The sequence below is a fragment of the Epinephelus fuscoguttatus genome, linkage group LG6 (genome assembly GCF_011397635.1).
Source record: "Epinephelus fuscoguttatus linkage group LG6, E.fuscoguttatus.final_Chr_v1".
Lineage (NCBI taxonomy): Eukaryota > Metazoa > Chordata > Actinopteri > Perciformes > Serranidae > Epinephelus > Epinephelus fuscoguttatus.
The window spans coordinates 6,501,552-6,745,344 of NC_064757.1; the positions used below are offsets into that span (position 1 = coordinate 6,501,552).

Consider the following 243,793-nt stretch of genomic DNA (forward strand, 5'->3'; position numbering starts at 1 on the left):
TATATATATATATATATATATATATATAGGTCTGAAAAGCGTGTTTTAAAACAAAACAAAACAAAACAAAACAAAAAAATGACACCATTTATCATAGCCAGAAACTATAAAAACATAAATTATTGTTGGATTTAAAAATTTCTGACAATCCTTGGACACATCATCTTTGACAAATGCTTCAGTCAGATAAAAAACAAATCTGAGCTTAAAATAGTGATATTTCATCTAAATCACTTTAAAGTACTTCTCATTTAAAATTTGGCCTAAAATAAAGCATTTGTACAAACTAACCAGCATGCAAGGCAAGAGTGAAAAGCTGAGCCTTTTTTTTAACTCCAGGAGTTCATCCTCAACATTTAACTTTTATCTGTCAAACATCAAAGAGGGAGTTTTAAAAATCTAATAACTAATTTATGGTGGAGGGAGGGTCATTTTCCACCACTCACTCAGGGAGGCCCAAGGAAAAATATTTGTAGCTCAGGGGAAGGTAAAAAAAAAAAAAAAAAAGATTGAATTAAAAAATAAGAACTAGAGAACAGTTCCTGGAAACATAAAAGTAGCAGAAGCGTTTTATTTTGACAAAATGTAAGACATGTACATCATTAACTTGGTACCGAAAAGGTACATATTGGTGCATAAAATGACCATAATGCCACCATAATGCAGGACATTAGGTGTATGATGCTCAAAACTCTTGCAGAGGATCCCCAAGCCCCAATGTGTACACCTAATGGTGGAAATTAAAACCTTTATCCTTGGAGTACCTGCTACACCCACAGATATTACCATTTCAGATACCTCTGTATTAAACAGAATGGTTTACAAATTTGTATAGTGATTTCAGTCAACCCTGCTGTGACCTTTCACCTGTATTTCCACGTGTGTGTTCATCAGTGCTATATGTTCACCTCAGAGGGCCCAGAAACTCAACCCCTCATGTTACATCTCATGTATGCTTACAGGTGGAGAGAAAAAGGACACCTGTCCTCCACTTACCGTCAAACAGCTGCTGTTGCTGCAAAGCTACTCAACTCTGATATAACACCTACAGCCGCCTTTACTGCTGTCAGGTCCATCCTAACAATATCCAATACAGTGCTTCTCAGCTCTTAAAGCGAGACCCAGGTATTACCATTCTAAAAAACAGAAATACATTTTTAAAAAGTCTCATGTTTGGCCTTTCCACTGGTGTTTTTGTGATCCATGGCGGCATGCAAAAGCAAAGCACTTACCTTAAATCCTATATTCACTTTCAAAAGTGTTATTGTAAGTGAAGAACTATTATACTATACCTCTGCACTGCGGTGTAAACATAATTTCTGTGAACCCTGCAATTGGCCGCCCTTTGCCACAGTGACCCTACAATTAAGGCTTACTGTGATGTAGGATATATCATTTGGCTGAAGCAAATCAATTATCATCAGCAGGGTCAGCACTGGTTTGGTAATCTATTCTCTCAGAGAAGAGCTGCTGTTTCTTCTGGGAACTCAGTCAAGCTTTAGTGTAAAAGGGTTTTCCAACATTAAGTTGAAATGAGCCCCTTGTCCACTGCCTGTTACTTACAGGCTAAAATGCTTGCACTGTATATTTTTTATGAAGTCATGTTAAAGACTGCAATTTCTGCCACTTTGCAAATGAGTAATATAAGAACAATAACAATAGAAGGACCCACACATGCTGTACTTTACTTTTACCTACAGATTTGTCAGTTTTGATTTTAGTTGCAGTGCCACTCTCTTCTTTGAGATATGAACAAATATTTGTCAGTTCACTTTAGTTTTTTATTCTCAGAAAGAAGTCTTCAGTCTTCCTCTTCTCAGTGAAGGGTCACATCAGCTCTGTGTGGGAAATTAGAGACAGGTAGATCTAGAGTGTGGATCACACAAGGAACTTTTATTATTCATGAAAAAATAAATGTGATATTTTCCTCTCTGTATGTTACTAAAATAAGAGGCCTGAGCTATAAGCAGAGGGACTCCATTTGAACCTTTTCTGTTCATTTTTCATGTATAATTTATGTATTTAACTAAGGAGTGTTATCTCTTGTGAACTGTATACATTTCTACTTAACAATAAAACAAAATTGAATGAATGTTAAGTTATCTCAAATAAGTTTATTTTTTGAATGTTTTTTCTGTGAGTTTCATCAATGATGATTGCTGTTCTGTTTATTGCAAAATTACTTTTAAAGAGGAGAAGAAACTGCTTAACTCAAAAGACTCATCTGTGAGTTTGCCATGTTAGTTTTCAGTACACAGCACTGAAAAATACTGAAGAACAATGTGCTACTGGAATTTGAGCTTCATGTAGAGAAACTGTAAAAAATAAACTTTTTGTTTTGATTTTAAAAAGTAAGTGTCCAGACTGCCTAAAAAAATAAGCTGACTGAATTTGAAAAGACAGTTTGAATCATTACGAAACTACCCCCAACTTATCTTCTCAAGTTCAGTCAACCTAGAATTTAGGACTGCTAACTTAGCTTTTTTAAGCTAAAACAAATAGTTTCTCTTTACAGCGTAGTTAAGTGACAGTTGTACAGCCATATGTTGTCCAGTTTAGGTCCTGGGACACCAGAGAGGGGTTTGGTGCTGGTGGGGAGTCAGGGGTTCCAAAAAGTCTCAGACTGACACTGTCACAGAGGTCATGGAGCTTTATCTAAATTCAGCACTGTCAGTCTCATCAGTTTAGAGAAAGTTTATACTGTAACAAACTGAGTAGTGCAGTGGTGCAACCAGAAATTTTTCATATAGGGGTGGTCAGATGGGGCCACTGAAAATCTTGGGCTGGCTATTTGAAACTATGTCAATATGGAGGCTAAAGGAATCACACTGATATATTTTGGTCTCTTATTTTACAGTTAATGTTTCTAATGATCTGTTGTGCATGAAACTGGTACAGCTAACAACACACAATCCACAACAATCCTGTTTTAATGTGTCATGTGTCTGTATATACATGTTAGGTGATTCATTGGTCTTTACATGGGCCGGCTGTCCTTTTCTTTAAGAAGACAAATATGCAGCTTTACTCTGAAGAATGCTGATTGTAAAAAAACAAAAAAAAACATTTACAGGGAACAAACCTTAAGTTTAGAGGAGACTCGTGGGTACCCAATGACCCTATTTTCACCAGTATTTTGAGGTGAGAGTTCATGGGAATCATTTGAAAATAGCTATGCCTGTTTTTCCCTCATCAAAATTTAGTCTAACTTTGGAGTGTTATTCAGCCTCCTTCCAGACAAGCTATGCTAACATTGCTGATACTAGTGGACGTCTTGGGTTGTTTAGTTTCACAAGATACCACTATCTTCAGCTTACGTAAAAGTGCCACAGCCTCTTGGACACAGCAATGTCGGCCTCCAGCTATTTTCACCAGAGGGGCCAACAATTTTTTTAGGGTGACCGTTGGCTCCGCCACTGGAGTAGTGATTGATTGATTTTATGACTGGAGCTTTAAAATGATTATTTGCTTTCACAGATCAAAAAGAATCCATTTAAGAGGACCCTCCTCCATACTGGAGTGCCACAGAGCAGTCTGAGTGTCAGCCTGAATAAGGTGCTGCATGTTTACAGTGCCAAGTGGCAGCATTTCAAACTGCACATCACTCGAGACGGCTTGACGGCCTCACAGCAGTCTAGGGATTATCCAGTTTGCTAGCTAAGGTTAGGATTAACATTTATCTAATCAGTTTGTTGTCAGTATACATGCTGAAAGGAGATCATATACAGTGATGTTATGATTTGTTTTAAGTTTGAGTACATCATCAAAGCTCTGAAGAACAAAAATGGTAAGGTGGAGCAGTAAGACTGTTTCTGATCTGCTGATGAGGAAGAAATATTTTTTTCTAATGATCAGTTCCTGTATTAATGTATTGTGAAATCAGGGTGTCTGCAGGTTCTTAGAAGGGCTTAAAATGTCTTGATATCAATTTCATAAATATCAAACCTTAAAAGTGATTAGACTTAAATTTGACTTTGTGAGGTTTTAATTGCCACATACAATTTGCATAATTTAATTTATCCTTCTTTTAATTTCTTTTACTGAAAATTCTTCTGCGTGAATGTCCACATTTCTGATTTCTGAAATCCTACCAGACCTACCACCAAACCCAGGCATAAATATAGAGAGTGCAGGGAGTGCGGTTTCACTGGGGCCCATGAGGTAGGGGCCCCGTAGAGAGAGACGGCCCGCCAGTAATGTGTTGGGTGATTGAGTGCCACCTTGAAAGTATGCCTGTGTTCAAACAAGAACTCTCATTAAATTAAAAACAGTGCCATTTGCTATATATGTCCTTGAAAAAGACAAACCCATCTCTGTCATGTTTATTTTTTTATTTTTTTGTAAAACAGTCAGTAGCATCTAAAACAAAAGTATGTGCTAGTTTTATAACTATAAATCAACTATTAAAATTGTTAAATTAACATAATAATTTCTTATTTTCTTTGGTATTTTTTGTTATATACAGATATGCCATGATGATAGGTGGGTAATATGCATGTTGATGTTATCCAATGTCAAGTCTCTGATCACATGACAAGACGATGTGCACGATAGGGTGCACTAGGGCATGTCATAATAGCGTGCATTGGGGCCTGTCATAACCATCTTACACCACTGACCAAACACTCTTTTTACAGAATAAAATAGCATATACATGTTGGCAAAATGCCTAACCTTTATCCTTTTCTACCTACCTGCAATGCCTAAATTTAAAAAAAGATAATTTGTCTAAAAGTTAGTCTTATATCTGGTAGGTATATAAAAACAAGTTTAAATGTCTGATACACACCCTAAACACAACAACATAACACAACATGAATCGCCAGGTATGCCCAATAAGAGACGATCCCACTCTTTTTTCCTTAAAATGGCTCTTGAGTCTTTTCTTTACTCTCTAACACATGATACAGTAACTACCTCTACATAAATGATCATTAGTTGGTTTGATGTCTTAAAGCTGATCTATTTCTATAGAGAGTCTTTGAACCTTAAAGTGTCTGGCATTGCTGGGGTGGAAAGTGGTGGAGTGGTGCTACCTAGTGGAGGTTCAGTAGACCTCACCAGAGCAGCTAAAGTCTCTGACAGTATCAATACTACATTTCTGCAGTAAATGGGGCTGCACTGTCAGGACTGCAGTTTCAGCACCACAGTTCTAGGACCCTAGTTTTTCACCAAAGCGCCACCTAACAAACTGGATAACCACGAAAGTGCAAACAAGACAATGTTCCATCCGAATACTCTGTTATCGTTTTTAAGTTTTTTTCCTTTTTCATTATTTGCAATTATAAAGGTTTATTCTACCCAAATACCACTTTCTACCAATTACTTATGGTTTTAAAGACTTACTCCATCAAATTCTACTTTGCCTTGCAATTCAACTTGGTTGCTAAGACTTGCAGTTTGTTTAATTAGCAGAATTAGCTAAGTATACTCAGGAAAAATAAAAACTGCATGTACAGTCTAGACCTCCATGTGAAAAGTGCCCTGAGAGACTAACAGAGACTTCTGTTATGATTTGGTGTGATATAGATAAAACTGTCTCGACTAGATCTCAACCAGATATTTTTAAAGATTAGAAAGAGATAAGACACAGGGATGACTCTGGGGGCTGATTCAAGATATATGTATTTACACAGACACACTTTATACAATATAAAATAGGCAAACACACAAACTGTTGTAGGAGGCCAGCTTTGTCCCTGACTGATGGACACGTGTGCTGTGCTCCTGTGCACCAGTGTGGAGACAGCGTAACTAGTCAAATGAAACATTTTGAGATCATTTCACAGACAATTAGGCCTAAGCCTACTAGTAGACTACTGGACCAAAAGACAGTCACAATTACACCTTAAAGAAAGACTAGGACGATACGAAACGTCCTCTTTCAACGAATATCCTTGCAATTCACTGTCAATATGGGGTTAATGGTGGATGCAACCACCTGTATAATCTGTACAGATAGTGAAATTAACACAATAGGCCTACAGGCTAAATAAGGTAGTCTTGCCCAAAAATCCATGCCGCATCCATGTATCTAAACAAACAGGCTAGCAGCAAACTATCAGGAGCTTATCATACTTAGCAAACGTTACATAAACTTCTCAAATACTTTGGCAAGCCAACATTAACTTTCCGGTCCAGTTCAAGACAACGGACTTGTTTATTAATATTAAACAAATAAAACTTGACTCACTTTCAGTACTCACACTTGTTTGTTATCTGGAGTCTGAAATCTCGAAATGTGCTCCTTGGAAGTCCAAACGGGTCCTAGAACTGCAGCCTCCTGTGCAGCAGCCACCTGAGTCAACAGCACAGACTGAGACACTGCCTGCCACATGTCACACACACACACACACACACACACACACACACACACACACACACACACACACACACACACACACAGACCTGAGAGTGAGACCCATAATGAAGGTTTTTTTGTGCAATTAGAACTCTTTGCTTTTCCTGTTTTCCTCTCATACACTTTATCACAGTATTGTTTAGAGCAAATGCTGTTGTATTAACTCTGTGTCTAGGGCGTCATTTACACTGGGGACATTGAGACACGTCCCCACCACTTTTTGAAACAGACGATTTTATCCGCATTACTTTTTAAAAGCATCATTTGTTTCTTCTTTTGTGTCATATTGTGTCCATGCACAGCTGCTATAGTGTATAATTTAATGTGTTGTGACCTCCCTCACATTAAACCCTGTTTTATATGAACCTGATCGCTGAAACAAATCACGCCTCCTTGCATCCATTTAAACACACATTATAAGAAGGTTGTGTTGACAAAATAAATTTTCCCCTACGTTGTAGTGATGATACCTTTTCCTGTGGTCTGGTTGGTGAACAGCATCCATCATGCATTTACTACCCAAGACAATAGAAAAAAACCCATAACCATTCAATCCAACACATGGCTTTGAGTGAATGGATTTATTGGGGTTAGGGAGAACGGAGGAGGCAGACAAGGAAGAGAAAAAGCTGAGCAGATATGAAGGTCAATAATGATCAGTGATATTGACCAGCTACTTGGAAATGGAAACATAAAGACACTGGGCTGCTAGATAGAATGGAGGCAGAGGAGGCAAGTGCATCCTGACTAATGGCTTTGTCTCATTTTGTGGTGTAAATCAGCTCAACACACAGTGTGTTGTAAACACAAGCTTATAATACAACAACATAGATAATAAATAAAGACATACTTGCTTTTCTTTCTGGTTGTATATCATACATAGATGAAATAATAATAATAATGATTATAATAATAATAATAATTATATATATATATATATATATATATATTCAGTTTAATCCCTTAACAATTAGACCTCTTTACTCCGTTACAAAAAATCCTCCGCACCACCCTCTGGGTACATCTCATTGGCTGCTGTTGACAAGGCACGAAAATAATGACAATTACTGAGCAGTGCTGTGCACATACATTTTGCAGGGTAGGTGCTCAAGTAGACAAAAGGGCATCCCTTCCACAACTTGCATCTCTCTCTGTCTCTGTCTCTGTCTCTTTCTCTCTCTCTCTCTCTCTCTCTCTTTCTGTCTCATTGTGTCATACGGTTTACTGTTAATTTATTATGTTGATCTGTTCTGTACGACATCTATTGCACGTCTGTCCGTCCCTCCTCAGTTGCTCTTCCTGAGGTTTCTACCGTTTTTTTTCCCCGTTAAAGTCATTGTCATTTTCGTTTAAATTAATTACAGTATCAGAGATGCATTGTGGGAAATGTTATTTAAGGTTGATTTTTGGTTTAAAAAGACATGTGGAAATAGGAAAATAGAAAATTCACCATCTGTCTGCTCGCACTGGGCAGTTGGTGAAAATGAATCTGGCCGAGAGTTGGAGGGAGACGGTGAGGTTTTACACAGGACTATCTTACTTGTTGTTACTGTAATGGTGGGTTACTGCCCTAATTAGACAGGCTGTATCAAGATGTTTTGATAATGGTTTGATTTCACAACAGTGACAAATAATGCTGAGACTTAGGACGAACACTATTGTTACCAGGCTGTCCATGACGGCAGATTAGGAAGGTATGATGCTGCTCTAAAGGGTGCTTGATTTGCAAGCGGCTGCCTCGAGGAAGTTTGAAGAGGAAGGGACAGGGGCTCGACTCAAACGCAGTTGTCAGGCATACAGCACACTTTTAACTAAGAATTGATGCCATGGACCAAATTTAAAAACTGAAATAAAAAACTATTAAAAGAAATTGAAAAAACATGTCCTGTAAAAAGGGCACTTATTTAGACAGAGGGCAAAAGGACAGGCGCTTGAACACCACTGAGGGTCTGTGTGTGCACATGCCTGATACTGAGAAAAGGGAAGAAAAGTCAAAACAAAGAAAGAAAGATAAAAAGAAATCTCTTCAAGAGTTGTTGGGAAGAGTTTTAAAATGATCAAAGTATTGGATTATAACTGAACTGAAAGCTTTGGCAGATCTGCTGACTCCTCCTTAATTATAATAGCCTTTAATCTGTTCAGCAGTTGTTCATCTACTTTAACTCCAAAGACTGCTGTTTAACTTTTGGACCTTAGCTTTGGCCCACAAGTTTGAACAGCAACTGAAAGCTGTTTGCTAATAAATACTGTATACTGTATAGAGGAAAGGGCAAGTCAAAGATGTGTAGGCCAGTCTGCTGGAGGACCATGATACCTATCAGGTTTTGTCTCTGGAGCCTTTCCCAGCTGACATTGGGTAAGAGGTGGGGTCACCAGACTATCACGGGGCTGACACATAGACACCTACATTCACACCTACAGTCACTTTAGAGTCACCAATTAACCTTCATGTCTTTGGACTGTGGGAGGAAGCTGGAGTACCCGGAGAAAAAAACCACGCTGACATGGAGAGAACATGCAAACCCCGCACAGAAGGGCTTACCCACCTCAGTTTTGACAAAAAAAAAAAAAAAAGAACACATGCAACAAAAAAGATGACATCTCTGTTTCTGCTGCTTCCATTGTGATCCCTTTTTTAACTGTCCATCATGAGTCCGACAGCATCACAGTGCATTGCTAAATCTGTGGAGTACTGAACCGGTAGAGTGAGAGGGAAAGGGGTGTGATCTAGCAGCAACGCAGTCACCAAATTCGGTTGCTGCAGGATCAAAATAAATATTGTTTAAGAAATGTTTGAATTGTATGTTTCTGCAAACCTCAGATACATTGCATTTGTATGTTATTATGTAGCTGATACACTGAAACCTTGTGTTTCAACAACGCTGTGGTCTACATATGGTCAGGTTTAGGCACACAAAACACTTGGTTATGGTTAGGAAAGGATCATGTTTTTACTTAAAACCTGTTAAGCCTGAAAGTCTCCCAAATGGGGGACTTTGAGAGCGACTTTGCAAACGCAGTGTGAAACAATGCACTAATCACGAAGAATATAGTGATGTTGCACATCAAATTAAACAGCAGAACCTGGGCTACAAGGCAGTAAAAATAAATAAACAACAACAAATCCAACTCCATACAGCACCGATATCCCGACCCACTCGGTATATTTCGGGCTCTAACTCGACCACACGTTATCAAAACACACACCGTTCTCAAATGAAAGTAGAGACTACGCTGTTTCCACACATATGTGACAAAGCACTCTACACCAAAGCATCAGATAGCTAGAGGCCAAAGAACAACAACAACAGAAATCTTTTCACCAAAATATATTTGTAATATCTCTCTTACCTTTGTTGTTTTTGCCGTGAAAAGCTCATTCTGCCGTTAAATCATGCTTCATGATGTTGTCTGTCATTCAAATTCTTCTTCTTCTTCTTCTTCTTTTCAATGGCAAATTGCACCCGTGCAGGGCATTATCGCCACCAACTGTTCTTATTTATATTATTTTATATCCTTGTTATCAGATCTAGTTTGTAGGAATTTGAAGACGTGTCTTAGAACCAGCTTTCCAGAGTTACTTGCAAAAATAGTTTTTATTTCCATGTGTTTAATTCCTTCTCGCTCCAGTCCATTCCTTAATAACTGTCTCTCATTAGCGTATTTTGGACAATGAAGAATAACATGATCCACAGTCTTCATTTGATTGCATACATCACATGATCTACTTTGATGTATCCCAATGAGATGTAATGATGAATTTAATCTTGTGTGGCCCAGTCTTATCCTACTAATCAAGCCTTCTTCCGTCCTACTTCTCCCCAGTGACTTTCCCTCTCCTACTAGTTGCTCAATCTGATACAGATGTCTTCCTTTATTGTCTTTGTCCCATAATTTCTGCCACTGTATCTTAATTTTGTTCCATATGGCTGCTTTAGCTTCCGCCTTACTTACTGGTATTGTTAGTTCTACTTGATTTAAGTCCATTTTTTGCAAGTTGATCAACTATCTCATTTCCTTGAACTCCTGTGTGAGCTGGCACCCATACAAACTGTACATCAATTCCTATCTTAATAACTCTATACAAAGATATTAAGATTTCAAATAGCATACCCTGTCTGCATCTTGAGGAAAAGTTCTTTAGACTTGCCAGAGCTGCACTTGAATCTGAACATATCAGAATTCTCATAGGTTTTATTTCTTCAATCCACTGTATAGCAAGCAAAATTGCAGTCATTTCCATTGTATATACTGATAGATGGTCAGTAGTTCTCTTGGCCACTTTTACTTTCAACTCTGGGACATAAATTGCACAGCTTGTTTTTCCATTCTCTGGGTTTTTAGACACATCAGTAAATATATGTACATAATGCCCATATCTTTCATAGAGTACAGTGTTCACATAAGCATGCATACTGAATGCCTTTTCCTTTGAGTTCACTTGCCTCAGTATAGAAAGATCTACTATTGATCTCCCAACACTCATTCAGTACTCTCTTTGTCGGATGCAGATCCTTCATACTCTTTAAATTTGCCCAGTAATTGGCCATTAATTGTTTCCTTCTTAGTTGAAGAGGCATCTCTCCACCTTCTAACTGAAGTGCTGACAAAGGTGTTGATTTGACTGCCCCACAACATAACCGCAACACTTGAGCTTGAATTCTATCCAACCTTTTAAGGGTTGTATAAGCAGCTCATCCAAAAACAATGCAGCCATAATCCAAAACTGATCTTTAATGCAATATAAATATTTTTCATTGCAAGTCTATCAGCTCCCCATACAGTGCCCACTAAGCATCTCATGACATTCAGTACGTTCTTGCATTTCTCCTCTGTTTTATCAATATGATTTTTCCATATAAGTGACACATCAAACCATACTCCCAAAAACTTGAAAGCTTTCACTTTCTCTAACTTTTGATTATACAGTTTTAGGCAAATGCAATCACTGATCTTATCTGTAAAAAAGTTTAAAACCCCATGTAAAAGCCCAGTTTTCAACTTCACTAATAGCTTCTTGTATTTTCCTTACAGTGTGTTCCATGTTCCTTCCTTTTTTCCAAATTGCCCCATCATCTGCAAAAAGTGACCTTCCAATATCTGGACTAACTTGCTTGTATACATCATTTATCATAACTGAAAATAATAAAGGACTAATTACACTGCCTTGAGGGGTTCCATTTTCTACTGGATATTTCTCTGAAAGTGAATTCCCAACTCAGACCTGAATAGATCTGCCAAATAAGAAGTCCTTTACCCAATTATAAACTTTACCACCAATGCCCATATTATCTAGCTTTATTAAAAGACCTTCCTTCCACATCCTATTATATGCTTTCTCTACATCAAAGAAAACAGCTACCATACACCCTTTATTTGCTTGAGCTTTCCTGATATCAGATTCCAGGCATACTAAGGGGTCTAATGTACTGCGCCCTCTTCTGAACCCACTCTGGCATGATGAGAATAAGTCATTTTTTTCTATATAATATGCTAATCTTTCTGTTATCATTCTTTCCATGGTCTTGCATATATGTGATGTTAGGGCTATAGGCCTATAACTTTCTGGACTGATGGGATCTTTCACAGGTTTACTGATGGGAACAATGACAGATTCTTTCCACTCTGTTGGAAGCTTGCCTTCCTCCCATACCTTATTATAAAGCTCTAGCACTTTTACTAGCACAAAATCACTTAATTCAGTTAACACTGAATAACACACACTATCTTTCCCAGGAGTTGTCTTTTTACATTTAGTAAAGCTCTTTTCAACTCATGAGTAGAAAACGGTATATCTTAAGTGCTCTGGAACAACTTTCTTTCCTCATAAACATTGGGATGCCTATCTAATGTTTACTGCCTTCTGGTCTTGCCTTCTTCTGATAAATTATCTGAGCTGTGGACATTGGCCCAATTCCAATCCGATCCCTTACAGACTCACTGACTTAGAGGCACGTTCATGTTAAGTGCATGAGTGTGTGAGGGCTTTCCCACTGTCAAATCTTCAAGTCAGTGAGTCAGTGAGTCAGTGAGTGAGTCCTTTATGCCCCCTTACCGTAGGTCAGCATCGATGCGGACTTACGGTAAGGAAATTACCCACAGTTCATAGCGTTGTGACGTCAAATACAGGGGTTGCCCTCGGAACATCGGAAGTGTTATAAAAAAAACCCGAAAACACGGTCGGCAGATATGCAAACGGTAACGTTATGGAAGGAGAGCGAAAAAACAGATCGATAAACAATGAAACATTACATTAACAAGGATTTAAGATGGTACATAAACACACATGAAGTCAGAGGAATACCAGTGGTTATATTCCACACACAAAGAATATATATCTATATATCTATATATATATATATAGATCGAAATATATATATATAGATAGATAGATAGATAGATAGATAGATAGATAGATATTCTTTGTGTGTGGAATATATGCTGACAATAACCGATAAATGATCACACCCAGACCCGCCAATGTTAACAACATTTTGTAGAGAGGGGGTAAGTGCTGTCCCATTCCTATTTGTAGCATCCGGAGCCCTTTCAGACTCTCACACTCAATCACTTACAGCTGATGTCAGTTAAGTCAGTGAGGGTTCAGGGCTTGAGTCTTTAGGGGCCGGATTGGAATTGGGCCTTTGACAAAATTCCTGGCTCCGTCATTCAAATGAATCCGGGCGGAAAACTTGACGGGTGGAGGTTCCAGGGAAGCATAACAATGACCACTGACAGCAGCCGACATCTCCCCACAACGCGTTCTGCTGACTCTGATTGGCTTACAGTGCTGTCAATCTCGTTTTGGGTATAGCGTCATTCTGTTCTATATAGGTATAGCATCATTCTATTAGCTCTAACGAATCAAACGAGGTGTCAATCGCTCAAATCGGCAGAGATACGGGCCTCTAAAACTCAGAATAGAAAATCAGTTTCAAATGTAGTAGGTGTGTATTGGTCAGTTTGGAGTTGGAAATATAGGGAAAAAATGAAACGGACATCTTTGGGGATTTACAGAAACAAAAAATGAAAGATATGGGATTGCACATGACAAAAATCGTATGCAAACATGGTGCAATTTTGAAGAGCTCGCCTGAATTTTTTGTACTAAGACCTCTCTAATATTGTTCAGAATCAGCCTTTGCAGAGTTAATGTTCACATATTGTACTATGATGTGATAGAGGTTTAGAGCTGCAGCTGCATCATTCCAAAGGGATACTCATCCTGAAAATGCATTTACTCTTCACATATAACACATATACTGATATTTACACATCTTAACAACTCTCACAGATGTTCCTTTTATCATGACACCAAAAGTATGCAAATAGACCTTGTGGTTGCAGAGATATAGTCATTTCATTATGGGTATGCAATTTTCGAGCAGAGGCCTATAAAATAGGCTTAGCTTTGAAAAGGTTAAAATACCTGGTGTGGGGGAAATGTACAATGCCAACATTTTCTTCGGGTGACTGGACTACTTGCATGCATTTTGGGAAAATCAGGATTATGGGACTGAGCAATGTGATGAACCTGAACATATCGGAATAGAATTTCATGGGGCAGATTACATTCTGATAATCACAGTTTTCAAATATAGTGTCAAATGGATGATGCCTGATTTTCACCAAAGAAACAATGCAGAATCCAATCAAGCATATATGGTTTATAATAGTCTGTTATGACACAGACTGCACATAAAATATAGTCCATATTGTGTTGGGTATTCTATTGCTTTTAGATTATCAGTAGATTTCAGACGGCTTGTTGCTCAGCTGAACCCACTTCCTCCTCATCCTCGCTTCCATGTTTCTAATCTCTCCATGAAGTTGGGAGCTATCTGTGATTTGAGGAGTGACAGCTCTTGAGACCAGTTCTCAGTGAGTTCCAGATGAAGGGTTATTGAGCGACCCCTGTGCACCTTGAGCCATGGAGAGCTTGACCCCTCCATCCTGTCAATGATTAACCTCAGGGGATTGTTGACCAAATCGCCGTGTGCAATCAATCGTTTCACAACCGTCACATACTGACCACTTCCACTAATGATGACTAGCTAATTAGTTGCTTCCCACTGCAAGGGCATCAGTCCCTCAATAATTTATTTAGCTTTTTTTATTCTGAGAGGTATAATGTCTGTGTCCTGTGGTTCGTGTCGACCTGTCACCCTGCTATTGTTCCTGCTCCTCTCTTTCTCTAACAGGACAGATGAATTCAATCTGAGTTCATCCAAGATTTACAACTTCAGATAAATGCTTACAGTAAGTGCTTAGTCCCGTTACATAAATAATAATTTACCTGCTAATTTCACGCTCCACGCCTTCACTTGAACACAACCTACACTGACACACACAAACACAATATTTTCCCACTCTCACAAGACTCCAGTTACAAAATAAGTTAGTCAAGCTGAGTTTCCTTAACAAAACAGAATCATATCTACCAGTACTAAACACTGAAATTCCCTAAATTCTCTTAAACCCTGGTCGGTGACGGTCCTGAGTCTATTTATTCACATGGGAAAAGTGAACGTATGTACAGATTATGACCAATTCTCTCAACTCAGTCACTGAGGTAAGTACTGGACCCATTTTTCACAAGCCCTGACCCTTCTAAACATACTGACACTAAAATAGCATTTTTCAGACTGAAAAATCAGAAGGAAGAAATTTACTTTGATAGAGACATGTCTCTCTTTTAGCAACACATTCTCACAAGATCTCGCAACAACTGATGTTGTCTCTTACTTGACTGATATCAGACATCAAGCTAACAAAAAAAAACGAGCAGCAAAATAAAGACCAAACATTAAATTGGTACTGTATCTTGTGTTGTATTGTATCCTCCTGGTGGATCTTGGAGTGAAGCTTCCACTATCTTTGTTGCTCTTTGTGCAACCAGGGCCCTATTTCAGAATGCAGGATTAGTGAAAACTCTGAGTATGTTGAGCCTGAGATGAGGGAAACTCTGACTTTCCTGTTTCACAGAGCCAGTTCAGCCTAATCCCGAGTCAATTACTATGGCAACATACTCTGTGAAGCAAACCAGCTGGCTAGCAGGTTTGCTTCATCTAAGCCTGAGGCTGCTCGTCTGCTGAGGGTGTAGCAGGAAGGAGGAACATGGCATGTCCTTTTGTGAATAAAGTCGTGGACGCTGAGGCACAGTTGATTCAGAGGCTGTTGTGCAAGGAGATGGTGATTAGACCCTGTTTGGATGTCTTATCGTTCCCAGGGGAGTGTCTATATGAAAGAATGAATTTTAAATGACTCTCTTCTTTTCTTCTGTACTCTTCCCATGCCCTCTGTGTTCCAGTTAAAGAGAAGCTGACAGCAGATCCAGACAGTGAGATCGCCACAACAAGCCTTCGAGTCTCACTCATGTGCCCGGTAAATGAAGCATCTGTGTAGAATGTTTATGTGATGACAGTAGCTTTAATATTATTCTGACAGCATAAATTATAGCTGTAGGGAAATGTGAAAAGAATTGCAGCTCTGTTTGTGTTGTGCACAGATCAGATCAGGCTGTAAGTATGCATTACTGTCTGCCACAGTTCATTCCTTGAAATACCACCGGGGGTCACCAAAGTCTGAAAAATTCAAATCCATTACACACCTTCACATTTTATTTAAAAGGCACTAAAACTGGAGACTGCTGTCAATTATTTTGCCCAAAATGACTAACTGGGCTCTCAGACCAGAATTTGTGTTTAACTTTTATTGGCAGATATACATAATTATTATATTTATGTAAATGTAGCTATGGGGCAGCACGGTGGTGTGGTGGTTAGCACTCTCGCCTCACTGCAGGAGGGTTGCTGGCTCGATCCTGGGTGCGGGAGCCCTTCTGTGTGGAGTTTGCATGTTCTCCCCGTGTCAGCGTGGGTTCTCTCCGGGCACTCCGGCTTCCTCCCACAGTCCAAAGACATGCAGATTGGGGACTAGGTTAATTGATAACTCTAAATTGTCCATAGGTGTGAATGTGAGCGTGAATGGTTGTTTGTCTCTATGTGTCAGCCCTGCAATAGTCTGGCGACCTGTCCAGGGTGTACCCTGCCTCTCGCCCAATGTCAGCTGGGATAGGCTCCAGCCCCCCCGCGACCCCCAAGAGGATGAAGCGGTTAGAAGATGAATGGATGAATGAATGAATGAATGAATGAAATGTAGCTATAACAATGTTTACTACATTATATCTTTTGCATATAGTGAGAACAAGTGATCAACAGTGTGCAGGATTTTTTAAGTGACACCAACAATAGAAAGTAGCTGACAGTATGCCACTCTCACTCTAGTGGCATGTGTCAGTTCTGAGTGAAATGTCACTGTAGGTTCTCAGTACAAGTAAATGCACTGCCAACTGGCATCATATCCTTATCACGCTGCAAGTCAAATATATACAGCAATATAACAACAAAAAAACTGACAATAGGCTACTTTAAATAGATATTCACTTTTTCTTAGATATTTAGATTCCGAGAGTCCCATCTGCTAAATATAGCTGGACAGACCAGACTCTTGACGGTGAAATATGGAATACTATATTTACTCTTCCTTACAAATACGTGCTGCCCAACATGCATTCTTCCTCAACTATGTTGATGTGATTGAAGCTTGAAGAAAACACAAGATTTTCTTTAAAATGAGAGTTTTCAGAGATGCCACATACATGATGCTGAATTTGGGGGAAATAAGGTGATGCACACGTACAATATTTCCATTCAGGTGATACTGCAGCCATAAAAACTGTAAAAAAAAAAAAAAAAAAGGTAAAACGCTGAAAGATAAATGCTTATTGACCTCTCAATGTTTTGAGCTAAGGTTATGTGAAACCAGCAAAAACATGTTATCCATTAAATTGTGCATATCTGAGGTTTTGCATAGGCCAGAAATTAAAGTTAATTAAGGAAGTTTTCAGCAAGGAAATTTTAGCTGAAGTTGCAGTGATGCTAATAAATGCTATATTCCTCCCAACAGAAATCTCAAATAAAACACTGAAACATGATTGCTTTTGCATTTTAAGATAATGGCGCAGACATCCATATGTAAACCAATGGTCCTACAAGTGATGGCAAGGAAAATGTTGGAGAGGACTAATTGAAGAGGTGGAGCATCCTGTTAGAGGTCTCGTCACCTATCAGACTTTAGCCATCTTAATATATGAGCAAGGCTTTGTTCTTTTCTGTCACACAGAAACAAGCAGATACCCCAACAGTCACACATGAGCTACATTTGAAATGTGTATTTTGTTACATCATCATTTTCAGTTATAACTGAATGCATAAAATATCTAAAATAATACTACTAATAATAAAAATGCTACTACTAATAATAATGACTACCTCATTAATACTGCTGGTGCACTTGATGCTGTAGGCAGAGATACAGCATGTTGGTGGTGTTTGACTGCCCTCTAGTGGCTCTGAGTGTTCTTCAACCTACAGAGTTTCAGGGTCATGATGCATTGAGAAAGAAACCATTAGTGAATATTATGTCTTATGTTGAGATAGATACATTGCTGTTTTGTTTATGTTGCCTTTTTCTTTATATAGTGTATATATCCTGCAAGTACCCTACAGACCTGATAAAAAAGAGACAGGAATAGAAAATCACAGAAAATAAAATGCCTCAAAACGAGATCTTGTCTGACTGCAGTAAAAACGTAATTATGTATTCCAGTATAGTGTGGTCCATTAAATGGATTTCATCCAAATAAAGCACACACAAGAAAAACATGAAGTGGTTTGAAGACAAATTTATAAAAACTGATAGTCACCAGTTCTAGCAGTCAAAGTTCAGGGTTAAATTAATACATTGAATGTACATTATTTGTGGGACACCATATTGTGTTGCAGCCTTTTTTTTCTCTCTCTTTTTTTTGATAATTTGTCAAAAATGTCATTAAAAATATCCACACTAACATGGTCAAGGAGATAACCATAAACTCATGCACTATAGTGTCTGGAGCTGACAGAATGGTGAGTAAACAAGAAACCATGAGTGTACAGGTCAGCATGGAAGCTAACAGGAAATAGTCTGGTTCCAGACCTCTGACTCACTGCCCACCTCCCCTCATTCAGTCTGGTTAACAGAAGGATCAAGGTACAAGAGCAGCTCCGCAGTGGTGTACAGAGGAACATGTATATCCACAGCAGAACACTCAGAAGTCTGCAGAGATCTGTAGCATGTATGGCTGAAAAGTCTGCAGGAACTCTATGATGCTAATGAGTCAGCATGGATCAAACCTCTAGGGAAGGTTTCCAGCACCTCACTGAATCCATGCCTTCAAAAAGATACTGATGTACACATGAAACAGGATTTACCTTTAAAAAAAAGTGTCAGATATCTGTAAGCACCTAGATTGTGACTTCAGACTGAAGCTGGATTCAAATCCATTGTCACAGTGGAGCTAATATTTAACAATACTGTATGAAATCCAATGAAAAAAATTACCTGCACAACTTTGTTTATATTCTGAGATGAGATATGAGAAATATTAGCACAGTTGCATGGTACTGACTTTTAGACTTTACACTTGTCCACAGCAAAGCAGCTAAGTGTTCCTAACAGAAGATTTCTGGACATTTCCATCTCTTGAATCTCAATCCATTTGTAAATTCAAAAATCTGACACTATAAACAAATATATACAGAACAGAGTGAACAAACAAACAAACAATAGTGCAACAGTGGAAGCCCAAATAAAAGGAGTATTGCTTAATCCTGATGTTTTGGTGGTGTTGTTATTTGGATGTGTGCTTTGTTTCCACATGGCAGCAGTCAAGGCCCAGTGCCATGCACCAACATGTTCTTCTCTTCCATACAGTCTTAAAGCCCAATAAGGCTTTTTTGAAAAACCCTTTGGACTCTTTTGATCAGAGGATTCTTATAGACTAAAGGAATATGACCAACTTACAGGGTAATCTAGGAATAGACACATAAATTAAGGTAGCCAACAACTTGCTTGTATACAACTGAAGAACTTCTATAAAAATGAACTGCTTGGCAAACAGACCAGGCCTCTAATTGAGACAGGTGTTATTTGTCAAAATGTGTTATTTGTAAAAACGTGTAAATTGTGAAAGGGACTGGATGTTTAATTGGGACTAGGCTTTTAATCAAAGTTTTATGGTATGATATTCTTTCTCTGTAACCTAGAGTGCTCTTGGAATAAGTCCTAAAACTCAGAAATGAATAAACATTTTAGCACTCCCACTTCCCTCATCTGGAAGTCGATGTGTTTTTTTTTTTGTTGTTGTTGTTGAATGAGTTGGATTTGGTTTGATGCCTGAAATAAGGTTTAACACAAGCTTAAGAGATTTTCACATATTGTTCTACGAGATAAAACACATCAGTAAATACTCCACTTGTGAATTATGAAGCTTTTGTGTCCTAAAAAAGGCGATTGCTAAGAAGAGGCTATTTGAGACTATAGAACATCAGTGGCTTCACAGCCTCGTTGTTGCAGCGGCATTAAAGTCATGCGACCATAGTTCATTTATAGCTGAATGTTGGCTTTGTACTTTTGGAGATGGCATTTAGGCTTCAGAATCACAAATGAGGTGTTTATTTTATCTAGGAATAGACACATAAATTAAGGTAGCCAACAACTTGCTTGTATACAACTGAAGAACTTCTACAAAAATGAACTGCTTGGCAAACAGACCAGGCCTCTAATTGAGACAGGTGTTATTTGTCAAAATGTGTTATTTGTAAAAACGTGTAAATTGTGAAAGGGACTGGATGTTTAATTGGGACTAGGCTTTTAATCAAAGTTTTATGGTATGATATTCTTTCTCTGTAACCTAGAGTGCTCTTGGAATAAGTCCTTTTGTGTCCTAAAAAAGGCGATTGCTAAGAAGAGGCTATTTGAGACTATAGAACATCAGTGGCTTCACAGCCTCGTTGTTGCAGCGGCATTAAAGTCATGCGACCATAGTTCATTTATAGCCGAATGTTGGCTTTGTACTTTTGGAGATGGCATTTAGGCTTCAGAATCACAAATGAGGTGTTTATTTGTGAGGATTATCTTGCTGAACCAGAAATGTAAGTATCATAAACTTCTGTTTGCCACTCTTTTTTTGTGATAATTTAGTAAGTCACCACAATTAAAGGACCAAAGGAAATTATGTTTCAGGTTTGGCTTTAGAGCGAGCTTCTAGCTCATTAGTTTCAACTGAAAGCAACTGGGCAAACACTCAGTTATGTGTTGGTTATCTCTATCGAGCTCTGAGTGAAAATGGCAGAGCAGTTGTGCTTTGTAACTTAAATAGCTATTGACTTCTAGCATTACTGACAAATATCTGTATGGCTTTTTGTGCATAACACTGGATTGTAGTGTCATGAGAACAAGGTGGGACTATTGTGAGGTGTAATTGGATAATGTTGTCACAAGGAGGAATCACAACCACTCCCCAGTGTGTAACCCAATTCCATGATCTTGAACTGTGGTCAGAGAAACACTGAATAATAGCACAAACATCAGAATGACTGGACTAGTACATGAAGAGAGTCAGCAGTATGTGTGGTGGAGGTCATGGCTGCAACATAAGCATTACTCTATAACTCTGTAAATTGTCTTGGTGCATTGTTCACATTCACACTTCTGAAAACCACCCAGCCCATCTCTGAAAAACTACCAAACATTTATACTGACAGACGTCCTGCCAGTCTCAGTTCTCAATCTCATTGAAATACTCTGAGAAGCCTGAGTATGGAGTGATGTCACCAGGATCTGAAAGAGAGGACAAGACAGATATTAGAGCTCCACCCATTAAACAATGCATAGAGTATTGATTTACCTCTGTTACACAGCTGTTTACAGAGTGAAACAGGACTGAGTATTAAACTGACCTTCACACGGTCCCCTTTTAAAATGGATGTCATCAATAGCAATATCACTTCGTAGTGATGGGCCTCGGATGGCTTCAAAAATAATCTGCAGAAAACACAAACTATGTGAAAATATGAAACTGAGCCACAAAACAGAGTGCAGGATAAATTAACTTTGACTTAAGTTTTCTATTTTTGCAAACAAATCTAAAAGGCTCCTTAACAACTGAATATATTAAATATTACATTTCACTCTACATGAGAATCTGTGAATCTGTGTTTTGTGGTGAGATTGTTTTGTAAACTACTTTTTCTCAGATCAAGTGAACTTTCCATTCCAGTGTATTTTGGCAATTTTATGTCATATTTTTCTGAGTCACTTCCTGACAATGTTGACTAGCCACACTGTTTGTAAAATACCTTTCTGACTAATAAATAAATGTTGTGCTCAGACTTAAAAGAAAGAAGGTTGTTGCTAAAACAGGAAGAAAATGTATGATTATAGTAGAAGCTGCAGGTCATACATCATCATCTAAGCTTGTGCAGGTGCACTGTGCCTCTGAGCAGCAAACTGATAAACATCGTTGTGAGCTAGCTTGTCAACTTATCTTGTATTTTGGCTACACTGAAGACATATTTAATGCAGACTGTTCATAGAGTGGATATGCTGCAAAATGCATTAATGCAGTGCAAAAACAGTGTGCACAAGATGATTAGCTTTCTTTTGGGGGGGGGGGGGGGTATTTATTATTATTATTATTATTATTATTATTATTATTATTATTATTGCACCCAGCATAGCATTCTGAAACTTCAATGTTTTCACTGACTTTGTATAATATGGGTAAGCTAACATCTACAGACTACAGGAAGCTATGTACTGTAGAGGATAAAATTACTGAGCAAAACCCTGCTGGTACTGGCAATACACATGCTGATAGGGTGATCAAGACCCCAAAGTGAAAGCCCTGTTTGATACAAAGCAACTGATAAAGAGCATATCTAAGTTACTTATTAAAGAAAATACAGATTTAAAATTAGGGTATTTTGGCTGAGCAACTTTATTTGGAACAAAGGAAAGCCTAGGCTTAAAATGCCAATATTGCAGCTTCCTTGTTGAAAAGGAGGCTTAGATGTTGCCAACATCAAACTGCATCAGTTGGCATTTCAACTGAGATTTATAGCAGAATGGGTTAAGGAAGATCCAACTTCTGATTGGTTAGACCTTGAATCGTCACAGATCTGTGGCTACTTGTTGGACCTCTTGCATGTAAGACTTTGAGATTGGCTAGGAGTTTATGTAACAGGAGCCCCATAATTTCCAATACCTTGAAGGCATGGTTTCTTACATGAAAGCTTGAGGGGAGGTCAAACTTAACCCCCCCTATTGATTAGAATCCAAGGTAACCCAGATTTTTACCAGGCATGATCGACATTGGCTATAGCACTTGGACATCCCAGGGAAAAAAGAACGTGTGATTTATTTTAGGGAGCATGCTTGTTTTCATTTGAACAAATACAAATAAAATATAATCTCCCCTGATGCCACTTTTTAACATACATTCAAATTTTGTGACCAGAGAAACCACATTTCATATGTCATAATATCACAAACAGAGCAGTTACTGCTCATGCAAATGCACAATCATGGTCTGTGGGACCTCATGCTGTATGCACAAATACCCATGGTCTTCGGGACCGCTCGCTGTATGCTCATACGTAGTCCACGGGATCCCTCAACACTTGTTTTTTGTTGGTCATGCGACCATTAATTTCTGTTTGTCATGCCGACTTAATTTCTTTTTGGTTGTTGGACCTTATTTAACTTTCACCATTTCATTTAAGTTGGTCTTATGACCTTAGTTTCTGTTCGGTCTTTGACCTTCTATTTCAGTTAGTCTTCACTGACCTTTATTTTGTTCTACACATGGTCTTTAGGACTCCAGGCTGTGCACCCAAGGTCTTCGGGACCTCATGCTCATACAGGGCATTTTCTGTTCAGTCATCAGACCATAATTTCTATTTGTCAATGCTGACTTTAATTTCTGTTTGGTTGCCGCACTTTATTTTACTTTCATCATTGTATCTAAGTTGGTCTTATGACCTTAATTTCTGTTTGGTCTTATGGCCTTTTATTTATGTTTGGTCCTTGTTGACCTTTTATTATATTCTACATATAAGCCCAGGCCACCAGGACCTTGCACCAGTCACAGTATTTTCTGTTTGGACATCAGAACCTTAATTTCTTTTGCTGTCATGCTAAAAATTGCTGACATGGTCTTTAGGATCCCAGGCTGTGCACCCAAGGTCTTCGGGACCTCATTCTCACATGCTGCATTCTCTGTTCAGTTGTCGGACCATAATTTCTGTTCATCAATGCTGACTTTAATTTCTGTTTGGTTGCCGCACCTTATTTTAATTTCAGCATTTTATCTAAGTTGGTCTTATGACCTTAATTTTTGTTTGGTCTTATGACTTTTTATTTCAGTTGGTCTTCATTGACCTTTTATTATGTTCAACATATAGACACCCCATGTCACCAGGACCTCGCACCAGTCACGGTATTATCTGTTTGGTCATCAAACCCTTAATTTCCGTTGTTGTCATGCTGAAAATTGCTGACTTAAATTTGTGTTTGGTCGCCAGACCTTAATGTTTGTTTGTTTTTTACATTTTATTTAAATTGGTCTTCTGACCTTAATTTCTGTTTGGTCTTATGACCTTTTATTTCAGTTGGTCCTCATTGACCTTTTATTATGTACAGTATATAGACACCCACAGTCTGCAGAACTATGCACTTGCCTATTCGACTATTGATTCATCACCCTCCTTAAATCATCCATCCAACCATCTCTCTAAGACTTTTCACATTTTTATTCATATGTTTACATTAATAAATATTCTTTTACCATAAAAACAAGTCTCTCTGGATTTAAATAAAATGAACCTCCAAATTTCACCTCTGTGTCTAAAATGTAAACTCTCAGTAGGAATTTACACACATTGTATCTGGATCTGCCCTAAAATCCAAGCATACTGGGTAGACATTCTGCAGGATATGAAAAAAAAAATCCTGGTGTTGCTTTGTGTATGAATCCTGTCTCTTTACTCCTAGGTAGCCCATGTCAAGATGCTATTGTTGGTACTTGTTCTAACAAATTGTACAATATTCTTGCAAATGCTGCGAGGAAGAATAACTTTTTGTCATGGATAAGTGAAAAACTTTCTTCTAAGGCAAACATGCACAAGATAATCCCGGAGTGTTATCCTCTCAAATACCTGACCTGTTTGCTTTACTCCACAAAGGGGTGATTCATAAAAATATGGACTCCATACCTCAGTTTCTCAAACTATACTGTGGTTTCAACACTTGCATACATTTGCTGCACCTATGGATTTAACTGTTGTCCAGCTGACGACCTTGCAGCTGACCCAGAAGGCACTGGAGGAGGTGCGGCAGGCAAAAAGCCTAGCAGGTACAACATCACCTGTATTCCTAATTGACAATTCTGGGGAACCAGTGACGGCTGTGAAAGAGTAGTTGGTGGCCAGGAAAGACTGGAGGACATCCGGGAAAGACCGGTGGACGGCAGGAAAGACTGCACCAGGAGTGGACAGTTAGTCACCCTACCCACTAAGAGAAGACAGCCCGTTCCGTTAGAGAACGGAACGAATAAGGTTAACAAGAAATCCCTTCAGATGTGTACCTTTTATGGGTGGCAGAAGGTGATGACGCCCAGGGGCCTTCACATCTATCAGGGGAGGATGAAATGTGGAAGGTTGACCAACCAGTGCACCTGCACTGCTTCGGCAGGTCAGACGAGTGGGACCAAAAGCCCGGTAGCGAACCACAGAGCAGCAGGACCCAATAGTGCTGGAAGATCAACAGCAGAGCACTCAACCCTGCAGACAGATGCTGTACCCCAGGGCGACGTCATAACTAGCCCTCCAGCAGAGGTGCAACTGGCACGCCAGAACAAAACGCTTGAGAGGCATAGCAAGATCAGATGGCCCAGGTCAAAAGACCAAGAGGAGTGACAGAGACTAGACGAACACCTGAGGGGAGTACTAGAGCACCCCTTGCGAGGGAACTTAAGCGGCAGGCTGAGCATGATGGGCAACATCATCTACGAAGAGTGCAAGGAAGGGTTCGGGGATATGACACCTCGAGAAGCCAGGGCACCAAGACAGAAGGGACGCAGGGAGAGGTACATCGATGAGCTCATATGCGATAGACGCCAGCTGTGCAAGAGGTGGACGAAAGCGGCCCCAGAGGAAAAAGCTGGTCTGAAAGTGCTGTGGACCAAGCTTAAACAAACGCTCGCTAGTCTTCGCAGAGTGGACCGGCTCAGAAGGAGGAGGCGGAAGAAGGAAAAGGAGAGAAGAGACTTCTTCAAGGACCTATTCAAGCATGCCCACCAGTTGCTTGATGAGAAACGAAGTGGAACGCTGGAAATCTCCAAGGAAGATCTGGAGCAGTACATCAAGGGTCAATACTCAGACACAGCCTGAGAGGTACCGTTAGGCTTGCCAGGGTATATACCATGGCCAGCACCACCAGATGTCCCTTTCGACACCTCCCCTCCTCTCTTGCACCGAGCATGCAACCATGGTCTGGGAACAGATAAAGTGCGCCAAGAGAGGAAAAAGCAATCTGCATGAGGTGTGACTTGACCTTGCAAATGCCTATGGCTCTGTGCCTCACAAGCTGATTGAGTTTGTCCTGGAGTTCTTCTATGTTCCGTCCAGCATCTCTGACATCATTGCAAGCTACTTCAGCAAGTTCCACATGTGTTTCTCCACCAAAGGCTTCCTGACGGGATGGCAACAACTGGAAGTTGGCATCGCAATGGGCTGCTCCATCTCTCCAGTTCTGTTTGTCACCGCTTTTGAAGTCATCCTCATTGCAGCCAGGCAGGTGGCGAGAGGACTGAAGCTACCATCTGGAGAACGACTCCCTGCGCTGAGAAGCTATATGGATGACGTAACCATCATCCTGCAGACAGCCCCTTGCACGTCAAGACTTCTGAAGTGCCTTGATGAGTTGACAGCATGGGCAAGGCTAAAGATCAAGCCCTCAAAGTCTCGTAGTATGTCTCTCTGGAAGGGAGTGACAAACGACAGCGTGGTGTTTGTCGCAGCAGGCGAGGAAATCCCACGGCTTGCAGAAAAACCAATCCAGAGCCTTGGGACGGAGTACACAGCGGAACTCTCAGACAGACAAATGGTGAGAGCGGCACAGAAGCAGCTAGTGGAGGGGTTGGCAAAGACTGATAGCAGCCAACTGCCAGGGAAGTTCAAAGTGTGGTGCTATCAGTTCACGCTATTCCATCGGAAGCTGTGGCCACTTAAAGTGTGCAAAATCCCTTCTTCAGCAGCCAGCAGGATGGACAGCATTGCCAACAGCTTTTTAAGAAAATGGCTGGGACTCCCTCGCTGCTTCTCAGAAGTTGGCCTCTTTGGTAACAATGCGCTGCAACTCCCACTGATTTCCCTTAGCCTTGGCTACAGGCAGGAGAAAACAGGCCTAGTGCTAGAGCTGAGGGAGTCAAGGGATCAGCTGGTAAGAAGAGCGGGGGCTGAGGTACGCACAGGACGCAGTTGGAGGGCAGAAGCAGAGGTAGATAGGAAGGGCATAAGTGCATTTACGCCCTTTTGGCACTGAGAAATGCATTATGGGCAAAGTCTGAAGACAGCACATAAGTCAAAATGGCTGATAGTAAATATAAGACTAGAAATGGCTGCAACAGAAAAGTGGTGTTTAACACTGAAGAGGTATTGTCACAGTTATTTCAAACACCAGAAATAAGTGATTAAGGTAAGTTTTAACTCCACATTGTTTCAGTAAAGTTATCCTTTAGCCTGCAGGAGAGATGTGTCCAATTCAAGTATGAACTTTCTAGTGATGAATTCCGCATTCTTGAAGTTGGGACGCAGGAGACGAGAGGTTCCCATGCAATTTGACCTAAAAAGTTGAACAAATCTCGACCAGGGATCAGTGCACTAAAAAAAAAGACTTGGCCACACTCTGCACAAATGGCAGTATCCCCTGCTCCTATCTGGACTTTTACCAGTCTTTGAAGGTTTCTGAATCAAAGTGAGATGTAATGTATAGTAGCAATTAAACAACTAGTAATGTAGATTACATTCAGTTTTTAATATTTTGTTCATTTTGTTCACATGATTAGTTTAGTCAGTGTCATTAATTCATGAATACTGTTGCACATACTCCAAATACTTGAAAACATATTAATTCCTACTGTTGTCTAGTCTACTGATAGTATGGAATCAGATTTTAACAATAATTTCAATGAATTTAAATGATCATTTAAATGAAATGTTTAATAATTAAATGAATTCTTAAATTATCATCGATGTTCATTGTACTGTATCATTGTAATTGCTTTCTGTCTATTCTGTCGATGGCATAACTACTCAAAAATAAATAGTACTGAGATAAATTATCTAATATAAATATGTTTTAATGACCTTTATTGTGTAAAAATGACTGTTGTTGTTCTTTTAAAAGCACATTCATATTCTTTTCTGCTCATGAAATTATCAGATACCCCCATATGTTATATCCAAATGAACTGAAAACCTTGGTGCCAAAAAGGCGTATGTGAATATTTTTGAAATTTAGAAATGTAGAAAAAATATTTTTTTGACTAAAAGATAAATTATTATTCATTAAGTATTGTGTCATCCATCTGTGTCAATAAATGTGCTTTAAATAGGTGAATTCAGTACAGAAAGTAAGAGCAAACAATGGTCATTTTTTGTTTTGGCTCTCCTGTAAAGTTGGTGAAATGTCACTTATGCCCTCAGCCCTCGAAATATACTTGAAAAAATAGGATATTTCATTAACTTATTGTTGGTGTTACGGGAACTAGCAAACAAACTAGTTTCCCATATCAACTGTCAGTTAGTCCTTAGGCTAAATGACCATTCAGAAGTAAGTGAATTGCAGCTAACACTAAGCTAAAACACAGCACATCAAGTGACACTCTTGGCACACACCGGACACAACACTGCAGCTCGTAAACAGACGACCATGCAAAGTTATTACTACTTTTACTGGAAAATCTGTGCCTCCTCCATCCGTCCATAAACTTAAAATGTGTGGACAACCACTAATAAAACTTGATTTCTCACCTGAAGAGTTGATTTCCAGAGCTACAACTCAACAGGCAATTTTTTTTAGCCACTGTCTTTATAAGGACGGGATTGTCGGTAGTTTAGCGCAAGATATTTCTTAATCTCCACCGGGAGTCTCTCCTCTTCTAGTCTTTGTTACACACAAGACACAGCAACTAAGTTCTCTTTATACATCCATGGTAAGGAGATGAGTTGAGCTGCCACGGGAGCAGAGAAAAAAGAGCTGCTACAGGAGCTGGTGTGTCCAAGCAGAGAGTGAGTGGGGGGAAAATGCATTTAACTCTGGGGGTTGAGAGGCTGGAAAAAGGACAGTGGCATGAAGGGGTGCCAAATTCTTGGTTCTCAGTGTGGGGTTGTGCTTTGAAAATAATAGGGGCGTATTTTTTTGATGCATGCTATTTGGCTTTTAGATTCATATTTATTAATATTTCATTCAAAAGAAGGAAGTGGAGAAAAACCTTCACCTCATAACCTATGTCAGAATGAATGCTATCGCTATCCATGCTAATACATGTGTTATTGCTTTGACACATGCTAGAATTGCAATTTGGCTGCCAAGGTAATGATTACATCCATCTACTAACCACACCCCCATCATCTGTTTGAGAAAGAATGCTAACTGAAAAACAGAAAGTAACACTGGCTGAAGTGGGGCTATAAAGTGTGGTAAGAATGCTTTCTTAACTGGCAGTTATTTTGTTTATTATTTAGTGCGAAACATTTAACAGAGGTCCAGTGTGAGGACAGAGAACCTAGTGTGTCTAACAAAATACAGATTCATATATCAATACAGAGGTCAATTTGACAACAAATCCTGATATTGCCTGAAGTTTTCAAGGAAGGCTTGTGTCTGTTAGGTATTTATGAATGTTTTTTCACTACCTTTATGTAATCTACATAGCGATGTACCTGGTGTCGGACATCACAATGGTAGTCCACCATAGCCCTCATCCAGCTGACGCTCTGCTCACCGCGGCGTCTCCACAGCAGTGTGTCCCTCTCTCTGCTGCTGTGGCGCAGAAGCACGCTCAGTATGCCGGTGCCAGATCCGTACATGTGATAGTAGAAGATTAAACACTGAGGGGACGAGGAGCCCCGCAGATCAGAGGTCAGCAGTCGAGCTTTGTGACCCGGACGCATGAGCGATGCCTCGATGTACATGAAGTAACCTGGAGAAGGCACATGAATAACACACTGAACAGTATGGGACTTTATTGATCTCAGTGGAGAGTTTTTGTTGTTGCAGCTGTAAAAATACAACACACAAAGAGGAATGGAATGCCGTGTCATTAAGAACAAAGTGCATATTAACAGCCAACTACTAAAATATTTAGACATCCTAAGCAGAATTAAATGAATAAGTGATTGTAAGTCTGAATTCCTGAGGTAAAATCTTGAACAGTTGGATCACACACGGGCTTTCATACATCCATCATGTGGGGGTATGACCTCTGAATGAATGAATAAAGCAGTGAATGAGGAAATGACTCACCCACCCCAGTAGTGTGGTCTCCTCTGGGTCCTGTATAGGAGGTGGGGGTGTGTCCCCGGACTCGCAGCCAGTCGGCTTTGTCTCCTTTCTTATCCTGGAAGTAGCCACAGACTCCATCTTCAAAATTACACTGGCCTGGGAGGGAGCCTGTGGAGCAAACACACACAGTCAGTGTATCAGGTGAGCAAGGACACTCGATGCTAAATTTTCTAAGAAAATCTAGCATGTGCTGCAGTTTTAATGAAAGCTTGAAGTTGGGAATTGTTGAGACAAACAGCTCAGTCAGTCACAGTCAGAGCTCAGCACCTCTGTTGGCCAATTAACTGAGGGCAAACTCTGCAAAGCTTCACCAAATAAATGTCACCGTAAGTTTAATCAGGAAGACTTTATACTTCTACTGCTTTTAAATCTGTTCTCGTGTCAACTGTCATTTTAGGCAGAATAATCGCATCCTCCTCCACCCCATTCACCTCCAGTCACCTTATCAGAGGCAAGGACAAGCTCATCAAAAGTCCACTCCTCCTTACGTCCAGATCTTCAGCTCCCTCTTCATCTCATCACCGCCATTACCACCACCAGCATCTAGACTCCATAGGTGGGTTCCCTAATCTACTATGTCTTCAAGACCTCTCTGAATGTATGACATCATGATGGGGTCCAATGACACATTCCACATACTTAGGTGCACATGTAAATGAATAGTCTTTTCTCTCAGAACAGGTCTCTCCTAATTGAATTATTTGTGCAATCCTCCATTAAATGTTAATAAATGTTAATATCTCTGGTCATCACATAGGACACAACTTTATTGGAGACCCTGCATATCCATTACAGCCTCGGCTGATAAAGCCTTCTTTCTGATTCAGGCAGGCCGACCCTGAGGCAACAGAGGTACAATGCCAGATTAAGCGGTGTGAGGAGGTGTGTAGACAACCTTCAAGTGACTGAACGGTTAATGGAGGTGTCTTCTAAAGAGAATGACAATTGGACCTTACAAAGAGGATGTATCATTTTACATTGAGTTATCATGGTGATTTTCCCTCCTTTGAATATCTCTGCACTGCTGGTAACAGTTTTTAGACCTCCAGGGTCACTGAACTTCACCAAGGACCCAACACAATCAAGAACACATGATGAATTGCAACTAAATTGTTCCACATATATTTAGTGGTGTCTATAATGTGAATTGGATATATAATGTTAATCTGCAATTCTCTGTAGTGGTCTGAGTAATATTTGTTGATGAAGTAGCATACCACTTGTAATGCAGTAGAGGTATGGTATAACCAAGTCTTTAACCTTGGTATGTCAGGACTATCTGGGTCCCATTCAGACTTCTCGTGTTTGAAGTGTTTTTGTAAACCTTTCTCATCTTTCTGTTATTCCTCTGCCCTCTCCTCTCTTGTACACATTTCCTCTCCTTGCCTCCTCTCTTTTTTCTCTTCATCTGGCTCTCCCTGAGGTCTCCTGTCCTCTTTCATCCCCATGTTCAATCCATGACCCCTCTCTGTCTATGAAAGTAAACAAATACTTAAAGGCTCTCTAAGTCTTCCTAAGCTTGAAAATAGAGATGGGATTTATGGCTCTTTGAGGGGAGCCGGATCTTGGTGAGCCGTTCCTTTCAAAGAGCCGTTCAAAAAACTGGCTCATTTGACTGATTTTTATATTTATTAAGTTTTAAGAAGCCAGCCTGGTGGTAACTCATTTTATCTTGGAAATAATCACTAGGAGGTATGATGGGGTGAGATTTGGAACAAAATAATACAAAATTAGATATCCCACCAATATCTGAGTTTGAATTATTCTGAAATATTGATTATAACCTCATTTGACATGTGTGGACTAGATTTTAAAGTCTGATCTGGATTCATTGTAAATATTCCACAAGGTTGCGCCATATCACTCTGCTTTGACAGTGACATCACTATTTTGGATTTACCCTTTATACAAATTGTTTGTATGTGTGTAAAGCTACCATGACTTGTTATTCATGCAACACCGTGACCATAACACTTACAAATAAACATTAAAAAACAAAGCAGGCTACAATGAATTTTGCTCAGGGGAGGAGCAAAGGAGGAGCACACAGTGATATTTAAAAAAAAAAAAAAAAAAAAAGAACGGTTCCCAGCTGCGACTCGGTTCCCATTGTTCATGTTAACGAGCTGTTCAATAGAATTGGTTCGTTCGTGAACGAAGTTTTTGTCACATACAGCAAACATCTCCTCGCGATCCGCTAGCTACATGTCCTCTGAATATGCTGTGAAAAAGTCCGGTCTCTGTAGGCAGCCCAGGCTCCACAAATGGCAAACAAAAACACTTCACTTCTGTTTATGTTCAACAATGTTATCAAACACAACGGATTTACCTCGCCTTTTAGCCTCATTGTAGCCTGTAGCTCTAACTGCCTCTCTGGGCACCACGTTCAAGTGTGCACGCTTGCACGAGACCGTGAGACATGGGCACCGCGTTCATGTGTGTGTGCTTGCTTTCGCTGGTCTTGTGCTGGCTGGTTGGTGCAGCCTGGACCAAAATGTTTTTGATGCCATTTGCGGAGCCTGGGCTGCCTACAGAGACTGGACTTTTCCACAGCATATTCAGAGGACATGGGCGGCACGGTGGTGTGGTGGTTAGCACTCTCGCCTCACAGCAAGAGGGTTGCCGGTTCGATCCCGGGCGTGGGAGCCCTTCTGTGCGGAGTTTGCATGTTCTCCCCGTGTCAGCGTGGGTTCTCTCCGGGCACTCCGGCTTCCTCCCACAGTCCAAAGACATGCAGATTTGGGGACTAGGTTAATTGGAGACTCTAAATTGTCCGTAGGTGTGAATGTGAGCGTGAATGGTTGTTTGTCTCTATGTGTCAGCCCTGCGATAGTCTGGCGACCTGTCCAGGGTGTACCCTGCCTCTCGCCCGATGTAGCTGGGATAGGCTCCAGCCCCCCCGCGACCCTCAAGAGGATGAAGCGGTTAGAAGATGAATGAATGAATATTCAGAGGACATGTAGCTAGCAGATCGTAAGGAGATGTTTGCTGTATGAGAGAAGACTTAGGAAGACTTAGAGAGCCTTTAATATATATATATATATATACATATATATATATATATATATTGCACTTGCTCCTAGAAGGTTCTACAGCACAATAACAGTACTTGCATTTGAATGGCACAAATCTAAGCGAGTCTTAAAGGTCCAGTGTGTAAGATTTAGGGGGATTAGTGGTGTCTAGCATTGAGGATTGCAGGTTGAAACCAGCTAAAACTTTTCCTGGTTAGAATTCCTTCAATGTTCACTGTTCAGGAGGTTTTTACCAAGAGCTGAATTATCCACAGAGGTCACTTTCTCTCCAAAACAAATGCACCATGTGATTACAACCAGTAAAAACACCAGTAAAGCAGTATCACTTTAAAAATCTGTTCTCAGGGCGCCCAGTAGCTCAGTGGTTAAAGCAGGTCTCCCACGTGCAAAGGCAATGTCCTTGTTGCAGCAGCTGCAGCAGATGCAAGCTCGATTCCAGCCTGTGGCCCCTTGTTGCATGTCATGATACTATATTCCATTACTGTCAATATATCCCCCTAAATCCTACACACTGGACCTGTAAAAAGGATGGCATCCCAAAGAGTCACAAAGCTCTTTGGCACAACCCATACTACTGCCAGTGTTAGTCAGTGGAGATTCCGTGGCTGAATATTTAATTTTATGCATTTGGCAATGGGTGTGGAGTGTCCATATATTTCTGGCCATATAATCATTTTTTTTTTAAAGATTTTCATGAAATCAAACCTGTTTTTGATACATTTATGGTAGACTTTTTTTCAGCAATTGTCATTCAGTGTATTTGCATTCAGTAATTTTCTCTTTATAAAGTAGATTTTATTGTTACTGGATTTTAATTGCCATAAAAAATACACAAGGTATTGACAGGGAGCAATGCAGCATGTACAGTAATCCACTATTACTGTTTGTAATGTGATTGATTACAGCCTCACTGTTTACTGTTCCCTCTCCTTCAGACATATCACAGGTGTATTCAGTTACTGCTAATGCTAACACAACACGTCCTACTGCTGCTGCTTGACATTAAAAGACTCAGTTGACTACAGGAACATCATGAGCAAGAACTAATAGTCTCATTGGCTCCACCTCATGAAGAGAACTGGCAGCTCTGACAATAGAGTGTCTTGTTTTGTGCTGACCTGTTCTAAGACAAGAATATAACGTTTCTCTCTCCTGTTGAACATGAAGAAGAGTTGTCAGTGTATGTCTTAGTGTGTCTTTTACCTGCTGTCATTTGACAGTCTCCAAGACTTACAGTGATGTCATCGATGGCTACCAGGCCACACTCCCAGAAGTTCTTACATATGCTGACAAACACTACCTGGGAAACAGAGAAAAAAACTCAACACTGCCATTCAACAATTAATCTGGTTATCATTCACATCCACCTATCCATCCATCCATTCATCTATCCATCCCTCTGTCCATCTGTCTGTTCGTCCATCCACCCATCAGCTTGTCTTTCTATTCAGTCACTCAAAAGCATCATTCTCCACATACATCATCATCTAATGCTTGATACCTTGGACAGCATAGGCTTCATGTAGGTGATCTCCACCTCAGTCCATACAGCCCTGGAGGTGTCAGTCAGGCTCCACACCTTCTCTTGAGCCACATTGTTTTCGTCATAAATGTAAATAACCAGAGCATTGTCCACTTTCCTAAATCCATGAAGCAGGTAGTAGAACCTCAGACAGTATTTGTGGTTCCCTGGTAAAAAGGGACCATGAAGGCGACCCATGTAGCCGGGCTTTGAAGTAAAACGAGTGTTTGCCAGGAGGAAGCAGCCTAAGAAAAAGTACACATAGAACATTATTAAGAACAAGAGTGGTAACGTTAGTTCAACTACTGTACACTGTGTTTAACTACAATGGTACAAGGTGCAATGTAAAATACCCTGTCCATCATGAGGTAGTCACTGAAGAAACAGAACAGATGGTGTTGTCTTGGTGAAGAGATGCAAGGAACAGATAAACTAGAAGTGGAACAATTTTAACCAAATTATTGAGGCGGCCGTTGCTCAAGAGGTAAAGCAATCATCTACCAATCGGAAGTTTGGTGGTTTGATCCCTGGCCCTTGCAGTCTACATGTTGAAGTATCTTTGGGCAAGATGCTGAACCCCAAATTGCTTCTGATGATGTGCAATCGGACTGTAAGTGTGTGTAGATGTTTATCAGATGAGCAAGTGTCGCCCAGGACCCCAGGAACAGTGCCGAGCTTTGAGGCCAATCTGAGACAGTGGCCGAACTGTTAACTTCATCACGTGATGCCCCTGTGTCCTAAAAGACTTTTTCACATAGACTTACATTTTTTTGCACAAAAATGACTTGTTTGACTATTGGGATTTGATCCATTCAGTCTGATAAAAAAAACTGGAAGTTAGCTGCTCAGTGGGCAAAAGTCTCTGGTGCGCCAGCTCTAGACTTATTCTAAATGTTGATAGGCTAATTTAGACTTAATACGCACTGTTACCATAAGGCTCAAATAGGTTTTGCAGCTCCAGGCAGATTTTTTTATTATAATTATTTTTGGTCAAAAATTGCTCTTTTGCTAGTTAAGATTGCAGACCCCTGCTCTCGATCATGACAAGACTAATTGTTCCTGTACAGACAAGCACAGAGAGCATTCATCATCATATACAGGGAGGCGCTGCAGTCTGTGCTGCAGTGTTACTCACCCGCTCCTGTGGTATGGTCTCCTATTCTGTAGGCATTAGGCTTGACTGAAACTCTGCTCCACACCTTACTCTCTATTCTCTCCTGATAGTACAGACACAGTCCATCTTCAAAGTCACAGTTGGCTATAGAGGGGTCAAAGGTCGGCTCTGCAACACAAAACACAGTGAGTTACATCACGGCTGGATTTTAAAAAAATGTTGCAATTAAATAATTTGTGACTAGTGACCGTTTGTAGTGTGAGGGACACTCACTCCCACTGCTCCTCAGTCCTAACAACCACCCTCAAAACAAATGTTCTCATTAATAACATGATTATAATAAAACATTGTATCTATTTTATTTGTTTTATTTTACTTCACATTATTATTTTTATCCTATTTTTCTGGGACACACACAGTATGCATATAAAATTGCCATTGCCATACATGGCCTTTTATCCAATGCTATGTATTACTGCATGTAGAGCTACTGCTAATTTTCATTTTTTTGGTGATTAAACTTTTCATACTCAGACCATTTACATTTGCCATCATCCATAATTCCTCCATGAAAATATGTTGTTTTTTCCCTGCAGTCTCTCTCTGCTGTTGCAGGTCAGCTGTTGACAGTTCTGAAGCGTTTTCTGTCACAGGTGTAATGTCTTTCAGCTCAGCTGTCTGTTCCACTAGCAGAGACTGACCTCTGGTGGCCTGTGCTGTGCACTACATAAAATACATCCTCACTGCATCCTCTCTGTATGAGTTGAATAGAAAGAGGGGTTTCTGTATTTTTGATGGTATTGAAAACCATACCATCAGGATTTTTAAATACCCTGGTAACGTGCAATACCGAAATACCACCAAATTGTATTAAAATTGAATAGGCCACTGGAGGGAGGACAGAGACCAGAAAAATAAATGGCAGCAGAGACAGGGCAGAGCTTATGCTGCTATTACTTTCTGTAACTTCTTTAATAAAAAAGTTTCAGAATCTATTTCACTGCTCAGTGGATGGTGGTATTGAGTAGGTACCAGTAGGCTTTAAGAGCTTATTGATTATGGAGAACAGGGATTTGCAGTGGGATGCAAAAATTTGGGCACCTAAGTTTGGGTAAGTAAAAGATGACCTGATTTCCAAAAGGCATGAAGTTAAAGATGAAACATTTCTTCAATATTTTAAGCAAGATTACTTTTTCTATTTTTAATCTTTTACAGTTTCAAAATAACAAATAAGGAAAAGGGCCTGAAACAAAAGTTTGGGCACCCTGCATAGTACTTAGTAGCACCCCCTTTGGTAAGTATCACAGCTTCTTAACACTTTTTGTAACCAGTCAAGGGCCTTTCAATTCTTGTTTGGGGGATTTTCACCAATTCTTCCTACAAAAGGCTCCTAGTTCTGTGAGATTCTTGGACCGTCTTGCATGCACTGCTCTTTTGAGGTCTATCCACAGATTTCTAATGATGTTTAGGTTGGGGGACTGTGAGGGCCATGGCAAAACCTTCAGCTTGCGCCTCTTGAGGCAGTCCATTGTGGATTTTTGAGGTGTGTTTAGGATCTTTGTCCTGTTACAGAAGCCATCCTCTCACCTTTTTTTACAGATGGTGTGATGTTTGCTTCAAGAATTTGCTGGAATTAAATTGAATATATTCTTCTTCTACCTGTAAAATGTCCCCTGTGCCACTGGTTGCAACACAAGCCCAAAGCATGATCAATCCACCCCAATGTTTAACAGTTGGACAGATGTTCCTTTCCTGAAATTCTACACCCTTTTTTCTCCAAACATACCTTTGCTCAGTTCACAGGACTTGTTTCTAAAAAGCATCAGGCTTTATCGGAAGTCCCTTTGCGAACTTCTGACACTGAATTTTGTGATGAGTATGCAGGAAAGGTTTTCTTCTGATGACTTTTCCATGGTCATATTTATACATGTGTCACTGCACAGTAGAACAGTGCACCACGACCCCACAGTCTGCTTAATCTTTTTGCAGGCCTTTTTCAGTCAAACAGGGGTTTTGATTTGCCTTTCTAGCAATCCTATGAGCAGCTCTCTCGGAAAGTTTCCATGGTCTTCCAGACCTGAACTTGACCTCCACAGCTACTGTTAACTGCCATTTCTTAATTATATTACCAAATGAGCAGCTACCAAACAGCTACCTCAAAACACTTTCTTCTTATAGCCTTCTCCTGCTTTGTTGGCAGCTGTTTAGAGGAGCCCATGGCTGCATTGTTGGGACAAGGTTTCAGGAGTCAGAGAGTGTTTCTCAAAGTCAAGGAAGCATCCTTAAATGGCTGAATTTCAAGGATGCAACATCATCAAATCCTGCCTAAAAACTGTTCCAATGTCAAGGATCCTTCAAATTCTACATAGGACAGAGTCCTTCATTTGGAGAATTATAAACAGATGACCTATGGACCATCATTCAAGAATATATAAATAAGAGACATTTTGTATAAGAGTGTTTTAGCTCTTCTTATTTCATTCTTTATTTTGCTTATATTATTTATTTATTTATCTTTTGACCCGCTGCAGGGAAAACCTAGTACATATGTTTTCTGAACATGCCCATGTTTCCGGCTGTGCATCATTTAATTTTGATAACATTTTGAGCATTTAGAGATAATTAGATGCACCCCTAGCCATTCTCTAAAACCTCTGATTGTATTGTTCTTGTTCTGTTTTTTTATTGTATTGTCTGTTTTTGTTTTTGTTGTCTAGTATTGTCTTTGTCTAGCATTGTCTTTGTTTGGTATTGTCATTGTCTTGTATTGTGAATAAAATTTAAAAATAAATAAATAAATAATGCATGTGTGTATCTTCAGCAGGTATAAAGTATCCACGATTTGCTGGAAGTGAAGGCAGGGCCTCTTCAGTGAAACCTACACCAGCAGCGCTCAGCAGGATTTAGATTAATATGTCATTTATTTGGATTAATATCCACAGTAGTTTTTAATCATACAAGCATAAAGAATACTGACAGAAACCTCACAATTTACACTTATCAGTGTGTCCACTGCAAAATAATGAGATTCTTTAAAAATACTGTGATTAAGATAAAACACAAAAGTTCTTAAATTAATAATTTACAGGAGTGATAGGGCGTGAAATGCCACAAAAGTTTCATTTGACTACCTGTTTGTTTGTTTTTTTAAGTATAATCCAGAGAAACATTGTCCATAAAAGTCACATGACTATGGAAATACTGCTTTTATTTGTTCAAATTGTACAACAACATTAGAGAGTGCCAAAATTATCACCTGTGTGTCATTATCCCTCAGTCTGCTGAGGGTTAATGACACACACCTGGGGACACTCACTAGCCTGTTCCAATAGGCTCGTTTGAGATGAACTGCGCCTCACCTGTAATAGACGAGAGCAGGCAGCAGCAGGAGGTGGTGACAAAAAGCTGCTGTCAGGTCGGACAGTTTCCAGCAGCCTTCAACCTCTATTTTACATGAATTCTGATGTCAATCAGCATCATATTAGTTTGCTGCTGCAGAGCAGACCTGCCCCCTCAACTACAGGGGCTAAATAAATTTTGTCTGACTATAAGGTTCATATTTTATACAAGACAACAGCTTTCATTACAGATCAGTCAGATACAGTCAGGGCTTCACATCTGGACAAATGTTATTTTAAGAATCCTCACATCTCACTGACCACAAGTCTCTGTGTTGCTAAACAATAATTAAAACAGTCCAATGTTAATATACAGTAGACTCTGTGTAGTTTATGATTAATGTATTTCGTCTCTGACCAATTAACTTCACCATCAGTCACATAACATGTTTTCTGTTCACAGAATAAACCTTCAAATCAGGCAAATAAAATTGAAATATCTGAAATTCAGCAAAATTTAAAAGTTTATCTAAAACTTCATCTTGTTGAGTCGACATCTAAACCAATCAGCTGTTAGATCAGGTGAGACCCAGGCGGTGCAGGCGATGGAGAGCAACTGCAGCGCCTGGCTCTAAAAACTGCTTCCTTGGAAGGACTCATCCTACCAAGAAAGGATCCTTGACTTTGAGAAACACAGTGTTTATAAAGCTTGGAAATCTGAATCACCTGGCATCTCCTAACGATGACTGTGAACAAGCCAGAGCCATAACAAGCTAGTGATGGTCTGAGACCCTGGTAAAAGTTGTCTGAGAGCTCAAATGTCTTGGGGTGCCCACAGTTTTGCATGGTGCTCCTTTTCCTTTTTTCTCTCTAAAATTGTACATAACAAAAACAGTACATTAATCTTGCTTAAAAAATTGAAAAGCATGTCTCATCTTTAACTTCATGCCTTTTGGAGATCAGTTCATCTTTTACTTAATTAACTAGTCACAGTAAAAGAAATTTTGACCAGGGGTGCCCAAACTTTTGCATGCCACTGTATTAGACAGAATATAGAATGCCTAGGATCAGTCAATGCCAGAGCAAATTTTAAAATGACTCCTCCCAATTAATTAATATTTGCTCACATGCTCCAGTAGAGTTCAGTTTCACAAGTACATTTAAAAGACTCATCTAAAATGAGCTCATTACAGTTTTTCTCTATAATGTCTGTGCGAATTGAATCCTGCAGTCTGCATGGTAATGTGACAACATTCATAATTGAGCCTTGTTGGAAGTATTAGAGAAATGACACAGGTCTGACCTCCACAGAAAAGTGACTATGGGGCTTATTCAAACAAAGCTGTGGCAACTTTGATGCACAGTTACCATCACAGTATGACACATGGATGTTGACACATTGCTTTTACATTTGCAAGAATCATTTATCTTCCCAAGAGCTGTTGGTTATCAGTAGTATACTACTAATGCACATGAAGGTGCAATTAACACTGCAGCCTCTAGTGGCCACAAGTGAGACTTCAGACTTTGAGTCAGCATGTTTAACAGCCAGCCAAACAGAACCTGGACTGAGGTCTGTGACTGTAGTCTGTCTTTGCTCCCCTAAAGTCTAGATGTCACCTCTCACCTGTGTCAATGTGGCAGAACTCAGGAGAAAAGGAGATGTCATCTATGGCCACATATCCTCCTCTAGCACTGTTAAAAGCCACCTCAAACACCACCTGGTAACAGACATAAACAGCAAGCATTAACAGATGGGTAATTAGGAATGTATGAGTTAGACCCATTAATCCTGAGAACATACTCTGTATTTGTCGAAGACATGTTATGAAAGTATGACATATAGCCTACTGATAGATAAGACAGCTGTAGACAGTGACATCAGTGTAGGGTAAATTGAAGAACATGGGTTAGTCAGCGGAGTGCTGCTTGATGGAAAAGCTCTGTACAACTCTTGGCTCGATCAGACAGAGGAACTGACCCAGTTAGTAATGTTACGCAAGCTTCTTTCCACAGCGACAGCAGCAGGCTGTGGGAGGTGTTCTGGCTCAAAGACAAGGAGAGGAAACCGTGGAGTCATAGAGAAGAATACTCATTTGAAAGTGCAGTGGAAAGTCACAGATGTGAGTGTGTCTGTCCAAAACTGCACACAACACAACAATGAGAGAGAGGAGAAGCAGATTTTCTTTCCTCTCATAATATTTGGAAAAATATGTTCTTTCTGCAGCGTAGGATGAAAAAGAAATGAAATGACGGGAAACAAGAGGCTCACAGCAATATGACTGTCTGAAAAACACACTGGACTAATAACACAGAAACATTTGAATTCCATTCATCATTACAAAGAAAATGATTTTGCAGCAACTGTGTCCCAAAAACCAACTAAGCAGAAACACAAAGCTGACAAAGCTGATTCAATCACCGTTAAACAGTTTAAAGCAGCTGAAATGTGAGGGGATACAACTCATTATCATAGTATCCCTTTTTAATACCAACTTTGCAATTTGACAAGTGTAAATGTGCAAATCCTCTTTTAAAGTCTCTTACATTCCAAACATTGATTTCTCAGCTAAAATGAAAACTTCTGTCATCTGCAACTTTTGTCAGCTGTACTTAATGTTAGTTCTGGGGTGTCCTGGTGGCCTCAGTGTTGAAGCTCTAACCATAAACCACAACATCCTCGGTTTGCATCCAGTTGAGAACTTTTGGTGCATGTCATCTCGCTACTATCAAATGAAGACAAAAAAGGAATCCTAATAAACAACAAATAAATGAATACATTATCTGTAACCACTTATCCTGTTTGTTATGATGGGGGGGCTGGAGCCTATCCCAGCTGACATTGAGCGAGAGGCATGGTACAACCTGGACAGATCCCATGACTATTACAGGGCTGTCACACAGAGACAACTACGGACAATTTAGAGTCACCAATTAACCTGCATGTCTTTGGACTGTGGGAGGAAGCTGGAGCACCTGGAGAAAAGCCACACTGACATGGGGAGAACATGCAAACTCTAGAGAAGGGCCCAAGCTAGCTGGCTGGTTCGAATCTGGAGCCCTCTTGCTGTGAGATGACAGTGTTAACCGCTGCACCACAAGCCACCCAAAAGTAAATAAATAAACATACTCCTTGCAGCTGTTTAGCTGTTTGTGCTGTTAATGATCTGCCAAAGATGGTTTCATCAAGGAAAAACCGTCACTATGTATCATTTCTGTGTTTGAAAATAACAGTAAAGTTTCTTTCTACTTTCTTCAGACAATGCATCCCCAGAGCCAGTCTTGGATCAACACGCCTGGGACCCCGCCCCTGCCTGCCACCTGGCACAAAATGCACCGCACCCTGAATCCTGTCCCTGCAGGTGATGGGCCCACAGGGTGGCAGCTCCATGTTACTTGTTAAGGCTGCTGAAAAGCAGTTTACCATGAGTAAGGACAATAAGAAAAATATGCTACAGTTAAAATGCTCAAAATTTAGGACAATTGCACTCTACTGATCATTCTCATTTCATCTTCCCCGTATTTGTTCAATCTTTCAGATCATGAATTAGCTTGAAAATGTCTGAATACCGCCATCTACAGTCATTATGCGACATTTAGCCTTAGAGAGCAATGCCATTGTTACAGAGTCAAAGTTATGTTTTATGCGGCAACAAGCGCATAATACTTGGGACTCCAAGGCAGCCATAATAAAAAACAGCCTACTATCAGTATCAGACAGTAAATTAAATATGCGCTAGGCTGAATAACTTTCGGGGCACAGAAATGAGAGAGATTAAATATCAAAATTTAAAAAGAGGGATCCAGACGGCTTTTTAAATGTTCTATTTCTGACCTGCGCACTAAATTAAATATTTGCAAAAGAAGTATAAATTTTCTGTTCAAATTTATTGTTGGACATTGAAAAACAAATAATGAAATCACAAATCGTTTTTCCATTTTATTGTTTTTTTAGTTCTTAATTGAAATTCAAATGAACGAATGGTACACGGAGCGTATTTGATCACCCTGACCTAGGTTCAGTTCCAAGAATGATAATTTGAAATGTGCTGCCTGACCAAATTATTTGAACATCACATGATTATTACAGAATTTGCAGTTTTGGGTCTGTCTGAGGATTTTGTGTAGGAGGGTCGGGTGGGGTTGTGGAACTAATTGGTCATGGCGGGGTGAGCAATGTATTGCTCGCTGCAGTTGCAGTTCGGGAGGGGGTCTTGAAAATTAGATCCATGCAGGACTCTGAGTGGAGGCAGCATTTACTGTACTAAATGTATAGTGGCATACCACAAAAGGAACTAAAGAAGATGATACTTTGAGGCAAAAGAGGCAGACAAAAAGTGGACTGATAAAATGCAGGTTTGAGGTAAGCAACAAGACATTGTATTACTCAGACAGCACTAGCATAACAATATTATTGGCAGCATGTAGCGTGTTGTGTTGAAACACATTATTTCAGAGTTTGTCCGCCAGGGTGAGAAAAAAAGTTGGTAGAACTTGGCTAGCATCCAACTTCCGTATCACTAGCTGTTGTCCCGAGGTCTCTGTCTAACACACACACACTCTTCCATTCTTTCTCTCTCACTCCCCAAAGTCTGACTGAGGAGTCGCCCTTGAAATCAGAGGTTTTCATAGTCTGATACTGTGTGTTTCTCTGTTGGTGTAAGTCAATCATGACTTTGAGAACAGATACAATTTCTGACGCAAAAAGCAGAGAGCAGGGGCGTCGGTGACTTGGATAGAGCAGGCGCCCCATGTACAAAGGCTCAGTCCCTGCCGCAGCAGCCACAGGCTCTCAGCCCTTTGCTGCGTGTCATCTACCCTCTCTCTTCCCCTATTCACACCATACTATCCTATCCATTAAAGGCAAAAATGCCAAAAATAAATCTTACAAAAAAAAAAAAAAAAAAAAAGCAGAGAGCTGTACATAAAAGCTGCTACTGCTGCTGATCTAACTGTTGATGAATGGGATAAACTACCATAACTAACCCATAGTTTTTAGAACCTGCATGCTCTTGTCCTTTTCACCTCATGGGGCATTTTTGTCTCCCTTTTTGTCACCCTTTGCGCCCCTCTCCTCTGTGGCAGCCCACTGGGTTCAATGTGCAAATTCATGTTACACATTAACATGCATTAAAGCACACCAAGCTTCAATACCATTGGCTGGTATTACAGGGGTCAAGCCCTTTGGCCCTTTCTGCTGCACCTGCATGTACATCTGCATCTACACTGTGCTGTGCAGTACCAGGGAGAAGAGAATCATTACTGCTGCTGCCTACAGATAAACTCCTCCACAGTCAAAAAACAAACACAGACAGGCTGTGGCCATTTAAATGGAGGTGGCTGAGGGTCAGGACAAAGATATCTGCTGATGACTGTAAAACAGTCCAAATCTGGGCAGCAGAGGCTGAGATATCCTGACTTTTACTCACTAATCCTTATGGGTCAAGCTCCAACAACACTGGATTCTACATTTCCCATGGTGGAAGTTGATGGCATCTTATGTGAAATCCTTCCTCCTCGCCCACATCTGCAAGCTTATAAATTTGTGTCTGAGCCCAAGCTGAGATCACCCTGATGATATTATCAGGGTTATTTTTAGATTTGACAAAACTCCTCCAGAGCCACAGAAGTCATTTTACTGTGCATATGTTGATTAGACCATTGTTGCTCAAAGTGCAGCCCATGGGCCTTTGGTAGCCCTCAGAAACACTTTGTTTGGCCTCTGAACATGACATGAAAATCCTGCATTATATAGACCTTTCACAGCAGACATCTTGACTTGTAAAAGGTCTAAAGGTTCAAAGTCTGTGAATATAAATTACTTAAAGGGTTTCCCACACATTCATTTATTTGTGGCACCCTGCCACAATTAAAACATCTGCTGCCATGTTTTGATTTTCTATTTTTGGAAGTGGACCATTCATTAGGTGTGCTGGAATATTTGCATATATACTGTTTGGTTATTCATTGCTCCGCACTCACAGAACGTAGAGCGTAGAGTGTACTCTGGGCACTGAGGGAACAGCAGAAAGTCAGACGCAGTGAAAATGAAACTTAAAGGGGAACTAACATTTTTTTTCAATCTGGGCCCTATTTTCTGATCTACTTTTGTCTAAATGAGTGATAGGATGTACAATATGTGACATTTCTCCAGTACGAAGCTCGGGCTGCAGGCAGGTCAGCCCGAGCTTCGCTGAGCTGAGCGTGCGCTATATTAAATAATCAAAATATGTCCACTAAAAGTGCATTTTTTTCACACAGATAGGCTCGGATTGTTAGCATAATTATCCGACAACATAACAGAAAGGAGAAATGAATGTTTGTCTTTACCTTTAGCTGGATTCGGACATTTTTGTTGTGGCAAGTCAAAACACATCCTCTGTCTGCTCCCTCTCTCTCCTCGTCCCTCTTCAATGAGCTCTGCGTCTGTGTACGTCCGTGTACTCCGTGTTCAAATAAATACGGGCGGTCATCAAATTCAAATGGCTCATCCAGATCCAGTTGGTCAAAATCGGGTAAAAATTTAGCCATGACTACTCCAAACAGTCGCATTTGTAAGCTCGCTCCAGCGGTAACTTCCTGCAACAGCTCAAGTCTCGCGAGACCAACTGCCGTAAAACACCATAGACTGTATAGTAAAACACCAAAGAAGAAGAAGAAGAATCTCACGATACGTGAGATTTCAGAGCCAGACTTTCACTCTCTGAGTGAGTGTTTTGACTTGCCACAACAAACATGTCCGAATTTTTACCTGATTTTGACCAACTGGATCTGGATGAGCCATTTGAATTTGATGACATATTTATTTGAACACGGAGTACACGGATGTACACGGATGTACACGGACGCAGAACTCATTGAAATTGAAGAGTGAACGAGGAGAGAGAGGGAGCAGTATTACTTCGGTAGCACATATACTAAAATTGCAACAGGCAGAGGAACATGTCCGCATCAAGCTGAAGGTAAAAAAAGATGTTCATTTCTCCTTTCCGTTATGTTGTCGGATAATTATACTAACAATCCGAGCCTATCTGTGTGAAAAAAATGCACTTTTAGTGGACGTATTTTGACGTTGTTTGTCCCAGTGCCCTATTATTTAATATAGCACATGCTCACGGGCTGCAGGCAGGTCAGCCCGAGCTTCATACTGGAGAAATGTCAAATACTGAACACCCTATCACTCATTTAGACAAAAGTAGATCGGAAAACAGGGCCCAGGTTGAAAAAAAACGTTAGTTCCCCTTTAACACTTCATTGCAATGGGTCTAAAAGTTTGCTTTCACTCACAAACAGCTGATCTACTCGGCTCTGACCAGATCAACTGATCAATTATCCACCCCGCGACCCAAGACTCTACAAATTACTGCTGAAGAAAAAAAAGAGGCAAGTTCTAGCTGTGCTGCATGCCCAGACCCGCAAAAATCTCAAAATGGAAAGTTTGTGCAAGACAAAGGTGTAACAAAATGTTCTTACATTAAAACAAACTGATGAAAGAGACGTTTTGATTTAAACGTGGTACAGACTTTTAGTTGTTTTTGTTGGTGGGAGTAATGTAAGTATTTGTGTGCATGTATGAGAGTGTGTTGTCTGAGTGTGTGATATATTTAAATATGAATGACTGTAACTAGAGGAATGGGCAAGTATGTGCAAAGAAAAGGATGAGGATAAATAAATAAATGACACTCATAATAATGTTGATAAGTAAGTTTAATAACGACAAAAATGAATAAATAAACACTGAGAAGGAAAAAAAATCAGTAAGAAGTTGATTAATATTAAGGGAATCAGTGTAGCCTTGGAAGGAGGTGGTTGGGGAAGGCTAATGGCTAATCGATTAAATCATCATATGAAGCTAAACCACTCGCTGCAACTGTGCATACTGAAGTACTGACCTCAAGGGGGTGTGGGGCCTTGATGTCAACGCTGACTGCAGTCCAACCAGCAGTAGTGTACACCTCCGGCCTCCAGATCTCCTCATAGTGTCCCAGCTGGTCTCTGGTGAAAACTGTAAAGATGTTTCCCCTCTCCTGGTCTCTGTGGTAGTAGAAGGACAGGCAGCCAGCAATAGACACTGTGGTTAGGGGCGAGGTCAGCTTGGCTACTTCCTGGAAGTGCTTGGCGTACACAGAGTCCACATACATGTAGTGACCTGGAGCAGTGGAACATATAAATGAGCAGAAGGCACACAGTTATAGTCACATTTATAGGATATGTGAGGTTTGATAAGTCATGGACTGTTAAGATTGCTCATGTATAGTGGTTCATACATGCCTCCATCAGTGTTTGGACATTGACAGATTTTCTTTACAGATTGCAATGAGTATTGACTGTGTTGTTGTTTTTAAGCATATAAGCAGAGATGAATAACTACAACATCCAAACCTGCAGGTCTTCATTCTTACTTAACAATACAGCAGTTCATTTTACTGGCCAGCACACCTTCCTGATTACAGATTCTGCCTCCAAGACCATCAATCTATGTAAACTGACTGTCAAACTGCACAGCCTTTATATGCAGCTAGATCCTGGGTGGTGTTACCTGTTAGAGCAGGAACTGTTAGGAGTAGGAATATTTTGTTTGTTTCACATAGATTGCTTCATGATAATGAATTTGAATGGATTTGGCCTGGTTCCAGTTTAAGGTTATTTAAATGCAGCATGCAGTGCTTTACAGAGGAATAAAGGTAAAAAAATAAGCATGAAAAGAAAATGAGACATCTTCCAGAGAATTCTTCAGTGTTAACACAAGCCAAATATTACAAAAAACTGTAGACAATTCCAGAACCACAACAATGATGCAGTGCTGGAGGCTGTGGATAACCTAAGCTAAGACATTGGGTCTTATGCAAGAATATCTTTGTTCTTTTATTACCAGCTGTGACAACGTCATGACTGCTGGTATTGATTTCACCTTGTGAGTGTGTGTGTGCGTCATCATGGCCAAATGTGGTCCAGTCAACACCAACTGTAGTAGGAACTACCGCAGAAGTGGTTTTGAGTATTTTGCCAGGTATGTCTGTGTTTATCTGTGAAAAGATGTTTGTCAATGCGATTACTTCGCAGCCGTCAAAGCTACAGTCACAAAGCTTTACAGCTGTGAAACTGAGATCAAAATAAAAGCAGAGTTTGAAGATAGGTGTGGTCCAAGCATGGGGCTGGAAGTAGGGGGGTAAGAAGTAGGGAAGGGGCCACCCAACTTGAGGCTTCTGGCTTACATTTGCTTCAAGTATAAGTGATCACTGTATCATGGCTGGACTGATCCCATCACAAGATGGTCTCTGGATGTTTACACTAGACCCACCATTTCATTAACTACCACCACACCACCGGTCTCCAGTCTGAAACATCTCTGCTAAACCTGTTGAATGACTGTTGAAGAGTGCCACATTCTCATGTTCTTGAGATGTGATCATTAACACATCTGATGAACCCAAATTGCTACGCTGCCTGTCCTGCTCCATTTGTTTCCATAGTTTCATTCACAACTAGAAAATTGCACTCAGAAGAGTGCAGATCTCTCCTGGAGCTGATGGTGACCACTGTAGACAATAAAGTGGAGTAGGAATGAGTCCTGAATCCCCAGAAATGAGTTAGCAATTTAGCACTCCCAGTTTCCTTGTCTCAAAGCCAATAGATTTGCCTGAAATAATTTCATGTTTTGTTCTGCGATATACATTCGTCAGTAAATACCCTACTTGTAAATCTTGAAGCCTTTAGGTGTCTTAAAAAAAGGCAGTTGCTAACAAGTGGCTAAATGGGACTACAGAGCATCATGAAGGCAAAGACAGCTTTGCAGCATTGCTGTGGTGGCGACGTTGGAGTCATTGGACTGTGGTGTAGTTTGTTTGTAGCCTAATGTTAGCTTTATTACTTCATTTAAGCTTAAATTATCATTCGTCCATCGTTCATGTATAAAGATTATCTTGCTGAACAACATGTGTAAGTATCATAAACATATTTTATTTAATCCAAAATCCAGTGGAAAGCCGGGCTTTTTCTTATCTCATATCGTGTCTAGCTTAAAGTATATTATAACATATCGGGTATGGAATTTCTCTGCAGATGCTTGGGTTCAAAGTACGACCAAACTTTTTGGTTGTCAGTTTTTGAGCCTAAATGTGGCCTGAACAGACAGTAAGGCTTCTTGTTTTTTCTGATTCCTATCTGAAATGTCTTTTGCTCTGTGCTTTTGCAACGTGATTTGGTTAAGGACCTGAGGCCTCTACTGGCCTATTAAGAGGAGTGAGGGGTCAGCAGACAAAGATGATAAAAAACAGTCAATAAAACAGTTTTTTTTTAACAGTTGTGTATCACGTTGATAATTCAGTCATAAATGTGCACACAAAATATTAGGTTATATGGTCCAGTAGTAGTGGAGATTAGCTCCAGGCAGACAGATACACACTTACACACACACAACTAAATGCATGATCCCCACCAGGAGACAAAAATGTTACGAAAGAGTGAAAACAAAGAACTTCAAAGTGTGAGGCTTTCAGTCTTGCTGCCAGCAGACAGAAACAGGACCTATTTAACAGTGCAACTAATAATATTTGTATGTGACAGAAACAAGGAAGGGATATTTGACATGAAGTTGAAAGTCCATGCAGACTTCATAGTTGTGGAGATGGACAACTTTTTGTTTTGTTTTGTTTTGTTTTGTTTAATAATGGAGGATGTTCACACGGACAGTGATCTGTAAAAATTCCACTCATCTACTTTGTGATAGCTTGGAACTGTCACATGATTTGTTCTTATCTTATAATAAAAATGTAAAAAATTCAGGGGAATCTCCTCTGGCTCTCTCAGACATCAAGCCACAGTGGTGTACTGTTATGCTGCAGCCACAGGCCTAAAAATATGATGTCAAAATTGCTCCCACGTTTGCTCCCATCCTAAGCAAAATGAACAGTGTGTCTGCAGCAGTCAGACCTCAGGACTGTCCTGCACACTGCACAATAATAACCAGTTGGATGCTGCAGACGTAAACAGCTAACCACATTGGTGACAAAAGGAAGCTGTATATTTAGCCAAATTTTGGCAAAAGTATGTGTTTGAAGAGTTCGAAACATACTGATCATAGAAACAGACAGAGGAGGATGGAATGGGGTGCAGTAATGCACTGAAAAGACATTTTGATGACTGTTGATTTTTCTGCAATAAAACTGGGCTGCTGTTGAAATGCAGGTTAGTTATGTAATGTTACTATATATATAGAATGTGTATAACTGAATGTGTATGTAACTCAGTGTCAATCAAGAATTTAATTGTTTTTTGAATGTCTTTTAAAAACAGAAAAATAAACTTGCTTTTGACTGTGGACAACAACCAAGTCTTTGACTAACAGATCCAACTGTTAAAATGAGCTGCTGGTGCAATAAACATGCACATGCGCAGCTGTGAATGTATGTATGTAGTCTGTGTGTGTGTGTGTGTGTGTGTGTGCGCGCATATATCTCATATATATACCTCTCTGGTTACTGTTGGTGTGGTTAGACTCTCTTGCCACACTCCCCCCAACGTACCAGTTGACATTTGGGTTCCAGCTGTTACTATAGCCACACAGGTGGTGCTCCTCAAAATTACACTCTGGTAACAGGAACAGCAAATACAACCATTATTCCTTACTCAGCCTCACATATTGTGTATGAATAAATACAGTTTAATAACAGATGACACATGAAGGATGAAACTTGTCTCTTGACATAAGACACTGACCTATACAGTAGCCAGGAACAATGTGGATTTCAAAGATGGCCACGCTGTTCCCAGAGCCACGCTCAGGTCGACCCTCCAGCAACACCTGTGGAGCAAAACAGAGACTTAATGACAAACTGGGATGGATTCATGGATCATGTCACACCAATGTTGCTTCACATCATGTGGCTTTTATATCATAAGATTTGATCTACATCACGTTAGGAATGGGAATCTCTTGACACCTCACATTCAATTTGATTCTGAGTCAGAGGGCTACAATACAATTAAAAAAAAGATTACGGTTACTGATATTTACCCTGATTTAGTGTGAAAGCCTTTACTGTGTCTTGCTGTCTTTTATGGTTGTACATCTTCTCTCCTCTCTGTGTTTCTCTGAGGGTGGGGCTTTGCCTATTCACACACGCACATTTTTGCATCGAGACATAATCTTTTCTGAGAGAATTGCGTTGCATCTAACTATGTCTTCACTTCATTTTATCCTATTACATCTGTGTGAAATTTTGTCATAACTAGCATATGAACTTTTGAGCTATGACCAAAAACATGTTTTGTGAGGTCACGATGACCTTTGACCCTTGACCAACAAGTTCTGACCAGTTCATTCATTAGTCAAAGAAGACATTTGTGCCAAATTTGAATAAATTCTCTCATGGCTTTTCTGAGATATCATATTCACAAGAATAAAATGGATGCAAGCTCACAGTGACCTCGACCTTTGACCACCGGATTATATTCACTTCATCCTTTAGTCCGTTTAGACATTTGTGCAAAATTTGAAAAAATTCCCTGCTTGAAGGTGTTCTTGAGACAGTGCGTTCACAAGAATGGGACCAACGGACAGACAATCCGAAAATGTAATGCCTCTGCCATGTCTGTTGCAGGTGCAGAGGCATAAAGAGGCAAACATTCTTTTAGAATTGAAATAAACAGGGACCTTGTTTAACAACAGCAAAACTATATCAAAACATCGCAGTATAATCCACGTCTCATTTATCCAGATTATGCTTGTACTTCCCAAACACATGCATTTTCACAAAAACATTACAATTTAAAGGGGAACTACACCCATTTTGAAAATTTGTTTGTGTCATTTATTCGGTCTAAGACAGTCCAAAAATATGAGTAAAAATGAACAACTCTTTTCTGACGCCAAAAACGCTAAAATTCAAATCTGTGATGTCATAGGGTGTAAAGTCTGTTTGTCAGTACAAACAGTATTATGCATAGCCAAGAAATGTGTGTAAAGTCTGAACAAGTGAAGCTCAAGCGCACCCATGTGTTCAGGTAACAACAGGGCATGTTATTCGTAGGTGGAAGTTAGACTGGATAAACTTGGATTATACTGCATGAGCTGTGTGAGAGTTCGTAAACTGATATTTCTGTATAGATTTGCTGTTATTAAACGTGGTCCTCTATGACTTTAATTCACAAAGAATGTTCACCTTTTTTGGATTCTCCCTTCACCGTGAAGGCATGTGAGGAAAAACACATTTTCTTTGTGGTGAGTACATAATTTGTGTTCTATTAAGTTCAGTACTTTTGTAAATGTAGTTAGTCACATTCCACATTACCTCTCTGTCAGATTTAACACATCGGGTCATATATTGGAGGTGGACTGATGAACCTACAAATTGTAAATGAGTTCATATCAGCCCACAAACCCTTCCAGTCAGTGCTTCAGAGCACATTTGCCAATAATGCAGTACTAATCCTCAAGCTATAAACACTGCTCTGCATCCGTACTTCAGTGATTTAAGATAACAGTCCTCCTTTAAATGTTTGCCATTACTTTAAGTACCAACATGTAGCTCTGTTTCCCCTCATAACTCAGCATGGTATGTGGAACAACCTCTCAGTCTCCATTACAGAGCTTCAACCTACCATGTTGTATCATTTAGTCTTCTTCAGGTTCTGTACATTCACTTTAAGATGTTCTCTCTAAGGAGGACTGCATGGAGGAGGCTAATGCTCTGGTTGACAATAAGGAAGCTGCTGTGGGAGGCTTAGATGACATCATTGCCTCTTTTAGAGAACTTGTGGGCCTTTGGCCTCAAACTCACTCTGTATTTAAGGAGGGTCAGCTTTCTTTAAATTTAGAATAGCAAGCAAAATCTTATTTATAACGTGTCATTTTAAAAGAACACAATCAGCTTTACAGGACAGCACAGAGCATTAAATACATATACACCACACCCTGTACATACAGGCATACATGAACAAACAATTAAAAATATTAAATTACAAACATTAACACCATGATAACACTGCTAAACAAAGCGGGAGGGGATATTTACTCTAGTCTGTTTCTGAATGATTTATAGTCCATTAAAATAAAAGTAGCTTCACTAACTGTTCATTTAACCTCTGAAACAGTCAGACAGCCTCTCCCAAATTATCCACAGGCCACTTACAGGAAGCCAGTGTGTTTTATTAATAGGTCCACTTCTTCTCATTCCCTTACCCTCAGCCCTTGGAATTACTTAACAGCATACGTGGCACAGAGGCCACTTGGAGAGCAGAGGGAAAGTGGGTAGGGGTGGAGCTGAGGATGAAATGGAACGCACCTGCCCTTATGCACAAAGTATCATTTATCAACTGCCAGCTGTGGGCTGTGTACTATACTGCTTTTTACAAATCATCAGCAAAACCTGCAGACTTATTTCAACGAGGTGAACGTGTCCTCTGCAGACACAATGCATTGGCAGCCACTTGGTGATTAACTGCATCAGAATCTAATGTAGACATTTCTGTTTGTGATCATATTGCTATGGGTTTAAGATATCTTGCATAAAAGCAGTTTTTCCATGCATTGACAGATAATGTTGGGAATAAAGAAATCACACATGCTTAACAGGACTACAATCTAAGTAAATGTTAACTGCAGTTAGTTATATGACATTTTTCAGTAAAATATAAAGCTATCAATGAGATTTTCTTAAAGGTATACTCTGCAGGATTGTCGGCCACTGTTTGTCGATTATTGGTCATGCTGACCTTGACCTTTGACCACCAAAATCCAATCAGTGCATTGTTAAGTCCAGGTGAACATTTGTGCCAAGGAATTCCCTCACAGTGTTCTTGAGATATTGTGTTCACAAGAATGAGATGAGTGCAAGGTCACAGTGACCTTGACCTTTGACCCTTGACCACCAAAATCTAATCAGCTCACCCTCGAATCCAAGTGAATGTTTGTGCCAAATTTGAAGAAATTCCCTCCCAGCGATCTTGAGATCAGAAGATGTTCACAAGAATGAGACAGACAAGGTCACAGTAACCTTGACCTTTGACCTACGACCATCAAAAACTAGTCAGTTCATCATTGGGTCAAAGAGGACATTTGTGACTAATTTAAAGAAATTCCCTCATATCTCAATATCTTGAGACATGTTCACAAGGATACCCAATACGTGGGTATAGATGGACAGTCAGACTGAAAACACAATGCCTCCAGCCATGGCTATTACTAGCATGGAGACATAAAAAGTTGAAAAAAACTGAAAAACATGTCAAAAGAATATGTTAAAAAATATGCTATAGCATGCTCCAGAAAAGGAATATAAGACTTAATATTGTTAGACTGAAACGTTGCACAATTAAAATTACTGGGAGCTTTTAATTCAGTGTACAGACCTCTTGTCTGGTTCTTGCCTTGTCTGAATGTGTGCCCTCCACCCCAGGGAAACAACAACAACACAGTCATGAAGTTGTTCTTTGTATTTACCACGGCACAACTGATCTTTGAATGGATGTGATGAATTGATAAAAAAGCAGGCATGAAAAAGTGGAGACTGAAAACCCCACAACAACTACATCCCAAGTAGCAACCATGTGTGTGAGGGTCATTCATTTCACAGGAGATCACTGTGGGAATGAAGCTGTACTGTAAGTTAAAACAGCCTGGGTATTTTAGGACCAATCACAGACATTCAGTACTGCAGACTCCACCAAGGGAGTTCCTGGGCCATCAGAAAGCACTACTGAATTAAGACCCAGGTTCCTGTGGTCACACACAGGTCAAGTTTTTGAGTTATTAGAAAAGTTCCTCCTGTGGAAACAGATTATTAACTAATCAGGATTATTAAACTGGCTGCAGTTACCCAGTCGTAGTAATTTGACAGCCACGCATTTATGAGACCTATAAATACTGACTACTGATACTAATACTGATATTGACTCTGTACCACTTTCCAAGGCCTTCAGCAAGAAAAACTACATCTGATGTTCAGAACTGAGCAAACTTCAGCCTAACAGGGATTGCCATGGTTATGGTCTTTTCAATCAATCTTACCTGGTAGGGGATCGTGGTGTTGGGTAGGTCCACACTAGCAATGAGCCAGCTGTCAGAGGCTTTGTTGGCATTCCAGAGGCGGTAGTCAAAGTTATCACCATCAGGTCTGAGGTGGAGCTGCAGGGAACTCCGTCCAGTGATCTGGTACACAAGCCTCACACAGCTCCATTCCTGCTGGTCCAGAACTGGACTGATGAGAACCGCCTGCTCCTGGTCTCGTAAAGAGGCTGAGTCCACTGTTATCAAATGCCCTACGACAACAGCATGAAGACATGTCACATTCATGTGCAGAATACTATACATTAGAGATGTGCATAGGTTAGGATCTCTGTATTACTTGCAGGCCTTATTATGAACTGTAGAGAGACATTGATGTATTTTTTGAAGCAAATTAGTAACGACTGACACCAGGAAAATAGTTTCCATCTTCTCTTCATGTCACTGCTCAGAGTCTTTTAACAATTCAGCCAGGTCTGAGAGAGCACAGAGGCAATTTAGTAGATATAAACAGTGTTTATGGAGAACTGTTTTAAGTGCCATCAGTTCTAAATCTGGGCAGGGAGGGGGGCAGGGGGATCTACAGTTCTATCTGTGATCCCTTATTTGGTCAAATGAAGTTCATCGGGAATCTTACTAGCAGGAGAAGTCTTAGAACAGTGATTTGCTCTAACAGCGGAGGAGCAGACAGGACAGGGCAGACCGTCCCACATGTGCACATGTAGACAGAGAAGACGGTGTAAGGCTGCAAGATCTTAAAGAGACATGCAACTGACTTTGCATGTCGCAGTCAATTTACTGCAAATCACACATGCTTTATATAAAGATAACCATTCTACAAACTATGCAGCCATGCTTAAAAATTGTGTAGCCTTTGAAAGTAGCATGAGTTATGTAATCTATCACGGAAATCATAATAATAATTTTGTTCATATAGCACTTTTTAAAACATACAGTTACAAAATGTTTCACATTTAGATAAGATCCACACATAAAAGTTCAAGTACACGTATATTCACACATACACACATATACATATACATGTGGACAATATTTACACAAGCATTACATGACCAAAATTCGCAGAACTAATTGCATACAGAGATAATTTATAAAAAAGGCCAGTCTATAGAGATGAGTTTTCATGTGCAGCTTAAAGCAAAACACAGGTTCAGCACTTCTGATGATATGGAGAAGGCTGTTCCAGAGTTTGGGAGCAACATGTGCAAAGGCATGCTCACCTCTGGATTTAAAACAGGAACAGGGAACATTCAGGAGGCCTTAATCAGATGATCTAATAGCCGATCGGTGGAACAGGGGTTCAACATCTCGGTTACATATGCAGGGGCCAGGCCTGCAAGGCCTTGTAAGTAATTAGTACAATTTTTAAATCAATTCTATGTCTAACTGGAAGCCAACGAAGGGAGGCAAGAATTGGGGTGGTGTGGGACCGACAACTAGTTTTTGTTATCAACCTTGCTGTTGTATTATGTACCATCTGAAGTCAAGCAACAGAGGAGGACTGCATAATACCAGTTAAGAGGGAGTTGCAATAGTAAGAAGTTTTTTGATGATAGCACTGGTTTGATTTTTGCAGTATTTCTCAACTGGAAAAAAACACGACTGAATGAGTTAAGTAATATGAGATTTGAAGTTCAAACGTTGGTCAAACAGGATACCAAGAGTTGTAGAGACGGTCTTAGTTTTGCTAACGAGGGGCCTAAAAAAACTGACTGACCTCCTTAGGGTGTCGAGGTTATTGAGATTATTAGGTTTAATTGAAAGTACAGCTGTGTGTTGTCACCATAACACTGGTAAGCAATACCACTACAGGGGTTAAGCAGATTGCTCAGAGGCAGCATACCGTAAAACTTCAATTAAGAGCCCGGTCTATTATTTGCTTAAATCACTGAACTCAACAGGCTTTTATTTGGGACAGGCATCAATATGGGACAGGCCTTTAATTCCTTTCACACAAAACCTTTGCTCAGCAAAGATTGGGAAATACAATCAAATTGCTTATCTAAACCAGTATGAATATTACTTGTTTAATAGGCTTTGAATAATACATTAATTATGAAACATTCATTTGATCTAGCTCCAACAGACAGCGCATCAGAGAGAGTTACGATTAGGGCACCAGGCATACCGACACAACACCACTTTATCCTATTAAAACAATACTCACAACTTGGATTCATTTTTATGAATTTTTATGATTCTTTTGATCGGTGCACCCTTACAGACTAAAGGAATATAAATGGACACATAATTTGAGGTAGCCAACAACCCAGTTTTATACACCTGAAGGACTTCTATTAAAAAATAAACTACTTTGCAACCAGACCAGGCATCTCATTTATTTTTCAAAATGTGTAGCTGCATTTTGAAGGAACTGTAGTGCTGGCCAAAGTACTTTTTCTGTTAACATAATGAGATGTTGCTAATTAACATATCTGACAAGTTGCAAAAGTGTTGATATAGTATGGGTCAGTAAAATGTTAACTGATGACATATTTTTTTTTACATATGGTTTTTTTTTTCTGCCAACATATCAGTCTTGCATCATAATATCTGCTTGTAGAGACTACTGCCTTATTTCACTTTTTTATGGTTATATTTAGACACACAGCACTTTGTTAAGGTAAGGGAAAGACTGTGCTCTGGTTTAATATCGAAATGTCTGCAGACAAAGTGCTCGTTGCCTAATCCTAACCACAGACAGGAGTCAGGATGAAGCACTTTTTTCACTCAAAAAAATGTTAACAGTGAACATATTCCAGGCAGACATAATAATTTTTCAGCATGTAATTGGTTTGTCAGTGTAATTGGAGGGGGGGGGGGGGGGATGTAGTACTATATGAATGCAATATCTAGGAGACAGGGCTGGAAACCAAGAGCTGTCTGGAACATTTGCTTCTAAACGTCAGAGTGCATTTGGAAATTTTTAGAAAAAATATAAACTCTTTATGATTTATAGTTAAACACCTAAAACTTTCAGTCTTAACAAATCTCAGAAAACATTATGTAGGTCAGTCCCTCAGTACTTTCTGTCTTCCTGTCTGTGGCTCTCAGCTCTAAACTCATTTGGTCCTACTGAAAATGTAAATCTTTAAAAACACCTCACAAATATATAGTTTCATTTTAAAAAAGGATCAGTAATTTCCTAAAACAGCTGGTCACAGTAGTTTTTATCAAATCAAACAAGAGGAAATAGTGCATTTGTTGGGAACTGTTTTTAGTGCTGGACTAATCCACATTTGGTGCACTAGTGAGTATTTGGTGCAGCAGGACAGTATACGTGATACTGAGTCAAATTAAACTATAGTGTGTGTGTGTTCATGATAATGACAGAACACGTCACCCAGTGCAACAGTGTGTCTCACTGATGTGTTTTTCACAAGAACGGAGCTCTTTGACGCAGAGGAAGAAGATATATCCGGCTGTAGATAAACACACAATACTTGAAATTCAGAGTATAACCACATGTAACCTTAAAGTGATGTCAATATAATTATTTTGCAAGTGCATTTGTTGCTTATGACAAAGTGAAGGTTGGTCACAGATCTAGGCATTTTAGGGAACAGGGGGATATTTCTCTGCTAGCATCACCATATTTCAGCAAATAAGGTCAAGCTATTTCAGTGGATAACAATATCCTTCTTTAATATGTTAATATAATTAATATTCTACACGCATTATATGGGGCATTCTACCGAATGTGTGCAAAGTTGGGCTGGAAATATTTTGAAATTCTGTATGTTTTTTTTCTCCCTATATATATTGTACCGTATGTAAAGGTCACATATCTAGTAAAATGACTGTAAATTTTTATATTGTATTTTCAGACTGTTTTGGAATGTTTTTCCTCTCCCAAAATTTGTCACTACCAAAACATATAGTATTATATTATACAAAAAAATATATATCAACCTGTTAGGCTTGTTCCTTCCCTTGTCTAAAGATTTAAATTTTTACAAATTTTGACTGAAGGTTTTCACAATCAAATCTATAAAAAATAATATTTTAACAAATTTCAAAGTTCAAATTATAGAATTCTTCAAAATCTAAATGCAATCTTTCTTTGTAAAATGCATTACGCTGATCAGATTGATTTCAGAGTTAATAATTGATGAAACAGAACATAAATGTAACCGATTAGTACCATAATACTTTAGTTGATAACTCAAGATACTTTACTTTTTACAAAACACCCAGTGTTTCAGTAGTGACTGTCCTGTTTTTCAGTAGTGACCATTATACTGTTTTTAATGTTGCATCATATTTCCTCAAATGTATGCCTTATGGTGGGAATTACAAATTCAAAGACAAATGTTTTATGGTCAATAAAACAATTTATTTTTTGAGAGGGCAGAGCAGAGTAGAGTAGAGTAGAGCGGAGCAGAATAGAGCAGAGCATTGAAGAGTATAGTGGAGCAGAGTATAGTAGAATAGAGCAGAATAGAGTAGAGCAGAGTAGAGCAAAGTAGAGCAGAATAGAGTAGAGCAGAGTAGAGCAAAGTAGAGCAGAATAGAGTAGAGCAGAGTAGAGCAAAGTAGAGCAGAATAGAGTAGAGCAGAGAAGAGTAGAGTAGAACGGAGTAGAGCAGAATATAGTAGAGTAGATCAAAGTAGAGCAGAGTAGAACAGAGCAGAGCAGAATAGAGAAGAGTAGAGAGTAGAGCAGAGTAGGGTAGAGAAGAATAGATTATAGAGTAGACCAGAGTAGAGTAGAGTAGAGCAGATTATAGAATAGAGCAGAGTATAGTAGAGCAGAGCAAAGCAGAGCAGAATAGAATAGAGTAGACCAAAAATTAATCCTACAATACATCTAAATCTTTCAACTTCTGTTTAAACTTAATCACAAAGATGTTTCAAATTACACTTTTGAAAAAAAATATGAAAAATGCTTTAAGTGTTATTTACATGAATTTAATTTTAGAGGTCAGGGTTAGGGACAGCTACTTCCCAACAGAAAGCACCCTATAAATGGTGATTGTGTATATATTTAGCTTATCACTTTTTCATTTAATGTCCTGGGTTTAAATAGGTCATAACATAATCTTTGTAAATATCTATGTCTGAATAATCTTATTTTTTTTTTTTTTTTTTGTTAAGGGACAGCACTTTGCACACAGTCGGTAGAATGCCCCATATACAAGATGAGGACCAGTGCAATCTCTGGTGATTCAGAGATATCCACAGCACATCCACAGCACACCTGTGGTATTTTCACTTTTGGTGAAGGCACATAGCCTGGGAACCACACCAATCTGTCAGCTCATGTTTTATTTGCTCTAGCAAAGAGTCTGAAATGCGCTCAGATGGATTTTGAGCCAACATGGCCTGCTTCAGGCCAATCACAACTACTCATCTGACATGGGGCGGGTTTCAAATGATGACTGACAACCAAAGACTAGATAAAATAATGGATGTAGCTACCGAGACGTCACCCATTGGTTGGGGACTCCTATTTTAAAGCTGGGAGTCCAGCATTTTGGCCATCACCACCTTGGTTTTTTGGAGCCAGACGTGACCATATTTGGACGAGAGGCTGGTGCTGCGAAGGAGTGAAGGGTGGTCCGACTGAGAAGCCGAGGACTCTACTGGCAAACAGCCTGTCACTCAGAGTAACCATGCCCTTAATTATGTATAACTTTGAACCTTAATAAAATATAAACAGGTGAGTTATAAAAATGTTCAACCCCTGTTCAGTTGTCATGAATGTGCATTTTAACATGGGGTCTATGGGGTTCGACTTGCTCTTAGAGCCAGCCTCAAGTGGCCATTAGAGGCACTGCCATTTTTTGTCACTTCCGCACTGGCTACATTTTTCAGCCCTGGAGGTTACAGCTTGCTGACAACTTGCAGAGCCTTTGTGCTTTACACAAAATATGGGATGATGTCTTTTTTGGCTCACACAACTTGTACTGGGGACACTATGGCAAGTATAAACCTAGCTTAGCAAAGAGGAGTGCCACTGGGGGATATTTTAAAACAACTAAGATGTGGAACTTCTTCGTTGAACATCTGTTGTCAAGTTCTGAGAGCAGAAACAGCAACACTCATTTAATGACACATTGATTGATCATTTAAAGTTATCCATTGCTTAGCACTACATCATGTCTTTCATTGCTCTGATTGATTATAGGTCTATCCAGTTTTGTCCGGAGGCATTTTAATTTTTCAGTCTGCTAGATACATCAGATGTCAGATGAACATACTGAAAACTTTATCTTATTAGATAAAACAATTGTTGACAACGTTTTCCTTTGGCAACATTATTTGCAATTGAAAACAAGTAGTAAATCACAATATTTTTTTATTGCAATACTTAACATATTGAAACACATTTTAAATCGCAATAATATTGTATCATGACTAAAATATTGTAATTATATCGTAGAGTGGAGCCTCTGGTGATTTTTACCCCTAGTACTTGTGAATTGTGGATTTTTGAGGCCAACACCAACGTTGATATTATCAGTAATGACATATTGTGTGATTAGTGTTGTAAGTAAATCAGAAATCTCAGGGTCGACGACGTGTAGAAACTGCCTGTTTGAGCAAAAGTTTCAGATATATGGGAGAAGGGTTTATATTAATGAACACTATATTATTCAGTGTCTCTGCCCAGTATACACCACAGTCAGCTGATATGTACACAGACACTAATAGGGCCTATAACTGTTATAAACAGATAATAGCAGCAATATCAACCCCTCAGGCTGCACTGCTAACTGGGCATTGTGTACTACAGTTCCAGCGTCAGTATCATTCACTGCATGAACACAATGTGGCTCTTTGTTCTTGCAAATGAAACTTTGGTTCAGTTGTGACTGGGAGGAGAATAAACGGATCCTGCAAACATCAGATGAGGATTAGGAGGAGGAGGAGGAGAGGAGAGGAGAGGAGTCAGGAGCTGGCCAGCAGACGCTCTTAACAGTCCAGAGAGAGAGAGATGAGGGGTATTTTTGCTAGTGGTCTGTGGGGCAGCAGTGAGGTCCTAACAGTTCTCCACCTTGCTCTATCCATCCCTGTCTTCATTGTTTATCATGTTCCTGCACAGCCTGAAGTCTGTCTCTGATGTCTCTGTTTAGTGAATATAATCACCTAGGATATCCATCCTGGTTCTAACCACAAACTCTGCCCTGGGTTCTTTTTTCGGTGCAGCCTCCTCAGCGTGAGCCCACATTGCCATGGCAACCAAACAGAAAACAGCACCATGGTCCCGTCTTGTCTTTTATGAGCCTATTTATTGCCACAGCGGGTGTAGTCCATCCGAATATCCAAGGCCGGGCCAGTGGTTGGAGCTCATTCCATCTCAGCCTGGTTAGTGGTTTAGTACACACCACACTGGATCTCTGCTGAAGCTTCTGTGTGGGGCAGAGCTCACAGGGACTGTGCAGCTTACTAGCGAGAACACACTGCAAGCTAAAGGCTTGGCTGGAAGAGATATGGCTCACACAATTTACAGTACTGCCACTTATCTTAACAGTGGGAACATAAACTGTGCTGACAGATTATCATAAACAGAGGGAGCTGCTTTGGGACACTCTGCGGCTTGACACACACAATGAAGCAGCCGGTGGAAAACAAGACAAAAGAGGGAGTTGATCGGAATGTCTGGCTTGGCATGGGGAATGTGGTGACACACTTTTATAATGTGGGAGATGAAAATGCAGCACATCTCACACTGTAAAATTACATAATTGTATTTAATTGACTCATCTTTTACTATTACCTCAGTGTAATTACACATGAGGTTTCAAGTCAGGCCAACTTTAACTGCCTCATTATCACAATTCAGAACTCATAAAGAAGACTTAATTTCTCTAATTCGAGAAAATGATAAAATGATTACAACAAACTATTAAGTCCACCACCTCATGGTTGTATGCCTCCAGGTCATTCAAGTTGCAGTTACAGTTTACATCCGTGTCTGTCCGGACTCATATAAAGTCATGACAGCTGACAATGTTTCAAATATGGACGTTGCTGCAAAGAAGTTACAAATACTAAAACACGGGATGCTTCACACACGTCTTCCCCCTGGCAGCACAAAAGATCTGTACAATCAGCATAGTTTCAAGTTGGACACCCAAGATTAGTGTCACCAATTCACAGTCTGATCAAATGTCTCCCCTTCTGTCTCCCCCTGCTATTTTAATGTTTGCACTGTTTGCTCTGTTTCTTATTGTTGTTTTCTGCATCTGTTCTATTTTTATTATTGATGTTGTTTTAACTCTGTATCCACCTATGTGCAGCACTTTGGTCGACTGCCGTCGTTTTAAATGTGCTCTAGAAAAAAATCCTGACTTGACTTGACTGACTTCTGTTCCTGAGTTATGGCTTTGAATAAAGGCTAGAAAATATGATGTCACAGTGAAGCTGACCTTTGACCTGTTGGATATAAAATATCATCACTTCAACATTTTCCTATCCAATTAAACATTTGTGTGGAATTTTGTCATAATTACCATATGAAATGTCTGGATTATGGCCAAAAACATGTTTTGCCAGGTCACAGTGACCTTTGACATTTGTCCAACAAATTCTAATCAGTGCCTCGCTGAATCCAGGTGGATGTTTGTTTTAAAATTGAAGAAATTCCCTCAAGGTGTTCTTGAGATATCATGTTTACTAAAATGAGATGCATACAAGGTCACAGTGACCTTTGACCACCAAAATCTATGCAGTTTATTGTAGAGGAAGAGGAAGATGGAAGCAGCAACAGTAGGCAGGCCAGAGCAGTTTAAATGGGGTGCCCTGAATGAGATTTGCCAACTGGTTGCATAGAAAGGAATCATGATCTATCAGCTAACTCCCTTCCATCAATCAGCTGATCCATCAGTTGACTGGGCTGCTTGAGATCAGCTGATTTAGCTGGGATGTGAGCTGAGCTTGAAATAGTGTCCTGCCTAAACTAAGATTTGGATCTTGCAGTAAAGCATGTCTGCTTTGTAAGTTTGGTGAGTTGTTGTAAAGATTTACAACAAATAAAAAATCTTGTGAACGCACCTTGGAAAAGCCTAGACTCCCTCTAGCGGGACTCTTATGAGCGATGTTGATCATTTTTCTGACAGCCAGTTGGAGTTGATTTGCCACATCTTTTTACCCCAGCGACAGCATGCGCCAATGACACTGACTTCACCAAATTTACCTTTTTTTTTCACTTAGCAGGAGCGTCTTTGATATAGTTGCAATAATGTTATACTAGAGCCACAAACAGCCAGTTAATCATCTGGGGTTTTAATGGGTCCAGTGAGTTCCTCCATAGCTCAAGTACAGTCAGACTTCACCTCTGGGGCTTTGATTATCAAATGATTTTTGTCTTATTTATCACTTTAAGTTGAATCACATGGTTGACATACATCTGTTACTGTTTCTGTGGCGTTTTCCTTTGCAGAGAATTGGCCACTTTAACAACAGTGCTCACCTCCCACGTGTCAACATTCCATCAAAACAAGTTCCCCCACGACACTATTTTGCAAGAGCACCATCACTGCATCCTGGGGACAGTGCTGCCCAAGATGATTCTGATTTATTTAAAGAAATAAAAGTAAGCATTTTTCCCATAGAGCAGGATCATAATGTGTGTTTCCAGACCTTTGTTTAGCGCTGACACAGCTGTGTTCAAAATGTATCCAAACATGTATGTGTAAGTAAGTGTATGTATGCTGTATGTGTAACAGCCTACAGACTCACTTCTCACCCAGCACCAAATTCCCAAATTTTCCTTTCATAAATTTGCACTCCGTCTCCAGTTTCACTGTGCCTATCCAGTTTTTAACTATTTGGATCACATCACTTTAGTGTCCTAACCCAAAAACCCAAAAGTAGGGCAGAGCCCACCTGATTCCAGCCTGGCAGCTGTGCCTGTGCACACAGCTACCCTGTAATATTTTGGTTTGGAATTCCAGTGTGTTTGACCCATTTAAAGAGTCTTGGTGCCACCACACTGCAACTTACTGGAGTCTTACTGATGGATACACTTGCAGTACTAAACATAACTGCACTGCTATTAATTATGAGGTTTTAAATGCATCCATTTGCAAAAAAACTTAAAGCTGGTATTCACTATAATGTAAGTAAGTGTTAAATAAGACAAATAAAGACTGCTCATCAATATAGGTCTGATAAAACAATAAAAAAGCACTACTACTATAATGACTAACATTGTAAACGCATCCATTTTCACAGCACGGACGGATGGTAAATGGACCTACACTTGTATAATGCCCTTCTAGTCATTTGACCACTTAAAGCACATTCACCCAGTCACACACACACATTCACACACAGGCGGCTGAGACTGCCATACAAGGTGCCACCTGCTACTCAGTGGGTTTTTTTAAGTTCCAGCCATCAGGAGCAATTTGGGGTTCAGTATCTTGCTCTTTATACTTCGGCCTGCAGACACAAGGAGCCGGGGATTGAACTGCTAAAAAAATCAATACTAGGCATCTGTGTATTGATACAATATTGCCATGCAAAAATATTGTGATACTATGCCGTATTGATTTTTTCCCCAGGTGAGAGCAGCAGAGTGGTGAGGACAGTACTCTGTTGTTACTGATGAATTAGGCTAATGCTGTGGAAAATAGCCATTATCGCCAAGTGAAGACAGAAGGTAAACATGGAGAAGCTGAGGTAAATAAAGGCCCTGTCCACACCTTAAGGTTCACAGTAATTGTTTTGTATCATAAATTAAGAGCTGCTTTTAAGGACATAAAACACACACACACACACACACACACACACACACACACACACACACACATCCAATGACATTATGAGTGTGGTGCCCACACAACTACAGCCACTTTCTCTTTCAAATGAACTCAAAAAGGTTGGAATAAACATCCAGTGACAGTTTACATTTCCGTGATATTATTACACATTAGGCACTGCTAAAATGCAAGTCTGACAAACATATGTCTCATTGCTCATATGCACAATACTGTAATAGTAAGAAACACATTTCACTAAGAACGCTTGACTGTAAAAATAAGCAGCAAAAGTGACATAACAGGTTGGAAGGCACACAGTGAGACAGCAGAGAAACTCAGCTGTCTGGTTAGAGGTTGTGGTCAACGTCCTTCTCTGGTCCAGCCTTTGCAAGATTAGTAGTTATATCATCATTTGTAATTAGTGGTTTTACAGATGTCTTTTTTAAAGGTGAGGAACAGCCAGGCACAAATGTCAGACACTTTGAACAAAAATCTGTGCCTGTCAGTGGCAAAAACAAGCACTTTTAGTCGACAAACACTGATGATGCACATTGTCTGTAAGGATAATATTGCAGCCTGTTTGTCTTTCTCTGTAAATACTGGACAATTTGTATGTAAATGCAACTGACAGTAGTCATGCTGCAGGGCATCTAACCCACAGAACACACCCAACATGTCATGCAGACAGAGGAAGTAGTAAAGGTACAGAAGCCCAGGGGTGCTGATGAGGGAATGAATGTGTTAAAACTTAGGCTTTCCTGGAGCACAAGGTCCTGAATTGGTCCTTGGATTCGATTCGATTAGATTAGATTCGATTCGATTTGACTCGGGATATGTCAATTCTAATATCAATTTTTGCTAGAATGTGAAAGACAGTCTCAGAGAGCTGATAGTGTAAATGTGTACAATTCATTATTAAAAGAATAAAACTTTATAAATAATCTTAAAACTAAATGTTGTTTCTAGGGCAGCAACAGTGATGTTAAAACAGCAAAGTCAAAATATAAACTCAATATCTTACCAGAAACAAATCTAAAATGTCAATAAATTAAATCCTATTCTTGACATCACAATACTGAGTGAAGTTTATGAAGAATGAAGAGCACAGACATGTCAGCATCCATCTTCCTGTCCTCTCTGCTGCTGAGGAGATTATTGTTACTAAGTTTCAAGATACGCAAGATTCAGCTTGATAGTAACAATTTGCTAGACACTGGAAAGCACTCTGTGCTTGTTTTTAACATGATGTTATCAGCGGTGGATGAGAGACTGTGAACGGAGCAGACTGAAATATCATCAGCTCCAGTTATTTCCACTTCTCTGTCTTCACCGCGGCATCTCTCTGTGTTTGTGTGTTTGTGTGTCTGTTTGTGCATAAAAGTGGCGCAGCAGCTCCAACGTGCAGACAGCAGGAGGAGAGGCTGCTGCAGCATGATAATAAATTACACCAAAACATAAAAACAGTAAGCTAACAGTTACAGATAAGTGAGTGAGTGAGTGAGTAGTTTCTCAAGACAATGGTCGTTAATAATAATAATAATAATAATAATTCAGCCCATTTACTACTGGCAAGATGAACGGGATTAAAGCTTCACACCTAATATCCAAGATCGATCCAAGATGATCTTTAATATACCCTTTTTCCATCCGTGGGAAAAAGCGTATATTAAAAGATCGATCTTAAATTTTAGGTATCGATATCGGGTCATTCAAATGAAGATCGATTTGAATCAGATGAATTGATTATTTTAAGCCAGCCCTACTCCTGATGACTTTTTTTCTGTCCTTATACTGGGTCCCAAACAGGCTTATATATAGTGAAACATTTTGACTTCCGTCAAATTTAACCAAAGTCAAATTTCACTGCACTGACAAAACAATAAGGCTCAGATATCTATTGTAAAATACAAAGAAATCACTCCAGATGGAATTTACATTACAAGAGAACCAGTCCATTCACAGCAAAACAGGAGGTCATCGTGGCTGTAATTATGTCTGCGGAGGGGGTGAAAAATGAACAATATGCATACTGGGGACATGATTAAAATCCCTGACCAGTGCAGCTAACGTTCACAACACTTTCCCCAAGTCCAGTCCCATCACAGGTGTGATCTGGGAACTTGAAACCTCCAGTGCAAGCACAGTACAGTATATTGTATACTGTATACTACAGTGTACTTTACACCCTGTACACATTTCAGTAACACAGAATACACCTTGTGTCCCGTAGGTAAACTTTTCAAAATCAAACATATTTGTATACTTAAACATTCTGGAGTTTTCACTGAGGGACGGGGAGAGGATGTGGTTTTGAGAATTTTAACGAGGTAATTGAACTTTTTAGTGGAAAAAACTATATCACGTCTGGAGGGCATCTTTAAGGCCTCTCTCACTTGGCATAAATACATCTCCCAGCCACCATGTGACACCGTTATGCAACACAAGTTTAATGACACTGCATCTGTAGTGAGCAATGACAGAACATGGGGGGTTGCAAAAGATGAAAATGAGGAACAGAGCTGGTGTCACCCAACAGAACTAAGCTTTTACTACAAAAGAGTCCAGTGGGAGACATGACGTGATGGCACTGTGTCTACAGACAGGAAATCCTCAAAGAGCTGTTTTATGAAGGGAAAACCCTGGTCATGTTTTATAACCCATCTCAGTGAGTCTTAACTGACTCAAAACCACACACACACACACACACACACACACACACACAGAGCACCTCTCTAGCCTCAAAACTAAATGACTCTCTCTTTTAATTAAAACCAACTGATGGCTCGGGGTGCTAAGTTACTCAGCGGCTGCGACTCTCAATAACTGTCCAAGGCACAGAGCTCACACTCCTGCAGCAGTAGTCTCCAAATGGTGATGAATGAAATGATGTCAACTACATGTTTATTTGCACATTATGCATGCGTGAAGACATATTCTACTGCCAGGTGTGAACAGACAGACATAGAGCTGTCAACTTGTGGTCGGCTCAACCAAAGACGCATTTGAATACCAGGTGTAAACATTCTTTCAAATAATGTTTAGAGAATAAAAATAATCTAAGAGAAGATAAACACAAAATGTTCTTTATCTTTATCCTAATCTCTGCTTTTTTATGTCATGTACTGCATAGTTTTGCCTCTTTAAAGGTACCATGCAGAGTCTTAGACCACTAGCAGTGCAACAGAGTCGGGATGTATGATATTGGATTTTTTGCCGATATCCAATATGCCAATATGTAACAACTTATTTGGCTGATTACTGATATCAATATCAATACATCCACTTTTTTTCCCCACCTAATATTAGTGATCATTAAGTCTCTTCTGCAGTGGAATTAACATCAAATTATGCATGCCTACTCTTATCGTGATGGCCCACCAGCAGATGGAGACATGAAATGCTTTTCAATGTTGTGCAAAATAAGAAAAATCATGTTGGCCTATTTTGATAGTTCATTTTAAAGCCAATATCGGATGATACTGATGACGTGCCAATATTATCGTGCATCCCTACTTTAGAGCAATATTCCACAGTTTCCTATCATGTGTCAGGTTTTTAGACTGTATAAAGTCCTCTGGTCAGTCTATTAAATACCTGCAGCCATCATGCAGCCAAAGGTAAATGTGTTTTTGTTGCATTTATCACCGTATTTGCGAACGGCTCCAACAGAGTGGGGATCTTTTTGATATTTTAATCTTCCAACGTGGTCCTAGAATCTTACTGCAAGTAGTCTCCTGTGTTTTGTAGACACTTGTGAGCTGTTTCAAAGAGATTTTCTACATTGCGATCATTTGGAATATAGCCCACATGTTTAATCTCAGCAAATCTCACAAAGTTGGTCCTGTCAGCAGGTTTCTACAGTGAGCTCTAAGTTTATGCATCATGAAAGCTGCCAGACAATTGCATTTCTCATTACAGTAAAGACATTATTGCACATGTGTCCATGTCCTGATATGACTTGTTGAATGCAACATTTTTAATTAACCAAAAAAGGACTAAACCTAATCCACTGCAAAACAAGTATATGTTCAAGAAAGTTACAAGCAAAACACATTCTTAAAGTGTAGCCAACTAACTTGAAGCTCCTGAAATATAAAGTCAACACCATCTGCCCTTAAAAGTGGCTCTGTATATAAATATGTGGATTGATTTATTATTATTATTATTATTCATTTATTAATTTTATTTTTGCCTTTTTCCTCCCAAACAACAGAACAAAGAATTTCATTGCCAATGTCTGTGTCACAGGATTTGTTATGCATATGACATATGACATGACATAAAATATGACATGAAAGAACCTTCTTAAACTTTAAGCTTTGAGGCTTGAGCCAAAATCTGCAAATTACCATAAAAAAATAAAGAGCAGAGAGCGCCCTTACAGTCAGTTATGGCCCTGACGTGGGGTCACAGGTTGATACACATGAGAAAAGATCATTAAAATGTCTTTTACCGAGGTTTGAGGTGACTCTTTTTCCACCTCATGTTAATTTAACTGCCTATCAACATTAATAAAAACATTTAAAAGTTATAATTCGGTGTACATTATTGTATGTGGTTCAGAGCAGCTCTACCTGGTCTCGCAGTGGCCACTGTCTAACTAGCCAAATCTTTTAATGTTGTGGTAATTTAGCCTGTGAATAGCTGCAGACAGGGCTCGATTGTCTATATGTGGCATTGGTTGAGTGCCAAGGGGGCACCAAATGATGACCAAAGACAACGACTAGAAATTTAACATATTTGTCATATTCTATGTATATTATATGCCGGGAATGATGCAAATAAGTAAGGCAAAAATAAGGCAATAGTCTGGGACCTCTGGGACAAAATTTGCATATACCATATTCTCTTATTGTTTGTTATTTATTTTTATTGTTTGTTAGCTAGGTTGTGTATTAATGTTGATTTATCAGCACTTCTCTTAGCTCATGTTCTTATTAATGATAAATACAATGGATATTAAAGATAATAATTATAATGCCCGGGGAAGATTGCCTAGGGCACTGAATGTGATAGATCTGGCACTGTGAGCTATATATAAATCATAAAATATCATAAAATTCATTGATATTACCATTCAATATCCTCTGAAAGGTCAATTAACAACAGCATGGTTTCTGTTTCATAATCAAAGAATACAATAATTAATCAGAGCACTCACATAAGAACGTAGCACTTGCAGAGCATAAATATTTATGAAGAGGGTCTGTCAAAATCAGCAGAGGGATGCAAAACAGCTGTTTATGGTGTTCAGTTCTTTCTCTCTCTCTCTCTCTCTCTCTCTCTCTCTCTCTCTAAATAGCTACATAAGGCTTTCACAGAAGGGGTAAAAAAAAACAAAAAAAAAACATACAACCACCCCTTGTGGCGACGGGCATTTTACTATACCTAGATTGATTTTATGTGGCACATAAATGACTGAGTGAGTGATTGAGTGATTGATTGATTCATTGATTCATTGATTCATTGATATTTCAGCTGTATAGATTTATGTAACTTTGTTTTACCTGTAAAGTGGGAGCAGGGGGGCACTCAGAGTGTGGTGACCCTAGGGCACCACATTGTGTTAACCTGGGCCTACATTATTACACAATATATGTCACCCGGTTGTGTACCAGAGTCATTCAAGGACCATACACGTCCACATAGGTGGATTTCATCATGTTTGTTTCCATTTATATTTATGTAGTATGAGTGACAGTGAAGTATTCATTTGTGTCAATAAGCAGAGTTGATGATAACACTGTACCTTCTTCATTCATGCTCCAGCTGCCGTACTCTGGGTCTGATATGTAGCCGCAGGTGCCCAGCTCAAAGTTGCAGGAGCCGGGCAGCAGTAGCTGCTGTGCCCGGAGCAATCCGCACAACAGCAGCACTGAGAGAGGAGAGAAGACAAGCATCCATGCCGCTGAGTTTAACTGTGCTTTCAAACACGTTTGTTAGACTTCTGAGGAACCAAATAGAGCTAACAAGACTCAAGTCAGAAGAATTCCGGTGCAACTTTCTGCATTTCCCCCCTGATAAGTTGGATTTACCGTGGAGAGTGAGGCAGACGCTGCTCATCTTATCCGCGGTGAGTTTGGGAGCTCCCTCTGTAGTTTATCGAAAGTATCCCGTTAAATTCCCCCAAAGACCTACAGCGCCAACTGCTCGTCGAAACGTTCACGGGTTGTCTTTCACATGTTGTAACAGTGTCAGCAGGAGAGAGTGTTTATCCGACTGGATGAATGGATGTGCTGGGGGCGGGGAAGCAGAAGCAGCAGTCCAGGTCGCGGTGCCTCTCCGCCTCCCTCTGCTGCTGTGCTCGGGCACACTGATGAGCCAGGGCCGGACACACACGCCCCAGGGCCTTTGTGCAGTTCCCCCTCAATCACCACTTGGTAGGGCTTAAATCAGAGTCATGAAAGTCTTACCAAGGTTTGTGTAAATCTGCATTTCGAACAAGACAGCTTTATTTGTTTGTCGGGATTCTTAATGACACTCACTCTATTGCATGTTACAGTAAACGAGCCTATATGGTGGGCTGTGTTTACAGAAAGCACAAGTGACCTGTGGTCAAATAAAAGTTAATATGAATTTGAGCTTCTAACATTATATTAAATTCCAAAGTATTTTATTGGGACTTATCCTTTCTACACCTGTAAACCAGCATGGGGAAGTTTGATAAGATAATATAAAACCTTTCTTTATTTTCTTTATATCGCTGTGCCTTGGTTGCAGTAGGCTCCAAGGTAGGAAGCATTGTGTACAACACATATGATGCCAAAATCAGGTGGACAGTATAGATCATAGGTGGGACCAAGTCATTGCTCTGCAAATCACAATTGCCCTCAAGTCCCAAGTCCTAAACATTAAGTTTGGAGTCCTATACAGGACATAGTACACTCTTCACCATATTTAATACCATTATAACAACGGAGTAATAATATATTTAATACACAAAAATCATGAATGCTTTTAAAAGTGTGTACTTGTTTTTTAAGACAAGGAAGTGGTTGCGTTTAGATAGGCCTACTGCAATTAATTTTTTGTTCACCACCATGTAGTTTTTGTACGCGAATGACATCATCTTTGGTATCTTTCTTTTTTCCAGCTGGCGCTCAGGAACATAACGTTAGTTTTTAATGGTTCTCTCTAGCAACTTGACTGGATACCGTTGGTTGGCTTCACATTTCAAGGAAAATATGTGTGGGGGGGGGGTCCAAACGAACGATTTTCAAAAGTCGGGGGGACACGTCCCCTCCAGAGTAATGGTTGCGAGCAACTGAAATAAGTTCCTCCGGAGTAGAGCCGCTGCTCCTTCACGCCAGAAGGGGTCAGTTGAGGTGGTTCGGGCATGCTGTTAGAGGTATCCCAGGGAAGTCCAACTGGTAAGAGGCTCAGGGACAGAACACGAGGGATTACATATCTCATCTGGCCTGGAAACACCTTGGGATCCCTTAGGAGGAGTTGGAAGGCATTGCTAGGGAGAGGGATGTCCAGGGTGCTTTGCTTAGCCTGCTGCCCCTGCGACCTTGCCCTGGATAAGCGGATAAAAAAATGGATGGATGGATTCCATTTACTTGATTCTTTTTTTGAAAGAATTATAGTTATATATATACTATTCTACTCTATGTATAAGATTATAGAGACAATATTTTTCCCCTTAAAAATGTAAATGTTATTATGGTAAAGTTTACATCAACAAATATATCTCTCAAAAAAAAACCAAAAAAAAAAACCTTTTGGTTCTGGTGAGCTGTTGTTTTGCACATTTTGTTTTTATGCACAAGATAATGTGCACAAATAAAGCTCTATATGTCTTGGTAGGAGTTTGGTTAATGGTGTGTATTTAGAACACTGAGGAATGATCATATTAACATTCATAACTGTAAACAGGTCAGACAGTCAGGCAGAGGAACAAAGCAGGTCGGCCAGTGTTTAGATCTTTTCAGACTTTCTAAATGGGTTCCTTTGTATATCCTGTCAGATCGTTTGTTAATGCAGCAGCTGACAGGAAGCAAATAGGGACCAAGGGACCAAGCTGTTGTCCTAGCAACAGAATAGCAGTTAAAAGACCTATACAGTACATAGGGTGCTCCCCCACCCTCACCCCAAAATGCTTCAACAGGGAAATAATAAAAGGAAACTTTAGAAGGAGCAACTGAGCAGGGATCCCTCTCCCAGGGCAGAAAGATGTGCAAAATGATGTGTATTCAATAACAACATAAGAGCATAATAAAATTACAGTATAATAAGTGACAAAAATGATACATAGTAAACATATGGAAAACTGGCGAGAATGTCAAGCAGCTTGCAGGTGTTGCCTAACAGCTGAAGCCTGAGCCACACCACCTCCTCACCATGGAACCAGGAAAGAGGACAGACTATAGAAACAGACTAGAAGCAAAACTGAAGCACATCATTCACACAGACAGGAGAATGACACAAACACAGAGATGGAGAGAAGAGGGAAGAGGAGAAGCTGAAACTTCTGGAGGACATGTGGAAAGAGGCACCAACAGCCAGGTGGGGGGAGAGATCCCAGAAGACAGACATCTAGAGAGGCACACAGCTATGCTCGAGGGTCACAAAGAGCAGTGGGTTATTTAGCTGCAGTGGCTCTCATAAAGGTAATATTTTTCTCTTAAGCAGGGCAAACTACTAGGCAAGCCAGACAGTTTACAAAGGAATAAGCAATAAATTGAAAGTTAAGGCAAAAAGATGGGTTTTGAGCTGAACAGATGAGGAGACAGGTGGGCAAGCTCGTGTGAGGGGAGGGATGTGATTGCAGGGTAGATTGGAGCAGCAGGATCTGAAATAGAAATTAGAAAGTCTGAGGGTATCTGATGTATAGGTCAAGAATAATGCTTAAAGGAAAAATGGAAATGGCTGAAAAGAAGGATGGAGAGGCAAAATGAGCAGGGACATTGTGGCACATAGTGCTATAGTGCTAAATACAAAAAGAAAAGTTCACAATAACATCACAACCAGCAATACTACAGAACACTGGCAGTCTTGAAGCCTTATGCTGATAAATCGGGATGAACTGTGTTTATGTGCATCCATGATCCACTACATCCCTGCATATTCCTCTATTTCCTGTTTTGAAATGAGAGTGATTTTTCCAGGGGATGAAACATCTAATGTGAAATATATGTGAGCCCTGCAGGATCTACCCAGAGTTCCCAAGTCAGCAGTTGCCCACTGTGGAAACATATTACACATCTGGACATGGTTATATTCAAAAACATCACATCCCAATACATAATACTACAAGGCTGATTCTGCTTACTGAGCAAGATATGTGTTTTTTCCCCCGCAATATGACATATGATATAATGATATAACAAAGAAACTGAAAAGATGTAGATTTAATCTCAGTCAGCACTGCTTCTAAAACATTTCAACTCCAAACATGCAGACATGGAGTGAATTCATGTGTAACAGTAGAGATTCCTGTGGTCACAAACCTCAGAGTCTTAAAGGATTAGACCAGCAACTGTGTATGTTGTTCTCATATGGAAAATTGCATAGCCTTCTTATAACTTTAAGAGCTACATTATTTAGGTTTCCAACAGAGTGTAGGGAATGTGATGAGTTAAACAGGAGTAAGATCTGTGTGATGTTGAGGCGCAATAAGCTGCAATGCAATAAAAAACAGGTACTTTGGCTGTCTTCCATGTCGTCATTTCAGTGGCACATATCAGCTTAATGAGGTTATTATAGGCTACATGTAGTCTACAAGATTATGGAGGCTACTGACTGTGTTTCAAAAAGTCAACAACAAATTAAGAGTGTGAAACATTAAATTGTTGAACTTGAAATGTAGGCCTGTCTGAATCTTATACATGGCTGCTTAGCAGTCTGAATCTTTTAATAGATTTAACAATCACACAGTGACTTCACATTGTGTTTTTTTCAGTCTCTCTTGTTTTTGTCTAGTTTTTGTTCATTTGTAACAAGGTCAGAAGTATAAACGATACTGTCCCATCTGCCCTCGGGTAACTGTCCTAGGGAGAGCGGATACAATTTGAACTCCCGTGCTAGATACTAACAAAAATTCAGGCAGCTAACACTAGCATCATCTAATGCACCAGAATATCCGTTTTCCAACAATATGTATTTTGTATGTGGCGTAACTAAAAATAGTATGGTGGAGAAACAAAATGACAAAAGAGTCGAAAATTTACTTACACACTAGGGATTTCAAAACTGTGAATAAAGTGTAAGGAATAGTCTGAAGGTCTATTCTGAGGTTGACAGGAGGGTGTGGCTGAGTATGAGCATGGTAAATGACACAGGCATAGTTACTTTCTAATTTCCTGAAAAGATACTGTCTCAACTGTCCCCCTGTCCCTGCTGACCCCACTCTCCCTGAATGATGCAGACATTAATAAGTGGCTTCACCATTACAGCAGCAAAAATGTCGGAGTATGTCTTTTATAGAAGGCAATATGAGGAGCAGGTTGTCTGACTTTTTTATGTAGCAGGCTTCCTCACACTATCTACTGTACCTACCACCTGTGATATTTCAGTGTCTGTATCTATCCCAGTTCAAGTTAAAATGGATGAAATTTTGCATAGCGCCTTTCACAATAGCATGCACTGGGGCCCATCATAACTACCTTACATAACTGAGTGTCCTGCTTTCTACAAACAGTGTTATGGTTACTCTGTCCACAGTGTCAACATTTTAACTGGAACTACTTCATACTGAAGAAATAGGCCCCATGACATCCTGAGCCTGAGGAGCCTGAGATCTGAGATTTCCCTTGCCAGCGACTGCTTCTCTGTAACTGTTGTGCATATGAATAAATAAAAACAGTGATTCCTGACCTATTTTGCCTCGTGATCCTTTATGACAAATCAGGGCCAACTTATAATCAGAAGTTACATATTTTTTATGTTATATGTGCTCTCAAATGATTTCTACCATCTCAGTTTGCTTTTCTGTTTTATAGGTCTGTAGAGGTAAAGCTATCCCTTATTTCACTTGTTCTTACTGTGTATTTGTTGTTGTAAGTGCAATACATATTTTCTTCTCATCTTCTCAACATATATGTACATTTATGAGTGCAAAGGGGAATATATATATATATATATATATATATATATATATATATTCAAAATAGCCACCCTTTGCTCTGATTACTGCTTTGCACACTCTTGGCATTCTCTCCATGAGCTTCAAGAGGTAGTCACCTGAAATGGTTTTCACTTCACAGGTGTGCCTTATCAGGGTTAATGAGTGGAATTTCTTGCTTTATCAATGGGGTTGGGACCATCAGTTGTGTTGTGCAGAAGTCAGGTTAATACACAGCCGACAGCCCTATTGGACAACTGTTAAAATTCATTAAAATTCATATTAAATTCATATTAAAATTCATATATATATAAACAAGAAGAAAACAAAAGGGATACATTATAGATCAGTGATAGGTTTTTCTGTTTGAAATAGTCTATAACATGTTGCCATATTAAATAGAGCATATTCACCTTTCTTTTCAATTTAGATATCTTTAGCAAAGTTAAGTTCCAACAGTGTCACAAAGTATATCATATCAAAGCATGGTTATTTGACAGCTCTATCATAACTGCTTTCACTTGAAATACTGCCAGAACTGAGTCTGGTTTGAGTTTCTCCTGTAAAACCTCAGACAGAGTTTGGAATACCTGAGCAGTTCCAAAACAGATGCACCTGTCCACATCGATCACAGGATGGATTTACTGAAGGAAACATCTTGGAAAGTCTCAGTTTTGGTGAGAACAGTCCGTGTAATATTTTGAACTGCAACAATCCATGTCTGGTTCACACAGAAGAAGAATGACATGTTCTTGGGTCTTTCTCCTCCAATCTTCTGTGATTTCCACTTCCAGATCCTCCTGTCAGGTCTCTCTCAGATGGCCCAATGTGGCTGTACAGTCTATTTGTACCAGTTGCTTATGAATTTTATATACAGCTCCTTTAGTTAAAGGGTTGGACAAAAACAATGTATCTATTGTGGAACCAGGTAGCTCGTTGGGAAAGGAAGGAAATGTTCCTTTAACATAACTCTGAACTTGCACTATCTATCTGAAAAAATGTTCTTTATAGTTGACTGAATGTGGAAAAGATCTTGTCACTATGAAAGTTTCATAGGCTATAGAATGTATAGAGATACCACTTTTTTTCTTCTGCCCTATTTTTTTTTTTTTAATTCATTCAGTTTCCGTAGACACTTATCCTGTGGTGGGTCGTGGGGGGCTGGAGGGAGGCGCAGTACACCCTGGACAGGTCGCCAGACTATCACAGGACTGACACATGGAGACAGACAGCCATTCACACCTATGGACAATTTAGAGTCACCAATTAACCAAGACGTCTTTGGACTGTGGTAGGAAGCTGGAAAACCCCAACAAAACCTATGCTGACATGGGAAGGGCATGCAAACTCTGCACAGAAGGGTATCCCCGCCCTAGGTTTGAACTAGGAACCCTCTTGCCTTGAGCTGACCATGCTAACCACTGTGCCACCTTCTTTTGTTTATTATTTTGTGAATCACTGCCCTATGTATTATCCGGTCTGTAAATTATTTGTGGAGAAACAAGAGGACACTGTTTCAGGAAAGACATGTTGCAACTGATTTTATTAAATCCCTTCTCAACACTGAAAACCACAAACTAAATTCCATTGTACTGGGGTGGAAGCAGTAATCTCTCAGATACATATCCAAAACTTGAAAAAATAAAATCAAAACTATCTTCATGACTAGATACCACCAAAGGGAAGTGAGAGTATATGTATTTTTGTAACAGTATCATTTAAACTAGCATTAATATTACAGCCATGTAGTTAAATGCTGAAGCATGTTTCCTGGGAGGTTAACTGGCAAGGCCTAACCCCTCCTGGCCAGCAGCTGTCCCCAATCAGTAATCAGTCTGCAGAGTTTGGAGAATCCTTTTTAAGGAGCTCTCAGATGACACAGAAGCATAGCAGTGAACCTACTGTTGGCAAAATGGCTGGACTTTGTGGGCTGTCTTTGAGGTAAGTTTAAATATTATGTTTCTGCTTCTGTGTTTGCGTTGTCCTCTTTCAGGTGGCTGATCTGAGCATTGATTGCATTTGCAGGGTGTCTTGGATTTCATGCTTGCTGATCAGTAGTATATCTTGTCTCCCTGCACCAAAAGGTAATGTTAACACTCCAAAGAATGAACAGTTTAAATGTCAGATGGGTAACTTAAGCCTGAATTGACACCAGTTCCATGTTTCCAGGTTATGGCTCAAACAATCCCGGTCCTGCTCCTGGGGTCTTCATGGGCTGGCGGCCATCTTCTGGCTCTAGCTACCCAAATGTAGACGGTAGTGGCTCTACCTCTAGGATAAAGCTGGGCTCTGTGGGTGGGGGTGATGGAATGGATAGTAGCTTCTCTGCCCCCCAGGCTACAGGTTCTTTTAGCAGTGGGTATGCGTCCAGTGTTGGTTCTGGGTATGACAACAGTGGATATAATAATGTGGGTGTAGGCTCGGTAGGTGGACTCTATTACCCCAGCTCAGGTTCCACAGATGGTGAAGGTGATGTGGAGGACAGCCCTGAGCCTGTCCTCAGTGACGTGTCAGACCTGGAGCCAGTCTACTCATTCAGATCCCGCTCAAGCTACCAGCATGGAAGAGCCGCATTCTCCCAAACCCGCTACACTCCTGGAGATATCCTGTTCCCACCTCTACCAGCTGTCCAGAACAGCCCTCAACAACCCGTCAAAGCTTCAAACAAAGGCAAAGGCAGCCACTGAGCATCGTGAAAGGTAATACAATTTGGACACACTGCTAGAGACTCTATTTGACTTGAGCCAATTTTGATCTTTCTGCTTCATTCTTTTTCAGATCTCACATCTCCAGTGGCCTGACTTGATGCATCTTGAAGGAAAAATAAAATTCATACTTATCTGATTTTTCAGCTTGGTCTGTCATGTTACCATGAGGTTGAACCTTGTACTTTGGATTAAATGGCTAATAGTCCAGGAGAGTCCACTTCATTTGCATTAAGCTTTCAGGATAGGCTTTGGAGTTTGTCTCTAATGAAATGCATCTGGTAACCACATGTACATAAATCAATTCTCACTTGGTGTAATCACTTCTCCTGTTCATACTATCAACTAAAATGTGAATTTCTATTGCAAGTGGTGGGACACAATGGCACCGCATCCTCCATTCCAAAGTAAATTTGACTTCAAATGAGGCTTAAGCAGTTAAAGGTTGCCATCAGTGTGACTTCCCCTGTCTTACCATCCCTTCACTGCAGCTTGGAACAATAAACTGCACAATTATGCATGAAAATCACCCTTTGGCAATACATGACCTGCTTAATTGTGTACTAGTTATAACTTGGATGGGTAGATCCTGAGGGTAAAAAAAAAAAATCCCCTTTGCACTGGATCCTGTATGTTTAACTAATATGCAAATGCATGTTCAAACTCAATACTGACTGATGTGCTTTGTGTTCACACAAGGAAATGCAATGTACTGTGTCAGCACAATGTTGACTGGGAATGTATTTGTGCCAAAATATTCAAACTTGCAATATCTACTCGTGAATACAGCATGATTAACTGTGCTTATGTGCTGGCACTGGCAGTACTTGGTCAAGGAAAGATCCTGGTCTAGTTTAACCTGTTCAAATCAGTATTCTTTGGAGTCAACTTTAACCCGAGGCTGTCTTAGCTGTATAAAACTTAAAAAATCAACATTTTATACACATTTAGCTTGTTTTGGCTGAGGTCACTACCACCTGCCAGGACACGTATAATTTAAACACTATTGGAGGGGTAAACACATGCTTGTAATCTGTATCTTTTGGTGCATTGTGGTCTTGTAACTGTTTTCTCTACATTGAAAATGACCTCCAAGCAAAGGTTTTCTGACATACCTGTTTGACAATGAAAATTAGTCTGAGAATGCTGAGGACCCTGAGGCACCCTCCTGATGAGAATGAGACCCTTATACCTCCTGTTGTGTCTCAACCACCAGTTGACAGATTACTTTCCTCTCCCCACTTGAAGGCAGGGGAGACTTAGTGCTGCTAATTTGATCAAAAGGGTTCTGCGTCTCACCAGGTATGTTGTCAGCATGTCCAAGACATAAAATCAGCCTTTGAGCCTTTGATAAAACCATTAACCAAAAAATATGTTTGAGATGACAAACCTGGAGTGGAGGAGCATGTACGGGAACCGAGACTTGGATGTGGCCCACTCGCAAGCTTACATTAGGTTCTTCATTTTGATAAGAGTGTCCAAGTCAAGGCAAGGCAACAGCAAGCTTTTGGAGTGTTGACACTGGAAGGACAGCTTTTTTCCAGCCAATGTGTGTCTGGACACATTCCGAGTTTTCTCTCATATCATACACATAGACTGCAAATATAATGGATATATCTACTGGGATGTCACACATTGGTTTGTGGACTGCAGTGTTGAAGCCTCAGGTTTGACATGTCGGCCGTCGCCATTTGATTTTTTGGAGCCAGAAGTGATATTGAGTGAGGGGTCATTCTGTCTGAGAAGCTGAGGACACTATCTGCACACAGCCTGTAACACAAAGCAGCATTGTACTTAATTATGCATAACTTTAAGCCTTAATAAATTTGTAAGCAGGTGAGCTGTATAAAAATACACCCTCCTGTACAGTTGTTACAAATGTTGAAATAAGCTATAGAGACCAAAAGCTTTTGATACCAGGCTGTAAGCATGTTTATTTCTGCTGTAAAGCTGGACACTTTAACATGGGGGTCTGTGGGGATTGACTGGCTCCTGGGGCCAGCCTCAAGTGGCCGTTCAAAGAACTGCTGCTTTTGGCACTCCAGCATTGGCTTCATTTTTTAGCCATGGAGATTGCCAGTTGGTCATACACCTTGTGACAAATATGCAGCAAGACAGGACGTATAGGACAAGTGGGTCCTGCAATAACCCCATCTTTACAATGCAGGACCCAACATGACTTTGGATAAATGTGCGGCTGAATTTCATCGACGCTGTCTTTCAGACAATATGTACCAAGCAAACCAGACAAATCTGGTATCAGAATTAACACAGCATGTGATGCACAGTCCAGCTATGCTTGTAATATACAAGTGTACACTGGGAGCCCCCCTGGGGAACACTTGAAGAGAATCAGGGCATGAGGATGGTACAAGACATGGCCTAAGGACATTTTTTCACATTGTACACACTGGGTGAGGAACTGCTGAAACTGAGGCTTATCATGTTGGAAAGAGTATGAAAAACTAAGCCTGATCTTCCGCATGAACCCATTACAACAGCAAAAAAGATCTTTCTTTCCAATTTTAGGTTAATCAGTTATTTTATGGTGATTTGCATATTTTTTCATAGTCATGTAATAGGTTTACTACATGTATAAGGAGGGCTGGGATGTGTGTGTGTGTGTGTGTGTGTGTGTGTGTGTGTGTGGGTGGGTGGGGGGGTATCTAAAGGGTTATTTAGGTCTTCAAAAAAGAGACATCAAGAACTTGATACATTATGTTAATTAATCATTTTACTTGCAATCATTTTATGGATAAAACAACATATTTGAACATTTTTTCATCTGGTGTCAGTGTTACAGCATTGAGACAGCCCTTCTTAAAGTCATGACTTACCTCTTAATGAATGCTAATGTATGCCTGTGCTCAGTTCTTGTGCTGCTGGACTTAAGTGTGGCCTTTGACCAAACTGATATTGGCATTCTTTTAGATAGACTGAGAGGCCGTTTACACGTGGCCAGCTATTTTCATAAACGGACATTTCACCGTCTCCGTTTTCAAGAAGATCTTCATTTACACTTACCCGTGTATATATACACAACAGCATGCCAAACCTGTAGGTGGCAGTGTAATGAGAAGCTCAAGCCTTCCATGTATCCATTGTTACCATAGCAACATAGGACGCAGTTTTGACACAGGCGCAAGTTCCGGCCCATACTTTGACGTGGGCTGCCTATAACTCCGTTTATCTCCGTTTATCTCAGTTTACATGCAAACACGCAACCGGAGTTTTCCAAAATCTCCACTCTGGCCGGAGTTTTTAGAAAGACTCGTTTTCAGAGGAGAAATCTCCGTTTGCGTGTAAACGAAGGGCACAAACGAAGGAAGATGTCTCCATTTATCAAAATCACCGTGTACATGTAAACAGCCTCTGAGGCACTGTGTGGACATATCTGGTACTGCCCTAAACTGGTTCACTTCTTACTTGTCAAACAGGAAGTTTTGTGTCTCTGCAGGAAGTTTTGTGTCTCTGTTAACAACATCATGTCATCTATTTCCCATTTCAAGTACAGTGTGCCTCAAGAGTCAATCCTTAGTCCAATTTTGTTCTCATTATAGCCTACATGCTTCCCTTAGGTGATGTCATCCGTCCACATGATGTTTCTTTCCGCTGTTATGCAGATGACACTCAGCTGAACCTCCCTGTTAAACCAACTGACCTCAGCATGCTGAGTTCTCTACAGGACGTCTATATGATATATAAAAAATGGATGTTGTTAAATTTTCTTCAGCTCAATTCTGATAAAACAGAGATCCTTGTAATTGGGTCACAGCATATCACAAAACAAATACTGCCATCTACTGGTTACCTATCACAACACACAAAGCCTATTGCAAGAAATCTTGGTGTCATGTCCAGTAGTACTTTATGTTCTGAACAGCTTGTTCAATCATGTTTTTATCTCCTCAGAAATATTGCTCAAATATGATCTGTTTTAACTTGCTAAGCCTGCTGTCACTGTTGATTGGCAGGGGAGAATGGGTGGAAGGCTCAAGGATACAAAACAATAGAGGGGCAATTTAGAGTTTCCAGTTTAGCTGATCTGTTAGAGTGTGGGTGAAAACAGAGGCACTCATAGAAAACCCCACAGTAAACAAACCTATATAACCTTTTCATTTTTCTGCTGTTGGCTTTGGCTCAGTGGCACCCCGAAGAAGGGCCAGTGTGAGCCATGGCCACCCTCATACAATTTTTGGCTCCCTCTTGGAGGCTTACATTACCGTCTTCAAGAGGCTGTTGTATGCTAAGGCATAGGCTAAATAACGCACCAAAGTTAAATTTTAAATTTTGTCCAGGGAACAACTGGCATGGCCATTTTCAAAAGGGTCCCTTGAACTCTTACCTCACGATATCTAAATGAAAATAGGTTCTGTGGGTACCCACAAGTCTCCCCTAAACTTGAGACGGCTTGATCCATGTATATATTTTATTTCCTTGAAATTAATGTACTCCTTCATATTTGGCTGTATATTTGTCTTTTTAAGGAAAAGGACAACCAGCCTAATTGAAGAACAGTGAATCACCTAACATGTATACACATTAAAACAGTACTGTTGAAATGAAATGTTAACTGTACATGTATTGGGCTATGCACATCTGATAATTAGTAATGTTAACTGAAAAAAAGAAGTTATATCAGTATGAGTTTCTTAACTCTCACATTGACATAGTTTTCAGTTAGCCTATACACATCAATAGCATGATCAAATTCCTGAAGTTCAGTTATGGCTTTTGGTTTTGGTTTGCCACCCCAAGATTTTCAGTGGTCCTATCTGGCCACCCTATTTAAAAAAATCTAGGGGCACCACTGCTTTGGCTGAAAGAGAGGTCTACAAGTCTGAGTTGGAAGCCTGTTCTTTTGCACCACCTCTGCAGCTGAGCTGAGCTGTGTTGTACTGACCTGCACTGTTTGGTAGCTTCTCCACACTGCACTGGTCTTAATGCCTGTTTATGTTATATTTAGCTAAAAGACAGCTATGTCCTAACACAGATTACAGACAGGCAGTTCTATTTGCAGCTTATGTGCCTTGTTAAAATTTTGTGTCTTTTATATAGTTCTGTTTGAACATTTAAACTGCTTTTTGCACATCTGGTCGGGTGCTAAACTACATTTTGTTGTCTCAGTACTTTTACTCTTTATTGTGCAGTGACAATAAAGTTGCATCTTATCTAATCTTACACCCCCCTCTTCTGGCAGGTTTTTTGTGTGCTTATACATGTTTTACTAGTTAAATGGGAACACAGACAAAGGGCAGACAAATTAATGTCAACATGTCATGCCACTTAACAGAAATTGGAGCACTCACAATTACAGATACTGCTACAAAAATGGGTAACATTATACTGAGTGCTAGTGAGCTCTGTTTCTCAGCTCTTAAAATTATATGTGACCATTAGGATAAAGGCAGCAATGTCAGAGAGATATTTCAAAACCTGGAAAAATAAAACCAAAACTATCTCCATAGGTGGACACCACCAAAGGGAAATGACTTTTAAAAAAAAATGGGATTAATATTACAGCCATGTAGTTAAATGCTGAAGCATGTTTCCTGGGAGGTTAATTGGCAAGGCCTAACCCCTCCTGGCCAGCAGCTGTCCCCAATCAGTAATCAGTCTGCAGAGTTTGGAGAATCCTTTTTAAGGAGCTCTCAGATGACACAGAAGCATAGCAGTGAACCTACTGTTGGCAAAATGGCTGGACTTTGTGGGCTGTCTTTGAGGTAAGTTATCAAATATTATGTTTCTGCTTCTGTGTTTGTGTTGTCCTCTTTCAGGTGGCTGATCTGAGCATTGATTGCATTTGCAGGGTGTCTTGGATTTCATGCCTGCTGATCAGTAGTATATCTTGTCTCCCTGCACCAAAAGGTAATGTTAACACTCCAAAGAATGAACAGTTTAATAAATATCAGATGGGTAACTTAAGCCTGAATTGACACCAGTTCCGTATTTCCAGGTTATGGCTCAAACAATCCCGGTCCTGCTCCTGGGGTCTTCATGGGCTGGCGGCCATCTTCTGGCTCTAGCTACCCAAATGTAGACGGTAGTGGCTCTACCTCTAGGATAAAGCTGGGCTCCGTGGGTGGGGGTGATGGAATGGATAGTAGCTTCTCTGCCCCCCAGGCTACAGGTTCTTTTAGCAGTGGGTATGCGTCCAGTGTTGGTTCTGGGTATGACAACAGTGGATATAATAATGTGGGTGTAGGCTCGGTAGGTGGACTCTATTACCCCAGCTCAGGTTCCACAGATGGTGAAGGTGATGTGGAGGACAGCCCTGAGCCTGTCCTCAGTGACGTGTCAGACCTGGAGCCAGTCTACTCATTCAGATCCCGCTCAAGCTACCAGCATGGAAGAGCCGCATTCTCCCAAACCCGCTACACTCCTGGAGATATCCTGTTCCCACCTCTACCAGCTGTCCAGAACAGCCCTCAACAACCCGTCAAAGCTTCAAACAAAGGCAAAGGCAGCCACTGAGCATCGTGAAAGGTAATACAATTTGGACACACTGCTAGAGACTCTATTTGACTTGAGCCGGTTTTGATCTTTCTGCTTCATTCTTTTTCAGATGTGGCCTGACTTGATGCATCTTGAAAAATAAACAAACTTCAATTTCAGCTTGGTCTCTCTCCATGTTACTATGAGGTTGAAATTTGCCAGGCCTTACACTTTCTATAGGTCAGTGTTTATTTCTGTAAATTAAGTTTTTAGATTGTGACTTAGATAACTCTCTTAAAAAATTAGACTGAGCACAAGCTATTTACAGAGCTTCAGTCTCTGCTGAAAGGCCTGCTTCCAGCATTACAAAAGGTGCATTCAAAACTAAACAAACAATGGGAAAGTGTCAGTGGGGAAACCCAATTTGTCAAAGAATCTTCCAGTAATTTGTTTAAATGTAAATGCTGGAGGATGGAAAATCCAACTCCCTCTGCAACATTCACAGGAAGTCTGCTTAAAATGTGGTTCCTGCAGTTAGTGCATTCACTAGTTGGGTCAATCCAATTCTGTGTGAATCTCGAGCAGGGCCTATATTTGCAAAGCTTCCTTGTTAGAATTTCATTACTAGAAGCTCTTTGAACAAGTCAGACTTGTGAGGTTTCTTAGAATTTCCCCTTAAATTAGTCTTCCCACACATCTGATCAGAGCATCTTGGACAAAGGTTAGAGAAATATTCCTCACTCACTTACAGTGAGTAAATGAGATGCTACAAATTAGATGGTACAGAAATAAGGTCTTTCATTAGGGATAAGCACATTTCCCACCTAATGCTAAAACACCAGAAATAAAATGATCACAACACTAAAAATATGTGGAAACTTGGAAAAATGCAACAATGCACCAGCGACGACCTTGTTCTGTATTAACCTTCATCAGGAGGGATCACAATGACAAAATGGTCTTCCTTTAATGGTCTCATGGTGATGCAGTTCATTTTATTTCCACTGGGTGTCTACACCGTGCAGGCTCACAAAAGGGTGTGTCTGTGACAACCAATCGCATCTGTTAAAAGATGGGATCATACCACAGCACCTCACTAAGATGAAAGTTTCTGTCCCTTCCTTGATCAGTAGTTCTGAGAACTTTCCTAAATTGCTTTTAAGCTAGGACTTGTTACGCAAAGCTTTTAGGCTAAGTTAGGAGCTCTGAGTATATTCTGAATGTTTGTGAATACAGCCCCAAGTCCAGACCATACTCTCTTGTTTACTACTTTCAGCTTTGTTGCCCTCATTTTTAGCTGGATGTCTGTTCTATATATGTACACTGAAAACTATGCAAAATATGATATGCATACATTGAAACAGTCTTTGCTTGGTGTAATCATTACTTCTGTTTGCCTACTGACCATTTAAAATGTGCTTTTTCATTGTAAGCAGTGGGGAACAATAGCAGCACACTTTCTGTGCAAAACACACTCCAGTTCTGTCACCTTAAAGACTTATATTAAACAACTCAGTCCCTTGATACTCGAAACAACTGGTGAAGGCAATTTACAAGTAACATTAGGTGAGTGTTAATTTAGCTCTGGGGAAGATGGCATTTCATTTACACAAAGGATTTGGTTAAGGTTAGAATGATTGTGGTCATGGTTAAATGAACTATTTTGTTGAGGGTGTGCAAGGTACTGTGTATCAGTGTCACACAACTACTAGAAATCCTGGTTAGTTAAAAGGACGATATCCAATGGTGACTTTCAGCTTTTTTTAAAAAAAAAAATGCTGTTTGGTTGAAAAAAATCCAAGAATAGGTGGTTGGAAGTTAAATCCATAGTATTAAAAATCAAAGTCCCTTCAGCTTTATTACTATGCAGTCACTTTGGTGTAGTTTGCCGCAATGTCGGACGATGAGGTGATGCGGGCACTGTGTCGGACCATTGTGGTGAAGAGGGAGCTGAGCAGGATGGCAAAGCTTTGGACTTACCAGTCCCTCTATGTCCCGACCCTCACCTATGGTCATGAGCTTTGGGGAGTGATCAAAAGAATGAGACTGCAGATACAAGGTGCCAAAAGGAGTTTCCTCCAGCGGTGGTTGGGCTCAGCCTTAGAGATAGGGGGAGACATCGGGACAGACATCAGGAGCTGGGAGTAGAGCCACTGCTCCTTCGCAACTTAAGGGGTCAATTGAGGTGGTTCGAGCTCTGATCAGGATGCCCCCTGGGGGCCTCCCATCAGAAGTATTCTGTGCATGTCCCACTGGTAGGAGGCCCTGGGGTAGACCCAGGACATGCTGCAGGGATAACATATCTCATCTGGCTTGAGAACGTCTTGGGGTCCCCCAGGAGGAACTGGAAAGTGATGCTTTGGCCTGCTGCCCCTGCGACCCGGCTCCGAATAAGTGGATGAGTGGATGATAATGGATGGATGGATTCCATTTAATTGACTCTTTCTTTGAAAGAACTATAGTTATACTATTCTACTATAAGATTATAAAGACAATATTTTTCCTTTACAAACGTAAATGTAATTATGTTATGTTATATTATATTATATTATATTATATTGACAAAATGAATCAAGTTAAGTCACCTCAAGTCATTGTAGGGTCATTTTCAGTGAACTATATGAAAACGAATTGCTGCTTAAATGGTAGATGACACATTTAAAAATACTCATACTTAAAAAAAAACAGCCAGTATTAATGTCAAAGTATTTAGAATTTGTACTAAATTGGCAGCATGTCTGTGATGAAACCATTTAACATGACTCAGTGGTATCTATTTGTCAGCTTTGTTTGTAGATTTGTAAATATGCACGATTATAGCCAGTGGCTAATTTCCATCTTTAGTCCCTGGGGGCAGGTTGATGTTAAGATAATAAAAGTACAGTAGTCAGACAGATAAACAATAAGCATAAAACCGTGTACTCTTGACAGAACCAGAATTTGGGGAGCCATAAAGTGCTTGAGTGCTAAATTGTTTAGGTGCCAAAGTGCTTGAGTGCTAAAATGCTAGGTGCTGTAGTATCAAAACCTGCGGGTGTTACTGCATATTTTGACATATTTCTTACACACAGATAAGTGTGCAGATATTATTGCACTTGTTAAATGTACACAGATGTATTTGTGTACGCACTATTCACAGTATTCACCTACATAATTATATGTATTATATTGTACCTTTCCATTTAGGCTTTTGTACAATTTAATTCCATCAACTTGTACATTAACATTACCTAGTTTCTACTTTACATAAAACAGATTTGTTCATTCCTTCTGTAAACTGCTTATCAGAACTGTCTGATTTCTTACACTTACTGCCTTTTCACTGTTGTTAAATCATAATGGCTAATTCAAGCCATTTGTGTTGCACCACTTTCTTAAATGAAACGCAGACCCAAACACAACACAGCTGTAGTTCCAGCTAAAGGAAGAGTCCCCCAGAGTCTGACAGTTGGAAGAGAAAGCAAATAAACACATTTCCCAAAGTTTTTGTGCCACGATTTTGGTATTTCTTGTTTAAACATTTCTTATTTTCTATTGGCCAAAATCACAAATTTGCCTCATAGGGCTTTACAACCTGTAGCCTACAGGAAATGACACCTTCTGTCTTTGAACCCTTAAATCCAAGAAGGGAATAAGTATAGTAAATAATGAATATGGAATATGGATTTAGATAATAAGACTTTATTAGGACCTATGAGTATTCTGTTTTTACTTATTAAGCATCAGCATTTTTTGTTTTTGCTCTTCATTGCTTGCAGCCGTTAAAGGAAGCAGGTTGAATCAATAGCTTTGACAGTTTCTGGCCAGTAAACAGTTGACTCCCCCACTGTGGTTCCCCCACATCAGGATAACACACATTTTCCACAGATGCTCTCCATCTCTTATGTAAGATTGTTTGAAAGTGAAGTTGCAGGCTTTACTGAGTTTCAGGTGGGGGCGGCAATGAGACACTCTCAAGCTGTTCCATTTCCTAAACATGGTTTAAGAGGTTTTGTGAGTTATGTGATCACATCAAGAAGCTGTGTTTGGGGGGGGGGGGCATTGCAAAGCAGGACATTGCAAAGCAGGATTCATATAGAAACTAGACAAACTGCAAGAAGGAAATTCTTGGAAGATTGCATTTTGTGGGACAAATGATGCACTGGATAATTTTGTTGATGAGTTTCATATTGCATTACTTTTTCGCAAGACTGTTTGATTGCAAAAGGAAGCCTACAGGGCTACAAGGGCCATATATCACCCCCTCTGACGGGTCTGTTGTGTCAGCACTTCATGACTGTGAGAGTCATTGCATGCTTGCGAGATAGGGTGTGGTAATTAGCTTTTATTTATGGAAATTATTTATTCAACTTGTTTTTGGAAAATGCACTGTTTAAATCAAGTCAAGTCAAATTTATTTATATAGCACATTTCATACGGCAGGCGTAAACTCAATGTGCTTAAAGCACAACGTTGAGTGCTTTAAGGCACATCATGCAACTAATCTTATTTTTTTCTGTGTATGTCAGTTGATATTATGCTGTGTTTACCTGGTGTATAACCTGAATAACTTAATGCTTAATCAGTTTGTAACAAACTCACTGACAACAGCAGATGTGGGGCGCAGGAGAGCAGCCTGGTGCGATGTGTGGTCTGCTGTGTGCGCTGTAGCCTACTTCATGTAGAGACAAGGAGTGAGAGCATCCGGAGTAAAGGGGCCCACAGCTAAATTTTGCCCAGGGCAACACAAGACAACCAACAGAGCTCCAAGGAGGCCATATCATATACAGTATGTTTCCACTGCAGGATCAGTGGAGTAAAATGAAGGGAACAGAGGTTGAACAGCATGTACCATACAACAAGTTTCAAGTCCTTTATTGTCACTGACATTTAAAATCTTAGATCTTCAGTTCCCCCAGCAATGCTCATTAAATAGATAGATAGATAGATAGATAGATAGATAGATAGATAGATAGATAGATAGATAGATAGATAGATAGATAGATAGTCAAAATAAAGGAAAATATGATTCTTTATAACACTATCCACAAAATCTAAGATATAGTCTAATAATTAAAAAAATGTGGTAGACAGGTGTAGAATAAATAGATAAATACACTGAATGCAAACAGGAGTGTAGTAAATGTATGCATAATGTGAAGTAATACATTCATTCATTCATTCATCTTCTAACCGCTTCATCCTCTTGAGGGTAGCAGGGGGGCTGGAACCTATCCCAGCTGACATCGGGCGAGAGGCAGGGAACACCCTGGACAGGTCGCCAGACTATCGCAGGGCTGACACATAGAGACAAACAACCTGAAGTAATACATATATACTGTATATACATAGATGTAAACAGGTGTAAAACATGAGTTAAAGAAGCTATAGATAAAGTTACCATAAAACACCACTGCAACGACACACAACAACAGCTGTCACAGAATGCCCAAAGGCCATATTGATTAATGTCATGCAGAACATGTTTTGAATTATCATCAGTATGATAATAACAGTAATTACAGAAATGTGTTGCTGCCACAGCAAAAAAAGTTTTCTACACATGTGATAACGTGACATGTTATTGTGTGATAAGTGATCATGTTAGACAAAGACATTGCAAATGTTATTACATAAACGCTTCACGTTATTACATGATAAGTAATCTTGTTATAATGTGAAACAATTCACATTATCATGTTTTAACAAGATCAATAGTATATTGTATGTATTTTACTGTAAATTGTTTTTTTGATGTGTTTTTAACCTATTCTGTAAAGTGACTTTGAGAACGTTGGAAAGAGCTTTATAAATAAAATGTATTATTATTATTATGATTATTATTGTTATAACAAGACAATTTAATCTTGCAAGAAATGTTTCTTGCGATTAAAGTGAAAATAATTTATAAAAATGTAAAAAAAAAAAAAAAAAAAAAAGAAAAAATTGTTGTTTTACCAAGAAACTTTTCATGTTGTTATCTGGTACTGAAGCCGCTTTTGTAAATAATCAAAGTAATATGATGCAGTGTAAAGCATTTAAATTAATGACTACACTGAACAAATGGACAATCCATTGTCAATCAGAATCAATGCCTTTATTTTGATATTATTCAAATCTAACTGTATATAGATATTACAATGCAAGACGACCGCAGAAACAGGTATTCCAATAAGTGTTCGCGGTAGCGCCGCTCATTACCGCTCTGGGCTTCCGTAGCATTGTTTTCTTCACCCGGAAAAACTTTTTGGTCCTTGTAACGTCATTAGGTGCCATAAAGATGGCGGAGTCGGAGGAGGAGGTGGACGTCTTGGTCCAGAGAGTTGTCAAAGACATCACCAACGCCTTCAAGAGAAACCCCAACATGTAAGTATGGTTAACTGTGAACATACCAGACAGAGCGGAGCGGGCTCTGTGTAATCCGGTGGATCGTATACCAAACAACAGCTTGAGCCAGCTTTTAAACTGTGCGGGCTCGGACTATTACCTGGAATCAGAGCGGTCCAGGGAAAGTTGATAGTGTAGCCACTTAGCTCAGCTGTTTGTCAGTTCTCTTTCATAACTCATAATGAAGGAGTTTATAGAAACACCCTCGAGAATAGTATTCCTTGTTAAATAGTTAAATGTAGTCACCGGTGTGTCATTTCTTTAAACTAGTTCGCTCGCCCTTTGACGGCTGTCAAACTATACCACATTCTGCACGGGCCAACACCGTTAGCTCATCAATGGTGTGATTAATTGACCCGAGGTTAGTAATTAATAAGTGTCTTATGTGTTTTTATTTGGAATTTCAATAGCGTCTTCTTCCCGATGCTCCCGTGTATGTATGGCTGTTGGAGTATCAGAAGAGGTACACCGGCGTCAGGCTGTCAGAGTTAGCAAATGCTAACTTAGCTTCCCATCTATTTATAATGTAAATAAGAAAATGAAGCAGCTGATGTCAAAAGTCCCTCGACATCAATATTATGAAACATAATTATACTCAGATCAAGTGGAGCATGCCTTTAGTCTGTCAATGCTTAGGCTACATATAGCAGGGAATAGAATAGAATCCGGTTTAGTGCCAACATTTTTCAAATACAAGGAATTTGCCTTGGTGTGTTGGTGCATAAATATAAACAAGGGGTGTTAAACTCATTTTAGTTCCTGGGCCGCATACAGCCCAATATAAAATCAAGTGGGCTGGACCAGTAGAATCATTGCATAATAAGCTATAAATAACAGCACCTCCAAAACATTCATCCATTTACAAAAGAGATGATGAACAGCCTGAGATTTCTTAAGACAAATAAGTGCAATTACAACAATAGGACTGTTTTTCTACATTCAGTCAGACTACTATTCTCTGCCATCACATGTGCATTTTTCTATACATCTCCACTCCTATATGGTATAACTGGCATCACCACACCACTCTGAAGTGGAAGCTATTGAGGAAGCAGGTTATATTATCTGTGTCTCAATTTGCCTTACAAATCAAAGGTTTTGGCAGGACTTTAGCGATATGGTTCTACTAGTACTGTTTTAAGAAAGAAGTCTGATACAGATTTGTTGGTAATTGAGCTGCTGATTGACAATATTTTGCAGAATCGTCAGTATCTTTAAATATGGTCATAAGAAGTATTTTTAGTTTTGTTAAAGAACTGTATTGTCAGAGTAAAAAGCTTCTGAATCAGCATTTTACAAAAAATAGGCCAGTCACTGTTTAACTTGCTTCTGAAACCTGGCACCTTTTAACAAGTGCAGCAATATAAGGTGTGCAAATTAATCAAGAGCAAGATTGGACCCTTTGGGCCATTTGCATGACACCCCAGGAGGCATACATATAGAACAGAGGAAATGACAATCAAGATATGAAAAAAATATGATAAAGATATGTGTAGTGTGTCTGTTTTAAATGAAGGAGCTGTGCAAGTATTGTGCAGGAATGTGGAAAATATTGTCCAGTCCAAGTGATGTGCAGAACAAAACAGCATGAGGTATGAAAGACATAATCGTACAGAGATAACAGTCCAAGAGATGTGCATTAATGTAACACACACAGACAGATGTGAAGATGTTAAAGGCATACTGTGCAGGATTTTCTGCTCTCTGTTTTGTTGAGCTGGGAAGAGGGGCCAAGTTTTTAATGTAAGCTAACCAGTAATGTCTATATGTGGGGTGCAGGTTAGGGTCTGTAGCCCTCTTTACACAAAGATTACGCTATAGGGTCCCTTCTTCATGCTTCCTTTGCATTTTTACACAGAACTAAACACTGGCAGCATGACTCCGCTCCAGTGTGTGATTTTAGACATCATGTCGGCAAAAAGGCGTGATTTAAACAATAACATCGGCCTCTAGTGTGACATATTACATGAGCATTAGCAGCACTCAATAAACAACAACAATGGCATTACATGGCAAAACCAACCATTTACTGTCCCTGCTCTGTGGCAGCTGATCTCGTCTTCTGCTTGGAGGGTAAGAAGCTGCTGGACCTCATTGTTTTTCCATTTTGCAGACATTGTCAGCTGCTGTTCTTCTTCTCTGACTTTGTTACTTTTTAAATCTCCCACAGGGGGTCGCATGCATTACCTCTCATCAGAATGTCATACCTTCACTGCCCATGATCCTATCCTGCTGGCTTTCCCTTTCATACAGACATTGTTTTGGCACTCTTACTTCCTCTGATGCCGCCTTAAAGGCAAGAAAACTCTGTCTCCCCCATTCCGCCATTGTACCTTTTTTACAGAACAGGGAGGCAGCATAACAGCGTGAAATTCCCGCCTTGAAGAGGCAGTGTAAAAGGGACTTATGTCAGGGGTTGTCTCAGGCCTTGTTGATGAGAACAGCTGCATTGAGGAAGAAATGTTTTTTGTGGTGTGAGGTTTTGGTCCTGATGGACTGCAGCCTCCTGCCAGACAGCAGTGACTCAGAAAGTTTGTGTCCAGGATCGGCTATAATCTTTTTCACATTATTACGTACCATACAGTTTATATTAAACAACTGCACTATGGACTGTGGCTATGGCTGTGAAAATGGTCTTCCTAAATTTTTTCAAATGTAGAAAATCTTACAGATAAACTTACTTTAGAACTTCTTAGGGGCCGTTCAGATGTAGCGTCTTTTGCGCGCACAAATTCATTAGTTTCAGTGTAAACGCACGTCAAGCGCGCTCACAATCCAAAGCGACGCCATGGCGGCGTGCATTCAGTGCGACACGCCTGTTTTTTCGTGCGCGTCCGCGGCGCACAGAGATGGAAAAATCTCAACTTTTTCGAATGCAGCAAGCGCACTGCATGTCATGTGATAAGAATTAACCAATCAGCTCCACGGACCTGCTTCTTCCTTTCCGTCCAATGGACTTCACATTATGTATCTAATAACACACACTATCTCTCTTCCAGCATCTCCCTCTCCTCCACACACACACACACACACACACACACACATACCTCACCTCCTGATGCTTGCTGGAAATCCATTTAACTTTTTTGTAAACTTTGTAACTTTTTTAACTCCCCCTGTGAGTGACAGGCGGTTTTGGTTGCTTAGTAACGGCAGGTGCGACAGTAGCGCAACCTCCAAAGCACCGTGGATAAAAGGATGGAAACGGCACAGCTGGCGTTTTCCACGCACTTTTAGACACTACATCTGAACGGGACCTTAGAAGGTTCAGCTCTTTAGGGCTGACTTCTTAGACTGTATTATGCTTAGCTGTGTAAATCTAATAAACTGGTAATTGAATGTGCATTTTGTATTTGCTTGTTTCAACACTTTTTTAAAGTAGTCATACAAGGACACTGTCAAATAATATTCTGTTTTGGAACAATGCTTGTCCATACAACACATATATGTGGTATTGAGTTTGAACACTAAGTCTCAGTGGTTGAGGCTAGTTAGCATGTTGTTATTCAAAACCTGGTGCAAAGCACGTACCTGAAATCCTTCTGACCCTCTCAAAAGATGGATCTTGGTCCTCCTCCAAGCAAACCTGTTCCTGTGTAAATCTATGCTGAGTGAAAAACACACACCAGCCACATGATAATGTGAAATGTAACACTTTAATGGACTCAGATTGACCTGATATGTCTTCTCTCAGTAGCCATTACCCTCATGATGCTGCAAGACAGCGTACATCATCCTCTTTCTCTGGTCATTACTTAGGACAGAAAAAATCCACTTGCAGGCTGTATCGAAACAGCTCAACCTATCCAAGTGTTTGGTGTGTCAGACTTACTAAATTCCTAAAAGAGTGATCAGATGTTGAATCTTTCTAAAATCTCTTTTCAAAACTACTTAGATCAAAGATACATTGTCTAAATTTTACATGTCATGCAATGATACTAGCATACAGCAGCCCACACAGAAAACTGGACATGATCCCACACCACCACTCACTCTAAAAATAAACACATCAAGTCCCACTACATTTGTTCTGTGACATGCACAATGCTAGAAATAGTTTTTGTGTTTTGTTAAAATCAGGAGAAGAGAAATTCCACATCTTTCTTGGCACGTTGTATTATGTGCGACACCCTTTACTCTTCTGTTTGCTACCTGTACGTTCCTGGTTTAAGGCCCCACGTACAGTGACTTGGACTGTCCTACAAGAATGAGCCGTGGTGACATATTCAATTGATAATCTAAAACAGTGGTGCTGGATAGCCTATTTAGAAATTTGGCGAATAAATACACCAAATCCTGCCTACACAAAATGCTTACACTGATGTGACATTTAGGACCAAATTCTTACAATGTCACCTTTCAGGATATTCCTTAGAATGTGCCACAAGGGAAGCCACACATTGTGTTGTCAGAAAGATTCTTTCATGTTCATATACAACAAGTTTTAAGCTCCCTCAGCCCTCACTGTCAGTGTTTGCTCCCTCAGTGATGAGATTGGCGTGATCCCGTGTCCAGAGGCACGCTACAACCGCAGTCCCATTTTGTTGGTGGAGAATAAGCTGGGTGTTGAGAGCTGGTGTGTCAAGTTCCTGCTGCCGTATGTCCACAACAAGCTGCTGCTCTACCGCCAGCGCAAACACTGGCTGGAGAGGGAAGGTAACTGACCTCAACATCAAGCTCAACAAAACCATCCTCAAGGGAGACATGTCCCTTTTCTGAGAAAGTTTGCTTTTGTTACATGGACAGATTCTAGACCAGAACATATTTGTCCAAGTGTACTTGAACCAGCGTTTTATTTTCTGCAGCATGAGTAAGATGCGCAGGGATTTCAAACAGGGATAGGATGTGACAGCTACCTACCTGCTTACATAAGCTTCCATCCCATCTCTACCTGTAGTTAATATTCCCTAAATTAAATTGTGTGTTTGTACTAGTACTGTAGAAGTTTACCACTATTGATGCACAGAGTGTGCTTGTTACGTACAGGAGCCTCAGATGCCTGACAGTATCTAAACAGTGAAATTGATTTGAACGATGCTTTATCATATTGCCCTGCTTTTTGTAGTGCTGTTTCATTTGTGTCTTGTTTCATCTACCAAGATGAAATCCAGTTTTATTTTATATATTATTTTAAAGTTTAATTTAAGTTTTATAGAATTTTAAGTCACTGCTGAATATTGTGTCCTGGTGAAATGCTTTCCTTATCAAGGACCCTTAAAGCTCATTTATATCCTCCTTATACAACCAAAAATTGAAACATCCATTTCAAACCTCATTGCTCTCATACTTCCTCTGAAAAGTTAACAGTTCGTGTCTGTGTTTCCTTTAGCTTTAGCGGACATCACCTGCACTGTGTTGCTGCTTAACCCGGACTTCACCACCGCCTGGAATGTCAGGTACAGATACACCGTCACAGCAGCACGTTTATAACACATCTACAGAAATACTTGTTCTTATGAATGTCAGCTGTTCGTCTATGCCCTTGAAAGTGTCAAACATCCTCAGTGTTTCTCCTACATTCACCTAGCATCAGCATTATACCGCTGCTGCTGATTTTATTTTATTTTTTAACTAGAGGAGGGGAGAGGACTCTGTTTTATCCCTTTAGGAACTAACAACATGCTATTTTGCGCTACGTATGCTTCATTTATTCATTTTCTGTCACCGCTTAACCTTGTACAAGGTTACAAGGGTGCTGGAGCCTATCCCAGCTGACATTGGGTGAGAGGTGGGATACATCCTGGACAGGTCATCGGACTATCACAGGGCTGACACATAGAGACAGACAACCATTTAGTTGCATCAACCATGCAATTTAGTCACCAATTAAGCTAACCTGCATATCTTTAGACTGTGGGAGGAAGCCAGAGAAAACCCATGCTGCCACGAGGAGAACAAGCAAATCCACACAGTCAAACCTGGAACCCTCTTGCTGTGAGGCCACAGTGCTAACCACTGTACCACCATGCTGCCCACTTACACTTCATATCCATGTCACGTTCACATACATAAAGAGAAACTTTCTTACCTGATAATGTCAGCACAGTGATTCTAACAATAAGCACCAGATAGATGTCAACGATAAAGCAAGCAATGCTGATAATAGATTAGGGATTATGATTTTCTGAAGGCAAAACTGTCCCTCACGTTATTATCACACAGTACACATTACAGCAAACGCAAACATTTGATAGGAATATGCAGGAAACATATCAGTGAAATCAACGTTTGGAAGATCCATCTTGATACAAAGATAGCAGCCATTCAGTATGCACCAATAGTTTAATTCTACCTGGAGGCAGGCCTTACTATGTGCTAGGGCCACCGTGATGCATAAATGCTGTCAATCACAGAGATAACTGACAGATTCTTTAACATCGATATTTATGTCACACATTATTTAGATAGGATTCCCTTGAAGAAACATCATAATTGTAAATTGTTTTATCATTGAGGGTGTCATCACATTTAGGGAAATGAATGCTGTTTGATAACACAACAGTGTGCTGATGTGCTTTAGCAGGTTAATTCTGGAAAAGGGGACAGCTAAGAATGAATAATTACAAGAATGAATGACTGCTGGCTAGCTGCTAGCTTACACTCAGTGGATGTCAACAGTCACCTAGTGGGTGATATGGCTCACACGTAAACTAATAGCTTGTTTGTCAAGTCACTTTTAAATTTTCAGATGAGTTTGAAAGACTGGCATATCAAAAAAGGAAAGAGAAGAGATTCCAGTAGTGATAAACAAAAAATTTAGGGATGCACCGAAATGAAAATTTGTGGCCGAAGCTGAATAATATTAAGTGCTTGGTCGAATACCGAATATCGTTGTTTAGTTTTTCATTAGTTTTTGCAGATGAACCCCCTCCAGATTAGTGTTGTCACGGTACCAAAATTGGATCCCACTGTGCGATACCAATGAAAATATCATGGTTCTGAGTAGTATCACGATACCACAGCGAAAATGAGGCAGATGTGCCTTTTGTCATTTATAAAAAGATAAATCACTTTTCTATAATACATCAATGATATTTCAGTGGAATAAATTACTTATTGACTTATTCATACTTCAAAAACAGCATCAATGAGTGATGAACATAGGGGGGATCAAAATAAAATAAATAAATAAAATAAGAATCAACCAGCCACCCTCCTCCCCTTGATAAGTAAAGAACAGTCCCTAAAGTGCGGTGAGGTTTGTGGGACGTGAACGGCTCATTTCTCCTCTGACATGTCACATACCTGTGTTCGGCTGGCTCGGCTGTTCAGGTACTTCTGGGCAGTCCACACGCCAAGAAGAGGATATTATTGGAGCCGACTTCTCCATCGCCCGGTAAGCCGATGGCCGCCGTATTTGACAGGAATACATTACTGTCTGTGTCTGTGACCCCCGTTCAACCCACAACCGATGGGATTTGCCTTTCGTTTCTGCTGCTGGTTGAAATCTCTAGGCTGCTCGCACAGCATGCTTAATGATTTAAGCCTATTTTGCTCGCTCAAAACTATTTTTAGTCGCAAATGCGAGTCCGGTGACGGGCGGATTGCCACACTGCCGACATTTTACTCCGCCCGTCACGGCACGTTGTTTGATTGCGTTATCAAAACACGCCGCTATTATTCGGCCTTGCTTTTAACTTATTCCACCGAATACCGAATGTGTTGTTTTTTGCAATATTCGGCCGAATATATTCGGTTACCGAATATTCGGTGCATCCCTAAAAAAATTTTTAGGAAACACTGGAATCCCCACACAAAAGAAGGCACAGCACTCAAAGATGAACATAGTGAGAGACTAGTGCTTCACTAAAGTGATGCCTCCATGGAAATACATATGATCACAACTCAACATGCCACAGTGCGGCTAAAGCATATGAAAGACAGCCATAGTCTGCTCTGTAGTTCTGTTGTATTGCATGTATGTGCATGTTGCACAGTGCATCCATTGTTGTTGCAGGAAGGAGCTATTGCAGTGTGGAGTTCTTAACCCAGAGAAGGACCTCTACCTGGGCAAGCTCGCCCTCACCAAATTTCCCAAGAGCCCAGAGACGTGGATACACCGGTGAGAGCACCCCTTTTTTCTCTAAACACTTGTCATATTTACTTGTACATATTACAGTGAGAGGAATGTTGTGGTTAATATAACTGTTAGCTAAGCAGAGTTATTTATGTCAGTGAGTAAAAATGCTTCGGTCACATATTCATGCAGCTTCCAGTTGTTTCAACCAGGTTAAGTCCGTTTTGAAGAAATAGGTTCAGGAATTATTCTAGTCCCCTTTGTGCCCATTTGCAGTTACACAGCATCATAAGAGGTAAATTAGTTTTATTGTAGATTTTACAAATCACAGTGGTGCTTGAGATGAAGACTCTGTGTGAATGGATGCTAAGGAGTCATGCAGAGGTGGAGCAGACTGAAAACTGGATAATTCACTGAGTAGCTAGTGGTAGGGCTGAACGGGAAGTTGAGGATAGAACTTTGTATTAATTATATTTAATTATATTATATTTGTTAGTATATAATAATAAGAAATGTCCACCACTCCCTCTATTGTTCATTCTAGCTTTACCCTGCACTTTCTTATTTAACAAAGGAATCCCAGGTTTTTTGTTTGACCAATCAGCAACATTCATCCTTGCTAACTCTGCCATAATAGTCTCTGAAGCATCAAAAAGTATTAAAGCCAGAGCAGAGACTATTCTGGGTCCACAAACCACAGCCGAAGATCTAAATTTAGATGGTGGAACCTTCAGTTGAAATGCAGGGAACGTTCTTGAGTCCCTGAAAAGGTTCTGCAATTCTGCAAAAAAAAAGATAAGACAAAACCTGATTAGATTTAAGTGGCAGCTTGATGTTCAGCCTTACTCTGCTTAGCCTCTATGATAGTTAGTGTGACCTCCTAGTCTTTTTAAATCTCAGGTAACAGAATAGTCTTTATTCATCCATTATTTCTTTAATTAACTAGCTGAGGTGCTGTTACACGTCGCTTTGAGGACTGCACATTCCAACTTTAGTTTGATAGCTGCAATATGATATAAAAATACAAATTGAAGTTCCCTTCTGACTGCTAAGAGTGACTCCAGCAGCAACAGTGGCAGAGTGGAGATGCTGTGATTGTCTTAAGCAGGAACAGAACACCAGATTGACAGAGTTAGCTCACCCAGCAGTTGTTGTCTTTCTGCAGACGCTGGGTGCTGCAGCAGATCCTGCGTCAGTTCTCTGCTGTGGGCCGCAGCGGGAAGCATCAGCAGGATGAAGCCGAGCAGGCTGACGCAGAGAGGAGCCAGCAGCTCAGTGATCATCTCTCCAGAACGCTCCATCAAGAGATGAAGGTATGCTCTGATGCTGCCTGCCGCTATCCCAGCAACTACAATGCCTGGTCCCACCGCATCTGGGTATTGCAGCACATGGCCAAGGGCAACGTCAAGGTAGGATGAAATGTTGTTGTTTCTTTTTCTTTTTCTTTTTAAAGTCTCATTAATTTTATTGTCAGATTCGAATTCGAAGTACCATCAGTGCATTTTCATACACAAAACAACTTACACCCTGGCTGTTCTCTAATCAACATGTGTACAGGGTTATAGTGGCCATTTCAACTTACCCAAGTTCCAAGGCCACTTGGTCTGCAAGATGTCTCAGTTTTGACTTGTGTTCCTGTTCCTTTTGTGAAGATCCACAGTACTCACACAAGGCAGGGAAAAAGTTGAACGAGGCTTATTGAGCATACAAAAGAGAAAACAAAATTGCTTGTCAGGTCATTCCAAAGTTACATCTCGTATGGTTCACAACTACTAATTCTTTATATTCTCACCATATCATCCAATTTTACACACTTTAAAGCCTCAATGTGTAAAAATGGTGAGTGACAGTGACATCAGCGATCAAATTCTAGATTGCAGTGCTAACTCGCGCTCACTCACTCACCCCTCCCATCAGGTAAGTGACAGAGTTTTTCAGGAGTATCTAGCGACGAGGTGATGTAAATATTTATTTAGGAATCTAAACCATGTTACGATATGTTATAGCTTACCAGTGAGATATAGGTTATCTGTGAGATACATGTTAGGAGTGTTTTATTAGGGCCTGAGCAGGAGACCTGCGAGGTCCCTATTGTTTTTCTCCCGATTATTTATTTATTAGGGCCCGAGCACCTAGCGGTGCGAGGACCCTATTGAAATGCAAGGATTTCTTCTTCTTCTTCTTCTTCTTCTTCCTCCAAATGAATTGACTTTTTGGAAGGCTTAACATACCTGAAAACTCATGAAACTTTGCAGATACATCAGAACTGGTGAAAATTTGATATTTCAAGGGTCTCGTGCGTGGGTTCCACAAAATGGCTCAGTAGCACCCCCTACAAAAGTTTGAGGAAACAGCCCCTGAAGCTAGTTTAACTACATGTATGAAACTTGGCAGGCTTATGTAACACTCAGAGACGTACAAAAAAGCCTCTTGGAGGTATGTTCTAAACCCAACAGGAAGTCGGCCATTTTGAATTTACTGTGCAATTTTAGTGCATTTTTGGCCATTTCCAGGGGTCATAAATGAACAAACTAGTCCTACAGATTTCATTCGATCGACTTCAAACCTTGGTCTGTCCCATCCCAAGACCTTGAAGATGAAAAGTTATCAAAAGCTTGAGTTTTCGTCAATGCGTGTGACCCTGGGATGGCGTCAAAGTTAGGGGTCTCGCCACTAAACAGGAAGTAGTTTATAACTCCAGCATACATGGTCCAGTCTTGCCCAAACTTCACAGGATTGATGACAGTCCCGCCCTGAACACATCTACATGTCAATAATTTGAGATAAATATAGCGCCCCCTGCTGGCAACAGGAAATGTCATGTTTTAGATTTTAATGTACATCTCCTACAGAATTGACCAGATCCATCTCAAACTTGTGGAAACTGTGAGTATTCGTCGAAGGGTGTGGCCATGGCCTGGCGGCGAACTTTGATGTTTCGCCGTGATGATAAACGTTGCTGTAACTTGACTCCACGTGGGAATATCTTGCCAAAACTTCACACATATGATGACAGTCCAGCCCTGAACACATCTACAGAGGAATTTTGAATCACGGCCATAGCGCCACCTACTGGCAACAGAAAGTTACTTTATACATTCTTTGATGTCCCTCTTCTAGCAGGTTAATCAGACCCACCTCAAACTTGCTGGTCTAAGTCCTTAGACCTTGATGTTACTTAAAAATGAAGCTTTTGAGTTTTCATCAAACGCTGTCACCGTGGCGCTGCCTTGTACACCATCAAACACGATGTTGTTTTGAAGGGACAAGAGGGAAAAGTAGTTACAAACATGAAGCCAAAATGATTTTAAAATATCAGATTGAATTACCTGTAGCAGAAAGCAGGCAACCTCTGCATCCCTTGTGAAATCCTTCTCCTTCAGGAGTTCTTTCCACCTGGAATAAGCAACGCCGATATTCACTCACATTTTGTCCCGTCCTTGCTTATCTGATCTTTTTCTTTTATTTGGTGGCGTGGTTTGCCTCTTACGGGGCAAAACATATGTGTGGTCCTCCATTTAAAGTGCGACAGAATCATAAAAGTACAAAGCAGGTTCACGCAGAAGTGCCCCGGATTGAGCTTCACCTTCTCTGTCTCCAGTGACAGCAAGTTCTAGGTAAACGCGAAAGGCGAAGTGCGTATATCCCTTTCGGGCACTGTATTCAAATATGGTGACGTGAGAAGGCAGCCTCCAGCATACCGCGCCCTGCCTGTGTATATATCTGTGTATATATAGAGAAATATTCTAAGCCAATGAGAAAGCTTTCATTTGTATGTGAATTGCATTACACTTCAGTAAATATATATTTATGAAAGCAATAGTTGATATTTGCTAATAAACAACCACTGTTGTAAACGTGCGACCGTGTAGAGACAGAAATGACATGCTGTTGTGTAAATAAGATAGATAACATGAGGCTGATTAGTTTGTTTAATAAAAACACAAGGTACAGGGCGGGACGCCCCCCTAATATAATGGATGGGGAAACACTAGACATGTTTCAAGCAGCGTTTGCAGACAGTGAAATTTCTGTTAACTGTTTTAACTCCCTCGTCGTTTTATTTAACAGCGAAACCGAAATGATCCCACACCGGAGATTTGTATTGAGCAGGTGCTTCTTCAAACATCTGTCTCTCAGCTCCTCTGCTTGCCTTTGCCATGGCTCTCTTTGTTTGTTTTTTCCGCTTCCTTTCTGTGTGAGGTGAGTGTCACTTTCCCCGGCTCCAGTTAAAACAGTGTGAGGGGGTGAGTGGGTGGAGCCACAATAGTGATTGGACATTAACTCCCGGGGATGGCTTTTGTGGAGCTTGAGCTGTTGAGAGGTGAAGATAAAAGTCATGATGCCGTCCTGAAATCTGCCAGCTTATTTTGCGCAACAGTGACTCAGAGTGTAATCACAGTGACATCTTGATTAAGATCACGTGATGGCTGAATTGAAAACATGACAATCTCCCAAATATGTGTTGGATTTTCTTAATATTACTCCTCTGTTTTTTACAAACACCTGTGGCCCACCACCATGTTTCCTCACAGGTTTTCCATGATGAGCTGTCCTCTATGCGTCTGTGGGTGTCCATGCATGTGTCTGACCACAGTGGCTTCCACTACCGCCAGTTCCTGCTCAAGGAGCTGATCACTGAGCTCTCACAGACTCCAGCTTCCATCACCAGTTCACCCCAGCACAGGTGCAGCACAGTCCCTAGCAGCAGTCCCCAGCATCACAGCCACAGCCAGGCTAATGGGGAGCTGTCAGGTGCAGAGGCAGCAGGTGAGGAGGAGAGGCAGCTCAACTACACTACAGTCCTTCAGCTCTTCCACCAGGAGATGGAGCTGTGCTCAGACTTGATCCAGTCTTTCCCCGGTCACGAGACACTCTGGAGTCACAGGTGAGATTACAGAGGTGAACACAACACAAGACATTTGTCATTTTGCAGCAGCTTATTATGAAACATATCAATTTATCAATAAATACTGATTCTGGTATTTAAACCATTTCAATACTCATTCTCTACAGTATTGATATACCAGTACCAGCTGCGATTTCTCACTCTTATTGGTAGTGTTTTCTACAGTCATTCTGCTGTTTTCTGCTACTAACCAAGAAAAGAAAATATGTTGTCATTTATCTTTTATGCCCTTAGTGTCAGTTTTTCCCCACGGCATTGCAAATGGTATCAAATATTGATATTTTTCAAGGTATTGTATCAAAGTTAGAAATTCCAGTATCAGACAACACTCCTAGGGAGTAGGTCTGGGCGATATGGACAAAAAATCATATCTCAGTATTCTCAGGCTGAATGGTGATACATGATATATATCTCAGTATTTTCAATGAAATGGGTGACATGTTAATTTGCAAGTCAAAGTCACATTTGAGGTGTCACAAGCACTTTTATAAAAACAGACTGTGATCAAAATAAAATTCAAAGACAGAGATTTTTCCCTGTTTGAAAATATACTGCTGCACAACATGTACATGAAAAATTATATAGAATAAATAGCAAGGCTGTACGTTAATTTTTTGCACATAGCACTAGAGAGGTTTTAAGGTTTGCAGTGGGCACCTGGTGGTGTAGTGGGTAGAGCAGGCGTCCTATACATGAACGCAGTGTCCCCTCCGCAGCAGTAGCAGGCTCAATTCTCCCTCTCTCCGCCCCTCACACCCAGACTGTCCTATCAAATAAATGCAAAAAAGCCAAATAAGTAAATAAATTAAATAAAGGTTTGCAGCACAGGCCACCAAACTATAACTGAGCATGAAAATATCAAGTAGGCCTAAATCCATTGGAGTTGGGAACAATTAAAAATCTTTGTGAGGGGAGTTAAGAAGTCGTTTTCCATGGCCTTTTGAATGGATCTAGTGCTGGAAAGTGATTTAAATATTTTGATTTATAAAGGCTTTTAATCTTATTTATGCACATAGCATCAACAGAGAGACCAAAGGAGGGAATGAGTGAGAGACACTTTGTCCGTGTTATATACGTCTTGTATATGACATGTCTGTGTTGTTGCTAGGGATCTGCCATATCATATTGTTCATGATAGTACCGGTAGACGTTTTAATACGATTTGAAAATTTCACATCAAGATACACGCAATATTTTGAGTTGTTGACATACTGAGGTCATACTGTTACTCACAGCAACGACAAGCATGGCTGAAAGTGAAAGTATGACCAACTTTGCAGTGGTTCCAAAAGAGGAGCAGCTTCAGTAGTGTGGAATAAACTGTGGTGTCCTGAATGTTTTATGAACAGCCCTAGACTTCTCAGAATCATTTAGCGACTTACAGCTCAGAGGGAACTCACTCAGCTGCTCCTCTGGCAGCAGCACAGCCCTCTCTTCTCTTGCCATGTGAACATGGGATTCGCTTTTGTCATAAACCTTTGGTAATGTAAACCTACATGACGCTCACAGCTCGACAAAAAGCTACAATTTGTCTACAATGTACAAACTACAATGTGTGTATCTTAGTGTTGCTGGTGAACATGTGAATGTGTGAGTAGGGCAGAGCTGTGTGAGAGAGGAGAGATGCACACTGGCTTGGTTTTTTGGAAGAACAGCATTACCTAACGCAACTTGACTCTATATTGATATCGATAGTTGTTACATCGCACAGCCCCACTAGGGAGTTTAGCCTGGTCCATGAAAAAAACAGGTCAAACAATTGCAGTATGTGGAAAATGTGCCCACATATTACATTTTTGGTCATATGGTGTATAGGTACAGTATATTTTAATAGTAAGATGTTGGATGTGTTTCCACCCCTTCCAGGCGGCATGTCTTCTACTTGTGGCACCACTGGAGGAGGGAACACCAGCACCACTGCAGCAGCAACGGAGGCAGCAATTCGGTCCACCTTAACAACAGTGACCCAGTCCTGCCAAACATCGCTGTTCAAAGCTGTACAGGCAGGGGAGAGAGTGTGAACGGACAAAGGCATGCTACTGAAGCTATGGAAGTAGATGGGGCGGCCTTGCCAGACCCACGTGACAGCAAGCGACTTAAGAGAGGAGTCCTGCTGCCCAGCCCCCCCGCCCTGCCCTCTGAGCACAGCTTCGTGAGCGGTATCCTGGACAGCTGCTCTAGCCCCGAGCAGAGACGTTTTGCCCTGGCATACAAGAAGTGGTTAGACACTGTCATTGGTCAGCAGCCTTGAGAGAGGGAGAGGAACAGTAAGCCCCATCAATCTTTCTCAACATTGAAGTTGCCTTTAGACACAGATTTAGGATCAGCTTACCTACCTGTAGTGCTGACTTTAACTAATAGTGCTTCAGATGCAGTGATGACTTTAGAAAGCAGTCATGGTTCAGCGTGGTAACCATCCTGTTCTCCTGGCAGTGAGTAGAGAGGACGGGGTTTTAGAGTCAGGACATTTTGACGACACCCAGTGTGTTCTTCGTCAGAAACATCTGGATTCTCTTGAGCTTCATCTGAGCCAGTACCCCTTCAGAATGGAAATCTGCACACATATAAAGCCTGTTGGCTCACTATGTGTCTGTTGGTAGATTCTGCTCTTGTTTCAGGTGTCTCAATGCCTCAGGTCAAATTGCCACTGCTTTTTTTTTAATGCCAATTTGGCATTCTTCAGCACATCTTCATTTCTGATCAAATATTTCAACTCAAGAAACTAAATGAAGCTGCCACAGGAGGAAGAACAATGTCTTTGCAGAGGTGAGAGCAGAGCAGAATTTACACTGAGTCTGACTCACCAGACATCACAGATTTTATTACAAAATGGCCAGTATTGTATACATAAACAAGACATTTGATAATAATATGAAATAAATAGTTGCGTGAATAAATATAGTAGAATATATAAATGACCCAATAAATGGTGACATAATAAATTATCAAAACTCAGTTAATTATCATTAAGTGTTATGTCATCATTCTTATTTGAACAATAAAAGTTTTATTGGAGTTCATTTTTTATTTCAGATTTCCTGTCATTTCAAAAGTCTATTTTCATAAGTGATATCAGTCCCTCTAGGATGTTTGCAATGTTGTGATCACAACAATTGGCACAAATTCAGCCAGTCCCTATGCATTATACACAACCTTGCAATTTTGCCCAGTCACTGCAACTTTACTGCAAATTTGACTGTTTAAACCAGATAAAATATAATTTCACTCTGAAGCTGCATGGAGCTAATCGATTCGCTCAGCCCCTCTCTGTTTATCATGAGACTGCTGCTGCAGGACCGGAGCTCTGTGCCTGGGACAGAGTCACACACACACACACACACACACTGACAGGGCTAATTGTTAGCGTATCATGGCTAACATTACCCTTCAGTTAACAAGTTTAATAACAGAGCTGAACTGTCTCGGTGTCAGTGTGAGATTAACGGCTCGGTGTCAGATGTTAATAGCTGCTGCGGGTTTTCTGCCCAATTGGCAAAATATGACGCAGAGATGACTGTCATTGGGCTGTATTAGCACATCACAGTGTCAGTCCATCAGTGCTGTGTCGAACAGCAGAAATCTGTTACAGTCGGCGACCCCGCACCATCATAAATAGATTCTAATTCTGTGGGAAACAGTGAATGCTCATAATAATAAGCTCAGAATCTGTGACAGCATCACAACTATTTTTGCAATTTTTATTTGGCCCTTTAATTTCAGTGCAAATAAACACCTGAAAACATTGCAAGGGTTGCAATGCATCACTTTTTTTTTTTTTTTTTTTTTAAACAAAAAGCTGCCATAAAGTCAGACCTTTCAGGCCACAGCAATCCCAAAAACAGCCTGAGAAATCCTGGAGGGACTCTGATATGCTGAAAGCTGAGTGGGCGGGGAGTTGCGACAACAATAATGTCATGAAAAGTGACAATGGGAAAATGCCATTATTGAATAAAAATACATTTAAAAGTGGCATTTTCAGCTTTAATGTAGGACAAATTATTTTCAATACAAATTGTTACTATACAAGTGAGAAATATCATGATCAATAATGATATTATTATTATTATTATTATTATTGTTTTCGGGGGGTTTTTTTTGTCCTTTTGGAGTTAAAGGTCTAGTGTGTAGGATTTAGTGGCATCTAGTGGTGAGGTTGCAGATTGCAACCAACTGAAACGTCTCGTGTGGTAAGCGTCTAGGAGAACTATGGTGGCCAAGGCGAAAAAGAGAAGTCACAGTGTCATATTGCGTCATATCATAGGGGTACAACACATGAGCATTAAAGGCTGGTCTGCACTTACTGAAAGGCTCAATAGCTGGCATTGTCATATAATATGGCTTTGGCCTTAGGTCGGAATATACTTTATACGAAAAGTTAATATACAGGTGAGAATTACAATTCTGCAATCACTAAAAAGTCATCCAGCCTAGTGTTCCCTAAGAACTTCTGTCAGGCCAAGCACACCAAAGGAGGCCAATGACTCATCTATACTCAACATAAGATATGGAAACTGATGCAGCCTTCTGTTTGTACTTTGCGTTCATTTTGTCCGAGTGCACATTTTCTGGAAGCTTACGAATTGGATGAAATGAAGCAGTACCACTGGAGGTCTTGGATTCAGTTGGTGTAGTTCAGAAGATGATAAAGATACAAACAGCACATTTTAAAGTAACCAAAATACAGCGATAAGTGATTATACACCAATGAAAACACAGTTATGAATATTATACAATTTTTTTCCGATAGATCCTAAATCCTACACACTGAACCTTTAATTAAACCTTTTTAGAACAGAATAGAATGACGCTGGCTTTGATTAAATGTCTTTCTGATATAATTGGAATCCTTTTTTTCTATCTGCACATTCACTCCTTTTTAAATGAATGTGTTGAAATTCACTCAGCTCTCACTTGTTGCAGTGGCAGGTTTAAGCACAGCCAAGCTCTTTTTTTTCTTTGAAGTTCCTTAGATTTCCATTCTGAAGGCAGTAACATTTATTAACCATGTAATTTTCTCTTTGTTCTTTTGTCGGTCCTTGGTTGCTGCTCTGCGGTTGATTTTACTGGTGAATATTGTCACTAAGTCCTAACTATGTAGCTAAAGTTACAGTAGCTTGCATCAGAGAGCCAAAAAGCTAGTCTTTAGCTGAACAACAGCTTATGTTTGCTTTGTGAAAAGCCATGGTTAACTTGCAAGTCTTACCTTCTGCCAACCTGAAGCACTAAATCTACAAGCAGAGAAACGTTAGCTTTACCAGTTTAGCGGTACGGATGTTTGACTTTGAAGGAAAGAGTGCTAGGGAAGTGAGTCTCCCGGACATTCACTGGTGCTACATGCTGCCGTTTCTACAACTACTTCATCTGTTACAGGTGTGTAGTGTGCAACAGGTGAAAACTGAACAGCACTTTGGACTATTTGATGATAATAGGCAATCATTGTTTTGTGAGGGTATTATTGCTAAACTATTTTTAAAATATTGTCTGTTATTTTGCACCAGGCTAGTTAACAGTAGTCCTAGCTGCTTTATGTCACTACCTTATACAAAAATAGAGGTAACATGGAAAAGGTCAAAGACTTCATTTTCTCTTTGTGTTGAGGAATAATTTCTAGCACTCCTTTAAAAGTTGTAACATGCTGTATCTGCACAGTCCATCCCTTCAGTAATATAGAGGGTGAAAATGATAGCTCCTCCCATCACATTGTCTCATCTGTATTGATAAGGGAAGAATAGTATTCTTGAATTTAAAACTAATAAATCTGAAGTTACCCTGTATTCCAGATAGTTGTGTAGAAAACATAATGGACTGCAGTTCGAATAGGATATATTGTTTTGTCTCCCAAGGATGCTCTGGGTCATTGTTACTAGTTGTTTAGCTTTGTCGGGACAGCATCAGCACACAAGTGAACAAATAAGTAAAATTAGATGGATGATGTTGTTCCATCAGTGTAGCCATGGACACATTAGCATTCACTATATGTACTATGTGGTCAAATCTAAATGTGGCAGGAGCATCGGCATCCCAGGGGGCCCTTGATGCAGTTTGGGTGCCAGCACATCTGTATATAGAGGTTTTAGTGGATTGCCTACATTGGCTCATTCTTGAAGACAAAACGGCGGCTTTGTGGAGAAAAAAAAACACTGCATTTGGTTTCAGTGGCCACTGTGCACAGGCTGGCTAGCCAAAATCGCCTACAGTCCTCATCACACTGTCTCCATGTGCTTCCATGTAACCCTTATCACGTTGTACTTAGCTTCTTTTAGAAACTACAATGTAAGAGTTATGAAGTAAGATGCTTTATCACCTCAAATCACTGTGTACATGATCATAGATAATCTTGAAACTAGTCTTTTTGAGCCATGTATTCTTTAGGTTTGTTCATTGAGAACGGGTGCATATCAGAACTGTATGGTGGGGGGATTTTAACAACCTTGCAGACCTAGAACACAAACTTTGAATACAAGACTATCTATGCAGAAATGTTTTTTTAAAGGTTCAACAAGCTTTTAAAAAGAATAATGTAGCTTCTGTTTTTCTAATTTATTCTTCAGTTTACTTCAGTGGAGGGTATGTCCTTCATGAATAATCCCTAGCATCTCATTAATTTTCTATTTATTTATAGAGTTAAAGTCTTTTGTCTTCACTTTCAGTGTTCTGTCATCTGCTTACCGAGAAATAAAGCTCATCTGGGATAAAGGTTTCTTACCTGCTGTCTTTTTCCTTCTTTTGAGTTTGAGGCTTGTGTGTGCTTCTATGTATGGCTGCATGCATAACTTGATTAAGTACTGTGCTGATGTGCATCGCCAGGTTCAGACTAGATATGGAAGTGCAGCTAATGCGATGCAATTGGAATGGTTTAGTCTGCATTCACACCCAAGTCAAATGACTCTGCAGTAGTCATGGGTATTTAACCCCATAACCGGCAAGATGCAATGACATTCCGTCACAAAACACCACCCATCTTCGCCCAAGCAGCACTCAAACAAATTAGTCTGCATGGAGTTTGAAACAGAGATCAAGTAAGTAAAAGTTAAAAACAAGTAACCACTTTCCTCCAAGCTACTGTTTGCTGGTAACCTGTTCTCTGGCCTGTCTGTGACATCAATGTGACACACCAAAAAAAAAAAAAAAAAAAAAAGAAAAAACACACACACATAGAAAGGCATGCTTGTCTGCTGCAGAGCCGTGTACACGTACAGTACACAGTACAGGCCAAAAGTTTGGACACACCTTCTCATTCAATGCGTTTTCTTTATTTTCATGACTATTTACATTGTAGATTCTCACTGAAGGCATCAAAACTATGAATGAACACATGTGGAGTTATGTACTTAACAAAAAAGGTGAAATAACTGAAAACATGTTTTATATTCTAGTTTCTTCAAAATAGCCACCCTTTGCTCTGATTACTGCTTTGCACACTCTTGGCATTCTCTCCATGAGCTTCAAGAGGTAGTCACCTGAAATGGTTTTCCAACAGTCTTGAAGGAGTTCCCAGAGGTGTTTAGCACTTGTTGGCCCCTTTGCCTTCACTCTGCGGTCCAGCTCACCCCAAACCATCTCGACTGGGTTCAGGTCCGGTGACTGTGGAGGCCAGGTCATCTGCCGCAGCACTCCATCACTCTCCTTCTTGGTCAAATAGCCCTTACACAGCCTGGAGGTGTGTTTGGGGTCATTGTCCTGTTGAAAAATAAATGATCGTCCAACTAAACGCAAACCGGATGGGATGGCATGTCGCTGCAGGATGCTGTGGTAGCCTTGGTCTTCCTTTCCTTCCTTTCCTCATGTGTGCCAGTTTCGTTGTAGCGCTTGATGGTTTTTGAGACTCCACTTGGGGACACATTTAAAGTTTTTGCAATTTTCCGGACTGACTGACCTTCATTTCTTAAAGTAATGATGGCCACTCATTTTTCTTTAGTTAGCTGATTGGTTCTTGCCATAATATGAATTTTAACAGTTGTCCAATAGGGCTGTCGGCTGTGTATTAACCTGACTTCTGCACAACACAACTGATGGTCCCAACCCCATTGATAAAGCAAGAAATTCCACTAATTAACCCTGATAAGGCACACCTGTGAAGTGGAAACCATTTCAGGTGACTACCTCTTGAAGCTCATGGAGAGAATGCCAAGAGTGTGCAAAGCAGTAATCAGAGCAAAGGGTGGCTATTTTGAAGAAACTAGAATATAAAACATGTTTTCAGTTATTTCACCTTTTTTTGTTAAGTACATAACTCCACATGTGTTCATTCATAGTTTTGATGCCTTCAGTGAGAATCTACAATGTAAATAGTCATGAAAATAAAGAAAACGCATTGAATAAGAAGGTGTGTCCAAACTTTTGGCCTGTACTCTAGGTTCTGTCTAATATACTAACACATCATCTGCCTAAAGAGATATTATATGCTCTGCTTTGTTTATTACAATTCCTTCTATACCATTAGATAAGTCTGATACATTTATTACCAACTTCATCAATGTGCTATAGCAGCTGCAAATTCATCTGAGCAGTAAAATCAATATGTTGAAATGAGATTAGATGATTTTAAGACATCAAACAGTTGACATATTAATTGTCCATCTGCTTTGTTTATTACAATTCCTTCTATACCATTAGATAAGTCTGATACATTTATTACCAACTTCATCAATGTGCTATAGCAGCTGCAAATTCATCTGAGCAGTAAAATCAATATGTTGAAATGAGATTAGATGATTTTAAGACATCAAACAGTTGACATATTAACTGGATTTGTCCAGTTCTATGTAGTGTAAGTTCATGGACTGTACGTATATAAAGATGGGCGACATGACAGCCCCTGAAAAGTGAAAAGTTAGGAGTTAATAAACTCATCTCGATCTCCAAACACATTTTCAGTTCAATCAAGTGTGCTCTTCATTGGTTGGAACAAAACCTGCAGCCAGTATGGCCCTTTTTACAACAGTCTGGACTAAGTCTGGCAAAGGGAATCTTTGTGCACCTTGTCTTAATATTATCATGCTGCTTTCCACAATATCTTTGACTAAGATGATGTCAATCAACAGTTGCCATATTTTAGATGTCAAGTTATGCTAGCCAATTGTTTTGCAGTTCAAAATTTTATCAGTGTTGGATTTAATCATTGAAAACATATCCTGGTATGAGTCACGACAAGTGTCCCCAGATATTTGAAATGTCTTAACATACTATGTTCTTAGACATAAGAATTTAAATACAGTTGGAAATCCCAAGTATACTCAAAACAATTCTCATTTGATTTCCAACATTCATTCAACATTAATCAGTGCCTCCAGAATTTGTGGGCTTGTGCAGCTCTACGGTGAAATTTTATTTTACCAGTTTATAGATTATTTACATTATAGTTGTGGTGATTGGACAGAGTTGCAAAGTCACGCAAAATGCACTGGGATTGGCTGAATTTGCATTAATTGTTGCAAATGCAACATTCCAACATCCTGGAGGGACTGATTAATTGTAACATATTACAAGTAACGTGCTTTTCTTAATATAAATGCAGGTGATGTGAGTTTAGGAAGTTCCTCTTCAGTGAGGCAAGAGGAGAGGGATTCATGGCATTCACTGTGTAGGATGGAAAGTGGAGAGTGGACAGCTTCCTGCACAAAGCCATGAATGGATATGCAGAACATTGGAGCTTTGTGGATAAGCTGTGGCTTTCGTCTCACGGACAAGCTACTGTGGAGTGTGGGTTCCCAATAAAAAAGGAAATGGAGATGTACAGCATGGAGGAGGATACTCTCACAGAGACTAATCAGCTACTACATGAGGGTGTTTGGTGGAGGTGCCACTAACTAAAGAGCTGCTAAATGTGTGTGCAACTGCATGTAGCTGCTATAGAATCCACTTGGAAGATGAGAGGAAGTAAAGTGGAAAACAGAGCAGAATGTCAAGAGGAAAAGGGATGAAGATGAGCTTGAAGAGCTGTACAAGAAAAGAAGCCTCATTGTAAATGTATGTAAAACTCCAGAAAAGGACACAGGCAGCCTGAGAATATAACAGGGACCAAGATGGCAGAACACATTACTAAAATCCAACTCCATGAAAAAAAGATGCACAAGAAGGAGTGATGGTGGACCCAGACAAGGAAACTGAAAAGAGTGCAGCAGAGATATGCCTTATGTCCCGAGGAGAGTTTGTGTTAGTGTTGTCTGGATGTTAGAACAGCTTTGGTGCTGACTTCTCTGTTCATTTATTTCTCTTGTTGTAAGAGTTGTGTGATCCGCTCCTTACATTTGTGTTGTTTTTCAAATAAGTCATGTACATTCTTTTTTTCTTTTTTTTTTAAATTAAGCCCTTTGATATGCTTGAACTGTTCTCTGCTTGGTGAATCTTTTGAATTGACAGTATTCTCAACACTGAAATAAATAAAGGTGAAGGACTCAGTAAATTATCTTTCTTTTCCGCCAATTGCTATAACCTTACCCAATATTTATTGAGGTCTTTAAAAGGCAGGGTAGGATTTGAAGCAACATTTAACCAGAAACAGCCCTGAAATCACCATCACCAAACTCCATTTAAATAATCAGTCATTTCAGTGTGTACAGAGCCAACATATTTTCACATCTAACTGGGTGATTTAAGGGTTTATTTCAACCAAACCATAGTTGGTGATTGTTGGAACAGTGGAAAGATGAACCAAGATGGCTTTTTTTGAGTTTAATTGGTTGTTGTTGTTGTTGTTGTTGTGGACAATGATAAAAAATTACTGTTTATTTAAATGGAGTCTGGTGGGTTTGACAGTGGCCATTTTTAGGTTGTTTCTGCTTAAACAAAAAGGAGCTTTTAATCTTTAACAGAAAGGTCCATCTCTGTAGCAAATCCTTTCCATAATGTCAGACACTAAGAATCGAATCACAATCTGAGCCTGTCAGTGATAAATACTTTTAGTGGATGTAAACTGATGATACACAGTTGCCCCAAGAGATACCATTGAGATTACATTGAGGCCAGACAGTTCAGTGCTGGTTTCATCAGACCAAAGAATCTTTCTCACAGTCTGCAAATCCTTTAGAGGCTTTCCTGTGTCTGTCACTGAGGAGAGGCTTCTGTCTGGCTACTCTGCCATAAAGCTCAAATCAGTGGTGTTGCAGTGAGGTTTGTCCCTCTGGAACATTGTCTCAACTCTACACAAGATCTCTGGAGCTCAGTTAAAATTACCATCTGGTTCTTGGTCACCTCTCTTACCAAAGCCCTTCTCTGATTGCTCAGTATGGCCAGGCAACCACATCTAGAGTCCTGATTGTTCCAAATCTTTTACATTTAGGATTATGGAGGCCACTGGGTTCTTGGGAACATTCAATACAGCAGAGATGTTTTTGTAGCCTTCCCCAGATCTGTGCTTTGACATTATCTGGTCTTGTGCTCAGAATATGTGGTGTATTGTCCCATATATTCCATAGATAAATATCTACAGACAAAGCAAAACAGTTGAATCTCAACTGATACGCTGTTGAAATGTTACATAATACTCCATAAAATATCTGTGGGCAGACTGTCTAAATAAAGTTTTACAGTAAGACCATATATAGACATCCATTTTCAACGGCTTATCTTAGGTCAGGTTGCAGGGGCAGCAGGCTGAGCAGAGTATTCCAGACGCCCCATCTCCCCACGATGCTTTCTAGCTCCTCCTGGGGGACCCATAGGCCTTCCCAGGCCAGACAAGATATATAATCCCTCCAGCGTGTTCTGGGTCTACCCTGGGGCCTCCCACCAGCTGGATGTGCCTGGAACACCTCTAATGAGAGGTGCCCAGGAGGCATCCTGATCAGAGGCCAGAACCACTTCAACTGATCCCTTTCGACACGAAGGAGCAGCGGCTCTACTCCGAGCTCTCTCCCCTATCTCTAAGGCCGAGCCCAGCCACGCTCATTTGATGAATTCTAAATCATGAGTTTCAAATCATGTATAATCAATTAAACTTATCAAAGGTGGACTCCATTCAAGCTGTAGAAACATCTTAAAGATGATCAAGAGAAATGTAAGACACAGCGAAATTTTAAGTGTCATAGCAGAGGGTCTAAACAGAGGTGGGACACTGTTAGTAGAGGCACAATTCCTTAAAAGGGCTTTAGTTTTTCAGATACCACCTTGTATTTTCACAAGTTTAACATGTCCTCTTCATAAAGTGGGTGGTTGTGACAAAATACAACAAACGGTGATAAAAAGTGAAGAAAAACAGTATTCTGATTTCTGCCCTACATCTCATAGCAGTATGACTATCAACATATGTATTTATCATAAGACCAGAGCCTGACGCTTTTAAATACAAAGTTGTCATAGACAGGAATTTCACAGACACCTTTTAGAGAAAGTTACTTTTTTCTCTCGAGGTAATATCTGATGATGGTATGTTGGCACAGTTCAGGCTATCACATTGATTAAGAAACTGCACAAAAACTAATGGCTTAAGGTGGTGCAAAAGTGTATAATGTGTGAGGAGTAAAATGCATTTGTTTATTTCTTTTTTATGTTAATATATATATAACAAAATATGCAAAAATAAACTTTTTGATATCTTTTACACTTTTGGAGATAAATAAAAAATCAAATTAAACTCCATTAGCCCCCATGGAGCTCAGGATTTCAAAATGCATGTCTTTTTCAAAATTTTAGACCAGGCACTCCAAGTTCCACTATACCGTAATAGATGGTGTTACCCCCTTTATAGATTTTACACAGATTTCTGAAATGCTTTTCAGTTTATAAGTATTATCATTTCCATTCTCTCCATTTATTCTCTAAGTAATTTACTACAACTTATAAGATACAAACACCATTCCAACTTCCAAGTTCTGGAACTTTTACAGGGGCTAAACAAGTCCCTGCCTCGGAGTAGGTACTCAGAATGGCCCCGAGAAACTCCTGGCTGGGGCTTGGTGCTGATTGGATATACTCAAGGCGGGATGTGATGTTTTGTAATTAATAACATGGTTATCATAGATTAGCTGGGCTAACCGTTAGCTGTTAGTGGTGTCTGTAATAACTCAATAAACGGTCCGTGAAAAAAAATATTTTTTCAGCGGATATCTTAGTTACAACATGATTGAGCTAGCAAAGCAGTTTTGTGTTGCTATGTGTGGTATTTATTCAGTTTTGGGAAATCACGATGTCTAGAAAGCATCAGTAGTGGCTGCAGCTGACAGGGACAGCTAACAGCAGCAGCAAAGCTAACATCAGGACGTCATCTGTTAAAAGCCTCCCGTTGTTGGATACAACATGAAACTACTCCAGTTAGCTCAATCATGTTGTAACTAAGACATCGCTGGAAAAATATTTTTTTCATGGACTGTGACCGGAGTTATTACAGACACCGCTAACGGCTAACGGTGTCCCTATGCCCCTACGTCGCCCCAGTCAAAATGGTCGCGCAACGATTATGTCACATACAGAGCCCGGTAACTTTACAGGAACCTTCCTCCTACTCCGCTCTCTCAGTGGAGACATGGCGGTTGAGAGGGCAGAGCGAGAGGATGTTCCTGTAGTAGTTCCTGCCCCCCAAATAGTACCAGGAACTTCTTCAGTGGAAACGGGCCTTCTCTTGGATGATGTACATTTTTAGCAATGAGTGAATCCTCAAGCATTTCAAAATATATATTAATTTTGACAGGATTATTTTAACTACATAGTCTAATCCTCACTTGGAAAAAGTATCACAGAGCGTTGTTCCTGTGGGCCACAGCAACACTAAACCCCTGAGCTTGCCTGAGAAGGACAAATTTCACAAACCCGCCATTTCTGAATATCCTATTAAGAGAGACTCTCACTGACGGCCTGTTCTATTTTGTTCTGAAAATGTCAATGTGCAACCTTGTTCTGTGGATGGTAAATGAGGTGCAGACTTCCATCTGTGTCACCAGTGATGAGGAAATACAGTGAGTGCTGGATGGAGCAGTGAGTGACAACAAACCTGCCCACATTTAAGAGGACTGTTTGCAGTGGAAATGCTAAATGGACCTCGGGTCTAGATACCATGTCTGAAGGGTTACTTTTGGTTTCAAAGGTACTATACTGAAAGTGTTTGTTGAAAACAGGGCTTAACACTGCCTTCTGCAAAAGTGCAGGGGACATGTCCCACCCCAGTATCGGGCTTGTTACTCTAAAAATGTAACTCATTACTTGTTACTATCTTCAAAAGTAGTAATATCACTTTACGTATTACTCTCTGCCTACAGTAATAAGTTACACTACTTGTTATATAACTTTTCCTTGACACCCCAGGTGATGGTTAAATGTCTCCCCAAAATTCAGATGTGCTCTGTGTGAATGTCAGGATATTCGCCAGTAAGTGTAGCTAAGGCTAGATCACTTGCAAATGTTTTTATTTCTTTTACCTGGGGTCTCTTAAGTTGTCTGTGACCAGTATTTTCCCAAGGATCTTCCTCAAAGATGGAGAGTCACTCCTGGAGCAACATTTCATCCACAACAAATACATACGCAAGCTTCATTACTTCTTGTGGCTACAGCTGCCCACGAGTAAAATCTAGTTTTGGTAGTTTAGCCAGTGTAGCGCTACAGCCGACCTCCATGGCCAAGGAGGGCTCACCTTTGGTGAGGTGTATTTCCTGGAGCTTCACGTTGTGCTGTTGGTCATAGTAGGTGTTTCAGACCTGTGATTTTAGGATTTGTTTTTCACAGTGGAAAGAGTTTTAGTATGACTACTTGCAGCAATAGTGTTCTTGTCATCTCTTCTCCCGACAAAATCAAAGTAATGAGAATAATTCCAGCAGCTAAGGTAAGCATTTCCTTCTTCCAAACTAACTTGCTGCTTCGTGGCGTGCCTGCACACCGTGATGCTTAAAAAAATAAGTCTACTAATGTGATTGTTGTATTTCAAATCAGTGGTGATGTAGTCTTGCTCACCAGACCTTTCTCAAGAAAAGAAAGGTCTGGCTGGGCCGACTCTCACTTTAAGATTGGAGAAAAAAACGCCCTGGCTGCTTGTATTTCTTTCAACCAATCACAATCGTTCTGGGTGGTGCCACAGCAACGGTGCGCTTGCAAAAATATTCCCGGGGGGAAACAGATTTTGGTGTAACACGCCCACAAAAATATTGCCTACAGGATGCGAACCATGGCAGAAAAATGGCTACATCCCCGCAAGATCAAACACTGCAAAAGTTAGAAAAGGACGTGTTGAAAACGGTTGAAACCTGCTACACAACTGGAGGTGGTAGGGCGGGACTTCAGCGGGTGGCTCGTTCCGCCCAATGAGAGGCTGATCTATGCAGCGAACTTCCGCCCATTCAGATTAGTGGTGATGTGGTAACAAAAGTAAGTTGTAACTAGGCTATTTGTTTGGTTTTGGGGTAATGGTAATATTATTACTTATATTTTATTAATAATTAGGTACAAACTGAATAAAGACATATTATAACTGTAAGGCGATACTGCCCAACACTACCCACCCCACCACCCATAAATTACGGCCCTGGATCTGAGTACTTAAGTCAATGTGATATTTTCGTTTTTAGTTTCTGATAAATTTGAGAAAAAATATTTTTGCTTTGTCATTTTGGCATCTTGAGTGTAGATTGATGAGGGAAAGAAATGTAGGCTATTAAACGATTCTAGTATAAGGCTGCAACTCAACAACATGCGAAAAAAGTGGAGGAGAATCCTTTCAGAATGCTGTTTATATTTATTTTTCTCACTGGTTTTACAGTATTATTTCATAATGTCTGGTTCATGCTATGTATTTTTATTTTTTAAATCACATGGGTTTCCATATTTCTGAAGCTCCTCAATCCCGACATGAATTCAAAGTGCTGCAAACTGCTCTAGTGCACGTCTTCAACAGTCCAACAGCGGACAGGCTGTTTGTTGTGTCCTATGATGATGTGACGGTGGCGGTGGGAGGAGGGAGGGGCTGGGAGGCTGGCGAACACACTCACACACATTCACTCACTGACACACACACACACACACGCGCACACAGACAGCAGCCGCTACAGGGAAGATGGAGGATGGTGTGGCAGCGGCGGAGCGGACCTCCAGCCTGCAGCAACATCGCTGCTGAAAGCAGGTGAGTTCTCGGGTGGCTGGGCTCAGATACCGCGGAGTGTTAGCCGACACCTCCAACACAACACGGTGACTCAGAGCAGCAGACAGCTCTGTAGCGGCTGTGCGGGGAGCTGTGGGGACGCTGTATTGTCGCCGCTCGGTTTGTTGACTGTTTGAGGAGTGGCTACAGGAAAAGATAACGGACCGTTTCAGAGGCCGTACCCGGATTCAGATGGATAGGAACCTAACAGTGTTTGTATGTACGAGGCTTTGTGCCGGGCTGAGGCGCGAGCGGTTGACATGAGTGAAACGGCCCATAGAGGCCCTGTTGTTGGCAGGTGCAGAGTCCCAGCAGGGCTCACCACAACCCAGTCAACACTCTGGCCTGGTTGAGTCTCTTCTTGATGCTTCCTGGGTTATGATTCTGTCCAACCAGGACTCCAGCTGAGTTTCCATCAGTTCATGTGATGCAGAGGCCAGAATCACATACATGTGTTGTGCAGAGGCAGCCTGTCTGTGTGGCTGTGTTGTTGTTGACAGAGATGCTGCAGGTTAGTTACTGGTTGTGCAGTCTGTTTGGGCTGCAGCACCACCTGCAAGAGGAAAACCAGCTTCATCATGTCTTCAAAGCAAACACAAAAGTCCACATTCTGCTTTTTACAGCTGTAATCACATGTAGTCATCCCCTTTTTGTAGTCAAAAAATGCCAGTATATTTTTTAATGTATTGTTAACAGTTATTTATCATTAAAAGGAGGATAAAGGTCTTAATGAAATGTCAGAAATGCTCCTTTACCTCTCAGCAGCTGAAGGGGCATGGCAATGTGTGTGTTTGATTGACAGCAGCTGGCAGGCAGTAGGGGATAGAAGCGCTTGCTTGTGCTGTAGTTTACAAACCATAGATGGACAGTGAGATTTGCATGGTGTTGGAGCATAGGACCACACCAGCATTTGAACAGACCGAGTAATATTTTTTGGTAAATTTACATACTAAATAGTTATAAATAATACATTAGCAGTAGGGGTGGGAATCATAAGTGACCCCGCGATATGATATTATCACGATACTTAAGTCATGATACAATATTATTGCAATATTAAACATATTGGTATGTATGTGAGTATTGTGATAACATATATTGGGATATATTGCATTTTCTTTCCTAATTTCAGCTGCAGACTGTGTTCCCAAAGAAAAACTTTGTCAACATCTGTTTTATCTAATCAAAGAAAGTTGTCAGTCTGTTTATCTCACTGTGATCATTTTTATTGCAACAAAATCTATCTGAAAAGAGCATTTTTTGCAATATTAAAATTTTTTATAATAAAAAAATCGATTTATCGTCCATGTTACTGTGTTGTATCGATTTTTCCCCTAACCCTAATTTAGCAGTGAATTTTCCCTGGTGAATATTTATTTGGTTGCTGGAATAACAAGATAAGGCGCAGGACAAGACACATGTTCCTGTTTGTTACTAGTAATTTAAGAAGAAGACTTTGGTGGAAGAGGTAATGGATTAGAGATGCACGATAATATCGGCATATGATCAGTATCGGCTGATATTAGCTTTAAAATGAATGATTAGAATAGGCCAAAATGCTTTTTCTAATTTGCTCAATGAATGAATATTACATACATATCATTGCATATCAGATACTGGCCATTAATCCAATATTGTGCATCCACAACGTGGGCTGTTGTTCATTCTGTGGCTCTTGTGTTGCAAGTTGCTGTATGACTTTTAAGATAGTGTTCAGTTTGAATTAAGGTTCTCAGTCCTAACCCTAGAGATTAGGGACTCTCAGTTCTGGTCCTGCAGTAGGACCAGTTCAGCCTGCCTAGCTTTACCCTCTATCAGCTTGTTAATTGCATTCAGCTGTCAGATGTGTGTCAGATTGGCCTCTGTAGCTCAGCACTGATGGGCCTTTTTCCACTGAAGGCATTTTGGAAAATTAATGATGACTGCTTTAATTTCAGGGTCCTGGTACTGTTCATGCTGACTCACTGTGGTATCATGGCTTACTGAGCCATCATTAATGTCATCACTAACACCTGTGCTTTTCCTACTTTGACGAGTCAAAATGTCTGCTGTCACAAATGACTATTCAGTGAACACTGGACACCTTGACTGTCAACCTGACACAACGTATAAACTACATTTCAATCAGGAGAGACACGTTTTTATGGTAAAAGAATATTTATTAACGTGAACAAATGAATAAGAATGTGAAAAGTCTTTGGCGATTAGACCCCGTAGAGATGGTTTGATTTAAAGAGGGTGATGAATCCATAGGCGAATAGGGAACCCCCCTGGGGTCTAGACGCTGCTGGTGGTGGTGGTAGAGGTGGTGAAGATGAGATGAGAGGAAGATGGAGAAGTGCTGATGATCTGGATGAGTAGAGGAATGAGTCTTTGAGAGCTTGTCCTGGACTCTGGATACGATGGCTGGAGGTGACCGGGGTGGTGACATCAGCAGAAGAGAGAGCAGATTTAAAATTTTGCAGTGGCATCCTGATTGGCTGAGAGATCGTGGCAAAGTGTGATTGGATAACTAGAGGAGTGAACACCCATAGTCAGCTGATTAGAGGGAGTAGTGAGAGTGGGATGGAGAAAATGTGAAAGGGTGAGCACAAGAATGGTCTTCCTGATTGAACTTACGCTGAGCTTCATCAATTACATATTGAAGGGATACTTTGCAGATTTTCAACCAGCTGTGTATCACAACAGTGAAGCCAGTTTGTGTAAATGAGCTATGGTAAACTTCAGCCAGATCTCCCTGCTCATTTCTCAGCTCAAATCTGGTGTATGACACATTTTGCATCAACTGCCCGCCACCACAGACACAAAGAGGATAGAGGGGGACTGAGAGAGAGACCAGCCTTTTTCTCTCTTTCAAACTCAGACCAAATTCAGACCAGTCTTTAAAACTAGGCAGTGCTGATCAAACATAAACCAAGATACTGTTACTTTATTGCCAATTTCTTGCCTAAAATGTCTTCAGAAACATATTTTAGTGCACTGTTTGGCTGTAATACGAAAGTTTATGAACAAGAAGCAGGCACCATACTGTTTTGAGTATTGTAAAAACTGAGGCTGGAAAAACTGACATCAAATGGTAAAAGCAGTGTGCAGTGCTGAACAAATATGGACAAGGATTCTGTTACTGTGTTGCCTAGTTCTCGTCTAAAATGGTGGTAATGTTTATTATCACCATTGTTTCCTGTGGAAAAATGCCCAAGCCCACAGTAGCCTACATCACCCTTCGGCGGGAGTGTTTATTTGGCCCGATATGGTGCAGTGTGCTCGGGTAGTTGTAGGATTTGTACCTCTTGAGCAAAAGCAAATGCTGCAGCCCTATCTCTCTGTTTTCTCTGGTTATGTAGCACCAGTTTCAAAGTATTTGCACCTTTCTACTAGGGTTGTCATGATACTAAAATTTCAAACTCGATATCGATACCCAGGAAAATATTCAATACTCGATACCATTTTCGATACAGCAGCAAAAAATTAAGAGGCGTGTAATTTTTTAAATAACGATCAGAACAGTATCATCAATGATAACAACAAAAAATCCCCCAAAATAAATAACCAGAAACAAGATCTGTCCATACAAATGTATTTATCTACAGCCCTGTTTATTTTCTGTGCTTCTGGTGAATTGGCACCATATTTTCGTTGCTGATCAAATAGAGTTGGTAGTTTAGGCTCAGGATGCTCAGGATAACTTTTCAGACACACATAATTGTGTTGTTCTGTTAAACTAACATTGTCTATTAATGTTACAGACGGGCATGACTCATAAAGTTTTCTGCTTAGCTCCCACATTAACGTTAGAAGTTATATTTTAGTTTGATGCTGGCGACACCAGCTGCTCAGCTGCTAGTGAGGGGAGGGGCTGTACCTGCCGTCTGCAGCGTGCTGTTTTCACTTCACTAAATATTTCCAAGGAGCGCTTTTTCCTTTATCATTTTTGACCAAAACTGGCTGCTCTGATCCTCCTGCAGCCGCGCTGGCCATATTACAGCAACAGAAATGTGTGCATGCACAGCCCGTGTCCATCGGACCCGTTGCGCGCACCCGACAGGCGCTGAGGTGGCGTGCACTGTTAGTATCGATACTTTTGTAAATTAGTATTGTATCCAGATACAGCGTTTGAGTATTGATACTTTTCAGAGTATCGATACTTTTGACAACCCTACTTTCTACTGCATAGAAAGTCTAGTTTTATAAAAAGACCAACTTTAATACTTCATACTTTAACCGGAGGCAGTTGTCCTTCTGCTGTATTTTAGTATACTGGATGTATGTGTTGTTGTTTTTTTATATTGTTCACAATGCAGATGCTGTAAAGTCCAAGACAAATTTCCCACTGGGACAAATAGTCTATCCTATCCTATCCTATCCTATCCTAACTACACAGTGTTCAAATAAAACTCTAACAAGTTACATAGTAAATAGGGCTGTCAATCAATAAAAATATATAATTGCAGTCAATTGCATTATTGTCCATAGTTAACTCACGATTAATCGCAATTAGTTACACACTTTTTATCTGTTCTAGAGATACCTTAAAGGGATATTTTTCAAGTTTTTAATACTCTTATAAATGTAGGAGTGGACAGATATGCTTGCTTTATGCAAATGTATGTTTGTATTATTATTGCAACAATCCAAAGCAATGACAAATACTGCCTAGAATATAATTCAGAATAACCTCAAAGGTATTGCACGCTTAAAAAATATGCTGAAAGAATACCATGGCAAATATAGCCCAATAGACCAATAGTCAAATAGACTGTTCTGTAGAGAAATTGTGATGGCTCATAGAATAGAATAGAATAGAATAGAATAGAATAGAATAGAAAGAACTTTATTCATCCCTGAAGGGAAATTCAACTGTCCAGAAGCTCATAAAAAACAACCACAGTTCCCCTCAACAACACAGTGGTATGTGCAATGCAACGCATATGTTTGAACAGAGCTGCCAGGCCGCTGCAGTCATATTGCGTGTCTCAGTGGTTACTGTGCTGACTTTATGTTCCCTGGACCACTGTGTGGCTGCCTGCATAAAGTGCTTGGCGAATGTGTCGGTGAAGTGCCTCTCCTCTGTCTTCATAACAGTCTATGCAACTGACGTTTCCACTGTGGGTCAAAATAATGTGCTGTGACCCAGAGGTAACTGTGATTACTCAGAGAAGTCCAGTAATCTCTAGCCCCTTTTACAGTGCCAGATTTTCGGCGAATGTTGGGCTGTTTTGCCGGCAACCTGCGAGCGTTTAGACACACAGAACCGGATTGGCGAGTTGATCCGAGGTGCCCAATTTTCGCCTCATAGGGTAGTCATATTGGCAGAACCCTTTTGGTTTAAACAGACCAAGGCGGCCTTCTGCAATGGGAGTGGCTGTTGAAGACTTGTGGGAGGAGCTGTTGATGACGCCGCACGTGCGACCCACTGGCGGTGGATAAACAGGAAACAACTGATAGCAGGAATTAGTGAGCAGCTAGTAGCAAGAGGGAAACGCAAACCAGACAGACACTGTAAAGATGAGCAACTGGGGAGACAAGGAATTGTGCGCTCTCTTTGCCCTCGCAAAGGAAGAGGCCATTAACTGTCAGATGACAGGAACGGTGAGGAACAGGCCGACTTACGAGAGAATCGCCGAAGGACTGACCAGCCGCGGCTACCCTCCTGCGTCACTGGTTACGTCACAAGCTGAGCTACACGTTTTGTTACTTGCTCACGACCCCCATTGCCCCGAAAATTGTATTCTTTATAAACAAAAGTAGGCAGGCGGCATTTTACTGCACTCCCCGATTTTGTTTTTATACTGCCAATTTGCACAATTCCTATTTAAAAAGGGCTTTGGGTAAGCGCAATCGTGTTTGTCTGTCCCAGCGCCTCCTCTGCTTTAGCTTTCTCTTCTTCATACAAGTTGTGTATCTGTGTTACAGTGGTGACTCTCAGAGGCACTTCATACATGCAGTTGTTGGATGTAGTGCGAATTATTTCAAGCATACCCACGTCCTCAAAAATGTTAATCAGCCTGCAAGCTGTAGCCCCACATTAAGGTATTGCTGTTGAAAGTTTGTTGCCTGTAGAGTTGTCCCGGCATCTCCATTGCAAACTTTCCGTGCAGTGTGGTCTGCCTTTGGTGAAGGGGAGGAGGGCTCTTTGCATCAGCCGTGTGCTTTGCAGGCAAGTGGTATTTGAGACTCGACGTACTCTGGTGGTAACTCAATTCACATCAACAGTGAGTGCAAATAACTTTGGTCTTGTGGAGAGAACCATCTGGCAGGGCTTTAAAGCTGAACTTGACATTCAAAAGACGGCATTCTTTATCCATTACTGCTGACGGAGGTTTGTTTCTCTGTGTACCAGCCATAACGTTACTGCTGCGTCGCTTCCTGATTTCCCAATGATGACCCTCAGTGGACGGAGGGTCATGATTATAGATCATATGCACGTTAATTGCACATCAAAAAAATTACTGGCGTTAAAAGGAATTTGCATTAACCTGTTATTATGGCATTAACTCTAACAGCGCTAATAGTAAGTAAGTAAAAGAAAAATCTGATGGGAAATGATGTAGCCAAACGATCAGCCCGTCTACAAACTGACTCAAAAGCCTGACACTGATAATGTGGAAGATAAATGGTAGAGTTGTTCTTTTTTTCCATTACTGGTGATCAGATAGGGGAGCTAAATCAATCAGTGTGGTAAAAGCAGGAGGTTCTAGGCAGCGAGGAACCAAAGTAAATATGGAGGCTGAATATGCAGTGTTATAATGCATGTCTCTCTCAACAGATTTCATTGTGTTCAGTAATTCTCATTGTAAAAAAGGTAGGAGTGTTGACATTAAGTCCAAGATTAACTTACTTTGTTATAACAAAAAAGCTTTTGTTAATGCATGGCAGGCATGGCTGACATTTATGTGTTGATCATAAAATATATGAAATTAATGAATAAACAACTTGCAAGTGTTGACAAAGACTGTGGATTCATTCAGAGCCATGTGACAGATGCAGTAGATTACCAGTCTAGCATAGTGGAGACCTGAGGACAGAAGCATAAAACTCTGTGTAGAGACACAAACATAAAAGTGCACATGCATTCTTTTTGTCAGATTTATAAAGCCCCCTGGATGCCTGATTCTGTTTTATAAATATCAATCATTGTGAAACTGGGTGCATATCCACTCCCAGAGTGAGCAATAAATAGACATAGAAAGGCCCTTAAACATCCGTTTGCATATCAATACTTGTGCTCTCATTAGACCTGTTGATGGCAAAGAAAGTGCAGTTTCACAGATTGTTGCATCAGGGAGGTTCTCCAACAGCATCAGAGCAGCTGCCATTATGCATGGCTTTGGCTATTTATAGTGTTCATATACCGCTAATTTATCACATGTACCCATAAACTATCACTGCAATCATCATTATTAATCTTCAGAAGGTTGATTGATGCACTAGTAGACTAATCTATAGAGCTCATATTAAAACAGACCCTACAAAGTACTCCACAATAATTGACAGGGAAATAATGGCTCCAATTACTCAAGTCAATAATAGTTACATTTATAAATGTGCCCTTGGCATTTTACAGAACATTGTGTAAAATGCAAACAAACAAGTTATGCAAACAATGTTTTATTATAATGTTATATCTTTTACCTCGTATTCCATGTCTACCTTATATCACTGCAGCTATCTCTTGAAAGCTGTTCGAAAACTGGTGTGTAAGGTGCATGCATTCCCACCACACATTCTTCATAAAGAAATACCACTTTATGTGTAAAAATGATGCATGCATGGTTTTTATGCATAAACATGGTTTACACATCCAGCCCCTGGTGTGAGTTCCACACACCTCCTGGAGCGCAGCCTCTGTGGAAAAAGGTTCACTTAGAAGTATGGTCAATGCACATGCCACATGTATATGGAGGTCCACATAATCACCTGTTTCCAGTGGTTTTTTTTTGACTTGTTCATCAATCCAATTATGAGTAGAAATTTCATCTTTTATTTGGCTGTAAATACACAATTACACGATTAAAAACTAAATCCAAGCTGCCTCACAGCAGCCCATTGTTCAAAGTAACTGAAGTCTAATTTAATGTGATGCGCATTATTTTACCCCCTCACGACTGTCTTTGCCTATCGTACAGCCAGCACTGAATAACTATTCATTCAGTGGGCTGACGACACTCTTAGAGAGTAACCATGGCATTCACCATTTTCAGCTGTCCAATGATATGAACCCTTGCAAGTCCTAAGTATGGGAACCTTTGCTATGGCTTCTGTCCATCCCATTTGATTTGAATGCAACATTACATCAACATAAACATCCAGTGCACAGGAATGGTTTTTGTTCAGGGAGACTCTGGCTGGCTCACTCAGGCAGTCACTGAGTTCAACCCATAGAAATAGAATGAGACTAGAAAGGACATTTAACTGTTCACTTGACTAGTTCAAAGGAAAATGGCAATTGCTGTTAGTTGTTAGGGTGACTGACAACTAGGGTTGCAAATTTGTAAGCACTTTCCTTAATTGATAATTGGTAACATGAACAATCAATCAATTACTTTTATTTAAAAAAACAAAACAACTTTGCTTATACCAACAATTTCAAATGCATTATTTTTCCTCAATCAAAGCTCACAGCAACATATTGCATATTCTCTGACAGTATTGCCTAGCAAATGAAACATATAGAGAAGCAGAAGCTTAGATGTATGAAACACACTAAATATAACTGAATAATGCTTCGCTTTGCTTCCATTTTTTCTTCCAGACCCCAATATGGCTGGCTTTTTATGAAACAGTTATATTGTCCCTTTGTTTGTTAATGTTACTCACTGAAACATGCTTTCTAAATACACCATTCAACTGATAGAGCTAGAATGTAGTAGGAGACTACACATTGTTCATTGTTTATATTTCAGAATCAAACCTTTATGTGATTAAGTAATTTTTACATGTTCAATCAAATTCTTAATGACCAGTTAACTGTTGAACAATCATTATCATCCCTAGTGACAGTACAGGTCAGTGGGGCTGTAAAGTGTGTCAGACTCACAAGTTTGAGAACTCTGTACACACTAAACCAGCATTTTCCTTTTGTCCTTTTGTTAAATCCAGCAATCCCCATTTCCCCATTGCGGCAAGGCAACGGAAATGGAGACCTCTCCATGCTCCGTACTCAGTGCTTAATTTGTACAAGCGGCTACTCCGAATGGAATGGTTGTGACATCTAGTGTTGTCACCGTACCAAAATTGGGACCAACGGTACGATACCAGTGAAAGTATCACGGTTCTGAGTAGTATCATGATACCACAGCAAAAATGAGGCAGATGTGCCTTTTGTCATTTATAAAAAGATAAATCACTTTTCTATAATACATCAATGATATTTCAATGGAATAAATTACTTATTGACTTATTCACACTTCAAAAACAGCATCAATAAGTGATTAACATGGGGGGATTGAAATAAAATAAATAAATAAAATAAAAATCAACCAGCCACCCTCCTCCCCTGACAAGTAACTACAGTCCCTAAAGTGTGGTGAGGTTTGTGGGCCGTTACCTGCCACAAAGAGAGAAATGTGAACAGCTCGTTTCTCTTCTGACACGCCACATACCTGTGTGCCGCCACGGCTCGGCTGTCCAGGTACTACTGGGCGGTCATGACACCAATGAAAGAGGAAATTAGGCTACTGGACCTGGAGTCGGACTTCTCTGTCACTGGTAAGCCGTTATATTGCGCCGCAGAGCCGCCATAGGCTAGTCACAAATGCGAGTCAAATGCTCGCACGTAGAGTTCTGTGGAAAACAAATCACTGCCGACAAGTAAAAAGAAATAAATAATAACTTTCACTGCTCAAAGATACTCACATGCCTGGAAAACAAACCACTACAGCAGCATATTGAGTGCCAGGTGGCCAGCGTGCACCATTATTGACCAGCGCGCGCCGTTATTAGATGGCGCATGGACACTCACCCTCTTGCGATCGGATTTTGAACTTATCCCACAGTAGTGGTACGTGAGGCACCGCAGTACTACGGTACTCCACCCTGCAACACTGGTGACATCAGCCAATACTGTATGTAGTTTTTAGATGTGAAAAGTTCTAGACCCATGCAAATTAGTTCCGGAACGCACCATGGGCCTTTTCTGAGAAGATCCTGGTATGTGTTCCAGTACGTTCTGGCTCAAATTAAGCACTGTCCGTACTGCTCCACTGCTCATTCGGTTCTTTATGCAAAACCTCACCTCAGAGAGTTTGTGTCTTTCTGCAAGTTGTTATACAGAAGTTAGCCTGCTACAACAGTCACAGTTCTTTACAGTGGCAACGGTACACATAAAACATGGCTGTGGCTCTGACCATCTACTTTGTTAATATCAATTTCAATTTTCTTATTCTTTTTTATTTGACGACTTATTTGATCAATTGATAGCGTGAACCTGGAGTTGGGAATGAATTGTTAGCGTACATGCTTTGCTGTCTCCATCAGATAAATGGCAAATGTCATAGTGATAATACCATTATTGCCATAGTCACGTCTGTTTATATAAACACCAGCACTGACCCTTTTAATTTTGTTCAGAGGGGCAAAGGGGCACTTGAAAACAAAGGGTAAGGGTAAAATAAGAAATAGGGTTGTGCCTTATTCTTAATCTTCTACCTGTACAGCTCTCTCATGTGTGCACAGATTTTTTCTCTGTACCTGCTGATTTGAGAAACAACAGTTGTTTTGAAGCTCGTACTGTTCACACAGTGCATCAGTGTGATCCAAAAACTGAAGTGTAATGAACCCTTGCAAAACATTGTGTGAGGAAGTTGTCAGGCTGAACATTAGTGCATACGAGAACACACCACCAGAGAGGCACTTTTTTATCTAGGTAATAAGAATTGTGACACAACCCTAGCCCGTTGCTCTTGACAAATGTGAGGTGATGGATCGATGAAGAGCACTGGATCCAGAAATGCCCAAGGCTCCAGGAGCTGCTACCACTGTCATATCACACAGTCTACCTCACACAGTGTCTCAAGATAAAGGCAGATTAATGTGTGGTGTTGGCTGTGTGGTGAAGCTTTGCCTGCTCATCTTGGCTTGTATTTTAATATACTGAGCATGTAACCACACAGATAACTTGTATTCCTCACTCAACCCGCCCCATCACCCTAAATCTGCATTGGATGACAAGGTGATGACTGCCCCAACAGTTGAGCCCAAAAATCTCAACATCTACACATTAACTGCATATTTGAGTGCACAAGAACTGAGCTCTGCCAAATTAAGAAGCATCTCAGCTCTGCTACAGGTTAGACCTGTTCCAGTTATTACACAATCACCTGATCGTGGTATTTCAACTGACCTCAATCATTTCACGTAATCTTTGGATTCCACACTTGAAGGAAATTTAAAGGGACAGTTTACCCCAAATTCAAAAATACGTATTTTCCCTATTATCTGTAGTGCTATTTATTAATCTAGAAGGTTTAAGTGTGAGTTGCTAAATGTTGGCGATATTGGTCATTGTCTGTTTTCTCTCCAGTGTACTGAAACTAGATGGCACTCAGCTTGTGGTGCTCAAAGCGCCAAATATATCCATTTGAAAAATGTAAGAGCAATGTAGGGCTGGGCGGTATGGCCTAAAATCAATATCACGGTATTATACTGGGGGGATGCAGTGACGGTATGATATCGCGGTATTGTCTTTTCTCTTTTTTTTACACCTTAAATAAAACAATTTAAAAAGCCATACAAGTCTAGGATGGAAACTGTTTATTGTCAGAAGTAAAACGGTTGGTAATCCATCTATTATTGTGTATAAAATGTTACATAGTATGTATAAACATTAGAGGGAAGAGGGAGGGCCGGCGGTTCCCGGGCCCCCTTCTCCTGCGGGCCTGGGTTTGGTGGTTGGCCAGTCCACCTCCATCGCGTAGCGAGGGAGGTGTATGAGGCCAGCTGGCCGCCGGGCCCCATTCTGCCTCCGTAGCTGGAGTACTGCGGTATGAAGGTAATGTTAATCACAAAAGCAGCGGCTCATGTTTACCGTGTTAAGTTACCGTCACCGCGAATACCGCCCAGCCCTAACTGAGGCAGGTGCGATGACATCATCGACGATAGGATGGTAGAGCGCAAATCTCTACCGTGGGCCAAATTTATATCATTTCTACCGTCTACCGCGCAGCCCTAGAGCAATGTGTCTTTCCAGAAATCATGACCCTGTTACTCAAGATAATCCAAAGACCTTGTTGGGAGCAGTTTCATAAAGGGACTATGTCTTTCTACCAAACAGAAGGAAGTACTCATGTAACATTAGCTACTTCAGGAGTGCTCAGTGAGCTAGCAGTACCCTTCCTTCTGCGCGGTAATAGGGTTGGCAGATGTAGTTCGGGGAAGGGATTATGGATGGGTAAATACAAACACACAGCATTCACCTGGGAGACTGGTGTTGGTGCCCTGTGTGAAATATTGAGTTCTTTTTATGTTAACGCAATTAACATACATGTCACATGATGTCATGTGACTTTTTTTTTTTTAATTTACTCAAATTACATAACACATTTTTTTTGTAGCTTAAGTACTTTTGTTGCCCAGCTCTAAAGTACGTTTTGGTGATGAAACCTATGTTTACTGTGAACTGAAGTGTCTTTAAAAGATGGTGGTGGTGTGGTGGTCATTGTCCCTGACTGTACAAAACTGATGCCAGAGTAATGTTTAGCACATCATATTTTGAAATGTAGGGCCACTGACTGAGCTGCCATATTTGACGAGTTGAGAGTAAGAACATGTTGTCAGCTCATATGAGACCATATTTGGTGCTATCCAAAATGAGACAAAGACAGATAGGTGCCAATGACATGGACCTTCAGCGGCTAGTATAGCAACTCAAAATCAGCCAACACAAACTCCTCGCTGGATCAGCAAACTTTCTGTTGCTGCCACTCAGGTAAGACTCAGCCCACTGTGACTCCCAGCTCTGGGGTATGTGCTGGTTGAATTCGAGTTGCTACAGCCACTACTGAAGGCCCCTCTCTGGAACTTTCGCCAGCTCTCATCCCGGCAAATAGTCTTCTAAAGGCAGTGAGTGAGGCAGAGGGACCACTAAGTGTGCTAACTAGGTAATTCTTGACTTCATTTGTGGTCTGATAAATAGAGAAAGAGAGAGAGAGCAGGGCAAGGGGCTGAGTGAATACAATACACAGCTCTACAATGAAATAAGATTTTACCCATTCTAAATAGTTGAAAAAAAAAAAAATAATAATGGCAGCATGGTGGTGCAGTGATTAGCATTACTGCCTCACAGCAAGAGGGTTTCTGTTTCGATCCTTGGGTAGGCATTTGAACCCCAGGGTGGGGGAGCCCTTCCTTGTGGAGTTTGCATGTTCTCCCCATGTCGGGTACTCTGACTTCCTCCCACAGTCCAAAGACATGCAGGTTAGGTTAAATTGATGACTCTTAATTGGCCGTAGGTATGAATGTGAGTGCAAACGGTTGTCTGTCTCTATGTGTCAGCCCTGTCATAGTCTGGTGTACCCTGCCAATATCAGCTGGGATAGGCTCCAGCTTCCCATAACAGGATAAGCGGTCATGGAAAATGAATGGGGAAAAAAAACATAATAGAAAAAATAAAAATATTAATAATAGAAAATCAGTAGGTAGTAGTCAATGTTGATGTTGTGGTGACTGCCACAAATAAATACTGATATGGAAAACACTGCAGGGAGAGCTAAATGTAGCAGCTTAAGTTTACTACAAAAGTATATATTTTATATTCATTCTATTGTACATGTACATTTTAGTAAATAAGTGAAGTTTATTTAACATTTCATCGTTTACAGAGCAAGGTCACAAAGTGCTTCACAGGAATAAAATTGTTGAAAAGAACACCGTAAAAACAGTTATTAGTTATTTTTACCACATTTCCATGTAGTATATGATGCTGCTGAAATAACAGTCTGATAGACTGACATGTAATATGCCTCCTCATATCAGGGGTCGTGTTAACCGGATATTCTCAGTCACTGACCAATTTTTTACAACAATGACTGGAAGATCTGAATTCCGTCGGTCATTTTGACCGGTTGCAATTACCACCCCTGCCCACATGGCGTTTTCACACTGCAGAGAAAAAGTCATTCATCTGCTTCATATAGCGTTGTTGAGCCCTGGACACACCGGACGCGTAGTGCCGCACAGGCGCTTGACTGTCCACACAGGCAGCGCATTTCTTCTGTGCTCTCTGCGCTGGTTAAACATGACTCCACTTGTCTGTTCCTGTCAGTACTCATTTTTTCACTTCAACAGGTCATTTTAAACATGGTAAGTCCATGTTTTAATCGTTTTTTATAACGTAATAAGTTAATTACAATTTGTCATTGCATATCCATGTATTGAGCGTGTTGGATAAACACTGAATGAATAGGGCATATTGTTCTGACCATTTTATTTATGTAGTTATATCTGTAGGCTCAGTGATACAAAATTAAAATTGTAATGAAGTGATTAGGGTATTGAAAAATGTGTTCAGTTATGCACTGTTGTGTTATTTTAAATTATAAACACGGTATTTTCTCCTCACGTTCCTCTGTGCATGCTGTTATTTTATTTTGAAAATTGGCCGGATTCTCTGTGTCCGACTTCCTGTTTGGTACGAGCCGCTCTATGCAGCTTGACAGAAGCGCTTGTGGCTCGCGTGAAAAATAGACTAGACGCCGAACTGAAGTGCTGCCTCCGCGGCCTGTGTGGACAGTCAGATAGGTTAACATGGGCACCGATTGAAAACTGCCTCCGCTGCTGGGCGCTGCACTTCAGTTCCGCGTTCGGTGTGTCCAGAATGGCACGAGTGTGTGGATGTCTGTTCATATTTTCGTTCATGTCCTTATTAATGCACACTTTATAACTTGCTTGTTGGATTTATTAAAAACGAACGAATGAAAGCTAAATATCTTTGAATACCTTAAAGGAAAATTAAAATGACTGGTAAAAATGGATTATGACCGGATTTTTATGACCCTGTCGGTCAAAATGAGCGGCGATGAAAAAGTCTAGCACGACGTCTGCCTCATATACTATACAGTTTCTAAAAGTGTACTATTCAACTTTTTTCCCATCTAATGTTAAGAAGTAAAAGAATATTGCGATAAATCAAATTGTAGTACTTAAAATACATATTCGAGGCAGCATCCAATGATGGTGATAGTATCAAATTGGGAGACAAACATATCATCCCAGCACCAATTAGTTTGTATAGTCCTCTGTAGTACATTGTACACTGCCACTGAAATAGATTGAAGATGCTTTGTGGGTCACTTGATCACCACAGTGTGCATGGGGAATGGGTGTTTTGGACTGCAGGTGGTTTTAACAATCAGTGTACAGCGAGCAAACAAAGAATAAAAGATAATGGCTTTATACACAGTATCTGCATCGGCTTGTGATCCTTTGCTGTGTGTCACTGGGTTTGTTCTGGATCTTTCCAGTCGATAAGATTATAGAGTGTTCCCACTTTGCCAGTTTTACTTTCTTTGTCTGAAAGTCATCACCAGAATACTTCCATATAACAGACATTTGACCTTTCTGCCAACAGTTTCCTCATTGTTGTTGCTAATGAGCCTCAACTGTCACTGTAATTTATATTATTTATTCTCCTGTGCACTTACCATGAACAAACTCCAACCCTAGCTGTATTAAAGTAACTTCTATTTGATTGGCTGGCTTATAAAAGCCACATTCTGAAATCACGTACAATACAAATGCCAGAGTTTATCAACAGTTAGGCAGAATGTGATCATGTTTTATGTGACATAGACACTATTTTTTATCAAATAGAATAGCAAACCCTAATACTCAGAGGCTGTGAGCTGTGTTTTTATCTGTATTTTTATGTAAGTAAAGATTTGTGTGCCATCTGCCTCCTCAACACCTGTGGAGGCTCCACAGATGCTGATGAACTCGGCCTCAGGCAACAGACCTACTTGTTATATTCCTGGTAACACTCTGACTTTCACATAGGGACTCACTAAATGAGTACAGTTACAAATAAAATTGTTTATACGAGCCATTGAACACATAAAATGTAGTTTTAGAAATGTACATACTATGTGTTTGTTGGCTCAGTGAGGTACTTCCATTATGTGATACATAGTGACTGCCTTGAAGCCCTGAAACTCCAGGGACCCCAGATGATCAGGATTACTTTGTGTTAACTGGTCTGTACTAATTTATTTGAAAATAGCCTTTGAAATAGGGATAGCACATCACCAAACATAGTGGGCCTTATGATAGAGCATTGTTTTGTTAAGATTTAATTTCAAGACCTATTTTATTTGAAATTTCTACTTACATGTAGAAGAGATGCATGAGGAGATGAGCAGACTAAATGTTTGATATGCTTGCGTGAGACAAGCTGAAAAATGCAGCTCATGCAGTGCCATAAACTGCAATTCCTCTAATGGCCACTTGAGGCTGACTCCAAAAGCGAGTTAATCCCTATAGACCTGCCATGTTAAGTTGCCCGCCTTTACAGCAGAAATAAACGGCCTGGTACAAAAATGTTTTTGGTCTCTTTTGCTAATTTCCTCATTCATTACAGCTATACAGGGTGTGTTTAATTTAAAGGTTTAAAGTTACATATTAAGAGCAGGCTGCTTTGAGTGACAGGCTGTCTGTCAATAGTGTCTTCGGCTTCTCAGTCAGATCCACCCCTCCACAAACCAATGAGTGACATTTTTTTTAACAGCCTGTATATATATATATATATACATTTGACCTTTCTGCCAACATATATATATATATATATATATATATATATATACATACAAACACACACACACACACACACACACACATATATGTATATAGCTACTTAATGAATTCATTTGTGTCAGGTCGTAGAACTCATGGCCTTTACATTTCTTGAAACAACATGATATATTTAGAAAAATAAATCACTGTCCTTTTTCTTCAGAGATCTTTAGTGTTGCAGTGTGCTGCTATGTTGGATTCTTTAAATATCCATCTAGTGGTCAGCAATAAAAAGACAGCTCCACTGCTGCCCACTGGCTTTAGATTCTGCCTGTTTGTCTCAGGCCCTTTGCGTCTGTGTCAGTGGATAGTGGCTGCAGCAGCCTGCAGTCAGCCGCTTGCTCAGACAAAAGGAGGATAAAATAAGTGGACATCTCGCCAGACATGGAAAAGGAGCCCTTTGCCATCGGCAAATAGCATCTCTGTTTGTTCGGGAAAGTTCCTGCTGGTGTGTGTCACATTGAGCAGAGACTGGATTTCCCCTGAGAGGCCATCCAATCCTCTGTCCTTAGTGGGAATACACTCAGGTTAGGCAAATACACGAGGAAATGGTAACAGGCTGAATCCATTTCAGGATGTAAATTTCTGCCTCCTTGAGCATTTAAGGTAGCCTGAGGCAAAGAGTTCACCTCCTCTAAAAGCACAGTCATTGTCAGCTATGAAGAAGTGTAGACCCTGAGACACTGAGAGGACTTTTTTGTGGTGGACAAAGCTTGATTAGACGAGCTGTTCATTCAGACTTACACAGAGCAATGAAACAGGCTCAGATGTGAATGGATGCTAGGATGTGCAAATACCTCAGACAGCTTTGTTTTTGTGATACAACACTTGTTGCAAGTATAATCCTATCCTGGGCACAATAACAGTTACATACAGGATACCAGTGAGAAGTTAGCATACATTTTCTTTGTGAGTGAAAATCACTTCAGACTCATCAGGCCTATTATACACCAGCCTGTTCTCATTCCCAGGTCGTCAGACACTGACGCTCTGTAACGCTCTTTGATGTGTGATATCAGCACCCTTTAGCATCTTTATGAAAAACATGGGATTTTAACTAACTCAAATGTAAAACCATCCTCTTCATTAATGCTGAGAGCAACTGACGTAGCATAAAGAGCATGAACGTCTGCATAGGGAGGGGTGGTGGATGCCTCAAACAAAACCAGATCTTCATACAGGACACTGCATTTATGTATTCCATGTGAAACCGTAAGTAAATGTTTAAACTTAACTTTACATAACTTATGTACCTAAATCCTGTGGTAAACTAAGAGTCAAGGCTGCTTTAACTTAACATTATGTAATTTATATGCAGTCTTTATGCACTGATGTCACAACTTACATGTTTACATCACATTAGTGTTACAAACACACTTATTTTAACCCAAAACCTGATCTTTTTTCTGAACCTGACCAAGTATTTTGTTGACTAAACCCAACAGTGACTATTCCACAGCATTTAACAGCTTCTTACAATGTGTTTCAGCTGTGCGTCATATAGATATACTACAGGGGTCCCCATGCATCACTATGGGATGCAGAGGGCACCAGAAAAAGTGTCAGAATTTGACAACCTGGGAATGAGAAAAGGTTGATTATACTTTGTATAGATTTGTTGGATTTACTCCAACTCTGGATTAACTATAATGCGCTAAAAACACATTTTAGGCCTATACATCTCAATATGAATATTATTGAAGTATTATAGTTGAGCTAAGTATTGAAGTAAGTGTTAGCAGCCTAGATTTTGAGTCATGTGATTAAACCTAATCAAATGTTTTCAAGATGTATAATATTATTCTGCTATGGCCTGTGAATCAGAAGATTTGGGCCTTGACACTTGGTCCTTGCTGTGTCAGGGTCTCTCTGTTCTCTTGGCTTGGTGTTCTCAAGACTGTGGTTAGAATGGGAGTTTGTGTCTGTCTGGGTTAGCACTGAGTGGTGACCAGACCTCATTGTCTCACTGTTGCCCTGGTGCATAGAGTCATTACTCCCTAATTCTTACTCACCAAAGTAATCATTGAATTCTGGGTACGTTTTGTCAGGTGATCAGACAGGTTATAAACAGATGATGTAAATCACTTCACATGGGGGTCAAATCTTGAAGTGAACACTCCTGAAATAGGGACGTGAAGGTGAAAGGAGGCGTACAGAAAAACTATGTGCCACAAGTTTGCATAATATAGGGGTGGCTGATATTACGTCTGTCAAACAATATAGACATTTATACTGTACATTTTTAGATTTTGCCCTACCATTTACACACTGTTCTTCTTCACACAATCTTCTTCTACCTTACAATCTTTTTATACTAAAAAGAGAGTAGTAGACTAGACTTGCGGTCAGTGTCACAAACGTTGAATTTTTATTTGATTTTTGCATTAAAGTTCAAAAGTACTTTGATTTGCCAATTATTTAATCTGCTGGATTAGCTACAAACAGACATTCCAGACATGTGGGTGTATTTTGTCCATAGCTGATTAGATTAACATGACAGATGAGTGAAAGCTATTGTGCCAAAATATACTGAAAACAAAATTGTAGTTGAACCAAGGCTAACCTTGGGGCAGGAAGTTGGGTCTCCACACAGTCTGTTGCTTTTCTGTCAGTCTGTCTGCTGTACTGTGTGGATGATTACATTCACTGTTCAGCCACCCACAGCTTCTGATTGCACGAAGTGTGTACAATCACAGTTCTAAACTCACTCTTGACTTGTATGAAAAATGGAGAGCAGACTTGATGCTGTGAGGAAAATCAGATGCCTCACCCCTATTTTGCATTTTGAAAGTTTTATGGCCTCGTGTTTTATTAACTCAGAGAAATACAGCCACTGGTAATATTGGGACATTATACTGCAACTGTAAACAGTATAATAGATTCATGCAGTGAGATATAAAGCTGGTATCTAAATGCCTTTTGATAAATTTAAATTAAAATATGTTTTGATAGGAGAAAAAATGAGCTGTTTGTCAGGTGGACGATGTTAGTAAAGTTTGTTGAAAGCAGAGTCAGGACACTCATTGGTATTAGGGCTGTAACAGTCCATGTTTTCTTGCTGAAAAGCAGCCACATGGAAGAACACAAGGTAGTAGACTGATGCATGTAATGTTATACCAAATATCACAAGCACACAAAAACTGTTAGCTGTATGCCATCAGAAATGTGCTGAGATTAGCACAATAAGGGGATTGGCATGCGAGTCATTCACACTACGGTGAGCACAAGGGATGCACAATAATATTGGCACACAGTATCGGCAGCTATCAGCTTTAAAATTAATTATCCGAAATGGCCAACATGTTTTTTCTTATTTTGCACAATGAATGAATAACCATTCTATTTTATGTCTCCATCTGCTGGTGGGCCATCAAGATAAGAGTATGCATGCATAATATGATGTTAATTCCACTACAGAAGAGACTTAATGATCACTAGAATTAGGTGGGGAAAAAAGCAGACCTATCAATATCTGCATCGGTTATCAGCCCAATTTGTTATATATCTGCATATTGGATATTGGCAAAAAGAATCCAATTTCGTGTATCCCTAGTAAGCACAAATGAAATGCTGGAGACTTGTCTGTGAGTTCCTGGTCAGCTTCAACCATTATGGAGAAAGAGGTGTGTACATGATGAGGATGGTGGATAAATGGTGAATTCAAATCTAGGCTTAAGTGTGCCCTGTTCAAATTTAGGCTACATTTTTTTCCAGCATGCTGTGCTGAATACAAAACATGCCCCAAGAGAAGCTAGCATGACGTTATGCCATTGTATTTTTTGACCACTGACTACCCATGTATCATTTGCAGAAACCAAGAGTTTCACTCGATGGTCAACATGTTGTAACTGTGGAAAATTGAAATACCTTGGTACGGTTTTTAACAGCCTCTCTGGAAATACTGAGTATAGTATTTCCACGAAATGCTCACAGCGATTTTATCATCTTGGGAAACTCAGTGGCCTTGGTGTTAGTCATCAGATTTAAGAATTAGTGTACAAAACAATGGTTGAGAGTGTTTTAACTTTTCACCTTCCTGCCTGGTACGGTCATCTTAACTGTACATTTAAGAATAAACTCTCTAGGATTGTGACACTGGCAAGTAGAATATTTGGCAAGCCACATAAGCCCTTGACCCAACTCTTTCCAGAAAGGACGAGGGACAAAGTATCTTGTCAGATAACTCTCACCCTCTCCTCAGCCTCCAGAAATGTATTTAAGAATTCCTTCATCCCGAGTGCCATCAGTATCATTAACTCAACTAAGTGATTGATGAGTTTTAAACCGATCACTGTGCTGATTTAATGTGTTAAGTGTTTTGTAATGACTCTATTTGCTTGTCTTACTATATGTCTCCTTTTACAGTGTTGTCTTTTGTGTTTGGTAAGCCGAAGACAAATTTTTACCCATGGTGGAAAATATATTCTATTCTATTCTATTTATTTTCATGTCTCCTCGACGACAACATACATGGCCAGAGGCGTTATGTTTTTGGGTTGTCCATTTTGTCTGTCACACTCTTGTGACCGTGATATCTTAGGGTCACTTTCAGGTAATTTCTTCAAATGTGGCACAAATGTCCATCTGGACTCAAGAATTAACTTATTAGATGTTGATGGTCAAAGGTCAAAAGTCACAGCAACCTCATGTTCCTCCTATTCTCGTAAATCCGTCCTCAAGAATATCTCAAGAATGCCTTAAGGGAATTTCTTAAAACTTGTCACAAACATCCACATGGACTCAAGGATGAAGCGATTAGAATTTGGTAGTCAAAGTTCAAAGGTAGCTGTGACTTAAAAACATGTTTTTGGCCAATTAAGAATTCATATACACATTGTGACAAAAAAATCATAAATGTCTAATAGGATAAAATGATAAAGTGAAGACATTTTATATCTTAACGGTCGAAAGTCAACTTCACTGTGACATTATAAAGTTTTCTGGTGATTATTCAACACCATACCACAGGAACAGAAGGGAAGACATCTAGTTGGGTGCTCTATGTGTGACTCTAATCTTGAAGCTGTGCTGATTGTATAGACCTTATGTACTGCCGGGTTTAAGATCTCTGTAAAGCACCCATGTTTTAGACTTTACAGCTTGCTTATAGCATCATTCCTATTTTACATGTTGTCTGCTGTCATGGCTACATATGAGTCTGGACAGACATGGGTTTAAGCTCTAACAGCAGCTCGACTGGTTGACAGAGGCATTCGACTGTGAGGCGATAATTCTAGTGTTTTTTTTTTTTTAAGAGTAACTTCAATAAATCCAATATGATTAACTGATGAGACTTCCAAAGAAAGGTTTAACTTTGTTTCACTTCTGACATCACCCATCTGTGATGGTATATGTATGTTAATTCAATTCAATTCAATTCAATTCAATTCAATTTTATTTATGAAGCCCAATATCACAAATCACATTTGCCTCACAGGGCTTTACAGCATACGACATCCCTCTGTCCTTATGACCCTCATTACCACACTATACTGTAACATGGTAGCACACAAGAGCAAGAAGTAACCAGTAGATGGCAGCACAAGCAGGAATTTAAGCCTTTAATAGGAAATTGTAGGGGAAGGCCCCTTACCTAGGTTTGCTGAGGGCCTCCAAAATATAAGTCTCCCCTGTACAAAAGCATCTTCAACATCTCCACTGTGTTTGCAGCATAATTAAAACATTGTCACTATTAGTTCTTGCCACTGGAGAGGGCAAGAGATTTTAATATCAAATCCAAATACATTTCTTTGCTACATAAATGGACTCTGAAAATAAAAGCAGTCCTGACAAAAACCAGCAACAGTTTTTTAAAATTTATAGCAATATCTCATCACTCTGGTGGCCGCTTCCAACACCTCTGCCCAGGTTACTGATAAAATGAGTTAGGGTTGTTATGGTCTGTGTTCATGGTCCAGGGATTTTGGTCCAGTGCACACAGCCACACACAGAATACATGGTCTGTAGAGTGATGTAATTAATGTGTAACCAAAACTCACAAACATGATTTCCACACAGAAGCTTTTAGCTGTACACTGTTAGTGCCAGGTACTCAAGTTAGCACAACAGTGGATTGGCGTGCAAGTCAGTTGCACTATGACTAGGGCAAATTGAACAGTAGAGCTTGAAGATCCACCTGCTGGTTCCCAGTCAGCTACAATAGCAACGTAGAGAGAGTTGTGTAGAAGACAAGGACGGTGTTGCCATTGCTTCGTGGTTGTATGGGGATGTGAATGGAAACACATTTAACACACTATTGCACATTCAGCACCATAGAGACAGAGCATGTAATACTTAAAAAAAAAACACACGCCCATTAAAGTGTGATATTATGCAACCAAGGACTCAAATGCTAAGAAGATGGCTGTAGCTAGGTAAAACAGATTTTACCGCCCTATGTGTACCAGAGAAGCAGTATTGTCAGTCTATCTCAGAGTCCCTTCTCCTCACCTTGCTTATCTCTATCAAATGATCCCACTGAGTGACCAAAAAGTGAAATTATTTTACTTTGATATTTACAAATATTTTATCAAATCACAGGGTAAGATCATCATTTAACCTTACAAGCTTAACTCACAGAAATATACAGTGGCATGCAAAAGTTTCTGCACCTCTGGTTAAATTTCCCCTCACTGTGAATAGTTAAGTAAGTAGAAAATGAACTGATCTCCATGATGTTAAAGATGAAACATGCTTTTCAACATTTTAAGTGTATTATTTTTCTTATGTACAATTTTAGGGTGAATAAAATGAAGAGAGCACCATGTAAAGGTTTGGGCAACCTAAGACATTTGAGCTCTTAGACAAATTTTACAAGGTTTTCAGACCTTAATTAGCTTGTCAGGGCTCTGGCTTGCTCACAGTCATTAGGAAAGGCCAGGTGATGCAAATTTCAAAGCTTTACAAATATTCAGACTCCCGAAACCTTGTCCCAACAATCAGCAGCTTTGGGCTCCCTTAAACCAGTGGTTCTCAACTGGTGAGTCTCGGTCCAAATGTCGGTCGTTGGTCTATTCTGAATGGACCACAAGTGACTTGCAAATGTGTCAAGATTGTACAAAAACACACTATATTTTTAAGTACAGTGAATTTCCAGCATAGATATTTTATTTTGAAGTGTAGTTTCCTGCTCTAGAGTTTGTGACTAACAGACAGCTACTTAACAGAGACAGAAAAACTAGCTCGACAACATGGCCAAAGCAAGTATGACGCTGAATATATTAAACTGTGTGGATCTTGAACTAATGACTAAAGAGAAATCTGGACCCCGTGGCTGGACCAGTTGGGAACCACTACTTTAAACAGCTGCCTAGCACTCTGAATACTAAAATAACTGGTGCCCACAAAGCAGGAGAAGGCTATAAGAAGATAGCAAAGTGTTTTCAGGTAGCTGTTTCCTCAGATCGTAATGTAATTAAGAAATGGCAGTTATCAGGAACTATGGAGGTCAAGTTGAGGTCTGGACGACCAAGAAAACCTTCCAAGAGAGCTGCTGGTAGGATTGCCAGAAAGGCAAATCAAAATCCCCAGCTTGACTGCAAAATACCTGCTGGAAGATTTATCAGACTCTGGAGTGATGGGGTACTCTTCTACTGTGCAGTGACACCTGTACAAATATGACCTTCATGGGGGGCGTGAAGCTATTGCAGGGGGAAGCGGCAAGGCTAAATGAATGAGACATGCTTGGCCACTATATGACGAGGCATACCTCGCCCTTGGCTTCACCAGTACCACGGTGGGTAACAAGGAGAGACCGCAGTGTGTTGTGTGTCTGAAAGTACTAGCTAGCGACAGTTTGAAGCTGAACAAGTTAAGGCACTACTTGGAGTCAACACAACCTGAGCACAAAGACAAGCCATTTGATTTCTTCAGGAAAAACTCATAAACTGTTGTGCACAGAGTTGCTTTACTAAAGCTGCATCTGTGCCTTCAAATGCACAACTCCCCTCCTGTAAAGTTACCTACAGAGTTGCTCAGTATATAAAACCACACACTATAGCTGAGGAAGTAATACTGCCCTCCGCTTTGTATATGGTTTCAACTATGACTGATGAAGCAACCGCCAGCAAGCTAAAGGCTATTCCTCTGTCAAAAAATACCATCACGAGACGCACTTATGACATGTCAAAGGATATAGAGGAGTAGCTTAATGACAAGATATGAGACTGCTGCTTGGCTTTGCAGATGGATGAAGCTACTGATAGTAACAAAGACTGTTTACTGATAACATACTTCAGATTCACTGATGCAGATGATTTGAAGGAGGATTTGTGTTTCTGCAAAAAAGTTACTAGCAGAGCCACTGCAGATGAACTGTTATTATTGACACTTGAAAGAGGCCAATCTGATATGGGAGGACTGTGTGGCGATCTGCACAGATGGGGCTCAGGCAATGGCTGGGAAACGAGGAGGGCTGCAAGTGCTCATCAAGCGCGTTTCCCCCAATGTGCAGTGCATACATTGTATGATACACCGAGAGGCACTGGAGTCTAAACAGCTGAGTTCCGAGCTTAACGACCTGTCAAAGCCTGACTGTTGTCTGCACTATACAAGGAAATGGGCTCCGATCACACAGCTGTTTTGTTTCACAGCAAGGCCCGATGGCTGTCATGTGGGAAGGTTTTATCCAGGGTATTTGAACTTTGAGATGAGATCCACATCTTTTTGAAGGAAGAGGGAAATTACCTTGCCCACTAGTTTAATAATAACAAGATCCTCATGAAACTTGCATACCTCAGTGACATGTTTCAGGGAACTAACACACACCATCCACATCTGGCAGATAAAATCACATCATTCACAAGAAAACTGGAGATGTGGGAGCAGCGAGTTAAGGAGGGAATTATAGACTCATTTGAGAACCTGAAATCACTCACCAAGGTCAACAAGCTGCAGAACACAGTCATCATATGTATGAAAGCTCCTATCGCTGCTCTACAAAAACACTTCTAGAGGTATTTCCCAGTGCAGGATGCTAAACAATATGACTGGATCCAAGACCAAGAAGAAAATGTCTGGGAACAACTGTTCTGCAACAGGAAAATGATGCTAAACACACCTCAAAATCCACAATGAGGCCCAAGCTGAAGGTTTTGCCATGGCCCTCACAGTCCCCAGACCTAAACATCATTAAAAATCTGTGGATAGACCTCAAAAGAGCAGCACATGCAAGACGACCCAAGAATCTCACAGAGCTAGGAGCCTTTTGTAGGAAGAATGGGTGGAAACACCCCAAATGAGAATTGAAATACTCTTAGCTGGTTACAAAAAGCGTTTAGAAGCTGTGATGCTTGCCAAAGGGGGCGCTACTAACTACTGAGGGTGCCTAAACTTTTGCCTTTTTTGTTATTTTGAATCTGTAAATGATTTAAATGAAGACAACGTAATCTTGTAATCTAAGTGTCATTAAATTCATACCTTGTGGAGATCAGGTCATCTTCTTCTGACTTAAATTTTGACCACGGGTACCCACATTTTTGCATGCCTCTGAGTCTCAGGATCCCACAGTTTTGCCAGTCTTTCTGCTGATGCCTCACATCTTATTGCCTATATCTACTTTTTTCTTCCTAGAAGCTTGTTTTTTTGGTCCAACATCTTATAAAAAACTTAGCTCTTGGGCCTGTACTCAGTTAGTAGTGCATCTGACCACAACAGCTTTGTAGGCATTACCCTGTTGTTGGCTAGCAGAATGAAGTTTTCACTTCCTGATAGTGTTATGTGATTTTATTGTACTTTTGAATAAACACAATTAGACTTATTTGTGGATGGGCAGCCAGTGAGAGCTCAGTTTGACTCTCTGCACTAATGACTCCTATTGATTGGTTAGGACCCCTACACAGAGGGCTGTGGGGTGGGGATGTGGAGGGGAAGTTTTTCTTCCTTCATGGCGTGAGTCCTGTTGCATCAATCTTGTGTGTGCTGCATCATTTAATATGTGCATCAGTTTATTAGCAGGACAAAAGAAAAGAGATGATTAGCCTCTGATGTAGGATTTGGACTGTAGTACAGAATATCACAGTCTTAAATAGTAGCATAAAGACCCAAAACAATTTTGGTGTCCATCATACAGACAGGCTCCTGCTCTCCAGGGCCTCTCCCCTTCCCATCATTTATTCACAAGGAAGTGCAAACATTTCAATCAGTGACCTTTCTCAGAGCATCTTCTCCACTCTGCAGCATGGCAGCTAACACTAATTACATTTTCTCCTCGTTCATGACAATCAGCACAAACATCACAGGGTAGTTTCCACTCGGATATCCTCCTTCGCATCTACAGTGTTTCCTGTAAAGCCTGTCTTTTCGGTCTGCAGTTCTCCAACAGCCTGCCACAGCCCTGCTGCTGATTCATTAGAAGAGGAGGAGACACAGCACATGAAATGAAAATGATCTAGATAAAAGAAGGGTCCACATGCTCTGGCCTATTCTTGGCTGCTGTGTTTTTGTTACCTTCCTCCTAATTAATTCCTCAAGTCAGAACCTAATTATAGCTCTCTAGCCCTTTTTCTTACCACTTTTCAAAGTGGATCCTTATTTTCCCATGCTTTTGTGTCTAAGTGACTAATTGAGACAATAATTTTTGAAACTGCTCCAGTATTGAGAGAGAGCAGCTATGAAACAGACTGCAGTGTAACTAGTCTGGGCAGTCATGCACCATCAACACACATCCACTACAAGTGTTTGTTTTTGCCACTGACAAGCTCAGATTGTTATTTTAAGTGCCTGACAACATTATGGAAAGGACCCCCTCAGAGAAATAAATTGTTTTTCTTTACATCTTGCTCCATCTCTCTTTGTCATTGTGTCAAACCAAGTTATAACCAATAACAATATCAATATATCCACTTTTTCCCACCTAATTTTGGTGATCATCAAGTCACTTCTGTAGTGAAATTAACATCATATTATGCACGCATACTCTTATCGTGATGGCCCACCAGCAGATGGAGACATAAAATTCATTGTGCAAAATTAAAAAAAAAGTATATTGGCCGATTCATTTTAAAGCCAACACCGGCCAATTGTGATGAACTGAAAAATCTTACTGTGTAAATGTTTTTTTAAGTGCCAACAGTCAACTCTACAACATCTGTGCAATATGGATATTGAGGTAATTTGTAAGAAATATTGATATTTGATTTTCTCCATATCACCCAGCCCTACTTACTTACTTACTAGTACAATGTATGACATGGATCAAGGCAAAGAAGGACAGCTATGTCATACACATTTTCCAGACTAGGTGGTGTTTAATTGTTTAATCTGCTTTAGTAGACAGGGGGACAAAGGAATGTTTGAAATGGTGGTGCCTGCTTAGAGGAACCCTGTGCTATCTGCCTGAGGGACAGAGCTGATGCTCTTAGTGAAGAATATAAGTTGGTTCTGAGATGATAGTAAACATGATAGCATAAAGGTGCCAGCAAACACATAAATAACTATCATTCATTGAGAACTGTGTTTATGTCCACGGATGAAGTTAAGTCCAGTATTCACTCTCTCTATTCACTCCCTCAGTTTTTGGATGGGCATATCTGTGGCTTTAGCAGCTACTGTAAATGCTCCACAGTGTTCACCAGCTTGTCTCTTACTGTGTCGGCTTGCTGTTTGCTGCTGAGCAGTTACAGTACAGTGGGTCATTGGAGCTTTTTCTCTGAAAACAGATGCCTGCTGCTACTGGAAACAATAAAGTGCTGACTCTGAGCTGAAAGAGAGGTAAACTAGCTCTGTGGCATCGTCACTACAAGCGACACCAACAGTCATTTAATCAGTTGTTAGTATAAGAATAATGATTAGTGAACTTGATGAATGAAGCAGATGTTGCCATAGCTGTTGAAAATACACAGTGAAAACGCAGTGTTTCTGTTGTTTTTTGTGAAGTGTATGATGTATCAGATTATGTTGTGAAAGCATTGCAACTGTGCATAGAGTCTAATTGGTACAGCAGCCAATAAATTGAACTCATCAGACACCAAACACTTAATGCATCCACACACTGGTAAAAACAAATGCTCCATAAAATCCTTTATAAAGTGCAGCAGTACACAAGTTGTATACATGCTGAAATGTCCCTGTGTTCTGGTTTATGTTGGACAAACTGAAAACGCTTCAATGATTCAAATATCTGAAAACAAAACATAGATTATGCTATTGCTTGGCATGGCTCTGCTGCAGCATAAAGTTCTGGGGAATAGAAAACATTTCAGACTCTCCTAGAGGTGGTGACATTATCAAGTCACTGCTCTGCAGAGAGACAGACTGGATTCACACTCTTAAAGGGACAGTTACACCCAAAATCAAAAGTACATATTTTTCCTCTTACCTGTAGTGCTATTTATCAGTCAAGATTGTTTTGGAGTGAGTTGCTGAGTGCTGGAGATATCGGCCATAGAGATGTCTGCCTTCTCTCCAATACAATGGAACTAGATGGCACTCAGCTTGTGTTGCTCAAAGTTGTGTCTTCTGAATTCAGGCAAATGAAACCCCATTCCTTGGCTGCAATTGGAACTGCACAGCCTTGTCATTCCATAATGATAACCCATAACACAGAAAATGTTTGACCACCAGTGATCTGTGATTCAAATCTTGTTGTATGTGTTTACTGTGTGCTTTTATTATTATTTATTATAACCTCTATTTAAACAGTGAGGGCCATTGAGAGCAAGCTCTCTTTTAAAAGGACGCCCTTGTGTGTTTTTGAACAGCTGGCTGTGAATTAGACTGCCCTATGGCGACATTTCAGGCTTGCTTGAAATACAGTAATGTCCCAGTGGCCTGTAAGTAAGTGCTGTGGGCAGTTTCTCTGCTTAGAGGGCTTTCTATACTGTGGTGTATTTTTTTGAAAATGAAACCCAGGGTAGCTGTTATCATTGAGTTGATTTCTTGTTATGACACTATTTGTTTCATAAGGATCCCCTGCAGTCTCCTCTGGGATTGTCAGGAACAGTTTTAGGGCCCTGACATACCAAGTCTGCGATCCGTCAGTGTCAGGCCATTGTTGAGCCTCTGTCGCCCTAGTTTTTGTGGCATGCCCCGCACCGTTAGCCTTTGTTGGCTGTTTTTTCAGCCAATTTAGCATGTTGGCTGTTGCAAAATTCTTTGTACTGTATATGGGTTGTCTGCACATTAGGGCAGCCACTAACGATTATTTTCATTGTCGACTAATCTGTTGATTATTTTTTCGATTAGTCGACTAATCATTTCATCGAAAAATGTGTTAAAATGTGGAACAATGTCGGTCTGTCTCACCCAAACCCCAAAATTACGTCATCTAATGTCTTGTTATAGTACTTTGTAGTACTTTTCTATGAAAAATGACTCAAACCGATTATTCGACTACTAAAATAGTCACAGATTATTTTAATAGTCGATTAGTCATCGATTAGTCGACTAATCGACATTACATGCATTGTCTTCTTTCAAAATAGACTTCCATTTTCACAGGAAATGTATCCTTGGCATACAGTCTCTTTAAAAATGAACGCACTGCGTTGGTACAACACTGCAAAGCGACATGTTTTTTTTCCTTCAATAACTAAAGCACGGCCTAACACCGGCTAACACCGGTCTCCCGAGTGAAAGTCGGTGGTTGTTGGACCCATCCACCACTGCTCCCACCCTCCCTTCTCGGACCTACGCAGACTTAACTTTCCTTGTTGTCCCGCCCCTAGACGCCGCTGGGGGCCATTAAACAGTAATGGCAACCGGCCACGTATCATGACAACGTGAAAGGACAGCTTTTTCTTTGTCTGTATTTGACACCACAAGTCACTGCTTAACCGCCAGATTTTGATGACTTCACAGTAGGGATGGGCATCAATTTTTGATTATCGATGATTGATTGTTAAGGATTTTGATCGATCACAAATAATTTTGCTCGATAGTCGCAGTGTTTCCCCTCAATGCTACGGGCCCGGCAAGTCGCCGTGCCTACAAGACCCCCCGCCAGACCTATGCCAGGCAAAAAAATCATAAACAGACGGAGGCTCTCATTGCTCTCCAAAGCCTTGAGGCCTCTGAAAACACTACGCCATTGACAGATGGAGGTTGAAAATTGAAGCCTGTAACCCCTGGCTGGCAACGGTTGTAAACACTCAGGGGTGAACTGCGCATGCGCACCAGTCTTCCTCTTTGGCCTGGCGCAGCTGTGCTCTCTTGTGGTGACAGTCTGCACTGCACTCTTTTGTTTTCTCTCTTTTGAAATACTTGCTTATCAATTAACTGATAATCGTTTATTTTTTTGATGATTGAATATTGAATTTTGATCGTTTGCCCATCCCTACTTCACAGCGAGACTGGTTTGGAGCCCGTGCTAACTCTATTAACAGCACTAACCAACAGCAACAGTGCTGACAGAGCTAATGTGTTAAGCAGAGAAGAACGGGTGGGTAGGTGCTATGCTCCTGCAACAACAATGTCTTGAAAGCATGGATCCATTGTCTTGATGACAAACATACACCAACATGCACGTTTGGTCTGGATCAACCTATCAACATAAATCACAGGGAGGCTTGGACTAGAATACACACAGAGGTAGTGTGACTTCGTTCTCTGCTCAGGATGACATTAATACACATTACATTTTTTTCCATTGCAGGCTACTGTCGTAGTATTCTTAGAGACAGAGAGACCACTTGTCCACTGAAAAGAAACTTTTCTCATATTAACAAAAGACAGCCATTCAGAAAGGATGTTTTGTCAGAAATGGCACACCATGTGTGGACAAACAGCTTCAAAGACTAACCTTAAACTTAATCCCACCAAAGATGGATAAAAACAACATAAACAGGAGATGTACTGCTACATAATGTTTAAATCCCTCTTTCACCTTGACTCTGCCACCAGCAGTTTGATAGCAGTTGGTAAAGGGCAGGGAGGGACAGTTGTGGCAGTGGAGGTGAGAGAACACTGCTGCCCCCTGGAGAGGTCACTTTCTCATCTGCCCTCCCACAGAGAGCAATTACCCTGTGGTTTCCATGACAACAAGCAGTCCTGCCACTGCCTGTGCTCTGAGGGGGAGAGGAAGGGGGAATGGAAGTGAAGCAATGTGCCAGCCTTCAAGTAATGCATTCACTCTGCTAAACATCAGAACTGACTGGAACACAGAGGCATCAAGTCTCTCTGTTAAATACATGTTACCACATGATGGTGCTCTGTCATAGAGAAACAGTGTTAGGACACAGCATTACAAATCACACACATCACTCAACACAGTAGAGCTGCATTATAACGTGCTGTAGAGCACACCTCTGTGTTGGTCTAAGTGGGTTCATATAAACACGACAGGAGTTCCTCCTACATAATTAACTGTCCATCAGACATACAGTGTAAAACATTCAGTGGCCTCTTACAGAAACACTGTCTCCTAATAATAGTAATAATAATAAAAGAATATACAACTGTTTTGCAACAGTTCTAGAAGGAAAGCAAATATGCATGGGTTATGTTTTCATGCTTCCACACTTTCAATAGACGTTTTATGTTGTCAGGTTGTCGATCCGTCCAGTTCTTGGGAACGTGATATTTCAGGAACGCTTAGAGAAGATTTCTTAAAACTTGGTGCAAACATCCACTTGGAATCAACAATGTACTGATTAGATTTTGGTGATCAAAGTTTACTGTGATCTTGTCTGTCTCATTCTTGTGAACGCGATGTCTCAAGAACACCTTGAGGGAATATTTTTTTAATTTGGCAGGAACATTCCCTTGGACTTTGAACTGATTGGATTTTAGTGGTTAATGTCAAAGGTCACTGCCACCTCAAAAACAAGTTTTTGGCCATAATTCAGGAATTCATATGCTAATTATGATAAATATTTTATACAAAGGTCTAATACAGGGGTAGGCAACCTGCAGCTCCGGAGCTGCATGTGGCTCTTTAGACCTTCTCCAGTGGCTCCTTGTGGCTTTGACATAAGATTATATGGAAATAAATAACAGTTATTTTTGAACATAAAACTCACTAAAGTGATTACTGCATTCTACAATTGTAAAAAGAGTGTAGTCTATACATCAAATACAAAATGTTTCAACGTGTCATTAACTAAAATGTGCATACGTCTACGACATGGTGCCTTTTCCTCTAACTTGCTAAATTTTGCTGAACTTCAGTAGCTGTGGCTAGTCTGGAATCTCTCTAGCAAGGCTAGCTATAGATTCCAAACCCATAGAAGGAGAAGTCTTGGAGGAAAATATAGGATTTAATCAAGTTTTGACAGAATCATTTGCTTTCACCACCAACGCTGCAAAGTTAAAATACAAAATAATTATAACTAGTCGACTGCAGAGTAGCCACCTTGTAGTAAATCATATTAACGAATGCTCATTTAGACCTATTTGTAATGTTGATGTGCTAATTTAGATTTATTAGGCTGTTACCTATATTCAAATATGTTTTGCAGCTCCAGACAGATTTTTTCCCCCTTTTTTTAAACAATAATGGCTCTTTTAATCATAAAGGTTCCCGACCCCTGGTCTCATAGGATAAAATGAAGTGATGACATTTTATATCCAAAAAGTCAAAGGTCAACATCACTTTGACATCATAATGTTCTGCAAAACTATTTTCTTGCCTTTACTCGATGTCATATTTCAGGAACAGAAGGGGAAACATTTGGTCAGATACTAAATTAGTGTAATTAATCTTGGGTGTCCACCTTGAAACTGTGCTGTTTGTATACAGTAGATCTTCTGTGCTGCCGGGGTGAGATGTGTGTGAGGCATCCATGTTTTCACAGACATGGATGTGAACCATGGTTTGCGAAGGCATACAACAGTGAGGTGGTAATTCTGGTTAGCCATGCAAGCAGCAAGGCTCTTTTTTTTTTTTTAACTCATAGTGGCTATGAATATGTGTAAATCTGGGATTTGCTCACATTTTAAAACAGAATGAAGGATATCAGGATCTGGAAAGTAAATGGAGGAAGGAATTAACGTTAATGTGACACACACACATTATAGTTGTTGATTAAGGAAATTGTGAATATCATTTGGGTGCGACGACTAACAGGCCCATGTTGAACTGAGTCTGTTCCAGTTCGTTTCAAAGGGTGTTTACAGATGTCAGACATAACCACCAGTGTGGTTTTCTAATTGTCTTCTGATCCAGTTACTGCCCAGTGTTCCCATTAATGTTATTTTATATATGTATGTACAGCTGGAATCTCATCCACATTTAGTGTCGTTTTTCCCCTGTGGCTCAGTGAGTTGTCTCTGTATTTACTCAGTTGTTCAGAATGACTGTTAAAACTAGAGAATCTGCAAATATTGTGTAGGTTTCAGCCATTGTAAAGCTGATTGCAGCTGCAGGGTTGCAGCGTGGTGGAGTGGTAATTGCACCAAGACTTGAATATATTAAAGCAGTGGAGCCATCCATCTCTAGATAAAAAAACAGGATATAGGCTATATATTTATATATAATACATTAGAAAGCAGTGATACATAGAGTCATTACTTCACTCTCTGTTTCCACCATTGCTATGGTTTGTGTGTTACACAGGACAGTTTAACCCCCATGAACATTTTCAGTAGCAAAATGTGTATGGCTGTTAGCAACAGTTGTCTGTGAGCCTTATCAAGGCATGACAGATCATTAATGATGAAATGATGCCTCTTACAGAGTTTTATATCTCTAGCTAATGTTGATGTTCGTCTGCTGGAGTGGAGTCCTTTTTCAGATTCCTGACCATGTGTTATGAAGTCATAGCTTCTCTGTAGCAAACGAATAAATAACACATCTTCTCTGCAGTGTTCGTCCTGCTATTGTTGCTGCACAGGGACTGTGGAATCATGTCATTTCATTATAATAACAAGTAATAATAAATGTATTCATATTGTGCAAATACACTTTACAGAGTGTTTGTCAAGACATTAAAATCAGATAAATGCAGAAAAAGTAAAAACAATGAGGTAACTATTAAAACAGGTCATATCAATAACAACATTGTAGTAATAGTTTAATAGTTTATGCCTTATCAAGGCATTGCAGATCCTGAAAACATTCCTCAGAGATAGAGATTTTGGTCCATATTGACATGATGACATCACCCAGTTGCTGCAGATTTGTTGGCTGCACATCCAAGTTGCAAGTCTCCCATTCCACCACATCCCAATGGTGCTCTATTGGATTGAGGTCTGGTGACTGTGGAGGCCACTGGAGTATGGTGAACTCATTGTCATGTTCCAAGAAACCAGTTTGAGATGATTTGAGTTTTGTGATATGGTGCGTTATCCTGCTGGAAGTAGCCATCAGAAGATGGGTACACTGTGGTCATAAAGGTATGAACACAGGCAATAAAAACAATAGGCTGTGGTGGTTAAACAATGCTCAGTTGGTACTAAGGGGCCCAAAGTGTGCCAAGAAAATATCACCAACACCACTACGCCACCACCAGCAGCCTGAACCGTTGATACAAGGCAGGATGGATCCATGCTTTCATGTTGTTTACACCAAATCCTGACCGTACCATCTGAATGTTGCAGCAGAAATCTAACTTATCAGACCAGGCAACGTTTTTCTATTCTGTATCTTCTATTGTCCAATTTAAGTGAGTCCGTGTTAATTGTGGCCTCAGTTTCCTGTTGTTAGCTGACAGGAGTGGCACCAAGTGTGGTCTTCTGCTGCTGTAGTCCATCTGCTTCAAGGTTGGACGTGTTGTTCGTTCAGAGATGGTCTTCTGCATACCTTGGTTATAATGGTTGAATGGTTGTTTATATATATATGTTTGTGATTGTTTAATTTGTGTGTGCATGATTGTTGTTTTGTGTCAGTTAACTGTCATGTTGTGACCATAAATAAGTGGTCATCAGTAACGCTGGAAATGATTTAGTTGTTCATTTTTGTAATACATATGTTGAAGGGAAATAGAGGAGACTCTTGATTCACAAGACAACAATCTATCTGATGTTCTCCGTGCAGAGGAAATCTGGGTTACAGCTCTCAGTTGAGTCAACATCCCTTTGACAAACTGAGTTGTACTGTATGTGTGAGTGTATGCTGTGCAAGTTAGTGCTCTGGTGTGTGTGTTGAACATCCTTGATATTTGCATTCAACGGGGACAGAAACCAGTCTCCCTGCCTTGTTATTCTGCATCACTGGAGTTAAGACTCTGGGGTGATAGACAAGATTTCCATCTTCTTTATAGGTCTCTTTTCTTAGCTATAATCTAAAATTTAATGTTGAGCTCTGATTAGTTAGTGAGGCTCTCTGAGGATTTATATGGACCAAAATGTTCAGTATAAAAGATAATTTTCTAAACTACACTGAGGCTGTAATTCAATTTCTTCTCTCTGTTCCAGTGTGTACTTCAGGAAAAAAAAAACTACTGCTGTCAGCGGACACCTAATAACATAAGGTGAGTGAGTGAACAAACTTTCATTTTCTGATAAAATAACATTAAAAAAATAAGCAGTGCTTTAAGGTACAGCTTGATTTTTCAGGTACATCTTTGAATTTGTGAGACATGTATGACCCTTTGGGACCTAAGGGTGAAATATGGTCTCTGAAACCAACAACTACTCAGATGCATTAAAGGTGTCAAGTGGAGTTTTCTTGTGTTTATGACGACCCTGATGAAGACCATAAGTCGAGACGCGTTCATCTGACAATAACATTTTCTGTATATTGCAAGTGTTGCTGCACTGTTTCCCTTCTCCATGTACGTTAGAAGATGTTTAAGTTGTGCCGGAAATCCATAGACCATACAAAATAATGGACTTAACAAACCGTGACGTCACCCGTAGGTTTGTGAAGTCCTGTTTTGAATCCTTGAGTTTGGCATCTTTGCCGTCGCCATCTCTGGTTTTGGAGCCAACTATATTTGGATAAGAGGTTGGAGATAATCCTAACGCTAGCAGCTAGCTTGGTTAGCACAGTGCATTTACAGCTAAGGTTAACTACGATAATGCTAATGCTAATTTATTTAGCATTCCATCCATTTTCATCCACTTTTCCAAGGCCAGGTTGCGGGGGCAGCAGGCCAAACAAAGCACCCCAGGTGTCCCTCTCCCCAGTGACACTTTCCAGCTCCTTCTGGGTGACCCCTAGGTGTTCCCGGGCCAGATGACATATATCATGACATATCTGCCCCAGGGCCTCCTACTAGTTGGACCTGCCCAGAACGCCTGAAACGGGAGGTGTTTGCTTGCTATTCATATACAGACTGGGCAGTCACAATAAAAGGCAGCAAGCATATGTCTGTTAGTGGTCCGTGCGGGCCCTCGTGGATACGTGGAACCGGAAATAGAAACTATGAGCTGGCTTTTCAGACTGTTAGTCTTGGTAAATTTACTACTGTCTCTGCTTGGCTCATATGTATTCTACCCAGCCTCAGCAACAATAGACATCCTCTCATTATAATTTTTCTGCATGAATGTGTCCTCATTTCTGTTACCATTGCTCTTCTGGGGGCAAAATCTGTGGATACATTTTTCCTGTTTGCCTTCTTACACTTTATATCTTAAGTGTTGCCTGCCTCTTTCTTTTTTGATTATCCATCCCTGGGGAGAAGAATAAACAAAGTAATTCAGGGGGGTCAAAATGAGCAGACTTTGTTGTTAGAGAACAATGAGACAAAGCAAAGAAAATCTTTTGTTTTAGGCAATTATTGTCCTGAAAGCAGAATCAGTTCTAGTGTCTTTAAAATGATGAGCAGAGTTCGCTGAACCATGGCTGATGTGACATTATGCTACAGTAGATGTGTTGGTGCTGCCTTTGACAGTAATGACTAAGTCTGCTGTCAAGTATACATCGCTGAGTGATGAGCAAGTGACTAATGGAAACGGAGGCATATGCAGATATTATGTTTATACAGATTAAGTTTTCATGTTGAAACTTGATGTGACTATAATGACATGGCCGCAGTCAGATGTGATGCAGTTTGATATATTTTGGTTTATTTTCTACAAATTTTTCCCCCTCTTTTAATTCAGTTTGACATGACTCTGTATTTCAGAGGGAACTGCACTAGTCAAGGCAAAGGTACCACTACCAGGAATCTAACACAGATCTATGTGGTGCTGGGTGGGAACTTGACCCCTATGCCACCTGTGAGACAACCCAGTGTGCAGAGGAAAATTTTGGGTGTTTTTGCAAACCATAAATACATCACATTTGCGCATTTATTACATTTATTATATACATTTTTCTAAAATGACATAGTGTTTGAGTTGACTTTCTTAGTTGGGAGGTTGAGGGGATGGTGAATGACTGGTTACACTGGCCCCTGCCAAACTGCACAACACTGTTGGAAACTAACAAAAAACAAAAGTGGTTATGATTTAGCAAGTCATTGCTGTGTTGCATGCTGCCATCTTGAAGCATTCGTCAAAAGTCTGACAAACACAGTTGGCTACCATAACCCTTGAGCTGTGTTGCAGCACCCACTTTTCTTTAATCAGAGCACAAACTGCTCCACAAAAGAGGCATGGGTCTGTGGACAGTTATGAGTCAGAAGTCAATGGATCAAATATTTCTCTTGAATAAACTGTAATAGGACTAGCATGGCAGGCTAGAGTGTGAGTAATTTGTAGTAGTCACTGTGTCACCAAACTTCCAGCACCACCCATTTCACAAAAATGTACCAATTTCTGTGTTAGAATCTGGTGTGACCAGAATTGACATTACATTTCATACATATTTGTCCCTTTCTGTCTACCACTTTCAGACTCTTCCCAGCAGCCTTTGCCCTCACCTCACAGAGGAGGAGCCTGCTGATGACGGACTACTAAAACTCTCTCTGACACAGTTCAAACAACCAGAATCAGACAGCCATGAACCCCCAAGAGACAGAGCTTGGCCAGGAGGTTATGGAGGAGACTGATGCCCCTCCTCGACATCGCCACAACAACCACAACAGCCGCTCCCGTAACCACGGCAACCAGGAAAAGCGCTATAGACGCTGTGAAGCCCCTGCTGGAGGAAGTTCTGGGATCAGAGCCAGGGTGCCACAGCCACGCCGGCCACAGGAGGAGCAAGACATGGAGCTGCAGCATGGAGCTCAGTCTTCACAGCCCCAGCAGCCCCAGCAGCCCCAGCCCATTCCCCGACCCGCAGTCACACGTTACCGCCGACAGGGGGACAGCGAGGCCCGGATCAGAGCCCAGCAGCAGAGGCACAGACAGAGGCAGCAGAGAGAGGCAGAGAGAGCGCAACATTTAGCACAACAACAGGAGAAACAGCAACACGCAGAGATGACCCAAGAAGATGAAAGAGAGAGGGACGATTCAGTGCTCGCCCGTTCAGCGAGCACCGAGAGCGGCTTCCACACCCATACTGACCGGGCTGAGGGGGACGATGGTCTGGTGATGATGTCTCTGGAGCCTGAGGGGCAACCAGAAGCAGAGGACGAGGCTGGGAACTACGGAGTCCAGCTACGGCCGGAGGCGGAGGGGTACACTGAGAGTGCGGAGGCTGAACAACAACATCTCCATTCACAGCCTATCTATCCTCCTCAGCCCCCGCCACTGCCACGTGAACCTCTGCCTGATATCCAGAATCCACAGAGACAAGATGAAGCAGAGGAGATGCTGAATGCTGGCTACTCAAACTATGTCTACACCCAGCCCCTCAGCCACTCTGGAGGAAGGGCCAACATCTCGACTGGTCAGAGCTTGGATAGTTTAGATGCTGTCCTTGCGGATGAAGCCTACTCTGAGCCATATGACATTTACTCACTCTCAGAGCATGTTTACGAGGAAATCTGTGACGCTCCTGCAGCAGTTTCATCTCCTGCAGATGGGGCTGAGGACAGAGAGTCTCTTCAACAGAGGAGGGCCGGCTTTCAGCTGTTGGAGGGCCCGGCAGGAGGTGGGGATTACCATCAGCAGGAGGCGGTGGGATCCCGTCTGCGCCACTATGACGAACGTTCAGATGGCGAGTCAGACAGCCCAGAGAAGGAGGCAGAGTTTGCTCCATACCCACGTGCCGACAGCTGTGACCAGGAGGAGGACATTGACAGCATCGTGGCTGAGGTCAAAGAAAGCCTAAGCTCTCAGAGTCTTCATCGTGCTGCGGAAGACACCATTGATGAAGAAAATGAGCTCCAGCAGGGAGAAGAAATACCCCAACCTGAGTCCCAAATGGACTCTGAGAAGAACCACAAAGCTGCCAATCCAGGGAAGCCAGCCAGGAAACAGGCTGTGAGTCCTTCAGAGGAGCTTGTAGCAGTGAGAAACAGTCAGGAGAAGAGGGATGCCATATCCCTGGCCATCAAGGACATTAAGGAGGCCATAGAGGAGGTGAAGACCAGAACAGTGAGATCTCCATACACACCTGATGAGCCCAAGGAGCCCATCTGGGTAATGAGGCAGGACCTGAGCCCCACTGTTGAGTGTGACCTACAACCATCACTGGGGGCTGATGTAAGTTGAACAGCTCTGGCTATTATTGATCAAGTTGCATTGGATAACATGGTTGTTCTGTTAGTCAAGTGTTTACTAATTAATTTTCTCAGTTTACCTTGATTATTTTAAAAGGCTGGGTGATTCAAATAGCAGAATTACATTTTTTCTCCCTCAGCTCTAGTAGTACCACAGTGGGAAGACACCTTAGTGTGTATTTACTATTTTAAGCCAACAGAGAGCAGAAAGAGCAAGAACAAAAGATCAAAACACTTTATTTCATCAACAGCATCAGTTACACGATTCCTCACATGTTGCTTAGAGTCTGAATGTGTCAGACAGCAAAAACACACACACAAGCTGTGATGAGGTGCACTGATGCTGACACACCAACTGGGCAAATGGCAGCTTAGAGGCAGAACATCACAACATGTCACCTCTGTGTGGGACAGAGGATAGCACATTGTCATAACATGGAAACATCTTGCAGGCTATAGTTCAAACCAACTCTAGCTTTTATGTCAGTGACACCATGTTTATGCAGGATGTGCTTCAGCCAAGTTTTTTAATCATCAACCTCAAGCACCTTTTATGGCTTTCAGTCTATTTTCTTCCATTCTACAGGCCTATGCATAATGATGTTGGTTCTGGGCTCTACACAGCAGTACACATTGGGCTCCCTTCACTATTGTGTGCATAGAAAGATTCTTACTTCTTAAAATGAGTGCCCAGGCACACTCACTGTCGGATTCATGACACATGCGCACTGACGGATTTTGTTCTTACCAACATGTGTATGTCAGTGAATCAGATTCATTCTCAAATTTCAGGCACATGCCCACTAATTGCAATCACTGCCATGACCCTCTCTATGCATAGAAATACATTTCCCCAGAGGTGTATTATGGAGAAAGCTGTGAAGTTGTTTCTTCACACACATTAAAGCCCTGATACACCAGTGTCTGACCCTCAGTGAGCATCCGTAAATGTTATGGCAGTCAGAAACAGCTACATGTTCAAATATGTCATTCTCTGGTGCTCTCTCTCCTGAAGGCACTGCCATGCCCCCTGCAACATCCTCCAGCAAGGTTAGATATGGCATCTTAACACCTGTTTGAAGGTTGTCAGAAGTTTAAGAAAATTAGTTGGCTGCAAATGAACATATGCGCAATTTCTGTAAAATAAAAATTGGGACATAGTTGTTTTCATAGTTGAATTTTTGAATTAATAATTGATGATGAAAGGGCATCAACTTCATTCATTCATTCATTTTCTAACCGCTTCATCCTCTTGAGGGTCGCGGGGGCTGGAGCCTATCCCAGCTGACATCGGGCAAGAGGCAGGGTACACCCTGGACAGGTCGCCAGACTATCGCAGGGCTGACACATAGAGTGAATGTGTGTCACACTCACATTCACACCTACGGACAATTTAGAGTTACCAATTAACCTAGTCCCCAATCTGCATGTCTTTGGACTGTGGGAGGAAGCTGGAGTGCCCGGAGAGAACCCAGGCTGACACAGGGAGAAGGGCTCCCACACCTGGGATCGAACCGGGAACCCTCTTGCTGTGAGGCGAGAGTGCTAACCACCACACCACCGTGCTGCCAGCATCAACTTCATAGTTATTTAATACATTTGACCAATGCATTAGTCAATTAACCATTATTATTATTTCAAGCAGGACACGATGTCAAGCTCAGCTCACATCATCAGTTGATCTCAAGCAGCCCTCAACTGATGGATCAGCTGATTGATGGAAGGAAGTCAGCTGATAGATGATCACATGATTCCTTTCTATGCAACCAATTGGGAAACCTCATTCAGTGACCCTATTTAAACTGCTTTGGTCTGCCTGCTGTTGCTGCTTCCTCTGCAAGCGGTTTTGCCACCCGCCTCCAACCCAGCTCCTCCTTTTCATGCTGTGTCTGACTTATCAGTGTCATTTCTGTTTGTCACTGATGCTTGCTCTGTTCTGTTTCCAGGGGGGTCTTTGCTGCTGCTCTGGCTGCCTTAGGCTTTCCATGCAGCCACATGGAAGGGCAGGGAAGTGTACTCTCTTTGCCTTAGGCTTTCCACAAAGGCACATGGGAGGGCGGACAGGTGTGCTCTCTCTGCCTTAGGCTTTCTGTGTAGACCCTAGGAAAGGCAGAGAAGCCTCAAAACAGAGCCATACCACCAAATCTAATAATGCAAATGGAAACTAAGTTTTCTTTGACTAAACTGTTCCTGACTGAATTATGGTTTTAATATACATTTCGTTAAAAGGTGTGTTTACATTTTCTGAGACAGCCGGGCTTTTATCATTTTTATGTACATAAAGTCTGACACAGTTCTAAATTTGTTCGCAGAGTAGGAAAAAATTCAGGTAGTAAAATACTGATGAATCGCAGATTTCTACAAAAACGTTTAAGCACAGATTTGTGCACATGCACTATTTGTGAATGAGGCCCAATGTGTGAAGGTACTGATGGAAGACTGAAGCTGCTGAAACGTATGTTTGCACATCCCTTCAGTGCAGGGATGCACGATATTTTTATTTTTTGCCAATATCTGACATGGTGATATGCTTATATATAACAACTAATTTGGCCGATAACTGATACAGTTATTGATAACAGCAGATGGAGACATGGAATGCTTTTTAATGTATGTAATATTAATTCATTGTGCAAAATAAGAAAAAGCATGTTGGCCAATTCTGATAATTCATTTTAAAGCTGATATTGGCTGATGCAGATGATGTACTGATATTATCAACATGTTGGCTGTTGGTTTGGAGAGATAAGTTTTCAAGATTTCCAACTTTGCCTGGAAGTTCATATGTAATTATCCCAAAATGTTAGAAAAAGATTTCTGCACACTTACATCTATGCAGTATCTCACTTTATTGTTAAAGGGAAATTTCGGTTTATTTCAACCCGTCTCCTATCGTCCTAAATTTGTTTCAAGTCACTAGTGACATAGAAATAATAGTTAGCATGTTAGCCGTTAGCCTAGATACAGCTGTAGCGTCAGACCTGTTAAAACGGAATTTAATGGGCATCCTTTCAAGTGCAAAGTTAGTCCACTAAACAAGCTTTTTCTCCACAAAGACTGCCTCATATCGTTAGGATAAATGTCAGAGAACGTATAGAAAACGACATGTAAACGTGTTATCTTACCTTACCGGTGTGGTGCCATGTTTGTTGTTTACCATTTAGCTAAGGCTGCAACCGGTCCCATTCCTTGCAACAGAGGTATTCCTCTTCTGTGGGCATTGGGGCACAGCATTCACAGGTAATGTTACACCACCAATCTCCAGAGCTAAAGCCTTGCAGCAGCCATTCCTCCTCTGTCGTCCTCTACCTGTTTTGCCTCTCTTTCTCCTCCTCCGTTCTTCAGTTTCACAAAGCTCTTCGTCAGTGTATTCTTGTTCCAGAAACAGTATCCCTAATACTCTGGATAATCCACAGACCTCATTGTGCACTATCGTCATTGGAACTACAGGTTACCAAAGAAGAGAGTCTCCATTAGAAATGAAAACTGATATTGATACTCTGTTCTGTGGATCAACCAGAGTAATGTGGACACAGTGTAATTTTCAGTGTGAGCAACCTATCAACTAAATTTCTTCTATTGCATTTGGGTGGAGGCAGAATTCCAGAGGCTTTACTTGATTTAATTCACTGTTATTTCCTCCTTGGTTTGAGACAGTGGAAGATATAAATTCAACTGAGTAATGTGGATGGTATTATCATTATTATTATTAGTAAGGTATTCTGTGCCTTGTGTGAATAATTAAACAAATGTCTTGATGGCATAATAGTGTAGTAAACATGAGGTTAACAAACTTGAAATAAAGCAGCAGGATCCTGCACATCATTGTTCTCTGAGTGTATTCAACACCAAAAGTTACAATAATTAAGCAGAACAATAAGTCAGTGTTGCACAAATATCTAAAGAACTTGTTGTTCAGGCAGAAAGCACTCAGACATGCTTGAGGTTGTTCTGTTGGATCAGCAACAGCTAAAACAGTATGGGATAATTTCATAAATACAAAGCCATGCATCTGAAATACATCAAAGCCATCAAAATTTAAATCGTGTGATAACATCCAGTGACAGCTATCTAAACAAAGCCTGCAGTAAAAGTATGATGAAACATTTACAGTGGGAACATAGCTGAAGGTCACAGACTCTGATGGGTCACAGAATACAGTGTAACATCTGTTATCTCATAATTATGAGACCTTTTCTTGTAATGATCAGATAATAAGTCACAATTATGAGATAAAGATTCTAGTTTATTTGTTTTTCACTTTGGTGAAAGTAATGATCTTCTGTTCTGCTGAAGCTGACATTTAAATATTATTGTCTTGTTACAGCGGTGTGTAAAATAACAAACATTTCTCAATTGTTAAGACTTTCCCTTGTAAATGTGAACATTATCTTACAGATGTCCTGAGAGGCAAGGTTTTTTTTTTTTTGGTAGGCACTGTTGGCCAAAACAAAAAACTCTTCTTTGTGTGTGTGTGTGTGTGTGTGTGTGTGTGTGTGTGTGTGTGTGTGTGTATCACTGGTCTACCTCTTTGTCTTAATCCTGACTGTGTGGTGTATTTGGCCTTCTGTATGACTCTTCCACAAATATGAGCTACTGTATAAGAGCTGAAATGACGACTGTGTAAACCCAGTCTGTTTGCTGTAGGGCTGTAGTCAACCAAAGAAAATCTTGGTAAAAGTCGCACATAATCTTCAACTAATCGATTCATCGTGGGGAAAAAAAAAAAAAATCTGCACGTTATTTTTACTTCTGCAGTGGTGTGTCTGTGTCACTCTGCAGTTACACCTCCAAAACACTAGTCGGCGGTAGAGGACCGTGTTAAGTGCCGTAAAGTTTAGTTCAAATCAAACTTTATTTACATTTGATTCAAAACAAACATTAAATATGGCTTAATAGCGACAATTTCAAACACAAGTACACAAATTGGCTTCACTATAACTCGCAGGATTCACAGACAAACAGCTGTCTTTATCTGGACACATTTCCCCCACCAATACAACATGCTAACGTTATTAGCACAAGTCTATGGCATTTTACATTGTATAAATTAGCCTATTGTCTAGCGATCTTTTCCTCTTCTCATATAAAACCAAGGACAACAGCAACATGTAACAAAGGTAACGGCACACAATTTGGCTTCATTACAACTCACAACATTCACCAACAAAACAACTGTCTTATACTAAACACGTTTTCCAAACAAATACAACATGCTAACGTTATTAGCGCCAGCCTATGGCATTTTACATGGTATACATTAGCCTAGTGACGAGCGGAGATTTCCTCTGTTCATATGAAGCCAGGATAAATCCCGAAGTATAAATCCCTAAAGCACAGATCACACACACGACTTAAAATGCTATTTTAGTGGAGGCTTTACTGTCTTCACAATTTATTGTTTCTTATCTGTGAAATACAAGTAAATACAAACTAGGCTACTTTCCACTGAGAGAATTGGTGTCAACTTACAGAAACAGACAGGATGTCACCGCAACGCTTGTTGTTTTGAAAACAGCCCCATTTTCACAGGTAACTTAGCCTGTCCCTCCCACTGCAGGAAATAATGGATTAATCCTTGAAAGCTATTGATGTAGTACTTTTCTCCTTATGAAAGTAACACAGCGATTATTCGACTAATGAGAATTTGGTCGGACGAGAGCATAGCTACCAAATAATCGACTAGTCGACCAGAAGACTACAGCCCTAGTTTGCTGATATTTGAAATGTGTGTGGTAGGCAGATCAGTATTTAATGGTGGCGTCGCTGTTTCTAAACCAAGGACTAGAATTCAGGTAGAATTTAAATGATCCTAGACATAAAGGTCCAGGTGAAAAATACCCAACTCAATCATTTATTTTGTTGCAATTCTATGTTCTTACATTAATAATGACTTTTTTTTTTTTTTTTTTTTTTAATAATTTGTCATATCATTATTGCAAAAATACCCTGAAATATCGCAATATTATGTTAGGGCCATATCACCCTCTCCTATCGTCACACAGTGCCGAGTATCGATTTTTTTATTATGACAAATATAGATTTAACTTTAGGTAGCCTACTAGAATAATATAATCAATTGCCAGTCCACTAGATACATTTTGGTGCTGTAAAAATGGCTGAAGTAACATGAACAGACCGAAAACTTTTCTCAAACTTTTATTAGATAAAACAGATGGTGACAAAGTTTTCCTTTGGGGACATAATTTACAGTTGAAAAAAGGTAATAAATCGCAATATATTTATTTTATCACAATGCTCAGCATATCCCAACCCTTAACTTAAGTATTGTGATAATATTATATCGTGGATCTTCTGGTGATTCCATCCCCCAGTAGATATATATTATAAAATGACCTCAGGTCTGCTATTATACACTTGCAGACCGACTATTGTGTTTGTTTTACTTGTTAGGGCTATGAATGATGTATGATGACACAACATTAAATTTACACCAGTGATTCATTAAAATGATGCACAGGTCACTGTTCTGATGATATTTTTTTAATGCATTTTTTCAACTATGTTTCTGATGTACTAGTGTTACCTTTTACACCTAGTCTTTGTTTTGATGAGTAAATAAGGCAAGCTATCATGTGCTAATTATGCACTCATACAAAAATAAGTAAACAATCAATAAAATTACTTAAGATCTGACATCAAAAAAATAAACCCAGCTGTTCATTACAATTTTTCTATTAAGGAAATTTGGGAAGCTGTTTGTTGCTGTAACTTTTTATTCTTGTTGCACTTCCTGTGGAAAATAATAAAATTATATTTGTAGAGAAACAAAAAAATGCTTTGATTATGATAGGTCCTGCTGTAGCCAAATGTGAGTTTCACTATTTGTTCAACTTTATTGGAAATTTTTATTATGTAGCTTGCAGAATGAAAAAAAGCCAGTGGAGGAGAGACGATAGGTGATGAAGAGGGATGTAATAAGTGTTTGTTATGCTCAGGGTGGCATATTTTACCTATTCTGTCTGAGATGCAGAGAAAGGGGGCTGGGGGTCTTTAAGTAAGCAACATCAGATGGACCCTAATCCATGTGTTGATGATTGTCCCATATTTAATATCACTAAAATGATCAAGTTAGACTGTCACAGCAACAGCACGTGAACCTCAATCAGACATGATAACTGTAGGGGAAATTAACCCCAATATATATGGGCTCAAGGATGTGGATAAGCTAAGTAACTTTATACCCAAACTTTTTTTGACTTCATGTGAGCAACTTTCATAGAAAGGAACAGGGCACTGCCTCCAACGCTGCATCCAGTTCTACTGGGTGAAACAGTTTCAGAACATAAAACCACACCTTGTTGTTTTGACATTTCTCTTTGTGTTCAGGTTTGGGAACAAGATTCATGTCAGTAGTGAACTTTGGAGTTGTTGTTAAGTGTATTTTTGAACTTTGAGAGCTAGGGTAGCATTTTCCAGTTTGTCTCCAGTAACTGGCAAAGGTAGCAGAGAGTGTTCAGCAGAACTCCAGCAATTAGGGTCTGTGTCCATCAGAATGTTTTTTTCTGAGGCTGGCGTATTTTTGTTCTGCTTTGCAATGGGCGCCGTGTATTTATGCCATGTTACAAATGCTGGCAGTGCGAAGAGGTGTTGAGCATCAATTTTGCACTAAGCACTGGCTGTTGGTCTTTTTTCTAAGCACCAAGAGTTGAAAAATGTCCAACTTTCGGTAAAAAGGCCATGTTGGTCATGGTCATTTCAGTCGTTGAGTCACAGTGTAAGAGAGACAAATCATCACATCTTACACGTACTGAAGGTGCTGAACAACAACATCACCCATCCATTCATACATGAGGCCGGGTCACAGGGGCAGCAGGCCAAGCATAGCACCCCAGATGTCCCTCTCCCCAGAGACACTTTCCAGCTCCTCCTGGGTGACCCCAAGGTCCAGTGTGTTCTGGGTTTACCCCAAGACCTCCTACCAGTGCGACGTGCAAGAACAGGAGGCATCCTAATCAGATGCTTGAGTCACCTCAACTGACCCCCTTTGATGTGAAGGGGCATCTCTACTCCGAGCTCTCTCCTGATGTCTGAGCTCCTCACCCTATCTCTGAGGCTGAGCCCAGCTACCCCATGGAGCCATTTGTATCTGTGATCTCATTCTTTTGGTCAGTACCCAAAGCTCATGACCATGGGTAAAGTTTGGCATGTAGATGGATCAGTAAATAGAAAACTTCACCTTGCAGCTTAGCATCCTCTTCACCACAACAGTCACTGCAGATGCCGCACTGAACCACCGATCCATCTCACACTCCATTTTACCCTCACTAGTGAACAAGACCTCGAGATATTTGAGCTCCTTTGTTTGAGGCAGTAACTCTCTCTCAATCCGGAGGGGCCAATCCACCGTTTTCCAGGAGAGAATCATGGCCTCAGACTTGTAGGAGTTGTCATCCCATCCCAACCCATTGTCGGGATGGGATGACAACAACAATGGAGGAGAAATCTGTCAATATACTGTATATAGGCCTGTTATGTTTCCTCTCATGAATTCACACAGACCTGCGGGTCTGTCCTTTCTCTCTCAGTATGCTTCAGCCTTCCCCTTATCCAAAGCATGTACTCTACCTTGTGCCGACATGTTTACTTCTGTGGATATTCTGTATCATAGGAACCAGACATGACTATCTCAGCTGAAAAAATGCCAAGCCCCCAAGGCACTCTTAAACACTCACAGCTGGGCAATTCCTAAGGAGCTCCTGGTGTTTTCAGCTGTAAAGAAAATGCTTTGGTGGACACAGAGCCTTAGATGCCCCCCTCAGAAATCTTGAGTTACACTATGTGGAACTGTCCTGTCTTTGGATAGTATGCTAACCCTCACATTATTTGGATCCCTTACTGGTAGTGGGGATTACTACAAACATTGTTCCCGGCCTGAATAGAAATCCCATTCATGTGGTATTTCTCTCCACTTCGACCCCCACCCTCCCTCCTCCCAATGATTTATTCAGTAAGCTTGAAAGAGAGAGAGAGAAAGGTAAAGAGCAAGACAAGTTAAATAATTCAGTGAGGATCTAGTAACAGGACAACATGGGCTGTTTTCCCATGTACTTCATACCTGCAGTCTGTTTTTAACTTCATCTTTAGAAGAATGCCACCTCAACATACAGTGTAAATGACTTCAACAAATTCAACAAAGTCAACAAAGCAAATCTATGTCATCAGACATTCAGACAGACAGACAGACAGACAGACGGAGACCCAGCCTGTTGGTTCCATGATGAATCCTGATACCTGAGTGTCACCTGAGCAGCTGACACTGGTGTTACATTTAACCACGCACACACACACAGCCACTCTCAATGCTAGTTCATTTGGAGCACTTGTTGAGGTTCAGCTGGGTTTGTTTCTTTTCTAAAAGCCATGGAAAATTTTTGGATGTATCAAGTGGAAAAGCTTGAGGAGGAGCAAGCCAAGCAGAAGCAGCAGACTGACCAACATGATGGAGATGAGGTGTGGAAAATTTGAAGAGTTTATGATAATTTTTCCACTGGTGTGTTGAAGTGATGGTTTATATTTGTAGCAGTGGTGGAATCAGTTGTCTTAAAAGTGTTATTATGTGTGGAGGGGTCTGAAATTACACAAAACAATGTGTTTAGAAGATCAAATTTCTCATTTCAAAGCCCTCTTGTGGATTCATAGAGAAGCTGAAAGTGTTGATGTTCGCTAATAATGTTTCCTTTTGGAAATTAAGACTCAATTGTCTGATTTTTTACAGACAGCAATTTGTGTCTATGTAGGAAATGGTGATCATGATCATGATAGTCTGCCGACTGTACTTCCAACTGACGCCTGTCAGAAGCCTGTCACCCTGAGATAATGACTGGTGTAAGAAAAAATGATACCACACTGCAACAGAGAAATAGTCCTGCAAAGTACAAATCAGCACAATTTAGTAGTTTATACACTGCTGGGTTGTTTACTCTATAATGATGCAACATATTTTATCTTTTGTCATATGTTTTACAATCCTAATCTGAAAAGTAACTAATCCATTCTATCCTCACTCATGAGATATGTAAACTCCTTCGCTTGGTGCAGTAACTCACTCCCAACCCAGAGGGGGCATTCCACAATTTTCCAACAGAGAGCCATGGCCTCAGAATTGGAGGTGCTGACTCTCTTGCTTCACACACACTGCAAACTGCCCCAGTCACCAGCATGCACTGCCTACATTCCATTGAAGCCAACAGAACCAGATCATCTGCAAAAAGCAGAGATGTCCCCAAGTCAGTAAATAAAGTAAATACAGTATTAAAGAAGTACCGTACTGTACAAGTACTGTAGTAATGCAAGGAAATATTGACATGTTTAAGTCCATGTCACCAGTAAACAGTGTTTTGATAGATAATGCTGTAATTACAACATTTTTTTAGTCCATCGCTTCGTGATAATTATTAGCTTTTACAGCAGCAGCTAGGGAATGCTTAACTAAGATCACTGAAACAAAATTTTGTCAACATATTATGGGGCTGATTTTTGTTGTACTATATTATGGGGAAAATGAAGACAATATACAACTTGTCATTTTCTAACAAATTAATTTGAACTTATTTACCAGTGTAACCGTACAACCCAGTCCCCAGAATAAGTGTTGGCATTGTACGTTTCATGTAGCAGTTATGAAGCATTATGTTTCTTTATGTTTCAACAATGCTGGGGTTAACGTGTGGTTATGTTTAGACACAAAAACTGCTTAGTTATGCTTAGGAAGAGATCATGTTAAGGCTTAAAATACCTGTTAAAATACCCATATCTGTACTGGGGCCTCTCTGCCTTTCCTCAGGCCTATGTAGAAAGCCTATGGTGGAAAGAGCACACCTGTCCACCCTTCCACATGCCTACATGGAGAGCCTAAGGCAGAGAGAGCAGTAGAAAAGACCCCCTGGGAACAGAACTGAGCAAGCATCAAAAACAAATAGATTTGACACTGATAAGTCAGACACAGCATGAAAAGGAGGAGCTGGGGTGGAGGAGGGTTGCAAAGCAGCTTGCAGAGGAACCAATAACAGCAGGCAGGGCAACTCCAGCCCACACGTCGAAGTATCCTTGAGCAAGATACTTAACCCCAAGTTGCTCCTGATGGCTGTTTCAGCAGTTGGCACATTGTATGGTAGCCTCTGCCGACTGCTGACTGAGCTGAACCTTGAGAGTCTTGTATTCATACAACACAATCTGGTTCAATTCCAATATGAAGTAATACCATAGCTAATAGCACCAATACGAACACTGTTACTATTATTATTCAAATCTGCTGGTGCATTGTCATGCAGGGACAGAAATGTATCATGGTTTTTTGAGGTAAATGCATTTTATATTTGCTACTTCTGAATGTATTTTAATTACCAACAATAATTGGGCGGTTGTTTTCATGTTAGTATAAGAAACAGATAAAGGAGTGTGTGAATTTGCTGAACTAATTAGGTGACCTCTGCACGCTTGCAAACAACAGCAACAGAGAGGCACAGTGTTTATGTGCCCCGAATATGATCTAATATGAGATGGATCTTTTGTTTATTTGTTTTTAGGTATCGATCCTGTAGGCACTAGTCTTGATATTCAGTGCAAATGAGTTTTAGTTGTATCAACACATTTTGAGGAGTGCTTTTAAATGTGTAAGAGTTCACTCTAGGCTCGTGTTGTGTCAGGCCCTGCAAAACTTGATTCACCAAAATTTTTGTGAAAAGAGATAAAAGCTTATTGCTCCAAAGGCACAGTACTTCAGGCTGGAGGTGCTAACACATGATCAGAAAAAGAGCCCACAAGTGCTTGAGGTGTAAAGTTACAATTTTTAGTATTGCCATGTGGTGTTTTTGTATATTAATTTTTTGGTTGGTTTTGGGGGTTTTTTTCAGCTCCCTCTAGTACTGTATACCCATGACAATAGTGTAAAGGTCCAGGTTTGGAAATATCTGCTGTATACAGTCATGTTACTGTTAAATGTTTAAGTGTTGTGAGCACCACAATTAAAAACCTTTTCCCCTGGACTAATAAAACCAAAACTATCTGTTTGGTAGAGTTTAGTGAGAAAATATAAGTCATGCTGCTGCCCACTATGACAGATACAAATGCAAGAGTTGATTTGAGCTGTAGCCTGCAAGATGTTTCCATGTCATGACAATGTGCTGCCCTCTGTCCCACACAGGTGATATGTTGTGATGTTTTGTATCTATGCTGCCATTTGTCCAGTTGGTGTGTCAGCGTCAGTGCACCTCATCACAGCTTGTGTGTATTTGTTTTGTGCAAACTAAAGCTGTTGATGTTGGCTGTGTGAACCTTTGTGAAACTCAACTTACATTGTCCTTTAGGCTTTTCAGAATGCCATCTACCCTGATCAGCCAAAACATTAGAGTGAGTAACACATTATTGTCTTGTCACAGTGCAATGTTCTGCTGGAAATCTTTGGGTCCTGGTATTTATGTGGATGCCACTTGACACGCATCCCCCACCCAAACACTGTTGCAGACCAAGTACACTCCCTCATGGCAATGGCACTCTCTGATGGCAGTAGTTTCCCCCAGCAGGACGTTGCACCATGCCACACCACAAAAACTGTTCAGGAATGGCCCAAAGAATGTGACAAAATGTTTGGACATCAGCCTGGCCTCCAGATTCCCCAGATCCCAATCTGATGGAGCATTTATGGTATGTGCTGGTAGTACCCCACCTCACAACCTACAGGACTCAACAGATCCACTGCCACCCCCTGGTGCTAGACAGCACAGGACATCCAGAGGTCCTATGTCTGTGCCTCGAAAGGTCAGAGCCAAGTCAGATCCAAAGAGGCCCAACTGTCGATTGGACTTGGCTTTGACCTAACAAGGCATGGACATATGTAGGACTTTGAGGGTCCCAGCATGTCCCACATTTACTCAATTGCTTGAGATCTGGGTAATTTGGAGGCCAGTTCAATGCCTTGAGCTCTGTGTCATATTCCTCTGGCCATTCCTGAGCAATTTCTGCAGAGTGGCATGGCGCATCGTCCTGGGGGGTCAGTACCATCAGGGAGTGCTGTTGCCATGAGGGGGCGAACTTGGTCTGCGACAGTGTTTGTGTGGGTGATGCGTGTCAATCCACGTGAACCGAGGACCCAAGGTTTCAAGCAGAACATTGGATTGTAACCAGATGATCAATGTTATATGTTTGAAGGGTCGGTGGCTGTCCTTAATTTAATGAGCGTCTACTTGTTGGAGTGCCAGTTTATAAACCAGTTCACTTTTTTCTACAGCTTCACCCAATGAGGTCTCTATTTGAGACATGAGACGCTGTCTTCATTTAACTTTCTTTTGTATTATTATATTCTCCCTGCAGTCACCTGGCTCAGGCTCGCCCTCTCCTCCAGGAGCAGAGTCATCCAGCAGACATCTGCTGCAGGAAGACAGCTTTGAATCTTCTCCCTCTGGTAAAGAGGTGTGTTCAATTTTTTAGTTCATTTTACTATTCATTACACATTCACTAATGTTTGTAATGTTTAAAAGAATGATTCACCTCTCTTTTTATTATTAGTCCAGGAGAAGCCTTGCGTCTTTCCCCACATATGTAGAAGGTGAGTCTTTTATCCTCTGCTGCAGAGGTTTTCAATCTCTCAAGGGAGAGTTGGAGGGATTTACTGTATGAAGTTAAAGAGACACAGTAGATACATGATTGTACTCTGAAAAAATGTGAATTTACCATATATCCTTAAATAGTTGGATAGTTATCCTTCAGAGGGTATCAGGCTTTTGTGTAAAGTAGGTTTATGTTGGAGATAGGCTATTATTTCTAAGTCACTCTGTTTGATAGGTACATTTGAGCATAATTTAATAAGAAGCCTCCTTGTTCTTTGAACTGCTTTGTATGCACTTTCGATTTTCATGCCTCCACACTGTGGCTGGAGGCATTGCGTATGTATGTTCATCCTATCCTCATGAATATTATATCTCAAGAAGGCCTAGAGGGAATTTCTTCAAATTTGGGACAAATGTTTACTTGGACTCAAGGATGAACTGATTAGTGGTCAAAGGTTAAATGTCAAGGTTGCTATCAGCTGATAGCACAAGAAGACTTTGAGGGAATTTCTTCAAATTTGGCACAAATGTCCATCTGGACTTAATAATGAGCTCATTAGATTTTGGTGGTCAAAGATCACGGTCACTGTGACCTTGTATTCATCTCATTCTTGTTAACCCAAGGTCTCAAGAAGGTCTTGATGGAATTTCCTCAAAACTGGCACAAACATCCACTTGGACTTAAGAAGAAACTGATTAGAAGTTAGTGGTAAAAGGTCAAGGTCACTGTCACCTCATAAAACATATTTTGGCCATAACTCAAGAATTCATATACTTGTTAGGACAAAATTTCACACAAATGTCTGATAGGATAAAGTATTGAAGTGATGACATTTTATTTCCAAAAGATCAAAGGTCAACTTCACTGTGACATCATAACGATCTGCAAAAACACTTTTCTGGCCATTATGCAAAGTCATAACTCATGGACATAAAGAAAGACATTTGGTCAGAGAATTCTAGTTTGTTACTCCATTATGTTGCTAATACAGATTCAACACTTCCTGTATCCATTTTAAATTAAAAGCTCTCTAACTTTATAGGACAGAAACCCTTTTGATAACAAGGCTTTTTTGAGAATGCATGTATCAAGGTTTGAACACTACCTCTGTCTCCTGTGATTCCTGTGCTAATCAGGAATCAGGACCAGAAAAGGCTTAAGCATTATTTTGCTCTAAGCTAAATATTGAAGGCTACAATCATTACCTGAAAACAAAGCAGTGTCTGTACATTAATCATGGATTAGGCCTGAAAAGAATGCTCAACTGTCTGTTTGTGTTTTTAACTTAATGCTATGTTACTCCAAACCTTGTTTTCTGTAATAACTACTACTCAGTACTGTAAATGCACTTTTCTTTTACCTTTTTTATGGTTATGTATGTTACTTTAAATTGAATACTGGACCCACTGTCGTGCTGGTAAGCTTTTGGCAAACATTTTGGAATAAATCATGACAAAGTGATGGACAATTGGAGGGTTGTCCTTCTAATCTCTGCTTGGCCTATACTGTCAGTGTTAAGTATGTTGAAGCAGATTCCCCAGTGATGCCCTGGTAGTACACAGCTTATTGAACTGCACTGCTGATCTAAGCCTGTTTTTAATGCTCATTAGCATTTCCTAAATGTCAGGGCCCTCAGTAGCCAATAAAGATGTAGGAGGGGAAAGACGGGTGAGGGGGAGAGAATGGGGGAAGAGGATGGGGAAAGATAGGGAAATTCCAGTTCACCAGTCACATTACATCTGTGTTTTTTTCCAATGGGTGCACACACACACACACACACACACACACACACACACACACACACACACACACACACTATGTCCCACTCCAGTTATGAGAACATGATGCTATGGAAACTTTAGGCCGTCACTGTGAGTCAGACGGCAGCATACGTTGTCAGTGTGTTGCCACATCATTTCATTAGTAGTTCCTTTCCCATGGCTACCACTCTCTAATGACACATACATTTTTAATAGTTTAAAAGGTGTAACTAATGGCATTAATAAATAATCTGCCAATAGATCAGTAATTAACCACTAATTAAAATATTTGGCAGATTGTAACAAAGTATCTTGCTGGTGTTTATCATCCTCCAGTTTGACGATCATGTAATTTGGCACCGAGTGCAGGGAAAATAGAGACTAAGGTCTGAGACAGGTCATTTCACCAGATGTGTTTCCAAGTGATTGTGGATTTCCAGAGGAATATTCATGAGATATCAGCTATATTGATTTCAATTTAATGTGATTATTTATTCATTTATTATTGTATATTTCATATATGTCTGTCCAGTAGAATATTACAAACCCATACCTTTTGTTTAATGTCTAGCATTTATAATTTAAGTATAGATGGATGGCTTATCACAGATTAACAGTTAAAAGCAAGCAAACAAAACTCAATTCATAAAGAACCTTCCAACCAGTTTTCTAAGAAAATGAAGTATTCAAACCATTTTGGGTGGGGTCAAGCTGGATTTTTTGGGCCCAATCTAAGCTCTATGCTGAGAGCAGCTGACATAGTATTAAGAGCGACAAAGACCACGATGGGTGGGATGGGAGGTGAATGGGTCAAACAAAACTGGAATTTTCAGCCATAAGGCTGCAGTTTATGTCCATCGTGAAACCAAAAGTCACTGTTGTTTTAACATAATGTTACATAGGCCTAACTTATACAGTCTCTCACCTGACTTATTTAAGTCACATTACATCACAGTTACGTAACAAACGTACCTCTTTTAACCCAAAACATGAGCTTTTTATAAACCTAATCAATTACTTGAATTGCCTAAACCTAACTGCATTAGGTTTTATGTGTTTGGTGGCGTCACATAGATCTGCTAAAGGGTGTCCTGTGTGTCCAATCAGATGCTAAGGGGTGTGACAAAGTCATGGTATTTGACGACCTGGAATGAGAACGGGTTGGACCCAATAGGATCACATAGTTAGTCGTTTTTTTTGTTAAACACACTCTACTGCAAGCCTCAATATTTAATTAGTATTACTATTATAAAATGCTACTCCTACATGCTTTAATTTTCCTGTTAAAATAACAAAATGTACCTATACCAATGAATCATTTTTCTGGAATTTCTGGAATTTAAATTTATGTATTGTTATAAATGTTCATATGTTATAAAATGTTTTAATATAACACATTGTAAGTGACGGAACAAAAATTAAACTTAAAATTAGCCTTTTGGCTAACACTGGCACATATACAGTGATATTCATCAATGTGTATTGTCCTGAGAATATATGAAAATAATAGTAAATTGAAAAATATGAAAAAAAGGAATTACCTGAAAAGTAAAAACACAAACAACGTAACAAAATAAAATACAGTATACCATACACTATACTATAAACTGTCAGTTAAATATTATTTTATTTTTTCCAAGATCCAAATTGGTGAGCCCATTAGAATATATTTAAAAAAAACATATTTGGATTTTTATTTTTTTTTTTTTGTTTAAGAAAGTAATCTCTCTATTATAATAAACTTCTTGTTATACATGTATTTAAGTTATTTCCTTCTGTATTTCTAGTGGTTTAGTTAAATTCAGCTAATTTTCCGAACTGTGATGGGGAAACCTTGTGTTGTAGTGAGACTGAACCCCTCTCCTCCGTCTAGTCCCAGGCCCATGTGACCCAGAGGACCTGATAGATGGGATCATCTTTGCAGCCAACTACCTGGGCTCCACCCAGCTGCTGTCGGATAAGACTCCATCCAAGAACATCCGCATGATGCAGGCACAGGAGGCTGTCAGCCGCATCAAGGTGAAAACACACACTCATGTAGTGTATGCACACACTGGTTTGCATTTTTACATTCTATAGTCAATTGCAATGTTTCAAACTCAGTCGGACTGCAGCATTTTGGTACCAATTAAATAGATGATACATAATGTAGGCACTAAACATCATATTGTACCTGTAGTATTTTCTATATTCTTCTTTTTCTAAAACCCTAATTTTCCCATTTTTGTATTATTCATTTTTTTATTCAGTTCAATTTTATTTATAAAGCCAAATATCACAGATCACAATTTGCCTTATATCCCTGTCCTAGTAGTTCCTGTCTTACCAGTTATGACTGAAGTCATGTTATATGACTGTGTAACCAGTTGCATCTAATCCCAACTCTATTTGTCTGTTGTATGAACAGAAGTATATCTAAACATCCAAATCTACATCTCTGCCATACTCTTAAAGCCATATTGATAAAACATTCAATGTTTTTCAGATGTCATATTATCAGATGATATTTTACTCTGTACAAGCAGAAAAGTGAGATTATGCTCATCATATATAGTTGGCGAGGCAAGAAGCTCCATTCTATAACACCACTGTACCATCAGAGCGGACTGAGTGTTCCTGTAGCTCCAACAGCTCCGACCGAGAGATAAGTCTTCTCTCTAGTTGACAGAGATCCATTTAAACACATGCAAATTAAAGGCAGCTACAATGTATTTACATTTTTGTATGTTGTGCTCCTATTATGGTTATTATTGTAAAAGTTTGTGGTAATTGGAATTAATGGAAAGTGTACTAACTGTGCAGTTTTTTCCTATAATAATTAAATTTACATATAAAATACAAGTGCATGTCATGTAGCTTTTGCATAAACTATTAGTAAGTCTATAGATTTATATACTGTTGTTAGTTGTAATGTTAGTGTGCGTCACTTTAGAAATGCTGATATGATGTATGAAATGTACAAATGTTATGTATTAAAAAGGTACAATGCAAACATTTTCTTCTGGCGACTCGGCTGCTAAGTGAGTCACCCCGTGCCTACAATGTCACTAAACTGAGAGCTATGTTTCCATGGTAAAGGTCTTGTTGGCAGAGTTTTCTTCTCCAGCAGAGATGGCTGTTCACTACATATCTTCAGCACCACTTTCTGTAGTGTGGTTGTCCCTCTGGTTTGGGATTGTCTCCTTTGAATTTTCTTCTTTACGTTTCTGAAACTTGTTCAAAGACCTTTTAAACAGCTGTGATGCTCTTCTTGGCAGTTGTTGTGCTGAGATATGTTAGGCTACTGCAGGACATGTGAAAACATGGCCTACCTCCACTTAACATACCTGAAACTTGAGAGCCCAGATATTGCAGGTTTAATGAGGGTGTACCTATGTGTCCCTCATCAGTGCGTCCTGTGTCCTTGGGCTGAGGGAGTAGGTTTGACTTATATGTAGCCTTACAACATTACAAATCATGCATTTGCTTCATAGGCCTTTACAACCTGCACAGTATAAGACACTTTTTTTCCTCAGCCCTTTGATTCAGATTATGAAAAAGTCCTCAAAAAACCTGAATGAATAAAAAAAATGGATGTAACCTCAGGAAGATCAACTAAGGAGGGATCCCTCAGATTGACAATGATGACTTCTATCTGTGCAAAGTTTGTCACTAGAGAGGTGTTTTTACATTTTTCTATTGAAGGGGGAGATGTCTGTGCACTTCATAAAATCTGAGACTCAAACATACCCCAAGCAGGCCAGATTAGGTACGTCACTATTGAAAGCCAGTCGCTGTCTAATAAGGGAAACACAAAGTGACGGGGAAAACACACTTCAGACTATATTCCCATCCTCCCAGACCCTGAACATATCCCATATCCCATATCCTACCAGAATGCACTGCACCACACTAGACCAATAAATGGTCCTGCAGGTGGGTGATGTAATGTGCATTGCCTGTCTGAAAATAATGTGGCGGCTGGCTGGTAACAAACGATCTGGAATTACAGTTAAAAAGTAAGTTAAAATATATTTATGGAAACGTTTGAGTTGAGAAATAGATGCAATAACAGAATCTTGATACATATTTGATCAGCACTGCTTAGTTTTACTGTTTTATTGGAGTTTGGTTTAAAGTAGAGAAAGAGAAAGGTGTGGCTCTCTCCCTTGATCCACTTCTGTACTTTCTGTATCTATGGTGGCGATCATGCAAAAATAAGGAAGTACAATCTGTAGTTGGAGCAACAGCCCAAGAGTGTGCCAAGAGATCTGGGTGCTGGCAAGATGGAGGGAAGTTAAACGCTCAGAACCCATCTTGTTATGATACAAAACTGGTCAAAGTTGGCTAAGTAATCCTTTAACAAAGACAAAACACAAATCATGATTGTAGGGCCAAAAACACATTTATATGTGTCAAATACATCTCTCAGCCTTGATGGCAGAACCATTCTTCCTTATACATCAGTCAAAAATGTGGCTGTCACTTCTGACTCATCACTTTCATTCAAAAAACACATCAATAAGATCACAAAGATGGCTTTCTTCCATCTCATCCACATTGCCCAAGTTACCCCATTTTACACAGTCAGACACAGAAAGTGTCACTGATGCCTTCATCTCCTCCAGTGTTGGAGGCGGGGTATGTATTTCTTTTGGCATCATATTTTTGCATTTATAGCTTAGATAAGTTGGCTATGAACATAAGTCCTATACTTAAAAGGTTGTTTTTTTCTGTCTTTTGAATTTTAAATGGTTAACACTTAAAACTGCACCTGTCAGATGCAATTTGATGTCATCATAATTTCTTGCTTGGTGATAGTGCTTGGTAGATAAAGCTTCAGGTTTTGTTTTATAGGACGAAAGTGTGACAGTGTCACTTAACAGCTCCACTGTTGTTTCCCTGAATTTCTCCCCCCTGTATGACAACAGCTGACATTCCAATCTCATCCTACACATGCCACAATCTACCAAACTAAAATACTGTTTTCTTCCAAATTCTGTCATAACACTGATCACTAAAATTTCCAGGAAATATGACCTTGACATTTGGAAATTCTTCCCAGAAACCCAGGTTTTTTGCTTGAGTGAGCAGAACTGACCAGCTTGAAATGTGGGCTCAGCTGGCCATGCTTTCAGTTCCAAAAGAGGATTAATATACCCAGAACACATAGTGAATCAGTCCTCCCCAAGACATCCAGCAACAAGGAAGGTCTATGCAACAGATTATGGTTGCAATAGTAGGAGATTTTCATGGTACGATAACCATCTCAGAAAATATCACGGTTTCACGGTATCATGGCACTATATAATTTATATTATAATCACTCAGAATGACCCTTAAAGGAATGAAAATGGAAGATTTATTGTTGGTTGAACAAACATTTTATTACTATAATTTAAACTTGAAACTATTTTGTTAATGGAAGTATGTGTAAAAAAAAAAAATCCTTTTGAAAATACCTAAAATAAAGGGGAGATTCAACTTCCAGAAAATACACAGGGTATGATAATGGTCAACTTACAGTATACCTTGAAACCAGTATATTGCTCCAACCCTACAACAGATGACCTTAAACATCTGTGTGTATTTGATAGACGTTGGCCACCATTATAGTCTGTCTTTGTGCAGCCAGCCCAGTGAGTTTCACACTGCAAGAACAGAGGAGCCTATTTTGTGATGTGCTGTAGCTCTGTACAGAAATATGTGATCGTCAGCCCTCAGTCTTCTCTGGAGCCTAAACAACAGAGACACCTGCTGGTAGGGGAAGGCTAATACAAATACACATTGTCTTTATATTACCTTACATGGTGAAGTATCCAAAGGCTCCTACTGTAACATGAGTACACAGTGTTTTAGTATGAATAGAGTGAACACTGACAGCAGTCCAGAGTGTGTTGGCAGAAGGTATTCTACAGGCAGATGGTGGTCAGAACAGATGAGCTCCCCTGCTTTCAGCTGTAGGACAGGTAGAGGGTGAGGTGCTCTGCCCTGTAGCTCTGAGTTTTTCTTTGAACAGAGTATGATAGAACTGTTTTAGGAGCCTGCAAAGTAGACATTTTGATTGTCCTTTGTACTATCAGAATTGTGGCAAAATTCAAAATGAAGAATTTATTGTAATGCCTGCTAGACTTAAAGGTCCAGTGTGTAGGATTTAGGGGGATATAATGTTACCATAGAATGAGTTCTTTATATCTACGTAGGGAGCAGGTCCTTGTGTGCCGAGATTGCCATGTTGCACTGCCACGTTTCTACAGCTCAGAACGGACAAACCAAACACTGGATCTAATTATGGCCATTCACATTTTCACATTTTTGTGTTGGTCCCCGTGGTTAGCAGTCCCTCCAAGACAAGAGCATTGGAAAACACTGATTTTATTTTAGGGCTGCAATCAACCAAAGAAAATCTTGGTTGACTGAAATTTTACCTACTCTTTGACCAATCGATTGGTGGATGGGGGAAAAAAATCTGGTTACCTTTTAGACAGCACAACCTGGTGGCATATTGTGTCTATCAAAGCATTTTTTTCCTGTCACAGGGCTCGAAATTTAGACGTTAACTTTGGGGTCCACGATGCCATATGAGAGAGGGACTTACTATTTTTAGCCCAGAAGCTAACATTAGTCATTGTGCCACTCCAACAAGGTCACCAGTGTGATCCTATTCCTTTCAGAAGCTTTATAATCCAGCCTTGAACTGCAGTGTCTTTTTGAAGACTAAGTAAAATAAATCCATAATGGTAACACAAAGACACTGAATGTCTTTTGTGATTATTTATACATTTTACAATTAAAAAGGAGAGTTAAAAAGAGTGTTTAACTTTGGTTAAAATGTCACTGTCACCACTTTGTCCAGTCACATGGGAGAAGGGGCGGGACAAACACAACAAAGACCCAATCATTACAGAGGACAATTTGGAGTGCTGAACAACAACAGCTGATATTCTTCAGCTGGGTTTAAGAAACGCTGTGGTGGACACAGGACCTTATTAAGGTTACACCAGGGACTGTCTGACCAATGAGAATTCGGTTGGAACACAACGATCCAACGACCGAAACAATAAACTAGCCAACCAGAACTTTACAGCCCAATTTTGTTTTTTGTTTTTTGAACATGAAACTGCTCTAGTTAGTGTTATTACCAGTTCAGTCACCTGGTCCATTTGTTTTGGAGAGTAAGAGATCTCTGTGGATAATTCAGCTCCTGGTAAAAACCTTTTGAACATTAGAATCTAGAGTTATCAGAGAAACAGAGAAGCACAGATCAGCAGGTGCAGGGCTAACAGCCTGTTTCTGACATGCGGAACAATGAAGGAGAAACAATGATTTGTAACGTGAAACTGCTTCATTCAGTGTTTTTCCCAGTTTAAATAACCTTGCCAGTTTGTTTTGGAGGGGAATAATTGGGCTCCCAATAAAAACCTCCTGAGCGATGAACACTGAAGGAATTCTAAGCAGGAGAAGTTTCAGCAGGTTGCAATCTGCAATCCTCACCACTAGATTCCACTAAATCCCCCTAAATCTTACACACTGCTCCCTCATTTTACTTAACAAGCTGTAGCTGAAAGGTGAACAGTGGAGGAGAAGATGGAGAGGTGCAGCACAGACCACAGAGAGTTTGTAACATCATTGCTGTGTGTGCAATACTGCACAATGTATGCAAGCTGCAGCATGATTAGATGCCCTAGACAGGGCTGAAGTGGGTTGATAGGATTGGCTGGATCTGCTTTTACTATTATTTTATATTTGTGGCTTGCCAGGGCCACAAACAGCAAACTGCAAATTTCTTATTGGTAGAAACAGTAATGAGATCTAAGGTGTTTCTTTATTTAGCAATGAGATTTTACACATATAACCTGGATAACTCAGTGGTTTGTATTGTTAGCCCCTACACAAAACGTCGAAATCCAAAAATGTATTGCTATTTTCTGCATTTTCAATTGGCCCAATATTTCAAAGCATATCTACCAGAAAACAACAACACATCATCAAAAAGTCTACTATGTATTCTAAAACGGTTACATCACACTTTCTCCTGCTGAAGGTCAGAGCAGAGAGCTTCATCAACAACATGTGTTAGACCTCGGTTCACTTTTAGTGCAGTTCTTGATTATGTGATGCTTGATAAACACAAGTGCACTTTTAGTATTAAAGTGAAATTTAAAACTGGGCACATGAGCAAAGGGCATGCAAAGTTCTCCATCTTCAAATACTGTACAGATCAGGGGTAGGCAACCTGCTGCTCTGGAGCCCCACGCAGCTCTTCAGACCCTCTACAGTGGCTCCCTGTGGCTTTGACATAAAATTATCTGGAAAAGAATAATGGTTATTTTTTAACATTCAGTTTTTCATTTGTCATTGCTGTAGGCCTAAAGTGATTACTGCATTCTACAACTGTAAAAATGTGTAGTTTATACATTGAATTAAAAAACGTTTTAATGTTTCATTAACCAAAATGTGCCCTGGTGCCTTTTCCTCTAAATTTTGCCAAACTTCAGTGGCTGTGGCTAGCCTGGAGTCTCTCTAGCAAGGCTAGCTATACATTACAAATCCAACAAAGGAAAAGTCTTGGAATTTAAGTACTAAATAATTATAAATAGCCCACTGCCACCTTGTAGTAAATCACATTAACGAATGCTCATTTAGACCTATTTGTAATATTGATGGACTAATTTAGACTTAATATGCTGTTACCTATATTCAAATATGTTTTGCGGCATATATATTTTTATTTTTATTTTTTTTCTTGCTGACTCCTAAATGTTCATCACACACAAATACATCCATAAAAACAATATGAACACACCTACTCAATGTGAACAAAATGTCAAACACTGTACAGTATGATGTCACAACAGAATAAACAGCCCGTCCCCACCTCCCTCTCTGTGATCCAGTCAGTCTCTCCTGTGCACTGCTCTAACCCATGACTCTCCTGTCTGCTTTATTCCATGCCTGGCAGACGGCCCAGAAATTAGCCCAGAACAGGAAGAAGGTGCAGTACCTACATATCCGTCTCTTCCTCCAAACTGCAGAGCACTGTATCTCTTTCTCCTCTGCCTGGCTCTTTGTCTCTTTCTGTGTCTGTGTGTGCGTATCCCTGTCCTGTCCTTTGTGTCTTCTTCACTGTACTGTCATTCTGATGAATTGTTGGCATTTTCCTGAATCCAGCTTTGTATTGTTGGAGGTGTGATTTTCATTTGTACTGTATGGTCCCTCCCTTTGGTCTCCAGTCCCTTCACCATTTTTTCATTCCATATCAGACATTTTGTAATCGTCCCCCCCCACCCCACCCCCCATATAATTTGATCAAACTGGTCAGCTGTATGTCTTAGAATGCAGTTAGCTGGATGCAGGAAAGAGCTATGATCTTTCTGACACTGTGAGCTCTTACTGGGTTTGTGGTTTCATTAAGTGTGTTTTCTCTCTCTCTGCTGCAGATTCTGTATTTGTAGGTACACTGTGTGTGACCGTACATAAATACATAAACATCCTCTTGTTTACTAACCTACCCAGAGTCAGATGACAAAATGTTATGTCAAATCATCTCTGTGCATCTTGTGCAGACTGAGGTGTTATAGACTAAATGCTAATATCAGCATGCTCACAATGACAATGATAACACACCATATTAGCATGGTAACATGCTAATAAGCACTGAACAAAGTCATCTGAGGTTGATGGAAATTGATTACAGATCAATGAGATGTTTCCATGGATTGTTTACTATTGTTATACCTCGGATCCATTGTAATCATAAATCATGAAACTTTTACAAATGTTTTACATCTATATTTCAAGTACTCAGTGGGTGACTGTTTCATATAGATTTTGGGTGGAATAAGGCTTAAAAATGTATGTAAAATATATTTATTGATATATTTGAAGAAGAAAAGGAGTAGCATTTCAACTTCCATTGAATAGATGAATCAGCCTCATCCCAAATATTTATACTAATCGTAGTCATTGGTTGGATTAATGTCATGGTAACCCTTTTTAATAACCATCATCAATAAATGGTAAATGATAGTTAATTAATGTTTAATTCATAGTTACTTTACTTTTAACAAACAATTAAATGATGATTAATAATGATTACTAAATATTAGAATTTACATTATTTAAAAAGTTTAGTGTTGCACATATTGTAACATTTCAGTCAGACACTTTAGCCAAAGAAAACTTTATTTATATTTTGCAGTATTATATTTGGCAGTATGGCTCTGTTCTGGGGCCTCTGCCTTTCCTTGAGCATGTGGAGAAAGCCTAAGGCAGAGAGAGCATACTTCTCCGCCCTTCTAAGCACCTACACGAACAGCCTGAGGCAGGGAGAGCAGCAGCAAATACCCCCTGGGAACAGTACGGAGCAAGCATCAATGACAAACAGAAATGACACTGATAAGTCAGACACAACAGAAAAAGGAGGAGCTGGGGTGGAAGTTGCAAAGCAGCTTGCAGAGGAAGCAGCAACAGAAGGCAGGCTAGAGCAGTCTAAATAGGGCACCCTGAATGAGATTTGCCAATTAGTTGCATAGAAAGGAATCATGTCAACTATCAGATGACTCCCTTCCATCAATAAGCTGCTCCATCAGTTGACTGGGCTGCTTGATATCAGCTGATGTAGCTCAGCATGCCCTGGCTGAACTAACGCCAAACTCAGTTTAATATACGATATTAAATATTTGTTAATGATTAACAAATGATTTTTAAACCTTAAAGAAGTGTGACAGATAGATGGAGCAGATATTTGTAACACTTTGTTAATGATTAGTAATTGATTTGTAATCCATTATTAAACATTGTTTGGATGGTATATAGAAATAAATGATAATATAGAATGCCTTATTAAATGGTTAATGAATACTGTGTAGTGCACTGGTAAAAAAAAGAATTTGGGTAGCCATTATAATGGGACCATGTTTTTAAACTGTTAACACTATTATACATTATAGCATTATTAATAATCAGTAAACACCATTAATAATCATTTCATTATTTAACAGTAAAGTGACTGTTAACTAAAGTTTAATTTACTATCAATTTACCATTTATTATTGATGGTTAAAAGGAAGTGTTATGTATTTTACTTTACCAAAAATTGGAATGCATCTATATCATCATGATTATCATATCATCAGCATTTACAGGTAATACACACCTAACTTCACAACAATTTTCCCACTTAAATACTTGTTGATAGTGAATTACCCAGGTCAGGAAGCCATACAGTAGGTGTGAAAAATTTAACAAGCACAGTTCTAGGTAAATTTGCCCACTGCATGTTTAGAGTATCTAAAAAGGTATGCAGGCAACTAGACAGAAAAAAGATATTATGTTTGACTTTTTTTTAATATTTATAGAAATGATCAGTTAGGAGCTGTTAGAGTTAGCTCTGCAGCTTGAGTCCAGACTCTTTTAGTCAGAGGGTACTTTGACTAAAAGAGTCTGGACTTCTCTAACTTTCCTCTGGTTATAATGAAACGTTACTAAGCTCTAACTTTGAATTTCTGTGTATTCAGGAACACCCGCTCTTAAGGTTTTAGCCTTTTTATGTCTGCCTGTATGTTTTGTGAATATGGTTGTGTATATGTGTGTGTAGGCCCCTGAGGGTGAGCCTCAGCCCATGACAGAGGTGGATCTCTTCATCTCCACCCAGAGAATCAAAGTGCTCAATGCTGACTCCCAGGTACTTACTCTGACTGACGTACAACACACAGCTGTGTAGTGCCTATTCCTGCCACCTCACTGAGAAAGAACCAGCAATGTAAATATTACAAGATCTCTGGCAAACACACCGAAATGAAGCTAAGTACACTGTAGACTACACAGTTACATGTGCTACTAACCAGTCATTCAGCTAAAAAGTGAACTCCACAGTCTGATTGGGATTCAGATCAGATCGCTGTCTGGTTCTGCTTGTAATTCATTTAGGGAGTAAAGACTTTCTGGTCAAGAAAAAAAAGCAGGCCAGCCAACTAAATTCTGAAATGTGTAAACAGAACAAGTTGTATGTACTGGATTAGCCAGCTAGCAAAAAACACAGAGTTTACACTAATAATTCAGTCATTTTTTTTTTTTACCTCAGTTAAATGTGTTCAATGAAATTTGGTGGGAGAGAATTAAGGGCAGATGCATGATGCAGGTTGTTACGGCAGTGGGGAAAAGCAGCTTTATATTTTATGAATTGTGGGCAGACTTCAGCAATAACGTTAACAGAAATGTACATGGAGTCTTAATTCATAACGATAAACAGCAAAAGAAAAATGTGCACGTGAAATTAAATCTAAATATGAAATAAATTGTGCAATAAATATGCTTACACTGGCCTAAATCAGTAAAGATTTGGTGTCCCACTCACCCAAAGGTCCTGTCCCAATTGCCCAAATGAAACGCACACACAGATACAAAAAAAAAGAGGTTGAGGGTTAGTTAACTTAAACAGGTATGTCACGCCTCCTTGGAATATGAATGAATCTTCAGTATTACAGAAATATATCATTTGTTAAGCTATTTTTTTTAATTTATGGCTAGAAAGCTTGCAGAAGGAGTGAACACCCCAAATTCACCCTATAGTGAACCTGCAGTTCATGATTTCAGTTTACGGCTGATATTGGCGTTAAAATTAACTATTAGAATCGGCCAACATGCTTTTTCTTGTTTTGCATAATAAATGAATATTACATGAAAAATATTGTATTTCATGTCTCCATCTGCTGGTGGGCCATCACATGCATAATAGTATAGAGTATACATGCATAATACGATGTTATTTCCACTACAGAAGAGACTTGATTATCACTAAAACTAGGTGGGGAAAAAAGTGGATATATCAATATCAGCCAAATAAGTTGTTATATATCGGCATATTGGATATCAGCAAAAAAATCCAATATCATGCATCCCTACCATATAGTCTTTTTTCATGAGCTGTTATTAAAGGGATAGTGCACCCAAAAATGAAAATTCAGCCATTATCTACTCACCCATATGCTGAGGGAGGCTCAGGTGAAGTTTTAGAGTCCTCACATCCCTTGCGGAGATCCAAGGGGAGAGGGGGTAGCAGCACAACTCCACCTAATGGAGGCTTACAGCACCCCAGATTCAGCCTCAGATTTAGCCTCATTGAAGCCTGTAGCTCTGACTGCCTCTCTGTGCACCCTGTTGGAGATATTTTGTGGTTTCAATTATGTGTTTTTGGACGCTTGAATCGCCATTTGGTGGAGTTGTGTTGCTAAACCCTCTCTCCTTGGATCTCTGCAAGTATTGTGAGGACTCTAAAACTTCACCTGAGCCTCCATCGGTATATGGGTGAGTAGATAATGGCTGAATTTTCATTTTTGGGTGCACTATCCCTTTAAGTGCCTAGGTGTAGTTACTTTGGTCACTTAGTTTGGTTACCAACCCCAGATTCAGATGATGTAAGGACTGTTCTGGTACACTGACTTCCAGGAAACCATGATGGACCACCCACTCCGGACCATCTCCTACATTGCTGACATTGGCAATATTGTGGTTCTGATGGCCCGGCGCAGGATGCCTCGACCCGACTCTCAGGAGAATGTGGAGGCATCAGACCCAGGTCAAGACAGCAAACGCCAATACAAGATGATATGCCACGTGTTTGAGTCTGAGGATGTGAGTCCAACTGCCAACTTATATGATGTCTTTGCATGTGAAAAGGAACAACATGCAGTGTTTGTGAAGTTAATTTTGACAGTTTAATCAGCTGTGAAATCAACCACAGTTAGTTAAAAAGGAACTTGAGTTGACTGAAGTCTGCCATTTTGTTCCTTCAGGCCCAGTTGATTGCTCAGTCCATCGGCCAGGCCTTCAGTGTGGCTTACCAGGAATTCTTACGGGCCAATGGCATTAACCCTGAGGACCTGAGCCAGAAGGAGTACAGTGACCTGCTCAACACTCAGGACATGTATAATGATGACCTCATCCACTTCTCCAAGTCTGAGAACTGCAAAGATGTAAGTAGGGCTGTGTGTCATTGAAACATCTTTGTACTGGTGCCTCGACAGTAACTTTCCTTTAAACAAAAGTCATATACTACCCAAAATAAAAAAGTCAATGATTATTCTCTTCACCGCTAAATAACTAGTTAAACTTCTGCTATTGAATGTTTTTGCATTATGATGTGGAACATTGTACTAAACAAAGAGAAAAGTTAGGGTTGATTTCACTCTGACTCTAAAATGGTTTTGTGATGTGTCTGCCTGCTGTGACCTCAGGTGTTCATTGAGAAAGCAAAGGGGGAGATTCTGGGTGTGGTCATTGTGGAGAGTGGGTGGGGCTCCATCCTGCCCACTGTCATCATTGCCAACATGATGCATGCTGGGCCGGCTGAGAGGTCTGGCAGACTGAACATAGGAGACCAGATCATGTCCATTAATGGGACCAGTCTGGTGGGACTGCCACTGTCCACCTGCCAGAGCATCATCAAGGTATGTGTGCACCATTATTTTCAATGATAGGTATTGTGAATGAAGATAATAATGCACCAACAACACAGCTACCTTCTTGCCTATTACTGTACAGAACCTTGGTTAAATGCCTTTAGCTGTACCTCTAGCTTGATTGTGTTTTCACAAAACACAATACACTTTATAGGGCACCAAAAGGTCAAAGCGCAATACAACATTTGATTTAGTCAAAGCTCATTTAGAAGTATTTTGGTATTTTGCCTTTATTTGCTATAAATATTAGGGATGCATGACATTGATATGCTGATATATAACAACTTATTTTTTATTGCTTATTTAATATTGCTTTCCTCTACATAGGGTCTGAAGAACCAGTCTGGGATCAAGTTGAACATTGTCAGATGTCCCCCAGTGACCACTGTACTCATCAGACGGCCAGACCTCCGCTACCAGCTGGGCTTCAGCGTCCAGAATGGCATTGTGGGTAGCACTGTTATTCTGCTCTTTTTTTATGTTGAATTATCCTTGCAGTTCTGTTAAATTGCTTGAGTGAAATTTGATTTGTCATCTAAATATATTGATATGTCCCATCAACAGATCTGTAGCCTTATGCGTGGGGGCATCGCTGAAAGGGGCGGGGTCAGAGTGGGTCACCGCATAATCGAAATCAACAGTCAGAGCGTGGTGGCCACACCCCATGAAAAAATTGTCCACATCCTGTCCAACGCTGTGGGAGAGGTGAGACATCACACTGGACACAACAAATACTGTGATTTTCATCATTTCATTTTTTGCCTTTCATACAGATGTACTGAAAGAATTGACTTGACTTAGGCCCTTGCTCCTCTAGGGAGCACAGGCCTTTGACGAATGTCTTCCATTTTACTCAGTTGTTGGCAGTTCACTCTAGATTTTCCCTGCCGAGCCCCAGACATTTCTGTATGTACACCTCTTTTCCAACTGTTTCTTTGGGCAACTTCTTTTCCTAGCTTCTTGTGGGTTCCATGTCAGGGCTCGTCGGGTGACATTTGTGGCAGGTTTTCTGAGGGTGTGTCCAATCCAACTCCACTTTCTCCTTAGAATGTGTGAGTCAATGGGATCCTCTCTTAGACAGCAGCCTTGCCATAGTGGAGAGGCTTGCGTACTCCAGTGATCCTGAGAGCTATGCAGGAGGGTTTTTTTTATCCCCCTGGACAATTCAACCAAACTGGACAGGTTAAGGTGGAGGAGGCAGACAAATGCAGTCCCCGGTTCACCATGTTGGTGGTTGGGCATGGGACTAACTACCCCACCCTGTAAGAAAAAGTGAGTTACAAAAGTGTTGACGAATGAACACCAAATCACAAACCTGGTTGAAGAAGGTGCGTTTGGGACTGTGACGCTTCCCAGCCAAACCTGCAAGGGAGCTGGGAAGCCAACACACCTTCTGACTCCAAGGAAATCTGTTTATGTGGGAACATGGAACATCCGCTAAAGGTACTGCATGCAGGTGAAATGTTTGGTGCTTACCAGAGCCCTTCTGTCTCGTACTACTTGTGGGAACTAAGGGGAAGGAAGTGGCTGTTATCATATGACTTTCTGCACTGTGTGACCTTATGATTATTAGAGTTATTAACAGTGAATGACATAACTCAGTTGCCGAGCAGAAGAAACAGCATCAGGTGTCTCTTAATTAGCTTTGCAGCTAGGACTTTATATTGTGCTGTTTGCTTGGTTATAAACAGCATCATCAGCTACATGACACCCAATGGCACATGCCAGTGCACCCAGTGTAAGGAGCTCTACATGTTGTGCAAGTGTAGAGTCCTATATCAGAAGAGTTCAAAATCTGTGTCTTACTTTAGCCACTATAATTGAATGAATCATATTTCATATATCTTTACTCAATTTACTCAACAATATAAAGTACCCACTTCACTAGAATAAGTACTTTACCAATGCATGACCAAGCCATGTATGCAAACCCAAGTGTGGGTTATAAGTCGTCAAATAAAGCCAAAAGGGTATTTTTCAACGTGGACTCTGTTTTCCCATGTGTCTCTAAGTGACTGATGGAGAAAGCAATTTACATTTTGTGAAGAGGCTAGTCCAGTATTTAGTTAGGGGCCATACACATGCTGCGTCTTTAACCACCTGGAGAACACAAGATTGGGCACTGGGTGCTACTCTTGTCTTGTGTTTTGTGTCAACTTTCAAGAGCGCGGAGGCAGGTAGCATATGAGGTTGCTAAGCAACCTTAACAAGCACAGTATCATGGCCCATTTCCCTGAAATCCTGAGTGCAGAGCTGATCTTCTTACAGGCCCTGATAGTGTGTAGGCCTATTGTCCGTGATACAGATGTAAAGCTCTGGCAGCCCTGCCTTAAAACTAACTTCTTCTCCATATTTATCACAGACTGATATTTACAGATGAAGGGAAAAATATCTTTTGGCTGTGATTGGTTGGACCTCATCACATGGCATGCGAAAAATCAAGCTCTGTTTTATCTCAGGGTGCAGCCATTACGCCCTGAAAAATAGGCACTTGGGAACATGTGCATGCAGCGACGGCGTTGCTCTGATGTTTGAACGTAACTGCCACAGGTCTACATTGAAAACAATGAATTTGAGGGCGCAAAAAATACGGCATGTGTTCGGCACCTTGAACTGCTGCAACCAGTAGTAGCAAAACAGGCTACAATGTATGTATGTATGTACCATTCGGGGCATGTACGCACAGTCAATTTGCATACATTTAAGTGCTTGATTTGTCATTGACATGTTCAGATTATTAATTTAAGTGTTTTACAATTTATAGAAAAGATCCCTACAGAGAGAGACATTTTTGTTAAAGAATAAGATCATACTTGTTTAACCAGCAACAGCCGGCACATTTCTGATTTCTTGTTGCGGTGCCTCCATCTTTGTTTTGGTGAACTTCCTGCCAAATGCCGCTGACTGAGACCTCTGCTGACCTGACCAGGAAAAAAATACAAATCAGCACCATTTAGTGGACTGGAAAAGCATTTGATTTTATTATTCTAGTATCAAAAGTTGTATAAAAATGTGTATTTGCAAAAATTAATAATGTATATAATAAAAGATCAATACTTGTATTGATATAATATCACCAAGCAAAATATCGCGATTCCTAAGCTGTATTGATTTTTTTCCCCCACCCCTAGTAACTGTGCTGTTACTACAACCAGCAGCAACAATGGCAGTTTCCAGTATCACTGGCATGTCTGGCTTAGCAACGACTGCCAGAATTGACACCTGATCTTCAAAGACATTAACTAGTAATATTCCATTAACTGAATGCTTTCTTGTGTCTGTGACTGTCTCAGATCCACATGAAGACGATGCCTGCAGCCATGTACCGCCTGCTGACTGCCCAGGAGCAGCCTGTTTACATTTAACAAGACAAAGCCCTGACCTCACACACCCTTTAAACGTCCTGCAATCACTTGTCACTTCCCAAGCCGACCCCCTCTGCCCAGCCCTGTGCTCATCCTGTCCCTTCTGTTCACTGTTGATGGACAAGAGTGCGATGTTAGTAGGATTGTTCTGTTGCTCAGCCTTCAAGAGACAACAATATAGAAACCCATCTGTAGTCTTTAAAAGATTTGTGTTCTTACTTAGGCTAAATGTGCAATTGGTGAAAGGATGTTTACACCTGAAGCATTTTCAGCGCCTTGTTGTGCCCCAGAATCCTAAAATCTTCTTCCTGGTTCACTGTTGATATTCTGAAACTCAACACAATTCACACTTTATTACTTGGGAGCAGATAACAATTCCTCTGTGTATCTTTAATGTTCACTTTAGGCAACTAAAACAGTTTGGTGACAGTTTTGCTCATTGTTAAATATAAAAATGAAAACTTATCACCCAGTAGAAACCATATTTTTAACAAGCGGTAACTGAACCCTGATTGTAGACTTTAAGGCAATCTGCACATCCAACCCTAACCTTTACACAGTGACTGTACCTCCTGCCATGCTGCTATTTCACTGGCAGAACACTGCTTGTGTCTTGTTATAGTTCTTCCACCTTCAGTGATATATCATTTATTTCTGTTTTTTGGGCATTTTACACTCATGTTGTAGCTACATTTCGTAGGACCAGGCCTACTTTCGCTTTCCCTCCTGTAATCCACTCCAAATACTGTACGTTGGTGTTCTTTGCACAACACAGAGCTCCCCACAGTGGGAGAATGTGAATCTTGCTGACAAATGAGTGTGCAAACACTCACTCCCCCTCGTCACATTCCACGTTTGTAGAAGAGTTGACGCTGCAGCTCCATTTTGCACTCCTCATTTCCAACAGGAAAGCTTTCCAATTCAGCTGTAGTCAGTTGTTATAGTAGTTGTATTTCCATCCCATTTGTTTCATATGTGTATCCTGTGTACATGGCACCAGCAGTAGCTCCAGTCAGCATGTAATAATAGCCATTAAACTAATCCCTCTCTTACACCACAGACAGTTGTTCATGAAGCTGACTCACAGGGAAATCTGTTACACCACAGAGCATGTTTGACATAATTTTAGAATTTACATTTACCAACAAACACCACCTGAACCCAGACACATCCTTTAATAAACCATTAATGTTACAGTAAAATGAATCTGTTAATATATTTTCAGTGATCACCAAAGACATCCCATCACCCTTTTACATGTAGCATCCTTTAATAACCAAATTTGTGAGTGAGTGACAATTGTTGAATTTTATTATGTTTAATGTGACATTTTTGGAGTTTTTAATGTCCTTATAAATGTGATGAATGATAATAATTCATTTAAGAAAAAATGGGAAGTTGGGAACTTTACATATATTGGAAATACATGATCAGGATTATTAGATTATTTAGAGTTATGAAGGTGAAAGCTATAACCCAGCAGGCTACGGTGAAGTTTAGTTTTAACCCAACTGAAATACAACACGTGTTGTATTCTGAGGTTACTGAAGTGTAGTCAGTCAGAGGGAATACATGTTGCTGACTGGGTGTATTCCACTCTAACGCCACTCTGTCTTCAAATCATGTCCACCAAACATTCGTTTTTCTGTTCCTGCAATGCAAACTGTTCAACTCTCATCAAAAGTGCAATGGCTTCTTGTGTTTATTTTGTCAACAACTTGAAACATGATTCTTTTAGTTTTTTCTTATTTTATTATTTCAGGGTAATTTGATATTTTTTATTGTGTGTTTATACACAAAATATCACTGTACAGTAGCTTGTTTTCAAACTTGAATGGTGCTTATAAGAGATTGGTCCAGGGATGACGTGTATTTGTAAGCCAGCGCAGAAGTAAGCATCACCTTGTTTCCTTGACTAAAAGCTAATGGGTTTCTTTTCAACTGGATTGAAATGCAGAAAAAAGGTCTTTCACAAGCAAAAGTTTGATACTTGCACGTTTTGTTCAGCAATATAATCTTTACAAATGAATACTACTTTTATGATTTTTGAAGCATAAATGCATTCCCTAAGGGGTAAAAAGCCAACGTCAGGCTACAAACAACTACACCCCCCTCACATGACTTAATATCGCCACCACAACATGGCTGTAAAAACTTATTTGCCGTGATGGTGTTCTGTAGTCTCATTTAGCCAGTTGTTAACAGCCACTTTAGTAGGGATGCACAATATTGGATTTTTTACCAATATCCGATATGTCAATATAAAACAATTTAATTGGCCAATAATTGATACAGATATCGATAAATTCCCTTTTCCCCACCTAATTTTAGTGATCATAAAGTCTCTTATGTAGCGGAATTAACATAATATTATGCATGCCTGCTCTTATCATGATGGCCCACCCACAGATAGAAGTGGCATAAGGAAGTCATTGCGGGCCCCAGAGCATGTTACTTTGACTTTTGATTTTGTGTCTCAACTAGCTACCATATATCGTAGCATCTCATCACATCAAATAAAGACTTAACATTGGCCAGCAACAACATATGTTTCACCCATTAGTCATCTTTGCATCATCTGTACATGACAAAAATACCAAAGAAATGATTTATTTAATTGAATAGTGTTTTTTTGTAGTTTATGTATAGTTTTTATAGTTTGTGTAGAATTAGCATATAATTTTGCTATAGACTGCCACTGATTTGGCCGTCTTGGCCTTTTTGTGGGCATAAATGGCAAATAGCACTATTTTTAGTTTAACAGAACTTCACAGTTGTATTTTTAAATTTTTAAAGGCGCAGTCTGAATCACTCTCTATGGGTGCCCCCCACCCCACGGGCCCCGGTGCAACCGCAACCGCACTGCTCACTCTCTATATTTATGCCCCTGGATGGAGACATGAAATACAATTCTTTTCAAGTATGTAATATTCATTGTGCAAAGTAAGAAAAAGCATGTTGGCCGATTCTAATAGGCCATTTTAAAGCCGATATTGGCCAATACCAGTGACGTACCGAAATTATCAGCATGTTGGCAGATTCTAACAGTTTATTTTAAAGACCTTGTCAGTCCAATATGATGACATACGATGAATTTTATGTGGTAGAACAAAATGTGAAGGTCTCTTCAGCTTGTGTTAACCACAAACCTTATTTCAGGCATCTGACCAAAAATCCATCTAAAAAATCTGTTTCAAGACAAGGGAGCTGGGAGTGCTAAGATGCTAACTTAATTCCAGGTTTTTGGTCTCATTCCTGCACCACCCTATAAGACTGGATATACAATGATAATGTGACTGTACCCTTAAATGACTGTACTGGTATTTCATATTTTATCCCTTTTACTATTAAGCACTTCAATAGTTTGCATTTCTGCAGGCAACTTCCATCTTCTAAAAAATCAGCTTGCAAAAACTTGGGTTGGAAAATCATTCCCAGTGAGCACTGTTGTTGTCAAGGTTTCCAGTCTCTACAAGCTGATTGGGAAATCAGTGGCTGGCTCTAAAAACTAAAAACGGTTTTGCTGTGGAAAATGGGCAACAGGCATGTTAGAGAGCAATGGGCTAAAACATGAAAACACTGGCATGGACTTTTCAAAATGCTGGATATTTTTATTATCTGCTGGTTTGAACTGAAGGTATTTTAAACAGTTAAAGTGCTGGGATCACATGAGACAAACATGAACTCAAAAACAGTAAAGTTTTTTCCTGCTTTGATATAAAACATGTTAAAGCTATTAAAGTGAATGTTTTAATGTGCACTTTTGACGATGTATGCTACAGCTAAGACAGACGTAAGCACATTTTAAACTGATTTACTTTTAATTGAAGTTGTCTACATAGTTTTTCATGTACCACTAGGTCAGTTGTGTATACTGAGTAAGATGCCACACTTACAAATAGAAGGTTTAAAAAAAAAAAAAAAAAGGGAAAAAAAACATTAAATTTAACGTTGTTAAATGTTGCCTTTCAATCAACAAACTGATTGCCATTGACTTAGTGTTCATGTGGACCAGGTTCTGTATCTGTATTATAATCACAGTATATTTAGGCTCTAAGGATTACATGTCTGATCTGAAGATTTTAGATGATTTTTTTTTTTTTTTTAAAGTTTAATATTGAAATAAGTGGCTCATGTGTTACTGCAGTCACATAAAACTGTCTCCAAGCCCTTGCTCTCTTTGTAAAACATAAGAGAGCTGATTGGTTCAATTCAATAAGGACATAACTTGTAAGATATAAGAAAATATCCGTTAATTTCATGTTTACTAAAGTAAGTGCAAAAATAGATTTGTGAAGCAATTTTCTTTATTTGTAAGATGCAAAACAAACACAAATCCTGTTTAATTGAAGAATCCTGTTTAATTGAAAGTTCAAATGGCTGGTGTAAAGTTTAATTGTGAAACAGTGGATACATTTTTTAGCATAACAGCCCCCACAAAATGAATCATTGCACTATTGGGATTTGATCCATTCAGCCCATAACATTTTAAAAGCCTAGAGGAGCAGCATTTTATCCCCATTCAAAGTACTGCACTTGCTCCATGGGCCCCATGATGTGTAAGAGCTGGGTATTTTTATACCTGGAAAGTCAAACTTTTTTTGGCTTCATGCACCACTGAGCAGCTGTCAAAGGAATGAACAGGGCGCCCAGCCAACACTGTATCTAGTTCTCTTTATACAACTATGATCCACAATGGCCCTAGACAGGGCCACTCAAATTTTCGCATCAGCCACTGTAGCTTTCCTGCACACTTAGCACACTGCAGAAGTTTCAGTTGATTGCAGTCTGCAACCTCACCACTAGATGGCATGAAATCCTACACACTAGCCATTTTAGCTACTGTCAGTGTAAAAAAAATAAATAAATAACTTAAGCAAGCTTATTGGTTGAATTCAATAAGGACATAGCTTGTAACATGTAGAAAATATGTTGACTGAAGTGAAAAAAAAGATTTGTGAAGCATTTATTTTATTTGTAAGATGCAAAACAAATGTGAATCCTGTTTACTGTAATTTAAGGCTCAAATTGATCATTTCAAGTTTTTTTGCTAAACAGAACTAATCCCATGTATTGTAAATGTACACTGTCTTTTAAAAATGTAGCACATCAACAGAGCTGTTTTTATGCATTTTGGACCAGTCATCACCTACACCACAGAAAAACGTCAGTTATTTCCCTCTCCTGTCTCCAGTTTTAAATGGATGAAGCAGTCACAGATGGTGGATGCACATCACGTCTTAGTGAACTAGATCAGTATGAATAGGAATGGACTTTACACTTGACTTAAAGTGTGCACATCTGTAATGCTTTCTAGTTTTGCTTGCAGTACAACAGTCAAGTCGACAGGGATTGTATTGTAGTTGTGATCAAGGTTAAAAGTGACAACTCTTTAGAATTAAGAACTTTTTAAAGGCCTCTAAATTTGGACTTTGTTTCAATGATTTTTTTTTTTATTATTATTATTATTAATCTGAGGAGACTGTCTCTTCCAATGTACTACAACATTTGAACCCAACACCACCTCCTCTGCATCTCTGAGAATGTACCTGGCAACAACCCAACTTTCTTGACTCGACAAACTTTTAGTTCCCTGTTGGACATTGCCAACAGGACTTGTGTTCTCTTTTTTTTTACATTTCTCTGAGTTTAAGGCTAAAACATGTATCCCACTGTATACCCCAACTTCAAAACCCACTGCTTAGTCCATCTGTCTGACCTCATCGATGACGCTCATCTTGGCCTTACTACCAGTACTGGACTTTTTATGATGTAAAAACTGATACTGAAGAGGAATAGCGGCAACGGCAGCCATTTTTTGACTTTTACCATGGGCTTCTCTGAGGCTACGTGATTATGCTGTACTGTTCTTACTTCTAGTGTGTGTGTGGTGTGTGATTACAACCAATGTACTCCATGTTCAAACAAAAACCAGCTGGATATATAAAGTACACATATAGATGAAATATATAGAAAACTATGTAAAGGTATATACTTCTGTGTGTTTGGGTTGGCCTATAGGAAAACTTCAGTCAATAGAAAGCGATGTTTTCATTTGAATGGAATGTAGGAAACTGATTGTGTGAAATGACACTCATGTACAGCTAGAGCACAATATAATTTAAGGTGTGTGTGATATTTTCCCTCTATGGTCTGTCAGGGATTGTAGGCTAGCGTGACACAATGAAGCTAACCACAGAACAAGCACTTGAAGCTGTTGGCAGGCAGCAGGATTGGCTAACGAGTATTTATAAGTGCACTCATTTTGAATGTAACTGAAACGTTAACTCTCAATGTGTCTACAGATTTAAAAAAAAAAAAAAAAAAAGCAAACAAGAAAAATACCATTTCTGTAAAGCAGCAGCAATGTTTATTTATTTGCTAGCTTTTTTTCTGTGATGTTCTAGCTATTGGAGCTACATTCCTGTACCAGAGCCAGAATGTTTGTAACAGTATTTACAACAATAAATGACTTGCAGAAGGACTTTGGTTTTAATTGTGGTTTCTAAATGAGCCCTGAAGGAACTTGTCTTTGAGGAATTTTCGCTGTTCAGCATTCTTTTCTTGCAGAAAATGTCATTCCATAAAGCAACAGAGCAACAAATTCTGCATACGTATGCAGAATCTGTAGGTGGCGGGACAAGATTTTTGTATCGTAAGTTTTCTGGTTTCCATTTGTTGTCCAAGAAGCATTGACCAGACACTTTTGAACGACAGATAGATGCTAGTGTGGAGAGGCGAAATCACAGACTGTATAAAAAAGATGGATGGCATGACAGCTCCCCAAAAGTGAAGCCAAAACCTCATGATCACCCCCTGGTGGCTTGCTGCAGTACAGTTAGTAGATTAGACATGGGCCAAGCTAAAAACTCTAAAGTACACCTCAAAAACATTTTTCTCAGAGATGGTTTCTGTAATTTTAGGGAGTTCTTATCAGATTGCTGTATGTTCAATGGTTTGTTTATCTGAAAAAGTTCGGTTAAGTTTGTTAATTAGTTATTTGATGCTATAAAAAGGGGGTTAAACGTCATGATTGACAGCTCTGTCTGCCAATCAGTGTGCTCGCCATCAATTATGCTGCTCATGAATGGTTGTACAGGTGTTTGGGCAGGACCAACATGACAGTGGCCGTATTCGGGATATTTTGGCTTCATTTTTGTACAGCAGGGGTAAGTGGAGACATGTCGTCCATCTCTGTATAGGGTCTATGGGTGAAATGCAATCTCAGAACCCATCAGCTAGGTCTGACGATTAGTTTGCTTCATGTTAGCTTTGTTTAAATTCATCTGTATTCATATGCAGATATTATAGAGATTAATCAAAATGGCTGGCGCACAGAAGAGAAAGCCTTTGCTCCTATATCTCCTGGCCACACCAGATCAGCCCTAAATATTGGCCCTCATCCCCAGAGGCTGATCATCATCAGAGATGACTGATGGGTTCCAAGAGTATTTAATTCAACCCAATCAGCAGAAGAAATGTTGGCATGGTACATTTCTGCAAACCACAGATACAGTATGTTAGAGCTGTCCATTAGTATGTGCAGATATGGTGAAACTTAACATTTTAACAATGCTGTGTTAATAGTGTGGTTAGGTTTAGGCACAAAAGCCACTTGGTTATGGTTAAGAAAATATCATGTTTTGCCTTTAAATACCTGGTTTCCATGCCTGAAAAGCTGTTGGAAAAACAGCAATGACTTGCTTAATCACAACTGGTTTTGCTGTTGGTGTCAAACAGTGATCTGCAGCTTGGCAGGCTTCTCACCTAGGTGTCACACTATCCACCACCTCCCAATGATAAAGTTAGTTCACGTACTATGTCACTTTAGAAATGTTATGATATGTATGAAACGTACAAATGTAACATATTTGTGGTTTGCAAAAACTTACAATGCCAACATTTTCTTCTGGTGACTGAGCTCGCGTTCCCTCAACAGATCTTGACAATACACAGTGATCGGCCCATGGGATTATATGGTTGTACACTGACAGGAACTCTGATGTTTTAAAGCAACAAAAATATTTAGAATTTTCTCATTAGTGTTGGATTAATGCAATCACCATCATGTCAAACTTTCCATTTGCTGTTAATGACCAAATGGAGAACCTCAGCAGCAAGAGTGATGTGGAGGTACTGGGCAGCTACAGAAGAGAGAGATGTACCATATTCAAATCAAACTGCACCACAAATAACTGTATTTGTAGAGTAAACAGATACAATAAAAACACCTTTCTGCAAATACAATTATATTGAGCTACAGACAATCACACATCTTAAATGGAGAATATAGCTGTTGTAATTTGTTTGGTCATTAAGAGAGTCTGATTAGTTTTACATTGTTTTCATTTACTCTCATGGTGGTTAATCTACTGCATGAGAGTTATTCTGCTGTTTGCAAAAATCACACACAGCAAATGGATGCCCAGTTCTAGTGACAGCTTGTAGAGATCTGAGTTTGCAAGAAGGTAATGAGGATGTCATCTGTGAGGCTTTCATGTATTAGTAAATGAGCTATGATTGTAAAGGAAAGAGATATAAAAGGGAAAATAATGATAATTAATCAGGTATGCAGCAATGATTAGTAATGGCCCTTGTCAACAGTCAGTCAGTGTCAGCACACATATGCTACACTTAGCAAACAAACAGCTTGAAGAATGCTGTCCATATCAAAGCCCAAACTAGCACTTAAACAAAATCCTGCAGAATTCCCAAAAAGTCCTACAGAGAAATATTTTCTGAACCACTTAGAACTCAAATTACATTTTGCACAACCATTGGCTCTGGCTTTTGGCAAGCCAAAACATGATATTTTCCTAACCATAATCAAGTTGTTTCAACGTATCTTCTACAAAACAATGCACAAATGTTACGGCACCTGATTTTCAGAAATGTAGAATGCTATCATTTATTCTGGCAATGTGGTGGATGAAAAGGCTGGGGTTGTTCTTAGGGCTGTAGCAATGGTTACACCTATGGCTACAGCTGCAACTACAGCTGTTTTTCTGGCAAAAGCTATGATTCTGGCTACGGCTGTGGTCATAGCCTTGGTAATCCTTACAGCCACCACCATAACCATAGCTATATGGCATGCAAAAGTTTGGGCACTCCTGGTCAAAACTTTGTGTACGGTGAATAACTAAGGAAGTAGATGAACCGATCTCTCAAAGGCATGAAGTTAATGGTGAAACATCTTTTTCAGCAGTTTAAGCAAGATCAGTGTGTTATTTTTTTGTACAATGTTAGATTGAAAAAAAAGGAAAGGAGCACCGTGCAAAAGTTTGGGCACCCCAAGACATTTGAGCTCACAGACAACTTTTAACAAGGTTCCAGACCATAATTAGCTTGTTAGGGCTATGGCTTGTTCACAATCATTAGGCAAGCTCAGATGAAGCAAATTTCAAAGCTTTATAAATACTCTGACTCCTGAAACCTTGTCCCAACAATCAGCAGCCATGGGCTCCTCTAAACAGCTGCCTAGCACTCTGAATACTAAAATAACTGATGCCCACAAAGCAGGTGAAGGTTATAAGGAGATGTTTTCAGGTAGCTGTTTCGTCAGTGCGTAGTGTAATCAAGAATTGGCAGTTAACAGGAACTGTGAGGTCAAGTTGAGGTCTGGAAGACCAAGAAAACTTTCAAAGAAAGCTGCTTGTAGGATTGCCAGAAAAGCAAAACAAAAGACCTGCACTAAGATTTATCAGACTCTGGAGTGGTGGTGCACTGTTCTACTGTGCAGTGACACCTGCACAAATATGACCTTCATGGAAGAGTCATCAGAAGGAAACCTTTCCTGTGTCCTCACCACAAATTTCAGTGTCAGAAGTTTGCAAAGGAACATCTAAACAAGCCTGATGCTTTTTGGAGACAAGTCCTGTGGACGGGTGAAGTTAAAATAGAACTTTTGGACACAATGAGCAAAGGTATGTTTGGAGAAAAAAGGATGCAGAATTTCATGAAAAGAACACCTGGGATGGATCGATCATGATTTGTGCTTGTGTTGCAGCCAGTGACACAGGGAACATTTCACAGGTGGAGGGAAGAATGGATTGACAAAATGCCATCAAATTCTGGAAGCAAACATCACACCATCTGTAAAAAAGCTTAAGATGAAGAGAGGATGGCTTCAACAACAGGACAATGATCCTAAACACAACTCGAAATCCACAATGAACTACCTTAAGAGGAGCAAGCTGAAGGTTTGCCATGGCCCTCACAGTCCCCTGACCTAAACAACATTAAAAATCTGTGGATAGACCTCAAAGAGCAGTGCATGCAAGATGGTCCAAGAATCTCACAGAACTAGAAGCCTTTTGCAATGAAGAATGGGTGAAAATCCCCCAAACAAGAACTGAAAGACTCTTAGCTGGTTACAAAAAGCATTTAGAAGCTGTGATACTTGCCAAAGGGGGCACAGTACTGACCGTGCAGGGTGCCCAAACTTCTGCTTCAGGCTCTTTTCCTTTTTTGTTATTTTGGAACTGTAAAAGATTAAATTAAAAGTAATCTTGCTTAAAACACTGAAGAAATGTGTCATCTTTAACATTATGCCTTTTGGAGCTCAGGTCATCTTCTACTTTCTCAACTATTTACAGTGAACAAAGTTTTGACCAGGGTGTCAAAATGTTGCATGCAACTGTACATACATTTTATGGCAACAATACAATAACAACACTTACATTCTGGACCAAAGTCAATTTGTTGCATTGGAAGTGCTACAATTAACTTGCAGAGGTTACAAAAACCTGAATGGAACTTTCACACTTTGTTGCTGCTACTTACTACCCTGGCAGGTGGACTGGGAACACTTCATTGAATGGTCTGTCATTTTCAAATAATTTTCAAGAAACTTACTGAAAAGATCTTTGTCATCTGGTACCAATTATTGGTAAAACTGTTAACATTTTATTTCTAATTAATTGCTAGTGTAACTTTTTTTGCTTTTGGGACAGTGCACAGCTGACAGAGGTGGTGCAAGACACACCTACAAATCTCAAGCAAGCCCCGAGTCACTGGGGTGAAAATCAAGCAGGCTAAGTCCCTGCTAAAGGTAAAGCAAGACAAGTCAATTCATTGCTCAGATCAAGGTAGTCACAAGTCAAGCCATATGAAATTCTGATGTTCTGGTCAAACATTAGCTTTCTAGCTACCTAAGCTTTCCCTCACCCAATCATGTTTTAAAACAAACCGTAACCTCTCAATATTTAAAAAAAGTCAAGCTCTTTCAAGTTATGTGTCTAAATCAGGTCTAAAGTCATGAATATCAAAGTCAAGGCATGTTGTTTATCAAAGCAAGACTTGACCGAGACTCGAGTCAAGTCATGTGACTCCAGTCCAACACTTCTGACAGCAGGTCAACTAAACATGAAAAAAATGACAGATTTTTCTGCAGACAAACATGATTCAACATAGTTTCCAATAATTAGTGAATCATGAATGAATAGTCCATTCCTAATTTTTTTATAGTTAGAACCAAACTTATTGGGAAGTCATATGAAATTATGGACTCATAAAATAAAGCATTACTGTTACTGTCAATATCTGAAATATTTAAGTCAATGCATCTCTATTAAATAACACCATGATACATGGAAAAGAATTGCTGTCATGTATAGCTGTATTGAGCTGACTGGAACAAATGCAAACTTATTACAGTGGTAAAATCTCAGTGCATACAAAACTTGGGATGCCAGGTACTACAATATGTTTCAATACAAGTTTCCATATTTTTTATATGTAACAAATAAGTTGTCACAAAAACAGTATTAGCAGAGCAAAAAAGTTTGCTTTTGTTTTTTTTTTAATAACTGCATTCATACATACACATCTAAACACACACACACACACACACACACACACACACACACACACATATCCTCCTTAGTGGTTGGATTCAAAAAGTTTCCTCAGAGTTTTTAGCAATAGTTGAGGCAGCATCCAGCTGTGTTGCCATCCAATGTATTTTAACACACACAACAGTCTTTTCCTCAAAGCACTGTCTCTCTAAAGACTCCAATCAGACTGTGAGGGCGTTCGGGTTGATCCCGGCGGGACCCTGTCCTTGACCCTGCCCTTGAACCCCCTCTAGAGCCCGCTCTTCTGTTTCCTCCATGTTCCACAGACTCCAATGCAGCACAGGTGAAGGAGCTGAGGTCCCCACAGCTCTGCAGGTGCAGCAGACCGGGCCGTCTCCTGGGGGGGCGAGGGAAAGTCTGGGAGTAACTCCCTGCTGGCTGCTGGGGAGGTTTAGGCTGACCGGGACCCATCTCTGAGTCAGTGAATGCCTGAAAGCAAACAGGAAACACAAGTTTAGGACTGTTAAGTTCTGGTCAGTTGGTTTGGATTGTTAGGTTGTATGCTCTTGACACTCGCTGGTGTTTGCCATGTGTCCACCACAGTGTTTTTTGAACTCAGCTGAAAAATACCAGCTGTTGTTGTTCAGCACTCAAAATTGTCCTCTGTAATGACTGTGTCTTTGCTCTGTTTGTCCCGCCCCCTCTCCAATGTGATCTGACGGCTGGTGACAGTAATGAGCACAGCATTTTATCAAAAGTTAAACATTCTGTAAGTCACATATTTGATCGGAAAAATGGATAAATAATCACAGAATACCTTTTGTGTTGGATTTATCATTATGGATTTATTTTACTTAGTCTCCAAAAAGACTCTGCAGTTCAAGGCTGGATTATAAAGCTTCTGAAAGGAATAGGATCACACCTCAACCCTTGTTGGAGCGGCATGATGGCTAATGTTAGCTACTGGGCTAAAGAAAAAGTAAGTCTCTTTCTTGCATGCAGTGTTACAGAGATATTTAATGCTGGTAACCTTATGTTATATATGACATTGTCAATCCCAAAGTTAACCACCATTGTGTCCAGCATGTCAGATTTTTCTCATCAGTCAACACTTAGTGGTCAGATGGACTTGCGCAAGCAGGTCAAGTAGAAAAGAGTTGAGTGTGTGCAGTTTATTTTAAGACATTATTACATCGGAGAGCACATTTATATTTCACTCAGGGTATTTCACTTGCCTGAACACAGAGTTAACTTGCCCTGGGCAAGTGGTAATGTCGAGCCCTGTGACAGGAAAAATGCTTCGGTGGACACACAGTGCTACCAGGTAGAGAACATACAGTGCACTGTAGCGATTTAGGTAATCTCGAGAGAACCTGTGCAGATTTTTTTCCCCCCATCGACCAATTGATTAGTCAAAGAGTAGGTAGAATTTCAGTCAACCAAGATTTTCTTTGGTTAACTCCAAGTGGAGGCAGGTTGCAAAGCGGCTTGTAGAGGCAGCAGCTACAGTCAGCAGGCCAAAGCTCGTTTAAATAGGGCGTCCTGATTGAGATTTGCCAGTCGGTTGCATAGAAAGGAATCCTAGCTGCTGACAGGTAGCTTACTCCCTTCCAGCAATCAGCTGCTCCATCTGTTGAATGGGCTGCTTGAGATCAGCTGATAGCTGGTAGCTGGGATGTATGCTGAGCTTGACATTGTGTCCTGCCTGAACTAACACAATGCTCAATTTATGTTTTATGTTTTATTCTGTAAAAACCTTTGACCCTAATATGTCAACAAATGGCTTTATCCAACGTTTAGATTTCTCTTCTGGAAAATGTATGCAAATTAGTTTTTATTTAATTAGATATTGTCTCATTTGCATATCTAATTAATAACAAAAAAAACAGAAGATGTGTAATACAAAAAAGAAAGAAAGGAAGTATTCCCCAGGGTAAATTTAATGGTAATATCTATTAATCATACATTTTTCCCTATTCACCTGTAGTGCCTCACCTTAATCCCATGCTTTAAATAGTCCCCAAAAAATGCATCACTATTTGGGTTTGAGGTCCTACCTGTTCTATGTAACTGGCGCAGCGTACAGCCTCCTCCATGTGCTCCTGATCTGACTGCAGGACATTCCGTATGCTGTCCACCAGCTCCTGGACCTCTGGGGCCAGGCCCTGGGCGGCTGGCTGCTCCAAGATTTTCCTGACCAGCTGCTGTGTGTGTCTGTAGCTCTGGTAGTCCACCATGGAGGAGGGCCGGGGCCGGCGAGGGGTCCTGCTGTCGTTGTTGCCCCGACGCAGTGTGACCTGGCCCTGGGTATAGGCAGCCAGTGTGGGCTGGGAGGTCTGGGTGGAGGAATCTGTGGTCTGAGGAGAGGAAGCAAGGGGAGCGTCGCTGCTGCTTAGCACTACAGCAGACATGAGAAGAGAAGACAATGGTTTGAGCTCTCCAATTATCCATGTATATCCAACATAACATCATTTGCAAACAGTACTTAAGTGTGAAACAGAGCTTTAGTGGCACAAAGATATTTAGTTACCAAAACGAACTAGAATGTATGCCTTTGCAAACCTGTCATGTTGCAGTTACAGTTTACATCCATGTCTGTGAAAACACTGATGCTTCACATGTATCTTCCCCCCAAAAGAACAGAAGCTCTATACAAGCCACATGTAAGACTCCATATAAATCAGTAGACATACTTAATTTTTATATTGCAGGTGCATGGTCATGTGATTGGACAAATCCTAACGTGACGCCTTACAACTACAATCAGCACAGTTTCAAGATGGACATCCAAGATAATGTCACCAATTCAGTATCTATATCTTTTAGATAGAAAATGTCATCACTTCATCATTTTATCCTATTAGACATTTGTGTGAAACTTTATCATGATTAACGTATGAATTCTTGAGTTATGGCCAAAAACATGTTTTGTGAGGTGAGAGTGACCTAGACCTTTAAAGCAACACAATGGAGTTTTTGAGCCCTCAAAATATATATCCAAGATACTTGTGATGGTACATCAATCACAGTAGGTTGGATGACACCTCCATCATTGCTTGAGAGCATCTGTTTCACTTGCACTGGCACTATGCAGTTTGGGGGTTTGGGTAGGAACCTGGACGCAAAAAGGACTACAAAATTTGGCTGCTTTATGGCATACGTCATATCCCCCTCCTCTCTTCAGAGTAGCTTAGCCGAACCGAGGTGAACGAAGTTAGACGTAGCTGCCATGGCTGAAGCAACAAAGAAAAGGAAGAAGGTGAAGGTGTTGTCTGAGGAGACAAAGAAAAGAAAACGGGAGAGCGATAAAACAAGAGCTTGAACAAGGATTAATACTGGCCCAGCTTTCACACGCTGGCAAGAGCTGAAAGGGGAGGAGAGATGCCTGACCGATGGTGACCTGGCGCTGTTACTGCTGTTACCCTCTACTTAGGAGACTCACTGTCTGCAGGTTGGCTGCCTCAGGTACATTGTAAGATAAAGTGTTAGCCTACATACAGACAGCTTTCATTTTAGTTTGTCTGTAACAGTTTGCTGTTAGCACCGCGAGCGCGATGTGCTTGTGTCGACCATGATCGTAAATCATAATAGCAGTGAATGAGAGACTGCGGACAGAGCAGATTGAAATATGGCTTTCTACATGCTGATCACATGCATTGATAAAGTATTGGCCTGGCTGGCAGAGGTTTTATCCCACTTACTTACAGTAACAAGTGTAGCTGTCGTCAGCTAGAGTAATCTTGAAGTTATATTCCCTTCATCTGCACCATGGCCTCTCTGCTGTTGTCTGACTTCACTCTGTTGAGGTTTTGTGTGTGTATGTTTGTGTGTGTGTGTGTGTGTGTGTGTGTGCGTGCGCGCGCTCCGTGTGAGGAGGAGGTCAGCCCTGACATGCAGAGATCAACTCATTTCTGAGTTTCGAAAATGAATAAATAAATAAAGCAATCGGCCTAACCATGTATGTACAAAATGCTATAAGGCTACTTTAACTGTTGTAAAGACATGATGACCGCGCATGACACGGCCAGCTTCAGGAAGTTCACCTGTATCGTTGGCTTGTCAACAAATACACGTGCAGAAAGATTTATGCGACAGTTGTAACAGACAATACCATCTTTCCGTCTGTAGGGGGACCCCATGAGGTAAAAAAGCACAATCCTCCATTGTGTTGCTTTAACCTTCCACCACTAAATTCTAATCATTTCATTTTTGAGTCCAAGTGGACGTTTGTGCCAAATTTTTTAAATATTTCCTTGCGATGTTCTTGAGATAACAAGTTCACGAGAATGTGAAAGACGAGATCACAGTGGCCTTGACCTTTGACCTATGATCACCAAATTCTAATCAATTCATTGTTAAGTCCAAATGGACATTTGTGCCAAATTTGAAGAACTTTAATCACGTTCACAAGAATGGGACAGACGGGTCAACCCAAAAACATAATGCCTACGGCCAGGGCTATCACCGGCACGGAGGCATTCGATTACATTAAGACATAAGCTATTTACGGGGGGTAGCTCTTTCAAAACATTATTAATAAGGTTACAGCAGAGACACTTAAAAGCTGTCTGTATTGATGTAATGACCTCCAACAAGGAGGTGATGCTTTTGGTTAAGTTTGTTTGCTTGTCTGCAGGAGTACATTTAAAGTATTGGCCCGATTTTAATATAACTTTGTTGAAGGGTGTTGCATGGGCCAGTGAAGGACCCATTAAATTTTGGAGCAAATCAAAGTCCTGGGGTGGATACACCAATTATTTTTCAATTTCCTTCAGCTACTTCAGCTCATTAAATCTCTGCAGCTATCTGAAGGCAACAGGACACATACAGCATGTTCAGAGAACAGTGCCATCAAGTACGATTCTTCAGTGTGTTTTCCTTCATAAAATAATGTACAAATAACACCAGCCTGCCACAATATAAACACTCACACCTCTACACACATCAGGTGGGTCCAGTTTTTTTTTTTGTTTTTTTTTATGTTTATGTGGGAGGGGCTACTTAATCTTTAATTCAACTTTTTCCTTTTGTTTCATAAAATGATTAATTCTTCATTATAATGTGAGGGACAGTGCAGCTGTGTCAGACTGATGCAATCAACTTTGCACTGGTAGTTGCACTTGTACTTTAATGTGGTATTTTGGAGGGATTTGTGACAATTTTTATTACTCCTTAAGTGGTAAAAAATGCTTAAATTCAGCACCAAACCTTCGTAACAAATGGTATCAACCCAAACAATGTTGAAACAACTTATGAGACACAATTGATCATGGGAATAGCCATCACATAATTCCATCATAATGGTCTATGCCCCTATAAACTCAAACCTTTCAAAGTCTGAATAGGTGGAGCCTAACCAAAACACAATGCTTTTTACAGTTTTATGACTAGAACAACTTGACACACAGTGCTGGACTGCATCTCAAAGTAATCCTCAGGTTCTCAGCTTTCAGATGATGTATACCACTTCAATGTGGCATATATTGTTGACCTGCTATCTCCCTGTAGAGATCCCCTGCCCCCTCCCAAAGAGACAAAAATGGGTCTATGGCAGGGAGGGGGGAAACTGAAGAGGTTTTAAACTAGGGCCCTTGACAATTATAACATCCATTTCAATTTGTGTACAGACCCAATGCATGAATACACTCACACTGTTGACTTTTAAAGTTTGTTGGATGGCTTTTAGATACCATACTAAATAAATGGGTAGGATGACTGTGATGGATCACTGTATGTTTTGGATTTGTGTGTCACAGTAGTGTGTGTCACAAATCACACCGGTGTACCAACTTCTCAAAATTCCATAGTTCCACATGAGCAAAGAAAAGCCAACCTTTGGCAGCGAGGTCCATCAACACCGGGTCACTGCTGGAGCGGTGGATCCTTGCTTTCCTCCAGGAGGTCGGTGCTATAGAGGCCTGTTGCTGCTGAGGAGGAGGAGGAGGAGGAGGCTGGAGTTGGAGCTGAGGCTTGGCCTGCAGAACGATGTCTGATGATGCTGATGCCATTTGGGGACTCCTGTCTAAGACCAAACACAGACACATGCTTTTAGAATAAAAGGCAGTGTTTGACATTTCAAATTAGACAACACAGACTGACAGATCCTGTACACAGGTTTTGGTCCAAAGAAATGCAGCACACTTTCCCATCGTTGCTTTATGGTGTGTCTTCACCACAAAAGCTTCAACAAATATGAAAATACAGTACAAGTGTGTCTGACACACACACCTCAGGGAGACTGCTTTACATAGAGTGTGACAAATATGGACAAATATTACTGGGATCACATGACTGCTACAAGCAGCTGAAGGTATCAGTATCCTGAACATGGTGAGTACGGGACAACAGGCAGAGAGACAATCAACCAGAATCATGAGGGGAGCAGACAAAATGAAAGATACTAAGAAAAGATGCACACAGTGTATAACTGATTACTCCTTACGTGGAAAATACAGGCTGGTAGGAAACTTCCTAAAAACACACAACCACAGGTCACAGCCAAACTGTACTGTCATAATTTCATGAATATTCTTGCAAATAAAACTCTCATGTAAGACTCCCTATAAATCAGTCGACATACTTAATTTTTATATTGCAGGTGCATGGCCATGTGATTGGACAAATCCTAACGTGACACCTTACAACTACAATCAGCACAATTTCAAGGTGGACACCAAAGAGTAGTGTCACCAATATAGTATCTGACCAAATGTCTCCCCTTCTGTTACTGAGTTATGGTGTCAAATAATGTTTAGAAAACACTGAGGTCACAATGAAGTTGATCTTTGCCCTTTTTGATATAAAATGTCATCACTTCATCATTTTATCCTATTAAACCCTTGTGTTATATTTTGTCATATAAGATCCGTGGCCTTTGACCTTTGACCACCAGAATCTAATCAGTTCATCCTTGAGTGCAAGTGGACGTTTGTGCCATATTCTAAGAAATTCCCCTGAGGTAATCCTGACATCACATTCACAAGAATGAGATGGATGTTCTCTTGCAATGAAACTTTTCCAATTCTTAAAAAGCTCAGTTTCTAAAGCTCCAACATCTTCATCATTGGTGGCCCCAAATTTTAGACAGGGGAAGCAAAAGCATGCATTCTGCTTTACAGAGCATTCTAGCCCTGGCAGAGAGTGAAACCATTTAAAATTAAATACATGAGGACCCTGGCTGAGATACAATTGCAGAACAGGCTGTGACGCTGTGTTGAGTCTGAATCAACATTAACAGGGTCTCCCTGCTCTGGCTGTGGAGCCTTGCTTTTGTCAGGAAGGGATGGAGGAGTACCTGTAGAGCTCTGGTGGACTCTCTGGCCTAAAAAAATCATCAGAGTGGGAATTAGTATCAGCAGTTACTGCAGGAGCAGCGTGAGGTTTGCAAACTAAAAAAACAATACAAAATGAAATTTAGACCGAGTACACTTAAAGCTTCAGAGTGTAAAAATGGTGAGTAACAGTGACATCAGTGGTCAAATTCTAGATTGCAGGGCTCACTCGCGCTCACTCGCTCACCCCTCCCGTCGGGTAAGTGACAGTGGCCTCATAGGACAGAAAGCCTTGCGCAGACAGAGATGGCATCATCCATGAGTTTTTCAAGTTTTTCAGGAGTAGGCCTATCTAGCGACGAGGTGAATATTTATTTAGGAATCTAAACCATGTTACGATATTGTAGCAACCCTGCAGTAAATGTTCTGTTATAATGTCAGTGTTCTGTGAGTTAATGGCATGTTTGGGATTGAATGAGTATAGGTAGGGGGGCGGGGTGCGAGTGTGACGGGAATGAGGGCTGTGTGAGTGCGCGTGCTGGTGTGTGTATGAGCAAGCTGGAGGAGAGAGCAGGAGTGCACAGTTGGAGTTACAGCTAAGTTCTTGTTTGTTGGTTGTTTTGGCGTGGTTACGGCCAACAGTAACCTGTACTGTTCAGTAATAAAAGGTGGTTTGCCGAATAACTGCGTCATCCTTTCAACACATCCTGGCGGACGCTACAGTATGTTATAGCTTACCAGTGAGACATAGGTTATCTGTGAGATATAATGTTATGTTAGAAGTGTTTTATCTCTAATTGTTTTGGTAACACGAGCAAACATTAGCACAATAATGCTAAAATAACACGTTTTATGTATATAGTCACGGCACAGTGCAGCAAATATAGGTTGGTACGATTATAATATATGCGTTCCAGAGTGTTCTTCCACAGGAGTTCTTTCCACCTGGAATAAGCAACACCGATATCCACTCGCGTTTTGTCCCGTCTTTGCTTATCTGATCTTTTTCTTTTATTTGGTGGCATGGTTTGCCTCTTACGGGGCAAAACATATGTGTGGTCCTCCATTTAAAGTGCGACAGCATCAAAAAAGTACAAAGCAGGTTCACGCAGAAGTGCCCCGGATTGAGCTTCACCTTCTCTGTCTCCAGTGACAGCAAGTTCTAGGTTAACGCCAAAGGCGAAGCGCGTATATCCCTTTCGGGCACTGTATTGATATATGGTGATGCAAGAAGGCAGCCTCCAGCATACCGCGCCCTGCCTGCGTATATATCTGTGTATATATAGAGAAATCATTCTAAACCTGTGAGAAAGCTTTCATTTGTATGTGAATTGCATTACATTTTAGTATATATATATTTATGAACGCAATAGTTGGTATTTGCTAATAAACAACCACGTAAATTACACATTATAACTTTAAGACACTGAAGTGAAATAAGAGTGATACTGCATCAGTTGATGTAAATGACACAGGAGCACCACAGTGTCAGCATTTTGCTCCACCTGATCATCCAATCAGAGGGCTGTACAAAGATTAACAGAGCAGTGGTCTCTGAGTTTTATGTTTCCAGAGCAGCCAGTCAGCTTCGCCATAGATTCAGGCCTCCTGTCTGGAAATGTGTCCTACCTTGAACAGAAGCTCCTGGTGGAGAGGCAGGTGGGTCCACTGTCAGCTCTGTCAGAGCCACCTCTGTCTCCTGAAAGAAATCATCACATTGGTACAGTCATATTAACTAGTCAAAAATGTTGAGTTGGGAATAACAGTTTATTGACAAATTCAAATGTCTCTTTACACCCAGAAGCTCTGAACAATTTCCAAATGTTCTCAAATGCATTATTATTAACAGTTTGACATGATGCATGAAATTAAATACCCCAAAAATGAAAGTACAAAAAACTGCAAAATCCAAGTTTTTGCTTGAGATCAGTGATCCATCACAGTAATCACCCAGTCACCTCCCATGCAGTTGCAGTGAATGTTGACATAAGCTATAAGCCCAGTTCACGCCAAAGATTCACGACCAAACAAGTTGAAACAGGCAACTACTTGCAATGCGCCATTCTGCAACATTCTAAAATCCTGCCGGTTCACACCAACGCAACTAGATGAACTGGGCTATGGAGACCACAACCATTTTTTGTACCAGGCTGTAAACATGTTTATTTCTGCTGTAAAGCTGAACATTTTAACATGGGGGTCTGTGGGTATATACTGTTGTGAAACCAAGTGGCCTCTCAACTAAGTGCAGTTCTCTTTCATAGCATTCGTTTCGTGTCTCACATTGGGAACGCCCTCGGCGTGACCTCGTCAGAAGCTCCTTTTACATTACGCCAGCCAGGATTGGCTGGAACTAAGCACGTCAGTGTCAGGATGGGTGGAGACCCTCTCCCTATAAAGGGGCCTGACACTGCGCTGCACGTCATTCAAAAACCTCTTCTCGCTACGAGCAGAAGTTCCAACCTCTCTCGAGCTGACTGTTTCTCCGTGACCTAGCTTAACTGTCCGCAGACACGAGCGAAAACTCGGTCGCTGGGCGCTTTGTTTACGAGGCAGTTATCCGAGAGCTATCGCTATCTGTGGAAAGTAGCAATACTTCGACAGCTAGCATAACCGAGAGGCAACACTCAACCCTGCGGTAGCAATACCACACAAGTAGCAATACTTAATCACACTAGCGCTAGCCTCACCCGGCTAACGCACAACGGAGTCGCAACACTCCCGCTGTATTTCATCCGGTGCCCGCTTCTCCTAACCACACCAGGCTAGCAGTTGCATATCATATAGCATAGCTTCACAGCTAACAAATCTCGCTGGCTTCGCAGCTGACAAACCCTGCTAGTGACTATGGCTAACGCTAATGCTTCCACTAAAGCAGAGGAGATAACGCAGGTGCGAGCCTGCCCTTGCGGGAATAAGATTTCGAGCGGAGATACTCACCCGATGTGTGTGATGTGTCTCGGCCTGAAACATGCCCAAGCCGCCTTTGAGTCCACGGAAGAATGCACACACTGTGAACGCTTCTCCCTCAAAGTGCTCCGTCGCCGCCTGGCTCGTCAGACGAATCTGTCCGGCAGCGACCGGTCTTGGCTTCCACATCCGAGGCTTCGGAGCTAATGGATATGGCTGTGGCAACGGCTCCAGAGCCCGAAGCTGGTCCGAGCTGGGGCAGCCAGCTCAGCCTCACCGGCCCGTTTTCCCAGGAATTAGACGGACCCGGCCTCGCGGCTGGCCCGCTCGATTTTCTGGTGGAGAGGGCGGAGGATGACTTGGATGGTGGGTCGGAACTCCTCATGACCGACGAGGATGACGACGATGATTCTTCACTGGGACTGTCGGGCCGGGTTGCAAAACTCCAACCCTCAACGACAGCTGTGGCGGGAGACGGCTCGTCTTCCCCCGCTGTGGATTTGGACTTGCAGGACGTGTGCAAACGCGCCGCTACCAAGCTCAACATCCAGTGGCCCGAAGTCCAAGCTGAGGTGACGCGGTCCCGCTACGACGGGAAAAAGTTGCGAAAAGTGAAGAGAACAGGGAAACAACTCCTGCCTATCTTCTCAGAGTTGCTGGAAGAACTTGCTGTCTCCTGGCGCGACAAGCCATACAGAGAGAAGCATCCTGTGGCGGGCAGTTCCATGCTTGACTGCGAGGGGATGGAGAGCCACGGTCTCTGCAACATCCCTCCAGTGGAGCCCGTGGTGGCGGCTCACCTCCACCCGAAAGCATCCCTGTCATCACTGGGGCCACTCCCATCCAGAGCGGATCGTTTCCAGTCCAGCCTGACAGACAAGGCGTACAAGGCGGCTGCACTGTCGGCGCGAGCCCTGAACGCCACCTCCCTTCTGATGGCGTATCAAGCCGAGCTGGAGGAGGAGATGACGGCTTCACCTGACCCCGTGTTGTGGGAGGAAATGTGTGTGATCACTGACCACTGCCTTCACCTCCACAAGGTGGCCATCCAGTCACAGGGCAGAGCCATGGGGTTGATGGTGCTACAGGAGAGAGCCCGCTGGCTTAATCTCACCACGCTGTCAGCCAAGGAGAAGGAAGATCTCCTCGACACCCCCATATCACCCAAGGGCCTCTTCGGCGCAGCGGTCACGTCCATGCAAAAGAGGTGCGAGGAGAGAAAAAGGGAAGACGAAGCCTTGAAGCTGTGTCTGCCGAGAAGGGCACCCACTGCCACCCTCCCGGCTCACAGTCAAACTTTTGCCCAGGCTGTGGCACGGCCTCCTCCCACCTTCAAAATTCCCAAGCTGCCTGAATCCCAGGCAGCTCCTCAGGCTCCGCCAAGAGCACAGGCTCCAAAGGGTCCGTGGCAGAAGAAATCTTCATCCCAAGAGGGGACTCTGCCCGACCGGCCACCCCCCACCTTTACCCACGGGGTAAGGAGGAGGAAACGGCAGGCCTGATAGTTCCAGATGCGGCCAGCGAGACAGCCCTGTTCCCCCCGGCTGCGCTCGCCCCAGCAGCTCCGTTCACGAGCATCGCCACAGAGCCCAGTTCTGTTCAGCGGATGGACAACGGGATGTTCGACCCGGCCCAGCGCCCTGTGAAGAGAAGCAGAGACAGTGTGCAGCAGGTGGAAACCCCCAGCGGGTCCCAAACATGTCTCACAAGCACTTCTCATTGTTGCAAAACATTAAAATTATCCCAACTGTCGCATCCAGGCCGAGTGCCGAGGGCGCAGTTAAAAACAATGAAAAACAAAATAAATCCACTGTTGAAAAACAGTTTGGTCACACATTTTACGGAGGGAGTGATCTCTCTCTCAATAAACGACCGTGCGGTGAATGGCACGGCGGGCGCATGCGCAGTACCAACAGAGCGGTACTGCGCCCCAGTGCGGGTTTTATTCAAGATATTTCCTGGTCGCCAAGAAGGGGGGGCGCGGCATGCGTGCGATTTTAGATCTCAGAGATCTAAACAAGCACCTCAGGAAATACAAGTTCAGGATGTTAACGCACGCGTCCCTGCTGCGTTTTCTGCGTCCGGGCAATTGGTTCACTTCAATCGATCTCAAGGATGCATATTTTCACATCCCAATATACCCACCTCACAGGAAATATCTCAGATTTTCCTTTCAGGGGACATGCTACGAGTATCTAGTTCTCCCCTTTGGTCTCTCACTAAGCCCGAGAGTATTTGTGAAATGCACAGAGGTAGCTGTGGGCCCGCTCAGGAGGCGGGGGATCCGAGTAGCCACGTACATCGACGACTGGCTTATTGCGGCATCTTCCCGCCAGGAGGCAGCAGATCACACAAGGTTACTCACAGAACACCTGGTGGATCTGGGTTTCAAAATAAATCTGGAAAAGAGTGTTCTTCTGCCTTCTCAGAACATCTCCTTTACAGGCCTGTTTATAGACTCAGCTCAGGCCAGAGTCAGGCTGACTGGAGAAAGAGTGCAGGCACTCAGAGACTGTTTAGCCCTTTTTCACAGGGGGAAGTTTGTGTCTCTCAGGCTTTGCCAAAGGTTGTTAGGGCTGATGGCATCATCCCTGGTGGCGGTTCCCATGGGACGCTTGCACATGAAAGGAGTGCAGCGCTGGGTGGCCTCACACAGGTAAGACCCACACCATCATGGCTCTCACAGGGTGAGAGTCTCGGTGAACTGTACAGCAGCACTGGCCCCTTGGAAAAGCGCAGGCTTCTTGACCCAGGGAGTGCCTATGGGGGTTGTTCAGCGCAGAAAAGTGGTCACAACAGACGCCTCTCTATCAGGCTGGGGAGGCGTGTTCGAAGGGAGAGCAATAAACGGGACCTGGGATCCTCACATGCGCTCATCCCACATAAATTACTTAGAACTGCTGGCTGTTCACCTGTCACTGAAACACTTCCTCCCTCTTCTGAGGGGACATCGTGTGTTAGTCCGGACGGACAACACCACGGTGGTGGCATATATCAACAGGCAGGGGGGCCTGAGATCCCTTCAGTTACACACACTGGCACACAGACTGATAGTCTGGTGCAGCAGACATTTTCTGTCCCTGAAAGCCACCCATGTGCCGGGGACATTGAACCATGGAGCAGATCTGCTGTCCAGGAGAAACCCTCTTTACGCGGAATGGAGACTTCACCCAGACGTAGTGAGTCTGGTTTGGGAGCGTTACGGCCGGCCAGCTGTGGACCTCTTTGCAACACAGGAGAACACCCAGTGTCCTCTGTTTTTCTCACTGTGTGATCAGAGTGCACCACTGGGGGTGGACGCGCTGGCTCATCAGTGGCCACGGGTTCTCTTGTATGCATTCCCCCCGATAGCATTGATTTCCCCCACCCTAGCCAGGGTGAGGGAGGAGGGTCTGTCGATGATTCTCATAGCTCCCTACTGGCCAACAAAGCACTGGTTAGCGGAGACAGCACAGCTCCTCCAGGGGGAGCCGTGGCCCTTGCCAATACGCAGGGATCTGCTGTCGCAGGGGCACGGGGAAATATTTCATCCCCACCCAGAGAGGCTGGCCCTGTGGGCTTGGCCCGTGAATGGCTCAATCTACAGTCTGGAGGCCTTCCCCCAGGCGTGATTGAGACTACTCAGAGTGCTAGGGCTCCCTCAACGAGGTCCCTTTATGAGAGCAAATGGTCGATCTTTGAGAAATGGTGCTCAAACACACAAGAAATTCCCTTTCAGTGTTCTGTAGTGGTGATCTTGGCTTTCCTACAGGACATGGTGGACAAAAGGATGGCCTTTTCCACTATTAAGGTGTATTTGGCAGCCATTTCGGCCTTCCATATCGGCTTTGGGGGGAAAACTGTGGGACATCATCCCCTGGTCTGCCGCTTTATGAAGGGTGCACGTCGCAAGCTTCCTGTTTCTAAACCATTAGCACCGTTCTGGGACCTCCCCATGGTGCTGGATGCCCTTTCAGCCCCACCTTTTGAACCACTAGATCAGGTGGACTTGAAAATGGTGGCTTTAAAAACAGTGTTATTACTGTCTCTGGCCTCAGCTAAACACGTGGGTGAGATTCACGTTCTTTCAGTACATCAAGAATGTACAAAGTTCTCTGCAGGAAATACAAGGGTGACCTTACAGCCTAACCCAGCGTTTATGCCTAAGGTGTTGGGGTCATGTTCCCCTATTGACCTTGTATCCTTCTATCCCCCGCCTTTCTCCTCAGATGGGCATTGGCGGCTACACATGCTGTGCCCAGTGCGGGCCTTGCGCATCTACATGGACAGAACTGAAGGCTGTAGAAAAAGTGACCAGCTTTTTGTGTCTTGGGCAAAGAATCAGGTGGGGAAGCCAGTCTCTAAGCAGCGGCTTTCTCACTGGATTGTGGGGGCTATTGCTTTAGCTTATAGCGCCAAAGGGGCGCAAACACCAGAGGGTCTGCGTGCTCATTCTACCAGGGGTCTCTCCACGTCCTGGGCCCTTTTCAGAGGGGTCCCCATTCAGGAAATTTGTGCCGCAGCAAGCTGGGCCTCTCCACACACCTTCATCAGGTTCTACAAGCTTGATGTTACAGCCTCTTCTCTGGCCCATTCAGTGCTTGGTTTGGCCAAGCCCTAGTGTGGCTTATTTCAGGGCGGTTAGTCTTGACACTCTGACAACATCTGCCCAGCAATCCGGGAGTCAGTATTTTCCCAATGTGAGACACGAAACGAATGCTATGAAAGAGAACTTTAGGTTACTTGCATAACCCCGGTTCTCTGAGTAGCATGAGTGAGTGTCTCACCAGACCACCCTCCTTGCTCATTCGTAGCGAGGAAGAGGTGATGGTTTTTTGAATGAGGTGCAGCGCAGTGTCAGGCCCCTTTATAGGGGGAGGGTCTCCACCCATCCTGACACTGACGTGCTTAGTTCCAGCCAATCCTGGCTGGCGTAATGTAAAAGGAGCTTCTGACGAGGTCACGCCGAGGGCGTTCCCAATGTGAGACACTCACTCATGCTACTCAGAGAACCGGGGTTACGCAAGTAACCTAAAGTTTTTGGCACTTCCACGTTAGCTTAATTTTTCAGCCTCAGAGGTTGCTGCTTAGTATTGATGCATATCTGTTTTTTTAAACTCTTAAATACTGATGTCAGTTCCAGCTAGGAGAGGGGAAAAACAGATGCATCTTAGATGCACTGTGATTCTCTCCTAAAAGATTATGTCTCAGTGCAGAAATCTACAAATTGGATGGTGTAACGTAGAGGACATAAATATGTGGGTCGTGTTTACATTATAAGCAAGGCTACCTCTTGAGTTTTGGTGAGTAGAGCTGAGCCTGAGCACTGCATCCTACTGGAATACAAATATGCTGTTTTTATAGCAGCAAGTGCTCACACATTGAGAAATGCAAACCATGCATAGAAATCAAACATTTTGATACATTAAGATGCCTTGCTAATAATTTTATAATCACACTATAGCCCTCTAAATTGAATTTGAATCAAATCATGAGGTCCAACCCCTTTTATTGGTCTAAAAAATCCAGTGTCAGTTGAGCTGTAATGTAAAAGATGTAAATCTGGAGTGTACCTGTGTGACTGCATTGGGGGAGCTTCCAGCAACAGCCTCATATGGAGGTGGAGGATCCAACGGACAGAAGACCTCCACCCCTTTGATCCGAGCCCCGTAGATATGAGGCAGAGGGATCACACTGTCCCCAAGGATCCTGAAACACACACACAGCCAACCAGTGAGTGAGTTTTCATGTTCTACCATGCTTAAGTGACACATCAACACTAAAAATGGATTAAAGTAAAAATGTAAGTAAAGTTAAAGTACAGAACACAGGTGGAGGAGCTGTTACCTGCGAGCCAGGCGTGGTGTGTATGAGTAGAAGGTGGAGAAGTAGGAGGGGGGAGGGGCTGGGGCCACAAACTCATCTGGGTCTGGGACCGGAGGAGGCTCCTCCCTGTCTTCAACTGTGGCCCTGTGCTCGTCCTGTCACAGAGCAGAGATACGTGACATCGCACAGGAGTCAGTGTCGTCAAGTGATTTTGTGATAAACCTTTGGCAATGTAAACTTATGTGACGCCTGTGGCTCGACAAAAAACTACATACGTGTATGTGCAATAGTTATTGTATCATAGCAGCCTGTCACAGGTTGCAGCGTGATGATTAGAGGAGAAATGACAGAGCATAAAGGAATAAAAAACAACTCAATCATTCAGGATTTTGGTAAAAGAGAAGGAAATCACCTGTTAATTTATATATACAGTACAGGCCAAAAGTTTGGACACACCTTCTCATTCAATGCGTTTTCTTTATTTTCATGACTATTTACATTGTAGATTCTCACTGAAGGCATCAAAACTATGAATGAACACATGTGGAGTTATGTACTTAACAAAAAAAGGTAAAATAACTGAAAACATGGTTTATATTCTAGTTTCTTCAAAATAGCCACCCTTTGCTCTGATTACTGCTTTGCACACTCTTGGCATTCTCTCCATGAGCTTCAAGAGGTAGTCACCTGAAATGGTTTCCACTTCACAGGTGTGCCTTATCAGGGTTAATTAGTGGAATTTCTTGCTTTATCAATGGGGTTGGGACCATCAGTTGTGTTGTGCAGAAGTCAGGTTAATACACAGCCGACAGCCCTATTGGACAACTGTTAAAATTCATATTATGGCAAGAACCAATCAGCTAACTAAAGAAAAACCAGTGGCCATCATTACTTTAAGAAATGAAGGTCAGTCAGTCCGGAAAATTGCAAAAACTTTAAATGTGTCCCCAAGTGGAGTCGCAAAAACCATCAAGCGCTACAACGAAACTGGCACACATGAGGACCGACCCAGGAAAGGAAGACCAAGAGTCACCTCTGCTTCTGAGGATAAGTTCATCCGAGTCACCAGCCTCAGAAATCGCAAGTTAACAGCAGCTCAGATCAGAGACCAGATGAATACCACACAGAGTTCTAGCAGCAGACCCATCTCTAGAACAACTGTTAAGAGGAGACTGCGCGAATCAGGCCTTCATGGTCAAATAGCTGCTAGGAAACCACTGCTAAGGAGAGGCAACAAGCAGAAGAGATTTGTTTGGGCCAAGAAACACAAGGAATGGACATTAGACCAGTGGAAATCTGTGCTTTGGTCTGATGAGTCCAAATTTGAGATCTTTGGTTCCAACCGCCGTGTCTTTGTGAGACGCAGAAAAGGTGAGCGGATGGATTCCACATGCCTGGTTCCCACTGTGAAGCATGGAGGAGGAGGTGTGATGGTGTGGGTGTTTTGCTGGTGACACTGTTGGGGATTTATTCAAAATTGAAGGCACACTGAACCAGCATGGCTACCACAGCATCCTGCAGCGACATGCCATCCCATCCGGTTTGCGTTTAGTTGGACGATCATTTATTTTTCAACAGGACAATGACCCCAAACACACCTCCAGGCTGTGTAAGGGCTATTTGACCAAGAAGGAGAGTGATGGAGTGCTGCGGCAGATGACCTGGCCTCCACAGTCACCGGACCTGAACCCAATCCAGATGGTTTGGGGTGAGCTGGACCGCAGAGTGAAGGCAAAGGGGCCAACAAGTGCTAAACACCTCTGGGAACTCCTTCAAGACTGTTGGAAAACCATTTCGGGTGACTACCTCTTGAAGCTCATGGAGAGAATGCCAAGAGTGTGGAAAGCAGTAATCAGAGCAAAGGGTGGCTATTTTGAAGAAACTAGAATATAAAACATGCTTTCAGTTATTTCACCTTTTTTTTGTTAAGTACATAACTCCACATGTGTTCATTCATAGTTCTGATGCCTTCAGTGAGAATCTACAATGTAAATAGTCATGAAAATAAAGAAAACACATTGAATGAGAAGGTGTGTCCAAACTTTTGGCCTGTACTGTATGTACACACATATATATTTATATATATATATATATATATATATATATACATATATGACAGAGGAAAGAAGTATTTAACAAAGTTACATTGCTCCTTGTGTGTAACTGTGCAAAGCCTATCTCTTAATGGGGAGTTGGACAGCAGCTCTGCTCTGCTCTCTGCTTTGTTCATATTTTGCAGAATATCATTAATATTTCCCTCATTATTGAGGTATCATTTCACTCACAACCTATCTAGGCGTCCCTGTGAGTCTAACAAGCAGGGTGTATGTGCGTTGTGAACCGGCCTCAAATAGTATAGTGTGGCCCTTAAACAGCAGCAAAATACTGTACCATTCTGACTTTAGACCAGGTGTTTGTTGGTCAATGTAGCAATCACTTCTCTGCTGCCTCAAAACCGCAATCCCCACCAATGTGTCTCAACGCACCACATTGTAAGACCCTCACCACCGAAAGACGTTTGCACAGTTACTCTAAGTATAAACACATCATTGTCTCATATATCATATTTCTGATTTGGATATTTTTAAGCACCAACCCGCTGTAGATAACAACATTAGGATTGCTGCGACAGACCTGACTGTGTCATCATACCGTGCAGGGGGTTCTGGCAGTGAAGATCTGCAGGTATCTCAGGGCAGCTGCCATGAGGCACACAGCTGTGGTCAGAGCGTTCAGAGCACACAGTGCAAACAAGACTTTCTAGGAGAGAAACAGAAACAATCTGATTGTTCAAATAGAGCAGACAGAACTATTTAATCTATTATCCACATTCAAAACAGTCCAAGAGCTCCATATTTACAAGCTGCAAACAATAGTGCTGTACAAGAAATTGAAGAATGGCTCTTTGTTATTTTGGTAGAAATGAATGAGAGTTTTATCCAATCAGGCAGGAGAGGTGGTGTTTTTGCTGAGGTTGGATCTTAGACATTACAATAAGTATAACCATTTTGAAAGTCTGCTCTGTGTCCAGTGCGACATCACTCAGCTGACCATAAATTCACATGTAGTCATTCTGCAAACAAGTAAAGGATGAATACATGGATGAAATGAGAAACAAATATTCAATAATGTAAAGACAGAATTATAAGAAATACAATTGTGTCAAAACTATCAAAATAAAGTTTTGAACTAGTCTTTAAACATTTAGTCGAAGTAATGTGCGTATTTCCTGCGTACACTAGTAGAAAACCATATTATTCCTATGGTGTAATACTCACTAAAGACACAGGTGTTCACTGCTACTACTCCTGATTAACTCATTCTCAGCTCATTAAATATACATGAAGATGAGTGACTCTAACAGTATCTGTTGTCCAGGTTTCTTTCAAGAAAGTGTGAGGATTATACAGTACATGTATACTATATATGTAATATTTTATTGAAAGTGCATTTTCCTCAGGATGTATTTATCAGTCAGCTCACAGTGAATCCAGCTGTGACATATGTTTAGTTGGTGGACCTTGAGAAGGATCCTCATGGTGTTGCAGGAGTGGGCAGGGTGGAGCTCCAGCAGCTTCTCCTCAGGACATTTGGAGCTGGGGGAGAGGGAGCAGCAGTAACAAACATTGCCAGCCTCACTCTGAAACAACAAACAAACACACACACACACACACACACACACACACGCGCACACACACACACACACACACACACACACCGTTGATATAAATATGATTTACAACATTTACTGATTTATGACGTCCCATGAAGATCAAGATCTCCTCATCAGGAGAAGCTTCAAAATATTAAAATGTATGGAGTATACAAAGCAGTTAAATCAGTCAATACAACATGCACTAAGCTATGTAGTGACTGTCGCAAGAATAGAAAAAAACTTGCAGTGGATGTTTATGGTCCTCAGAGGCTGAATCTTAATTGTCCTGACCTTTAAAGGATAATACAACTTGGCTCTTACTGTAAACTCTCAGACAACTTTCATTAATGGCCACATGACCAGGGTGACCTGAATTTAGTTTTGGTACACCATTAAAAAAAAAAGTGCTCAGTGTCAGCTGCACAATATAAAGGCAAACAGAACATATTACACAGTAAATTATAATCATAATAATCCTGCATTTCTCACAGCAACTTTGAAGACATTCCCTTGGGCTTTCACATTCACAAGATTAAGACAGACAATGTCACAGTGGCCTTGACGTATGACCACCAAAATGTCATTAGTTCATCAGTCAAAGGGGACATTTTTGCCAAATTTTGAGAAATTTGGTCAAGGTGTTCATGAGAAATCACGCGCTCATTTGAATGACACAAATGTCCAAGAAGACATTAGTGCAAAACTTGAAAAAAAAAAATCCTCTCAGGTTTTCTTGAGGTATCGTTTTCACAAGAGTGAGACAGACAAGGTCACAGTGACTTTGACCACCAAAATTTAAAGAGTTCATCATTGAGCTCTTCAACTGAAGAAATTCCCCTGAAGCCATTCTTCAGATATTGTGTTCATGAGAATAGGACAGATGGACAACATGAAAACATAATGCCTCTAACTACGACTATCGCTGGTGCTGAGGCATAAAAATAAAGGATGGATGGGTGGAGGATATGGAAATATATTTTATAATGATTATATGCCAATATTCATTCAATCTGATGGTTTGAAGGCTCAACAACTGCATTGCCAGTCAATATTAGGTCAGAAAATACAACATCTGTTCAATTTACTTCTGTTACAAACCACGCCCACTCCTGGTCTCATATCCGAATAGAGATAATAAACAAACATGTTAGAAAGTGTTCCTTGGTGAGCTTTAGAGGTGTCGATGGGTGTATTTTTAGCTTCCCACAGGCTGGCTCACTATTTACCCGTCTTCAGTCTGTATGCTGAGCTTGGCTAACCATGTCCTGACTCCAGACAAGGGATTAATATCCATCACTCTGTGGAAAGATTCAGCTACATTATGTAACATTAAGAGTCATTTTACAGGCCAATTTGCATCTACACTCCATCAACACTAACAGTAATATTCATATGCTCCCAAAGTTATTTCTGCACAACCAATGAGTCATTGACATATCAGTTACTGAAGACAGTGTCTGTTTACATTTGACGCCAAATGAAGCTACATTGGAAGTACTGCACTGGATCTGTACCAGCATGAAAATAGTGCACATGCACACACACACACACACACACACACACACACACACACACACACACACACACACACACACACACAGACCTCTATTTATAGAGGAGAGTGCAAAACACTGCATGACCCCTATCTATTCTTAAACCTCCACTGCCCTAACAGACAGGACAGATGGACAAAAAGAAAAATGAAAAACAGCTCGACAGGAAGGAGACAGAGGATAGGAGATGAGACCTGGTAGAGGGAGGAAGGAAAGCCAACACAACAGCAGGGAAGGTCAAAAGGTCACACAGTGGAGCTCTGGCCTGAGCAAGACTCATCACATTTCCTGCAGCCTGACCTGCAACATATCAATTTCCCTAGCCAAGGCCAAGAGTGAAGAACTGTGGAGCTACATAGTGCCTCCAATGACAAACTGCACACATATTAATACACACATACAACACACTGTTTGTTCAACTAGAATAAATACACATTTTGAAAAAAAAAATCAAATGCAGCCAAAATATAACCACAAAATTAATTAATGTTTTTAGCTGATTTTTTTTTTTTTTTATCTTTCCCAATAATTTTTTATTTTGTTCAAACAATATTTTATTTACAATATTATTTTTCCTGTTTTTGTTTTAAAGACCAAACAGCAGGAATTGTCAAACTAATGCAATCACTCTATGTTTGTCAAGCAGGGGAAGACAACGATGTGTATTCATTTAAATTTGCCTGGAAATCGCTGACTTCTATCACAGATATATAATATGAACTAAATACTGGACTCAAAGATGGCGCCTAGTCATTCCAATGGAGTTGCTCGCCTGACGCATACACCAAAGATGTTTTCTGCGTTTACTTCCACAGTATGCAGCCCACAGAACATGCACAGCAGTGTTTCTCCCTCTGGCTCTGCCTGTGAGTTCCTGCTCGTCTCATAGACTTCACACTGTCAGAATGAAATGGATTTTTAAATTCCTTTTCTCAGCTTGAGGACAGTTTTACAAATAAACACAATTCTATGGATCAATAATTCATAAAAGAAAGAGTCATAATTGACCTTATTTGCAGTTTAACATGTCCTGTTAACAGTTTTACAAACATCTCCTCATAATGGTGGTCTATGAAGAAAGTGCTTTTTGGGCCATAGGGAATTTTTTTTTAATGCAATATCCCAAGTGGCCACTGGACAAAAATAGAAGTGACTTTCTGAACGTCTGACTTCTACATAAAACTGACCATATTCTCAAGCTTCCTTCACCTACACTACTGAGAAGTCCCATAATAATCCAAATTCTTTCCATGAAACACAATAACCAAGTGAATCAGATTATTCTAAGCCTCGACACACTTCTGTTTTTTTGCGAGTAAAATGGTCAACTTACAAACAAAAGTGGTGAAATACCATATTATATCAATAATGAAGTGAATGCAGCCAAACACACACTTAAAAGTCTAACAAAGGGAAGTCTGCACCAACTATTTGTTTCCATGAGAACCTACTTTGTTGATTTTTCTTTGTGATTATCAGTTTTTGGTTATGTACAAGTCTGTATTTAATGTGTGTTTTTTCCCCTCTACAATCTTCCTTGTGGCTGTAATAAATCCCATCTGTGCTGTGTTTATGCCTGGTTCTCAGTGGACAGTTTTCCCAGGAAAATTGCATGACCTTAATAAATCCAGAGTAATACTTAATCATGTGAACATGTCTCCCAATTGTGTTTGTGCAATCCTCCCTTAAAGGTTCAGTGTGTAGGATTCAGGGCAGGGGTCAGCAACCATTCATATGAAAAGAGCCATTTTTGGACAAAAAGAGAAAAAACAAATCTGTCTGCAGCTGCAAAACATATTTGACCCTGATAATAAAAGAAACACAGCTGTTTAAGTCTACATTAGCCTATCAACATTACTAAGAGGTCTACATGAGCATTTGTTAGTATGTTTTACCACATAGTGGTTCTACACTGGGTTATTTATGATTATTTGGTACTTTAATGTTGCAGCATTGTCAATTAAATCAAACAAATCTGTCGACGCATCATTTAAGTCTCTATTTTCTTGTGACAAAGCTGCCCCGAACATCGCCAACCTCCAGGACGAGGGGGATGATGTGACGGAGCAGCTCTTTCATTGACTGTGGGCAGCGCGCACATACACACACTCACACACACACTCACACACACTTGGTAGTTCTGCATATATTTATTTATATTTATATCCATACATTCATACGATCCTTGTATCGTTTCCTTACAGAGTATGTTGCATATTCATCCTTACTCTGTTAAATAGTCTGTTCTTGCGCCTTTGATGATCATGTGACATGTATTATTACGTTTCGTTATTGTTAAGTTAACTTTTGTTGTGAATAATTTGTGAGAGTTAAAGGAGAACATTTATGAAAATAATGAATATTTTGCCTTATGTTTATTTTGAGTTTAGAAAGCTGTAAATTGTGTTTTTGGTTAGTCAATATGCTGATTGTGTTTTTTTTATGTGAATAATATGCCTAGTGGGAGGGGCACCTAGTTTAAAGGAGGCTGCTTTGGCCCCGGATGAGTCAGTCTTGTTGTGGTTACAGAGGAGGTAACAACTGCTCGACCTCCAGACTGTGTGCTGGAACCTGTGTTTTTGAAAAGGTATTTTGAGTTATTGAAGAACTCTCTTTTTTGGACATTCTGACAATTTGTAAAGAGTATTTTTTTTTTTTCATGTTTTTTTCACTTTTTGTGAATATCACTGTCTGCACTTTGGGAGGCCGGCATAATAAATAACGGCATCACAATATTTTTCCGACTATGCCTGTGTTTTCCCAGTTTTTGAGTTTTGAAATAGAACTCCATGACATTTCCTGTGAGACTTTATGTTTTTTGGATTTGAAATCCATAGCAAGCCTACCTGGGTAAACTGGAGACTAGACAACACTATTGAGGTTCATCAAAGTTTGGTGAAAAATCTTAATCTTTTTTGTCAAAGGGGCTAAAGAGACACATGTAGCACCGAAACCTCATGTTATCTACCCCTGATTTAGAGTGATACATTAGCAGAAACTGTATAGAATATTAATAACTGTGCTTCCATGAGTGTATAATCACCTGAAACTAAGAATCACTGTTATTTTGTCATTTTAAAATGAGCTGTTTATAGTTTATAGCGGTCATGATACTTTCTTTCATACTATGGCAAAGGAGTGACCTCATGTCTTCAAAGGAGATGATGATAAAATCCCAAGCACTTCCTAAGTAACAGCACCTTAGCTTTTTACTATAGCTAAAATTGGTCAAATTTGTATGTCATATTGAACTACAAATGTTAGTTAGCATTAATAAACAAGTTTCAACCATAAAATGTGATCAGGTTGTGTATCTTGTCCACTTTTGTGTTGGGATTGGCTGACTTGGCAGAGTTGACTACCATCTTGTTTTTACATGGATTAATTTATTGTGCTTTTGCAACCACTAGATGGCACAAAAAAGTGTCCACGAACAAGGACAACAGCTCTATTTTTAGAGAAAAATAAGTATAAGGTGCAGCAAACTGAAAATGTAATGTCTTCATATAAGGATGCATGGTCTCAGGAGGTTGAAGACTGTTTATCCTGTTTCATAAACTTATTGGAACTCTGAAAATCCACCAGTGGCTGGCACATCTTGGTAGGTTCTAAATAGTTGGAGTTTATATTTCATTCATACATACATAGTGGAGACTGCTGAGATAAAAAAAAAAAAAAGAAAAAGAAAAAACACCTTGTTAGGGTTAACAATTTCACGCTAACAAAAAACTTCACAGGTTGCTACCTTTACTGTTAATGAATGGACTGCATTTAAAATAATTGTTTACGCTTTAATGATGTCAAGCTAATTTGCAGAAGACAGAAAAACAGCAAAGACTTCCTTGTCTTTCAGTGAAGGCTATGTGGGAAACATTATCATCAGGCAGCATCTTGCCTAAATCAACCAGATGCAGAGGCGGGACATGCTTTCACCATAGTAGGAAAGAAATATTGTGAGTAGGGTTGGGTCGGTTCTCGGTAATACCAATTCGGTCCGGTACTCCGTCTTGGACCAGGTTTTATTTTTTGAGACCAACCGGACCACATACTTGGGCAGAACGTACGCGGAACGGACGCCGCAGAGGTCTGCCCGGTAAAAGTGGACGTCTGCAAGCCCTGTGCGCGCAAAGCACAACTACGCGGACTCCGCTCCGCGCACCAGTGTCACACAAAAGACTGTTCGGCATGTATTTTTCACATCACAGGGATTTTTCACGGACATTTTTTGTCTGTGAGCACCTGTGTCTGCCTCTTCACCAAGCGCACAGCGAGCAGGAGAGAGAGGAGGGTGGCGCGGGGACTGAGCTAGGAGGTGCGAGTGCGCATGTGCCTCTACTGTAGCCTGGAGTTTGTTTAATAGTGACGGGGAGTCGATAATGGCGGACAATTCAGTCTCGATGAAATCAAAGAATGCGCCACTATGGCAACACTTTGGCTTTGAGCCAGACAAAGGAGGCAACCCTTGTTTGCACTGATTGAGTAGGCTGCAAAATTTATTTGTAAGGAATAAAAGAAACAACTTGTTACTGTCACTCTGTCGTCCTATGGTCGTTTTTTATTTTAAATGAGTCAATTGTGCCCCCAAGTGGCAAAAATCCAGTATTACCGACTTGATGCGGTTTTTTACAAAAACCGGACCCTTCTTTTTTCCCAACCCTAATTGTGAGTGGGTCCTCTTCCACAGAGTTCACCATGTTGTTTCTAAAGTAGCCTTGTTCCAATCACACACTGGCTCTAGATAAGGCCATTTGCGTTTTCACATTGGTCACCATAGCCAAGTTTCAGGTGGTTGCAATCTACAACCTCAACCCAGATGTGACAAGTCCCACACACCAGACCTTTAAATACAGCTGCAAAAATTCTTATTCTTCTGTGAGTCAAGAAAAGCAGAGCAGAGCCAGTAAAGTGATTGGCTGCTGCCTCTGTTTGAATGAGATGAGAGCCAGTCAAATTGCTATTTCCATCCTGAATGATAAAAAGTTATTGACTCCTAACTTACTGTACATCCTTTGCTCTAATTGCCATGTAACATCCTTCCCCAGTAAACTGGTTCAACATGGAACACATCAAATTAATTAGCATGATGTCATCTCTAATTGACTTTTCCACAGAAGGAATAGAGGGAAGCAGAGGCATCGTGGAGAAAGGATACAGATAATCTACAAATGATGAGACAGACACAAACAGGTAACATCCTCACCAATTGGCAGCTGGTCATACTGGAAACCAGCTGGGCTCCCTGGCAGCACAGGATGAATCCAGCCAGATTAAGGAGCACACACACCACAGACAGCAGGACAAACACATTGACCTGGAGATGGAGAGATGGGGGAGAATGGATGAAAAAGGAAGGGAAGATGGATTATTGTGGTTTGAACACCCTGTGGACATATTCTGTGAAGAGATTTTAAAAAACATGATGTAAATAAATGGTGAGGGACATCAACAAAACATTTACTGTATGTTGCAATGTAGCATGGGCCATATGCAAACACAAAGAGAGAGGTGGGATGACATTAGATTAGAATATAGTTCAACAAAATATATACTATGGAGGATTTTCCTTAAAAAAAACCCAAAACAATGTATAGACTCACACAAAAGTAATCCCTCTCAGTCATCACTTATGACCCACTTCAAGTGTGTGTTGGTGTATTTATCTGCAGAGGCCAAGCTCTCTGCCTGTATATTCTGACTTGATTTGTATTTTGCTTTGGTAGGGACATTTTTGGGCAGTGGTATAGAAATCTCAGCCTATATTTGTGCACAGGTAAGGTTCTAACATTATAAAAAGGTAGCTAACAAGCAGCAGTAGCATGCATCCAGGAGGAAAGAATGAAAACCGCAGAAACAGTAATGAAAAAAAGGAACAAAGCTTGTTCCAAAACTAAAGTAAATCCAGGGTTGGCTTTCACTTTCAATAGCGAGCACTGAAGGAAAGGATGAAGAGTGATGCAGAGCTGGCCTGTTTTCTGTTGGACAAGTAGGTGCAGTGTTAAGCTTAGTTAGCTAGCTGAAGTATTGGCTTTTCCACCAAAACAAATGTAACATTCCCACAATATGACAGTAGATTGCAGTGTACACACACCTCTATGCCATTCCACGCGCTTGCATGGAGGGCCCAGGGTGGAGAGAGCACACCTCCCTGCCCTTCCATAAGCATACGAGGAAAGCCTGAGTTAGAGACAGCATACCATTCTGACCCTCCATATGCCTACATGGAAAGCCTAACACAGGGAGAACAGCAGCAAAGACCCCCTGAACAGCACAGAGCAAGCATCAATGACAAACACAAATGACACTGAGTAAGACACAACACAAAAGGAGGGGCTGGGGTGGAGGCAGGTTGCAGAGTGATTTGCAGAGAAAGCAGCACAACAGTAGGCAGGCCAAAACAGTTTGTGATGTGAGCTGAGCAGTATTTAGTACCAAAAGGGAGAAGACCATACTTAAAGATACATCAGAAATGCTTGTGTTTCAATGTGTACATGGTAAAAAATACAAAAAAAATGATGACATAAGCTTAGTGAGGCTCAGGGGCTGTGTGACAGTACAGTTAAAAAAAGCGACCTTTAAGCGGTATTCACCTTTTCTTTGTTTAAATGCCATTACAGCCCAATCCACAGCACAGCTGCTGCTATTAACCTGCATTCATGTTGATTCTGTCAGATAATGTTGCAGTTATAAAACAGCATTTTAACCTGCCCTGCAGTGTTAAAACCTTTGTTTGTTAAAATCTGCATTAGGGGTGTAATTAGTGATGCAAAGTGAAAACATCTATCCATATCGTCATCTTTAGCATAGACTTTTATTTTGAAAGTCTGTGTCACTGTCAAACAGCAGCAGACAGATGGCAAGCGGCCAAGAGAAAGACGATGACGATAACATTATTTACTCTGGAATAAATTAGCAAAGTGGAAATATTTTGGATTTAGGAGAAAATACAGGACAACAGACAGAGCACATGGTGTATGTAAACAATGGTGTTACAAGAAAAAACACAGCGTTACGTTACCTGTCTGGACGAGTGCCTCACTCTGCTAACTTTCCACTACAGTTACATTAGCTGCTCTGTTTTAACAATGTTTTGCTGAAAAACTGTGCATGCAGGCTGAAATTCAACCGAGCTGTTCTGTCAGGAGATTATTTATGCAGTGATTTAAACCACCGGTGAGTACGAAAAATAATAACACTGCATGTAATTTGTTGAACTGTGAGTAGAAGAAATAGGTCCGCTAGTCGCTAGGCTAATTTATGCAGTGTAAACATGCTTAAGCTAATAATGTGCGATTAGCAAAAAAAACAATTTTTTTGTCCATGAACCTTGACAGTTATTACTGAACTGAATTTGAGACTTTTGTTGAATGATATTGTTGTAAATCTGTGTTTTATGGCTGTTTGGAGAATTTTTCCTTCAGGGCTTTAAGCCAGATATTCCTGAAGTTTTATAAAAAAAAAAAAAAAAGATCATGGTTAAGGTTAAAATGAAAGGATTTCCTCCAGAAAGGTCTCTCTGACAGAAAGCCCTGAAGGCTAACTTATCCCATTTGCTGTTTTATTTGTGTTAGTGGAGTAGGTTTAAAGTGAACTTTACTGTAGTTATTATTTATGTCTTATTTATGTGTTTTATGGCCAAAAGTAAAAAAGAAAGGGGTTGTAGCGTCCTCTGTAACAGACTATCTTAAATGGGCATTTAATATCGCCTAATATCTATGGCAGACTGAATCGAAAATTGCATTGTGGCAGACTTTGTTATATGGGAAAATATCACATTGTTGTCCAAAGAATCGATATATTGTTGTGAGACTGGTGATTTACACCCCTAATCTAACAAGATAAAGTTTTCAGCGTGTTCATCTGACTTCAGACTTTTTTTTTTTTCTTTCAGAAAAATGCATCTAGTGGACTGAAAAAGCAATTGATTATATTATTCTAGTAGGCTACCTAAAGTTTGAATTTGTCATATAAATAATTTTTATGATAAAAAAAATCTATACCTGGCACTGTGGGACGATATGATATTGCCAAACAAAATATTGCTATAGTATGCTGTATCAATCCCGGTTGCACTATAACCAGAAACACTTGCTTGTTTTATTTCTAACAAAGTGGCTGCTCAACCACTGTTTACTGTGATATTAAACCCAGGGATGCAAACAGGTGTATGATCAAAAAAGAGAGCTTGTCGAAGCGAAATTCTGAATATTAAAATACATGAACACTAATTTGGAAGAATATTGTGTATTCCAAAACGGAACAAATCCATTGAGCCATCATGACCATCTTGTTAGAGGTCCAAATCTTTATATGTTTCTTCATGCTCTTTACATTGAACAAAGTGGGTAAATTGGCCTACTACAAATAACATGTCAGTTTCAAACTAAGAGCCATCTGAATATTCTGGGGCAAGTGCCCTTAAGTGTTGGATAATAGTTTTTACATCCGGACTATATGATTAAAAAAAAAAAAAAGAAATTCTGAATATTAAAATACACTAACACTCAATTTCCCTCATTCTGCAAATGAACAAAGTTGAATGTTTCAGCAAAACTACCAAAACAGAGTGCAGTTCAACCTACCTCAATTTCTTTTTTTATACCAGCTATAAGGTACTTGCTCACTCTGGAATCCCCCTCTTGAAGTAGAATCTTTTAATCCACTCTCTTTCCACAAATCTTTATTGTATTCTTTCCATATTTCACCCACTTGTTAGCGAAATAGTTAAAGAACCTCCATTAATCGCGCAATTTAAATGTGAAAAGTCTCACTGACTGACCGTCACCTGTGTGTATGCGGAGAAGGAGAGGGGCGGAGGGAGCGGAGCTGTGAAAACATCCTGCAGTCCGACATACTATCGTTTAATTAACTTATTAGGCAGATATATATAGAGAAAGGCAACGTTTATAGAGCAAGCCCAGATAAGCAGCTCCACTTTAGAAAAACGCCCAAAAAACCACAACCCGGGACTACCAATATTTGTAAGCGACTTTACAAAAAACAAGCCCAAAGTCGTGGCTAATAAGCGGACCTGGCAACCCTGCCCTACGCGTAGCGCTCTATGATCTTTGATCCAGCAGCACTTCATCCAAATGAAAACAAGTGGCTCACGCTTGCTCACGCACTACACAGTTGTTTTGCGCATCGTCAACTGCTCATTTCGTTTGTGTTACTGGAATTATTAACCAAACTCTTCCATATCCACGCCAGTGAACGCTGTCAGGGCCTGACAGAGAGAGAGAGAAAGAGAGAGCGTGACAGAGGGAAGTCATTAACAGCTTACTCAGGATGCTGTTTTGTCACTTTTTGATATTTGATAGTTTTTTAGTAAGCCTTCCCGAACCAGGCACGTCACTACCACTAATAATAAGCTCACAGATGGATTAATAATGTCTTTAGTTTTCTATATTCTGCGGGCCAGATGAAAAGCTTTGGCGAGCTTTCTGTGGCTCGCAGGCCGCCAGTTGATGATTACTGCATTAAGTAGTCAGATGTTCAGTTTTTTCCACTAAGTGCACTTTGTTTTGATGATATTAAGCCTGTTTCCATAAGCTGTAAATGCACCATTCTAACCAAGCTCGCAACAAGTGTCACAGTTAGCTCCACACTTTCGTAAACAAAAGGTCACTTGCAGCTCCAAAAGTCCCAGATGGCAATGGCCAAATTGCCAAACTCAAGACTCCAAAATGGGAGTCCACAAACTAATTTGTGACATCACAGTGGCTACGTCCATTATTTTATCTGGTCTGTGATCAAAACGCAGGCAGAGCAGGAGTAGAACTCCACCTGCCACACTTAGCTGAGAACATGTAGCTTGTTACTACACGTGACCTAACACATGTTAGAAGAGGAGGACCGACGTCACTGTGATTCCATTTGTTAATGGATTTATTAATTAGCTTTTTCCTTTCTGAGTAGGTTTGCCATAGCACACTATATATAACAACCATTTCTCTGTTCACCCTTGGCACCATTTAGAGTTTTGGCTGTTGAGTTTGTGGGGAATTAAGAAAAGAAGCCCTACGTCTAAACACTTCTCAACGTCTGTATTTTCTGAATCTACATCTGATTTGTCCCATGTGCCACAGAGAGCTGACAGTCTGCAGGTTTTCATTTCAACTAATCAGCAGCAGGTGATTCCACTGATGACTGCTCCCCCTCTGCCTGAAGGAGTGCTGATCAGTGGATGGAGTCCTGGAAACCTGCATATTGTTAGTTCTCCATGGAACACTACTGGACAGCCCTAAGTGAGTTAACTACTGGATTTAATTTAACAGCAACAAAACATCATAATCAATGCAGTCCCTGCTTTATAGAAGAAACTAAGACCATATCCCTTACCAGTAGAAGCATGGGCCTTCTCCATGTTGTAAGGCCAACGATGCCAGACAGAATGACCTGCAAACACATGGAGAACAATTATTTTCATACGGTGCATCACTGTCTGAAAAAAAAAAAAAAAAACACAACATGGAACAAAACAACAGATGCACATATCCACCAAAAATGTAATTCGTATGTGGGCTTCTCACAAGTGACACTATTCATTTTACAAAATCATTTGATTGGTTGTACAAATAAAATAAAGAATCTAAGTAATGTTTTCATAAATTATCACAGGTTATCATTCCTAAAAACCTATACAGGCCAAACCCATCTACTTTACTAAGTGATTACGTCAAACCTAGTATCTTTTTCTTCTGTTAGTATACACCACTAAAGAAATTTAGCCTCCACCACTACATTTGAACAGCTTCCTCCCCTCTGCTGCTGATTTTCAGTGTGGTAGGTTTGAAGTACTTCAGTCCATGATACAGTCCACCAACTTCCGTGCTTGGCTGCTGCCAAGCATAGTGCAGACCCACTAAATCACTGTCATACTGTAGCACAACATACATACTACATATCCTGTGCAACACATGGTGTGAAACACAGGAATGCTGCAGCAAAGCCTGGAGAGCTGGAGTGGACATTGATAGGCTTTATCCTTAAATAGCTTTGAATTTAAAGTGATATATAACATGGGCAGAGAGGGGATTCTCTGCAGGAGGTAAGGGAATTTAATCTTCTCCAAAGCTTGGAGGAGCAACAGAGTGACATGTTGTGTGAGAGAAAGACAAGATGGCGGAGCATGGGAGGAAATTTTACCAGCAACTAGGGGTGGGGAAAAAAATTGATACAGCATAGTATCATGATATTTCACATGCTGATACTGTATCGATGCACAAGCACCAATTATCAATCTTCTATCATATACATTATTCACTTTTGCAAATACACATTTTAATATGACTTTTGGTACTAAATAATAAAAAAAATTTGGTCCACGAGATGGTGCTGATGTTTTTTTCTTAATGGGGTCAGCAGAGGTCTTAGTCAGCAGCATTTGGCAGGAAGTTCATCAAAACAGAGATGGAGGCACTGGAGAAAGAAATCAGGAATGTGCAGTGGGCATTTAAATCATACGTCTGGACTTCATTCATTCATTCATTTTTGGTAACTGCTTATCCTGTTGGGGGTTTGGGGGGGGGGGGGGGGTCTGGAGCCTATCCCAGCTGCCATTGGGTGACAGGGCGCCAGAATATCGCAGGGCTGACACATAGAAACAGACAACCATTCATGCTTACATTCACACCCACGTCTGAACTTATTTTGGATTTTTTTTAAATGGAATGAAAGCAGAGCTTTAATATGACATGTTATTTGCAAGCAGTGTCGAGAATAAAATACTCTGAGAACACTACGAACATGAGGGCTCACCTCACCAACCACCATCCAGAGATAGTGCTAGCAGCTGACGACCAAGCTAATATTAAACCTGCTCTGCCTAAAACTCAACCAACACTGGACACACTTTGCTTGACAAAACTACCAGCCAACTCTGAGAGAGCTAAGAAAATAACAGAGTCCATCACCTACAGTACTTCATGTGCAAATATCTGCATCTGTACAGCATAGTTGAAAACAAAGGTTTTTGTTACATGCTGAAAAAACACCCAGGTGTGTGACTCCAACCCGATGTTTTTTATCTTGCAATAATATCGTACTGTGACCTAAGTATCGTGGTAATATCATATCGTGGGTCCTCTGGTGATTCCCACCCTACCAGCAACCCTCACTTCAAACAAGAAGTCCTCATATACCATGGACATGTGGTCTGTATTTCATGCCATATTATTTAACTGGTGATCATAAAATGTTTTGAATGGTGAAGGATGACGGTTACAAAGGTGCTGATATTAAGTCTCCTGGAGGAGATATTACATTTTTCCACAGTTGACTCACGCTCATTTTGGCGTATTACAGAGAAAATTCCCATAAAAATAATGTCAAGCTACGACAGAGAAAAACATTTGTTGGCTACCCAAAGAGATAATATTCTGTCATGGAATCTAATCTGAAGACCATACTGGGAGAGTTAGACTTTGTTTTCACCTCCACTGACATCTGGACAGCTGACAATAAAAGCTTTCTGCGTGTAACAGTTTACTGGATCAGCAGTTCCACTTTGGAGCACAGATACATCAAAATCATTTATCATATGGACTGATGGGTAAGTTGAAGTCACTGTGTCAGACAATGCATCAAATTTTGCCAAGGTATTTAAAATATATCAGCCTGTCAATTCTGAACTGGAAGAAGAAAGCAGCAATGAGAATGTCACTTTTACAGATCTCACAAAACCCCTCTCCGCTGAGGATGATCATCAGCTCATTCTTCTCCCACATTACAGGTACGCATTGGATACAATTGGCCTAACTTCCACCAGCGATGTCGAGGAATACTTAACTTCCAGCGAAGATACCGAGGCTGTGTATCGTGAAATGCACAGCTCTTTAGGCCAAGACAAGTCGATCTACAGTTGCATCAGAACACATAGAAGAAGTGAGGGGAGAACGTGCAAACTCTGCGCAGAGGGGGCGTTCAACTCCCACTCCAGGTTCAAACCAGGAACCCTCTTGCTGTGAGGCGACAATTCTCACCACTATACCACCGTGCCACCCACTTCAACAACAAGGAGCACCGATTGCTGCGGGATTACTGCACTGTCATGAAGGTACTTACAGCAGCACTGGATATCTTACGTGGGAATAACTGTCATTACGGCACTTTATTACCAGCCTTCAAAGTCCTGATGTCAAGGACCATGACTTGAAAGACATCCTCTCAAGGATGACAGCTGGCCTTCCTGAAGTCATTGCGATGTGTGTTGTCTTTTTTTCTGATTTATTTGGGCAGATTTTCTACATCACACATCTCATTAACACAGGGGACAGATGTTACTGCAATATTTGTTTTTAAAGCAGTTAAAAACAAATATTACGGCAAATATTACTGTTGCTGTGATGATATTCATCATCACAGCAACAGAAGAGGTTAATAAACAGCTTAAAAAATAAATCTGTGATACTGATCCCACATTGGAGGAAGTTTGGTTTAGGTCTACAGCCAACAGCCCACATAAAAAAATATTTCTTCTTGCAGCTGCCAATTGTCCTCAGTTCAAACTCAGATGGTTGAGAGATGAGTGCAGGACAGAGTTTGTGAGGGAGTTCCTGACAGCAGAGTGTTGCACAACTGCTCCAGCAGAGGACCCTGCCTCTGTGTCCTCACAATCACCCAGCCATGATGAAATCGACTTTTTACGCATTTGAAACAGAGCCCAAGCCCAAGAACAGCTATTTGGCAGGAAAAGAAGTAACAGGCCATTTGAGGCCAGGGAAGTATGGCGTTGAGACTCCTCCTCCTCAGAACCCTCAAACATCTTTTAACATTCACATAAAGCACAACTCTCTCTCTCTAGCACACCTGTGGAGCAGCTTTTTAGTTTAGGAGGTTCGGTGCTCGACCTTAGAAGGAACAGACTGTCTGAGAAGAGGTTTGCAAAGCTTATGCTTATGAGATATAATTATTATTTTACTTCTGAACATTAAAACCTTACTTTATATGTCAGGCAGGGATAACAAAACAAAGAGCTGGACAGATGTCAGCCTAAATGTGGTGTTATGCAACATGTATATTTTGTAAAACCATTAAATACTCACTGCTGTTCCTATGATGGAATGTGCAGAGGAACACTAGTAAAAAGTCAGGGAAATATGCTTTATGTTTTATATATATGTATAATTACATATAGTATATCCCATGGGGGTTTGAGAGGCTGTAATCTTTGCAGTTATGCAGTTTGGTTGATTGTTGACTCCTCCTGTAAGGCTAACTACAAAATGCATTTCTGAAAAACACAAAAGGTAAAAAGTTGAATACAAAATGAATTCCCTTGAGGAGAATAACTTTTTGATAATTGGTTTCTGTAGCTGAAAGTAAGCATGAGTAGAAGCCAAGTTGATCGAAAATGTACAGAAGAGAAACAAAAAAGTTAAGAAGAATGATGGTGTGAATGCTGATTCAGCATTCACACCATCATTCTTGGTTTTTTTTTTTGTTTTTTTTTTTTTAAAAAGTGGACTCTGTTCCAAAATGAGCTGCCTGAACAGGTTGTATGTCACTTTCTCAGAAGGAGGGGGGGTTACTGAAACTTATGCAGTAAAATAAGAGGCATAGTAACTTACTTCTCATTTCAAGTAATGTAGCCTACTACATTTCCTACTTTTCAAAGGAGTAGCCTAATTAGTAAAACAGTAACTTTTTGCATTTCCTGAGTAACTTGCCCAACAATACCCATCAGGACTGTGTTAAACCTGCACAGATAATTAACACCAGAAGTTGTTGTTTCTTTTCCTTTGAAAGGGACCTGTATTGCTCACAGTAGCCTACAGTGTAACACTACCCGTCATACTACCACATGGCTCTGACAGTAACATATGTGAGGAATCATCTGACACTTTCATGTCATATCCCTGACTGGGTGACAGTATTGACGGTATAAATGGAAACCAGACAAGGTGGCGACAGCTCATATGCTTTTGCAGTATACAACATTTGTTTCTGTCGTTTCCGTTTTAAAAGTGGCAAACAAAACGCCACTGTTGTCCCAGTGAAAAGGGTTAATTTGCATCGCGATAATTGCATTAGTAGTCCACTAATATTTTGAACTCTTGCAAAGGGTATGTTACCTGTGATAAAGTTAGGAACACCTGTCATTAAACATGAGCTGTTCTGCACAGTGATGATATAAGCCCGTGGCTAAGGTAAACTCACCGAGGAGCCTGCCCAGAAGGGACAGGAGTTTCGGATAGGTGGTGAGTTACTGAGGGACAGAGCTCCAAAGCAAAGCGCCACCATGGAGCCGCCGAGCAGCAGCTGCAACAAGCCCAGCGAGAGCAGCGGCCGCCCCGGCAGCAGCAGCCGAGAGCCACCGCCGGCGATCCGGGAAGAGGCGGACAAGCCACGGGGTCGGTTTCGGTAAGACGGCTCAGCGAGCTGCGAAGCCCCGATAACCGGACAGCAAGACCCCGGCAGCACCACTGGGAGCGACATCTGGGGCTCGACGGGCAGGACGAAAAATACAAAGAATCTCTCGAGTCTGTCCACAGAAGCGTTGTTTTCACGGATTACAGGGTGGATCCTCGCTGACTCCAGTAGAGCTGCTGCTCGGTGCCCCTGCCATGATGGTGTCCAGTTTTAAATAACATGCTCGCTGAGCGGCAGGGCTTGGATTGACTTTCACATATTTTGGCAGCGGGCTGACAAAAGTCCCTACGGGCGAGGGGCAGAGCAGACCATGTGTAACATGTAAACAGGACGGATGTCTTCTTGAAATCTTCACAATATATCACCCTGATATAAAATGCACACTTGAGGCCTTACACAGTATTACAAGCATATATTACAAACAGCCATGCACATTTGTTTACAATGCAAGGAGGGGTCACTCTGCATCAGACCCGTGCGCAAACATGTGAAGGGCAGGGGCTCAAATAGAAAAGGGGCACCCTACATCCCCACCACACCTTTCCCTTTTACATTCATTTTCAAATACATTTTGTATTTGAATGAGTATAGTTGGTAGCTCTTTTCTGTACAGTTTATAGACTTTGATAATACCTAGATACCAGACACCAAGATGGCATTTATTCATTCCAATGGCATTGCTTGCCTGGTACATACCCCCCAAAAAGTTTAGTAGCTTCTGGGTTTACTTCCACAGTACGCAGTCTACTGCACTCCACTTTGTCCTGCTGGCCCCGGCCGCAAGCTCCCGCTTGGCTCATTGACTATACATTGTGAAGACTTCACATATTTTTCACAGACTTCTGGTGTCCGACACTGACGAATAAAGCTGTCCTTTCACATTGGCATGAAAGACGGCCCGTCGCCATTATTGTTTGATGGCACCTGGTGGCTTCTTGGGGAAACACGGCGGGACAACAAGGAAAGTTAAGT

At 40.6% G+C, this 243,793-nt stretch overlaps 5 protein-coding genes across 8 annotated transcripts; 3 read left to right on the top strand and 2 right to left on the bottom strand.

The window, feature by feature from the left end:
* Positions 1 to 18,100: 18,100 nt before the first annotated feature.
* Positions 18,101 to 71,903, bottom strand: mamdc2a (MAM domain containing 2a). 2 transcript variants are annotated; one of them, XM_049579882.1, is made up of 14 exons: positions 71,656 to 71,903; positions 71,370 to 71,495; positions 54,891 to 55,141; positions 50,600 to 50,684; positions 50,351 to 50,470; positions 46,774 to 47,030; positions 40,509 to 40,602; positions 35,565 to 35,711; positions 34,409 to 34,674; positions 34,111 to 34,207; positions 29,834 to 29,980; positions 29,251 to 29,510; positions 21,205 to 21,289; positions 18,101 to 21,085 (listed from the first exon to the last, which is right to left on the bottom strand). In XM_049579882.1, the coding sequence occupies exons 1-14, from the start codon at positions 71,681 to 71,683 to the stop codon at positions 21,024 to 21,026; spliced, it is 2,025 nt and encodes a 674-aa protein (XP_049435839.1). In that variant the 5' UTR covers positions 71,684 to 71,903; the 3' UTR covers positions 18,101 to 21,023. The 2 variants fall into 2 exon arrangements, with proteins under 2 accessions (XP_049435839.1, XP_049435840.1); XM_049579883.1 differs by lacking the exons at positions 18,101 to 21,085; positions 21,205 to 21,289 and having other exon boundaries at positions 29,319 to 29,510; positions 29,838 to 29,980.
* A 6,630-nt stretch (positions 71,904 to 78,533) lies between these two features.
* LOC125890972 (uncharacterized) lies at positions 78,534 to 86,004 on the top strand. Of its 3 annotated transcripts, none has more exons than XM_049579923.1 (4): positions 78,534 to 78,626; positions 78,711 to 78,769; positions 78,855 to 79,384; positions 79,464 to 79,602. In XM_049579923.1, the coding sequence occupies exons 1-3, from the start codon at positions 78,559 to 78,561 to the stop codon at positions 79,370 to 79,372; spliced, it is 645 nt and encodes a 214-aa protein (XP_049435880.1). In that variant the 5' UTR covers positions 78,534 to 78,558; the 3' UTR covers positions 79,373 to 79,384; positions 79,464 to 79,602. The 3 variants fall into 3 exon arrangements, with proteins under 3 accessions (XP_049435880.1, XP_049435879.1, XP_049435878.1); XM_049579922.1 differs by lacking the exons at positions 78,711 to 78,769; positions 78,855 to 79,384; positions 79,464 to 79,602 and adding exons at positions 85,200 to 85,258; positions 85,347 to 85,876; positions 85,956 to 86,004 and having other exon boundaries at positions 78,543 to 78,626; XM_049579921.1 differs by lacking the exons at positions 78,534 to 78,626; positions 78,711 to 78,769; positions 78,855 to 79,384; positions 79,464 to 79,602 and adding exons at positions 85,030 to 85,113; positions 85,200 to 85,258; positions 85,347 to 85,876; positions 85,956 to 86,004.
* A 6,077-nt stretch (positions 86,005 to 92,081) lies between these two features.
* Positions 92,082 to 111,817, top strand: ptar1 (protein prenyltransferase alpha subunit repeat containing 1). Its single transcript, XM_049579917.1, has 7 exons — positions 92,082 to 92,170; positions 96,678 to 96,847; positions 97,521 to 97,587; positions 100,149 to 100,253; positions 101,374 to 101,617; positions 104,744 to 105,096; positions 106,984 to 111,817. The coding sequence occupies exons 1-7, from the start codon at positions 92,085 to 92,087 to the stop codon at positions 107,366 to 107,368; spliced, it is 1,410 nt and encodes a 469-aa protein (XP_049435874.1). The 5' UTR covers positions 92,082 to 92,084; the 3' UTR covers positions 107,369 to 111,817.
* A 9,250-nt stretch (positions 111,818 to 121,067) lies between these two features.
* Positions 121,068 to 206,338, top strand: apba1a (amyloid beta (A4) precursor protein-binding, family A, member 1a). The gene is made up of 14 exons (XM_049579873.1): positions 121,068 to 121,159; positions 157,250 to 157,305; positions 159,616 to 161,311; positions 174,661 to 174,759; positions 174,856 to 174,895; positions 178,531 to 178,676; positions 185,599 to 185,631; positions 188,236 to 188,322; positions 190,086 to 190,271; positions 190,433 to 190,612; positions 190,874 to 191,086; positions 191,426 to 191,545; positions 191,663 to 191,803; positions 194,392 to 206,338. Exons 3-14 carry the CDS (start codon positions 159,722 to 159,724, stop codon positions 194,461 to 194,463), a joined length of 2,907 nt encoding a protein of 968 aa, XP_049435830.1. The 5' UTR covers positions 121,068 to 121,159; positions 157,250 to 157,305; positions 159,616 to 159,721; the 3' UTR covers positions 194,464 to 206,338.
* Positions 206,063 to 243,250, bottom strand: fam189a2 (family with sequence similarity 189 member A2). The gene is made up of 11 exons (XM_049579888.1): positions 242,609 to 243,250; positions 237,791 to 237,847; positions 232,653 to 232,763; positions 225,765 to 225,884; positions 224,897 to 225,004; positions 222,266 to 222,399; positions 221,992 to 222,127; positions 215,159 to 215,228; positions 212,092 to 212,280; positions 208,316 to 208,656; positions 206,063 to 206,747 (listed from the first exon to the last, which is right to left on the bottom strand). Exons 1-11 carry the CDS (start codon positions 242,885 to 242,887, stop codon positions 206,451 to 206,453), a joined length of 1,842 nt encoding a protein of 613 aa, XP_049435845.1. The 5' UTR covers positions 242,888 to 243,250; the 3' UTR covers positions 206,063 to 206,450.
* Between the last annotated feature and the right edge of the window lie 543 nt (positions 243,251 to 243,793).

Excerpts from the sequence above, each read along its gene's own strand:
- fam189a2 (XM_049579888.1), bottom strand. The coding sequence starts at position 242,887 with ATGTCGCTCCCAGTGGTGCTGCCGGGGTCTTGCTGTCCGGTTATCGGG. Across the intron at positions 225,885-232,652 it reads GTATGACCAGCTGCCAATTG|AGTGAGGCTGGCAATGTTTG; the intron begins GTGAGGATGTTA and ends TTGTTGTTTCAG. Across the intron at positions 208,657-212,091 it reads GATGGACCTCGCTGCCAAAG|TGCTAAGCAGCAGCGACGCT; the intron begins GTTGGCTTTTCT and ends TGTCTGCTGTAG.
- apba1a (XM_049579873.1), top strand. The coding sequence starts at position 159,722 with ATGAACCCCCAAGAGACAGAGCTTGGCCAGGAGGTTATGGAGGAGACT. Across the intron at positions 178,677-185,598 it reads AGGCTGTCAGCCGCATCAAG|ACGGCCCAGAAATTAGCCCA; the intron begins GTGAAAACACAC and ends CATGCCTGGCAG. Across the intron at positions 190,613-190,873 it reads AGTCTGAGAACTGCAAAGAT|GTGTTCATTGAGAAAGCAAA; the intron begins GTAAGTAGGGCT and ends CTGTGACCTCAG.
- mamdc2a (XM_049579882.1), bottom strand. The coding sequence starts at position 71,683 with ATGAGCAGCGTCTGCCTCACTCTCCACG. Across the intron at positions 71,496-71,655 it reads CGTCTGCCTCACTCTCCACG|TGCTGCTGTTGTGCGGATTG; the intron begins GTAAATCCAACT and ends CTCCTCTCTCAG. Across the intron at positions 50,685-54,890 it reads ACACCACGATCCCCTACCAG|GTGTTGCTGGAGGGTCGACC; the intron begins GTAAGATTGATT and ends TTTGCTCCACAG.
- ptar1 (XM_049579917.1), top strand. The coding sequence starts at position 92,085 with ATGGCGGAGTCGGAGGAGGAGGTGGACGTCTTGGTCCAGAGAGTTGTC. Across the intron at positions 92,171-96,677 it reads TTCAAGAGAAACCCCAACAT|TGATGAGATTGGCGTGATCC; the intron begins GTAAGTATGGTT and ends TTGCTCCCTCAG. Across the intron at positions 97,588-100,148 it reads ACCACCGCCTGGAATGTCAG|GAAGGAGCTATTGCAGTGTG; the intron begins GTACAGATACAC and ends TTGTTGTTGCAG.
- LOC125890972 (XM_049579923.1), top strand. The coding sequence starts at position 78,559 with ATGACACAGAAGCATAGCAGTGAACCTACTGTTGGCAAAATGGCTGGA. Across the intron at positions 78,627-78,710 it reads CTTTGTGGGCTGTCTTTGAG|GGTGTCTTGGATTTCATGCT; the intron begins GTAAGTTTAAAT and ends TTGCATTTGCAG. Across the intron at positions 78,770-78,854 it reads TTGTCTCCCTGCACCAAAAG|GTTATGGCTCAAACAATCCC; the intron begins GTAATGTTAACA and ends CCATGTTTCCAG.